This window comes from Salmo salar, chromosome ssa16 (assembly GCF_905237065.1).
Source record: "Salmo salar chromosome ssa16, Ssal_v3.1, whole genome shotgun sequence".
NCBI lineage: Eukaryota > Metazoa > Chordata > Actinopteri > Salmoniformes > Salmonidae > Salmo > Salmo salar.
In genome coordinates, this window is record NC_059457.1 from 38,562,295 (window position 1) to 38,841,364 (window position 279,070).

The window sequence follows — 279,070 nt, forward strand, 5'->3', positions numbered from 1 at the left end:
CAAAACATTTCTCAATCAGATGGCCTGCCTTCAGATAGAGTATTTGTCACAGAAAATGTAATTCACTCCAGCATAATTTGCTACCACTTCTATGTATCTTCAAAAGGAATTAACGTTCAGTAGCAGCAGGGCCCCTTTCGAGAGATGAGCCCCCTACCATCCACAGAATCAAGGTAACCTGTGTGTGTCTTTCCAATTTCTCTGCAGGTGACGAGGGCGGCTGGTAGGACAGTGGTGTCCGGATGCCTGTCGTCTGGGCACGACCCCGAACCGGCGGCCCCATCCCGATGACGGCGGGCCTGGCCTGGTCCTAGCCCAGCGCCTGCTGCTCCGTGACACTTTAAATCTTCTTCTGAAACCCACCATGTAGATAAGAGCAGTCCTGGATAAGTGCGGGGAGGGCTGGCTTGCACTCCGAGCCACCCACCACCGGTCTGTTCCAAGTTTTTGTTTTTTACTTTCTGATCCTCCTTATTTGTTATTGAAAACCGCAGAGAACTAAATTTTTATTTACAGTTTTTGTGGGGAGCTCGAAAGAGCAAGGCTCATGTGCTGTAGGCCTTTACCTCACTTTGGGCTGTGCATGGAAGAGGCACAACCTGAAAGACAGGGAATGTATCTTGGATAGAGAATGGTAATGTTGTTGTAGTTTCAAAGCTCTGCTCTGTAACAAAGTACGAAAATGCTTGCACTTATTTTGGTTGATTTGATTGTGACTGCTTTGCCACCCATTAATGGTGATGAGTCTGAATGAGGGAAATGTACACAATGGTCTGAACCCTTCTATCACCACCATCATGTTTGCACTGTTCTACCTGGCTGAGGGAGGGATGGTGGAGACGTTCTCTAAACGTTCTCTAGTCCACTGGGCTTGTTAGGATCGCTGTGGGTTCCGGTAAATGAAGAGGGCCTGCTCAATTGTTTTCTGGATCACTGATCTGTTTTTTGACTGACCTATCTATGGCAGGTTCTTGTCTAATTTATTTTGGTTTCTACTGAGAACGGTTTTTATTTTATTAGCTGCACATTTTCAATAAGGAACTGTCACATGACAGTTGAGTACACAGCGGTGAATTAATGTGAAGCGGGCCAGTTCTTAAAGGTAACTACTACTTATGAGCTCTTTTCAACAAACCTACTTTTTATGAGGGTACAAATGGAGTGATTTCACAACTGTTCTCGTCATAGCATCAGATTGGTTTTGTATTTGATTTTTTTTTAAAGCATTCTGTATCTTCATGGTTGTATTTTTCCTAAATAAAAAACCTTTACAAATCTCTGGTGCTGGTTTTGATATAGGCTACATTACATATTCCATATTATTTTATAATTTGCATGCGTTTCAAAAAGAGGTGACTTGATAGATATACATTTATGAGATGATATTGAAAGGAGTATCTGGGTAGAAATGAAATGATATTGTCTAAGGTACACTCACACCTGCTAATGATATAAATATAAGTCATGCTGGCTATTGGAACAGCCCCACATGAGATCATTATTTCCTGGAAAGTCTGGTAATAAGTTGTGGATGAAACTACAGCTATAGGATTTATAGGCTGTCTATTCTGTGAAAAATACAATGCATGTCTAGACAGAAACTACCCTGAAACTAAGGAGTATCCCGTCTACCTGTGGTCCGATCAAACCAATTCCAGTATTCAACAGATCTAGAGGACTGGCATGCCAGGACTGATATAATGGCTCAATATGATGTAGGTTAGGTAGGGATGCTTTGCTATCATGCTGCAATAATCAGTGGAACTACATAAAAACGCCAATTCATTACAGCCGGAAGTGACTTTTCATAGCAGTTTAGGAGAGCATTTTCTCTAACCCTTTTCCTAACCTTAATCTATATATCCTAACCTTAACCTAATTATCCTAACCCGTTTTTAGAGAATCTCATATTTGACTTTTCTTCAGGCGTTTTCATCTCTTCTATTTGTCACAATATTAGAAATCTCAATAGTAGTCATCATGAGACATTCTTTCCTGTTGCCCTCAAAATACATTCCAGACTTTTAATGTATTTTACATGGACAGTATGTTATCCAGATGTGCACAAGGGGGCAGTCTTGTCTCAAAGATCTTTGGTATGTTCAATGTATTTTACTATACATTTTCAATTTACTGCTCAATGCAATGAACTGTTTACCAGAAATATGATTGTTGCTTTACTGGTGAAGGGACAACATGATAAAAGCACACCTTATCAGTTTGCTCAGATATTCACAAAATAAATGTGTCCAATAACATCACCCTACTCTACTGTTTAATCCCACAGTAAATAATTGAAGATTTAAAACTGCTACAGAACAGGACTTGAAAGCATTGTTTGACAGATGGAAATTCAGAGGTTTCAATTGTTACCGCATGTAGGGGCATAGATGGCTAATTTCCTGCAATTCTACAAGTTTTTCCATGATTTATGTCTCATATTTATGATTAATGTCTGAACAAACAAAGAGCTGCAGTTAATATCAGAATTGGTAGCAAGGTACAAGTTAGTCCTAAATATAAAAAAAACTAAAAGCATTGTATTTGGGACAAATCATTGAAAAATATTGTAATGAATAATGTGAAAATTGAGCAAGTTGAGGAGACTAATCTGCTTGGAGTAACCCTGGATTGTAAACTGTCATGGTCAAAAAAATTTAATACAGCATGTAGCTAAGATGGGGAGAAGTCTGTCCATAATAAAGCACTGCTCTACCTTCTTAACAACACTATTAACAAGGTAGGTCCTACAGGCCCTAGTTTTGTCGCACCTGGACTACTGTTCAGTCGTGTGGTCAGGTGCCACAAAGAGGGACTTAGGAAAATTGCAATTGGCTCAGAACAGGGCAGCACGGCTAGCCCTTGGATATACACAGAGAGCTAACATGAATGAATCATATGCATAACAATCTCTCATGGCTCAAAGTGGAGGAGAGATTGACTACATCACTACTTGTTTTTGTAAGAAGTGTTGACAAGCTGAATGCACAGAGCTGTCTGTTTAAAATACTAGCACACAGCTCAGACACACATGCATACCCCACAAGACATGCCACCTAAGGTCTCTTCACAGTCTCAAAGTACAGAACAGACTGTGGGAGGCGCACAGTACTACATCGAGCCATGACTACATGGAACTATATTCCACATCAGGTAAATGATGCAAGCAGTAGAATCAGATTTTTTTTTAAATATGAAAATACACCTTTTGGACCAGCAGGTACCGTGAAGAGACACACACAGGTACAGACACACATATGCACACAAACGCTAGCACATGCACTCTACACACATGTACATTGTAATATTGTTGTATGGTGGTATTATACATTTTATATTGTAGATATGTAGTGGTGTAATAATGTTATATGAAGTACTGTTTTATCTTTTGTTTTGTGTGATGTAAGTGCCTTAATGTGTTTGGACCCCAGGAAGAGTACCTGCTGCCTTGGCAACAGCTAATGGGGATCCTTAATAAATACAAAAACATGATATCTCTGTGAGAGTGACTAACAAATCAATGGGGGCCCCTGGAGGTCAGGGCCTCTGGGCACATGCCCTGCGTGCCCGGTTGGTAATTTGGTGATGATAAGGCCATCTACAAAGTTTAGATAGCTGGCTAGACTACCTTACCTAGCATTACAAATTGATTAGCTAGTATGGGTTAATTGAGTGACTGTCAGTGACTGACATAAAAAAAACTGCTGATGCACCACAAAATTTCAAAATGGCACCTTGTGTATTCTACTTCTCAAACTCTCACTGAAAAAAACAAACAACAACAAAACAACAAAAAGTATCCGTATAGGAAGAGGCGGCTCTGGGCAAAGACATTAACCAGCACTGGTAAATCAATCAGAAAGCATCATAAGCACATTAGGATTCGTCACAGTATCATAATCATGTTCTAGGCACCTGGTTGACCAAATTAACAAAATGTTTCTGGTCAGTGACATATCAATTCTTCATGGTGTCATTGATCCAGTCCAGGAAGTCAGGGATGCGCATGTAGATGTAGGTGTTGTTTCTAGTCTTGGTAGACACCACCCCATAGGCCACACCGTTACAGACTAATGGACCACCAGAGTCTCCCTAGAAGTAACACACATAGACCATAATACCGAACAAATGAAAAGGTTGCCTAGTGACTCAAAGTTAATTCTTCCGCTGCTCTACGTTCACTACATACTTCAGTCTGAGACTGCCATTGTTGAAGTTGTTTGTGGTAACCTCAAAATTAGGAATGTTGTACAAAACAAAGTCATCAGCGATAGTTTGCTTATTCCTGGTCCTGGGGATCCAAAGGGGTGAACATTTTTGTTTTTGCCTCAGCACTACACACCTGATTCAAATCATCAAAGATGATCAAAGATGATGATGAGTTGATCATTTGAGACAGCTGTGTAGTGCTAGGGCAAAAACAAAGATGTGCACCCATTTGCACACATTTGGTTCCCCAGGACCAGGATTAAGAAACACTGAATTTGAGTATCACAACCAATTCCGAATATTCAAAACACCTCTTTACCCACGTGTGTTTTAGCTCAACCCATCGTTTTCTAGGACCAATCAGAACGATTAGAATGTATTTGCGTTTTAGAAATCATCGGGGAGCTACTCATTGCGGAGTACCTCCCCGAGAACAAATTAACGTCTGTGTGCGTGGGGTAGTGTTTGGCCAAAGCAAGGAGTTTAGGAAGCCAGGCAAATGAAAAGGCACATTTCCCTTGGAATGATTCATGCCCTCAAACCAAAGGGAAATTATAATTTCCTTTCATTCCTCTCATGTTATTTCCCCTTTAACATTACATACTTTCAGACGCCACTTGCCTGAGCAGGTCCATTTAGTCCTGATGAGCAGACCTGATGGTTGTCAGAGCAAAGTTGATTCTCATCCAGTGTCACGTTGAGGTCCTGAAGCACAGGGGAGCCTTGCTTTACATTCCTGATAGTGTGTCCCCAGCCTGACACCAGACAGTCCTTGGGCACCTCCTCATCTTTTGTCAGCGGGAGGCCAATGGGTCTCACACGGTCGGTGAAAACTGCAATCTCCTCCAGCTTTCAGGCAGAGAGAGCAGGTTTGTTGAATGTTACAACTTACATCCTTGGTTCTATAGTCTATTCAGCAAGCCTGGTAGTTAATTTAATGGTGGTTAACTGTTTGTTACCAATCAATTTCATACTTTGACATTGTAGTGACAATGTGCATTCACAATTTCACCTGTGTAGGGAAAAATAAAAACAATATGCCTAGCTTTAGGTCCTAGCTTGGAGTTTTACCTTGAGTAGCATGATATCATTATTATATTCTTCATCATAATTTGGATGTGGAAATGCCTGTTTCACAAGCATTTCCTGACCTTGCTGCACATTGTGGACTCCCAGCTTGACCTTAATGGATCTGTAACATACACACAGACAGAGGCACAACGCAATGGAATATACTGTAGTCTTACACATATCTGCAACTGACCGTAGTGGACTAACATGGACACTGATTGAAAAGGTCATGTCAATCTACTGTATATTCTTGCTTCCCGCTTGGTTCAACATGTGCTCTGACATTTCCCTTACGGAAAAACCACATGAATTTCACGTGATCACATGTGAAGTGTTCCGAAAACACGTTTTCATGTGATCACGTGATCTTATGGGAAGTTAATGTGACAACATGTAAAGCAACATGTGATAACATGAAACTACACATGTGAAAACACGTGAGCATGTTGTCAAAGATTCCACCTGTACTGCTGCTCCTTCTGTGCACCAGTTCCGGAGGTCTACGTCACCGGCCTCTAGGCGTCACTGAACTGTTTCATTATGCACACCTGATTACAATTCCCCTGATTAGTAATTGTATATATGTGCCTCTGTTCACCATTGTTTTGTTGGTTATTGTTCCCATGTCTGTTGGTCTGGGAGTACCTGTGCGTTGTTATTTCGGCTTTCGTGCTGCGTGTATTGTGCATTAGTTATGCTCCAAAGGGGACGTTAGAAATACATTGTTAAAATGTGTAAATGCAACGTTAGGAAGAGCTATGTGAAGCATGGGGTAGGATAGCCCTAGGCTAAAAACAGTAAAGATAGTCAGGTGTGAAAAACCTAGAGACATTGAAATGGTACCCTATTAAAATGTTGTAGGTGAGATTGCAAGAAAAATCCAATTGAAAGAGTAGTTTGACCAGCATGCTTTCTAATTCTAGGCATAGAGCTATAAGGTAGTGAGTATCAAGGAGAAACAGTTAAAGCATTTAAAGGGCAGATAATGGAGGCCAATGGGCTCCACACATTTTCTATTGGTTTTCCTTCACTAGATAAGCAGACATTACTGACCTCCCATTGCAGTGGGCGGCAGTCATCACAAAGTCTTCTCTCACTAGAAAACCACAACAGCTTCCTGGCTTCAGGTTGTTGGTGACAGCTTTCTCCAGGAGAACCATGTAGGGTCTGCTGTGGGGCACAGCCTCCTTGCCCCCATAGATACGCCCTGCGTGCACTGTGACAACATCAACAATCAGTATCCACTCTCAACCTATAATATCTAAAACATCAAACGTTGTGGATTTTTCTTATTTGATGCCACCTTGCATAATACCTGATTGGATTAGCAGTAGTAGACTGCAAAAGTACAAGACCCTGAATCAATGTGAGCTCAAACTATTGGGACTGACAATTTTTTTGTTATTTTGGCTCTGGATTTGAAATGATACAATGACTATGAGGTTAAAGTGCAGACTGTCAGCTTTAATTTGAGGGTATTTCCATCTCCACTACTTTTCAAATGTTTGGGGTCACTTAGAAAGTCCTTGTTTTTGAAAGAAAAGCAAATTTTTTCGTTCATTAAAATAAAATAAAATTGATCAGAAATACAGTATAGACATTGTTAATGTTGTAAATGACTATTGTAGCTGGAAATGGCTGATTTTTAATGGAATATCTACATAGGCGTACAGATGGCCATTATCAGCTTCATTAAATAGTACCTGCAAAAAACACCAGTCTCCACCTCAACAGTGAAGAGGCGACTCCAGGATGCTGACCTTCTAGGCACAGTTCCTCTGTCCAGTGTCTGTTTTGTCCATCTTAATCTTTTCTGCTTATTGGCCAGTCTGAGATATGGCTTTTTCTTTGCAAGTCTGTCAGAAGGCCAGCATCCCGGAGTCGCCTCTTTGCTGTTCACGTTGAGACTGGTGTTTTGCGGGTAATATTTAATGAAGCTGCCAGTTGAGGACTTGTGAGGCGTCTGTTTCTCAAACTAGACACTCTAATGTACTTGTCCTCTTGCTCAGTTGTGCACTCTTTCTATTCTGGTTAGAGCCAGTTTGCACTGTTCTGTGAAGGGAGTAGTACACAGCGTTGTACCAGATCTTCACTTTCTTGGCAATTTCTCGCATGGAATAGCCTTCATTTCTCAGAACAAGAATAGACTGAGTTTCAGAAGAAAGTTCTTTGTTTCTGGCCATTTTGAGCCTGTAATCTCACCCACAAATGCTGATGCTCCAGATACTCAACTAGTCTAAAGAAGGACAGTTTTCAGCTGTGCTAACATATTTGCAAAAGGGTTTTCTAATGATCAATTAGCCTTTTAGAATTATAAACTTGGATTAGCTAACACAACATGCCATTGGAACACAGGAGTGACGGTTGCTGATAATGGGCCTCTGTACGCCTATGTAGATATTCCATAAAAAATCTGCCGTTTCCAGCTACAATAGTCATTTACAACATTAGCAATGTCTACACTGTTTCTGATCAATTTGATGTTGTTTTAATGGACACAAATTTGCTTTTCTTTCATTTGCAAGGACATTTAAGTGACCCCAAACTTTTGAACGGTAGTGTATATCAGGTGAACAGTTTAGAAATTGCAGCACTTAAGGGAGAAAAAGTATTGGGACAAATTTACTGTAACTTTACTACTTAAAGTATTTGGTCCCATGTGCATAGCACGCAAGTACTACATCAAGCTTGTGACTACACATTTGTTGGAAGCATTTGCTGTTTGTTTTGGTTGTTTCTGATTATTTTGTGCCCAATAGAAATGAATGGTAAATAATGTGTTGTGTCATTTTGGAGTCAATTTTATTGTAAATAAAAATAGAATATGTTTATGCCTCTGTCTCACTCGTCATTATTCACAATTCAGTCAGGATTATCCATAGTCACAGTAGCATCCACATTAATGTGAATGTTTTTAGAAACATTCTACACTTATTTACAATAAAAGTGACTCCAAAATGACACAATACATTATTTACCATTCATTTCTATTTGTTGTCTATGTAAACAGTGCTGTAAACGGTTCACCCGATATGGATGAAACTACCCTCAAATTAAAGCTGACAGTCTGCATTTCAACCTCCATAGTCATTGTATCATTTCAAATCAAAAGCGCTGGAGTAGAGCCACAACAACAAATGTCCCAATACTTTTGGAGCTCACTATACATGTGCAGTCTAGGTATTTTATTTTTTACCTTGTGTGTAGAAGAGGAGTATCAGGAGCAGGTTCAATGGAATGCCCATAGTGAATGGACTTCAGCTGAGCAATTGAAGCGATTGGAGACCTGTGAGAAATGTCATTCCCTGTCTCCTCTTACACTTCAGCTTTAAATAGGCCTTGAAGGAGACCAGGAACTAATCATCTATGCATATATTTTGAGTGATTGACACTGAGAGTGATGAATGACAGAGCTTAAACCCTTTGTGTGCATGTCATTTATTTGAGGTTGATATATTTGCATGTACTGTCTTCGAAGCACTACAAGCAAGACGCCAATAGTAGTAATGTTGAAACTATAGCTATGCTAGTTATGGACTGTAGGGGTCTTTCAGAGCATCATGGGACTGAAAGGAAAGAACATAAATGCCTTTGGGTGACATTGAACAAATATCCTGTGATTTATGTTTTGATAGCTTTATATGATGTGAAAGTCGCTTCTTGTGTGTGACCCAAGGCTGACTCGTAATTTAATCTACTGGTGCATAATTTAGCATAAATCAAGCCATATGGTGGCCTGTGATGCACATACTGTACATCTGTCAAAATGTACAATCTAATGCCTCTCATGTAAAAACAGCAGACAGCCTTGAAGATTCTCATTCCCTGTTCAAGGTCATGGCTCTTATAAATATTTTTTTCTGCCATCGGACCCCAGGTAACGTTATTTAAACTTAACCCCAGTCAAAAGAGTATCGAAATAGGAATTGTTTGGTTTTAGGGTTCATTGTAACCAGTGCTTTGTGATCCGATAGGTTTGTCTGGTATGGGGAAGGCATTAAAGTCCTTTGGGAAGAAAACTAAAGGATCAAGTGACTAGACTCTCTTATATTATATTAACCTGCACAGACGACAGTGAGCGTCATGGTCAGTCAATCTGCTTCAACCAAAAATGGAAATAAAATGATACCACTATTAGGCATTCATGTGAGGCATATCTCAAAAGCAGATAATGATGTATCTTGGAAGCTTGTGGGTTCTAAAAAGTTATTTTCGGTTTGGCAAAAGTAAAGGAGAAACTGACTTGAAGGGTATGGGTACCCTCTGTCGTAAAATACCATCGCTCAACATCTGTATTCTTTTTGAAAATCATCTTTGGAGGTTGATGTACTATTTATTCAAGTGGGTAATTTTGGATTGTAATTTTTTTATTTTTTTATTTTACCTTTATTTATACAGGTTTTTTCTCATTGAGATAACATCTCTTTTCCAACAGAGACCTGGTCCAATAGCAGCAGAGGGAACAAGGTTTCAGACAAAACAACTTACATACACTAACACAACATTAAACAAAACTATAAACACACATACAGTACAACAAAAACATTTTACATTTAAAACAAACGTCTTGACTAAAAACAGCTGGCCTAAAAACAATTACACTCTTCTATGATATATACATCGATCAAGTGTTTAAACTCCAACAAAACTAGATCATCACATTTTAAAATGTTCAGGAGAGAATTCCAGGACCTCGGAGCTGAGTGACTAAAACTATTTCTACCATGACCTGTTCTAATTTTTGGTACTGTTAGAAGCAAATCAGAATGGGACCGTAATTCATATTTATTTACTGACCTGATTAAAAAAGAACAGAGATAAAATGGCATTTTACCCAATATGGCCTTATAAATCAGTGTATACCAGTGTTTAAGCCTATGCAAGGTCAATGACGACCAGCCAACATCGCTGTAGAGATCACAATGATGTGTTAGACGTTTCTGATTTGTAATGAACCTGAGGGCTGCATGATACACTGAATCAAGTGTTCTCAGGGTAGTGGCTGAGGCCTGCATATATATACCATGCATTTTGTTTTACTAGAATTTAGAATCAGCTTTAAATCATACAGATTCTGTTGTATGATGTTAAATGCTCTTTGGGCATTTTCAAAAGCTAAAGATAAACTACTACCACTTGAATAAAGAACAGTATCATCTGCATAAAAATGAACATCCGCTGTTTCAATAAGATCCACAATGTTGTTGATATACAAAATGAACAACAGTGGGCCCAAAATAGAACCTTGCGGAACACCCGGACTGTCACACATGTATCAGAGCTATCTTACTCAAGGATTTAAGTCTAAATCACTTTAAGGAATTTCCATTTTAGATTTTTATTTATTTATTTACTTTTTACCCCTTTTTTCTCCACAAATTTGTGATATCCGATTGGTAGTTACAGTCTTGTCCCATCTCTGCAACTCCCGTATGGACTCGGGAGAGGCGAAGGTCGAGAGCTATGCGTCCTCCGAAACACGACCTGCCACTATTTTACACATTTTGCATTTCTCCCCTTTCTGCATAGTGCAATTTGTTTCTACTTACTTCAGTAGATTTCAGTTCAAAACATAATAATAGCAGGAGGCAGGTAGTCTAGTGGTTAGACCATTTGGCCAGTAACCGAAAGGTTGCTGGATTGAATCCCTGACTTGACAAGGTAAAAATCTGTCATTCTGCCCCTGAACAAGCAGTTAACCCACTGTTCCCCGGTAGGCTCTCATTGTAAATTATAATTTGTTCTTAACTGACTTGCCTAGTTAAATATATATAAAGCAATATATATATACAAAGCAATGAAACAGTTGGCTTCTCTTCTCCCTGTGACCTGTGTGAACATATCAACATCTATTTGTCGGCTGTCTCACACCCACACAAAGGGATGCCGCTTCCTGTTTACCATGCAAACCTAAACCAAAGGTCTGCTTTCTGATACTTTCTCACCAGATGACCCTCCTTTCTCCTTATGTGACCCTCCTGTCTACTTCTCTTGTCCTCATATCAGATGTCAACATCATGGGGTGAGTTAAACTGCTCAATATATGGGGTGTATAAAACCTACAAACCAGAAACAACCTATTTCCCTTGGCTAAAAAGGGGTACCGCTTTGTTTTTGGTAAGCGTATAAACTGACCGCGTAGCCCCAGGTATGTCTATTACATGCCTTCCAGAGTCTAGACTGAATAATACCTTTCATACCTGAACCACAAGCCTTTTATTCTAATTGATTGGAATAGTGTGCAACAGTGGGTTTTGTGAGAAGGAAAGCGAGTAAGAGAAGTGAATGGTCTCTGGGAGCTGTGTGATGGCGTAATGGGAATCGCAGGAGGCAGAGAGGAGCTGGACAGAGAGTCAGCCCAGCAGGAGAGGCCTTTATCGTCAGCTTGTCAGCTTTATTGGGACTGCGGGGATTGAGCGCCGCCCGGTTCAGCCATCAGCCATTGCGGTAGAAAGCAGGGGAAAGTAGTGATAGTCATAAAAAGTCCATCAATAATGGCTAAAATTACATGTTTATTAAGAAGAAAGGAAAATGACAACAATAAAAGGAGGACCTTGATCATTGTGTCGCACATCTCGGTGAATTCGAAATCACAAATGTGGTAGGCCGGGGGTTCATTCATTGTCTACTGTATAGTCGGTGGATGTGGCGTTATTTCTGTGGTATGATAATGTCATAAAGAAGTCTACACCCAGAAACATATGATTGGATCTGTGTTGATAGGATGGAGAGGAACTAAAGGCTAACTTCCTGAGTCCTTCATCAGCTCCTTTCTGATAGGTCTGTCCAGATAACTAGCTACAATGCCTCCAGCCTCTGTCTGACACCATGCAATGTTCATTATAGAAGTAATCCTCAAAACACTTGTCAAGCGTGCTCTCTGAAGCTGTTCATGTGACAGCTGTGTTGTCTATGGGATTCATGGTTGAGAAAGTAAAAATCAAGAGACTTACAATTAATATCTAAAGTCTAGATGCTGTTATTTAGACGAGGGGGGAGAAACATTGGTCAACAGTCTATAAGGCACATAAACTGGATTATAAACTTGGTGGTTCCAGCCCTGAATGCTGATTGGTTGACAGTCATTGTATATTTAAGCAATAAGGCACAATATATATGCACGACACAATGCGGACTGCCTGGATACAGCACTTAGCCGTGGTATATTGGCCATATACCACAAACCCCCGAGATGCCTTATTGCTATTATAAACTGGTTACCAACGTAATTAGAGCAGTAAAAATAAATGTTTTGTCATACCCGTGGTATATGGTTTGATATTTTATTTTTTATTTCACCTTTATTTAACCAGGTAGGCAAGTTGAGAACAAGTTCTCATTTACAATTGCGACCTGGCCAAGATAAAGCAAAGCAGTTCGACAACATACAAAAACACAGAGTTACACATGGAGTAAAACAACATACAATCAATGATACAGTAGACAAAAATAAGACAATATACAATGTGAGCAAATGATGTGAGATAAGGGAGGTAAAGGCAAAAAAGGCCATGGTGGCAAAGTAAATAAAGTATAGCAAGTAAAACACTGGAATGGTAGATTTATAATTTGAAGAAAGTTCAAAGTTAAAATATAAATAATATGGTGCAAAGGAGCAAAATAATAAATAAAATAAATAAATACAGTAGGGGAAGAGGTAGTAGTTTGGGCTAAATTATAGATGGGCTATGTACAGGTGCAGTGATCTGGGAGCTGCTCTGATAGCTGGTGCTTAAAGCTAGTGAGGGAGATAAGTGTTTCCAGTTTCAGAGATTTTTGTAGTTCGTTCCAGTCATTGGCAGCAGAGAACTGGAAGGAGAGACGACCAAAGGAGGAGTTGGCTTTAGGGGTGACCAGAAAGATATACCTGCTGGAGCGCGTGCTACAGGTGTGTGCTGCTATGGTGACCAGTGAGCGGAGATAAGGGGGGACTTTACCTAGCAGGGTCTTGTAGATGACCTGGAGCCAATGTGTTTGGTGACGATTATGAAGCGAAGGCCAGCCAACGAGAGCGTACAGGTCGCAGTGGTGGGTAGTATATGGGGCTTTGGTGACAAAACGGATGGCACTGTGATAGACTGCATCCAGCTTGTTGAGTAGGGTATTGGAGGCTATTTTGTAAATGACATCGCCGAAGTCGAGGATTGGTAGGATGGTCAGTTTTACGAGGGTATGTTTGGCAACATGAGTGAAGGATGCTTTGTTGCGAAATAGGAAGCCAATTCTAGATTTAACTTTGGATTGGAGATGATTGATGTGAGTCTGGAAGGAGAGTTTACAGTCTAACCAGACACCTAGGTATTTGTAGTTGTCCACAAATTCTAAGTCAGAACTGTCCAGAGAAGTGATGCTGGCCAGGCGGGCAGGTGCAGGCAGCGATCGGTTGAAGAGCATGCATTTAGTTTTACTTGTATTTAGGAGCAGTTGGAGACCACGGAAGGAGAGTTGTATGGCATTGAAGCTCGTCTGGAGGGTTGTTAACACAGTGTCCAAAGAAGGGCCAGAAGTATACAGAATGGTGTCGTCTGCGTAGAGGTGGATCAGAGATTCACCAACAGCAAGAGCGACATCATTGATGTATACAGAGAAAAGAGTTGGCCCAAGAATTGAACCCTGTGGTACCCCCATAGAGACTGCCAGAGGTCCGGACAGCAGGCCCTCCGATTTGACACACTGAACTCTATCAGAGAAGTAGTTGGTGAACCAGGCGACGCAATCGTTTGAGAAACCAAGGCTACTGAGTCTGCCGATGAGGATGTGGTGATTAACAGAGTGAAAAGCTTTGGCCAGGTCAATGAATATGGCAGCACAGTATTGTTTCTTATCGATGGCGGTTACGATGTCGTTTAGGACCTTGAGCGTGGCTGAGGTGCACCCATGACCAGCTCTGAAACCAGATTGCATAGTGGAGAGGGTGCGGTGGGATTCGAAATGGTCGGTAATCTGTTTGTTGACTTGGCTTTCGAAGACCTTAGAAAGGCAGGGTAGGATGGATATAGGTCTGTAGCAATTTGGGTCAAGAGTGTCACCTCCTTTGAAGAGGGGGATGACAGCAGCTGCTTTCCAATCTATGGGAATCTCAGACGACACGAAAGAGAGGTTGAACAGGCTAGTAATAGGGGTTGCAATAATTTCGGCAGATAATTTTAGAAAGAAAGGGTCCAGATTGTCAAGCCCAGCTGATTTGTAGGGGTCCAGATTTTGCAGCTCTTTCAGAACATCAGCTGAATGGATTTGGGAGAAGGAGAAATGGGGGAGGCTTGGGCGAGTAGCTGTGGGGGGTGCAGTGGTGTTGAATGCAGTAGGGGTAGTTAGGTGGAAAGCATGGCCAACCTTAGAAAAATGCTTATTGAAATTCTCAATTATAGTGGGCTTATCGGTGGTGACAGAGTTTCCTATCCTCAGTGCAGTGGGCAGCTGGGAGGAGGTGTTCTTATTCTCCATGGACTTTACAATGTCCCAGAACCTTTTGGAGTTTGAGTTGCAGGAAGCAAATTTCTGTTTGAAAAAGCTAGCCTTGGCATTTCTAACTGCCTGTGTGTATTGGTTTCTAACTTCCCTGAAAAGTTGCATATCGCGGGGGCAGTTCGATGCTAATGCAGAACGCCACAGGATATTTTTGTGTTGGTTAAGGGCAGTCAGGTCTGGGGAGAACCAAGGGCTGTATCTGTTCCTGGTTCTAAATTTCTTGAAAGGGGCATGCTTATTTAAGATGGTGAGGAAGGCATTTAAAAAAAATAACCAGGCATCCTCTACTGACGGGATGAGGTCAATATCCTTCCAGGATACCATGGCAAGGTCGATTAGAAAGGCTTGCTCGTTGAAATGTTTCAGGGAGCGTTTGACAGTGATGAGTGGAGGTCGTTTGACCGCTGACCCATTACGGGTGCAGGCAATGAGGCAGTGATCGCTGAGATCTTGGTTGAAAATAGCAGAGGTGTATTTAGAGGGCACGTTGGTTAGGATGATATCTATGAGGGTGCCAGTGTTTGCGGCTTTGGGGTTGTACCTGGTGGGTTCATTAATAATTTGTGTGAGATTGAGGGCATCAAGCTTGGATTGTAGGATGGTTGGGGTGTTAAGCATGTCCCAGTTTAGGTCACCTAGTAGCACGAGCTCTGAAGATAGATGGGGGGCAATCAGTTCACATATGATGTCCAGAGCACAGCTGGGGGCAGAGGGGGGTCTATAGCAGGCGGCAACAGTGAGAGACTTGTTTTTAGAGAGGTGGATTTTTAAAAGTAGAAGTTCAAATTGTTTGGGTACAGACCTGGATAGCAGGACAGAACTCTGCAGGCTATCTCTGCAGTAGATTGCAACACCGCCCCCTTTGGTCGTTCTATCTTGTCTGAAAACGTTGTAGTTAGGGATGAAGATTTCTGAGTTTTTGGTGGACTTCCTAAGCCAAGATTCAGACACAGCTAGGACATCCGGGTTGGCAGAGTGTGCTAAAGCAGTGAATAAAGCAAACTTAGGGAGGAGGCTTCTAATGTTATGCATGAAACCAAGGCTATTACGGTTACAGAAGTCATCAAAAGAGAGCACCCGGGGAGTAGGAGTGGAGCCAGGCACTGCAGGGCCTGGATTCAACACTACATCCCCAGAGGAGCAGAGAAGAATGAGTATGAGAGTACGACTAAAAGCTATAAGAATTGGTCGTCTGTGACGTCCAGAATAGAGAGAAAAAGGAGCATGTTTCTGGGGGCGATAAAATAGCTTCAAGGTATAATGTACAGACAAAGGTATGGTGGGATGTGAATACAGAGGAGGTAAACCTAGGCATTTAGTGATGATGAGAGAGATATTGTCTCTAGAAACATCATTGAAACCAGAAGATGTCATAGCATGTGTGGGTGGAGGAACTGAGAGGTTGGATAAGGTATAATGAGCAGGGCTAGAGGCTCTACAGTGAAATAAGCCAATAAACACTAACCAGTACAGCAATGGACAAGGCATATTGACATTAAGGAGAGGCATGCTTAGCCGAGTGATCAAAGGGTCCAGTGAGATTCAGACAGCTAGCCGGGCCATAGGTAGCAAGCTGGTGGAAGATGGAGGGAGCTCTGTTTTTAGCCACCTCGTGCGTTTCCGTCTGTGGATTAGTGGGGTTCCGTGTGGAAGGGGGGACCAGTCCAAGTTGGCAAAATAGTTTGTTATTGTGGGCCAAGAAAAGTGTCCGATAGACCTATTCAGATCGCAGTCGGTAAGACAGCTAACGATTAGCGGGCCGCAGATGGGCGATCAGGTTACGTCGCGACGGAGGGGCCAGTTGGATAACTCCCTCGGGCAGATAACGTCGGTGGTCCATTCGTGAAGGCCAGATGGGGCTCCGCATCGGCTGTAAAACAGGTCCGGATAGGTGATTGTAGCCCAGGAGACACTTCAGCTGGCTAGCTCAGGAATAGCCCAGGAGTGGCTGACAGAACTCTTCAGCTGGCTAGCTCCGGAATAATGTGTGTTAATTCCGGGACCGACGTTGCCAATAGTCACTCAGGTAGCAGCTAGTTAGCTGCAAGATCCAGGTGTAAATGTCCCGAGCATGCGGTAGAAATCCGGGGAAAGGAGAGAGAATAGGACCGGTATGCTCTGGTCTGAGTCGCGCTGTACAAAGACTGGCGATAGCTTTTCGCGCTAATGGATATCTGATGACCGCTAACCGTGGCTAGCTGAACTCCAACGTTAGCCAGTGAAAATGGCTAACCTCTGGCTAGTTTCTGTTGTGGATTTCAGATTTGAGGTAAATAATACTTTCTTGTTTAAAATTGGTGAGGCGGGTTGCAGGAGAGTGCTTTGAGGTTGAGTTTTTAGAAGAAAAAATGTAAAAAGATATGCGAAGAAAAAATATGTAAATATATATATACACGGGACAAGACAAGAGGAGGGTAAAGGACGTCTGAACTGCTACGCCATCTTGGAATTTCATGATGACGGATGTGAGTGCTACGGGGCGATAGTCATTTAGCTCAGGTACCTTAGCTTTCTTGGGAACAGGAACAATCTTGAAGCATGTGGGAACAGCAGACTGGGATAAGGATCGATTGAATATGTCCGTAAACACACCAGCCAGCTGGTCTGCGCATGCTCTGAGGATGCGGCTAGGGATGTCGTCTGGGCCTGCAGCCTTGCGAGGGTTAACGCGTTTAAATGTTTTACTCACATTGGCTGCAGTGAAGGAGAGCCCGCAGGTTTTGGTAGCGGGCCGTGTTGGCAGCACTGTATTGTCCTCAAAGCGAGCAAAGAAGTTGTTTAGTTTGTCTGGGAGCAAGACATCGTGGTCCGTGATGGGGCTGGTTTTCTTTTTGTAGTCCGTGATTGACTGTAGACCCTGCCACATACCTCTCGTGTCTGAGCCGTTGAATTGTGACTCTACAGTCGTGGCCAAAAGTTTTGAGAATGACACAAATATTAATTTTCACAAAGTCTGCTGCCTCAGTTTGTATGATGGCAATGTGCATATACTCCAGAATGTTATGAAGAGTGATCAGATGAATTGCAATTAATTGCAAAGTCCCTCTTTGCCATGCAAATGAACTGAATTCCAAAAAAAAAACATTTCCACTGCATTTCAGCCATGCCACAAAAGGACCAGCTGACATGATGTCAGTGATTCTATCGTTAACACAGGTGTGAGTGTTGACGAGGACAAGGCTGGAGATCACTCTGTCATGCTGATTTAGTTCGCATAACAGACTGGAAGCTTCCGTTGTGGAACGGGTAGGGGTTGTAACTTCCCTCTAGGCAGGTGCCTGGGAGCCTTGCACTGGGCGCACACAGAGCAGGAGGAAACATAAACCCTCACGTCCTTGGCCAAGGTGGACCACCAGTACTTCCCACTAAGGCAACGCACCGTCCGCCCGATGCCAGGGTGACCAGAGGAGGGTGACGTGTGGGCCCAATAGATCAAACTGTCGCGGACAGCAGATGGAACGTACAGGCGCCCAGCTGGACACTGGGGGGGAGTGGGCTCTGCACGTAACGCCTGCTCAATGTCCACGTCCAGCTCCCACACCACCGGTGCCACCAGGCAAGAGGCCGGAAGTATGGGAGTGTGATCCATGGACCGCTCCTCTGTGTCATACATCCGGGACAGTGCGTCTGCCTTAGTGTTCTGGGAACCTGGTCTGTAGGACAGAGTGAAAGCAAAACGGGTAAAGAACATGGCCCACCTTGCCTGGCGAGGGTTGAGTCTCCTCGCCGCCCGGATGTACTCCAGATTGCGGTGGTCAGTCCAGATGAGAAAAGGGTGTTTAGCCCCCTCAAGCCAATGTCTCCACGCCTTCAGATTCTTGACAACAGCCAACAGCTCCCGATCCCCCACATCATAGTTTCGCTCCGCTGGGCTGAGCCTCTTCGAAAAGAAAGCACAATGGTGGAGATTTGGTGGCGTGCCCGAGCGCTGAGAGAGCACGGCTCCTATTCCAGCCTCGGACGCGTCCACCTCCACTATGAACGCCAAAGAGGGATCCGGGATCAGCCGACCACTGCAGCCGCACCGGTCCCCCCTTCAGCAGTGAGGTAATGGGAGCCGCTACCTGACCAAAACCCCGGATAAACCTCCGGTAGTAGTTGGAAAATCCTAGAAACCGCTGCACTTCCTTTACCGTGTTGGGAGTCGGCCAATTACGCATGGCTGAAATGCGGTACCTCTCCATCTCCACCCCTGAAGTGGAAATGCGGTACCCTAGGAAGGAGACGGACCGTTGGAAGAACAGACATTTCTCAGCCTTGACGTACAGGTCATGCTCCAACAGTTGACCTGAGCACCAGGGACACATGCTCGGCGCATGTAGCAGAGTATATCAGAATGTCGTCGATATACACCACTATACCCTGCCCGTGCAGGTCCCGGAATATCTCATCAACAAAGGCCTGGAAGACTGATGGAGCATTCATCAACCCGTACGGCATGACGAGGTACTCATAGTGCACTGAGGTGGTACTAAATGCCGTCTCCACTCGTCTCCCTCCCGGATACGCACCAGGTTGTAAGCGCTCCTGAGGTCCAATCTTGTGAAGAGGCGCGCCCCGTGCATTGACTCGATCGCACTGGCGATGAGAGGCAGCGGGTAGCTGTACCCCACAGTGATCTGATTGATACCTCGATAGTCAATACACGGGCGCAGACCCCCATCCTTCTTCACAAAAAATAAACTCGAGGAGGCAGGTGAAGTGGAGGGCCAAATGTATCCCTGCACCAGGGATTCGGAGACATATGTTTCCATAGCCGCCGTCTCCTCCTGTGACAGAGGATACATGTGACTGCTGGGAAGTGCTGCATCTACCAGGAGATTTATCGCACAATCCCCCCGTCGATGGGGTGGTAATTTAGTCGCCCTCTTCTTACAGAAGCCGAGAGCCAAATCGGCATATTCTGAGGGGATGTGCACGGTGGAGACCTGGTCTGGACTTTCCACCGTAGTCGCACCGATGGAAACCCCTACACACCTCACCGAGCACTCTCGTGACCACCCCTTGAGAGCCCTCTGTTGCCACATAATAGTGGGGTCATGACAGGCCAACCAGGGTAGGCCCAGCACCACGGGAAACGCAGGAGAATCAATAAAGAAGAGACTGATTCTCTCCTTGTGACCCTCCTGCGTAACCATGTCTAGTGGAGCGGTGGCCTCCCTAATCAGCCCTGACTCTAATGGTTGACTATCTAGGGTGTGCACAGGGAAGGGCATATCCACAGGAACAAGGGGATCCCTAAACTATGGGCAAATGAACGGTCAATAAAATTCCCAGCTGCACCGGAATCTACGAGCGCCTTATGCTGGGAATGCGAGGAAAACTCAGGAAATGTAATAAACACGTACATGTGAGCAACAGGGGGCTCTGGGTGAGCCTGGTGCCGACTCACCTGGGGTGACACAATAGTGCCCTGCCTGCTGCCTCGACTCCCTGAGGAACCCCCCCCAGCACCGACCAGCAGTGTGCCCTCTGCGGCCACAGATGGTGCAGGGAATGACCCCTCCTCCAGTCGCCCTAAGCGCAGCACCTCCCAGCTCCATGGGCGTCGGATTGGAGCTGGGGGATGGAACTGATGGGCCCGGATCCGGACGTCCGCGGGTGGCCAGCAGGTTGTCCAGCCGGATGGACAGGTCCACCAGCTGGTCCATCGTGAGGGTGGTGTCTCAGCAGGCCAACTCCCGATGGACGTCCTCGCGCAGACTGCACCGGTAGTGATCAATCAGGGCCCTGTCGTTCCATCCCGCGCTGGCGGCCAGGGTCCAACGTGAAATCCTGCGCGCTCCTCGTCCCCTGCCTCAGGTGAAACAGACGTTCAGGCGGGTGGTCGAAAACTGCCGAAAGCGGCGGGTGAACTCTGCGTAATGATGGAGTGCTGCATCAGATGACCTGGCCTCCACAATCACCTGACCTCAACCCAATTGAGATGATTTGGGATGAGTTGGACCGCAGAGTTAAGGAAAAGCAGCCAACAAGTGCTCAGCATATGTGGGAACTCCTTCAAGACTGTTGGAAAAGCATTCCTCATGAAGCTGGTTGAGAGAATGCCAAGACTGTGCAAAGCTGTCATCAAGGCAAAGGGTGGCTACTTTGAAGAATCTGAAATATAAAATATATTTTGATTTAACACATTTTTGGTTACTACATGATTCCATATGTGTTATTTCATAGTTTTGATGTCTTCACTATTATTCCAGTAAAATAAAGAAAATCCCTTGAATGAGAAGGTGTGTCCAAACTTTTGACTGGTACTGTATATATTTTTTAAATGTTTTATTTAACCTTTATTTAACCAGGAAAGGCTCATTGAGATTTAAAATCTCCCTTTCAAGAGCGTCCTGGCCAAGTTAGGCAGCACCAAGTCATTACAAAAATTACAGACAAACAACATGAAAAACTACAAGTAATCTAGTAAAAACCGTAGAATTCACAAGAGTATAACAAAATCAAAACAGCAAATTAAAAACATTGACATGTCAGGGAATCAGTCTCAAGATCATTCATCAGTGATTTAAAAATACCAATCGGGACAAGTTCTTCTAGTTTAAAAGTATTTTGTAAGGCGTTCCAAGACGATGGTGCAGAGTACATAAAATCCCTTTTACCAAATTCAGTTCGGACATTTGGAACAGTTAGCAGGATAAAGTCCAGCGAACGAAGAGAGTACCCACCACATTTCTGAACAATAAAAATGCCCAAATAAAAAGGTAGTAAACCCAAAATGGCTTTGTAAATAAAAGTATACCAGTGACTGAGCCTACGAGTGACTAGAGAAGGCCAGCCAACCCTGGTATACAAAGTGCAGTGGTGCGTAAGGGTTTTGCAGTTTAAAATAAATCTCAAAGTGCCATGGTAAAGGGTGTCAATTGATCTCAAACACTGAGCGGAAGCATTCATATATAAAATATCCCCATAGTGTAGTAAAGGCATAAATGTAGCTGATACTAGCCTCCTTCTGGCTTCAAAAGAAAAACAGGCCTTATTCCTAAAATAAAATCCCAATTTCAGCTTCAATTTTTTTGTAAGTTGTTGAATATGCATTTTAAAAGAGAGGCCATCATCAATCAAAATTCCAATATATTTATATGAGGTTACAACCTCAATCTCCTTGCCCTGACAGGTAGTAATAGGTGAAAGGTTCACAGGTCTATTTCTTGCTTTAGAAAACACCATTAGTTTAGTTTTGTCAGTATTGAGAATAAGCTTCAATTGACACAAGGTATGTTGAACAGTATAAAAAGCAGTTTGCAAGTTCTGGAAAGTTTTTGTAAGAGACGAGGCACAACAGTAAATAACAGTATCATCAGCATAAAAATGAAGTTGTGCATTATATGCACCAAAACATATATGCACCAAAACATATTACAAATGGCATTTTAGTCTTACATTTGATAAGGAAAGACATAAACACGTAATATAATATTAATAAAACAATAGCTTTCATGAAAGAATAAGGTTAGTGGAATACATTGTCTCATTCAAACTTAAAAACAAAGTGCAAGTTACATCATGGTATCCTAACCATTACATTATACACAACATTCATCTCAGGGTTGTCATCAAATTTGAACTGGAATGACTAATATGGTACGAATAAGGAATATAATAACAATAATTGGCTTTTACAAATTCAACTTTTTAGGTTATTGTCCTGCTGAAAGGTGCATTTGTCTCTCAGTGTCTATTGGAAAGCAGACTGAACCAGGTTTTCTTCTAGGATCTTGCCTGTGCTTAGCTTTATTCTGTTTATTTTTATCCTAACAAACTCCCCAGTCTTTGCCGATGATAAGCATACCCATAACATGATGCAGCCACCATGCTTGAAATTATGAAGAGTGGTACTCAGTGATGTGTTAAATAAAAAATGTAAATAAATGTGGTAGATTTGCCCCAAACATAACGCTTTGTATTCAGGACATAAAATTCATTTCTTTGCTACATTTTTTGCAGTTTTACTTTAGTGCCTTATTGCAAACAGGATGCATGTTTTGGAGTATTTTTTTATTCTGTACAGGCGTCCTTCTTTTCACTCTGTCATTTAGGTTAGTATTGTGGAGTACCTACAATGTTGTTGAGCCATCCTCCATTAAACTCAAACTGTTTTAAAGTCACCATTGGCCTCATGGTGAAATCCCTGAGCGGTTTCTATCCTCTCCGGCAACTGAGTTAGGAAGGACGCCTGTATCTATGTAGTGACTGGATGTATTGATACACAATTCAAAGTGTAATTAATAACTTCTCCATGCTCACTGGGATAGTCAGTGTTTGCATTTTTTTTAAATCAACCAATAGGTGCCCTTCTTTTCAAGCCATTGGTAAACCTCCCTGGTCTTTGTGGTTGAATCTGTGTTTGAAATTCACTGCTCGACTGGGGACTGTACAGATAATTGTTTGTGTGGGGTACAGAGATAGTCATTCAAAGATCTTGCTAAACACTTATTGCACACACAGTCCATGTGACTTGTTAAGCACATTTTAACTCCTGAACGTATTTAGGCTTGCCATAACAAAGGGGTTAAAACTTATTGACTCAAGACATTTCAGCTTTTCATTTTTCATTCATTTGTAAAAATGTCTAACAACATAATTCCACTTTGACATTATGGGGTATTGTGTGTAGGCCAGTGACACAGAATCTCAATTTAATCAATTTGAAATTTAGGCTGTAACACAACAAAAGCTTATAGTGTCTTCCTCCTCACCAAGGTCTAACAGCTTACAGTCCACCACAGTGTCCTATAGAGAGAGAGAGAGTATTTAAAAAAGCACAGACCTAATTTATATATAGGTGTTTCCATTCCCTTTTAACGATCCTTTTTATGAGCTAGCTTGCTAGCTATGATAGTTGGATAGCTACAGCAAGCTAGTTAGTAAGCAAACCAGCTATCTATGCTTTCCCACCTTGCTACCTAGCTAGCTAGCATCTGACTGCAGGTAATGTTACCCAGAGTAGGCTAACGTTAGCTTACGTTAATGTTAGCTGCTGGAGAAAAAAAAAAAAATATATATATATGTATATATATATATATACAGTGGGGGAAAAAAGTATTTAGTCAGCCACCAATTGTGCAAGTTCTCCCACTTAAAAAGATGAGAGAGGCCTGTAATTTTCGTCATAGGTACACGTCAACTATGACAGACAAAATTAGAAAAAAAAATCCAGAAAATCACATTGTAGGATTTTTTATCAATTTATTTGCAAATTATGGTGGAAAATAAGTATTTGGTCACCTACAAACAAGCAAGATTTCTGGCTCTCACAGACCTGTAACTTCTTCTTTAAGAGGCTCCTCTGTCCTCCACTTGTTACCTGTATTAATGGCACCTGTTTGAACTTGTTATCAGTATAAAAGACACCTGTCCACAACCTCAAACAGTCACACTCCAAACTCCACTATGGCCAAGACCAAAGAGCTGTCAAAGGACACCAGAAACTAAATTGTAGACCTGCACCAGGCTGGGAAGACTGAATCTGCAATAGATAAGCAGCTTGGTTTGAAGAAATCAACTGTGGGAGCAATTATTAGGAAATGGAAGACATACAAGACCACTGATAATCTCCCTCGATCTGGGGCTCCACGCAAGATCTCACCCGTGGGGTCAAAATGATCACAAGAACGGTGAGCAAAAATCCCAGAACCACACGGGGGGACCTAGTGAATGACCTGCAGAGAGCTGGGACCAAAGTAACAAAGCCTACCATCAGTAACACACTATGCCACCAGGGACTCAAATCCTGCAGTGCCAGACGTGTCCCCCTGCTTAAGCCAGTACATGTCCAGGCCCGTCTGAAGTTTGCTAGAGAGCATTTGGATGATCCAGAAGAGGATTGGGAGAATGTCATATGGTCAGATGAAACCAAAATATAACTTTTTGGTAAAATCTCAACTCGTCGTGTTTGGAGGACAAAGAATGCTGAGTTGCATCCAAAGAACACCATACCTACTGTGAAGCATGGGGGTGGAAACATCATGCTTTGGGGCTGTTTTTCTGCAAAAGGACCAGGACGACTGATCCGTGTAAAGGAAAGAATGAATGGGGCCATGTATTGTGAGATTTTGAGTGAAAACCCCCTTCCATCAGCAAGGGCATTGAAGATGAAATGTGGCTGGGTTTTTCAGCATGACAATGATCCCAAACACACCGCCCGGGCAATGAAGCATTTCAAGGTCCTGGAGTGGCCTAGCCAGTCTCCAGATCTCAACCCCATAGAAAATCTTTGGAGGGAGTTGAAAGTCCGTGTTTCCCAGCGACAGCCCCAAAACATCACGGCTCTAGAGGAGATCTGCATGGAGGAATGGGCCAAAATACCAGCAATAGTGCGTGAAAACCTTGTGAAGACTTACAGAAAACGTTTGACCTGTGTCATTGCCAACAAAGGGTATATAACAAAGTATTGAGATAAACTTTTGTTATTGACCAAATACTTATTTTCCACCATAATTTGCAAATAAATTCATTAAAAATCCTACAATGTGATTTTCTGTTCTCATGTTTCCAATGAGTACAGCAAGCTAGCGGTCAGGCTGATCTTTGGCTAAATTTGGACCAAAATGGACGGACTAAACAGCCCAATTTGGGACTACTATTTTTGGGCAAAATAACAGCTACGACAGACAGACCTGATATCACGCATAATTAATATATTTTAAAAGTATGCAGTATGCAAGGTGTCTGTACTAGAATAAATGTTGCAAAAATGAATGCAGACATTAATAAATGCATTTCTATAGCTTCCAAAATATTTTTTACACTGGTGAGGGAGTGCCAAGATAGAGGCATGGTGGCTTCAACACAGAGCCGTTATTAGTCATCTAGTTGGTATCATTGGTATCAACTGATGCCAACTGATGCCCTACGGTCCAGTACAGTATATGAAGAAAATAAGATTTATGCAAAATTCTCTATCCTATTTGCACAGCTGGAGATGTACTGGGGCTTCTCAGGTAGCTCACACTTTCCTACAGCTACTGCAGGCAAGGGAAAAACCAGAGATGCACTTGCGATTTCAATAAATGAATTTCAAGTCACAGGTTTAAATGTTTGTTGAATTAAATGTAGCTTCTATAATATTAAATTATCTGTACATCAACATACCATCAATGGATTAAGGTGTCTTAAAAACCGATGGAAATGCTTATTTCCGTTGGTCTGAGTTTGAGTCTAAATTGTTATACCTAACCACAAGATCATGATTCATGTTATGTGGTCATAAGATTAACGTGTTCTCATGTGAACTATTGCCCTCAGGTGAAATAAGATTTTTTTGGTAGGCTGAGTGATTTTTGTTTTGTTGTGAGAACGTTTTCAGAGCGCCAAGTACTTATTTCCGTTATTGGGTAGTTAAGGAAAACAAAAACATCACATTTGCCAAAGGCATGTCGTGCTGTGTGTAGTCTGTAAAACTAAACAGGAGGATTTTCAATTATGATATAAGACATTGTTCACGAGAACATCAACTCAACACAGTCTCCCAGACATCTAGCTAGCTCATTGATGGACTCCCTGCACCCTGACAGACTTTTGATTTGGATCCTGGCATCTCATCTGATAGCCCTGCCTGCCATGGTATCCCAACTTTAGAGATGAAAACTCTTAACTGGATCCAAATCAGTTCTTTTCACCATATAATTCAAAACCATTGGCAGCAGAAGACTGAGAAATTGTGGCTTATTGAAGAGAGACTGATGGAAATTATTTGGGACCTCAGTCTATTTATTTTCCTCTATGGAGTGTTCTCTTCCCCGGTGAACGATGTACTTCTAAAGCTCTCCAGCACTACAACACTGTAATTCTTAGAACAATTGAGACTTAAGCAGTACATAATCGCAGCACACAATTGGCATGAACCCGGGAGGGAGTGGATCAGTAATCAGAGATACTTAATATGATGAGCCAATGTTGTTAGTAATGTGCTGGCTATAAATAGAAAACCTGCTTCAGGTGGTTCTCCTCTATCTCCATGCAGAGACACGGGCATGCGCTCTGACTGTGAAGCCATGATCGGTATGCTGTTTATTTCCATTGAATAAAATGCTTCATGAAGTCTAATTGGATAGCTCAATCTCTCTGTCATTCAATCTCTCTGAATCTCCATCGCTCTCTCTCTCTCTCTCTCTCTCTCTCTCTGGATTGAGCTCTCTTTTGGTTTTTGCTCCTACATGTCACATTTGTCCAGTATTATGTGAGTATGTTTTGTTATGGTGTTTGACTGTTTGTTGGCTGGTGGGAAAAGGGGGTACCAAGCAAATTTGCCCATGGGCATACATTACATGTAGGAATACTTTGTCTAAGAACACTAGTTAGAACTGGGTGGACCACCCGCGGTATTTTATTGGTTAGTTAGCTAGCTGTATTGAAGCAGGCTAGTCTAGCCTATGGGGTGTTTTTGGATATTTGTTTAATTCCTTGGGTCCAGCTCAGACCGACCCCCCCTTTACCGTGTGTTTGAAAATAAACCATGAGTGTTTGACGGTAGACTTAAGTTGTCTGTGGTTTTTGTTCTCACTGTTCCTTTTCACTGTTATAATTTGCATGAGTTATGTTACGGGTCTCGTTTCCATCCCCCTTAGACTGCAGGGCCAAAGGGATTCGTAACACTTGCCGTAGAGCAAACAGCGGCTAAACCACAATGAAACTCCATCAGTAACACCCCTTCAATTTCAACTGTCCATTCTGACTGCACTCATCATGACTGACTAGTCAAAATGACTGAACGGCCAGCATCACATACCAGTGGCAATCGGTGCCGTTTAAGATGAGGGAAGACGATCATTTTTTTAATGAGCATGGCCTTATTTCTATTACAGCATATTGAATAACTGTCATTCATATTCCATTTACCCAGTTCAATGTAACATCGATAGGTTTAGGCTACTACATGATACCTGAATTTTCCCTATACCCATCATGAGCTTACTACAACCTAGCCTATGAATGAATGTTTACATCGTAGGTGTAAGGGGTGCGTACTGGCGGCAGAGAAGTCAGGCACAGGAGAGCAAAAACGGTGTTTACCATGGAGCAGTTTAATAATAAAACCTACCGGAATCAGAACAAACAATCAATGGGTACAGTACCCGCCGCACACCAGAGGGTTAAATACACAACAATGTAATGAGGGAATTGAAACCAGGTGTGTGGGAAGACAAGACAAAACAAATGGAAAATGAAAAGTGGATCGATGATGGCTAGAAGGCCGGCGACGCCGACCGCCGAACGTCACCCGAACAAGGAGAGGAACCTCCTCCGGACCGTACTCCTCCCACTCCACGAGATATTGAAGGTCCCTCGCCCGACACCTCAAATCCAGTATGGAGCGAACGGAGTCTGCCGGGGCCCCCTCGATGTCCAGAGGGGGCGGAGGAACCTCCCGCACCTCAGACTCCTGGAGCAGACCAGCCACCACCGGTCTGAGGAGAGACACATGGAACGAGGGGTTAATACGGTAATCGTCGGGGAAGCTGTAACCTATAACAAACCTCGTTCACTCTCCTCAGGACTTTAAATGGCCCCACAAACCGCGGACCCAGCTTCCGGCAGGGCAGGCGGAGGGGCAGGTTTCGGGTCGAGAGCCAGACCCGGTCCCCCGGTGTGAACACCGGGGCCTCACTGCGGTGACAGTCTGCGCTCTTTTTCTGGCACAGCATGGCCTGCTGAAGGTGAACACGGCAGCTTCCCATGTCTCCTCCGCGCGCCTGAACCAGTCGTCCACCGCAGGAGCCTCGGTCTGACTCTGATGCCAAGGGGCTAGAACCGGATGGTACCCCAGTACGCACGGGAAGGGAGAGAGGTTAGTGGAGGAGTGGCGGAGCGAGTTCTGGGCCATCTCGGCCCAGGGCATGAACGCCGCCCACTCCCCCGGCCGGTCCTGGCAATAAGACCGCAGAAACCTGCCCATATCCTGGTTTACTCTCTCAACCTGCCCATTACTCTCGGGGTGAAACCCAGAGGTAAGGCTGATCGAGACCCCCAGACGTTCCATGAACGCCTTCTAGACTCTAGACATGAACTGGGGACCTCGATCAGACACTATATCCTCAGGCACACCGTAGTGCCGGAAGACGTGCGTAAACAAGGCCTCCGCAGTCTGTAGGGCCGTAGGGAGACCGGGCAGAGGGAGGAGATGGCAGGACTTAGAGAACCGATCCACAACGACCAGGATCGCGGTGGGGGGAGATTGGTAAGAAAATCCACCGACAGGTGTGACCAAGGCCATTGTGGAACGGGTAAGGGTGTAGCTTCCCTCTGGGCAGGTGCCTAGGAGCCTTACACTGGGCGCACACCGAGCAGGAGGAAACATAAACCCTCACGTCCTTAGCCAAGGTAGGCCAACAGTACCTCCCGCTCAAACAGCGCACTGTCCGACCGATCCCAGGATGACCAGAGGAGGGTGACGTGTGGGCCCAATAGATCAACCGGTCACGGACAGCAGACGGGACGTTCAGATGCCCAGCGGGACACTGGACGGGAGCGGGCTCTGCACGTAACGCCTGCTCAATGTCCGTGTCCAGCTCCCACACTACCGGTGCCACCAGGCAGGAGGCTGGGAGTATAGGGGTGGGATCCATGGGCCGCTCCTCTGTGTCATACAGTCGGGACAATGCGTCTGCCTTCACGTTCTGGGAGCCTGGTCTGTAGGAAAGGGTGAACACAAAACGGGTGAAAAACATGGCCCACCTTGCCTGGCGAGGGTTCAGCCTCCCCGCTGCCCGGATGTACTCCAGATTGCGGTGGTCAGTCCAGATGAGAAAAGGGTGTTTAGCCCCCTCAAGCCAATGTCTCCACACCTTCAGAGCCTTGACGACAGCCAACAGCTCCTGGTCCCCCACGTCATAGTTTTGCTCCGCCGGGCTGAGCTTCTTCGAGAAGAAGGCACAGGGGCGGAGCATCGGTGGCGTACCAGAGCGCTGAGAGAGCACGGCTCCTATCACAGCCTCGGACGCGTCCACCTCCACTATGAACGCCAAAGAGGGATCCGGATGGCCAGCATGGGAGTCGAGGTAAACAGAGCCCTCAGGTGACCAAAAGCCCTATCCGCCTCAGCCGACCACTGCAACCTCACCGGGCCCCCCTTCGGCAGTGAAGTAATGGGAGCCGCTACCTGACCAAACCCCGGATAAACCTCCGGTAGTAATTGGCTAACCCAAGAAACCACTGCACCTCCTTTACCGTAGTGGGAGTCGGCCAATTACGCACGGCTACAATGCGGTGTGACGACCCTCCCACTCTGTCTGCCGTGTTCTCTCTCTTTGCTCTTGTTTCCTTATTAGGATGCCGGTGGGCGGAGTTGGGAGGGTGGTCAGCTACATGGGAAACACCTGGGCCCGGGAGTGTCCCAGGATAAATAGAGCTCTGCCACATTCATTGGGGAGACTCTCTCCATGCAGACACCTTCATAGATTTTGTTGTGGTATTTTTGTGGCTTTTTGGTTGTTTGCTTTGACACCATTCAACACCCCGCATTATCACATTTATGCATGCAAAACACTCACTTACTACTGATTACTGATTACACACACCATTGTTAATTGCATTTAAGTTACCTTAGTTAATAAATGTATATTTTGTTATTCCTTGTCTCCACGTTGTCTCCCTTTTGTTACGAACGTTGAGCCGGTTCGTGACAGTGGTCACTCTCCATCTCCACCCCCGAGGTGGAAATGCGGTACCCTAGGAAGGAGACGGACTGCTGGAAGAACAGGCATTTCTCAGCCTTGACGTACAGGTCATGCTCCAACAATCGTCCAAGCACCTTGCGCACCAGGGACACATGCTCGGCGCGTGCAGCGGAGTATATCAGAATGTCATCAATATACACCACTACACCCTGCCCGTGCAGGTCCCTGAAAATGTTGTCTACAAAGGCTTGGAAGACTGATGGAGCATTCATCAACCCGTACGGCATGACGAGTTACTCATAATGCCTTGAGGTGGTACTGAATGCCGTCTTCCACTCGTCTCCCTCCCGGATACGCACCAGGTTGTAAGCGCTCCTGAGATCTAGTTTGGTGAAGAAGCGTGCCCCGTGCATTGACTCATTCGCTGTGGCGATGAGAGGTAGCGGGTAACTGTATCTCATCGTGATCTGATTTAGCCCTCGATAGTCAATACACAGGCGCAGACCTCCCTCCTTCTTTTTCACAAAAAAGAAACTTGAGGAGGCGGGTGAAGTGGAGGACCAAATGTACCCCTGACGCAGGGATTCGGAGACATGTTTCCATAGCTGCCGTCTCCGCTTGTGACAGAGGATACACGTGACTCCTGGGAAGTGCGGCGTCTACCAGGAGATTTATCGCACAATCCCCCTGTCGATGGGGTGGTAATTGAGTCGCCTTCTTCTTAGAGAAGGTGAGAGCCAAATCGACATTTTCAGGGGGAATGCGCACGGTGGAGACCTGGTCGGGACTTTCCACCGTAGTAGCACCAACGGAAACCCCTAAACTCCTCCCCGAGCACTCTCGCGACCACCCCGTGAGAGCCCTCCATTGCCAAGAAACAGTGGAGTCATGACAAGCTAACCAGGGTAGGCCCAGCACCATGGGAAATGCAGGAGAGTCAATGAGGAAGAGACTAATTCTCTCCTTGTGACCCCCCTGCGTCACCATACCCAGAGGAGCGGTGGCCTACCTAATCAACCCTGACCCTAATGGTCGACTATCTAAGGTATGAACGGGGAAGGGCACAGCCATGGGAACAATGGGGATCCCTAACCTATGGGCGAACGATCTATCTATAAAATTCCCAGCCGCACCCGAATTGACGATTGCCTTATGCTGGGAATGCGGGGAAAACTCAGAAAAAGTGACATACAAAAACATATGTGCAACAGAGGGCTCTGGGTGAGAATGGTGCTGGCTCACCTGGGGTGACGCCAGAGCGCCCTGCCTGCTGCCTCGATCCCCAGAGGAACCAACCCGGCACCGACCGGCAGTGTGACCTCTGCGGCCACAGATGGTGCACGAGCTGGAACCTCCTCCAGTCTCCCTGAGCACCGCCCCTCCCAGCTCCATGGTTATCGGAGACGGGGTGCGGGAGGATGGAACCGACAGACCCCGATCTGAACGTCCGTGGGTAGCCAGCAGGTTATCCAGCCGGATGGACAGGTCCACCAGCTGGTCGAATGTGAGGATGGTGTCTCTGCAGGCCAACTCCCAACGGCCGTCCTCGCGCAGACTGCAGCGATAATGGTTGATCAGGGCCCTGTCGTTCCATCCCGCGCTGCCAGTCAGGGTTCGAATCTCCAGGGCGAACTCCTGGGCGCTCCTCGTCCCCTGCCTCAGATGGAAGAGGCGTTCACTCGCAGCTCTACCCTCGGGCGGGTGGTCGAAGACTGCCCGGAAGCGGCGGATGAACTACTCAAACTGGTCCAACGCCGCATCTCCCTCTCTCCACACGGCGTTGGCCCACTCCAGGACTTTCCTGGTGAGGAACGACAGGCCGTGAGAGGGCGGACACCCTCACACGGCCCGAAGGAGCCGGGTGGATGGTTGCCAGGTATAAGTCTAGCTGCAACAGGAACCCCTGGCAGTTCGCAGCCGTCCCATCGCATTCCTGGGGAAGGGAGAGACGAATCCCACTGGGACCAGGAGAAGGAGGGGCGAGTAGTGGAGACCCCGGTTGTGCTGGTGAAGGCGCTGGTAGAACTCCCTGTCTCTCCCAGCGGTCCATTGTCTGGACAACGCGGTCCATGGCGGTGCCAAGATGGTGGAGCATTGCTGCGTGCTCCCGGACGCGCTCCTCCACCCCTATACCCGGGGTACTTGCTCCTGCTGACTCCATTTAGTTGGTCCGGAATTCTGTAAGGGGTGCGTACTGGCGGCAGAGAAGTCAGGCGCAGGAGAGCAAAAACTGTGTTTACCACGGAGCAGTTTAATAATAAAACCCACCGGAATCAGAACCAACAATCAATGGGTACAAAACCCGTCGCACACCAGATAAACGTGCACATGCACTTACAATAAACAATTCCGGACAAGGACATGGGGGGAACAGAGGGTTAAATACACAACATGTAATGAGGGAATTGAAACCAGGTGTGTGGGAAGACACGACAAAACAAATGGAAAATGAAAAGTGGATTGATGCTGGCTCGAAGGCCTGCAACGCCACCCGCCGAACGCCACCCAAACTTGGAGAGCAACTGACTTCGGCGGAAGTCATGACGGTAGGTCCACAGGTTGAGAAATTGTAGTAATCATAGTGACAGATATTGAAACATTCAATACCGCCTTGCACACTCTGGCCTGCATCTAGCTGATCTAGGGTGTAACCATTAGTCCAACAGTTGCTAACTAGAGTTTTTATTGGACAAATTCAGGTATGTCCATCCCCGTTTTGTTCCGTTTGCTTCTGTTTAAGAATTTTTTTTCAACCGAATCGGCGGATACATACAATTCAGCATGATCCCTTTGATCGTTGTATAATTTCTTCTCGCTCTCCTCTTCTCACCTTTTCCCTTCGCTTGTGGACTTCAGACACATTAGCTGTCTGTGACCAGTCGAAAAAACCTTTCCAAGCCAAACTTTAGTATTATAACCGCTAACCGCTACACACAGCCAACATCGTTGTCACCATATTATAATGTCACAGTCAACATTGCTACTAGAACTAACGCATTAGTAAACACACTACTATCATGCAGTCAGAGAGCAAGGAGTTTAGCAGTTACACCAGCGGGCCCTGGTGGCAATAAATTAATAAAACCAAAAGCTTACCTTGACTTGGAGGTTTGAATAGCCATAGTCAGCTAACTAACATAGCATCCCTCTCTGTGTTTGAGTAGGCTAAACTAGCTAGCTGCATTCACTCGCTAAGTAAGTGAACGTGAAAGAAATACGAAATATAGCTAGCACGCTCTCTCTCTCTCTCGCTTCTTCATCATTTTTGAATAAATTAATTTGTTAAACTGTTCAACTATTGTTTTTCTCTGAGTCAACTACTCACCATATTTTATGCAGTGAAGTGCTATCTAGCTGTAGCTTATGCTTTCAGTACGAGATTCATTCTCTGATTCTTTGATTATGTGGACAACATGTCACTTCATTCTGCAAAAGCTCTGATAGGTTGAAGGACGTCCTCCGGAAGATGCCATAATTACTGTGTAAGTCTATGGAAGGGGGTGAGTATCACAAGCCTCGAAGGTTTTGTATTGAGGTCAATGTACCCAGAGGAGGACGGAAACTAGCTGTCCTCCGGCTACAACATGTTGCTACCATCCAAAGTGCTGTTGAGGCTACTGTGACCATTGCAAAACAGTGTGTTTTATTAAATTCTTTGGTGACGTGAATTTAAACTCAGCAAAAAAAGCAACGTCCTCTCACTATCAACTGCATTTATTTTCAGCAAACTTAACATATGTAAGTATTTGTATGAATATAACAAGATTCAACAACTGAGACATAAACTGAACAAGTTCCACAGACATGTGACTAACAGAAATTGAATAATGTGTCTCTGAACAAAAGGGGGGGGGGAGGTCAAAATCAAAAGTAACAGTCACTATCTGGTGTGGCCACCAGCTGCATTAAGTACTGCAGTGCATCTCCTCCTCATGGACTGCACCAGATTTGCCAGTTCTTGCTGTGAACCACCAAGGCACCTGCAAGTTCCCGGACATTTCTGGGGGGAATGGCTCTAGCCCTCACCCTCCGATCCAACAGGTCCCAGACGTATTCAATGGGATTGAGATCCGGGGTCTTCGCTGGCCATGGCAGAACACTGACATTCCTGTCTTGCAGGAAATCACGCACAGAACGAGCAGTATGGCTGGTGGCATTGTCATGCTGGAGGGTCATGTCAGGATGAGCCTGCAGGAAGGGTACCACATGAGGGAGGAGGATGTCTTCCCTGTAACGCACATTGTTGAGATTGCCTGCAATAACAACAAGCTCAGGCCGATGATGCTGTGACACACCGCCTCAGACCATGACGGACCTTCCACCTCCAAATCGATCCCGCTCCAGAGTACATGCCTCGGTGTAACACTCATTCCTTCGACGATAAACGCGAATCCAACCATGTCCCCTGGTGAGACAAAACCGCGACTCATCAGAGAAGAGCACTTTTTGCCAGTCCAATCTGGTCCAGCGACAGTGGGTTTGTGCCCATAGATGACTTTGTTGCCGGTGATGTCTGGTGAGGACCTGCCTTACAACAGGCCTACAAGCCCTCAGTCCAGCCTCTATCAGCCTATTGCGTACAGTCTGAGCACTGATGGAGGGATTGTACGTTCCTGGTGTAACTCGGGTAGTTGTTGTTGCCATCCTGTACCTGTCCCGCAGGTGTGATGTTCGGATGTACCGATCCTGTGCAGGTGTTGTTACACGTGGTCTGCCACTGCGAGGATGATCAGCTGTCCATCCTGTCTCCCTGTAGCGCTGTCTTAGGCATCTCACAGTACGGACATTGCAATTTATTGCCCTGGCCACATCTGCAGTCCTCATGCCTCCTTGCAGCATGCCTAAGGCACGTTCACGCAGATGAGCACGGACCCTGGGCATTTTTCTTTTGGTGTTTTTCAAAGTCAGTAGAAAGGCCTCTTTAGTGTCCTAAGTTTTCATAACTGTGACCTTAATTGACTACTGTCCGTAAGCTGTTAGTGTCTTAGCGACCATTCCACAGGTGCATGTTCATTAATTGTTTATGGTTCATTGAACAAGCATGGGAAACAGTGTTTAAATCCTTTACAATGAAGATCTGTGAAGTTATTTGGATTTTTACGAATTATCTTTGAAAGACAGGGTCCTGAAAAAGGGACTTTTCTTTTTTTGCTGAGTTTATTTAGTATAGGTTTATCTAAAAAGGATAACTTTTTAAATGTTTCACTATTTACATTTTTCTAAAATTCACTGAAATGGATGGTCCTCGCCTTCCTCCCCCGAGGAGCCTCCACTGTCACATACCCTATATACCACATGTACCAGGGAACCCAAACAAAAGGGAAATTGTTCTTGAAGGATTATAGGAGTCAGACGAAGAATGATCCTTTGGCATTGAAAAAACCCAACCACAGCCTGAAGAATGTCCACAGTCTGTATCTGACAGACAGACATGACCCAGTCTGAAGCATCATGCCATGCTTAGAAGAGAAATAATAGAGGTTGTCTTGAGCCTGAAGAACATCAATTATGTCAGCCTGTGTGGATGTTTTGGTGTTCTGCTCGATTCATTGTGATCTGCAAAACATATGGTGTACATATTCCAAGGTATCAGATGTACATCAGAATAATAGGGGATTGGAACATTTCTGCCAATAAAGCTCCTCTAACTTTGACAGACCCATTAGGACTCAGTCAGTCACATCGTGCAGAGATCAGTGGCAGGTTGCCAAATTAAAAGTATCGTACACTGGAGATTGTATCTGTGGCTCCTTAGAAGAGAGAACATGAAAGAAACTTGCCACTGATTAAGCATAGTAAACAAGTCTAGTGCAATGTTTTCACCTCTTTCTAGATTAGATAGTGTTCTAGTAAACCTAAAGCGGTGAGGGCTGTAGCGTCAGACACAACCACGTAGATCCGATGAAGGCTCTTAGCTGCCAAATCTGTTTTTTGGTTTAACGCGATCGGATGAATCATGCAACTGCTTGATAATGGTTGTGTTGGAGGAGCTCAGGCCCCCTTTTCACTCCTCCACTCATTCTTCAGACAGAAATACATGCTTAGCCTGAAATAGAATCCTCTTTAAAGTCAGCTCTGTCTGAGGAACACAGAGCCCCAGGAAAACTACCATGAGAAAAAGACCAACAGTAGATACCTCTGTCTGTAGACGTATCCAGCGTTGCTGATCACAGACAAGTGCCCTGAAAGGCTAACCTGGCTGCCAAACAGTGTGGAAAAGAAATAAGTTTGTATAGGTTTTCACTGAAAGCCAATGAGGTTTGTAAGTGGGGACCTGAGACTCCAATATATTATTCATTTTGTAGGGGTTGTTTGTAATTAATGAGCACCGAAAGGCGATACCTATATTTAGACATTTCTCAGTTGAGACCGGGGGAATAATCGAACATCCAGATGTAGCTAGCTAGCCTAGTCCAGTTTTGGACAAATGTTGTATTGGGTCATAGGTTTTCACCATGGAACTTATTTAGTGGAGGATTCATTACTGTGGTTTGTGCGAATAGAAATGTAACTCTTGGTTATTCTTGCTGCTGGGCAGTCGAAATGAAGGAGCCATCATGGAGACAGGAGACCGACCGCTCCAATTCCCACTGCCACGTGGAGTGACAGACAACCAAGCAGCCTCTCCGTCTCTCACGCGGATGTGTTGCAGGCTTAACAGCCAGAACATGTTAGAATCTCTCTGCGGACATTTCTCTGAAAACCAAATTGGATTACATAGGAATGAATGCCACATTTTCCATCTGGGTTGTTTGGTTGCCACATCCTAGCGATATAGCCAATCAGAAATAGGCTAGTGGCCAATCCTGGATGGTCGTATAAAAATATTTTACTGCAAAAGTGGTTAAATTGATAGATATTGTAACACACCGCCTTAACTCAAAAAGTGCAGAATAATTCCTGGCTGGAGGAGGGGTGGTCCACCTAAGCTCATGTAACCCAAAATTGCAAGCTCTGATAATGCTAAAATGTGCGATACAAGTAGTCAGTTTTCCCTACATACACAAACAAACAACATTAGGATATCTTAATGCATCTTAGAAATATATATATATATATAACTGTAAACACAAAGATACAATTGTCAGAAATATCAACTATGAATATTTATGATGAACTACACTTTTTGGTTGCTGTTCAATAAACTTTCCAAGTCAAATTTGTTCTCATTCAGTGCTGTATGGTCCTGCCTGAATAAAAAAAATGCATAGTTTCACATGTTTTTTGATGTTGTGGCTTTTGTAATTGGCTCTAAGGCAAGTGGGCTCAGACACTAAAAACTGTTTTTCCAGTCATGGATTTCAGTCACATGTTTAGCCCCTACTCTTGCAATTACGTTAGGGGGCCCCTTAGATTTGACTCCAAATCCATTATGGATGCCACATTACCATTAAATTGTGGTTTAATCACCTGTATATGTACACGTTTGTGGGCCTTCACGTCATAGGAATTGCCCCCTTCCAGCCATGCGTTATTCTGCACTGTTTGAGTTAAGAGGGTGTGTCACAATATCTATCAATTTTTAACAACTTTGCAGTAAAATATTTTTACACAACCTTCCATTTCATATATGGGAGAGTTTTCTTATACCTCGGGTAGGTGTATCTCAACATTTCTGGGGTCTTGTCACTAGCCTAAAAGACCCCACTCTGTCTACATGGCCTTATTTGACAGGCAACATGTGTGGCGCCCCCTTGATCTATGTTGAGTGCTTACATTTTCATTTTCTACAGAGATATTGTTATTTGTCTGTAGGCACACTCCACACTCAAGGTTTCTTGACAAGATTGTGCAATATGGCTTTTTTCCACTTCAATATTTATCTTTAGTTTTGAAATTAAGTGGAGATATCACATCTGCATTTCAAATGTGTGAAAACTGCAGGCAATGAAATATAGATATTTTGACTGTGATTGGGTATCGAAAGGTTTCTCAATAGAGCCCTTGGGTTTAACTTACCGGCCGTCTGTACCTTGAATTGAGTGCTACTGCCCGAGGGAGGCTGTCTCCACACAGGCAGCACACAATGGTATTCTGGGTATTTGACTGAAAAGAGAGGCAGATATTTGGGAATAGAGCGGATAGACAGAGAATGGAAGAGGGAAGGAATGAGGGGGACAGTACAAAAAGTATCTTTTAGAAGGGTCTTGTTAGGAGGTGGAGGAGTTTGGGGGGTAGAAGCAGTAGAGTAGACAGTCTGTTGGTCATTATAGGGCTTTTGAGGATGGAGAAAATGGACTGCGGATTTCAGCTGAAGATTCCATGAGAACAGAGCTATGGGAGGAGGGCTACCAGACGGGCTAGGGGGAACACTGTGCGCCTCACCCCCTCTCCATGCCTAAACTCTCATCCCACATGTGGGCTCCACTATTTGATTAAGAATGTTAACCTTAATAATAACACTGTAATATGCACTATATTGCCTACTTTTTGTAGTACTAGTCAGTCTGGTCTCCTGAGTTTACAACTCATCATTCAAAATGTGTTTTCTAATAGTTATTGTACTCACTGAGCAATTCTCCTTGACTACTGTGGTTGTTTTTATCTTCCTCCCATGTTTTTGGAAGTGAATTGAATGATATAAACAGCTTCCCCATACTTTGCATAATGACCTCTATATTTCACTATCACACCTGATGTTAGTTGACCTGGCTCTGACTACAGCAAGGGTAGTTAACTCAGAGCCATTTGGAACAACCTGGACTCTGGGGTAGATGTAACATAGTACAATTAAATCCAGGATACTCCAACTATAATGATATGTTACGTTTCATATGGTATATTCATTTGTAGATGTCCATCATCCATTTTTTATGATATGTTACAAATTACAATTTGTGTGATATGTTACAAATTGCAATTCGTACAATGTGTTCCGAATTTGCTAAATGTAGCCTAGCAGTTGTGCCAAAGGTTGCTGGTTTGAATCCCCGAGCCGACATGGTGAAAAAAATCTGAGCAAGGCCTAACCTAACCATAACCTAACCATAATTGCTCCTGTAAGTTGCTGGACAAGTGTGTCTGCTAAATGACAAAAATAAATAAAGTAAAATGTAATGTTACAAACTGCAATTTGTTGTGGCTAATGTTAGCTAGGTAGCTAGGTGGCTAAGGCTACAGTTAGCTAGGGGTTAAGGTTAGGAGTTACGTTAAAGGGTTAATGTTAGGGGAAGGGTTAGCTAACATGTTCAGTAGTTGCAAAGTAGCTAAAAAGTAGTAAGTAGTTGAAAAGTTGTTAATTAGCAGCCCCCTATCTACATTGACGGGACAGTAGTGGAGAGGGTGGAGTTTTAAGTTCCTCGGCGTACACATCACGGACAAACTGAAATGGTCCACCCACACAGACAGTGTGGTGAAGAACGCGCAGCAGCGCCTCCTCAACCTCAGGAGGCTGAAGAAATTCGGCTTGTCACCATAAACACTTACAAACTTTTACAGATACACAATCGAGAGCATCCTGTCGGGCTGTATCACCGCCTGGTACGGCAACTGCTCCGCCCATAACCGGAAGGCTCTCCAGAGGGTAGTGAGGTCTGCACAATGCATCACCGGGTGCAAACTACCTGCCCTCCAGGACACCTACACCACCCGATGTCACAGGAAGGCCATAAAGATCATCAAGGACAGCAACCACCCGAGCCACTGCCTGTTCACCCCGCTAACATCCAGAAGACGAGGTCAGTACAGGTGCATCAAAGCTGGAACCGAGAGACTGAAAAACAACTTCTATCTCAAGGCCATCAGACTGTTAAACAGCCATCACTAACATTGAGTGGCTGCTGCCTACATACTGACTCAACTCAAGCCACTTTAATAACGGGAAAATTGATTAGGTTTACATTTCAGTCATTTAGCAGACGCTCTTATCCAGAGCGACTTACAGTAGTGAATGAATACATTTCATGCTTTGTTTTTTTTCTTCTTTTTTTTTTGTAATGGCCCCCCGTGGAGAATCAAACCCACAACCCTGGCATTGCAATCACCATGCTCTACCAACTGAGCCACAGGGAAGACTATGACGTATTGATGTAATCAATTTATCACTAGCCACTTTATATTATTTATATTAGATAATGTTTACATAACCTATATTATTCATCTCATATGTATATACTGTACGCTATTCGATCTACTGCATGTTGCCATCTTGATGTATTAGATGTATCACTAGCCACTTTAAACAATGCCACTTTATATAATGTTTTCATAACCTACATTACTCATCTCATATGTATATACTGTACTCGATGCCATCCTGATGTAATGTATCACTAGCCACCTTAAACAATGCCGCTTTATATGTTTTCAAACCCTACTTGACTCATCTCATATGTATATACTGTACTCCATACCATCTATTACATCTTGCCTACGCCGTTCGCCATCACTCATTTATATATTTGTATGTATATATTCGTATTCATTCCTTTACACTTGTGTGTACAAGGTAGTTGTTGTGGAATTGGTAGATTACTTGTTAGATATTACTGCATGGTCGGAACTAGAAGCACAAGCATTTCGCTACACTTGCATTAACACCTGCTAACCATGTGTATGTGACAAATACATTTGATTTGATTTGATTTGAAATGCTCAAGTTGTCCATGATGAGAGCCAGACAACCTTTGGGTTGCTAGACGTTTGCGTTATACACCCACCCACCCTCCCTACTTTTGTTTTTGCCTTAGCTCTTTCCTGCAGTCAATGACCAAAAGCACCCTCTTGGGTGGATTGTTATTCATATTTTTCAGAATTTCATAGTTAATAAAGACTACAAAAATCCAGTGTTTCCATGTTAAACGGTTTTGTTATATTTCAGTCTTCTGTGATGTATGTAAAGTGTAATATACTGGGATGCATTTACTATGGTACGTCTAAACCAGCCTGTTTGGGACCTCTTTCAAATAGAGGAGGAAGTGCTAAAAGCGGGTAAGATTTTAGTTTTACGTTGACAGTATTTATCCCTTTCTGCGAGATGGTTTATGTTTTGTTTCTCTTTTGGGCACCATGACAAATGGAGAGGCCAATGTGCTCTAGCACTCTTCCGGCTTAAATGAGGACACAGACTACTGTCTCAATCTCCGTTGTTACAGAGGCCCTCTAACGTGAGGAGAGGAGCGGTGGTCTAAGTTAAAATGGCGAATCCATCTGTGGGCGTGGCTTTGGCATTCTCAGCAGTTTTTTCTGGACCCGCAGCAAATCCTGGTGATCAGGGCCTGGTTATCTGTCTGGTCCAGAGTTCTCCTGCATGTTGTCTGTTTGTCCGCCCCCATCGTAGGGACATGCTGGTCGTCACGTAACTACCCTGGTCCTCCATTCAGCAGGAGAATGGAGTCTCATCCTTCACGCTGAGGACAGTCATTTCTTTGGACACCCTGTTATGAAAGCCATTTCTACTCAACTCAGCGCTCCAGCGGTTGATTTAAGGGTTTCAGTGAAAGGTGCATTGACTGGTTTGGGTTAGGGTTGCTCTGAGAGGCCCAAGAGGGGCAGAACAGGGCAAATGGCTATGAAAGACCAGACAGACAGTCTAATGATAGCAGTTGCTTTTTCTTGGGACTGGTGGATGTGTAAAGAAACAACTCTAAAGGTGTCAAGAGCTCTTTTCCTTCCAACATGCCCCTTTGTAGAAGCCATTTCCTCACATAAACTGCTACTCCATACAGGCTGAGTGTTACTGATAGTACGGTATGTCCTCGAAATTCACACCTACTTTGTAGCGAGGGTAGTATTTTGATGTGAGGAAATGGAACTGAGATCAGGTGCTGTTTGTGGAAGTGGAGGGATTGGGTAATGTTGTGGTGGCTAGCTTCTGGTGCAACTGTCTGTCACCGTGTATAAGTGCCCTCGGATTTAATTTCAATGGGATTCTTATTCATGACTTTGTTGCTTCCACTGAACCCCAAACCCATGACCAAAATAATAACTGTTCACATGGTGGGACAGTGGGGAATCCATTATGTTATATGAGAGAAATACAGCCTAAGGACTGTAAAAGTATTCATATAAGCCCAGGAAGAGAACACTGTGAGCTCTGGAGAGGAAATGTATAACTCTTGCCCGTTTTATTGGTGTTATTGTTTGGGAACAATACTCTGTTGTGCCTGAATGATTCATGCCTCTGACCGCTGGCATTTTGCAACAACACTAATATGATATTCCTATTGTGGACGGACAAGGAGTTTTTATGTAACAGGTCGCTGGTAATGTGGGAAACATTTGTGAAATAGCTGGAACTGGGGCTGAAGATTGGATTGGGTGGAAGGACAGAGGGAGAGAGGAAGGGGTGGACAAGAGAGAGAGAGAGAGGGCCGGTGGTGTAACTGCACGTACATTAGACCTGTATATGGAAAAGTGCTCTCTGATGGGAAAGCTGTCAGGAGTTGAGGAATGGGATCCGGTGAGAGTGTGCTTGGGACATGGCAGCAATGAAATGGAAGGCTTCCGCTCGGTAATGTCACACTGCTGATGCTGACAAAGACAGCTCCCAGACAGAATTATGGAATGGTTGTTGTGAGCAACGGTAAGGGCGGCTATGCAGACCAGGTAGGCCTGTGATATGTCTTCGGGATGAGAGCGTAGAAATAAACAGCTGTCTCTATGACAGTAATAAGAATGTCATGTTTAGTGAGAGGCTTGAGGGATGCACTGTAAGGGTCTTTGGGTGCCTTTCTGATCATTTCCTGTCTAGTGATCATCATCAGTAATAATCAAGCCCCTCAGCAGCCAGGTTACTTATTTTACATTTACGTCATTTAGCAGACACTCTTATCCAGAGCGACTTACAGTTGTGAATACATACATTTCATTTTCATTTGATGCATTTAAAAAAAAAAATGTGTACTGGCCTCCCGTGGGAATCTAACCCACAACCCTGGCGTTGCACACACCATGCTGGCGTTGCAAACATCATGCTCTACCAACTGAGCCACAGGGAAGGCGTATCAACTAATAGAAAAATAGCCCTCCTCTAAATACATACAACTGCTGTGCTACTGACTATAAAGATGCATTTCTAAGCTCCCCGCTGTCTTCTGAAGGCATGGCAGTGATGCAACCATGTTAGATTTATACTGGCTTCATCTGAAGGGGGATGGAAGAAGTTAATTTTGATATACTTGCTTTAGCTTTTATAGGGGAATTTTTGTCTAATGGCCATTTGTTCTTCAACAATTGTAACTGTTGGGTACGTAATACAAACGGATACAGTATATCTTTAAAACAATTACTATTAAAGTACTTACTTACTCACCAAGCCCAAATCAAAGCAACATTAAATCTCAAGACAAATATGGTTATCATTGGAGAGGATACAATAAAATAAATAGAAATATTGTCTTGTCCATTTGCAAAAGTGATTTCTGTCTTTGGCCTTTGTTCTCTTCCACCCTTCCAACAGAAAGGAGAATGAGAAGGAGAGCGAGAAAAAAAAAGAGGTCATCTCAATGTGCCAGAGCAGCTGCAACAATTATCTATGGTTTGACCTGAGCCATCAAAAACAGAAATAGATGAAAAACTGAGGAGAGTCATGAGAACTTCAGGACAGGGAGGTGTCCCTTTCTTCCCTGGGCCTGAAGACTGCAGTATGCTGGCAGGCCCAGGCCTCTCAGCGGAGCTAGCAGAGATGCATGACTATGAAGGCCTCTGGCTGGAAAGTCACTCAGCACTTCATCAACTGACTCCACAGAGACGGTCCAGCTCCGGCTCTCTCAGAAGACTGTCGGATCGAGGTAGAGATTCTCTGGGACAATGTGCAGACTTCTCAACCACCCTAGTCCTGTGAGCTAAACTATTTTCAACAGATGCTTTCACTCTGTAATGGAGGTTTTGAAGTGTCCATGCACCATGAGTACCTGTGGCTGGCTGTGTTGGCAAGGCTTAGGATAGTGTTAATAAATTATTTGTTGACGGTGACTGTTTCAAGAGGTAGAAATGTTGTCCTTTTAACGAGGTGAGGACATGTTTTCTGTGTGGTTCTGATGCACAGAAGCACCATTATCTTCCATATCCATAAGTCATCTGTATCTAACCAGGATGCTGCTGACTTGTCGTTTGACATACTGATGACCCTGTAGATCATAATCTAGACATGCTCAGAAACTTTATCTGAATTTCATAGGAAGAGAACAAAAATATTTTCAAATCAGCTTGACTTAGTTCCTTCTAAAGACCTTGGGTCAAAAGTACAGACAGACCTGGTCACAAGAACAACCCTTCTGAAAGAAACAGCATAAACCTATTTTTGCTATGAGGCCAGTCTTCGTTGGGTTTTTGCTATGAGGCCAGCCTTCGTTGTGTTTTTGCTATGAGGCCAGCCTTCGTTGTGTTTTCGCTATGAGACCAGCCTTCGTTGTGTTTTCGCTATGAGGCCAGCCTTCGTTGTGTTTTCGTTATGAGGCCAGCCTTCGTTGTGTTTTCGCTATGAGCCCAGCCTTCGTGGTGTTCTCGCTATGAGGCCAACCTTCGTTGTGTTTTCGCTATGAGGGTAGCCTTCGTTGTGTTTTCGCTATGAGGGCAGCCTTCGTTGTGTTTTCACTATGAGGCCAGCCTTCGTTGTGTTTTCACTATGAGGCCAGCCTTCGTTGGGTTTTCGCTATGAGGCCAGCCTTCGTTGTGTTTTCGCTATGAGGTCAACCTTCGTTGTGTTTTCGCTATGAGGCCAGCCTTCGTTGTGTTTTCACTATGAGGCCAGCCTTCGTTGTGTTTTCACTATGAGGCCAGCCTTCGTCGGGTTTTCGCTATGAGGCCAGCCTTCGTTGTGTTTTCGCTATGAGGTCAACCTTCGTTGTGTTTTCACTATAAGGCCAGGCTTCGTTGTGTTTTCGCTATGAGACCAGCCTTTGTTGTGTTTTCACTATGAGACCAGACTTCGTTGTGTTTTCGTTATGAGACCAGCCTTCGTTGTGTTTTCGCTATGAGACCAGACTTCGTTGTGTTTTCGTTATGAGACCAGCCTTCGTTGTGTTTTCACTATGAGGCCAGCCTTCGTTGTGTTTTCACTATGAGGCCAGCCTTTGTTGTGTTTTCGCTATGAGGCCAGCCTTCGTTGTGTTTTCGCTATGAGGTTTTGGACACACAATCTGGTCACCAACATATGCTGGTCACCCGCAAAGCCAGCATAAAGTCACATTATGCTGATTTGTAAAGTGATGTCTAATTCCTATTGGAATCCAGCCCAACTGGGGATATCAAAAAATGTGAACTTGTATTCACCCACAATCTGCATTCAGAATGACTGTTAGGGTTAGAAAGATGATTAAATGAGACTACCTAAACCATCTAAACTGGAACAACTATTTCAGTAACAGGTGAAGTAACTTCAACTAACTGATTTGATTACTTTAGAAAGATTTGTTTGTGTTGCATGAAAGGTGAAATACAAACAATTGTGTTCATTTCTAGTAACATTGTCTAGCCTACAGATACTATAAACAGGGTCACGATTGCTTTGCAGCATGTTCCGGATTTCTTTCAAACGTGAGACAGCATACAGAATAAACTAGATATCCTAAATAGTGTTGTGTTTGCATTGGCTCAAATAGTCTATACAGCACTAACTCAGCCAGCCAGGAGTGCCTGTAGGTGAGGATGGGGGAGAGTGACTGATAAATTGTTTCATCCAGGAGAGAGATTTCATCTGAGCATCAATTCAAATCATTAGTAAAATATAAACAATAAATTATTCAAAAAGATAAAAGCAATAAATTCAGCACAGGTTTACACAATATGTGCAGGGTAATGTCCATGAATGTGTGGTAGCGTCAGCCACCCCTAAGCCAGATAACATTATCATAACAACAACATGTTATGGGGCAGAGTGAAAAATGTGCAGTTTCCTGCAATTATACACATTTTGCCATGAGGCTGAGAACTTTGCAGTTTTAAAGCTAATTTCCTATAATAATAAAAAATGTTAATGCTTGTGATCAGGAAAACAAATAACATGTTTCCTGTAAAATAGGAGAAACGATGAGATGAGATATTGGTTTCAGGAAAAGATCTCTCAATAGACACATATTTGTTCCAAAGTGTCAAGGGTCAATTACCTGGTTCATTACATTTGCTTTGTAGAAAATGATACATTCTCAGTTGTCATCATCAAATGAAAAATATCTACATAAAAAAATAATTATACTTTCATATCCTATGTCTCTTTAACAATGAACTAGTATCTATAACGAAATAAATGCTTTTCACTTACAAATAGTGCAAAAGACATGCCATCTAGCATTTATAACTATATACATGTATAACCATAACCATGTATAACCAATTGTATGTATGTTTGTCCAACACATCTCAACAGATTACCCACTATAGTAGTGTAAACATAAATGTTACCCAATGCTACACAATCGACCACAATCACCCCCACTAGCCATACTACAGCTAACAGTAAAATACATGACCAGCTAAGCATAGACCTGGGTGAAGCTAGCCACAATAAGGATTAGCCTCAAGGGGAATTTGCGTTTTGCCTTCAAAATGAAAGTGCCCCATGGAAAGGGATTCAAATGGATACAAATATTGGAATCATGCCATATTTAGACTAAATAATACTAAACAAGGTCAGAATGTTATAATATATCAATTCAACAAAAGACAATAATTAGTTAATATGACACAAAAAAAACAGTTGGTGTCGCACTGTGGATGTATTAGATTTTAAAATTGCATTAAGGACATACTCAGAGGGGTTGGGTTAATGCGGAAGACACATTTCAGTTGAAGGCATTCCGTTGTACAACTGATTAGGTATCCCCCTTTCCCTTTTAATGCTTGTCTTGGGCAGGAGCTCACCGGAGCTGGATACCTGCACCTGAAACGTTCTACTGCTTGAGCTCCTGTTCCTCTTATAGAATATTAGCTCAAAAGTATTGTGGAGCTCCTGCACCTAAAGTTAAACAGTACCGGCACCCAAAATGAGTACCGCCACCTATTTTAGTCCAAGTCAAGCACTGGGAATATTTATTTGTACTGTATCACCTTTCCTATGTATCTTGGGTCAATGAAATTGGGTATCCACCTACTCTGTAACATTCACAGAATACAATTCTGAAGAGTTTGAAATGAGCCGGTGTGAAATGAGCCACATTAAGCTAACCAGTCAACCTACAATGTGCTGAACATTCATATTGCAATGTACAGGCTTACCTATGGATCTTGGCTCCATGAATTGGGCAATCAGCCTAATCAGTGACACCCACAGATTACAATTCTGAAGAGTGTACACAAATATTAGTCTTGTAGCTCATAAGGAAATTTTAGCTGTGTGAAATCCCCTCACTATTGTGCGTATTGACATTCATATTGCAATGTATAGCCTTCCCTATGGTTGGGACCATGAATATTAGCTGCAACGTTAATATTTGTGTAAATTCTTCAGAATTATAATCTGTGGACCCAATATCAACAGGTAAGGTTGTACATTGCAATATGAATGTTCTTTACATTGTAGGTTGACTGGTGAGCTTAATGTGGCTCATTTCACGCCGGTATCAAAGTTTTGCAATAGGTGCTACGATGCTAATATTTGATATTTCTGAAAACACTTCACAGTTGTGTTCTGTGGGTGTCACTGAGTGGGCTGATACCCCTTTTAGGGAAGGCTGTACATTGCAATATGATTGGGGGGGGGGTTGTGAGTTCAAATCCTAAGTGAGGTTGACTCCCAAGTAATGACTCTGCAAAGCCATGCCGATCATTATCCTATTTCCCAGAATGCTCTATTGCGAATTGAATTTTAGAATTGTTTCTTTCAATATCTGTGTTTTTGCATGTACATTGATTGACAAGTGGCGTACCACAGTTTTGCGGGGCCCCCACAAGGGGGTCTGAGCAAGGTATAGCTAATCTCATACTATTCAACACATTTTGACATGAGGCTGAGAGAAAATGTTGCTGTTTTAAAGAAAATGAGGCTGATCGAAAAGAGGATTTAAACATCACTTTACAAGCTAGCATAATGTGACTTTATGCTGGTTTTGCTTTAGCTTATGCTGGTCACAAGTGTCAAAAACACAGCAATGGCTGGTCACCAGCATAAACACAGCGAAGGCTGATCACCAGCAAAAAAACACAACAAAAGTTAGTATGCCAGCATAACTTGCTAGACCATGCTGGTCAGACCAGCTTGACCAGCTAGACCATGCTGGTCTGCCAGCATAACCAGCTAGCCACGCTGGTCAGACAAGTTTGACCAGAATCAGACCAGCACTGGCCAGCAAATGTATGCTGGTCTTTGCTGTTTTTTTTCAGCAGGGAAACCAAAAACAAAAAGTGAAAAATAGAAAAACTGGCATCAGAGATAAATATTGTTGCTTTGATTAATACTTGCACTCCCCTGTGCCCTTTCTGAGATTGCAGGCCACATGCTGCATTTCATTTTCTATTTCATTCTCTCTCTTTTTCATTATCTGGGCACTTTGGTCATAAGCAATGCTCACTTACCCAGATGGAGAGAGCCCCCCAATCATAAACCCCATTAGATGTCTACCACACACACTCTCATTCCCAGTCTGGAAATGTATGAATAGAGAAATAAGGCTGCTCCCACCAATGGTCTTTATGGGTGATACAGTATACTCTCCTGGACCTTGACGGAGCTCTGTTCTTCACCATGTTCCACCCTGATAGGTATGTGAGACTAGCTGATGCTGTAATGTAACTTAGCCTGAACGTATTGTTCTTGCTACTAGTCTAGAGGTACAGTATAATGGCACGCAGCTTTAAAATTAACTTGGGGGAAAACCTCATGTAAGCTTGCCTCCGCAAAATTGATGGAGCCTACATATGTATCCTGATACCCGAAGACAGACTTGTTTTGACGTGTGCCTCTGGCAGGAGAGAAATGGACCCGGTGGAGCCTGTCTGATTCAATTGAAGACTAAAGTAAACGTTGGGGGTTTTAATGCACTCCAATTGGAATTTAATGTAAACCACATCATTACATCTTAGTGTAATGCATTATTGCAACAGAGAGACAACCTGCTGTTCATTTGGGTTGACTGTGTGCTGGAGCCAGAGGTGGGAGCAGCCAGCCGGATGCAGACTGTACATGAGGTGTTTTTGGATCCGCCGGGCTGTGGAGGTCTGACACCAGTGGTGGACATACCATTAGGCAGAAGAGGCAATTGCCACAGGCCTTACATCATCAAGGGACCTCGTGAGCTGGGAATAATTTAAATATAATACTAGTAATGCTCCGCTCGAGGCCACCCCCCTGACAAACGACCAGCTGTCGTGGGCTGCTCAGATCATTACTCTCGTTCTGTCTTGCTTCAGCAGGTTGATTAGGCAGAAGCAAAATCTGCGGGAAGCTTCAAAGTTGCAAAGGAAATGGTGAGGGAGGGAGGGGGGTTTTCCTGGCCACTGTGCTCAGGTTAACGAGGCCACATTGTTGGCAAATGTTATTAATCCAGCCTAATAATAATTCATAATAGATCAATAATTTATTTCCTGTATTTCATAATTGCATCCCCCAAAAAACTGGTCACATTCAGGACATAACTTTGTAAGGACTGTGTTTGTGCAAAATGTTTCTTTGAAAAAACTGCGTGGCCAGCTGAAACGCTGACTGTTGCATCAATTGAAACTGGACATTCTAAATAAGCGTTCTAATCACAATGGATGCACGTGATGGAAAAAGTACCCAATTGTCACACTTGAGTAAATGTATAGATACCTTAATAGAAAGTTACTCAAGTAAAAGTGAAAGTCAACCAGTAAAATGCTACTTGAGTAAAAGTATAAAAGTATTTGGTTTTAAATATACAGTACCAGTCAAAAGTTTGGACACACCTACTCATTCAAGGGTTTTTCTTTATTTTGACAATTTTCTACAGTAAAATAGCTTAATACTTATTTAGTAAAACATAGAAGGTATGTAAAAGGTACCCTACCCCCACCCCTTTTTGTAGTAACCAAAAAGTGTTAAACAAATCAAAATATATTTTATATTTGAGATTCTTCAAAGTAGTCACCCTTTACCTTGATGACAGCTTTGCACACTTTTGGCATTCTCTCAACCAGCTTCATGAGGAATGCTTTTCCAACAGTATTGAAGGAGTTCCCACATATGCTGAGCACTTGTTGGCTGCTTTTCCTTCACTGCGGTCCAACTCATCCCAAATCATCTCAATTGGGTTGAGGTCGGGTGATTGTGGAGGCCAGGTCATCTGATGCAGCACTCCATCACTCTCCTTGGTCAAATAGCCCTTGCACAGCCTAGAGGTGTGTTGGGTCATTGCCCTGTTGAAAAACAAATGATAGTCCCACTAAGCGCAAACCAGATGGGATGGTGTATTGCTGCAGAATTCTGTGGTAGCCATGCTGGTTAAGTTTGCCTTGAGTTCTAAATAAATCAACAACTGTGTCACCAGCAAAGCACCCCCACACCATCACACCTCCTCCTCCATGCTTCACGGTGGGCAGCCCCACACAAAACACACCTCCAGGCTGTGAATAGGTGTGTCCAAACTTTTGACTGGTACTGTACTGTACGTAAGTATCAAAAGTAAATGTAATTACTAAAATATACTTAAGTATCAAAAGTGGAAGTAAAAGTATAAATAATTTAAAATTCCTTATATTAAGGAAAGCCGACGGCACCATTTTTTGTTTTTAAAATGTACGGATCCCCAGGGGCACACTCCAACACTCAGACATTATTTGCAAAAGATGCATTTGTGTTTAGTGAGTCCGCCAGACCATAGGCAGTAGGGATGACCAGGGATTTTCTCTTGATAAAAGTGTAAATTTAACCTGTTGGGGCTAGGGGGCAATATTTGCACGGCCGGATAAAAAACGTACCCGATTTAAACTGGTTACTACTCTTGCCCAGAAACGAGAATATACATATTATTAGTAGATTTGGATAGAAAACACTGTTTGAATGGTGTCTGTGAGTGTAACAGAACTCATATGGCAGGCCAAACCTGAGAAGATTCCATACAGGAAGTGCCCTGTCTGACAATTTGTTGTCCTTCTGTTGCATCTAATGTAAAAAGCTGTTTTTTGATATAAATATGAACTTGATTGAACAAAACATGCATGTATTGTATAACATAATGTCCTAGGAGTGTCATCTGATGAAGATCATCAAAGGTTAGTGCTGCATTTAGCTGTGGTTTTGGTTTTTGTGACATATATGCTTGCGTCCCACCTTGCCCAGGGAGGTTAACAATTTTCCTGTCCTGCTAAACATTCAAAATGTAACAAGTACTTTGGGTTGTCAGGGAAAATGTATGGAGTAAAAAGTACAATATTTTTTTGAGGAATGTAGTGAAGTAAAAGTTGTCAAAAATATAAATAGTAAAGTACAGATACAGAAAAAAACTACTTAAGTAGTACTTTAAAGTATTTTCACTTAAGTACTTTACATAACTGCCGGTTTGAGCGTACACTGTAGGGACCACTGTAGAATGATCACACTGGTTTGTTGGTATGTGCCAAAGGGTTCATTTTGCAAATCTGAAGAAAACGCTACCGAAGTTTTATCAACCCATCTCCTGCGCTACTCACTAATAGAGAAGCCTTGACCATTGCTACTCCCTCTTCCGGGACGGCTACAAGGCCCTCCCCCACCCTCTTTTATGCATGTCATATCACACCTCCATTCTACTCCTCCCCTCCTATAGGAAGAAACTTAAACAGGATGTACCAGTGGTAAGGACTGTTCAACGTTGGTCTGACCAAGATTGTTTGACCACAAGGACAGGGAAATGTTCCGGGTTGTCTCAGAGAATAGCATTGACAAATACAGTGACTGTGACTGAGTTCATCAGGAAGAGGATATTGTTCCCGCGGTGATGATTACAACTTATCCAAACCAAAAACCATGGATAGATGGCAGCATTCTCTCAAATTGAACCACTGCATTTAACCATGACAAGGTGACTGGAAACATGGACGAGTATAAACACTCCAGCTATGCTCTCCGTAAGGCAATCAAACAGGCAAAACGTCTGTACAGAGACAACGTGGAGTCGCAATTCAATGGCTGAGACACAAGACGTGTGTGGCAGTGACTCCAGACCATCATGGATTATAAAGGGAAAACCAGCCACGTTGCGGAAACCGATGCCTTGCTCCCGGAAAAGCTAAACACCTTCGCCCACTTCGACGAAAACACAGTGCCGCCGACGCATGAGGACTGTGAGTTCTCGCTCTCTGTGGCCAGTGTGAGTAAGACATTTAAACTTCTTAACCTTTGCAAGGCTGCAAGCCCAGACAGCATCTCAAGCCGCGTCCTCAGAATGTTGAGACAGACTACAGGGAGGAGGTGAGGACCCTGGCAGAGGTGTGCCAGGAAAATAACCTCTCCCTCAACGTCAACAAAAAGAAGGAGCTGATCAGGAGACAATAGAGAGAACACGCCCCCATCCACATCGACAGGGCCTCAGTGGAACGGTTTGTCGGCGTGCACTTCACTGACAACCTGAAATGGTCCATCCACATTTGGAAAGGGAAAGGGATGATTTCTGCTGTCAATAGGGTAGGGGTCTTTACCTTCCCCCTACTACTACTTTTATATATTTTCACCCTTATTGTCCAGCCCACTGTCAGGCTAAATAGATATTATCCTCTTATTAGAATTTTTTTTTTAAATGCATATGATCACAAACAAAAGTTCTAGGGTAGTGAATTGATTTTAACTTAAGCTGTAAGCTAGCAAGGAAAGTTAGTATCAGAAGGTGCAACAGCGCCTCTTCAAACTCAGGAGGCTGAAGAAATTTGACTTGGTCACAAACTTCTATAGCTGCAACATTGAGATCATCCTGTCAGTCTGTATCACTGCCTGGTACGGCAATTGCACCCTCCGTAACCACAGGGCTCTCTAGACGGTGGTTAGCCCAATCCATCACCGGGGGCACACTGCCTGCCCTCGAGGACATCTACAGCATCCGGTGTCACAGGAAGGCCTAGAAGATCATCAAGGACCTCAGCCACCCAAGCCATGGCCTATTCACCCCGCTACCCTCTAGAAGGCGGATACAGTACAGGTGCATCAAAGCTAGGACCGAGAGACTGAAAAACAGCTTCTATCTCCAGGCCATCAGACTCCAGGCAGTCTCCCTCGGTTCCGGACTAGACACTGTTGCCAGATACTCTGGACTGCACACTGGTGCCGGATACTCTGGACTGCACACTGGTGCCGGATACTCTGGACTGCACACTGTTGCCGGATACTCTGGACTGCACACTGTTGCCGGATACTCTGGACTGCACACTGTTGCAGGATACTCTGGAATGCACACTATTGCCGAACTCTCGAGGTTGGGCTGACGCACTGGAAGCCTGATGCGTGGTACTGGATGTGCCAGTCTGGGGACACGCACCTCAGGGCTAGTGCGGGGAGCGGGAACAGGCCGAGTCGGACTGGGTTGACGCACTAGAAGCCTGATGCGTGGTGCTGGTACTGGAGGTATCAGCCTGGGAACACACACCTCAGGGCTAGTGCGGGGAGCGGGAACAGGCCGAGTCGGACTGGGTTGACCTACTGGAAGCCTGATGCGTGGTGCTGGAGGTATCAGCCTGGGAACACGTACCTCAGGGCTAGTGCGGGGAGCGGGAACAGGCCGAGTCGGACTGGGTTGACACACTGGAAGCCTGATGCGTGGTGCTGGTACTGGAGGTATCAGCCTGGGAACACGCACCTCAGGGCTAGTGCGGGGAGCGGGAACAGGCCGAGTCAGACTGGGTTGACGCACTGGAAGCCTGATGCGTGGTGCTGGAGGTATCAGCCTGGGAACACGCACCTCAGGGCTAGTGCGGGGAGCGGGAACAGGACAAGTCGGACTGGGCTGACGCACTGGACCGTAGAGGCGTACTGGCGGTCTCGAGCGCAGAACTGGCATCGCTCTTACTGGCTGGATGCCCACTTCCCCCTGGCAAATGCGGGGCACTGGTATTGCGCGTACCGGCCTAAAAATACTTGGCCTCGCCACAGTACCCATTACCCCGAAGCACGGGACCTGTCGAGTCACTGGTTGCCCAGAAAAGGTACAGGGATTTGGCCTGGGGCTCCATCCTCGCCCAGCCAAACTACCCATGTGCCCCCCCAAACAAAATTATTGGGGCTGCCTCTCGGGCTTAAACGCCAGTCGTGTTCCCCTGTAGCGTTCCCTGTCATCGCTCCACTTCCTCCATAGACCTTCTCCGGCCATAATCTCCTCCCACGTCCACTTCTCACGATCGTCCATATCAAAGTCCATTTTCTCAGCGTTCCTCCTCTCCTTGGTCTTGTTGTGGTGGGAGATTCTGTAACGGTTGTCGTCGGGAATAGAGGACCAAAACGCAGCAGGAATGTGGATGCTCATCTTGTTATTTATTTTAAATAAAAAGAACACCAAAACAAAACGCACGAACAACAAAACAGTCTTGTTATGCTCACACAGGCAAAACAAGAAACAATCTCCCACAACACTACACCAAACAATTACCCATATATAGGACTCTCAATCAGAGGCAACGAGAAAGCACCTGCCTCCAATTGAGAGTCCAACCCCCCATTAACCTACACATAGAAATACCACAAACCAGAAAGAACATAGAAATACAAAACATAGAACATAAACCAAAACCCAGAAATAATAAATCTAACACCCTACTACATAAACCATCACCCCAAAACACATAAACAAAATACCCTCTGCCGCGTCCTGACCAAACTACAATAACAAATAACCCTTATACTGGTCAGGACGTGACATACATATTAAAACAAAGGGGCACTGCTGCGCTTGCTTGGATGCTTTCTCCGGTGAGAGAGAGTTTCAACTACTCTTCAGATGCTGGAATTATTTTGGATGAACGTGCAAAGGTAACCTACTTTTTTAAGTGATTTGTTTGACAATCAGATGAAAATATGATGACTGGTTCTATTCTTAGTACATAAAAAGGTAATACAATTTTTACAGTTAAATTATGTCTTTACTATAAAACCCCAATAAAGAAAATGCCTGGGTCCTCCAAATCACTATGTCCGCCCCTGTCTGACACTGAACAGGGTCATATTGTGGTATAGTCGGCAGTAGTGAGGAAGCATCCACTAGAGGGGAGGAGGAAGTGGGAGGGACAGGGTCCTCGGCACCTGGGACTGTCAGCTGACCCTGGGCGCAGGCAGCAGACTGGAACCGTCTTAACACCCCTCCACGGGCCACTTTGCATTCCACTGCTAACCATTTTATACAGGGCTTTGTGCAACGGCTACCTCACTGCCAAGTCTCTCCAACCGCTGCCTTCAAATTCACGGTTCTATTCTAACTCATTTTATGCACTTTCCAGACACTTTGCTCAATGAGGAGAAGTGACAGTGGGATTTCACAAGTTTCATGTTTTTGTGAGTTTGGAAAAAATACATGTTTGAGTCATGTCTGCCAAGTCTGACTGAGGGATGAGTAAGTTCACTACTACATTTCTATGCATTTTTTTTTATACACTTTTAACATGAAATTATTAGACAATGCCCTTGGGGAAACTTTTTCAGGGAAGAATTTTGTTTTGAAAAATGATAAATGTATTCAGTGGCCTTGTCCTAGTGTGAATTTACCTCATACAATGTAAAGCACTTTAAGCACCTGGAAAAGTGTCTAGACAGTATACTGTAAAACCAATCCATTATAATTATAAAATCATCAGTAACACAGGCACTATGCTTTTTCCTCAGAGAGATCCTATATTGCAAGCCAGAATGGCATTAACAGGCCAATGATCAATCAATCATTCTAAGAAATCATACAATGCATACTCCATCATCAATAATGGACCAACCTAACTCATATGCCACACCATGACAGCATCAACACAGACCAACCTGGCCACCTTGGGTCTCCCTCTGTGGTTTCACATGGTAAATACTCCCCTCCTCCTCCTTCTCCTCCTCCTCCTTCACTCCTCATTTCCCTCCCCTCTGTTTTTCTGGGCCCTGCAGACAGCCACTTGGAGAACAAGGCACATTGTGTCTGGATATGATCATGAGTGAAGAGACATAGAGACAGGAATACATTGGAGTCTGATCGCTCCTGCAGACCTGCAGCAGAGGAGAGAGGTGAGGACAGGGGTCAGACTCTGCTTTAGGAATGGCGCAATCTTTACACCCAGTACAATACCCTAGCTCTGTTCTGATCTGATCCCCCATGAGCTGGAGTTTTTCCTGGAAATAAGACCTGCCAGTGAAAAACACTTGGCCCTAGTCATAGCCTTACTCATAAGCAGAATAATCTGGAACGGAGATGGTATCTTCAATCTGATATATTTTTATTTTATTTATTTAACTAGGCAAGTCAGTTAAGAATAAATTCTAATTTACAAGGACAGCCAATCAACAGTAGGTTAACTGCATTGTTCAGGGGCAGAACAACAGATTTTTACCTTGTCAGCTCAGTGATTTCGATGTAGCAACCTTTCAGTTATTGGCCCAACACTCTAACCACTAGGCTACCTGCCCACCCCCAAAATGTTATTTGTTTTGCATTCAACTTGTCCTTTTTTACCCAGAACCTAATGTATGTGCCTACATGTCACTATGATTTGATCTAGACTGGAGCCACACTCCTACATCAGGTGAGGATTATTCCTCTACTCTCATTCTTTCACAATCTAAGCTGTTCGCAGGCGGGCAATGACAGCTGTGTAACATCACAATGACAGCTGTGTAACATCACAACATACATAGAAAGCCATGGTCAATAGAGAACATGTAGATTACAACAAAAAGTCAATGTGAGTTTGGAGAGAGGAGTGTTGACTGGCCAAGAGGTTAGATGGAGGAGATGGGAGTACAGGTATAGGATCTTAATTTGAGCCAGTTTACAACAGCAGGAAAATAATCCTGCAGCAACAGGAAATGTTAATTATTACATGGATTATAATTAATGGACATTTTTGTAGAGATAGATACATTTTTCATAAGGGAAAATCAAGTCGAAAAAAAACTACAATACGCTTTGCAGGAAAGTTATCCTGCAACAGGGTGATCAAATTAAAGTCCTATATCTGTATACATTCACTGTTGTATTTCAGCATCTTCAACACAGTGATTTGGCCTATGCGCTCACATAACTCTGTTACCCAATGTGTATGAGGAGCAAAGCCAAACAAAAGTTATTTATCATGCTCTCAAATCTTTCCTGTGTGTATTTCATTTCTGAATGCAGATGACTCCGCGATTGCCTTGTGAAGGAGTGTGTCCTTTTTATTATAGTTTTGGATATTGAATACAGAAGGTAGAGTATCAGGTTGACAGGGCTTGCTTTAATCTCATTTACAGTTCGACAAAAACCCGAAAAAACACAAGAGAGTAACCCTAATCAATGTGCTCTCTGAGGACACACTATTGTTTCCAGAGGAACTCGCTACAGGAGAGTTTACCGCAGGGTTTCGTTTCCTGTTAAATTCCCACTGCAGATGTAGGATCTTAATTTGAGCCAGTTTGCTACAGCAGGATAATAATCCTGCAACAATAGGAATTGTGAATTATTATGTGGATTATAATGAATGGACATTGTTTAGGGGTTGATACATTTTTTGTTAGGGCAAATCAAGTCTGAAATTACAAACATTAGAATACTTTTTCAAACTCAAATACACTACAAGTTGTCATTTTCTCAGCAATAAAATTCTCACCAATAAAAGAGTGATCAAATTAAGATCCTACATCTGTGTGTCAGGGTCGTGTCTGGCTGAACATACAAGCGATAAAGAAGGATGGATGCATACCTCCATAATGATCAGGCCAAAGGAAATTGCACATACCTTACCAAACAATCTTATTATTTGTACCACGAGTGACTTTGTCTCTAATTCATCTCACCTGTTGAAAACTGAAAAATAGCTGGATAATTGCAAGCGATGAGAATGAGGCATGCTATTTACTGTGAGCAGGTACTGTTATTAACCTTTAGCTGGTGCTTTCACATAATGAAAACCATATTAGCTGGAAACCTATCCCCCTCTCCAAGATTGGCCAATGTGTTAAGAGACTCTTGAGGGTGGTTGCTGGAATGAGGACAGTGTTTTGGGAACAAGAGGAGGCTAATGATGGATGAGTTGGGGCCTCGCTAGCTGGCAAATATCTTGTCTGAGAAGGGATTTCTCTGGGCCAAATTTAGCCCTTTGAAAACAAAGTTACACTGACCAGTGGTAGAAAAAGTTGTTTGCTTGTAGAAACCAAGTTAATTTATAGAGAATTTGGACCCCGGTGGCTGTTGATTCTGTAGCACATGGGGATGTGTAAAACTTACTCCTCAGCCTGAAGTGTCCCCACTTACACCAGAGAATAGCTATCTTTTCTGGTGGCGCCGACTGGTAAGCCGCATTAGGAGGGCAGTCATGTGTGCTAGCAAGGCAGAGGTCTCAAGTGCGCGCCAGGTATGGGCCGAATCAGGAGGAAGTGATACTCGCTAAGCAAGTAGAGTGATGTAATTTACACTTGCTTGCTGCTGCAGTATATTTACTTTTATTGTTGCCTTACGGAGTGCTGTTTCCATTTTCCAAAATGCATATTTCGTCTTTATTTATGAATAGAAAATGTGTAGCCTAAGTAGTTCTGACTCAACAGCAGTCTGGACCTTTACATTTTTCCACTTTTTAGGTTATGAGGACGGACATGTTGCCAAGACAGTGTTTTGGACCAAAGCCACCCGCCCACTTCACAAGAGTGTAGGCTATTGTGGGTGACTGGGAACCAGAGGAATGTATTTGAAGAATGCTCTATGACTGATGAATTCATAACCCCACCTCGTTACATAGAATGCTTAGTTAGAACCAATTAAAAAACTTTTGTGCAAAGTTGTGAAATTCCTGTCTACAGCCTAATAGTCAGGCCGTGTTGCATTAAAGTGAATATAGAGTGCCTTCAGAAAGTATTCACACCCCTTGACTTTTTCCACAATTTGTTGTGTTACAGCCTGAATTTAAAATTGATTAATTTGAGATTTTTTTGTCACTGGCTTACGCACAATACCCCATAATGTCAAAGGGGAGTTATGTTTTTAGACATGTTTACAAATAAATAATTAATTCAAAGCTGAAATGTCTTGAGTCAATAAGTATTCAACCCCTTTGTTGTGGCAAGCCTAAATAAATTCAGGAGTAAAAATGTACTTAACAAGTAACATAAGTTGCATGGAAATACTCTGTGTGCAACAATAGTGTTTAAAATGATTTACCCCACACATACAATTATCTGTAAGGTCCCTCAGTCGAGCATTGAAGTTTGAACACAGATTCAACCACAATGACCAGGGAAGTTTTCCAAAGTCTCGCAAAGAAGGGCACCTATTGGTAGATGGGTAAAAAAATTATCTGACATGGAATATCCCTTTGAGCATGGTGAAGTTATTAATTACACTTTGGATGGTGTATCAATGCACCCAGTCACTACAAAGATACAGTCGTCCTTCTTAAATCAGTTGCCGGAGAGGAAAGAAACCGCTCAGGGATTTCATCATAAGGCCAATGGTGACTTTAAAACAGTTACAGAGTTTAATGTCTGTGATAGGAGAAAACTGAGGATGGATCAACAACATTGTAGTTACTACACAATACTAACCTGAATGACAGAGTGAAAAGAAGGAAGTCTGTACAGAATAAAAATATTCCAAAACATGCAATAAGGCACTAAAGTAAAACTGCAAAAAATGTCGCAATGAAATTAACTTTATGTCCTGAATACAAAGTGTTATGTTTGGGGAAAATCCAACACAACACATCCCTGAGTACCACTCTTCATATTTTCAAGCATGGTGGCTGCATCATGTTATGGGTATGCTTGTCATCGAAAAGGACTAGGGAGTTTTTTAGAACCCTAGAGGACATTATTTTAAATAATAATGTGCAAATATTTACAATCCAGGTGTGCAAAGCTCTTAAAGATTTACACAGAAAGACTCACAACTGTAATTGCTGCCAAATGTGATTCTAACATGTATTGACTCAGGGGTGTGAATATTTATGTTAATGAGATATTTCTGTATTTCATATTCAATTAAATAATTAATAAAAACATGTTTTCTCTTTGTCATTATTGTCACGTTCGTCGTATGGAGTAGACCAAAACGCAGCGGAAATGTGTATGCTTCTTCTTATTTATTAAAGAAACGAAACAAAACACTTGAACAAAACAACAACGAAAAACAGTCCCGTAAGGACAAATGACTATACGGAGAAACAACTACCCACAAATCCCATAGAAAAACACCCCTATTAAATAGGACCTTCAATTACAGGCAACGAAGAACAGCTGCCTCCAATTGAAGGTCAACCCAATAAACTAAGCATAGAAATAGAATAACTAGACACACACATAGAAATAGACTACCATAGAACATTGCCCAACAAACCCCGAAACACACTAAACAAACACCCCTGCCACGCCCTGACCCAACTACAATAACAAACAACCCCTTTTACTGGTCAGGACGTGACAATTATGGTGTATTGTGTGTAGATGGATGAGAACAAAAATCTATTTAATTTGTTTTGAATTCAGGCTGTAACGCAACAAAATGTTCTATAAATCAAGTGGTATGGGTACTTTCTAAAGACACTGTAAATCGAACAACACATGCACTAACACAAGTAAACCAAATTTGACCGTTGCATCTTCCTAATCAGTCTCTAAGACAATTATTTTGTCTCCAAAATAGATATTCATTATCAACCTAATCCTTGATTATGAGGTTTTTATTTGTTTATGAGTATTATGAGTTACTGTGAGTGTATTCTGACACCATTTCCTTTCATAGTAAATCGTCTTAAGAAGGAGAAAAGTGGATATTTCCTTTCCTTCCATGGATTGAGGCAACATCCAGTGCCGACATAAAGTTTCTCCGGCCATCTCATAGATTTGCTAACACCAGCCTGCTGTGTAGTCACGTAGGTCGTGCGTCGGCAGGCTGGTGGGCAAATAAAAAACCCTACTGTGTAATGCTCTTCCGTACTTTTATTTGTACTCCATAAATCGGACCAACACCTTTTAGCATCTTCAAACTCCTGAAGTGGGAAAATGACTATCATTGTGGGCACCAGGCAGCGGTACAGTTTATTACAGCACAGAATGCCCTGGGATATGGTGACTGCTTTATTCATATTTTTCATTACCCAGCATATAGAATTACTGCTAAAAGCATGTGCTTTCACTGAGGTCCAGTGAGATCAAATATCATGACAGTGATAGCATTCACTCTTTCTGATCGCAGCATGTATCCCTATGTGGCTATACAGCAGGCCTATCTGTAGAAGTAGCTAAGAGATCAGAACAAGGAGCCTCTGTTTTGGGTTGTGCTATTAGACGTCACTTATCTACTGCCAGCATTAGGGCTATTACCATAATAGAGATGGAAACAGAGTTTATAGAAGCTGAAGAAACACAGATCATGAGAAGTAGCATATGTACATTTTGGAAAACACACAAAATAATTGTTATTTGCATAAGAAAATGTTAAAATGTCTCTCGGTACCATAAGGTTTTGGATCTTTCGATTTTTTGATTGTGACTGACTTTCTCCATACTTGACACTTCATATGAACTGTCATCCGGAGTAGACCTGCTTACGATATAATATAAAATATAACAACTTTGGCCTTTATGAAGTGACATCTCCCAAACGTTTCAATAACATCATAATCATATCTCCATTCAGTCCATAAAGCTACACCAAAGTTAAGCATCCAGCAGGCTCTTTTTTTAATAGCATATTTCAATAACATGGATTATATCTTATATTGGGCCATGCAGGAAATGATACATTACCTAATGACATCATAGTCATAGTCTAGTAATAACTAAGTAATTCATCATGAAGGGTAGAAACAAAGTAGCTGCAATTAAACATTTTCTGTTTAATAAATGTTAACAGTCCACAGCATGGAAAAGTCAACCTGAGGATGTCCCCTTGCCAAATACCTGACAGAGGCAGTCTGGCTTCTATCAAATTATGGAAAGACTGAAATCCAAAGAGAATAATGATTACTAGAATTGATAATTGAGAAAATTGTTTTGAACTATTTCCTCACTATATACATGTGCAAATGTACTTCCAATGCGGTGTCACTACCCCTGAAAGCTAATCCTGCAGCTGTTTTGTATTCAGCGCCCAGATATATTGGTGAATGTGAACTACACTGAACAAAAATATAAATGCAACATGTAAAGTGTTGGTCCCCTGTTTCATGAGCTGAAATAAAAGATCACAGAAGTTTTCCATATGCATAGAAAGCTTATTTCTCAAAAATGTTATGCAAAAATGAGTTTACATCCCTGTTAGTGAGCGTTTCTCCTTTGCCAAGATAATCCATCCACCTGACAGATGTGGGTTATCAAGAAGGTGATTAAACAGCATGATCATTACACAGGTGCACCTTGTGTTGGGGACAATAGGAGGCCACTCTAAAATGTGCAGTTTTGTCACACAACAAAATGCCACAGATGTCTCAAGTTTTGAGGGAGTGTGCAATTGGCATGCTGACTGCAGGAATGTCTGCCAGAGCTGTTGTCAGAGAATATTATGTTACTTTCTCTACCATAAACCGCTTCTACTGTAGTTCTAGAGAATTTAGCAGTACGTCCAACCGGCATCTCAACCGCAGACAACCTGCATGGCCTCGTGTGGGTGAGAGGTTTGCTGATGTCACCATTGTGAGCCCCATGGTGGCGGTGGGGTTATGGTATGGGCAGGCATAAGCTACGGACAATGAACACAATTGCGTTTTATCAATGGCAATTTGAATGCACGGAGATACCATGACAAGATCCTGAGGCTCATTGTCATGCCATTCATCCACTGCCATCCCCTCATGTTTCAGCATGATAATGCATGGCCCCATGTTGTAAGGATCTCTACACAATTCCTGGAAGCTGAAATTGTCCCAGTTCTTCCATTGTCTACATACTCTCCAGACATGTCACCCATTGAGCATGTTTGAGATGCTCTGGATCAACGTGTACGACAGCGCGTTCCAGTTCCCGCCACTATCCAGCAACTTCGCACAGCCATTGAAGAGGAGTGGGACAACATTCCACAGGCCATAATCAACAGCCTGATCAACACTGCATGAGGCAAATGGTGGTCAAACCAGATACTGACCGGTTTTCTGATCCACTCCCTTCCCTTGTTTTTTAAGGTGTTGTATCTGTGACCAATATGTAGACCAGCCAATAAACCAACCTACACGTCCTCCACACAAACCCTGAATGCTATGCAGTAAACTCAAAATTAAACAAACTTCACTGCAGTTGCAGTGCACCCCTCTCTAAGCCTTGGCCAAGATTTGCAGCCTAAGGGCTTAGCCTATTATATGGCATGTGATGCCTGACAACAATGGTATTTCTTCCCTACATCACCCTTCTTCCTTGAAATCTAGTTGCTCTGACTGGACAGGAGAAAGCAGTGACAAAGAGCCTTTCATGGTCACCTATCCTGGTCAATGATTAATTCAGAAAGAGAGGGAAGGAAGGATCTGCATGTTCCAAGAGGGTGCATGACCTTATACACGTCACTTTTCCCATCAACTTCCCTTCATGTCAATGGATTACTGGAAATATAAGCAATTTGTTTCTCTTTATAATTCCATTCATGAGCAAAAACAAGGATTGAGTTGCCTGCAAATTATTTTGTTAACATCTCACACAAATAGTCCCATGGGGTAATGATCTTATGTCCAAGGTTGACATAGCTGTCAGATGAGGTGTTTGGGGTTTACGTGGAAGTGGTGGTCTGACTGCTTGTCTGTTGCCTTTTGAAACGCCAGTAGCTCCGTGTTGGTATGTCCTTGTGTTGACTTTCTCAACATTTTGAAATGTGTATTCTTAATCAGTGAAGTGTGTGCAAAAACTAAATAGGCAGAGGCTACACTAGCAACTGTGACAGCAGTATTGAGTAGTGATGTGGAAAACAATTGATACCATTACAAACTGGGATATTATTTTTGATGATATATCATATCGCTAGTTTGTTGTATCTGCACCCAAACTCCAGTATTTTTCCTTCATAACTTGTTCTCCTTCTTTTTAAATAGGGAGCCAACATGTTTTCAGGTCTTTTATTTCCATGGCTCTCCCTTGTCCCTCTGCAGCAGACATATGGTGAGCAATATGTTTGGAACATCAAACCGCAATACATGTACAATTGTGAGAATCGCAATACATAACATATCAGGACCTAGGTATGGTGATAATATCATATTGTGAGGTCCATAGCAATTCCCATCCCTAGTATTGAGTGTTCTGACACGTTCTGCCCAGAGTGAGCTCTCTGCTCATGGCAAAGCTAAGAGTCAAGTTGTTGTGTTTATTTTCTATTTTTCCAGCTGTCACGTATCCTTTGTTTTGAGTTTTTGTCTGTTTTAGCAACAAGTGTATGAAGTTAAACTGGAGGATGGCAGCGTGTATGTGAAGCGTGCAAGCCCTCTCTCATCACAACTATTCCAATCTGGCCAGAAGAGCTTAACTGCTGCCTAAAACTTGTAGGGATATGCAAATTGAACCGCCTGTAGCAATCCTGGATATTTTAAAGATTTATTCTACAAACTCAAGCCATCTGAGGCATTCCTAGCCTTATCTATGATCATCACAGACCTTTTTCCACTGGCAATGTTATACTCAGGATCATTATCAAGAGGATCGTCTGAAGGGAAGGGATATGACATCATCTTTTTGAATGGGACTTTTTTTTCAGAGACGCTGGGATGGTAGCCATCCACTGACAGTGAAATAGAGAAGAGGTTGAAGGTCCCCTGCTGATCTTTATAATCGATCAGACATTAGCCACTGTTCAACGTAAGTACTTTTTCATTCTCCCCTCTATGGAATCTATATACAGTATATATTGTATTTTCTAATTATATTTCCAATATTTAAATCTTACTGGCATTAAGGACTGCTGGAAAAATTGAACATTTAAGTAGAAAAGTGTCAGCAGATCTTCACACCTTTAAAATGCATTACTGTAAGGTGGAAGAGTATTACCGTAATTTTCGGACTATTAAGCGCACCTGAACCCACTGAATTACAAAAAATATATATATTTTTAACATAAATAAGCCGCACATGTCTATAAGCCGCAGGTGCCTACCGGTACATTGAAACAAATTAACTTTACACAGGCTCTAACGAAACACAGCTTGTAACAAAAATAAATAGGCTTTAACGAAACACGGCTTGTAACAAAAATAAATAGGCTTTAACGAAACACGGCTTGTAACAAAAAATAAAAAAATAGCAGTAAGCTTTAGTTGTCTTTTTGCACTGAGTCAATTCCTCACGCTGCTGTTTCCAATGTCTTATCATCGACTCATTAAGACCAAGCTCCCGTGCAGCAGCTCTATTTCCTTTTCAACTTGAAAGCTGCATCATATGCATTTCTCCATGTCTTTGCCATGATGAGGGTGACAAAATGACTACCGTAATCAGAATGATGGGAAGTTTGAGAGCGCTCGATTTAATCTAAACAGTAAACAAAAAAGTTGTTTGACCTTAACCCGTTCGGCAATTTCATTGGTCTAATGAAAGCTTCATGCCGCCAAAAAACTGAGCACGTCACAGAATGTTTTTTTGGAAAAAAAAGATTGAAAGCGGGAAAAATCCATATATTAGCCGCGTCATTGTTTAAGCCGCGAGGTTCAAAGCCTGGGAAAAAAGTTGCGGCTTATAGTCCGGAATTTACGGTATATTGAAACTGATGTGAGGTAACAGGTCCAAAGCAGAGTCCCACAAAAATGTCCTGATATATACCCTAACCTCTTCCTAACTCCTTTCCTCCAAGCAAGTGTCACCGTAGACAGAGCATTTCATTATTGTACCTCAACCATTTAACTGCGGCCGTGTCCATCACTTACACTTCATCAATGCATTTTGTTCACGTCAGGCTAACTTTTCCCTCAAAGAAAAGATAACTGGAGCTATTCATAGCTATTTTAAAGTTAAAGCTACATTAAAAAGCCATTAGTTTGGCTGAGTTGAGGTCTTAAATGAAATTATCCCTGCAGTAGCACAGAGGGAACAGAAACACAAGCCCAGCTATATGACCCGACTTCAACTGGTGTCTGCCATTTTTAGTACCTACCTGAGATCCAAAAGAACCCACATGAAGGGTAATACGTATTTATTAAAGCCTTGTCAGCATTTCCCCTTTGACCGATGCACAGACAGGTTCTTGCCTTACTGATGTAATGGCAAAGGAAAGACTGGTAACTGGTGTCAGCGACTCAGGACCTGAAATGGGCTATTCAGTCAAGAGAAATGTGTTACTGTAGCTACTACTTTTTTTGCATCCTCTTCTACAACATGTTCTTCTTCTACACTGGCAACAACATTTACTACATCATCTTATAAGGGCACAAGGTGAGACCTAAATGCAGACACAGGAGGCAGATGGTTGAGCTCCGATATTTATTACACCAAAAGGGGTAGGCAAAAGGCAGGTCGGGGACAGGCGAGAGTCCATAAACCAGGTCCGATTCCAAACAGAACAAGGGGATAGGCAGGCTCAAGGTCAGAACAGGCAGGGTGGTCAGGCAGGCGGATTCGGCATCAGGACAAGCAAGGGTCAAAACCAGGAGGGCTAGGAAAAAAACAGAGACTGGGAAAAATCGGCGCTAGGAGAAACGCTGGTTGATTTGGCAAAACAAGACAAACTGGCACAGAGAGACAGGAAAAACAGGGATAAATACACTGGGGACTAATGGGGAAAACAGGAGACACCTGGAGGTGGGTGGAGACCATCACCAAGACAGGTGAACCAGATCAGGGCGTGACACTTCTTCTACAACAACATTCACAACATCTTCTTCTTCTACACTGGCAACAACATTCATTACATCTTCTTCTACAACATTCAATACATCTTCTTCTTCTTCTACACTGGCAGCAACATTCACTACATCTTCTATCCAATACATGTTCTCACTCTGACATTAAAGAGTTTTCCAAAATAGTGTCAGTGAAAGTGTGGCTTGCCATTCTAGTTTTCCCTCCTCACAGCCTCCTTGTGGGACTTTATTATGATAATATTTCCATTGGCATTGAGTGCTGTGAGGACAGGACCTATGCCTTGTGTTTAATGATTAATCACCTGAGGGGTAATATTCACTGACAATTGAGATACAACCATTGTGTGTTTGGTAGAACAATCACTTTTCACTGGGTCCGGAGTATGTGGTCCAAGAGTAGTATTCACAATTTGTGGATCCAGATGTTTCCGAGTAATCTGTTGTTTATTTTATTGGATTACATTCACAGGTTGTCCTTAGCCATTAGGGGACCCATTGTTGATGTCAGAACTTTGCAATGTAGGCTATTAACTAACGTTTGTCTCTCATATGCAAAGCTCTATTTTTGTCATTTGGTGTTTTTTGTAACTGTAGATGCCGGACACCAAGCTACTTCTGTGGTTTCTCGTACCATTTGATATTCATTGTTATGACTGTTGTGTTTTGTGTCGTTGATGTTATGAATTATGCAAACCCAGTTATCCCTCAATCTTGTGTTTTTTTTTTTCAATATCATTATCATTCTCACGATACCTCATGTCAATGGAATATTCCCTTTTGCCAATTACGTTTTTTGAAAGTCACATTTGCATATTTCTGAACTATTCCAGAACTATCATTGAATACACACATATGACATGTATCAAATCAGGACATAATAGAACCGGAACATTTTACAGCAAAGGTTTATTTACAATTCCTTATACATTTAGTAAATTCCATAATACACAATTTACACATGAAAAAGAAAATCAAATGGGCAACGCCATGCAGTACATGTCACGTAATGATTAAACAGAGAATTCTCAGAAATGGATTTATATCATGCGTTTATGGGGGCCCAAGACATCTTCCAGAGCACAGTGGCAACCATACAAGTCTCTCTTTATAGGTCAGACAATATCCTCTCGCTTTGCCAGAGGATATTCCTGAATAAGTTACAGTCTCCCTGAGAGCAGCCAGACTGTACAGGAGAGGACAGATGCATGCACTCATCATGCTGGTGGCACAGGCACACTCAGAAATCAACCTGAAGCCAAGGCAGGGCTGTATAGTGTCAGTCAGTCTACAAGCCCTAGTACCTCAACATTCTACAGGACAAGTGGGAATACGAGACTGCTGAATTACCATGGAGAAGTAGCGAAAACGAAGTGATTTAAAAAAAAAATTGTCATCACTTATGTGAAATGTGAAGCATGAACCTGTTTGGGAATTTTTAAAACCTGAAACTGTGTCTGGAATCGAGGGGATCATGTCATTTGACTATTTCTTCTGTATTAAAAGGCAATCTTTGCAATCTGTTTTCTGTTTGACGTTTTTCTTCCACAAAATCAACATGTTTCTACATTTGAATAGGAAACTCTCTTCCATTACTCTCTCCTCTTAAAGCTAATGAATCAGGAAACTGGAAACTGATCAGAGACTGTTCAGATAGTCCTTACTATTTTTCTCACACAATGTGTTGTGTAACATTGGCAATTAGACTTACTGTCTCTCAACCTCCCTCAAAGCCTCTTCATGAAACATCTACCAGTCAACTTATCAGTGCACGTTTACTTTAAACAGCCTACTTCCATAAGTGACGACTTCAGCTTCAGATAAGTGATGGACAGCGAGGCCAAAGACCACTTTTCCCCCCTTTTTCTCTACAACAGCTCTCTCTAATTATTCAAATCCATCACAAGATAATCTCACCCTTCTCCCACAAGTGACTCCAGAAGTGACTCCTCTTTGGTGTTGCAAGTCCTCCAGTTGTCGAACAGTTGTTGCCTTGCCCCCTCTCTCTCGCCTCACACCCTACTGTGGTTAATGAGAGTTATCTTCTCCACACGTGGACCCAATTACCATCATCTTACTCATAGCCTGGATGCAACAATCTGCTCCAAATAGGCTGATTGGTTTATTTTAATGAACTGCTGGACTGTCCATTCTAAGAGGGTTTAACATGCCCATGATGGTAGAGGTCATTGATAATGACTAGAGGGCCGTAAACGATCATTTCCACGTGTCGCTTTCCAGAGGCACTGTACAATATACTTGTTTCATCTATCTGATCTCGAGTATCTATTTTATAAGATGTTTTTTGGGCTGTTGCTAGCTTCAGGTTGAGTGCAAAATCTAAACTCCTTTTTTGTACAATAAACTGTACAATAAACTGCAATGGTTTCAATTTACCCTGAGGTTTTGCTGACTGACATTTAAGAAAACACCTCGAAAATTGAGCCAATTTAAAGGTATGGTCGTTTAAATGTTGAACGTACTCGACCACAGACCTCTCTTGTGCCTAAATTATATCCACATGCTGTCTGGAAATCAACTTGTTTGGTTGTTTGTGACAGTCTCGGTTAAACTCTTCAAAGTGCCCCCAAGAGTATATGTAATCTATTTCCTAATTAACAGCTGGACTGATAACTACGAGCCAGCCATGTTTGCTTCCTCCGTGTTCTACAGGCACTCATTTGGGTTTGGATTAGTTCAGCTCAAGGAGCTCTCCAGCAGTCTGAAGGGACCCACAGCCACCCACTACATAGATAAATAAGTTTGGACCTACTATCAATGGGGAACTTTCCTCCAATTACTAAATCCAATTAAATGGGCCTCTTTGAATGTCTTCCCACTTGCCAAGCTAATGCCCAAGCACTGGAGAACCTCTAAAACTCATACTCAGTGAGGGGTAGAAAGATGGCATGCTCATAATTGGCTCTTCTGAAGGACTGTTTAAATAAAACTTAATTCGCCCAGAGCCTATTTTCCCATTGGGAAACAAATTTGTGGAATTGGTCCTGTAATAATCAGAGGTCTGTCTGCAAGTTAACTATATTAATAAGTTGTTGTTTAGTAGCTATGGGGAAATAGTACCGTTGAGATAAATGTGTCCCTCTGGAAAGGGACTGTGTACTCTAAACTGAAAATATGATTGTACACTTCTTGCTAAAAGTTAATGCGTCATGCAGCAAGATATGAAAACATTATAATTGGGAGCAGATTGCAGAAATATCAGAAATATATGTGGCACTGACAGTGTAAAATTATTAACTAACATTTAAATGATTGTTATACACTGTAATTCAAAAAGCAAATGAATCCTGTACAAGCTCCCTTACAAATACACTCGGTATACCACAGCCAAACTTACTGAAGGATTTACCCTATTTACCAGCAGTACCTGGTGTATCATTGGCTTGTCACGTGATGATTTGCAAGGGCTCTCAGGTCAAAATAGAACATAGCTATTGCACTTGATGAGACAAAGACAGACACTCCCACAATTAACAACAATACAGTCAATTTTGTCTTGGAACTAGCCTAGTTAATTATCTGCAATGTAAAAATAGGGTTTCTTCTCTGATGTTGATTTGTTTTAGTTTTTTACATTCCTGACAGTAACGTTGGGGGGATGTTGAAGAACAGACAGAGAGGTGTGTTGGATGAGTACTTGGGGACTTTGTGGGAACTGAGGACTGAAGGGAATTGTGTCATCCCTCACAATCCCCTCTCTCTCCCAGGTCCCCTACCGCAGGCTCTGTTTAGTCAACTGCTGAGATGCGTTTTGATAAGGGATGCTTGTGTTGGCTGGGGCCCGGTGCATGTCGTATCCAGGTTAGAGAAAAGGTCTGGATCTCAGTTGGCAATGTGACATGCTTATTTGGAGAGAAAAACGCTAGAAACAAGAGCACTAAGAAGCATCCACTGTTCCACAAACTCGATAACTCCTTGCACCCCATTGCATCTTCTTAAATAATGCCTCTTTTTGTCAGAGAAGACTTCCCGGTTTCTAGAAAAGGGGCCCACTGTCTGTTACAAACAAACTAGATCAATAGGACCTCATGTTCCTTTGATCTTGAGGGACTCATGAGTGCAATGGAAAGCGTTGATCGATTATGAAGTGTTTAGCATTTTGACTGGCGTTTACAGTTGCAGTTGGTTATAACTCAAGCGATCAGAGATATCAGAAAAGACGGTTGGTTAACGATGGTTAATGTGGAACGCGATAAATCCAAATATTTCTCGGAAATTGGTTTCCTTCTTAAAATCCTATTAATGCCAATTAAATAAATATCCTTTGCTTTACTGGACTGATGAAAGCTAAAGAAATGTATTTCTTCTCAAGGAATACAATTAATACTGATATGTATTGCCAAACCCTTCCAGTAAGTTTCAGAGAGAAAAAAGACTTAATTTCTCTCTCCTGTGTGGTTTTGCTGGAGTGGTTACTGTTTCAATAGATTACCGTACTGTGTTCAGAGAAAGTTCACATCCAACATCACCACCTGACACAACTTGACATTTCCTTCTTTTGTTTGTGAGAGTACGTCATCTTCATTTCTAACCCAAAGACCTAGGAATAAATTAAAGTTATTAGGATTCAAGTACAGAAAGTGGAAAACTTAACGCACACTAAAAATACTACTTTTGTTTACATTCTGTGCACAACGAAAACTTGTAACTCACTTAACGGCAGATCTACTGCCGGTCCTGTGTCCGCATCATAGATCTCCTCCTGCTAGAGGAGCTGGATCTGCGGCTCGTGGATTCAGAGGGGTAGGTCACTACCCGGGAGGACCTTCCTCGGACCTGCAACCCCTGCGCCTCTCTCATGTCCCGTGCCATTTGAGACAGGGTCTGCCTGGGGTTCGTCTGGAGGCGTTGGAAGAGACTCTCCCTGGTTAAAGTCCTTTCTGGGCAGCTGAAGGTCAGAGCAACCCCAGTGTCTGACTTCATCTCTCTGGAGAAGCCGTCAGAGGTACCGTCAAAACAGCGTCCAATGGCGATCTCTTTTGCCACCCTTGGGTTCTGGTCCGTGACCGTGTAGATGCCATAGTTGTGCCCCAAGGGGTCGACGGGGGCCAGCATGTTGAAGGCATGGGACTCGTTGTTCGGTGAGGTAGGGGGGTGCTTGGTCAGGTACTCCTTTAAGAGGCTGTTGATGCCCACTCTCCGACAGTTGCCCTGTGGGAGGACTGATATGAAGGACCTATCGACTGCGGCTTGGTCGAAGAGCATACCACTGCACTTGAACTCGAGGCAAGCTGCTGAGATGTTGGCCACGTGCATGTCGCGGGTACTGCGGATGTCTCTGATGCCGTACAGCTGGCCTGCAGTCTCAGGGTGGGTGCCTCCATGGTTCTGTGACCTTATCATAACCTCCCTTTGCCCCTGGATCTTGACCTTGATGAAGCAAGCCCTGAACTCTTGAGGGTTGGGCCACCAAGAGAGGTAGTCACCTGTCCACGATGTTAAGTCGTTCTCTTGAAAGGGAACAACGTTATATTCGTATTTGTCCTTTTCCACTCTGAAGAATCGGAAATGGTTGGCATTGACTTCAGCATTTTCACAGGATATTAAACTCTGATAGGGGTATATTGGACCGTTGGTCTCTTCCAAATTATTGGGGTTGGGTTTTGCCAAGTTGATTCTGAAGGCTGTTTTCTTAAGAGCTGGATCATTGTGGTCTGAACGCTGGTAGTCTATCTTGTCTAAATATGGCTGAGACACTCCAATGATGTTTGGGTTCATCTTGGGGGTTGAGGGAGCTGCTTCCAGTTCTTCACCACCCATAATGCCTGTGACGTAAGCTGTGTAAGCATCAGGCACCTGAGCATCACAGAAGGCTGGCAGGCAGGCTCCATTGTGTCCAGTTATCACACTGTCAAAGCGACCCCATGCTCTGGGGTTAGAGGAAAAGCCAGGCTTGGGCTCCAGGTTTATCAGGCTGATGACCACACCTTCCAACTGCTCAGTGGCCAGGAATTTGTCAGTCATGTACGCCCTCACTTTGACGTAGCAGCGGCGGTTCTCAGGCACATCCAGGTTGAAAAGTCGACGCTCCCTTATTTCCATATTACCTATGAGGAAAGTGCGCTCCTCTCGCTTGTGCCGTCCATTACCACCAGATGTGGTCTGAGTGTAGTGAAAGTCACTCTCCTCCTCCCAGACACCTGTGTCTGGGTTGAGGGACCACAGTTTCATTTTGGGAATGTGCTCTTGCATTTTGACATGCTGTGTGTCTAGGAGTACTTGGACCGCTCCAGCCCCTAGGACTTCCTGGTTCGTCTCATCTCTGAAGTCAACGGAAAACATCCCATATGTCCTCAGTGGAAGCATGTCACCCTCATCGTCCACAAAGTTGAGATCACCAGGCGCTGCAGCAGCTGTGGTGATGTTCCTGGGGTCAATGAAGGTGACACTGGCTTTCACCGTACCTTCGTACACCTCCCCATTGTTTTTGTGGAAAGAATTTGGAGGTATGACAATCTGTCCAATGGGGTCCTCTCCTTTGATTTCTCCTAAGTTAATGGTATTTGTCTCTCCAGCATTGATATCAATGGGTTCCTGCTTTCTCATCACCTTCACGTCATGGTAAACAGAGCCCCCTCTCTTGTCAAAGATAAACACCTTAGGAGTGTCAATGAATTTTTCTGTGGGATCCACAAAGTTGACCACTAGCCTCTCTGTGTCTGGGGTTATATTGAGCGTGAAACCTCCTTTGTACCCTGTGGTGCCCACTCTCTCCTTGCCAATGTACATGTGCCCGAAACGCAGTGGTTCATCGTTGTCAACTGTGACCACCCTGCCACGCACAAGCACCTTGGGCACCACACACTTCAGGCAGCCACACTCAGTCACAGCTTTGATGGGTAGGCTGTAGCTCCCACAGTCGATCACCCGGCTCTCCATCTTCTGGACCCCGCAGCAGTAGCCACCTCCATCCCTGCAGCGCAGGTCAAAGTCCAGGGAGCCTACACACTTGTTGTGGGGGCAGCGGCCAGCGTTGTAGAGCTTAGAGTCAGTCCCAGGCTGAACACAGTCCATGGGCAGCCTAATGAGGTGGTTCTTAGGTGTGGGGTTGCATTCCGGCATGCCTTTAGCTGTGGAATACACAGTGCATAGAGTTAGCAATGAGATTACACTCATGTTTTATGGATGTAATGCATATAATGCACACACAGTGGTAAGAAAAAGTATGTGAACCCTTTAGAATTACCTGGATTTCTGCATAAATTGATCATCATATTTGATCTGATCTTCATCTAAGTCACAACAATAGACAAACATAGTGTGCTTAAACTAATAACACACAAATTATTGTATTTTTCTTGTCTATATTGAATACATCATTTAAACATTCACAGTGTAGGTTGGGAAAAGTATGTGAATTCCTAGGCTAATGAATTCTCCAAAAGCGAATTGGAGTCAGCTAACCTGGAGTCTAATCAATGAGACGAGATTGGAGATGTTGGTTAGAGCTGCCTTGCCCCATAAAAAAACACTCACAAAATTCGAGTTTGCTATTCACAAGAAGCATTGCCTGATGTGAACCATGCTGCAAACAAAAGAGATCGCAAAAGACCTAAGATAAAAAAATGTTGACTTGCATAAAGCTGGAAAGGGTTACAAAAGTATCTCCAAAAGCCTTGATGTTCATCAGTCCACGGTAAGACAAATTGTCTATAAATGGAGAAAGTTCAGCTCTGTTGCTACTCTCCCTAAGAGTGGCCGTCCTGCAAAGATGACTGCAAGAGCAAAGCGCAGAATGCTCAATGAGGTTAAGAAGAATCCTAGAGTGTCAGCTAAAGACTTACAGAAACCTCTGGAACATGCTAACATCTCTGTTGACGAGTCTACGATACCACGGAAGAAGGCACTGCTGTCCAAAAAAAACATTGCTGCACGTCTGAAGTTTGCAAAAGTGCACCTGGATGTTCCCCAGCGCTACTGGCAAAATATTCTGTGGACAGATGAAACTACAGTTGAGTTGTTTGGAAGGAACACACAACACCATGTGTGGAGGAAAAAAGGCACAGCACACGAACATCAAACCTCATCCCAACTGTAAAGTAAGGTGGAAGGAGCATCATGTTTGGGGCTGCTTTGCTGCCTCAGGGCCTGGACAGCTTGCTATCATCGACGTAAAAATGAATTTCCAAGTTCATCAAGACATTTTGCAGGAGAATGTTAGGCTATCTATCCGCCAATTGAAGCTCAACAGAAGTTGCGTGATGCAACAGGACAATGACCCAAAACACAGAAGTAAATCAACAACAGAATGGCTTCAAGAGAAGAAAATACACCTTCTGGAGTGGCCCAGTCAGTGTCTTTACCTCAGCCCGATTGAGATGTTGTGGCATGACCTCAAGAGAGCAGTTCACACCAGACATCCCAAGAATATTGCTTAACTGAAACAGTTTTGTAAAGAGGAATTGGTCCAAAATTCCTCCTGACCGTTGTGCAGGTCTGATCCGCAACTACAGAAAACGTTTGGTTGAGGTTATTGCTGCCAAAGGAGGGTCAACCTGTTATTAAATCCAAGGGTTCAAATACTTTTTCCACCCTGCACTGTGAGTGTTTACACGGTGTGTTCAATAAAGACATGAAAACGTATAATTGTTTGTGTGTTATTAGTTTAAGCAGACTGTGTTTGTCTATTGTTGTGACCTAGATGAAGATCAGATCAAATTGTATGAGCAATTTATACAGAAATCCAGGTATTTCCAAAGGGTTCACATACTTTTTCTTGCCACTGTATACACTGAGTATACCAAACATTAGGAACACCTTCCTAATATTGACTTGCCCCCCGCCCACCCACCCACCCACCCACCCACCACCACCTCCGCCCCTTTGCCCTCAGAACAACCTCAATTTATCAGGACATGGATTCTACAAGGTGTCGAAAGCGTTCCACAGGGATGCTGGCCCATGTTGAATCCAATGCTTCCCACAGTTCTGTCAAGATGGCTGGATGTCCTTTGTGTGGTGGACCATTCTTGATACACACGGGAAACTATTTTTGACACAAACCCGGTGCGCCTGGCATCTACTAACATTCCCCGTTCAAAAGCGCTTACATTTTTTCTCTTGCCCATTCACCCTCTGAATGGCACACATACACAATCCATGTCTCAATTCTCTCAAGGCTTAGAAATCCTTATTTAACCGGTCTCCTCCCTTTCATCTACACTGATTGGAGTGGATGTAACAAGTGACATCAATAAGGGATCATAGCTTTCACCTGGATTTACCTGGTCAGTCTATGTCATGGAAAGAGCAGGTGTTCTTCATGTTTTGTATACTCATTCTAATGAAAAATTACAGATTTGAATGGCGCACTCTGTCACACTTCCTATTAACCAACTAAATGTATGTTTAATTACCTAGAATTTCATTACTAGCATTAGTTTCAATGTGTGTAATTAGCGGGACATGCTAGCGGGACACCTAGCCTGATTTATACAGTTGAAGTCAGAAGTTTACATACACTTAGGTTGGAGTCATTAAAAGTCATTTTTCAACCACTCCACACATTTCTTGTTAACAAACTACAGTTTTGGCAAGTCGGTTAGGCCATCTACTTTGTGCATGACACAAGTAATTTATCCAACAATTGTTTACAGACAGATTATTTCACTTATAATTCACTGTATCACAATTCCAGTGGGTCAGAAGTGTACATACACTAAGTTGACTGTGCCTTTAAACAGCTTGGAAAATTCCATAAAATTATGTCAAGGCTTTAGATGCTTCTGATAGGCTAATTGACATCATTTGAGTCAATTGGAGGAGTACCTGTGGATTTATTGTAAGGCCTACCTTCAAACTCAGTGCCTCTTTGCTTGACATCATGGAAAAATCTAAAGAAATCAGCCAAGACCTCAGAAAATAAATTGTAGACCTCCACAAGTCTGGTTCATCCTTGGGAGCAATTTCCAAATGCCTGAGGGTACAACGTTCATCTGTACAAACAATAGTACACAAGTATAAACACCATGGGACCACGCAGCCATCATACCACTCAGGAAGGAGACGCGTTCTGTCTCCTAGAGATGAACGTACTTTGGTGCGAAAAGTGCAAATCAATCTCAGAACAACAGGAAAGGATCTTGTGAAGATGCTGGAGGAAACAGGTACAAAAGTATGTATATCCACAGTAAAACAAGTCCTGTATCGACATAACCTGAAAGGCCGCTCTGAAAGGAAGAAGACACTACTCCAAAACCGCCATTAAAAAGCCAGACTACGGTTTGCAACTGCACATTGGGACAAAGATCGTACTTTTTGGAGAAATGTCCTCTGGTCTGATGAAACAAAAATAGAACTGTTTGGCCATAATGACCATCGTAATGTTTGGAGGAAAAAGGGGGAGGCTTGCAAGCCGAAGAACACCATCCCAACCGTGAAGCATGGGGGTGGCATCATCATGTTGTGGGGGTGCTTTGCTGCAGGAGGGACTGGTGCACTTCACAAAATAGATTGTGTAATGAGGTAGGAAAATTATGTGGATATATTGAAGCAACATCTCAAGACATCAGTCAGGAAGTTAAAGCTTGATTGCAAATGGGCCTTCCAAATGGACAATGACCTCAAGCATACTTCCAAAGTTGTGGCAAAATGGCTTAAGGACAACAAAGTCAAGGTATTGGAGTGGCCATCACAAAGCCCTGACCTCAATCCTATAGCAAATGTGTGGGCAGAAGTTAAAAAGCGAGCAAGGAGGCCTACAAGACTGACTCAGTTACACCAGCTCTGTCAGGAGGAATGGGCCAAAATTCACCCAACTTATTGTGGGAAGCTTGTGGAAGGCTACCCAAAACGTTTGACCCAGGTTCAACAATTTAAAGGCAATGCTACCAAATACTAATTGAGTGTATGTAAACTTCTGACCCACTGTGAATGTGATGAAAGAATTTAAAGCTGAAATAAATCATTCTCCCCACTATTATTCTGACATGTCACATTCTTAAAATAAAGTGGTGATCCTAACTGACCAAAGACAGGGAATTTTTACTAGGATTAAATGTCAGGAATTGTGAAACTGAGTTTAAATGTATTTGGCTAAGGTGTATGTAAACTTCCGACTTCAACTGACTTCAACCCAATGTGTCATTTCCTGGCCGCTCTGCATTCTTTCAAAAACGAATTAAATAACTGAAAGAAACAAAACAAAACGGTAGTCCTGTCTTTAAATATGGATGGAATGTTTTATTAACTAACTGGAGTGTAGCCTAATGTTCCGTAGTGATGGGAACCACAATGGGCTGGTAGCGTAAAGCAGGTAAATCATTCTTCATTCAGAGCCTTGGTGTTCCAGGTGTTGTTGTTATATTCACAGGGGCAAATCTCTCAGGCTGCAGTGACTTAGAGCCAGAACATATCCTCCTGTAGAAGCCCGTGGCTGAATGCTTTAGCACACTCCCCCGCAGCCCCTTTTTGTCAATCTATATCGTGGCTAACAAGCAACTGGGGAATACACACAATGTGTATCTACCCCGCACGGATGCGGAAACACATACTTGTTTGACTAACAGGATTTATTGACAATCTTGGATTTCACTTCAATAAGGGGAGCTCTGGAGAAGTGGGATTTTGGTTTTTACTGTCTATTATAAATAATGTAAATAATCTCTGTTTAGAAAAGGCTGCTTAATACCAATGTAAACATAATAAAACCTTACTTCTCCAGGTACTGCCAGATTCTGGAGGCCTTGATATTTTATGATCTTATTTTTCTTGGGTGTATTTTTTCGATGTTACAGATACAGTAGATTTTCTGCAGGGTTTTTTCCTCACTCTCATTCAGTTTGCTGGAGTGTCTTTCCATAGTATCCATTCCTACAGGTACAGTACAGGATTTGATGGATAGGGTCTATATGTACCGATAACGCTGAGGAATGCCTGTGAGGACTTGATGCTTCCTGTTTGGCTGCTGGCTTTACAGTAGTAATGTCCTGTCTGCTCAGGCTTCAGGTCTCTCAGCACCAGATCCTCTTCATATTTGAACACGTTCCGGTCCAATAGGGTCCTATTGTGATACCTGGAGAGAAGAACATACCATTAAAAATCTATACTGAAAATGTAATGTTTGTAAGTTGTTTAATATAATGTGTTATCTAGTCATGCTTCCCAAAAACCTTTGTAAGATTTTTTTCTGGCAAATGAACAAAGGAATGCATGATCATACCAGTAGTATTTGTCTGGCATGGGCGCCCCTGCTGCCTTGCAGCATAACATCACACGGTGTCCCTCAAAGCGCACTTTGTCCTCTGGGTGCTTTACAATGTATGGCTTCTCTGCAAAGCAGTAGGAAACAAATCCTTAAAAACCTGGCTCTGGGACTGTTGTGAATGGTACCACAAACGCATCCTGATCAAAATAAAACGTAATCAGGCCTACAGTTTAAACTCTTCTTGGTCTCCATACTTATGAAAAATGATTGGTGTGGGATTATGGTGAAATACTGCCCCTGTGACTGCATTTATTTTTATTTAGTTTCCAAGTATATGTGCATGTAAAGGACTCAACTACTTCAGACTTTCCTCCAGTGGTCCATATTGTAGTTTTAAATGTCCTTACCCTAGTCTGGCTACAGTAGATGGATGGTTATAATGACAGACTGACTGGCTCAAAGCAGTACTAAGTACATAGAGAACATGCTTCATCATTGGGCTATTTGTTGACATTACTAACTTAGTATAACTCACCTGCGTACTTTAGGACTGCCTGTACCCAGGATGACCCGCTGCTGTTGCTGGAGGTGGATGCAGTGGCCGGGGCAAACTTCTCCTTCCTGATGTAGAGCTGGCTGGGGGAGCTGGAGCAGACCCCTGGGAGCCTGAAGAGGCCTTTGGCGTCAGTGCGGGTACGGATGATCTTGGGTCGGCTGGCCAGCGCTATCCTGGCCCCCATCACGGGAACACCGGTCATACTGAGTACCTCTCCTTGGAGCATGTGGCCCACACACACACAGCGGCTACAGTCCTCACTGGGACGGCCATAGGGACACTCACGCTTGCATTTGGCTGCAGATACACACACACATACACAATAACACCCACACACAATACATTCAGCATACTTTTACACATGATTAGAATGATTATTCAGATTTTACAGCCATATTGTGTATGTTTCTTTAGCTTTACGACTTACGTGAGCATGGATTTTTCCCACATTTCTGGATTTCAGCTGCTTGTCCAACACACTGCACTGTTATAGAGGTTCTCACACAGGTCCTCCTTCTGATCCTGCGACCCTTGCCGCAGGTCACTGAGCATGCTCCCCACGTACCCCACTGAGTCCACTTGGCTAGTCAAACAACAGAGACATGGGGCATAAACATGAATGATCCATATAATGTAACTGTAGCTTCAAGGAAAGGTGAAAGGAAAGATGCATTGTAAAAAATATTATCACAGGACTTTTGCCAGGCTACTGGTCACCTGATGAAAGTGTGCCGTAACAGAATTGTTACATTGTTACATCAGGTAGTTTCCTCCTCTTTCTGGGAGATAGCAGAAACAGTGCTGCCACTGATGACCATTAGAGAGGGAAGGGCACAGTGACAGCCTCCTCCTGATCAAAGCCCCTGGAGCTTTATGAACATCGAAGGTGTGTTGACGATGGTGACAGATAATTGTTAGAAGCCCATGTTAGGGAGAAGTTAGCAAAACTGTGGCATGTGGAGAAGATGGTTTTATATACATTCTTAGAAAAAAGGTGCTATCTAGAACCTAATAGGGTTATTCAGCTGTCCCCATATGAGAACCCTTTGAATAACTATTTTTGGTTCCAGGTAGAATCCTTTTGGTTCCATGTAGAACCCTTTCCACAGAGGGTTCTACATTGAACCCACAAGGGTTCTACTTGGAACCAAAAATGGTTCTCCTATGGGGACAGCTGAACCCGTTTTTTCTAAGAGTGGTTCAGCATTGGCTCTACTGTGGCCGTAGTCACTGTATTTATTAACAGCCGCATACTGCAGCTCCATCTCAGATCTGTTGTGATTATCTTCATGTCAATAATGACCCCGATCAGCTGATCAGTCTCTTGCGAACGAATTACGTAAAATGATAATTATTAGGATTGGCTTCATGTTAAATATTGGCATGATATGTACACTGTAGGTCTATGTGTAGGTTGTGTTGTGAGGATACCTTCACATGGCAGGGTGGCACACTCCCTTCTCTCTGTCTGGGGCCCCTGGCATGGCGGAACCAGTAGCAAGGGCATGGGCTGGATGCTCATACACTTCCTTTGACGGACCTGAATGCCCACGTCATTACAGGCTGTAGCAGAGCAGGGGCCCCAGGCGGACCAGTCCGTCCAGTAGGCCTGAACTGGACACACAAGACAAGACATTGTGACAAGGGTGAGTATGGAATCCACATAGAAATAGAATTGGTAGAATGGTCAGAGACCTAAAATTCCAGTCCTGGACTGAGAATTACGGATGTAGGATCTTAATTTGATCACTTTTTTGGAAATGCAAACTTCTAGTGTACTCGAGGTTTAAAAAGGCTTCTAAAGTTTGTAATTTCCACTTTAAAATGTCACTTGATTTGATTTGCCCTAACAAAAAATGTCCATTAATTATAATCCACATCATAATTCACCTTTCTTGTTGCTTCAGGATTATTTTCTAGCTGTAGCAAACTGTCTCAAATTAAGATATGGCATCTTTATGTAAGTAACGTAGCCTGTAGTTTGAAAAAATAAGTCCAGGACTTTCACAGTAGAAAAAAGACAAACAGATCATTAGTGGGGGGATGTGGACAGCCTCGGAAAAGAAATCCCAAAAGAAAGAAATGATCTCACTTACATTTACATTTAAGTCATTTAGCAGACGCTCTTATAAAGTTAGCAAAAATAGATAAGATCTTGCTACCATGGAAAGGAAAATACCTGTCTATTTGTGGAAAAATCACCCTGATTAACTCTTTAGTCATATCACAGTTTAACTATTTGCTTATGGTTTTGCCTACACCTAGTGACCAGCTTCTTAAATTATATGAACAAAAAATATTCCATTTTATTTGGAATGGCAAGCCAGACAAAATGAAATGGGCGAATATGAATTTGGAGGGCAGAAATTATTAAATATTAAAGCATTAGACCTCTCACTAAAGGCATCAGTCATACAAAAGTTATACTTAAATCCAAACTGGTTCTCTAGTAAATTGGTAGGAATGTCTGACCCCATGTTCAAGAATGGCCTTTTTCCCTTTATTCAGATTACAAATGCTCACTTTCGGTTGTTTGAAAAGGAAATAATCTCCAAAATATCGTTATTTTTTTTAAAAGCCTTAGAAGGTTGGTTGCAATTTCAGAATAATCCACCTGAAAAGACAGAACAAATAATACAACAAATATTGTGGTTAAACTCAAATATACTAATTGATTAAAAAAAATGTATTTTTCAATGAAATGTTTAAAAAAGGTATACTTTTAGTGAATGATGTCATAAATAGGACTGGTGGAGTTATGTCACACATGCAGCTAACACAGACATGGAAATGTCTGCTCTACCCAAAATTACAACCAACTAATTGCAGCATTACCACAAAAATGGAAGAGGCAAGCAGAAGGGGAAAAAAGTAAGGAACTTGTCTGTCGGCCCTGTATTAAAGAACATAAATGGTTAAAGAAAAGTGTAATAAATAATAACATAAAAATGTCATTCAAGGACGAAAAATTGACAGCTGTGCCACATAAATTGCAAAATAGTTGGGAAGAGATTTTCGATGTACCCATTCCATGGCACATGGTTTATGAATTAACACGCAAAGCAATGTCGGATTCAAAACTTCAAATTTTTCAATTTAAATTACTGTACAAAATTCTTGCAACCAATATAATGTTATATATATGGGGATACAATCTTCCCAGCTCTGCAGATTTTGCTGTGAGGAGGCAGAGTCATTAGATCATTTATTTTGGTACTGTCCATATGTAGCTCGTTTTTGGTCACAGGTCCAGGAATGGCTGAAGAATTGCAACATTTTCCTAGAACTGACGCTGCAGATAGCAATACTGGGTGATTTGAAAAGCCATGGTCAATCAAACAATAATATAATTATTATTTTAGCAAAAAAATGTATCTTTAATTTTCTATCTGTAGAAGCTATGAGAATAGAAAGGTTCAGTACTTTTGTGAAACATCACAGCACAGTTGGAAAAGATATGGCAAATAGAAATCCAAAATGGATGGTGTTAAGAGATAGATGGGAGGGGTTGAATGGAGCTGAAGGGTGGGACTAATAAGATAACCAATGTAAAACATACGGGGTCTGTAAAATGTATATAGGTTCAGAAATTCTGTGAAATAGCACAGTTACAAATAGAAATCAAACTGGATGGACATCAGAAATAGAGAAAGGACATAAAAACAAAGAAAATATAACTATTGTAAAATAGATTGTGTCTGTAAAATGTGTATAATATGTATAAACTGAAGGTAGAAACCTAAGTGTTATTGTTTATTAGTTTACTCCAATTGGGGGAAGGTTGGTAGGGTTTGCGGGGAATAATAAAGGTATAATCTAAAAAAAAGTATGTACGTACAGTTGAAGTCGTAAGTTTACATACACCTTAGCCAAATACATTTAAACTCAGTTTTTCACAATTCCTGTCATTTAATCCTAGTACAAATTCCCTGTCTTAGGTCAGTTAGGATCAGCACTTTATTTTAAGAATGTGAAATGTCAGAATAAAAGTAGAGAGAATTATTTAGTTCAGCTTTTTTTTCTTTCATCACATTCCCAGTGGGTCAGAAGTTTACATACACTCAATTAGTATTTGGTAGCATTGCCTTTAAATTGTTGAACCTGGGTCAAACGTTTCGGGTAACCTTCCATAAGCTTCCCACAATAAGTTGGGTGAACTTTGGCCCATTCCTCCTGACAGAGCTGGTGTAACTGAGTCAGTTTGTAGGCCTCCTTGCTCGCACACGCTTTTTCAGTTCTGCCCACAAATGTTCTATTGGATTGAGGTCAGCGCTTTGTGATGGCCACTCCAATACCTTGACTTTGTTGTCCTTAAGCCATTTTGCTACAACTTTGGAAGTATGCTTGGGGTCATTACCCATTTGGAAGAGCCATTTGCGACCAAGCTTTAACTTCCTGACTGATGTCTTGAGATGTTGCTTCAATATATCCACATAATTTCCCTCCTCATGATGCCATCTATTTTGTGAAGTGCACCAGGCCCTCCTGCAGCAAAGCATCCCCACAACATTATGCTACCACCCCCGTGCTTCACTGTTGGGATGGTGTTCTTCGGCTTGCAAGCCTCCCCCTTTTTCCTCCAAACATTACGATGGTCATTATGGCCAAACAGTTCTATTTTTGTTTCATCAGACCAGAGGACATTTCTCCAAAAAGTCCATGTGCAGTTACAAACCGTAGTCTGGCTTTTTTATGGTGGTTTTGGAGCAGTGGCTTCTTCTTTGCTGAGCGGCCTTTCAGGTTATGTCGATATAGGACTCGTTTTACTGTGGATATAGATACTTTTGCACCTGTTTCCTCCAGCATCTTCACAAGGTCCTTTGCTGTTGTTCTTGGATTGATTTCCACTTTTCGCACCAAAGTACGTTCATCTCTATGAGACAGAACGCTTTCTTTTGATTTTCCCGTGATGTCAAGCAAAGAGGCACTGAGTTTGAAGGTAGGCTTTGAAATACATCCACAGGTACACCTCCAATTAACTCAAATGATGTCAATTAGCCTATAAGAAGCTTCTAAAGCCTTGACATAATTTTCAGGAATTTTCCAAGCTGTTTAAAGGCACAGTCAACTTAGTGTATGTAAACTTCTGACCCACTGGAATTGTGATACAGTGAATTTTAAGTGAAATAATCTGTCTCTAAACAATTGTTGGATAAATTACTTGTGTCATGCACAAAGTAGATGTCAAAATCGACTTGCCAAAACTATAGTTTGTTAACAAGAAATTTGTGGAGTGGTTGAAAAACGGGTTTTAATGACTCCAACCTAAGTGTATGTAAACTTCCGACTTCAACTGTATATATGTATGAATGTTTATTTATGCATATGTATGGGTATGTACGTGTATGTGTATGGATATATATATATATATATTTACCCCAAAAATATATTGGGGATTGGAAATGATGCAGACAATTACATTAATGGAATCAACAATCTTTCCGCAATATTAAGCTGATTCACCCCTAAAAAAAAGGGGGGGGAAAAGGAGAAAAAAAAGAAATAAACATATCTTTAGTGGCCAAAGCAGAGCAGCAGATGCATGGCTTAAGTGGCTTTACCTCCACTGAGGTTCTGTTTCGACTCAGTATACAGCACAGTAACTAGGGGTGACATGGATAGTTGGCTAATCCCCTCACAAAATTCCATTATCCCCTAAGCACAGTATGGGTTCAGAATCCTGAACACAAAGCTATTGTAGCATATCTACTTTATAACCCATGTGAATGGGGCATGGTGCATGGTGGTCTGTGGGTACCTGGTGGGCACTGGAAGCGGACGTAGTAGTTGGAGCAGATGCGTCCGTAGGGCTGCTCCTTGTTGATGCACCAGAAGCCCTTCTCCAGGCTGGAGTGGGTCACCTCCCCGGTCTCTGCTGCTGCCACCCAGTCCGTGGTGCGGGCCTCCATGGCCACCGGCCGGACACACACCCTCTCCCTGTAGTAGAACTGGATGGCCTCTAACCGCTCGTAGTCTCCATTCCCCCCTGGATGGTCGATGTTGAACCAGGACGTCCATTCAGTCACACCTGCCGTACATGCAGATTGGGAGAAGGGAGACATGGACAAGGAGATACGGATCACAACTGTGGGATAAGGTTGCACAGTTTGTTTTTATTTACTCCTTTTTCTCCCCACTTTCATGGTATACAATTGGTAGTTACAGTCTTGTCTCATCGCTGCAACGCCCGTACAGACTCGGGAGAGGCGAAGGTCGAGAGCCGTGCGTCCTCTGAAACACAACCCAACCAAGCCGCACTGCTTCTTGACACAATGCCCACTTAACCCAGAAGCCAGCCGCACCACTGTGTCGGAGGAAACACTGTACACCTGGCGACTGTGTAAAGCATGCACTGCGCCCGGACCGCCACAGGATTCATTAGTGCGAGAAGGGACAAGGACATCCCTGCCGGCCAAACCCTCCCCTAACCCAGACGACGCTGGGCCAATTGTGCGCCACCCCATGGGTCTTCCAGTCGCGGCTGGCTGCGACAGAGCCTGGACTCGAACCCAGAATCTCTAGTTGCACAGCTAGCACTGCATCGCAGTGCCTTAGACCACTGCACCACTCACAAGGCCGAAGGTTGCACAGTTTAAGAGAATAGTCTGCTACTGTCATTGTCTGCTGAGTAGAGACGCCCAGGGGAGCCTGCGTTGACCAAACTCTTTCCAAGCCAACTCAGAAGGCAGATGAGGAGGGAAAGAGTCATGTCATCTAGCTTTTGTCTGCCACATGTTCAACTCTGAGGATTTCCAAAGATGTGAAGAAACAGCCTCGCTGCATTGCATTAGCAACATACCATGGATCTCTGAATAATAGATTTCATCATTGGAACGAGCTCCTTGGGAGGCATCGAGAGAGAAGTGAAGTGATCTATTGGTGGACGTTGTCAGGATGTGTGCTCACCGTGCTGTGTGCTATCGTCAGTAGACATTCTCAACAGACATAGTGACCCCTCTCTCTAGTCTCTCTGTTCATTTAAAAGCCAGTGGTTTTCAACCCTGTGGTGACATTAGGTATTTAGTTTTAATTTCCTGTATCTGGATAATGTGTGTGTTGGCTTACATATTCATTTGGACTGGATTTAATGAATAGTTGCTTAAATTAAACTACACTCATGTGAATATAAAGTAGACTCCATGCTATTGTTTGCTCTGATATGATCCTGGCAGGTTAACACCGTTGTATCATTCCACCAGACTGCTCATTCAAAGGAGCGAGACTGAATGTAAGCATAATGGAATGTGAGTGCTGAGTGGGAACTGAGCATTGATTACACATTAGAAACAGGGTATAGTTGATGAATTGTAGAAGGGGGGTGGGGCTCATAGTCTCAACATTGGCCTTGGACTGGAAATGGACTTGACCCCTAAATTTGATAGGTTGTATGTATAAATGTTACTAGTATGTAATAAAACTTTAAAAATCGGTTTTCTGCACTTGCCATGGGTGTGTAAAGCCTGGGAGCTTCAGTACATCAAAGGAAGAAAACCCCTCTGTCTGAGGCAGAAGACACATTGTTGAGTGAGTGTTCCCTCCTCAGGTTGTATAGGTCAACCAGGTGGTATTAGGAGTGAGCTCACTCACCTGTGGTCTGCTGTGGCTCAGTCAGCATGTTGTAGGCCAGCTTCCTGCTCCTGTCTGTCTGACTCCACTTCCTGAGCAGAGAGCTGTTCCTGAAGGGCCCTGGATGGGGAGAACCACACCATGAATACAACCTAACACCATGACCAGCAGGGCCCAACCTTACCTGCACCGCTGCACCACTACCACACTACCACACTGTAACACTGTAACAGTGACCTCAGGAGCTCTGCTCAATGGATCCACCAACTTTTACAACGGGGAGAACCAGATTTATGGAAGCCGGATTTCAAGTCTACGGACCTACTTGTTTGAGGAGTTGGTCCTCGGCATGTTCTCATCAATTTGTCTGAGTGTCTGTGAATGTGAGAGGAATGTCTACGTCTCACTCTGCGGGCTGTGGTTGAAGGCCAGGGAGAAGTCTTGGGTTGGGACACCCGATCTTGGTGCACTGACGCTGGGGTGTCTGTGTTTCCAGATCCCCCGGCTTTGTCTGGGTGCCACCAGAATACAAAGACAAGCATGGTTCTCTTTTACCGCCCCCGCGAGCTAGCTAGGTGCCAGCAATCAGTCTGGAAGAGCTCCATCCAGATGTGTGTGAGAACACCTGATATCACACACACGCAGTCACACACTAGTCAGAAGACTACACCACAGTCCAAGCACGTTCAGTTTTTTCACAACGAAACACTGTCCAGTCTCATTAAGGACCTGGGGCCATATGGAAAATCTCTCTCTCTCGCTCTCTCGCTCTCTCTAATCAGAAGCCAATGAATGAGCTGGAGCCTCTATAAAGGAAGATGGACTGGAGGGAGAAAGAGCGGGAGAGTGATGGAGAGAGGGAAAGTGGGAAGGACAAGCAGAGATGATTCCTCATGGTTTCTCAATGAGCCACGTACCAGAGGTTACATTCCTCCACTCTCTGAGGGAAACCTTGTCTATGTCTAGTGGCGGGATAGTGTGTCTGAAACTGTGTGTGTCTTCGAGCTAGTTTTCTGGCTGCCCTCTTTGAAACAAGTCCTGTCTGTTGGGTCCCTCCACAGCCCAAACGTCCCCCTTAAATGAACACGTCTCCATCAATAAAGCCAGGATGCTGAGACCCATTGAGACACACACAGCTGAGAGGAATCAGCTCACGTAAGCCATCCGTTAGAAGTGACTTGTCCAGCGTATGCTGCCAATATGCCTTACTTTTCCCTCTTTTCCACCTCATCCCCGTCTCAGATACGGTTTGGCCTTGATCCATCAGTCCTTCTGTCATCTCTACATCTGCCTTCTCTTCCCTTCTCTGACTTTCCTCTGTATCTTCACCTGATCTTGTCATTATGCTGCAATGGCCCATGCAGCAATGCAGCCAGTTGTCCCCTTTGATATTACACACACTTACATTCATGATTCACATATGCGTCAGCGTCAGGCATCAAAGGGCTGACAGCGGAGACGTGTGTCCTTTCCTTCAGTTCCCAACCGCCTGCCTGAAGCCATCGTGGCCTGAGAAAGCCATTCCCACCACGGACTGTCTCACGGCCTGCCTGACTGACTGTCTGTCTGTGAGAGTGCTTACCACTTTACGAGGTCCACCGCTGAGTTTATGGACACAGTCACAAAGACCCAAAGCAGAGGCAAGCTTCAGTCCCTCTGCTATTTATTGCTGACTGTGGGTCTTTTTTTGTTACGCCAACACGATTCTCTTCCAATTTTATGGCTTTGGAGCATTTTTTCCTAGTATGGTCTTCAACCTAGTGAATGGCTTCTCTTACAAGTAGTATTCCGTAAGTTCCAGGTCAGTCTTTGCAGTCTGCTTAAACCAGACTGACCGCTGTCCTCAGCTTTGTAGGCCTACATACTGCAGCTGTGTGTTTAACAGTAAAGCAAGGGGCTATCTTTCAATGCAAGGTGGGCTTTTCATATCTGGCTTGATACTGTAGATCATAGACAGGGGTTTTAATATTTGATTGACATGATGGAATGACTGGCTAAATAGAAACAAATGTCTCTCCGCACAACCTCTGCACTGCTGGTGTGCCTATGCAGCAGACTAGCTCAGTTTCTCTCTCTTCAGTTTTCCTAGTCTTTACTAGATTAACTGAGGGGAGGAAAACAATTTCAACGTCAATGAAGGGATGCATGTCGGGCTTAGACACACTTCCAAGTGACGTTGTCATATTAACAATCTACTGGACAGAGAACGGCACTATTACCAGCCTTGGATACTCCAACAGGGGCACATTGCCTACACTTATCACTTCAAGATGTTTGATATTGAAGCCTAAACCATTAAAAGATTACAAGAGTAATTTTATGAGGTGCATAATGGCATTATAGCTTTTTATGTCAGAATCCATATTTAATCAAATATAAACACGTCAGCCTTGCAACTTCAGCTATGGCAGTTGTCTAAGTGCACTGGCCTGAGTGGCCTAGGCTCCAGTAGTTGACTTTGACTATTTAACGTTCCTTTGAGTGGCTTGTTAACACTTTATATGTGAATTTAAAAAGCCAGTGATTTTATATGTGCTGTTTCATGCTAATGGTACGTCAGTGGCGTTACCTCATCCAAAACATGTTGAAACACACTGTTATGTTAGAAGAAACACACTTAAACTTAACCGGATTTCCTTCTTTGTTTGAGGTCCTTACTCCTGTTTAACCTTCCCTAATAGAGGCCTCTCTCCTACCTCGCCACCACCCTCGTAAAACTCCAACCCAGTAACAAGATACTGAAAGAGGTCAAAGTATAGTCCCATGTAATGGAACCAATACATTAGCAATGGTTCCAAGTATGTTTCTGTGCCTATTAGCAGACCCTCTTTCTCCCCCTTAATATAGACACACAGGCTAGCTTCTCTTAATATTGACCCACAGGCTAGCTTCTCTTAATATTGACACACAGGCTAGCTTCTCTCAAAATAGACACACAGGCTAGCTTCTCTCAAAATAGACACACAGGTTAGCTTCTCTTAATATAGACACACAGGTTAGCTTCTCTCAATATAGACACACAGGCTAGCTTCTCTCAAAATAGACACACAGGCTAGCTTCTCTTAATATAGACACACAGGCTAGCTTCACTTAATATAGACACACAGGCTAGCTTCTCTCAATATAGACATACAGGCTAGCTTCTCTTAATATAGACACACAGGCTAGCTTCTCTCAATATAGACACACAGGCTAGCTTCTCTTAATATAGACACACAGGCTAGCTTCTCTCAATATAGACATACAGGCTAGCTTCTCGTAATAAAGCTGAATACCATGCAATGTTATATTAGTGATGGAGGCGAACTCTCAACTGGGTGTTAGAATTTCTACGTCAGATCCAGTATTGTCTCAAGCTCCCCTCTGCCTGCTTCTGCCCTTGCACTGCTTTGGCCATTCTGGTGCCAATGCCTGGTGTGGCTGGCATTGTTGTGTCTACTGGACTCTGGTACTTATTCTGGGGATCTTGCCACTATAAAGTGGTGCTGGGCTTTAGTTACAGGGTACACAAGGACAAAAACATCTATTAATACTGCAGGCCCTTCTAAATGCCATTCTCCTCTCCTGTTGCCTTCTCAGCCGGGTGTTTTCCGAGACAGAGCTGCATGCACACTCGGCAGCTGCCAGATGCTAATAAATAGTTGAAGAAAATGAAAAAATAAGTTTTGAAGTTACCCAGAGAAAGGACTTCAGTAGTCAGATTAGACAGATTGCCAACCCAAATCTGTCTGGGCAGAGACACAGGCCTTTCAGCAGGTCTGGAGATTGTTTAAAATATTCCAGAGCCTTACAAGAAGAAAATGTAAAAACACTTTTCTGTGTTATGTAACAGCTTGGATGGAGTGGGGGCTCGCGGGGCTGAGCACTGGGCTGAATGTTGAGCGTCTCTCCACACAGTGTTGATGCAATTTTGCCATGCCACAGCCCCACACTTAATTGTAATAACAGGTGTGTGCAGTGAAGTGCTAGAGCACTGGAAACATCCGTCACCTGGCCTTATTAAGATTTAGGCAATAAGGAGATATTTGTTCAAAATCAGAAGCATTTTATTTAGACAAGGGTTTGTGTCAAACCAATGGACATTAAATGATTGCCCAGAAAGTGTGCGTGTGTGTACGTATGCATGTGAGTTTTTATGCCATGGCCTTGCAGACATGTGGAAGTTGTTTTGTTTAGTTGGCCTATTATCTGGCTGAGGTGTGCTGTGGTAGAAGAATCAGATGGTCTCTCTCTGCTCCCTCCCTCCCTCCCTCCCTCCATCAATCTTGGCTTCAGGGCTGGTTGGGGAGCCACTGACTAATTCCTGGTCAAAGGCATATGTGCCTCATTATACAGTTTTGCCCCTGACATGAACTAATGATGCAAATCCACCACAAGATTTGGGGGGGATTTTAAAAAAGAACACAGAGGCTTTGTGTTCTTCATGTGATTTTTTTCTACCGCACTGCATTTCCTCATTCAGGCTCTAAAAAAAAACAATTGGCCTCAATGGTATTTCCCCATTAAATCCACTGCAAGTGCTCACCTGGGTTTCTGCAATGGGTATACACGAGCTCTAGAAACAACTGCTTCTTGAGCATTAGCCTAGTCCTATGCCTCAAAGTAATGTTTGTGCACTTTCATCCTCAAACACAGGCATCGCATCTTCAAAAGGTAGCGAGCCAGAGAGAAACCGGAGTCATATCATTTGGGCCTTGATGTGGTGATTGCTGGGAATACAAGGGACTTTGATCCCTTTCTTCTCCCTCCCATTCTCATTTAAGTCAATGGGCTACACATCCTGGTGTGGTGATTGTGGTTTAGCTGGACCACTGCTCTCCAGTCAGTCTGTGGCCAGCATCTGGAGAATTAGCTAGTCCCTCTGAATGAAGCAGATTAGCACAGGGACAACATTGACTTTGGAGCTCTGAGACTGCTTCTTCATGGTCCCAGTTGGCCCACCTCCACCTCTATCCCGAGACTGGTATGGGTATGGGAGATTACAGTTCATTACGGGCAGCCTGTGTGGCATCTGGCTCTTTAAAACACTCCACTAAGACCTGGGACTTAGTTTTGCTTGACTGATAGTCACAGTGTTCCATTTCGGTATAGTCCATTTCGGTATAGCATCCAGGAGCAGAAGCTGTCTCTTCAAATAGGGAAAACACATCATAAATCTCTGAACACTGAGAGGGATGGAGATAATGATGGAGGGAAAGTGATAGAGAAGGAGCAGGAAGGGAAATGAAAAGTAAAAGGAAAGAGTGAGACAGGGAGAGGGAGAGGGGAAACCAGAGAGAGTCATTTCACCTGTCAGTTAGGTGAGAAAGTGGGATAGAGGATTTGTGTTTACTTGTTTTATTGGTGAGTGCTGACTTGGTGAGTGCTCCAGCCGGCGGGTAATGTATCGAGGTGAGATGGGGACAAATACTACCCTTGTCTGCCACAATGTGTTGGCGAGTGATTACATCACTATCCATTCTATCAAACACCTAGTCAGTGTGATCATTTTCCCGAACAGGCAAAACTATCCAGTACTTGCACTGAATTCTTAAAGAATCCCAAGGCTATCCATCCATTATAACACACTTGCTGTATAACAACTAGTCTACTGCCACTTTCACACACCGCTCAAATTGAGGGGCCCGGATCCCTACAAAGACATTATATAATCACCCCCAGAGAAACATGTGTTACCCCTAACATCCATCTGCTTCTCATTAACATGACAGCATGTTAGTAAAATGAGAGTGCTGATGACTTGACACCACATGATTAACACTTCCAGTGGTGGGATATCCCTGCAGAGACAGACAGCCCCCCTGTGGTGCTACAGTATGATCTCACCATTCACAACTAAAGAACCACTACTGGTCCAACACTGACATCCACTGGGATAGGCTACTTTCTCACCTTGCAAAGTTTAGGTTCAGGAAGACAGAGATGTGTGCAAGTATTTCTAATGATTGATTTGATTGGTTTATTTTTATTTGAGTGCCATACACCGTTTGGTGCCAAGACACTAATTGTTAAAGTACATGTGCACAAAACTCAAAACAAAATGAAATGTAACAAATTCAAATTCAAAAATAGTCATCGTAACTAATAAAAACATCTGAAAGTGTTCAAATGGAAGGGCTAGATCTGTAGGTATTGTCCTTATATACAGAGTTATATTTACATTAGGAACACCTTCCTGATTTTGTGTTTCACCCCCTTTTTCCCTCATAACATCCTCAATTCATCAGGGCATAGATTCTACAAGGTGTCAAAAGTGTTCAACAGGGATGCTGGCCCATGTTGACTCCAATGCTTCCCGCAGTTGTGTCAAGTTGGCTGGATGTCCTTTGGGTGGTGGACCATTCTTGATACACACGGGGAACTGTTGAGCGTGAAAAACCCAGCAGCGTTGCAGTTCTTGACACACTCAAACTGGTGCACCTGGCACCTGCTACCATTCCCTGTTCAAAGGCACTTAAATCTTTTGTCTTGCCCATTCACCCTCTGAATTGCACACATACACAATCCAGGTCTCAATTGTCTCAAGGCTCAATATCCTTCTTTAACCTGTCTCCAGCCCTTCATCTACACTGATTGAAGTGGATTTAACAGGTGACATCAATAAGGGATTATAGCTTTCACCTAAATTCCCTTGGTCAGTCTATGTCATGGAAAGAGCAGGTGTTCTTAATGTTTTGTACACTCAGTGTTTATGCGCCACTCTCTATAAGCATTTTAATTGGGTGCCAGTCAGACCTTTGGTGCGGGTTAAGCTTAAAGCAGCAGCACGTAAAGATGTAAGTATATTTCTTTTTTAATTAGCCACAGGAGGGAAGTTAATTTGCATATCTACTGGCTGATAATTGAGGCTGTGTGAGTTCAGTTTGTGCCCTCGTGTCCTCCTTATTTCTCTCTCAGTCGGGTGACTGCAGGCAAAGGGGGAATGGTGGCGTGGGCCAGCCTTAATCCATTTAGTGCCTTCACTCCAAACACTGCAAACACACACACAATCTCACAGAGAGAGAGTGCTACACTGACCTTCAATGTGTTATATGTATTGTAAATCCTCTGAATGGCACAAATACACAATCCATTTCTCAGTTGTCTCAAGGCTTAAAAATCCATCTTTAACCTGTCTCCTCCCCTTCATCTACACTGATTGAAGTGGATTTAACAAGTGACATCAATAAGGGATTATAGCATTCATCAGGACTCACCTGGTCAGTCTGTCATGGAAAGAGCATGTTTTGTCCACTCAATGTATACTTTTATACCATAAGAATGAGCTTCTAAAGACAAGCAGTGGATCATTGACAGCATGTGTCAGAATGATGAAGCGGTTCAGGCTTCAGGGTTGAATTGGCTATTATGAAGTTCTCATTGGAGTAATGACATTGCTTACCACAGCTACAGTTAAATGGCATGCAAGACAACGGCAATGATACAAAACACAGTGGCAGTGTTACGAAGAACCTATTCTAAAATATCCTGGAAAATGAGTTCTGCTGATGAGTATACAAACAATTTCAATGACTTTTTGTGAGATATGTAAAAAGGCCGAGTGATATAATTATTTGCACATCAATAATGAATCTGAACTAACATCACATTTTGAGGAGGACTTTAACTTGACATACCTTGAGCCGCTGCCACTGCCACCAGGAAAGACAGGAGTAGTGACACTTTTGTAACGTCCCACATGGTGTCCCACAATCACAAACTTGGATGCTTTCCTTCTCTCTCTCTGCGTGTATTATATTATCAAGTCAAGAGGGAAAACCTGCTCCGGTCCCTAAACCCAGCCATATGAGGATTGTAAATTAGATGGGGAACAGGAGTCTTAAAAGAAGGGACACCCAGAGTGCAGTCTAATCCAGCCCCCCTCTGCTCACCATTGGCCAGTGCTCTCTCACATCTGTGTCTTCCATAACACTCCCCAAAAAATGCAGGCGAGAGCGGGACGGAATATTACCTCAAATAAAAGGGTGTTTTTTTACTTTCCACAGAGTAAGATTTCATCGGTTCTGTCTGGATTGTAATACGTTTTTGGGCTGTTACTGAAGGTTGTATCCACCAAAGTACACAGAATGCATCACACAAAGATATTATGATTATGTTTGTATCCAGAACTCATAAAATTTGACAGCTTTTCTACAGTATGCTCAACCTCAGTGTAGTGTATTTGATGAAACAAGCCTGTCAATTGCCTGTATGTCATACAATTCATCAAAGGAACTACACTGAACAAAAATATAAACACAACATGCAACAATTTAAAAGATATTACTGAGTTACAGTTCATATAAGGAAATCAATGAATTTAAATAAATTCCTTAGGCCCTAATCTATGGATTTCACATCACTGGGAATACAGATATGCATCTATTGGTCACAGACACCTTTAAAAAAAAGTAGGGGCATGGATCAGAAAACCAGTCACTGTCTGGTGTGAACACCATTTTCCTCATGCAGCGTGACACATCTCCTTCGCATAGATTTGATCAGGCTGTTGATTGTGGACTGTGGAATGTTGTCCCACTCCTATTCAATGGCTGTGCGAAGTTGCTGAATATTGGCGGGAACTGGAACACGCTGTCGTACACGTCGATCCAGAGCATCCCAAACATGCCCAATTGGTGACATGTCTGGGAGTATGCAGGCCATGGATGAACTGGGACATTTTCAGCTTCCAGGAAATATTTACAGATCCTTGGGGGGTCATGCATTATCCTGCTGAAACATGAGGGGATGGCGGTGGATGAATGGCACGACAAGAAGATGATCAAGGACAACAACCACCCGAGCCACTGCCTGTTCACCCCGTTACCATCCAGAAGGCGAGGTCAGTACAGTTGCATCAAAGCTGGGACTGAGAGACTGAAAAATAGCTTCTATCTCAAGGCCATCAGACTGTTAAAACCTCTACAGGGTTGGTGGGTGCCCCTCGGGATGGTTGAGCTAACGTAGGCTAATGAGATTAATAAACCAATTAGGCACATTTGGGCAGTCTTGATAGAAAACAGAAATGCAATGGTTCATTGGATCAGTCTAAAACGTTGCACATACACTGCTGCCATCTAATGACCAAAATCTAAATTGCACCTGGGCTGGAACAATACATTGTGGCCTTTCTCTTGCATTTCAAAGATGGTACAAAAAAAGGCATGGTTTTGTAACCACATCTAATGTGTTATATTCTCCTACATTAATTTCACATGTCCACTAACTTCAAAGTGTTTCCTATCAAATGGTATCAAGAATATGCATATCCTTACTTCAGGTCCTGAGCTACAGACAGTTAGATTTGGGTAAGTCATTTTAGGCGAAAATGGAAAAAAAGGGTCCAATCCTTAATAAACAGCCATCACTAACACAAAAAGGCTGCTAGTCACTTTAATAATGCTTACATACTCATCTCATATGTATATATTGCATTTTATACCATCTATTGCATCTTGCCTATGCCGCTCTGTCATCCATATATTTATATGTACATATTCTATATTTACATTTAGATTTGTGTGTTAGGTAGTTGTTGTGAAATTGTTGGATTACTTGTTAGATATTACTGCACTGTCAGAACTAGAAGCACAAGCATTTCACTACACTCGCATTAACATCTGCTAACCGTGTGTATGTGACCAATAAAATTTGATTTGATTTGACAGTGGGTCTCAGGATCTCATCACAGTATCTCTGTGGATTCAGATTGCCATCGATAAAATGCGATTGTGTTCGTTGTCCGTAGCTTATGCCTGCCCATACCATAACCCCACCGTCACCATGGGGCACTCTGTTCACAACGTTGAAATCAGAAAACCGCTATCTGCCCAGTAGAGTTGAAACCAGGATTCATTCTCCAGAGTGCCAGTGGCCATTGAAGGTGGGCATTTGTCCACGGATGTTGGTTACGACACAAAACTGTAGTTAGGTCAAGACCCTGGTGAGAACGACAAGCACACAGATGAGCTTCTTCGGTTGTGCAAACCAACAGTTTCATCAGCTGTCCGGGTGGCTGGTCTCATGATCCCGCTGGTGAAGAAGCCGGTTGTGGAGGTCCTGGGCTGGTGTTGTTACACGTGGTCTGTGGTTGTGAAGCAGGTTGGAAGTCCTGCCAAATTCTCAAAAACAATGTTGGAGGCAGCTTATGGAAGATAAATGAACATTCAAGTCGCTGGCAATTCTCTGGTAACATGCTGGCAGCATACTCCCTCAAAAGAGTGACCTTTTATTGTCCCTAGCACAAGGTTCACCTGTGTAATGAGCATGCTGGTAAATCAGCTTCTTGATATGCCACACCTGTCAGGTCGATGGATTATCTTGGCAAAGGAGAAATTCTCAAGTTGTGCACAAAATTTGAGATAGAAAAGCTTTTTGTGCGTATGGAAAATTTCTGGGATCTATGATTTCAGCTTGTGAAACATGGGACCAACTCTTAACATATTGCGTTTATATTTTTGTTCAGTATAAAAAGGTTTGTTCTCCCCCTGTCGGAGTCCATGACTATTGCTACATTCACGTGCTATCTGAGTTATCAGAAATTCCTAGTTCCAACTGAGAAGTTTCAATTACATGTGGGAAACTCAGAAAATTCTGTTGCCGAGTTGCAACGTTTCACCACTGACCTTTAACCTTTTCAAGTACAACCTTATCAATATGGAGAATGTAGCTAGTTTTACCATATTGTCCATGCTAGCTAAGTTTATTATTATTAATTATTATCAACGTTAGATAGCTTATCAAGCTAGCTAAAATCTTATTGGTTGAAGAATTGTTTTTACTTCAAAAGCACTTGAACACAATCATGTCAGACTTATGACTTCCCGCTTCCCAGTTTCCCACTTCTGATGAGCATGTGAAGCCAGCATGGTGCTTTCAAGACAACTTGGAACTTTGAAAATCTGAAATTTCCGACTTTGAAAGAAAGATGAGCTCTGAGGTTACCACTTGGAAAGTATCAGAATCAACCAATAGGAAGCGCTACGCAAAAAACGTACTCACATTTTAACTCGGAGGTTCTGAGTTTCTGAGTTGTCTTGAACGTGGCACTAGAGTAGAGCTTCACATCGTTTGTGTACTCACAGACAGCATGACAATGCCAGATGGTCAACTTCTGGTTAGATTTTGTAACTTTAACAACTGCTGATTGCACGATGCTTCTCTGCCAAAGAAGGAAGTGGCATCATATGGCATACCATTCAACAAACACTCACTTCAAAACACACAGAGCCATGCTTGTGAGATAGAATGCACTGACTAGTTGCAAATACATCATCAGCAATTGTAATGATGTTTAGGAGTTATTCCGTAAAATTCCCTCAGGCAGGTGGGATAATTCCATGCAGATCTGTGAAAAAAATATGCACTAGTCTGCCCTCTTACTTAGATGTTCTACCCTTATTTATAAATCACTGAAATCCAGAACAGCCTACCAATCAACTGTAATAGAACATGTCTCTTCCAGAGGAGGCTGGTGGGATGAGCTATAGAAGGATCGGCTCATTGTAATGGCTGGAATGGAAAAAATGGAACGGTATAGAACACCTCAAACATACGAATGAAAACCTATAGCTTCTCCCACAGGCCTCCTCAATATGATATTAGTATCGGTTATTATCTGTTAATTCTCTTCCACCCTCTAAAGACTTTGAACTTTGAAGACTTTGAATACCATTCATTAAAACATTAGAACAATACATTCTCACTTAAATATATGAAAAAGAGCCTCAGAAAATGCAGAGGAACAGAATGAAAAATATGAGCAGTAAATGTTCAGATGTATTCCAAAAGCCTCAATTCAACATCTATTCCACGTTGGCCATTGAAATTACATGGAAACAACATTGATTCAACCAGTGTGTGCCCTGTGGGTGGGCTCTTTGCGCTTAACAGGTTTAACACCGTTGTATGTTATGGGATTAACCTTTCGACACTATGACTTCCTGCGCACAGTGCTAGCACTTAGAGGACAGTGCAGGGTTTGGTATAAATACACTATGACTTCCTGCGCACAGTGCTAACACTTAGAGGACAGTGCAGGGTTTGGTATAAATACACTGTGACTTCCTGCGCACAGTGCTAACACTTAGAGGACAGTGCAGGGTTTGGTATAAATACACTGTGACTTCCTGCGCATAGTGCTAACACTTAGAGGACAGTGCAGGGTTTGGTATAAATACACTGTGACTTCCTGTGCACAGTGCTAACACTTAGAGGACAGTGCAGGGTTTGGTATAAATACACTATGACTTCCTACGCACAGTGCTAGCACTTAGAGGACAGTGCAGGGTTTGGTATAAATACACTATGACTTCCTGCGCACAGTGCTAACACTTAGAGGACAGTGCAGGGTTTGGTATAAATACACTGTGACTTCCTGCGCACAGTGCTAACACTTAGAGGACAGTGCAGGGTTTGGTATAAATACACTGTGACTTCCTGCGCACAGTGCTAACACTTAGAGGACAGTGCAGGGTTTGGTATAAATACACTATGACTTCCTGCGCACAGTGCTAGCACCTAGAGGACAGTGCAGGGTTTGGTATAAATACACTATGACTTCCTGCGCACAGTGCTAACACTTAGAGGACAGTGCAGGGTTTGGTATAAATACACTATGACTTCCTGCGCACAGTGCTAGCACTTAGAGGACAGTGTAGGGTTTGGTATAAATACACTATGACTTCCTGCGCACAGTGCTAACACTTAGAGGACAGTGCAGGGTTTGGTATAAATACACTATGACTTCCTGCGCACAGTGCTAGCACTTAGAGGACAGTGCAGGGTTTGGTATAAATACACTGTGACTTCCTGCGCACAGTGCTAACACTTAGAGGACAGTGCAGGGTTTGGTATAAATACACTGTGACTTCCTGCGCACAGTACTAACACTTAGAGGACAGTGCAGGGTTTGGTATAAATACACTGTGACTTCCTGCGCACAGTGCTAACACTTAGAGGACAGTGCAGGGTTTGGTATAAATACACTATGACTTCCTGCGCACAGTGCTAACACTTAGAGGACAGTGCAGGGTTTGGTATAAATACACTATGACTTCCTGCGCACAGTGCTAGCACTTAGAGGACAGTGCAGGGTTTGGTATAAATACACTACGACTTCCTGCGCAGAGTACTAACACTTAGAGGACAGTGCAGGCTTTGGTATAAATACACTATGACTTCCTGCGCAGAGTACTAACACTTAGAGGACAGTGCAGGCTTTGGTATAAATACACTAACTAGTACATAAATCGTCCTGTACCCTACTCACATCCATTCACAGGCCTATTATAAACATGTTAAGAGTCAGGTCAAAATGATGAGAGACATTCGTCATCAACTAACTACCCAGCTTGCACTACACTTGTTTGCCACATTGCTTCTACACTGAGTGAACAAAACATTACGAACACCTGCTCTTTCCATGACATAGACTGACCAAGTGAATCCAGGTGAAAGCTATGATCCCTTATTTATGTCACTTGTTAAATCCACTTCAATCAGTGTAGATGAAGGGGAGGAGACCGGTTAAAGAAGGATTTTTAAGCCTTGAGACAATTGAAACATGGATTGTGTATATGTCCCATTCAGAGGGTGAATGGGCAAGACAAAAGATTTAAGTGCCTTTGAACGAGGTATGTTAGTAGATGCCAGGCGCACCGGTTTGAGTGTGTCAAGAACTGCAACGCTGATGGATTTTTCATGGTCCACCACCCAAAGGACATCTTGCCAATTTGACACAACTGTGGGAAGCATTGGAGTCAAAATAGGCCAGCATCCCTGTGAAACACTTTCGAGGGGGGGGGAACTCAATATTAGGAAGGTGTTTTGTACAATCAGCGTATATTTTAATTCACTTGTAATCAATAAACCAGAGACAGTATGTTTTACTGTAGCATCCCAAATATGAAAACATTTCCTCTCAAATGCAGAATTGATGTGAACTAAGCACACTGAAGACACAAGTTCTGATTCCACTCCATCGACTCTGGATTTAGAGAGAATTATTGAGGAAATCATTCAGCATGTAATATCATCCGTCTGATCTCCTGCCTGATCTCTTTAAACAATGTCTGAGGCTTGGCATGGATTTGCATAGATTTCTGTGTGATCTCTGATGTTACGAAGCATAATGGCAGTTTTATCCACCAACACAGTTTAAATTCTACAAAGTTGTTACTCCTGTGGAAGATTTACTGTCATGATTACCTTTAATCTTGTCAGCTTTCATATGTCTTACTTTCTTACATCGAATCACATCGGAATCAAAACAATTGTTAAATGAGATCTTTTATTGGTCAAAGAGTTAACTCTGCAACTGCAAATCAACGAACAGGTGTTACTTGGACGAAGGAAATGCAGCAGTGTAGACTGAATTATTAAAAAACAAAATGCAGCGGCTAGAAAGTAGTTTGACCCAAAATCCAAGCATTCTTCAATGAGAAAAACAGAACTCAAAACATAATAATACATAAAAAATAGCAGTTAACTCGAAGGTACAAAACACCTCTTCCGCACAACATTCATCATTTTTTGCTGAAGGAGAAAGATCATCTCAGAACTTTGCAAAGAAGCAATCACAAAAATGAGAATGACGCAACTCACTTGGTAACTCGCATGAAAACTCACATGGAAACTCCTCAAACCATTTCCAAAACAGACATACAACTCAGACCTCCCACAGATTCTAAATACCATTTTTCTATTGTATTTGAGCAAACAGAGTGAATTCTTGGTAAGGCTAAACCTGCTCTAGTCTACACCCATTGGAGAGATAGCACATGAACGATAAAGCACAGTAACAATCTATAAAATACAAAACGTGAATATATTATCCATATTTATCCAAAATGAGGACTGGTGAGGGTGTACAGAAGATTTTACAATTCTATAACACAGTCTATGCCTGGATATTCTGGCAGGTTCAGATCGTATTTCTTCTGGATGTCATAAGGCAGGAAGCGTCCCGCCAAGTAGTGCTTCCCCGTGAAACTGGTGGCACATCTCTTTGGTGCCATAAGCGAGATCAGGACGTCTGGGTTGATCCCATCTGAGGTCACCTGGTCAACATCCCAACCTTTAATAAACAGGGAAATGATGATCACCATTTGAATTCCATCTCTATTGATGGGACAACTAACCTTCTGACATCTACTAGCTATGTCACGTGACATAACATCATGGAGAGCGTGAGTATCTCACTTGATCTTCTCCTTTCAACTTTAATCGGCATTTCATATCTTACAGATGAGACACCTGCCAGGTAGCAGCATTCCAGAACAAGTTAAATTCGGACAGGGTGTGATATAATGGCCAAATATTTGTACTACCCTTAGCTATATGCTTTACTATCTCAGTACATCCAGGTTGGCCTCTACAGCTCGGTAGTGTTAAGGATGACTTGAGGTTGATCTGACAAAGGCTATCGCAGCTGCAAATGTGGCCGGTGAATTGTGGAGCACACAGGAGACTGCTGAGGGGAGAATGGCTCATAAAAATGTCTGGAATGGAGTAAATGGAATGGTATCAAACACATGGAAACCATGTGTTTGATGAGTTCGATAGCATTCCATTGACTCTGTTTCAGACATTACTATGAGCCCGTCCTCCCCAATCAAGGTGCCACCAACATCCTGTGTTGGAGCATGTACAGGCTTTTATTTTGTATGGCTTACTTGTGTTTAGCTCAGAGCTAAAATCCTGTTTTGGGCAAATTTCTGTACATTTGTGCAACACTGGTACATGTTGAATGTGCAGCATAGCTTTCAGCCTTACCTGAGGGTATGTCCACACTTACGATGGGGATCTTGACCTGCTTTAGAGTGACTAGGATGCCAGCGTAGGGCTCCTTCACATCTGTGTGGTCAGTCTCTGGCCCCAGGATGGCATCAATCACCATGTTATAGGCATCGTTGATCAACTGCACCTGAACACACAACCATAACTCAAACTCTGATCAACTGCACCTGAACACACAACCATAACACAACCACAACTCAAACTCTGATCAACTGCACCTGAACACACAACCATAACACAACCACAACTCAAACTCTGATCAACTGCACCTGAACACACAACCATAACTCAAACTCTGATATCAACTGCACCTGAACACACAACCATAACACAACCACAACTCAAACTCTGATCAACTGCACCTGAACACACAACCATAACTCAAACTCTGATATCAACTGCACCTGAACACACAACCATAACACAACCACAACTCAAACACTGGTCAGCATCTAGACAAAGCTTTACATTGTTCTCACAGCTCCAGCAAGGTGCACTTTCATAAGTCAGTTACGCTAGCAGATGTCAAGTTTAATTGAAGGATTAATTTGTGTCTATGAAATATATGACACAAATTGATACTTAAACTTGACATCTAACATTTAATGTTTTATAATCCTTTTTTATGTTGCTCACCTCTGTTGGGAGATAGGAGAGGAATGGGATGTCCATCTTTTCACACTGAACTGTGAAATCCTGTTGAATGGTGTGAGGGGTGCGTTTGGGATAGTAGATGGTTGGCTCATACTCCTGTGAGAGAGAGAGAGAAAATACTACTACCGGTCAAAAGTTTGGACACACCTACTCATTCAAGGGTTTTTCTTTATTTTTGCTATTTTCTACATTGTAGAATCATAGTGAAGACTATGAAATGCATTCCTAAAACTATGAAATAACACATATGGAATCATGTAGTAACCAAAAAAGTTTTAAACAAATCAAAACATATTTTATATTTGAGATTCTTCAAATAGCCACCCTTTGCCTTGATGACAGCTTTGCACACTCTTGGCATTCTCTCAACCAGCTTCACCTGGAATGCTTTTCAAACAGTCTTGAAGGAGTTCCCACATATGCTGAGCACTTGTTGGCTGCTTTTCCTTCACTCTGCGGTCCGACTCATCCCAAACCATCTCAATTTGGTTGAGGTCGGGGGATTGTGGAGGCCAGATCAGCTGATGAAGCACTTCATCACTCTCCTTCTTGGTAAAATATCCCTTACACAGCCTGGAGGTGTGTTGGGTCATTGTCCTGTTGAAAAACAAATGATAGTCCCACTAAACCCAAACCAGGGATGGCGTATCGTTGCAGAATGCTGTAGTAGCCATGCTGGTTAAGTGTGCACAAATACACATGCGGAGATCATCCGTTCCCCCACACCGCGTCTCACAAAGACATGACGGTTGGAAGCAAAAATCTCCAATTTGGACTCCAGGCCAAAGGACAAATTTCCACCAGTCTAATGTCCATTGCTTATGTTTCTTGGCCCAAACAAGTCTTTTCTTCTTATTGGTGTCCTTTAGTAGTGGTTTCTTTGCAGTAATTCGACCTCGAAGGCCTGATTCACACAGTCTCCTCTGAACAGTTGATGTTGAGATGTGTCTGTTACTTGAACTCTGTGAAGCATTTATTTGGGCTACAATTTCTGAAACTGGTAACTCTAATGAACTTATCCTCTGCAGCAGAGGTAACTCTGGGTCTTCCATTCCTGTGGCGGTCCTCATGAGAGCCAGTTTCATCATAGCGCTTGATGGTTTTTGTGACTGCACTTGGAGAAACTTTCAAAGGTCTTGAAATTGTCCAGATTGACTGACCTTCATGTCTTAACATAATAATGGACTGTTGTTTCTCTTTCCTTATTTTAAATCAAATCAAATTTTATTCGTCACATGCGCCGAATACAACAGGTGTAGTAGACCTTACAGTGAAATGCTTACTTACGGGCCCTTAACCAACAATGCAGTTTAAAAAAATAAAATAAGAATAAGAAATAAAAATAACAAGTGATTAAAGAGCAGCAGTAAAATAACATTAGCAAGACTATATACAGGTACAGAGTCAATGTGCGAGGCACCGGTTAGTTGAGGTAATATGTACATGTAGGTAGAGTTATTAAAGTGACTATGCATAGAAGCTGTTTAGAAGCCTCTATTCTTGCCATAATATGGACTTGGTCTTTTACCAAATAGGGCTATCTTCTGTATACCCCCCCTAACTTGTCACAACACAACTGATTGGCTCAAACTCATTAAGAAGGAAAGAAATTCCACAAATTAACTTTTAACAAGGCACACCTGTTAATTTAAATGCATTCCTGGTGACTACCTCATGAAGCTCGTTGAGAGAATACCAAGAGTGTGCAAAGATGTCATCAAGGGAAAGAGTGGCTGCTTTGAAGAATCTATATATTTTGATTTGTTTGATACTTTTTTGGTTACTACATGATTCCATGTGTTATTTCATAGTTTTCATGTATTCACGATTATTCTACAATGTAGAAAATCGTAACAATAAAGAAAAACCCTTGAATGAGTAGGTGTTCTAAAACTTTTGACTGGTAGTGTATATGACAATGAAATACACTGTAACCATATAAATCAATACAGGCCCTCTAAGATGACAAGGTGACAATTTAAGAGAGAACATACTTTGCTGTCTGTGTAGATCAGAACTGGACAGACAGCTAGAGACTGACAGGGCTGCCCTCTGATTAGCACAGCGCTATAGGCCTACTGGCCTTCTGTACTCTGGGATGACTAAATTACACCTCCATGATTAATGATTGATGATTAGGGAGAGTGGAAATCCAGACACCTGTGGCTTGTGATGTTAAACGATGGCCAGCCGTGATCCCCACCACTAATGGGCCTTAATCACAGTGATAAGTACCTCATACAAGTACCTTATACAAGTACTTGGGAGTATGGCTAGACGGTTCACTTTCCTTCTCTCAGCAAATATCAAAGCTGCAGGCAAAGGTTAAATCTAGACTTGGTTTCCTCTATCGTAATCGCTCCTCTTTCACCCCAGCTGCTAAACTAACCCTGATTCAGATGACCATCCTTCCCATGCTAGATTACGGAGACGTAATTTATAGATTGGCAGGTAAGGGTGCTCTCGAGCGGCTAGATGCTCTTTACCATTCTGTCATCAGATTTGCCACCAACGCTCCTTATAGCACACATCACTGCACTCTATACTCCTCTGTAAACTGGTCATCTCTGTTATCCCATCACAAGACCCACTGGTTGATGCTTATTTATAAAACCCTCTTAGGCCCATTCCTCCTGATAGAGCTGGTGTAACTGGGTCAGGTTTGTAGATCTCCTTGCTCGCACACACTTTCAGTTCTGCCCACATTTTCTATAGAATTGAGGTCAGGGCTTTTTGATGGCCACTCCAATACCTTAACTTTGTTGTCCTTAAGCCATTTTGCCACATCTTTGGAAGTATGCTTGGGGTCATTGTCCATTTGGAAGACCCATTTGCGACCATATATCCACATAATTTTCCTTCCTCATGAGGCCATCTATTTTGTGAAGTGCACCAGTCCCTCCTGCAGCAAAGCACCCCCAAGGCTGAACCAGACTTGTGGAGGTCTACAATTTTTCTTCTGAGGTCTTGGCTGAATTCTTTTGATTTTCCCATGATGTCAAGCAAAGAGGCACTGAGTTTGAAGGCTGGCCTTGAAATACATCCACAGGTACGCCTCCAATTGACTCAAATTATGTCAATTAGCCTATCAGAAGCTTCTAAAGCCATGACATAATTTTCTGGAATTTTCCAAGCTGTTTAAAGGCACAGTCAACTTAGTGTATGTAAACTTCTGACCCACTGGAATTGTGATACAGTGAATTATAAGTGAAATAATCTGTAAATAATTGTTGGAAAAATTACTTGTGTCATGCACAAAGTAGATGTCCTAACCGACTTGCAAAAGCTACAGTTTGTTAACAAGTAATTTTTGGAGTGGCTGAAAAACAAGTTAATGACTCCAACCTAAGTGTATGCAAACTTTGGACTTCAACAGTATCTTTTTAAATGGTGTATGTGAAAGGGCTTCAGTGTGCTGCTGGTCATGTAAACCAGGCAGTGAGAGGTTCAGGTCCCTCCATCTCTGACTAACTGGCCCTGGTCAGTCAGAGGGAGAAGTGGTCTGTTAAGCCCAGACGTCAGTTTACATGCTCCAACTCGCTCCTGGGAGACATTAAACCAATCAGGCTTCAACCACAGGGGCCAAAGAACATGCAACTGACGTCATCTTTCATAACTGCCGCTAAAGAACTCAGAGAGAGACGACCCTCTAGGGTGGCTGCGACCCCTCAGTGACCCCTTGGTGCCCTGACCTAGAAGAGGTAACAACGTCAACAAGAGACAGACATACCTTGGGGACGGAGGCACCATCAGGACGCTCTCTAGCATCAACAAGCGTCAACTAAGAGGTATGTCAACAGGTTATAGACAGGTCACACGCCTTTTCCTGTTGCTGTTAAGCCTTCCCACCGTTGAACTTCCTCTCCCTGAAGGATGAGCATTCTGAGTAGGCCTTGAAGGAGCGTCTTTCCTGTGGTCACAGTCCGTTGAGATTCACAGTGGTTTGTTTAAACCGTGACACAAAAGCAACATTCAAAGGACATTATGAAATCTGAGACTCATCAGTCGTGATGAACACCTTGACTCTTTCAGACGTCGAGGCCAAGGTGTTTATGTTCAAAAGAAACACGAAAGAACCGCATTATGTTCCCGAAAGAACTGTAGAGCATCATGTGCATCCTCCCTTGCCTGAACAACAGGCTGGACTAATGGTCACAGACATAATCATCCTCAGACAGAATCTGACAAAGATGAGCTTTGACTTGGGGACTGTTTGTCTTTTCCATATGCAATATTTTGGCTCATCATTTATTTAGCTGTGGAAAGCACCACGGATACATGCCAAACATACTGAGACACATGCTAGCTCGGTGAACACTGATGGCTAGCCCAGGACCGCATTTTAGGCAATGCCACTCAGACTGCGCTTCCTAAAATGTATATATTTCTGAATTCCATTCTTTTACATTTGTGTGTATTGTTGTGAATTGTTAGATACTACCGCACTGTTGAAGCTAGGAACACAAGCATTTCGCTTACACCCACAATAATATCTTCTAAATATGTGTATGTGACCAATACCATTTGATTTGTTTATTTGGATCAAAGTTATGTGGAAGTGCTTTATTAATTATTGGAATCCTGGTGTAAAATATATCTGTGTTGACCCCAGGCCCAGTCACTGCCCTGAGAGCTTCACAGACAGTCATCTTACAACTTTAACAGCTGCTGTCAACATGGTTTTAACCTGTTGGGGATAGGGGGCAGTATTGACACGGCTGGATAAAAAACCTACCCGATTTTAATCTGGTTACTACTCCTGCCCAGTAACTAGAATATGCATATAATTATTGGCTTTGGATAGAAAACACCCTAAAGTTTCTAAAACTGTTTGAATGGTGTCTGTGAGTATAACAGAACTCCTATGGCAGGCCAAAACCTGAAAAGATTTCAAGCAGGAAGTGGCCTGTCTGAGAAGTAGTGTTTCATCTTGGCTCTTTTTATTGAAGACTCAGGATTTGTGCAATAACGTGACACTTCCTACGTCTTCCATAGGGTCTCAGAGCCCGGGAAAACGTTGAACGATATCGAGGCAGGCTCTGGCTGAAACACTTTATCGCTTTTGCCAAGTGGCCACTCAGAGTACTATGGGCTTAGGCGCGTGCCCGCTTCGACCGAATGCTTTGTTTTCCTTTGTCTGTTTATCTAAACGCAGATTCCCGGTCGGAATATTATTGCTTTTTTATGAGAAAAATGGCATAAAAATTGATTTTAAACAGCGGTTGACATGCTTCGAAGTATGGTAATGGAATATTTAGAATTCTTTTGTCACGAATTGCGCCATGCTCGTCACCCTTATTTACCCTTTAGGATAGTGTCTAGAACGCACGAACAAAACGCCGCTGTTTGGATATAACGATGGATTATTTTGGACCAAACCAACATTTGTTATTGAATTAGAAGTCCTGGGAGTGCATTCTGACGAAGACAACAAAGGTAAGAACATTTTTCTTATAGTAAATCTGACTTTGATGAGTGCTAAACCTGCTGGGTGTCTAAATAGCTAGCCCTGTGATGCCGGGCTATCTACTGAGAATATTGCAAAATGTGCTTTCACCGAAAAGCTATTTTAAAATCGGACATATCGAGTGCATAGAGGAGTTCTGTATCTATAATTCTTAAAATAATTGTTATGCTTTTTGTGAACGTTAGTAAATTCACCGGCAGTGTTCGGTGGGAATGCTAGTCACATGCTAGTCACATGCTAATGTAAAAAGCTGTTTTTTGATATAAATATGAACTTGATAGAACAAAACATGCATGTATTGTATAACATAATGTCCTAGGGTTGTCATCTGATGAAGATCATCAAAGGTTAGTGCTACATTTAGCTGTGGTTTGGGTTTATGTGACATTATATGATAGCTTGAATAATGGGTGTCTGATTATATTTGGCTCGGTACTCTGCTGACATAATCTAATGTTTTGCTTTCGTTGTAAAGCCTTTTTGAAATCGGACAGTGTGGTTAGATTAACGAGAGTCTTATCTTTAAAATGGTGTAAAATAGTCATCTTTTTGAAAAATTGAAGTAATAGCATATCTAAGGATTTGAATAACGCGCCACAGGATTCAACTGGCTGTTGAGTAGGTGGGACGCATCCCACCTAGCCCATAGAGGTTAATTGGAGATATTGATGCTCCATAAATTTGCCATCTCAGACACATGGTGAAGTTATATAGATACATTCCGTTCTAAGGCAGGAAAACAATAACGCATTTATGGTTTCGACGACATAGAATAAAGAAAGTAGACTTGCCGCACTATATCATAACGTGTAAATCCTTATTCAAATTATGTTTTTAGTTCATGTACTGTTATCGTCTGTAATATTGCAATAAATGTCTTCACACTACAGAACAGCATATCCACAGTCATGCAAACTAAAGTCATGACATCACCAACATTATATCATGGTATGCTACTACTGCCAACTGTAACCAGACAGTATTTTAATGAGGGTAACAATGAAGTGATGTCATCGACATTTTCAATCCCATAATGGATCAATTAATCATTAAGGTCTACTTATAGGAGTTGTAATGAAAATCTCCTAAACCCTTTTACTTTATACTGCAATAAACTCACTGAACCATTTCATTCATTACTAACTATAGTCTGATATTGTCCACATGGCCGTGTGTGTGAGATGGCTGGTGGGTGCATGGCCGGTGCAGTCTTCTGTGGTATACTTACAAATATGCGCAGGTGGCGGGCACACACCAGGCCGATGGAGCCGTTCTGGTCAGGACCACAGACTACCAACACTGTTGGCTGCTTCTTACCCAGGGAGGTCAGAGGAAAGGCCTGGAGGGAGAGAGAGAGTGAGACAAAGACATCACCAGTTAGCCTAGCAGACTCATTGTCCAGGGTACAGGTCATCCAACCCGTGAGGCTGACCCTCCATCACTGTCAAACTCTCTCCTTCGCGTGCCAGGGACGCAATGCCATGGCCAGGGGAAGTGGCACCCAGGTCTGTTTTTAAAGACAGAAAGCCGCAAACTCATTAAACCCAGACAGGAGTGGAAAAAATACCAGAGCCGGACACACTACTTTCCATCAGGCCTGAGCCATGAGTTTTCCCATCGGGCCACTGGCATCTCCCCTCTTTGTTTTACAGGGGCACAGCACATACCCCAGTAAATCCCCTCACACGTCCTTAAGAGAAGCAGCAAAGGTATCCGCCACTATATCCTGCTGGAGTTGGCATGTTAACTTAAGTGGTCCAATCTTCCTCCTCACACCTAAATAGGATCAGTAGGGGAGTGAAACATGTAGTGTTGCTAGCTACATCACAGCTAAGGGTGTCTTACCTTACTTTCCAACAGCTTTACCACACCAAATATGTAGCCTAACCCTAGGTATTTCATATACCGGACCAATTTCAATATGGCCGCTAAAACCGGGACTCTAAATGGAGTGGTACATTACAGTGCAACAAATGGAGCTGTACTCTAATTGCAGTATCTGATTAATACAGACATGAAAGCATTAATTACAGTAATGATGCCGGGAGAAGAGAGACAGCAGCCATTATCTGTAACATAAATGTTCTGTCTAGAAGTAGATACACTCTAAATGAGATGAAAGAAGGATGTTAATGGCGGCATCGAGTCCGTGAGGTGGAAGTATAATTAATGACGGCAGCAGAAGCTACCTTCCGAGCGTAGTGAGATAGGTAAGAACATTTTGCCTAAGTGGCTGAAACAGATGAAACGACTTCCCGGTGTCATTAAGGGTGTAGTAGTGTGTCTCCTGCTGTGCAACAGGGTTTTCATGTGTGTCTCTCGCTGCGCTGATGTGATGACACCCTCTCTGACTTGCTCCCCTGTGGCAAATGCTAACGCTAATTAGCACAGTAGCCCAGTAAGGACCAGCCATCTTTGATAGGAGTGACATTCAAAATCCACATACTGTGAATGCAGTGGAAAACCTGAGTGCCTTTTACAGCAGCATCCTAACTGTATCATCTAATATTTTCTATCTTATCTCACCTTGCTTTAGGATTGGGCCATTAGCGCTAACAAAATGATTAAAGACTAAAGAGAAGGTCATTTCAGTGGATATCTAAAATTCACATCCAGTGGAACAAGCTGGTTGTGCCAGGCTCTGCAGTCCTATCTTCGTACATTTGTGGGCACGCACACACACACACACACACACACACACACACACACACACACACACACACACACACACACACACACACACACACACACACACGAGCAATGGCTATATTGACTCTAAGGTCCCAGAGGCTAAGCCTACTTTTGTTATTTTTTTGTACACTTATTTTACCAGATAAGTCGAGTGAGAACATATTCTCATTAACAGTAACGACCCTGGGAATAGTTGTTTTTAATTAGTTAGCTGGCCGCTAGACCTACCATCTAAACTCGTAGTCAGCATGTTCGAATTACCGACCGGGGTGGGGCCCATTGATCATCCGTTATCATATTAAAAACTGCAAACATTTGCCTCCACCCTATGGCAAAATGTGCATAATTTCAGGAAATTAGCTGTAAAACTGCAAAAAAATAAACCTCTGCCCATGGCAAAATGAGTAGAATTGCATGAAATTAGTTATTATATTTGTGGACCCCATCAAAGTTGCCCATCCCTGCACTATAGGGCCTCTGCTCTCATCCATCTGACACACACACCACACACCACACACACTTGTCCAACCACACACACACCACACATACATGGACCCACACCCACGTGTCACACCACACATACAGCCACAAATACAAAAACCCCAAAATACCATGATATTTTGTATTTTCACAATATCATTTCATTATTTTAAATATTCATAAATTATTGTAATAAAATAAAAAAAGACATCTAAATACTGTTCATATTACAGAGCAGGTGGTAAAGCTTCATATGACACATTTTGCTTTGTAGCATCTACAGATGAAACATTATGGTGCCTGGGTAAGGACAAAATGGCACAAATATTCCAACTTCAATGATGCCTTAAGATACAAATGTCAAATATGTATCAACAATCTTTCCTCCAAAGGACCCTTTTATGGATTACATTTTGTGGAAATCGAAAATATCATGGTCTTTTTTGTTCTAGTTTTGTAAGGAATCACCCAAACATAAACATACAGCCACACACTCCTGATGAAAGCTGAGCGGGATAATCAATGTGTTTTTCAATGGACACGTTGACATATTCAACACATCCTGAGTAGACAGAACAGGGACATAGGGACAGCAGACTCCAGCGTTTACTGCTCCGTGGAACCGGAACATTCTTTGTATCCCCAGGTGCTGAAAGGCTTTTGCCTGCTATCCCTACCCCTAGACTGAACGCAGGCGCTGCACTCACGCCAGATCACAGAGGAACACCGCTGAGATGGACCCTTGATGGGCCCATGTGGTTGATGCCAGGGGGGTTGAGGTCTTTGGACATATATGGGGTGGATTACCCTGTGAGGAGTTCATGTTATCTGGCAAACGCAACCAATGTAGTGAAATCACAAAGCCTTACTACTGCACTTTGATGTCATGCGTGTGGGTGCAGTAGCCCCATGCCGAGCCACGCGCTGTTTGTCTAGCTCCGGTATGTGTGCTGCGGCTGCGTCTGCTCTAGCCATGGACCATTTATCTTTTGGTGATAATGATGGTAGGTGGATGTGGTTGAGGTAATCAGACGCTCTGAGGGGAGCTCTCACTCTTTCTTGGTCTCTCTCTCTTTTTCTCTGATAGGAAAGTGTCTTATGTCTGAAAGCTCAAGGAACATTAATCACACCACACCGGGTTCCTGTGGAGGATACGACTGCAGGGTTAAACCAACCGACTGCAGGGTTAAACCAACCGACTGCAGGGTTAAACCAACCGACTGCAGGGTTAAACCAACCGACTGCAGGGTTAAACCAACCGACTGCAGGGTTAAACCAACCGACCGTCTGATCAAAGTGTTCCTGACACAAAGTGTGTTCCTGACAGCTCCGTATACTGCTGCTGACCACAGGCAGTCTGACTGGGAGAACTAACTTATAGAACGCTCACCACACATTACACAATGAGACAAAAACACACACACACACACACACACACACACACTACATACACAGGTAGGGGTCTGATGTAAGGGGCATATGGACTTGGCAGACTGGCTCCCAGCAGAGGAGCAGATCAGTCTCTCATCAGGCCCAGTAGTGAACAGAGGAACAGAGGCTCTGATGTCCAGGGTTTATGGATCAGAGACACAGTACTGATGAGAGGGACAGTTCTCCCACAACTGTAAGTAAACTTTTTTTTCCAAAAACACAGAACAGAGCAGAACTATGTGTTCTCTAAATCTCTATTCACAGTTCATATGTCGCGAGCTCTTAAAGTTGCATGGTTATGAAATACTATTAGGTGGAACAGCATCAGAGACTGGGAATTGGAGAGAAGGAAGCAAGGAAGGAAGGGAGGGAGGGAGGGAGGGAGGGAGGGAGGGAGGAAGGAAGGAAGGCACGGAGCCTGGTTTCTTCATAGGGAGTTTTTCCTAGCCACCGTGCCTCTACATCTGCATTGCTTGCTGTTTGGGGTTTTAGGCTGGGTTTCTGTATATGCACATTGTGACATCTACTGATGTAAAAAGGGATTTATAAATACATTTGATAGATAGATTAATGAGTAGCCTGAAAAAGGTGGTTCTTGTAGAGAGGAAGGAAAGAGGAGTGGGGGGTAAGGGTGGTACTTAAAGTACCTTGGTGATGGCGATGGCACAGGCATGCCCCCAGATCTCTATCAGCTGCTGCTGGCCAAACTTGTAGTCCCTCAGCAGCTCTGTCTCAATGGCTGCTGTCTCCACTTTACTGTAGGGAAACACAACACAGAGCAATAGCATTAGCATTATCAATCAGATTCAATCAATCGCAATTCAATTATATACTGTGTACGGTAGCACTGTTTATGCATCTCTCAGCAAACTAGACCTAAACCTCAAAAACATATGTTGCCGTGTTGCGTGTTAGATGAAATGCTTGGTTGGGGATTGTCTGATGCCTGAGGTATTTCCTTTGAGTGTAATGACACTACCAAGTTGAAGTTAATGAAGTAGGTATTTATATGGCTCTGAAACAGGTATACAGGTAAGGCTGACAGTTGAAACAGGCTCAGGCCTGAAGTGATGTCATAATTCTGCCATGTGGGCTCATTTAACCAGAGAGAGCTGCTGTGGAAACACAAAGTACACTATTCCATATTACACTAGAGACACCTGGTGGAGAGATAGAGTACTACATCAATACTTTCTCTGAATACAATGGAGAATATTATAATCAAAGCATATAGTATGATAACATACACTGAGTATACCAAACATTAGAAACACTTTCCTAATAATGAGTTGCACCCCCCCTCAATTTGTCAGGGCATGGACTCCACAAGTTGTCGAAAGATTTCCACAGGGATGCTGGCCCATGTTGACTCCAATGCTTCCCACAGTTGTGTCAAGTTGGCTGGATGTCCTTTGGGTGGTGGACCATTATTGATACATACAAGAAACATGAAATTGAAAAAACCCAGCAGCGTTGCAGTTCTTGACACAAACCGGTGCACCTGGCACCTGCTACCATACCCCGTTCATAGACACAAATCTTTTGTCTTGCCTATTCACCCTCTGAATGGCACATACACACAATCCATGTCTCAAGACTTAAAAAATATTATTTAACCTGTCTCCTCCCCTTCATCTACACTGATTGAAGTGGATGTATGTCTGTCATGGTGTATATCATGGAAAGACCAGGTGTTCTTAATGTTTTGTATATTTATGTTGCAGTAGTTTATGTGTCGGGGGGCTAGGGTCAGTCTGTTTATCTGGAGTATTTCTCCTGTCTTATCCAGTGTCCTGTGTGAATTTAAGTATGCTCTCTCTAATTCTTTCTCTCTCTCGGAGGACCTGAGCCCTAGGACCATGCCTCAGGACTACCTGGCATGATGACTTCTTGTTGTCCCCAGTCCACCTGGCCGTGCTGCTGCTCCAGTTTCAACTGTTCTGCCTGCGGCTATGGAACCCTGACCTGTTCACTGTGATTACTATTATTTGACCATGCTGGTCATTTATGAACATTTGAACATCTTGGCCATGTTCTGTTATAATCTCCACCCAGCACAGCCAGAAGAGGACTGGCCACCCCTCATAGCCTGGTTCCTCTCTAGGTTTCTTCCTAGGTTTTGGCCTTTCTAGGGAGTTTTTCCTAGCCACTGTGCTTCTACATCTGCATTGCTAGCTGTTTGGGGTTTTAGGCTGGGTTTCTGTACAGCACTTTGATATATCAGCTGATGTAAGGGCGGCTATAAAAATACATTTGATTTGATGCACACAGTTGTAGAATTTTGCATTTTTCAAACACCTGAAACTGTATTTTCCTGCAATCTAGAGCCATAATCATTATGCTTAATTTAATGTAAAAAAATATGTATATTTTTCTACATACAGTATCTAAGCATACGTCTTGAGCTGTCCTCCTGGCTGGTGGTTCTTTTTTAAAAGAAACTAAATATTCTTCTCTGCATCTCTGCTAAAGTCTTGGTAATTGATTGAAAGGAATGTCTTATTTAGTACATTGCTTGTTTTTTTAAAGTCTACCAACATTGCCAGCAGGCATGCCAGCTAAGATAGACAAGCTAGCTACTCTAACATGATTGATAGCCTGAAATGGCTTCTTGTTATCAGGACATGAGATTGGGAACCTATCTGGCCTAGCTAAAGCCAACTTCATAAAATTGGTTAGTGGTTAGTAGAATTATAGATAAAAAAACACAGCATTATTATTATTTAAATGTAAAAAAACAACAAAAAGAAACTGGACAAATCTGAGGGGGCACATGCCCCTGTGCCCCCTACGGGCATGACGCCTCTGGACTTAATCATCCTCCACTTGTGACTACAGAGGAAAACGGAGCATACAGCGACACTAAAAGGGCCACTGACATCTAAAGCATGTAACAACTTCAGAAAGCTCAACAAGGACTAAGAAGGTTGTCCCTGATGTAAAACCCAATTCAGATATCTTATGATGAAACTCTAACCATATTTCGAGTTCTTATGCAGATGAAACTCACATGTTGAAAGCATTTAAAAACAGTACAACTTAATGCCCTGGCATCACAGGCAACAACCCCACATTCACATCTCGCTTAAACCAATAAACATAATCTTGATTTCACTGTGACTAGTTGAATGCTAAAGGTTGCCCCAGCATTGGGCAAGTGTTCTCTTCTCTTTTGGCTCTAGGATCACTGTGTTAAAACCTACCGCATCCAACGGGGCTTTTGGCATTTAGCTCAGCCAACGGAGCATCACACCTGTCACCCAGGGCTAGCCTGGGGCAGACTTCCTGGCTCGCTGTGACATGATGGTCTTTACAAAGATCACATTAGTTCATTAGGTTGGATGGCTGCTCTCATAATTGGACGATAGTACTTTTACAGTAAGCAATGTAGCCTACAATTCATCCTTGGTCACGCCTGTAGGCCTACATAAAATGTAAAGCTAACCCTGTCACCTTGGCTAGATGTTGCCCGTAAGCACAGATTTAGGATCAGCTAACCCTCCACAACCCTAACCTTAACCAGTACGGTGGGGGGAACATAAAACTGACCTTGGAACTGTGTCTGTCTGGAAAGCATCATCCTACTCCACTGTCTTCTAGACCAGGCCAAATGGCACCCATGTGGAGCCTGCTGGGTCCACATAATTCAATATAACTTATATCTCTATGGCTGGGTCAATAATGAGACAGAAATCCTTGTTCATGTTCCTCCCAAGTCTCCAGCGAACAGATAACACACAGTACCGTAGTCCTTCACTCAAGCACATAAAAGCCCTCGAGGGAAAGGGAGAGATGGATCCAACTTAGGTGCACCAGGGGGGACCATATGTCAGTGAAGGTGCTCTGAAGAGCAGAGGAGGGGAGGGGGTGTTGCACATACGCTTGAGTGGCTGGAGCAGCAGAGACAGTAACAGGCTGGAGAGACCCAGTGTTGCACCCCTTCCTCCCCTGGAGTCTCCATTAATCTCCATGTGTGTGGAGGCCACGGCATCCCTATGGTGTGCCATTGCTCCTCACCACTCAGGCTGTGGCCCAGGGTGCTCAGCTGTGATCACATGCCTGTTAATGAGCCTGTTGACCTCCACAGCCTAGTTGTCCCTGAAGGGTAGCAGACACACACACACAGAGGGGGATACATACACACGCAAGTGAGCACTGCACATACCTTTTCAAACACACATTTACTCGCATGAGCAGATGGCTGCTCGCAAAACACCTCTCCACCACGTCACACCAAAACATACAGTAGGGCCTACACAAAAAACATTCATGACTAAGGCTGTGCCGGCCACATGACTCAACATCACAACACTTTCCAATGACTAATGAGCTCATGTTTATGGGAGAGAGTAAACAGAGCTGTCTGACAAAACTAATGAAAAACACAGTGCCTGCAGTAACGCTGTACTAACGCTGTACTAACAGTACACTCTCAGGAGACTGATTAGGTCTGGGATGATGAAGTGATTCATTTAAATTGCAGCCTGTTAATTGCATGGAGTGTCAATCCATCTTAGTTTACGGTAACCCCCTCTCTCCAGGATCTGTTCATTAAGACAAAGTCACAGTGAAATGTGTGCAGGAGCAGAAAGCTTACTTGTTTAATAACAAAATAACTGAGTATTAAGGCTGTTCCTCTCCTCCTCTCCCATGCCCTCCCCTCCCTATTCTGTTCTGATCTGACCAACCATAACACCAAAGAGCCACATCACATGAGGTAAAAGAGAAACAAGTTAAAATGGAAGAGTGTGTAACCCCCTCTGTTTTCTCCATTTTGTTTCTCCCTCACACACTTTCTCTGTTCTGTCTCACTCGCTCTTCTGCTATGAAGTCCCAGCCAGTCTCCCTGATGCAGAATAACAAGAGAGCAGAAAGACCCAGATAGGGAGAGAAATAGATTCATATAGATATATACAGTACCCGTCAAAAGTTGACACACCTACTCATTCAAGGGTTTCTTTATTGTTACTATTTTCTACATTGTAGAATAATAGCAAAGACATCGAAACTATGAAACACATATGGAATCATGTCAACCAAAGTAGTGTTAAACAAATCAAAATATATTTGAGATTTTTCAAAGTAGCCAACCTTTGCCTTGATGACAGCTTTGCACACTCTTGGCATTCTCTCAACCAGCTTCATGAGGTAGTCAACTTGAATGCATTTGAATTTACAGGTGTCTTGTTAAAAGTTAATTTGTGGAATTTCTTTCCTCAATGCGTTTGAGCCAATCAGTTGTGTTGTGACAAGGTAGTGGTGGTATACAGAAGATAGCCCTATTTGGTAAAATACCAAGTCCATATTATGGCAAGAACACCTCAAATAAGCAAAGAGAAATGACAGTCCACCATTACTTTAAGACAGCATGTCAGCCCTAAAGGACTCAGACCATTAGAAACAAGATTCTCTGGTCTGATGAAATGAAGATTGAACCCTTTGGCCTGAATGCCATGTATCACATCTGTTGGAAATGTGGCACCATCCCTGCGGTGAAGCATGGTGGTGGCACCATCCCTATGGGATGTTTTTCAGCGGCAGGGACTGGGAGACTAGTCAGGATCGAGGCAAAGATGAACGGAGCAAAGTACAGAGAGATCCTTGATGAAAACTTGCTACAGAGCACTCAGGACGTCTGACTGGGGCGAGGGTTCCCCTTCCAACAGGACAACGACCCTAAGCACACAGCCAAGACAACACAGGTGCGGCTTTGGGACTGTTACGCACACCTCTAGGACGAGGGAATGCAACACCCTGCTACAACTCAACTCTCCGTGGTGTGAAAGAGGTATGGGACTGTAGGTGCGAGTAAGGATGACAAAAGGCAGAATTACCATTTACAAGGAATTTATTCTGTTACACTGTAATTTGGGGGAAAAGGGGGTGGATGGAACCAAAGCAAAGAAAGTAAATATCAAAGCCCCCTCTCCTACCTTACCTGCCTACCCACTACTTACCTATCTAGCACCACCTGGTGCACTAACCAAAATACAGGGGATGGTCCGACCAGGTCTTACCTAGTGTGCATAGACAGTGAATACTACGGGTTATGTATGCCCGCGGGCCTCTTGCCTAAGCACTCCCTAGGTGCCTTCCCCTTCCCCCCTGGGAGCCAATGAAACAATAATACAAACTATTTCACCAAAAAAAACTGAGAAACACAGGATATCAAATAAGCTCTGTGACTGAGCAACAAACTAACACAAACTAACACAGAACATACCAAGGCTGCTCCCAGCAACAACTAACATAGTACATACCAAAACCGCCTGTCTCACTCTCAGCAACAACCAACATATGATATAACCATCAGCCTTCTCTCTCTCAGCAATCATCTAACACAGTACATACCAAAACTGTTAGCAACAACCAACATGATATAACACTCAGCCATCAGCCTCCTCGCTCAGCAATCATCTCTCTTCTGAGCAATAGAACACTGGCTTATATTGCTTCAGAAGGCGTCTGTAATTGAAGACAGCTGCGTCCTGACGAGGGGGCGGGGTCAGCTCTCCAATCATCAATGGGGGCCGACCAATCAGCTTCTTGGGGAGAATTTCAGGAAGCCATTTCCTGAAACACACACTCACAAATACACAAACTACAACACAGAAACTGGGGAACGTAACAGGGACAAGTCTCTGAATGTCCTTGTGTGGCCCAGCCAGAGCCCGGACTTGAATCCGATCAAACATCTCTGAAGAGACCTGAAAATAGCTGTGCAGCGACGCTCCCAATCCAACCTGAAAGAGCTTGAGAGGATCTGCAGAGAAGAATGAGAGAAACTCCCCAAATACAGGTGTGCCAAGCTTGTAGCATCTGTGAGAGAAAAACTACAAGATCATGTATAATACTGTTTATGCATCGAATTGCTTTGATGAGTACTCTCTCATCTGTGTCTATGGGACTGAGTTGGGCCTCTGGAGCTTGAGCTGCCAATTGACAATGACTTGGTGATAAAAACCTACAGCCGGCATTCCATAGACAAGATGTGGTGTGTGTGACCCGAGATAGAGATAGCCTGGAAAAGTTAGAAGAATCCCTCATTGTCTCATCTTCATCCTGGCATCTGGGAAACTAAGCCAGGTTGGGGGTTAAACAACATCCTGTGCAGGAGATGAACCCAAGGTGGCTTATGACGCCCCCCGATCAGCATTTTTAGGTTGCATATATAAGATGTTTTTTTGTTCATTATCAGTTAAGCTCTCTGCAACACACTCAAGAGGGTGGGGTCGACAGTTTCAGTATTGCAATAATTAATCGATATTGAATAAAGATGATTGTTTGAAAAAATGACAAAAGTCTCTCACTTGATTAGAATATTCCACAACACGTCATACCCAAGAAGACTCCAGGCTGTTATCGCTGCTGAAGGTGCTTCAACAAAGTGCTGAGTAAAGGGTCAGTATACTTATGTAAATGTGATATTTCAGTTTTTTATTTTTAATAAACCTGTTTTTGCTTTGTCATTATGGGGTATTGCGTATAGATTGATGATGAAAAATAAATAATTTAATCGATTTTACAATAAGGCTGTAATGTAACAACATTGTGAAAAAGTCAAGGGGTCTGAATACTTTCCAAATGCACTGTATGTATACTGCATATATACAGTGGATATAAAAAGTCTACACACCCCTGTTAAAATGCCAGGTTTTTGTGATGTAAAAGAATGAGACAAAGATAAATCATGTCAGAACTTTTTCTACTGTTAATGTGACCTATAATGTGAACAATTCAATTGAAAAACAAACTGAAAATTTCGAGGGGGAAAAATGAAAAATAAAAACCTTACAATAACCTGGTTGCATAAGTGTGCACACCCTCTTATAACTGGGGATGTGGCTGTGTTCAGAATGAACCAATCACATTCAAACTCATGTTAAATAGAAGTCATTACACACCTGCCATCATTTAAAGTGACTCTGATTAATCACAAATAAAGTTCAGCTGTTCTAGTAGGATTTTCCTGACATTTTCTTAGTTGCATCTCAGAGCAAAAGCCATGGTCCGCAGAGAGCTTCCAAAGCATCAGAGGGATCTCATTGTTGAAAGATACGAGTCAGGAGAAAGGTACAAAAGAATTTCCAAAGCATTACATATACCATGGAACACAGTGAAGACAGTCATCACCAAGTGGAGAAAATATGGCACCACAGAGACATTACCAAGAACTGGACGTCCCTCCAAAATGTATGAAAAGACGAGAAGAAAACTGGTCAGGGAGGCTTCCAAGAGGCCTACAGCAACATTAAAGGAACTGCAGGAATTTCTGGCAAGTACTGGCTGTGTGCTACATGTGACAACAATCTCCCGTATTCTTCATATGAATGGGCTATGGGGTAGGGTGGCAAGATGGAAGCCTTTTCTTACAATGAAAAACATCCAAGCCCGGCTGAAGTTTGCAAAAACAAACATCAAGTCCCCCAAAAGCACGTGGGAAAATGTGTTATGGTCTGATGAAACCAAGGTTGAACTTTTTGGCCATAATTCCAAAAGATATGTTTGGCGCAAAAACAACACTGCACATCACCCAAAGAACACCATACCCACAGTGAAGCATGGTGGTGGCAGCGTCATGCTTTGGGGCTGTTTTTCTTCAGCTGGAACCGGGGCCTTAGTCAGGGTGGAGGGAATTATGAACAGTTTCAAATACCAGGCAATTTTGGCACAAAACCTTCAGGCGTCCGTTAGAAAGCTGAAGATGAAGTTCACCTTTCAGCACGACAACGACCCAAAGCACACATCCAAATCCACGAAAGCATGGCTTCACCAGAAGAAGATTAACGTTTTGGAATGGCCCAGCCAGAGCCCAGACCTGAATCCAATTGAAACTCTCTGGGGTGATCTGAAGAGGGCTGTGCACAGGAGATGTCCTCACAATCTAACAGATTTGGAGCGCTTTTGCAAAGAAGAGTGGGCAAATATTGCCACATCAAGATGTGCCATCCTAAAGACTGAGTGCTGTAATAAAATCAAAAGGTGCTTCAACAAAGTATTCGTTTAAGGGTGTGCACACTTATGCAACCAGGTTATTGTGAGTTTTTTTAATTTTATTTTTCCCCCTCAAAGATTTGTTTGTTTTTCAATTGAATTGTTCACGTTATAGGTCACATTAAAGGTGGAAAAAGTTCTGACATGATTTATCTTTGTCTCATTATTTTACATCACAAAAACCTGGCATTTTAACAGGGGTGTGTAGACTTTTTAAATCCACTGTATTTATGAGAGAGAGAGAGGAGCATGAGGGAGATGACTCATTGACACCAGCTCATTCCTGTCTCCTGTGTTATACTTCTAACACGGAGATTGTGGAGCCACTGAATACATTCAGCAAAGGCCTGAGAAACTTAACCAAGTTAATGCATCTCATTATGAAAGTAAAGAGGGAGAAATCTTCCCCTTTATTTACATTAGCATTAAGATAATCACATTTAATGTCATTGTGAGCTTAAGTGGTGCTAGAGCAAAAATGGTTTGGTCATAAGTTTGGCCAGGGAAATAGAATATTTGAATTAAGCAGCACATAGAGACTTTGAGGAAAAGAGCTGTGGAGATGTTTCCCTGCTGAGCACTCAAGAAATTCCTGGCTTACAAATCATTACTAATGCATGCTTCAGCCGCTTCCTGCTGCAACTACTATCACCTGATGTTTGACTGTTTATCCCGCTGTGTGCACAGGTACGTGTGTGTATCTGTGCACAGGTCGGTGTGTTTTCACACGTGCGTGTGTGCCTGTGTGCGTGTGTGCACAGGTGCGTATGTGTGTGGGCACCAAGACGAAAGGTAACCTAAGGACACACAAAAAACACAAAGTACCGAAGTACATTCTCCTCATCACTCAAGACAAGTGTAGTTACAGGAAGCCTCCCATCTGAGGGGACAGGAAGAGAGAGGAAAAAGAGGCCAGGCTTGGCTAACAATAGCAGAGAGCAGAGCAGAGAGAGAGAGAACAGAGATTAGTAAAATCATCCATCACTGTCTCAGTCGGGCCTCAGCCTGAGGGAAACATCGTGATTTAGTGGTGCGAGGACTAAAAGCAAGGAAAAATAGAGAGAGAGAAAGAGAGTGATAGAGTAAGTGTGTGTGTGTGTGTGTGTGTGTGTGTGTGTGTGAGCATGTACCTGCGTGTGCGTGTTTATGCATGTGTTTGTGTGTATCTAATGGGCCAAAGGAGATGAGATCAGCGGCGCATTTGGCTGTTGGCCATCAGCAAAGCTGGAGAAGGTGCAGGAACAGCCGTGGGGACTCGTGGCTCAACCTCAACCACAGCCACAGCCTCACCCACAGCCTCACCCATAGCCTCACCCACACCCTCAGCTGGCACAGAGAAGACTGGGCTTACCTTGCCTCAGCCTGGTCACATTATGGTCAGATCCTGCCTGTGTTATACCTTCAATCTCCTGTTGATTCTAATGTTAGAATCAGTGCACTGGGATATCATAGTGGTGAAACTATAGTCACAGTGCCACTCACAAAGGTCAGTCATAATTCAATTCATTTCAGGGCTATAATGAATGATGGGGGTGGATGGATGTATTGTATGGACATTTATGGACAATGTATGTATGGTATGGGCAATGTATGTATGGTATGGACAATGTATTTATGGTATGGACAATGTATATATGGTATGGACAATGTATTTATGGTGTGTGTGTGTTGGAATGTCAGTGTGAGTGTGTAGGTAGAGTCCAGTGTGTGGTGCATAGAGTTAGTGCAAGAAAAGGGTCAATGAAGGTAGTCCGGGTAGCCATTTGATTAGCTATTTAGCAGTTTTGTTTTGAAGTCTTATGGCCTGGGGGTATGAGCTGTTCATAGTCTTGTTGGTTCCAGACTTGGTGCACTGGCACTGCTTTACATGCGGTAGCAGAGAGAACAGTCTATGGCTTGGCTGGCTTTAGTCTTTATAGAGGTCCAGGATGGCAGGGAGTAATCATTTTAGCGGGTGCTGCTAGCGCTGACTTCTGGCTACCATTACAAAATCCTATTTGGATCAGCAGTAAGACCATTCGTCAGCCACTGGGCACTGGGAATCAAAAGATACATTAAAGACCAAGTTCTGTCACATCCCATTGGGTTTCAGTGACCTTAAAACATGCTGCAGATACCAGTGAAAGGATCACTAACTCAAATTAGAATGCTATTGGCCTGAATACAGCCCAGACTGATGGCCATTCTCCACTTCTACCCGATTGCCCAATCTGAAATATAACAACAATGCATCAACTGTCCTGTTTTCATGAAAATACATTCTGGGTCTGGTTACGTGCCTGTGTGAGTTTCTCACTTTCTGTCCCTCTCGCTGCCAATTCTCTCTTTCTTTCTCTGCTGTGGCTGACTCACTTATTTCATTCTTTCTTATCTCCCCCCTCAGCCCTGCAGATACCCCTCCCTAATGAAGTCACATCTCCCCTACCATCTCACCTGCCCTTCCCATCCTACCCCAGCCACCCATCCCGGCCCCCCCTCCCCACCCCCCTTGGAGGATAAAGGAGCAAGGATGCTTGATAAGGATCTGGCAGATGCTACGGTTATCGATCCTGCATCCCATCCTGCTGAGCTACCATTTCGCCCACCTGCTTCCAGAGATTCCTGCTCCTTCATCCTTTACCCTGTTTCCTGATAGTCCAGCTTAGGGGGTCTGAACTAATGAAACAGAGATAATGAAACAGGATTTTACTGAGCTGACCAACACCCTAAAAGGCTCTGAAAAGCATCCAATTATCTCTGGTCCTGTGAAGTCGCTGGATCGTGGCTGTGAAAGGTTCAGCAGGCTCTTAGCACATCATATCTGGTTTAAAGACTACTGCCACTCTGTTGGCATAACTTTTGACAACTGACACCTTTTGGAAACAACAAATGCTCTACAGAGATGATTGACTCCTCCCAAACCTTCTAGGAGCCTGGACCCTCTATTCATATTTCAAGGCTGCATTAAGATATTGACTCAGAGACAGACAAAGCCCCGTTCAAGTAATACATCCCATCCTCTCAAAGAGTTATCGTCGTACTGTTGTCTATACTAACAGGGTGTTGTCAGTTGTAATCGTGTACCCATTCATTTGAACTCCACTCTTAGATCTGCTATTGTTAGATCAAAAGAGGAGCCCAATGTGGTCTACTCACCCAGTGCTTATAGTTCAAATGGGAATTCCATAAACTTGAATACCCCATCGCAGTTAACTAAACTCAGCAAAAAAGAAACGTCCTCTCACTGTCAACTGCGTTTATTTTCAGCAAACTTAACATGTGTAAATATTTGTATGAACATAACAAGAATCAACAACTGAGATAAACTGAACAAGTTCCACAGACATGTGACTAACAGAAATTGAATAATGTGTCCCTGAACAAAGGGGGGGTCAAAATCAAAAGTAACAGCCAGTATCTGGTGTGGCCACCAGCTGCATTAAGTACTGCAGTGCATCTCCTCCTCATGGACTGCACCAGATTTGCCAGTTCTTGCTGTGAGATGTTACCCCACTCTTCCACCAAGGCACCTGCAAGTTCCCAGACATTTCTGGGGGGAATGGCCCTAGCCCTCACCCTCCGATCCAACAGGTCCCAGACGTGTTCAATGGGATTGAGATCCGGGCACTTCGCTGGCCACGGCAGAACACTGATGTTCCTGTCTTGCAGGAAATCACGCACAGAACAAGCAGTATGGCTGGTGGCATTGTCATGCTGGAGGGTCATGTCAGGATGAGCTTGCAGGAAGGGTACCACATGAGGGAGTAGGATGTCTTCCCGTAACGCACAGCGTTGAGATTGCCTGCAATGACAACAAGCTCAGTCCGATGATGCTGTGACACACCGCCCCAGACCATGACGGACCCTCCACCTCCAAATCGATCCCACTCCAGAGTACAGGCCTCGGTGTAACGCTCATACTGCAACTCGTCAGTGAAGAGCACTTTTTGCCAGTCCTGTCTGGTCCAGCGACAGTGGGTTTGTGCCCATAGGCGATGTTGTTGCCGGTGATGTCTGGTGAGGACCTGCTTTACAATAGGCCTACAAGCCCTCAGTCCAGCCTCTCTCAGCCTATTGTGGACAGTCTGAGCACTGATGGTGGGATTGTGCATTCCTGGTGTAACTCGGGTAGTTGTTGTTGCCATCCTGTACCTGTTCCGCAGGTGTGATGTTCGGATGTACCGATCCTGTGCAGGTGTTGTTACACGTGGTCTGCAACTGCGAGGATGATCAGCTGTCCGTCCTGTCTCCTTGTAGCGCTGTCTTAGGCATCTCACAGTACAGATATTGCAATTTATTGCCCTGGTCACATCTGCAGTCCTCATGCCTCCTTGCAGCATGCCTAAGGCATGTTCACGCAGATGAGCGGGGAACCTGGGCATCTTTCTTTTGTGTTTTTCAGAGTCAGTAGAAAGGCATCTTTAGTGTCCTACGTTTTCAAGACTGTGACCTTAATTGCCTACTGTCTGTAAGCTGTTAGTGTCTTAACGACTGTTCCACAGGTGCATGTTCATTAATTGTTTATGGTTCATTGAACAAGCATGGAAAACAGTGTTTAAACCATTTACAATGAAGATCTGTGAAGTTATTTGGATTTTTACGAAATATCTTTGAAAGACATGGTCCTGAAAAAGGGACGTTTCTTTTTTGCTGAGTTTAGTTTGTTGTCTTATTTTACTAAATCAGAGGTTTTTATGCTGGGTGACTTAAATTATGATTGGGAAATGCAGTTTTTGTATTTTATTTGAATGTGTTTATGTAGATGCTGAACAAAAATATAAAACGCAACATGAAACAATTCCAAAGATTCTACTGATTTAAAGTTCATATAAGGAAATCAGTCAATTGAAATAAATTAATTAGGCCCTAATCTATGAATTTCACATCACTGGGAATATAGATATGCATCTGTAAAAAAAAAAGTAGGGGCGTGGATCAAAAACCCAGTTAGTATCTGGTGGGACCGCTATTTGCCTCATGCACTGCTACATCTCCTTCGCATAGAGTTGATCAGGTTGTTGATTGTGGAATGTTGTCCCACTCCTCTTCAATGGCTGTGCGAAGTTGCTGGATATTGGCAGAAACTGGAACATGTTGTCGTACATGTCGATCCAGAGCTTCCCAAACATACTCAATGGATGACATTGTTTTTACATTTTAGTCATTTAGCAGACACTCTTATCCAGAGCGACTTACAGTAGTGAATTTTCATTTTCATACATTTTTTTTCTTTTTTCGAACTGGTCCCCCGTGGGAATCGAACCCACAACCCTGGCATTGGAAACACCATGCTCTACCAACTGAGCCACACGGGACATGTCTGGTGAGTATGCAGGCCATGGAAGAACTAGGACATTTTCAGCTTTGTTTCAGAATATTTAATTGTCTGGCAACAGCTCTGGTGGACATTCCTGCAGTCAACATTCCAATTGCATGCCCCTCAGAACTTGAGACATCTGAGACATTGTGTTGTGTGACAAAAATGCATATTTTAGATTGTCCTTTTATTGTCCCCAGCAGAACATGCACCTGTATAATGATCATGCTGTTTAATCAGCTTCTTGATATGCCACACCTGTCAGGTGGATGGATTATCTTGGCAAAGGAGAAATGCTCACTAACAGGGATGTAAACTAATTTGTGCACATCATTTGAGAGAAATACATTTTTTGTGTGTATGGAACATTTCTGGAATCTTTTATTTCAGCTCATGAAACATGGGACCAACACTTTACATGTTGCGTTTATATTTTGTTCAGTGTAGTTACACTGTAGTCAACTTTCCATCTATTGAGCTGTGCTTTTAGACCGCAACTTCATAAACCCCCGTCATATCACCTCTTTTCTCTCACTGCTCAGGTTGGACAACATAGTGTTTTGACCCTGGAGGTTGCTTCTCCGCAGTAAACAACAAGCAGTTCACTGTTGCTCTCTCCAGTTGTGGGATGGGCAGGCAGCACTAGCTGATTGTCCAGTGAATACCATCTTTTCACTTGACCTCTCTGACATCTCCCCGGTGGCGTCCTACCATCTCAGCTCCTGTCTTACGCCTCTGACCAGTGTTCTCATACACATAGAGACACACAGAGACACCAAGGACGAGATGTTCTCACCTACCTGCCCTATGAAATACATCAGAGTCAGGGCATCAGTTAAGCCTACGGAGCTACAGTAACAGTGGACCCTCCATTTTGTACTTGATTCTTCTCTAGAGACTTAGAAAACAGCAGTATAAGGTTAGCAGTGCACTGACAGACCTAAAGGTGGTGGGTAACCTAGAGGGAGGATATTTGTCAAGCAAAACCATGGCAATAAGAGTGAAGCGGATGTTGCTAGATTAGGTAAGACTGGCTTCTCTACATTGACAAACAAAACCATTAGTAAACTAGGCGTGTGTTGTTCTGAGTCTGTAAGCCTGAGGGCTTGGTTTGTTGTGATGCCATAAGACATAGAGCGATCTCTTTTTCCATCCCTCTCCCTCTCTCCCTAGCTCTCTCTCTCCCTAGCTCTCTCTTTCTCCCTCTCTCCCTTTATCCTTATCACTGCATTTTTTCTCCCTTTCTCCATTTATCACGCTCTCTCTTTTTCTCAATTTCTCTCCTCTCTCTCCAGTTAACCATGTCACTTGTTAGTCTGTAATTATCTGTTGTAACTAAGTCCTGATGTTTCTACCTTTGACCTTTTTAACTGCCACTATCAAATGTCTGCCAGTGTTGAATGTTATGGTTCAAGTTTTACACCAAACTGGGGCAAGGACACACTGATAATGTATCTGTGACTCTGTGTGATTCTGTAGCTGCTGATGTTGTGACTTCCTCCAAACATTTTAGGCTGGTGTTTACAGAACATTTGGTGCTGTGTGATTAATAGAATGCCCGTTGGACATTTTCTCTGTTGTAACTTGTAATTAAAGCAAAATTATTTTCATTGATGTTATCAACAACTCCTCTCCTTTTTGTTTACCTGAAAATGACTGTTACAAATGGATATGAGGATGGAATACTCAAGGTTTCAGCCTTGTTTCAGGTTTGTTTACTTGGTATTAAAACAAACCACTGGAATTCAGTGAATGAGCCCACTGGGCACATATTGCAGTTCAACGTCTAGTTTTGATTTACGTTTGGTTGAGTTGTCACCTACATTAATTTAGCATGAAATCAACAACAAAAAAATCACCAAGTCATTTAGGTTAAAAGTTGGGTAAAAAAAACACAACATTCCCTTACGTTGGTGACTTTTTGAAAAATCCATTTATTTTCCCACATTGAGTCAACGTCATCACATAGATTTTGGAGGTCGAAATGACGTGGAAACAATGTTGATTCAACCTGTTTTTGCCCAGTGGGAGCCTTGTTGTACTGTCAATAGATGATCTTGATTTTGTTGTAGTCAACTACTTGGTTAAAAGGTGATACTGGTATCAGACAGCACTGGCCTTTCCGCAGCGCAGTTAGTAGGTACGGGGTCAACAGAGTGGAAAAACGTGTTCCTCGAGTGCAAGACAAGTCTGCTGTGTGTCTAGTTTGTACATTGGAGGAGCAAAACTACATCTTGCAAACTCGAGTGGCATCTGCCTCTGCGGTGATGGCCTTGTGAAAAAGTAACCAATCGGTTTTACTGACCACACAATTGTGAGAGCTCTCCGGGACCAGGGATTAGCAACCCCTGGTCTCCTTTCGATCCTGCTATAGCAAAATATAGTGTTAGTGTGTGTTTTGTGTGTTGCAGGGTGAAATAAACTTGTTCAGATTGATTTTGAACAAGTCAGGAATAACCTCTGGTGGGTAGAGCCTGTGTTGTGTGTTCGTTGGTTCATGTTGTCCCCATTTGTGCCCTGTGTCACATTTGGTTAGTCTGTAAATATGGTTCTATATTGGTGAATTGTCTCTCACTCTCCCCTATTAAATGGATATTTTGGCATGGTAGAACAAAGTTAAAATAAGAAAGATAAGGCTAAGAACAGTGGTGTAAAGTACTTAAGTAAAAATATTTAAAGTACTACTTAAGTAGTGTTTTTGGGTATGTGTACTTTACCGTACTATGTATATTTTTGACTACTTTTACTTTTACTTCACTACATTTCTAAAGAAAATGACTTACTTTTACTCCATACATTTTCCCTGACACCCAAAAGTACTCGTTACAATTTCAATGCTTAGCAAGACAGAACATCCCTGGTTTTTGGCCTTTCTAGGGAGTTTTTCCTAGGGAGTTTTTCCTAGCCACCGTGCTTCTTTCACATGCATTGTTTGCTGTTTGGGGTTTTAGGCTGGGTTTCTGTACAGCACTTTGAGATATCAGCTGATGTACGAAGGGCTATATAAATACATTTGATTTGATTTGATTCCTACTGCCTCTGATCTGGCAGACTCACTAAACACATATTCTTTGTCTAAGTGTTGGAGTGTGTCCCTGGCTCTGTAAATAAATAAATAAACAAACAAGAAAATAGTGCCGTCTGCTTTGCTTAATATAAGGAATTTTTAATTATTCACACTTTTACTTTTGATACTTAAGTATATTTTAGCAACTACATTTACATTTGATACTTAAGTATTTTTAAAACCAAATACTTTTAGACTTTTACTCAAGTAATATTTTACTGAGTGACTTTCATTTTTTCATTTTCTATTCAGGTATCTTTACTTTTACTCAAGTATGACAATTCAGTACTTTTTCCACCACTGGGTATGAATGCAGCCGTGTGAATGATGGGAAGATTCTCTGACATATTGCAACACTCTTGTTTGTTTTAACGTGTAGCTTGAGTTGTCTGACAAATTGTATGACTATGATCAGACCATTCTTAAGTGATTGCTTGCTTTAGGCTAGCGGGCAGAGGCGGTTGTGGTTGTGAAAGCGTGCTCTGGTTCTCAAAAGCTGTAAGGAGTAGTTCAAATGATGTGAACATTGGTATATGGCTGATCTACTTGATCATTTGGGTCCATTACACACACTACCGTTCAAAAGTTTGTGGTCACTTAGAAATGTCATTGTTTTTTAATGAAAAGCAAAACATTTTGTCCATTAAAATAACATAAAATTGATCAGAAATACAGTGTAGACATTGTTGATGTTGTAAATGACTATTGTAGCTGGAAACGGCTGATTTTTGAATGAAATATCTACATAGGCGTACATAGGCCCATTATCAGCAACCATCACTCCTGTGTTTCAATGGCATGTTGTGTTAGCTAATCCAAGTTTATAATTTTAAAAGGCTAACTGATCATTAGAAAACCCTTTTGAAATTATGTTACCACAGCTGAAAACTGTTGTTCTGATTAAAGAAGCAATAAAACTGGCCTTCTTTAGACTAGTTGAGTATCTGGAGCATCAGCATTTGTGGGTTTGATTACAGGCTCAAAATGGCCAGAAACAAATAACTTTCTTCTGAGACTCGTCAGTCTATTCTTGTTCTGAGAAATGAAGGCTATTCCATGCGTGAAATTGCCAAGAAAGTGAAAATCTCGTACAACGCTGTGTACTACTCCCTTCACAGAACAGCGCAAACTGGCTCTAACCAGAATAGAAAAAGGAGTGGAAGGCCCCGGTGCACAACTGAGCAAGAGGGCAAGTACATTAGAGTGTCTAGTTTGAGAAAGACGCCTCACAAGTCCTCAACTGGCAGCTTCATGAAATAGTACCTGCAAAACACCAGTCTCAACGTCAACAGTGAAGAGGCGACTCCGAGATGCTGGCCTGTGTGTGTGTGTGTGTGTGTGTGCTTTTCTTTCAAAAACAAGGACATTTCTAAGTGACCCCAAACTTTTTAACGGTAGTGTATATAAAATATATAATTAAATAAAGACTGGAGATTGACAATAATCAAATGTTTTATAACCACATACACCAGATAGGTGCAGTGAAATGTGTTATTTTACAGGATCAGTACAGCACACTTGGAGCAAATTGCTTTAGGGTACATCGACAGATTTTATAGAGTAAAACTAGAGCAAGACTAAAATACATAAACTGTTTCAAGTTTTATTAGTCGTATGTACAGGAAACAGATGGTATACAATGTCCAACAAAATGCTTACTTGCAGGTTCCTTCTCCACAATGCAACAATAAGAAATAATAAAATATAAGAATCCGAACATTAAGCAAATGGCTCAGTAGAATAGAATAAATATAGCATAAATATAACACAGGAATGCTCAATTTATAGTCCAATATTTACACATGTAACAGGGAAGGAGGGATTGGGGGACAAATGTTTAAATTGTGCAGCAATAGCAATAGTACTGTTAATGGTACAGCAGTTGTGATGTGTGTGTAACTATATTTTTGGTGACCAGAAGTCCGCACAAGAATAGTTAACAAAAACATTTGACCAACTGGGGACATTTTGTTGGTCCCGACAAGGTCAAATGCTATTTCTAGGTGGTTTAGGGTTAAGGTTAGAATTCGTGTTAAGGTTAGGAGCTAGGGTTAGTTTTAGGGTTGGGGTTAGGAGCTAGGTTTAGGTTTAGGGTTAGAGTTAAGGTTAAGGTTAGGTTTTCGGGTTAAGGTTAGGGCTAGGGTTAGTTATGGTAAGGCTACAGGTTAGGGTTAGGGAAAATAGGATTTTGAATGGGACTGAATTGTGTGTCCCCATAAGGTTAGTTGTAAAATACTGTGTGTGTGTGTGTGTGTGTGTGTGTGTGTGTGTGTGTGTGTGTGTGTGTGTGTGTGTGTGTGTGTGTGTGTGTGTGTGAGAGACAGAGAGAGTGTGTGACAGTGCATGTGTGTTAAGGTGCGGAGAGTCAATGCAGGTGGTCAGTCCGTCTGATGGCTTGTAGATAGAAACTGTCTCTGAGCCTGTGGGTATCAGACGGTAAGGGAGTGTACAGCTTGTGGCTGGGGTGTGTGGGGTCCTTGATGATGCTGCGGGCCTTCCTCTGTCACCATTTCAAGTAGATGTCCTTAAATCGGTGGGAACACGGCCTCAGTGATGTACTGGACTGTCTTCAGCACCTGCTAAAAGACCTTGAGGTCGTGGACGGCGCAATTCCCGTACCAGGCCATGATGCAACTGGTCAGGACGTTCTCGATGGTGCAGCGGTAGTATTTGGAGAGGACCTTATATGCCTTCTGATAAGGAGAAAGTAAAAGGGAGTTGTGGCATCCCTGTGAATAAAAGTTGTTTGTTATATTATTATTAAAACCTTTTTGTTGGGAGCCACACTTGGGCTCCCAAGGAGCCACACACTTGAGAGCCACACACTTGTTGAGAGCCACACTGTTTATTAAAAAACAAATCACTTATTAAGAATCTTTGACTATCAGATACCGTTTTGGAAATAAACGTTGGGAGTTTAGTTAGTAATTACTAACCTCAGAACCTTTGGCCGGAGTGTTGACGGTATGGTTCATAATACACACATACAGTTGAAGTCGAAAGTTTACATTCACTTAGGTTGGAGTCATTAAAACTCATCTTTCAACCACTCCACAAATTTCTTGTTAACCTCTTACATCTAGACATTCCGCTAGCAGAACACCTGCTCCAATATCCAATGATAGGCGTGGTGCGAAATACAAACTCCTCGAAAATCCGAAAACTTCCATTTTTCAAACATATGACTATTTTACACCATTTTAAAGACAAGACTCTCCTTTATCTAACCACACTGTCCGATTTCAAAAAGGCTTTACAGCGAAAGCAAAACATTAGATTATGTCAGCAGAGTACCCAGCCAGAAATAATCAGACACCCACTTTTCAAGCTAGCATATAATGTCACAAAAAACAAAACCACAACTAAATGCAGCACTAACCTTTGATGATCTTCATCAGATGACACTCCTAGGACATTATGTTATACAATACATGCATGTTTTGTTCAATCAAGTTCATATTTATATCAAAAACCAGCTTTTTACATTAGCATGTGACGTTCAGAACTAGCATTCCCACCGAACACTTCCGGTGAATTTACTAAATTACTCACGATAAACGTTCACAAAAAAACAACAATTATTTTAAGAATTATAGATACAGAACTCATTTATGCAATCGCGGTGTCTGATTTTAAAATAGCTTTTCGGTGAAAGCACATTTTGCAATATTCTGAGTAGATAGCCCGGCCATCATGGCTAGCTATTTTGACACCCACCAAGTTTGGTACTCACCAAACTCAGATTTACTATAAGAAAAATTGGATTACCTTTGCTGTTCTTCGTCAGAATGCACTCCCAGGACTTCTACTTCAATAACAAATGTTGGTTTGGTTCCAAATAATCCAGTTATATCCAAATAGCGGCGTTTTGTTGTGAGTTCAAGACACTATCCGAAGGGTAAAAAAGGGTGACGCGCCCGGCGCGTTTCGTGACCAAAAATTTCAAAATATTCCATTACCGTACTTCGAAGCATGTCAAACGCTGTTTAAAATCAATTTTTATGCGATTTTTCTCGTAAAAAAGCGATAATATTCCGACCGGGAAACCCTGTTTTCGTTCAAAGACTGAAAATAAAAACATGGAGTCATCTCGTGCACGCGCGAGCCAGTCTCATTGTTCTCAGATCGACCAATTACCAATTACGCTACTGTTTTTCAGCCATGGCCTGCAAAGTCATCATTCAACGTTCTGGCGCCTTCTGAGAGCCTATGGGAGCGTTAGAAAATGTCACGTTACAGCAGAGATCCCCTGTTTTGGATAGAGATGATCAAGAAGGCCAAGAAATAGTCAGAGAGGGCGCTTCCTATTTGGAATCTTCTCAGGTTTTGGCCTGCCAAATGAGTTCTGTTATACTCACAGACACCATTCAAACAGTTTTAGAAACTTTGGAGTGTTTTCTATCCAAAGCTAATAATTATATGCATATTCTAGTTTCTGGGCAGGAGTAATAATCAGATTAAATCGGGTACGTTTTTTATCCGGCCGTGAAATACTGCCCCCTATCCATTACAAGTTAACAAACTATAGTTTTGGCAAGTCAGTTAGGACATCTACTTTGTGCATGACACAAGTAAGTTTTCCAACAATTGTTTACAGACAGAATATTTCACTTATAATTCGGTAAGTGTATCACAATTCCATTGGGTCAGAAGTTTACATACACTAAGTTGACTGTGCCTTTAAACAGCTTGGAAAATTCCAGAAAATATGTCATGACTAGAAGCTTCTGATAGGCTAATTGACATCATTTGCATCAATTGGAGGTGTACCTGTGGATGTATTTCAAGGCCTACCTTCAAACTCAGTGCCTCTGCTTGACCTCATGGGAAAATCAAAAGAAACCAGTCAAGACCTCAGAAAATAAATTGTAGACCTCCACAAGTCTGGTTCATCTTTGGGAGCAATTTCCAAACGCCTGAAGGTACCACGTTCATCTGTACAAACAATAGTACGCAAGTATAAACACCATGGGACCACGCAGCCGTCATACCGCTTAGGAAGGAGACGCGTTCTGTCTCATAGAGATGAACGTACTTTGGTGCGAAAAGTGCAAATCAATCCCAGAACAACAGCAAAAGACCCTGTGAAGATGCTGGAGGAAACAGGTACAAAAGTATCAATATCCACAGTAAAATTAGTCCTATATCGACATAACCTGAAAGGCCGCTCAGCAAGGAAGAAGCCACTGCTCCAAAACCACCATAACAAAAGCCAGACTACGGTTTTCAACTGCACATGGTGACAAAGATCGTACTTTTTGGAGTAATGTCCTATGGTCTGATGAAACAAAAATAGAACTGTTTGGCCATAATGACCATTGTTATGTTTGGAGGAAAAAGGGGAGGCTTGCAAGCCGAAGAACACCATCCCAACAGTGAAGCACGGGGGTGGCAGCATCATGTTGTGTGGGTGATTTGTTGCAGGAGGGACTGGTGCACTTCACAAAATAGATGGCATCATGAGGAAAACTATGTGGATATATTGAAGCAACATCTCAAGACATCAGTCAGGAAGTTAAAGCTTGGTCGCAAATGGCTCTTCCAAGTGGACAATGACCCCAAGCATACTTCCAAAGTTGTGGCAAAATGGCTTAAGGACAACAAAGTCAAGGTATTGGAGTGGCCATCAGAAAGCCCTGACCTCAATCCTATAGAAAATGTGTGAGCAGAACTGAAAAAGCGTCTGCAAGCAAGGAGGCCTACAAACCTGACTCAGTTACACCTGCTCTGTCAGGAGGAATGGGCCAAAATTCACCCAATTAATTGTGGGAAGCTTGTGGAAGGCTACCCGAAACGTTTCACCCAAGTTAAATAATTTCAAGGCAATGCTGCCAAATACTAATTTAGTGTATGTAAACTTCTGACCCACTGGGAATGTGATGAAAGAGATAAAAGCTGCAATAAATCATTCTCTCTACTATTATTCTGACATTTCACATTCTTAAAATATAGTAGTGATCCTAACTGACCTAAGACAGGGAATTTATACCAGGATTAAATGTCAGGAATTGTGAAAAACTGAGTTTAAATGTATTTGGCTAAGGTGTATGTAAACTTCCGACTTCAACTGTATATACTTAAATAGATTATAATGGTAAATAACTTACACAAGGAAACAGTTCACTAATGTTTTGGAAGTACAAATGGGGTAATTACCAAAGAAAATTACTTTTTTCAGAGTATACTTTTGTGAAATGTTGGAATACCGCTGTTAGAAGGTAAACAATTCTGGAGCCAAGCCAAGGCTTGTCAAGTCATTTAAATACATAGAGCTTTCGACTATGACTGTGTGGTACAAATCGATGATTTTAATGATGTATTCCTTAGTACATTATTACATCAATGATGTCGCTCTTGCTGCTGGTGATTCTCTGATCCACCTCTACGCAGACGACACCATTCTGTATACTTCTGGCCCTTCTTTGGACACTGTGTTAACTAACCTCCAGACGAGCTTCAATGCTATACAACTCTCCTTCCGTGGCCTCCAACTGCTCTTAAATGCAAGTAAAACTAAATGCATGCTCTTCAACTGATCGCTGCCCGCACCTGCCCGCCCGTCAACATCACTACTCTGGACGGTTCTGACTTAGAATATGTGCACAACTACAAATACCTAGGTGTCTGGTTAGACTGTAAACTCTCCTTCCAGACTCACATTAAGCATCTCCAATCCAAAATGAAATCTAGAATCGGCCTCCTATTTTGCAACAAAGCATCCTTCACTCATGCTGCCAAAACATACCTTCGTAAAACTGACCATCCAACCGATCCTCGACGATGTAATTTACAAAATAGCCTCCAACAGTCTACGCAACAAATTGGATGCAGTCTATCACAGTGCCATCCGTTTTGTCACCAAAGCCCCATATACTACCCACCACTGCGACCTGTATGCTCTCGTAGGCTGGCCCTCGCTTCATACTCGTCGCCAAGCCCAATGGCTCCAGGTCATCTACAAGTCTTTGCTAGGTAAATCCCCGCCTTATCTCAGCTCACTGGTCACCATAGCAGCACCCACCTGTAGCCCGCGCTCCAGCAGGTTTATCTCACTGGTCACCCCCAACACCAATTCCTCCTTTGGCCGCCTTTCCTTCCAGTTCTCTGCTGCCAATGACTGGAACGAACTGCAAAAAATCACTGAAGCTGGAGACACATATCTCCCTCACTAGCTTTAAGCACCAGAAGTCAGAGCAGCTTACAGATCACTGCACCTGTACATAGCACATCTGTAAACAGCCCATCCAACTACCTCATCCCCATACTGCATTTATTTACCTTGCACCCCAGTATCTCTACTTGCACATTCATCTTCTGCACATCTACCATTCCAGTGTTTTATTGCTATATTGTAATTACTTCGCCACCATGGCCTATTTATTGCCTTACCTCCCTTTCTTACCTCATTTGCACACACTGTATACATACACTGCTCAAAAAAATTAAGGGAACACTAAAATAACACATCCTAGATCTGAATGAATGAACTAATCTTATTAAATACTTTTTTCTTTACATAGTTGAATGTGCTGACAAAATCACACAAAAATAATCAATGGAAATCCAATTTATCAACCCATGGAGGTCTGGATTTGGAGTCACACTCAAAATTAAAGTGGAAAACCACACTACAGGCTGATCCAACTTTGATGTAGTGTCCTTAAAACAAGTCAAAATGAGGCTCAGTAGTGTGTGTGGCCTCCACGTGCCTGTATGACCTCCCTACAATGCCTGGGCATGCTCCTGATGAGGTGGTGGATGGTCTCCTGAGGGATCTCCTCCCAGACCTGGACTAAAGCATCCGCCAACTCCTGGACAGTCTGTGGTGCAACGTGGCGTTGGTGGATGGAGCGAGACATGATGTCCCAGATGTGCTCAATTGGATTCAGGTCTGGGGAATGGGCGGGCCAGTCCATAGCATCAATGCCTTCCTCTTGCAGCAACTGCTGACACACTCCAGCCACATGAGGTCTAGCATTGTCTTGCATTAGGAGGAACCCAGGGCCAACCACACCAGCATATGGTCTCACAAGGTGTCTGAGGATCTCATCTCGGTACCTAATGGCAGTCAGGCTACCTCTGGCGAGCTAATGGAGGGCTGTGCGGCCCCCCAAAGAAATGCCACCCCACACCATGACTGACCCACTGCCAAACCGGTCATGCTGGAGGATGTTGCAGGCAGCAGAACGTTCTCCACGGCGTCTCCAGACTCTGTCACATGTGCTCAGTGTGAACCTGCTTTCATCTGTGAAGAGCACAGGGCGCCAGTGGCGAATTTGCCAATCTTGGTGTTCTCTGGCAAATGCCAAACGTCCTGCACGGTGTTGGGCTGTAAGCACAACCCCCACCTGTGGACGTCGGGCCCTCATACCACCCTCATGGAGTCTGTTTCTGACCTTTTGCGCAGACATGCACATTTGTGGCCTGCTGGAGGTCATTTTGCAGGGCTCTGGCAGTGCTCCTCCTGCTCCTCCTTGCACAAAGGCGGAGGTAGCGGTCCTGCTGCTGGGTTGTTGCCCTCCTACGGCCTCCTCCACGTCTCCTGATGTACTGGCCTGTCTCCTGGTAGCGCCTCCATGCTCTGGACACTACGCTGACAGACACAGCAAACCTTCTTGCCACAGCTCGCATTGATGTGCCATCCTGGATGAGCTGCACTACCTGAGCCACTTGTGTGGGTTGTAGACTCCGTCTCATGCTACCACTAGAGTGAAAGCACCGCCAGCATTCAAAAGTGACCAAAACATCAGCCAGGAAGCATAGGAACTGAGAAGTGGTCTGTGGTCACCACCTGCAGAACCACTGCTTTATTGGGGGTGTCTTGCTAATTGCCTATAATTTCCACCTGTTGTCTATTCCATTTGCACAACAGCATGTGACATTTATTGTCAATCAGTGTTGCTTCCTAAGTGGACAGTTTGATTTCACAGAAGTGTGATTGACTTGGAGTTACATTGTGTTGTTTAAGTGTTCTCTTTATTTTTTGAGCAGTGTACATACTTTTTTTTCCTACTGTATTATTGACTGTATGTTTGTTTATTCCATGTGTAACTCTGTGTTGTTGTATGTGTCGAACTGCTTTGCTTTATCTTGGCCAGGTCGCAGTTGTAAATGAGAACTTGTTCTCAACTAGCCTACCTGGTTAAATAAAGGTGAAATAAAAATAAAAATAGTAATTTGAAACTAATGTTAAAAAAATATACAGTCACACAAGGAGTGTGAAAGTTGACTGCATTTGCATTTTTGTTAAAAGGTATTTGCAAACACAAAATGTGTTTCTTGGCATACCAGTTAGTTGTCTATGAAATAGATAAGGTATCAATAATCTACAGCATTTATACAGCCTTTATAATTTTAAGGTCTCAATACTTACTCATTTGGAAGTAAGTATTTACAAGTAAACACAATTCCTTATATCCAATGGTTGACAGATTTTTTCTACAAGCTCTCACAGTCTCATGTCAGAATAAGACGTTCATCTATGTTTCTCAAACGTCAAATTTCGAAGTTGTTCCAGATGTCAAATTTCAAAGTGTTTATGGTTAAGTTAAGGCATTAACTCTGAATTTAAGGTTAGGGTTAAGTGGCTTGACGACTCATTGCGAGCTCACAGAACAGGGTTCCGGGCCGAGCGGAAAGGGAGGAAAACTAGACTCCCTGCGGACCTGGCATCTTTTCACTCCCTCCTCTCCACATTTTCTTCCTCTGTTTCTGCTGCTAAAGCCACTTTCTACCACTCTAAATTCCAAGCATCTGCCTCTAACCCTAGGAAGCTCTTTGCCACCTTCTCCTCCCTCCTGAATCCTCCTCCCCCTCCCCCCCTCTTCCCTCTCTGCGGATGACTTTGTCAACCATTTTGAAAAGAAGGTTGACGACATCCGATCCTCGTTTGTTAAAACCTGTTTAGGATAGGGGGCAGTATTTTCACGGCCGGATAAATAAACGTACCCGATTTAATCTGGTTATTACTCCTGCCCAGAAACTAGAATATGCATATAATTGTTTGATTTGGATAGAAAACACCCTAAAGTTTCTAAAACTGTTTGAATGGTGTATGCGAGTATAACAGAACTCATATGGCAGGCCAAAACCTGAGAAGATTCCATACAGGAAGTGCCCTCTCTGACCATTTCTTGGCCTTCTATAGCCTCTTTATCGAAAACAGAGGATCTCTGCTGTAACATGACATTTTCTAAGGCTCCCATAGGCTCTCAGAAGGCGCCAGAACGGGGAATGATGACTCTGCAGTCCCTGGGCGAAAAACAGTAGGGCTTTTGGAAAGTGGTCGTTCTGAGAACAATGACACGGGTGCGCGTGTGCATGTGAAGACTCCATTTTCTATTTTCAGTGTTTGAACGAAAACAAGGTCTCCCGGTCGGGAATATTATCGCAATTTTACGAGAAAAATAGCATAAAAAATGATTTTAAACAGCGTTTGACATGCTTCGAAGTACGGTAATGGAATATTTTGACATTTTTTGTCACGATACGCGCCGGCGCGTCACCCTTCGGATAGTGTCTTGAATGCAAGAACAAAACTGAGCTATTTGGATATAACTATGGATTATTTGGAACCAAAACAACATTGGGTGTTGAAGTAGAAGTCCTGGGAGTGCATTCTGACGAAGAACAGCAAAGGTAATCCAATTTTTCTTATAGTAAATCTGAGTTTGGTGTGTGCCAAACTTGGTGGGTGTCAAAATAGCTAGCCATGATGGCCGGGCTATCTACTCAGAATATTGCAAAATGTGCTTTCACCGAAAAGATATTTTAAAATCGGACACCGCGATTGCATAAAGGAGTTCTGTATCTATAATTCTTTAAATAATTATGTTTTTTGTGAACGTTTATCGTGAGTAATTTCGTAAATTCACCGGAAGTTTTCGGTGGTTATGCTAGTTCTGAAAGTCACATGCTAATGTAAAAAGCTGTTTTTTGATATAAATATGAACTTGATTGAACAAAACATGCATGTATTGTATAACATAATATCCTAGGAGTGTCATCTGATGAAGATCATCAAAGGTTAGTGCTGCATTTAGCTGTGGTTTTGGTTTTTGTGACATTATATGCTAGCTTGAAAAATGGGTGTGTGATTATTTCTGGCTGGGTACTCTCCTGACATAATCTAATGTTTTGCTTTCATTGTAAAGCTTTTTTTTTGAGGAGTTTGTAATTCGCGCCACGCTCTATCATTGGATATTGACGAGGCGTTCCGCTAGCGGCACATCTAGATGTAAGAGGTTAAGTCAAACGACACCGCTGGTCCTGCTCACATTGCCCTACCCTATGCTTTGACCTCTTTCTCCCCTCTCTCTCCAGATGAAATCTTGCGACTTGTGACGGCCGGCCGCCCAACAACCTGTCCGCTTGACCTTATCTCCTCCTCTCTTCTCCAGACCATTTCCGGAAACCTTCTCCCTTACCTCACCTCGCTCATCAACTCATCCTTGACCGCTGGCTACGTCCCTTCCGTCTTCAAGAGAGCGAGAGTTGCACCCCTTCTCAAAAACCTATACTCGATCGCTCCGATGTCAACAACTACAGACCAGTATCCCTTCTTTCTTTTCTCTCCAAAACGCTTGAGCGTGCCGTCCTTGGCCAGCTCTCTTGCCATCTTTCTCAGAATGACCTTCTTGATCCAAATCAGTCAGGTTTCAAGACTGGTCATTCAACTGAGACTGCTCTTCTGTGTGTCACGGAGGCTCTCCGCACTGCTAAAGCTAACTCTCTCTCCTCTCCTCTCATCCTTCTAGACCTATCTGCTGCCTTTGATACTGTGAACCATCAGATCCTCCTCTCCACCCTCTCCGAGTTGGGCATCGCCGGCGCGGCTCACTCTTGGATTGTGTCCTACCTGACAGGTCGCTCCTACCAGGTGGCGTGGTGAGAATCCGTCTCCGCACCACGTGCTCTCACCACTGGTGTCCCCCAGGGCTCAGTTCTAGGCCCTCTCCTATTCTCGCTATACACCAAGTCACTTGGCTCTGTCATATCTTCACATGGTCTCTCCTATCATTGCTACGCAGACGACACACAATTAATCTTCTCCTTTCCCCCTTCTGATAACCAGGTGGCGAATCGCATCTCAGCATATCTGGCAGACATATCAGTGTGGATGACGGATCACCACCTCAAGCTGAACCTCGGCAAGACGGAGCTGCTCTTCCTCCCGGGGAAGGACTGCCCGTTCCATGATCTCACCATCACGGTTGACAACTCCATTGTGTCCTCCTCCCAGAGTGCTAAGAGCCTTGGCGTGACCCTGGACAACACCGTCGTTCTCCGCTAACATCAAGGCGGTGACCCGATCCTGTAGGTTCATGCTCTACAACCTTCGCAGAGTACGACCCTGCCTCACACAGGAAGCGGCGCAGGTCCTAATCCAGGCACTTGTTATCTCCCGTCTGGATTACTGCAACTCGCTGTTGGCGGGGCTCCCTGCCTGTGCCATTAAACCCCTACAACTCATCCAGAACGCCGCAGCCCGTCTGGTGTTCAACCTTCCCAAGTTCTCTCACGTCACCCCGCTCCTCCGCACACTCCACTGGCTTCCAGTTGAAGCTCGCATCTGCTACAAGACCATGGTGCTTGCCTACGGAGCTGTGAGGGGAACAGCACCTCCGTACCTTCAGGCTCTGATCAGTCCCTACACCCAAAGAAGGGCACTGCGTTCATCCACCTCTGGCCTGCTCGCCTCCCTACCTCTACGGAAGCACAGTTCCCGCTCAGCCCAGTCAAAACTGTTCACTGCTCTGGCACCCCAATGGTGGAACAAGCTCCCTCACGACGCCAGGACAGCGGAGTCAATCACCACCTTCCGGAGACACCTGAAACCCCACCTCTTTAAGGAATACCTGGGATAGAATTAAGTAATCCTTCTAACCCTCCCCCCCTACCCTCCCCCCCAAAAATATATAGATGTACTATTGTAAAGTGGTTGTTCCACTGGATATCATAAGGTGAATGCACCAATTTGTAAGTCGCTCTGGATAAGAGCATCTGCTAAATGACATAAATGTAAATGTAATGTTTAGTCATAAACTCAGAATTCTTAAGGTTAGGCATTAACTCAATGTTTAAGGTCAGGGTTAAGGTTTGTGATTGACTTAAAACAAAAATATGAAAAACAACTTATCACTGGATTTTAACATGCAACCTTTGGAATCACAGGCAGATGTTTACACCCATCCACCATCCTGTCCACACTGCTCAGCAAAATCGAAACCTACTTGAAGCTAACAGCGCTCACTGTTGCCCCTAGTGGCCGGTTCCACGACATCTCCCGACATCCTCAGACATGGATGGACGTCAGACACAGACTTGTATCACAGGTGACCTGCCTGGATTTATTATACCTCCTGGTTGGTTTGTTTAGAAATAAATTGTGTATTTTTTGTTTTGTTTTAAGGTGGTTCTTGAACACTAAGATTACTAGAAGTGAAGTGATGTGGAATGAATAATGTTGAATACTCCCTTTGGTAGATGGTTATTCGTTCAATCATATTTATCAGTGGGTTTGTTGAATAGGGTAATAGAGACTGCCATTGTGCTAGGGACATACAGTACCTGAATTGTTTTGGTCTACTTGGGTTTATTTATTTTATATCATGGAGGTGCGTAATTTTTTTATATCTCTCTCCCTCCCTCTCTCACTCTACTGTGACATTGTCATGTTCCCTGCCAGTTCGTTCTAGAGAAGCAGGTTAATGTGCTCATTGGGAGTGCTACAGTGTCTCTCTCCAGTAGGTCCGTGTGTGACGACATATTGACCCATTTTTCTCAAACCAAAACTGTCTGTCAATGTTGGCTCATGCTTGCCCATGTGTTCCATTCAAACAAATCTTTTGGGTTAGTTATGTTTATTTTAAACATCATGTGACTGGTTTTGTGTGAATGTGTGAATCAAAACACTTTTTCAATCACGAAGTTTAAGTTCCAGTGCAGTCAAAAATGTGATTTTCTTTTGTTTTATATACATTTCCACACGACGAGGTCAGAATAATACTGTGTATTGTGAAAATTATGATAATGTCCTTTTAGTGCAAGAGCTGTTCGAAAATACCTCCTGAAATTTCAGTCTGTTTTGGTGGGATGGAGTTTTGGCCTGCCTGGTAAATGATATAGTTAAGTTAATAGACCAATAAGAAAGACAGTTCCAAGCCTCTCAGGTAGGTTTCAGTTTCCCCTCCTGTAACGGCTGTCGTCGTAAGAAAACCAAGATGCAGCGGAGGATGTGTATTCATTTTAAAGATTTAATCAAATGAACCACTATAAACAAAATACTCGACAGAAACGACAGCAAACAGTCCTGTCTGGTCCTACATGAACAAAACAGAAAACAATCACCCACAAACCCCAAAGGAAAAAACAGGCTACTTATGTGTGACTCCCAATCAGCAACAACGAACTACACCTGTGCCTGATTGGGAGTCACACATAAGTAGCCTGTTTTTTCCTTTGGGGTTTGTGGGTGATTGTTTTCTGTTTTGTTCATGTAGGACCAGACAGGACTGTTTGCTGTTGTTTCTGTCGAGTATTTTGTTTATAGTGGTTCATTTGATTAAATCTTAAAAATGAATACACATCCTCCGCTGCATCTTGGGAGCCACACACGGCCAAACAAAAGAAACCAGCCAACATAGAAAAATGAACATAGAATGCCCACCCAATGTAACACCCTGGCCTAACCAAAATAACAAACAAAAAAAACCTTTCTATGGCCAGGGCGTTACACCTCCCCACTCAGACTACCCCCAGACAGTCCTAGCAAAATTCTTGCTTAAGAAATTGCTCTTTGCTAAGATTTTTTTTTTTTTACCATTTTAATTTAAAGCCATCACAGTAAGGTACTTGATTGTTACCCAGAAATGATTTGATATCGATAAAAAAACGCTTGCATCGGACCGCTAAAAGTGTTGTCATTCTCAGAGAAAGCACGGTCACATAATCCCATGCCCATTTCAAATGCAATCATAACATGAAAGGCAATTTCAATGTAACAAAGCCAATAGTATCATAGACTTTATGACAACGTCATTCACACAGAACATTCCTTTCATAGAGACACTTCAAAAGGCACCAGCAGAAAGACAACAAAGAGAAAGGTGTTGAAAGAGGTGAGATGTATACTTGGTCCAAATTGCTTATTCTTCATCAAGAAACTCTCAGATTCAAAAGAAGGTTCAGAAACTCGGAGGGTAAATGTCTGCATTTTGATTATTTCAGCAACTTCGAATCACCTCTCTGCAGAACAATATCTATGGGCCTGTGGGAGAAGAGAGAGGCTAATTGAGAGCTACTTCCTCTGTATGAAATGCATTTCTCTCATCACTGGCCTTCTTTATGGCTCTGTTCTGTTCTGCAGTCCAATCGCCCATAAAGGGAAACACGAGAAATTCCTGGGTTTGGTCCAGGAGAGTAGATGGGACACAGTGCTGCTGAAGAATGTCTTGGGCAGTGGACTGAAAACCCATAAACAAACAAACACTGTTTTTCTCACTTTGACATCATCTAATTTACCTCATCTTTCATGAGGTTCACTTTGCCTTGATTGGGGCATCCTGGAGGTATGCTCCACCAAAGGAGATGGTTCGGACTATGCTGGCACAGATACATACACAAACATCCACAATCCCGACACATACACCTGCCACACTCTTCCTAACACACACACACACACACACACACACACACCAGGTGCGGGGGGGGGCCCAAGTGTCTACCCTGGCAAGACGCTGCAACCTTTGACAGCTGCATTGTAAGCCCTAAGGCATTTTTACCTCAAATACTTCTAGTAAGTTGAACTCAAAGTCAACGAAAAGTCTTTATTGCTTAAAATGTTTATGTGCTACAGACTCAAAACTAAATGAGCAGTCAAATCAACTATTAAGTTATGATAACAAATTATACATTTTTAAGTAAGCACAACTTTATCACAGCAAGTTTAAACAACTTGATTATAAACTGTTGATATAACTAAAACATGTATTGTTTATTCAGCATTAACTTTATAAGTAGTTCTAACTAAAAAGCAGTCAGGACAATTAGATACTAATATTTTTAAGTTTTCACAACATTTGATTGGTTTTGAGTTCAAGAAACACATTTTTTAGGTAATATAACATAACTAACCTCTGCTAAAGAAAATAATAATTTAAGTAATTGTTGACATTAAATAATAAGTACAACAACAATTTTTTGAAATGATTAAACATGTATGATGTTTTTTACGTAAGTAATGTAAACAAGACATTTTTAAGTTCCATTTATATGAAATTGACTACTTTATTTTGTTTGGTTAAAGAGTTTGTCGTGTTTGGGAGCTCATTATAATACCCAGCATGCTTTATTTTTGTTAATTTTTACATTTACATTTTGGTCATTTAGGGGACGCTTTTATCCAGAGCAACTTCAGTCAGTGCATTCAACTAAGGTAGATAAACAATCACGTGTAAAAGGTAAAATGTTTCTGTAACCGTTACTGAGATTGCCGTTGTAGGTAAAGTGGTCTGTTGATTGGGCAACATTATAAATGAGTGCTGCAAGTTATGAAGCTACTAAACAGGCTTACAGAAGTACAAGAGGCAGATGGGAGCAATAATGGTCTCTACTGAATTCCTGTAATGACATTTTAATTGGAACTGAAGTTGTACTTTCTTTGTAGTTGGGATAAAAACATTGTTTTAAGTAGCAACAGCTTGAAAATATTATGATATGTTTATGTAACAAAAAAATATTGAGTTACAAAATGTAAGTAGTCCAATCAACCTAATATTAACAGTTTCTTAATACATCTGTTAGAGTTTAAGCCACTAATAGGTTTAGCATTTAACAATGATCTTAAAGTTCAATGTACTTAAAACCTTTGACTTACTCGGGGTGTACAATCACTTCAACTAACTGTACTCCGATACGGTTGCGCAACGGATTTCCACAAAAGTTTTGAGTAATGACACAACATTGGGATTTACAGTGTGCTAGCATGTGGCATGTGGATGTAGGTGGTGGGAAGCCAGTCAAGCCACAGAGAGAACAAGGCTTGTGGGGGGGAAAACTACAGTATACTGCCCCAAAGATGCCTTGTATCTGAGCTGTCTCCAATGAGCAATGGGAAGAGGACCATAGATCTTCACTGCACCAAGAGGGGATGTGTAACGTTACATTGATAATAGGGAGAGAGGTGGTATGACAGCAGGGCAAGCAACCTGCCAGCCCACTGCCCACACAACAGCCAATGAAGTCGATACTTGGCAACAACGAGCTAATTACAATTAACTTCCAGGCAGATAACCTTGAAATAATCGAATTATGCTTCAAAAACAGCCCAGTTAAAAGGCCTGTTAAAGATCAATTACGGACCTTGTTAAAGCCTCCTCTGTTCCCTTCAATGTTTATAAGATGGCGGGCAAGAGAGAATGCTGAGAGCTTGTTTGTACGGCTAACCTTAACCTCAGGGAACCGCTGATCTTTACAAAGTGTGAGTCTCCTAACATACTAAAGCTTCTATTTAACCTGTGGTCCTCGCTTATAATGTATGCACACTTGCCATTTGGATACATTATACACAGAATGTCACCAGCAGGGGTACTTGGGGAGACTGAAGGAGTGGTAGAGGGGGAGTGGGGGGGGTGGGGTCTACCACTGTTGGCACACCTCTGATGATTAAGACAGGGAGAAGCAGGGAAGGACAGGCGGTACAAGAATGTGTACATCAGTTTCCGTAGGAGGGGGGGGCAGGGGAGATGAGTGGCGTCATAATGAGCCTGGGGGCTGGAACCATTTCCTTACATGGCCTGATCTATCATCAGAGTCCCAGAGAGGGACATCTGCTCCCATCCAACACAATCACCATCATTTCACCACAATGCCACCATCACATCCACTCTGGCCCAGCTCCACTGGCCCTGACTAAGGCCAGGAGGACTGTGTGGAGACAGAGGCTCTATGGATCAGTGAAGTGGAGGATACATAGAGTAGGCCCAGGCCCAAGGCCCTAAGATCTGATATGGCTGTAGCCTGCTGTATTATTAGGCATGGACCCTAAGACCCTCACAAACTTCTACAGATGCACCATCGAGAGAATTGTCAGGCTGCATCCCTGCCTGGTATGGCAACTGCACCGCCCGCAATCGCATGGCTCTCCAGAGCGTGGTTGCGGTCAGCACAATGCATCACCTGGGGCACACCGCCTGGACATCTACAGTACAGCACCCGGTGGCATAGGAAGGCCAAGAAAATCATTAAGGACTTCAGCCACCCGAGCCACGGCCTGTTCACCCTGTTACCATGTACCAGACGGAGACAGTACAGGTGTATCAAAGCCGGGACCGAGAGACTGAAAAACAGCTTCTATCTCCAGGCCATCAGACTATTGAACAGCCTGATGGCCTCTGCCGACACCCTAGACACTGTCACTAGCCGGCTACCGCCCAGTACTCTGCCCTGCACCTTAGAGACCGCTGCCCCATGTATATAGAGACATTGAACACTGGTCACTTTAATCATGTTTACATACTGTTTTACTCACTTTATATGTATATACTGTATTCTAGTCATGGCTCATCCTATATAAATACTGCTGTACACACCTTTTCTATTCATATACTGTCCATATACACCATTTATATGTACAGTTGAAGTCGGAAGTTTACATACACTTAGGTTGGAGTCATTAAAACTCGTTTTTCAACCACTCCACAAATTTCTTGTTAACAAACTATAGTTTTGGCAAGTCGGTTAGGACATCTACTTTGTGCATGACACAAGTCATTTTTCCAACAATTGTTTACAGACAGATTATTTCACTTATAATTCACTGTATCACAATTCCAGTGTGTCAGAAGTTTACATACACTAAGTTGGCTGTGCCTTTAAACAGCTTGGAAAATTCCAGAAATTATGTCATGGCTTTAGAAGCTTCTGATAGGCTAAATGACATCATTTGAGTCAATTGGAGGTGTACCTGTGGATGTATTTCAAGGCCTACCTTCAAACTCCATGCCTTTTTGCTTGACATCATGGGAAAATCAGCCAAGACCTCAGAAATAAATGTGTAGACCTCCACAAGTCTGGTTCATCCTTGGGAGCAATTTCCAAACGCCTGAATGTACCACCTTCATCTGTACAAACAATAGTACGCAAGTATAAACACCATGTGACCATGCAGCCGTCATACCGCTCAGGAAGGAGATGTGTTCTGTCTCATAGAAATGAACGTACTTTGGTGCGAAAAGTGCAAATCAATCCCAGAACAACAGCAAAAGACCTTGTGAAGATGCTGGAGGAAACAGGTACAAAAGTATCTATATCCACAGTAAAATGAGTCCTATATCGACATAACCTGAAAGGCTGCTCAGCAAGGAAGAAGCCACTGCTCCAAAACTGCCAGAAAAAAGCCAGACTACGGTTTGCAACTGCACATAGGGACAATGATCGTACTTTTTGGAGTAATGTCCTATGGTCTGATAGAACTGTTTGGCCATAATGACCATCGTTATGTTTGGAGGAAAAAGGGGGATGCTTGCAAGCCGAAGAACACCATCCCAACCGTGAAGCATGGGGTGGCAGCATCATGTTGTGGGGGTGATTTGCTGCAGGAGGGACTGGTGCCCTTCACAAAATAGATGGCATCATGAGGCAGAAAAATTATGTGAATATATTGAAGCAACATCTCAAGACATCAGTCAGGAAGTTAAAGCTTGGTCGCAAATGGGGTCTTCCAAATGGACAATGAACCCAAGCATTTATTTTTTATTTCACCTTTATTTAACCAGGTAGGCTAGTTGAGAACAAGTTCTCATTTACAACTGCGACCTGGCCAAGATAAAGCAAAGCAGTGTGACAGACAACAACACAGAGTTACACATGGAATAAACAATAAACAAGCCAATAACACAATAAACAAGTCAATGACACAGTAGAAAAAAGAAAGTTTATATACAGTGTGTGCAAACGGCATGAGGAGGTAGGCAATAAATGGGCCATTGTAGCAAAGAATTACAATTTAGCAGATTAACACTGGAGTGATAAATGAGCAGATGATGATGTGCAAGTAGAGATACTAGTGTGCAAAAGAGCAGAAAAGTAAATAAAAACAGTATGGGATGAGGTAGGTAGATTGCGTGGGCTATTTACAGAGCATACTTCCAAAGTTGTGGCAAAATGGCTTAAGGACAACAAAGTCAAGGTATTGGAGTAGCCATCACAAAGCCCTGACCTCAATCCTATAGAAAATGTGTGGGCAGAACTGAAAAAGTGTGTGCGAGCAAGGAGGCCTACAAACCTGACTCAATTACACCTGCTCTGTCAGGAGGAATGGGCCAAAATTCACCCAACTTATTGTGGGAAGCTTGTGGAAGGCTACCCAAAACGTTTGACCCAAGTTCAACAATTTAAAGGCAAATCTACCAAATACTAATTGAGTGTATGTAAACTTCTGACCCACTGGGTGTCACGACTTCTGCCGAAGTCGATGCCCCTCCTTGTTCGAGTGGTGCTCGGCGATCGACGTCACCGGTCTTCTAGCGATCACTGATCCATTTTTCATTATCCATTGGTTTTGTCTTGTTTTCACACACACCTGGTTCCAATCCCATTCATTACCTGTTGTGTATTTAACCCTCTGTTTCCCCTCATGTCTTTGTCTGATATTGTTTGTATGTTATTTGGGGTCGTATATTTTGTAGTAGTGAGCGGGTATTGTTGCCCATGTTATTTTATGTACATTTTGGTTTTGGAGTTAGTTGTTTGTTTATTATTTTATTAAAACATTCAAAAGGCACTCGCACATCTGAGCAATCTTGTTGCAGGTGCATGGCAACAGTTGAAACAGGATGAAGGAAAAAAGGAAACCGCACACTGCTCTTGATAGTATCACTGATATTTAATAAGCTTACGTATCGGCCTAACGGCCTTCGTCAGAGCTTTTTTTTATTATTTTATTAAAACAACTCCAGCAATACCAAGTTGGTTTCTCCTGCGCCTGACTTCCCTGCCACCTAAACACACGACGATGACACTGGGAATGTGGAATGTAATGAAATAAATAAAAGCTGCAATAAATCATTCTCTGAATAAACTACGTTTGAGCCTATTCCTGGAAACATTGAACCACTGTAGTTTACATCAATTATAATTTCTAAAGTGGAAGTTGGAAAAGTTACATTTGAGTGTTTCAGTGAATGGTTAGTAAGGGAGGCCCTGCTCTCTCGCTTCCCCAGTTGTTTAGTTAATTTTCATTCCAATCTCCTTTGCATTAGCGTAGCCTCTCCTGTAGCCTGTCAACTATGTGTCTGTTCATCCCTGTTCTCTCCTCTCTGCACAGGCCACACAAACGCTTCACACCGCATGGCCGCTGCCACTAACCTGGTGGTCCCAGCACGCACGACCCACGTGGAGTTCCAGGTCTCCGGCAGCCTCTGGAACTACCGGTCTGCGGCCAACAAGGCAGAGTTAATCTCAGCCTATGCTACCCTCCAGTCCCTCGACTTCTTGGCGCTGACGGAAACATGGATTACCACAGAAAACACTGCCACCACCCCGAGAGCATCTGGTCAGCGGGGTGGTGGCACTGGAATCCTCATTTCTCCCAAGTGGACATTCTCTCTTTCTCCCCTCACCCATCTGTCTATCTCCTCCTTTGAATTCCATGCTGTCACAGTCACTAGCCCATTCAAGCTTAACATCCTTATCATTTATCGCCCTCCAGGTTCCCTTGGAGAGTTCATCAATGAGCTTGACGCCTTGATAAGTTCCTTTCCTGAGGATGGCTCACCCCTCACAATTCTGGGTGACTTTAACCTCCCTACGTCTACCTTTGACTCATTTCTCTCTGCCTCATTCTTTCCACTCCTCTCCTCTTTTGACCTCACCCTCTCCCCCCCTACTCACAAGGCAGGCAATACGCTTGACCTCGTCTTTACTAGATGCTGTTCTTCTACTAATCTCACTGCAACTCCCCTCCAAGTCTCCGACCACTACCTTGTATCCTTTTCCCTCTCGCTCTCCTCCAACACTACTCACTCTACCCCTACTCAGATGGTATTGCGCCGTCGCAACCTTCGCTCTCTCTCCTGCTACTCTCTCCTCTTCCATCGTATCATCTCTTCCCTCTGCTCAATCCTTCTCCAACCAATCTCCTGATTCTGCCTCCTCAACCCTCCTCTCCTCCCTTTCTGCATCCTTTGACTCTCTATGTCCCCTATCCTCCCGGCTGGCTCGGTCCTCCCCTCCTGCTCCGTGGCTTGACGACTCATTGCGAGCTCACAGAACAGGGCTCCGGGCAGCCGAGCGGAAATGGAGGAAAACTAGCCTCCCTGCGGACCTGGCATCTTTTCACTCCCTCCTCTCCACATTTTCTTCCTCTGTTTCTGCTGCTAAAGCCACTTTCTACCAGTCTAAATTCCAAGCATCTGCCTCTAACCCTTGGAAGCTCTTTGCCACCATCTCCTCCCTCCTGAATCCTCCTCCCCCATCTCTGCGGATGACTTTGTCAACCATTTTGAAAAGAAGGTTGACGACATCCGATCCTCGTTTGTTAAGTCAAACGACACCGCTGGTCCTGCTCACATTGCCCTACCCAATGCTTTGACCTCTTTCTCCCCTCTCTCTCCAGATGAAATCTTGCAACTTGTGATGGCCGGCCGCCCAACAACCTGCCCGCTTGACCCTATCCACTCCTCTCTTCTCCAGACCATTTCCGGAGACCTTCTCCCTTACCTCACCTCGCTCATCAACTCATCCTTGACCACTGGCTACGTCCCTTCCGTCTTCAAGAGAGCGAGAGTTGCACCCCTTCTCAAAAAACCTACACTCGATCCCTCCGATGTCAACAACTACAGACCAGTATCCCTTCTTTCTTTTCTCTCCAAAACACTTGAGCGTGCCGTCCTTGGCCAGCTCTCTTGCTATCTCTCTCAGAATGACCTTCTTGATCCAAATCAGTCAGGTTTCAAGACTGGTCATTCAACTGAGACTGCTCTTCTCTGTGTCACGGAGGCTCTCCGCACTGCTAAAGCTAACTCTCTCTCCTCTGCTCTCATCCTTCTAGACCTATATGCTGCCTTTGATACTGTGAATCATCAGATCCTCCTCTCCACCCTCTCCGAGTTGGGCATCTCCGGCGCGGCTCACTCTTGGATTGCGTCCTACCTGACAGGTCGCTCCTACCAGGTGGCGTGGCGAGAATCCGTCTCCGAACCACATGCTCTCACCACTGGTGTCCCCCAGGGCTCAGACCTAGGCCCTCTCCTATTCTCGCTATACACCAAGTCACTTGGCTCTGTCATATCCTCACATGGTCTCTCCTATCACTGCTACGCAGACGACACACAATTAATCTTCTCCTTTCCCCCTTCTGATAACCAGGTGGCGAATCGCATCTCTGCATGTCTGGCAGACATATCAGTGTGGATGACGGATCACCACCTCAAGCTGAACCTCGGCAAGACGGAGCTGCTCTTCCTCCCGGGGAAGGACTGCCCGTTCCATGATCTCGCCATCACGGTTGACAACTCCATTGTGTCCTCCTCCCAGAGTGCTAACAGCCTTGGTGTGACCCTGGACAACACCCTGTCGTTCTCCGCTAACATCAAGGCGGTGACCCGATCCTGTAGGTTCATGCTCTACAACCTTCGCAGAGTACGACCCTGCCTCACACAGGAAGCGGCGCAGGTCCTAATCCAGGCACTTGTCATCTCCCGTCTGGATTACTGCAACTCGCTGTTGGCGGGGCTCCCTGCCTGTGCCATTAAACCCCTACAACTCATCCAGAACGCCGCAGCCCGTCTGGTGTTCAACCTTCCCAAGTTCTCTCACGTCACCCCGCTCCTCCCCACACTCCACTGGCTTCCAGTTGAAGCTCGCATCTGCTACAAGACTATGGTGCTTGCCTACGGAGCTGTGAGGGGAACGGCACCTCCGTACCTTCAGGCTCTGATCAGTCCCTACACTCAAAGAAGGGCACTGCGTTCATCCACCTCTGGCCTGCTCGCCTCCCTACCTCTGCGGAAGCACAGTTCCCGCTCAGCCCAGTCAAAACTGTTCGCTGCTCTGGCACCCCAATGGTGGAACAAGCTCCCTCACGACGCCAGGACAGAGGAGTCAATCACCACCTTCCGGAGACACCTGAAACCCCACCTCTTTAAGGAATACCTGGGATAAGATTAAGTAATCCTTCTAACCCTCCCCCCCACCCTCCCCCCCAAAAAAATATAGATGTACTATTGTAAAGTGGTTGTTCCACTGGATATCATAAGGTGAATGCACCAATTTGTAAGTCGCTTTGGATAAGAGCGTCTGCTAAATGACGTAAATGTAAATGTCTCTCTACTATTATTCTGACATTTCACATTCTTAAAATAAAGTGCAGATCCTAACTGACCTACTAGGATTAAATGTCAGGAATTGTGAAAAATGGAGTTTAAATGTATTTGGCTAAGGTGTATGTAAACTTCCTACTTCAACTGTATTTATATACACACACACATTTATATTCTGACATTGCTCATTCTGATATTTTTTTATCATTTGGATTATGTGTGTATTGTTATTGTATTACTAGATATTACTGCACTGTTGGAGCTAGAAACATAAGCATTTTGCTGCACCTGCGATAACATCTGAAAATCGGTGTACGCGACCAATAAACTTTGGTTTGATATAGAGTCATAGAGGGGCTAAGGCAGCCCCAAGCCAAGAGTACAGGACATTCAATACAGTACACTATCATTCTGACTGAGGACATTAATGGAGGAATTCCAACTCACATTACCTCCAATCACCAACAGGCCAAGAGAACATGAGCTAACGCCAGTACTTCTCATCTCTCAACCCTACAAGGGTAGGGTTGAGAGATGTCAAAACACTGGTTTAGTCATTCAGTACATTCTGGGAGTGTAATGGAGTGCTAGAATGTATTTCGTTTCTGAAGCACTTCACCTCGCCAGCCTCATTAACCCACCGCTCCATTCATCAAACCAACCTCAGTGTAATATCCACTGACACCTGACATTGAGAGCACAATACAATATTAATTCATGTTCATCACAAGTGGGATGTTATTACACAAATAGGGCCAATAGCATCAGTCAGACTGTAATAAAATAGCGATATGATATCACAAAAAATGTCACCAATTACGGGAGACTAAACGTCAGAAAATTGCTAAGCAGAGCTACTGTCAACAGCCTTACTGATAGTGTGTCGCAAACATGGGGGAAACAACCCTCTGTGTGTTTATATTGACCAGGAGGCCAGGGTCTCCACTAGATATCATAGCCACAAAGTCAAAATTGGCTGAAAACAAAAATGTCCTTTTTGGTCTTAATTTAAGGTTAGTCATAAGGTTTTTGTATTTGTACTTGTCTTGTTAGCAGTGTGGTACAGGTTAACATCAGGGTCAGGTTTAAAATTGAAATAGGCAAGGTTTATGACTTTGTGGCTGTGTTAACTAGTGAAGCAAGAGAGAGGGGGAGAGAGATGCAGAGAGTTATCTGTAACTGAAGGTTGTGTCTGTGGGCTGTTGTAAGTCTTTGGTGGTTCCACTGTGGTCCCACTGGGAGCAGAGAGATGAGCAGGGACATGGTTAATCAATAAGGGCCACAGTATAGCCATAAGTCTATAGTTAGCTTTCCACCTATAGTCCAGTCTATATATTAATCCAGACCATGCTAGAAGAGCTGTGGAGTCTGTTGGGCATGCAATATATTTGAATAATTAGGCAGTAGGCAGATGCTTTTAACCAGAGAGATTGCATACATAAATACAGGGACATCAAATGTTGTGCTTAAGTATTTAAAAGCAAGTGTTGACAGCAGTCTTCTGACTAGAATGAAAAAGTTACTCATACCAATGGAATGATATCTCTGTCAACCCTCTCTGGTCCCTCTTTGGATTCAGTGTTATCATCTGGCTAATGACAGAGAAACTATAGGATGGTTTATTATGGTTTCTCAACTCAAACTGAGATGATGATTCTTTCAGATGAATGACTGGACTAATAAAATGATATGTGAGAACCAACCAACAGTGAATGAAAAGTGTCATTCCCTTCAAATAAAATTCGGAATTGGCTCTAACTGGCATTGATGTTCTATCATGCACATGCCTGCTCAGTGCTGTCAGCACAAGAAAGATGAGGATCATTATTAAATACAACTCATGAATACAATTAATAAAAGTGTGACTTGGCTAGTGGCTACACTACAAACTGTCATGTTGATATTCATACCAGCCATTTACTGCAGTCTCTTGGCACTAGGGATGTGCACGGTGATTTCAATATCCAAACGGATGTTAGTACTCGAGTACTTGGTTGAGTATTCATTTTTTATAGGCCTATTTTAACACTGAAAAGGGTTTTTATTTTTAAAATATTTTTTCACCTCAATTTCATGATATCCAATTGATAGTTACAGTCTTGTCCCATCACTGCAACTCCCGTATGGACTCGGGAGAGGTGAAGGTCAAGAGTCTGCTCGCTCCCATCTCACAAAACACGACCCTGCCAAGCCGCACTGCTTCTTGACACACTGCTCACTTAACCCGGAAGCCAGCCGCACCAATGTGTCGGAGGAAACACCGTACAACTAGTGACCTAAGTCAGCAAGCATGCGTCCGGCCCACCACAAGGAGTCGCTAGAGCGCGATGGGACAATGACATCCTGGCCGGCCAAACCCTCCCTAACCCGGACGATGCTGGGCCAATTGTGCGCCGCCTCATGGGTCTCCCGGTCGTGGCCAGCTGCGACAGAGCCTGGGATCGAACCCGGGTCTGTAGTGACGACTCAAACATTGCAATGCACTGCCTTAGACCACTGCGCCACTCGGGAGGCGAAAAGTCTTATTCTAAATTAAATTAAAATAGCAACATGACATTGTTACATACAAAGATATACCATGATATTTCAAATTATTAATTTAATAAAACAACAAACTTCTCAATAGCTGACCGGTAGCCTTCGTGTGTAGCTTGCTTTTTATGTTGGCCAATCAAAGCGGCAAAGAGGCTCAAAGTGTAGGAAGTGGAGTGAGAGTTCAGAGCAGCATGTGGCCTCAATAAACCTAGCTAACTATAGGTTAGCTAGGTTAGCTACCTTCTCTAGGCTACTCCAGTCAAGACAGGCACTGTTATATGGGATGATAAAAACATTGTGGCTGCTACAAGTTAGCTAGTCTTGGCTGTAGCCGAGTTGCCTTGGCGTCTGTCTCTCTCTCCCTCCGTCTGCTCGCTCCCATCTCACACATCCCGCCCCCTTCGCAGCTGCAGCAATACAGCGCCAGCCTCTCTCCCTTGCCGCAGCAGTGCTCAGGTTAAAAACGTACATTTAAAAAAAAAAAATCCAGATATCCAACAAAAATTCATGATACTAATCAAATACTGAAATTATTTCACACCCCCCATCCCTACATAGCATCCCAGCTCTGGTCTCTTCTGAAAATTCTAGGCCGGAGCACCATTAAACTGGATGACAACAGACTGATGTTAGACAGGAGACATCTCTCTCTCCCCTGCCCTCCAAAAGGTGTGACTATGGCTGGCCAGTGCTGACAGTCCTGTTGATAGGCTGTCGGCCCTGTCCAGCCATTGGCAGTCTCTCCACATCACAATCAGGATGACTGGTCACAAGTAGCCAGTGGGGGAACTGGCCTTAGCAACTGTCACTCACAAGATCGAATCACAGGACCTGATAATGGAATTGTCCTACCTACTGTCACTGAGCATTCCACGAAAGGTGTCAGAGACATTTGCATTGTCTTGGTTTGTTATAGCACCACTATTATTATTGTTTATGGATAGGCAACAAAGTTGTGATACATAAAAGACTAAACTTATGCAACAAGACATGGGCCTAATAGAAAAGCTTCAAATGCATCTATGTACTGGCAGAAACCAGGAGAGGAATGTGGAGCTAATGCAAATGACAGTGGCACTTTCCATTCTGTGCGTTAGTCCAACAAATGACATAATCTAAATCCTGAGCCGGTACTCCTTGAGCGGGAACAAAACAGTGCAACAATCAAAGCTCAGCAGAGTGAGACAGTGAACCTTATTACGGAGGAAAGCCTTCCTCTCCGTCTCCTGTGACACACACACAGGCACGCGCACACACACAAATGACACACACGCACACACACTCACGCGCACAGAGGCGGAGAAAATATACAGCGATGAAGTGAAAGGAGGAAACATAGTCATAATGCCGTACATGCACCTACTACAGCCCAACACCCACACTGATATCCTCCTACAGTCACTTCTCTTCTCGGACATTGTAGTTGAATATTACACAATACCCCAATGCGCTTACATAACATACTCGCTTTTTTCTGAAACAAACTGAATACTGGTAACTGTGTTTCTGACTAAAAATAATAAAAAGCCCTCCAGATTTAGCACAAATCACACTTACAACCTACTTTTCCATTTCCCATCCAACTGGTTGCACACCCACGGTTTCCATGGTGACTCAGTCATATTCAACATATGTGAGTGGCAAGTGTTAATAACTGATAATAAAGCAGCATCTGCTCACAAATCATCTGACTTATCTTATTAACTGATGCCTGCTTCTCTCAGCTCCTGAATGTGTCCTATTTCTCTGGGAAGAGATTCATTATGCATTGTTTAAATTCCACCCAACAACACATAACAATGCGACCCCTAACCGGAGTGTGTGTGTGTGTGTGTGTGTGTGTTAGCAGCTAGGGTTAGCAGCTAGGGTTAAGTTTTTGAGTTTAAGGTTAGTGTTAAGGTTAGGGTACGGGTTAGGGTTTAAGGAAAATATGATTTTGAATGGGACTGAATTGTATGTCCCCACAAGGTTAGCTGCACAAGACTGTGTGTGTGTGTGTGTGTGTGTGTGTGTGTTAGTCATCAGCTACACAGTAGCAGAGGTCAATGACCTGCTCTAGACAGCATCCTCTGACATTATAACATAAGACAACTGGTGGACAATGCTCTCATTCTGTCAGTATGAGAACATCTTGTTGCAGCTGTATATGTTGACCCATATATATGTAGATACTGTGTTTTGACCCATATACATGTAGATACTATGTTTTGACCCATATACATTTAGATACTGTGTTTTTACCCATATACATGTAAATACTATGTTTTGACCCATATATATGTAGATACTGTGTTTTGACCCATATACATGCAGATACTGTGTTTTGACCCATATACATGCAGATACTGTGTTTTGACCCATATACATGCAGATACTGTGTTTTGACCCATATACATGTAGATACTGTGTTTTGACCCATATACATGTAGATACTATGTTTTGACCCATATACATTTAGATACTGTGTTTTTACCCATATACATGTAAATACTGTGTTTTTACCCATATACATGCAAATACTGTGTTTTGACCCATATACATGCAGATACTGTGTTTTGACCCATATACATGTAGATACTGTGTTTTGACCCATATACATGTAGATACTGTGTTTTGACTCATATACATACTATGTTTTGACCCATATACATGTAGATACTGTGACTAATGTAGTGCATGATGTAGCCTTGAGGACATAGATACACAGTCTGTCAAAGTCAATGGGTGCCAGTACAAATTAGTTAGTCATGGGTAGGTTGGTGTCAACAAAGCAGATAATGTGAGGTTATATATATACTATGTTTCTGATGTTGCCTTGTACAATAAGGGCTTCAGGAGCTGCAAAGGCAGTCATGTATTCCTCCATCAATACACACACAGGGCTCTTGTAGAAAAGCATGCTATATATCTTCCCTTTGATTGACTCATGTAGAAAACCACCAAACTATATACAGTATTATCCTCAGGTTGGCTCTTGTAGAAAACCAACAGACCATACATCTTCCTGATTGGCTCCTGAAAGAACCACCATGCTATATATCATCCTGTGACTGGCTAGCTCAAGCTGGTCTCCCAGTGGAAAGGTGCAGTATAGAAAGCAATAGTAATGGTGTCTTTTTGTAGGCACTAACTCCGCCATGGCTCGTTGGTCGAAGCCTATGGGAAAATTAATGGGGTTTTTGTACAGTTTTTGGATAACCACCAAAAATAATGTCTGTTGTAAACACAGGCTTAGGATATCTTATACACTTTGTTCTATGAGATAATCTTCATCAGCTAACGTCACTTTTTGTGAAATTTGAAGCATTTATGTAAAAAAAAGCACATAAAGGCTTCCGAATTCATAAAGGTCATGTTACCTGACTGATATTATCTCATAGAACAAAACAAATAAGATCTCCTAAGCCTGTGTTAAGCTCAGACCTTAATTTCGGCATTTATGCCAAAACCCTATTAGGGATGACTGAACGAACCAGAGGTAACTAATTTCCTGTTTTTGGGACTAAAAGCTGGTGAGCTCTATGGATCTGATTGATTGGTGCTGTTCTAGGCGTGCCATTTCCACAAATAGATAACACGCTCAATAACCCTACTGACTTCGCTGTGTACACAGTTCAACTGGAGATTTACAGACCAGGGAAGAAGCAATTTAGAGCAATCAGTTAGTGATTTTCTCCCACCACTTCAAATCCATATTTGCAGAGCATAGACACAAATCAGTTGCTGTGACCACTGTTGTGCTTACATAATTGTCAAGGGGATTTTTTTCTCTCTAGATTATTAAGAAATATATGGAGCAAACTCAGCCGAGTTTAGGTTTACTGCATAAGGTATGATCACTGGTCGTTGGAAATTAATATTGATATCTTGACACTAACCGTGTTTTAATTAAAAGTGAACAAACAGACATTTCCCCCCCCCTCAGGCACAGGTTTAAACTCAGATCTTCTATGGAGTAAAATAGGTCTCTGAAAATAATCCTCTCTTATAGAGACCTTCCTAAAATAACCCTGGGCCAGCAAGAATGTTCCTGCACTTGCCGTGCTGGAATTTGGCCTCCTGTTGCCATGGAGATATAAAAGTGAAGGGGGTCGCTCCCAATCTGTATCCAACTGTTCACCTACTGCTTCTTCAAACCTCTCTATGCCATCCACACAGAAAAACAGAGTGAGAGACACACACACTCATATACACACATACAGAAAGAGAAACACAAACACACAGGAACACATACACAGAAACACACACACACTTCAGTCCTGCCCACTATCGCTCATAGCCCCTAATATACCATACATTCCCCTCTCAGGTACAGTGGCTTGCGAAAGTATTCACCCACTTTGGCATTTTTCCAATTTTGTTGCTTACAACCTGGAATTAAAATGGATTTTGGGGGGTTTGTATCATTTGATTTACACAACATGCCTAACCCTTTGAAGATGCAAAATATTTTTTATTGTGAAACAAACAAGAAATAAGACAAAAAAACAGAAAACTTGAGAGTGCATAACTATTCACCCCCCCAAAGTCAATACTTTGTAGAGCCACCTTTTGCAGCAATTACAGCTGCAAGTCTCTTGGGGTATGTCTCTATAAGTTTGGCACATCTAGCCACTTGGATTATTGCCCATTCTTCAAGGCAAAACTGCTGCAGCTCCTTCAAGTTGGATGGGTTCCGCTGGTGTACAGCAATCTTTAAGTCATACCACGGATTCTCAATTGGATTGATGTCTGGGCTTTGGCTAGGCCATTCCAAGACATTTAAATGTTTCCCTTAAACCACTTGAGTGTTGCTTTAGCAGTATGCTTAGTGTCATTGTCCTGCTGGAAGGTGAACCTCCGTCCCAGTCTCAAATCTCTGGAAGACAGGTTTCCCTCAAGAATTTCCCTGTATTTAGCGTCATCCATCATTCCTTCAATTCTGACCAGTTTCCCAGTCCCTGTCGATGAAAAACATCCCCACAGCATGATGCTACCACCACCACGCTTCACTGTGGGGATGTTGTTCTCGGGGTGATGAGAGGTGTTGGGTTTGCGCCAGACATAGCGTCTAGTCTCATCTGACCAGAGTACCTTCTTCCATATGTTTGGGGAGTCTCCCACATGCCTTTTGGCAAACACAAAACATGTTTGCTTATTTTTTTTTTAAGAAATTGATTTTTTTTCTGCCCACTATTCTGTAAAGCCCAGCTTTGTGGAGTGTGTGGCTTAAAGTGGTCCTATGGACAGATACTCCAATCTCCGCTGTGGAACTTTGCAGCTCCTTCAGGGTTATCTTTGGTCTCTTTGTTCCCTCTCTGATTAATGCCCTCCTTGCCTGGTCCATGAGTTTTGGTAGGTGGTCCTCTCTTTGCAGGTTTGTTGTGGTGCCATATTCTTTCCATTTTTTAATAATGGATTTAATGGTGCTTCGTGGGATGTTCAAAGTTTCTGATATTTTTTTATAACCCAACCCTGATCTGTACTTCTCCACAACTTTGTCCCTGACCTGTTTGGAGAGCTCCTTGGTTTTCATAGTGCCGCTTGCTTGGTGGTGCCCCTTGCTTAGTGGTGTTGCAGACTCTGGGGCCTTTCAGAACAGGTGTATATATACTGAGATCATGTGACAGATCATGTGACACTTAAATAAAGTCCATCTGTGTGCAATCTAACTAATTATGTCACTTCTGAAGGTAATTGGTTGCACCAGATCTTATTTAGGGGCTTCATAGCAAAGGGGGTGAATACATATGTACCCACCACTTTTCAGTCTTACATTTTTTTGAATTAAGTAATTTTTTTCATTTCACTTCACCAATTTGGACTATTTTGTGTATGTCCGTTACATGAAATCCAAATAAAAATCTATTTAAATTACAGGTTGTAATGCAACAAAATAGGAAAAACACCAAGGGGGTGTAGATACGGAGATAACATAAAGTACTAGACCTGAGAAAACAACTTTCACAGAGGGCGCTGCTCATACCCTCCATAAGGGTTGATACGCAGTCAGTAGCCTGAGTAAATATTAATAATCTATCATTCACCCATTCAGCTGTCCCTGAAACAGCTGTCCCTGAAACAGCTGTCCCTGAAACAGCTGACAGAGGTACAGGAGCTGCTGGTGTATTACTGTGCTCTGCCACTCCAGCCACCTCTTTGATAGAGATTTAGCTGGGAGTTGATGGGGACAGACACACATAAAACAGCAGTTTGAATAGATACTGGCATCAAAGGGACAGGATGCAAAGGGACAGGATGCTCTCATTGGTCCTGCCTGTCACATTAACCCCACTTATCATGGTGGATCATGTTAGTAGGGGTCCATGCACGTACGGCGTTACCAAAACATCTGCTAATACACTTCTACTCATACCATATTCATGCTAATGAAGAACTGATTCAGTAGCTACAGCGAAACATGATATCTGGTCTGCAAGTTTGGAACCTATATAGAATTCTATTTCAACTATCCCTTCTCATAGGCATACATGAGGTGAGGGCATAAGGGAATAAAGAATGGGTTATTTTAGGTTAGAAGGCATCTCAAAGCTCGCTAACGGAAAGTGCTTATTTCCAGTGTGTGTGAATGGGATTTCAAATTGTGATCAGTATAGCCCCTCTGTTCAGCTACTCTGCATCTCGAAAAGACACGGCTGTTGGAACCAAAAATCTCAAATTTGGACTCATCAGACCAAAGGACAGATTTCCACTGGTCTAATGTTCATTGCTCGTGTTTCTTGGCCCAAGCAAGACTCTTCTTATTATTGGTGTCCTTTAGTAGTGGTTTCTTTGCAGCAATTCAACCATGAAGGCCTGATTCACGCAGTCTCCTCTGAACAGTTGATGTTGAGATGTGTCTGTTACTTGAACTCTGTGAAGCATTTATTTGGGCTGCAATCTGAGGTGCAGTTAACTCTAATGAACTTATCCTCTGCAGCAGAGGTAACTCAGGGTCTTCCTTTCCTGTGGCGGACCTCATGAGAGCCAGTTTCATCATAGCGCTTGAAGGTTTTTGTGAATGCACTTGAAAAAAAAAATTCTGATTGACTGACCTTCATGTCTTACCTTGTTATGGATAGGGGGCAGTATTTTCACGGCCGGATAAAAAAAGTACCCGATTTAATCTGATTATTACTCCTGCCCAGAAACTAGAATATGCATACAATTATTAGCTTTGGATAGAAAACACTCCAAAGTTTCTAAAACTGTTTGAATGGTGTCTGTGAGTATAACAGAACTCATTTGAGAAGATTCCTTACAGGAAGTGCCCTCTCTGACCATTTCTTGGCCTTCTACACTCTCTTTATTGAAAACTGAGGATCTCTGCTGTAACGTGACACTTCCTACGGCTCCCATAGGCTCTCAGAAGGCGGCAGAATGGTGAATGATGACTTTGCAGGCCATGGCTGAAAAACAGTAGCGCATTTGGATAGTGGTCGATCTGAGAACAATGAGACTGGGGGCGCGTGCACGAGCCGACACCATGTTTTTATTTTCAGTCTTTGAACGAAAACAACGACTCCCGGTCGGAATATTATCGCTTTTTTACGAGAAAAATGGCATAAAAATTGATTTTAAACAGCGTTTGACATGCTTCGAAGTACGGTAATGGAATATTTAGAATTTTTTGTCACGAAACGCGCCGGGCGCGTCACCCTTCGGATAGTGTCTTGAACGCACAACAAAATGCCGCTATTTGGATATAACTATGGATTATTTGGAACTAAACCAACATTTGTTATTGAAGTAGAAGTCCTGGGAGTGCATTCTGACGAAGAACAGCAAAGGTAATCCAATTTTTCTTATAGTAAATCTGAGTTTGGTGAGGGCCAAACTTGGTGGGTGTCAAAATAGCTAGCCCGTGATGGCGAGCAATCTACTCAGAATATTGCAAAATGTGCTTTCACCGAAAAGCTATTTTAAAATCGGACATAGCGATTGCATAAAAGAGTTCTGTATCTATAATTCTTAAAATAATTGCTATGTTTTTTGTGAACGTTTATCGTGAGTAATTTAGTAAATTCACCGGAAGTTTTCGGTGGGTATGCTAGTTCTGAACGTCACATGCTAATGTAAAAAGCAGTTTTTTGATATAAATATGAACTTGATTGAACAAAACATGCATGTATTGTATAACATAATGTCCTAGGAGTGTCATCTGATGAAGATCATCAAAGGTTAGTGCTGCATTTAGCTGTGGTTTTGTTTTTTGTGACATTATATGCTAGCTTGAAAAATGGGTGTCTGATTATTTCTGGCTGGGTACTCTGCTGACATAATCTAATGTTTTGCTTTCGCTGTAAAGCCTTTTTGAAATCGGACAGTGTGGTTAGATAAAGGAGAGTCTTGTCTTTAAAATGGTGTAAAATAGTCATATGTTTGAAAGATTGAAGTTTTCGGATTTTCAAGGACTTTGTATTTCGCGCCACGCCTATCATTGGATATTGGAGCAGGTGTTCCGCTAGTGGAACGTCTAGATGTAAGAGGCTAAAGTAATGGACTGTCGTTTCTCTTTGCTTATTTGAGCTGTTCTTGCCATAATATGGACTTGGTCTTTTACCAAATAGGGCTATCTTCTGTATACACCCTACCTTGTCACAACACAACTGATTGGCTCAAACGCATTAAGAAGATAATAAATTCCACAAATTAACTTCTAACAAGGCACACCTGTTAATTTAAATGCATTCCTGGTGACTACCTGATGAAGCTCGTGGAGAGAATACCAAGAGTGTGCAAAGATGTCATCAAGGCAAAGGGTGGATACTTTGAAGAATCTAAAATATATTTTGACTTGTTTAACACTTTTTTTTGGTTACTACATGATTCCATATGTGTTATTTCATAGTTTTGATGTCTTCACTATTATTCTACAATGTGGAAAATAGTTCAAATAAAGAAAAAACAATGAATGAGCAGGTGTGTCCAAACTTTTGACTGATGCTGTACATGGAAACATTAAGCAATCTGGGAATAAAGAAATAAAGGGCAGGAAGCTATGAGTTTCAGGTGGTTTTCTTAAAAATGGCATTGTTGGTTAAGGGCTTGTAAGTAAGCATTTCACGGTAAGGTCTACACCTGTTGTATTCGGCACATGTGACAAATACAATTTGATTTCTAAAGGGGGGGAAGATTCTATGGAAAGGGCTTTTATAATACAGGGTAAAAAAAAATAAAGACAACACAATACTACAGATGCAATATTAAATGGGGCTAAGAAAAGGGGTGGTATAAGGTAGATAGGCGAAATGGTGACAGCCTTAACAATGGACAATGGCGTGTAAAAGGTCAACCTTTATTAACAGAGTACAACATAACAATTAAACTGGCATGACACTTTCGCATGTGGTTTACCCAAAGAGAGCTGATACAAGGCCTCCAACAAGCCACGCCTCCAGATCCTCTAATAGGCTGACACAGCTACAACATATTTTGTCAACATTTATTTTTATTGTACTTGACACATACCAAAAGCACTACAATGCATTCAAATGGATTTAAATGACTACAAAAATTACTCCAAACATGATACATTATTAGTCATGTAGTGGCTCCATGTCTTTCACATCTTGGGCACTAGATTTTTTCATAGTTTAATTAAACTGAAGACAGGCATTTCCTAAAGTCCTTTTTTATGTAACCTCTTGAGATGGCAACTGTTTTATGAAGTTTAACAAAACGTAGTTTTTTTTACTCACCATAACAATTTAAATAATCTCCACTAACCATGTTTCCATCCACAGTTTTCATGAGAGTAAAATCATACCATTATATATTTTTTAATGTCACGATAGCTGCGATGGAAACGGGAAGTTTTGGTACAATTTTATAAATGACGACATAATTTGTTCGTTCGACATGGTGGGATCTTTTTTGTCTGTAAAATGTATTATGCGAGAAACGTCTTTATGCGCAAATATTGATATAACAACCATCATATCGAAATAAACTCACGCGATGATATGTTGTGTGGTCCTCCCACTATAATTTGAGAAACCATGCCGTTTATTACGCTACAGACGACATAAATTATGATCAACTTCACAGGGCGGTGAAAGTGCACGATGATCTTGATGCTTGATTCCAATAAATATCGATGGTCTTATTCTTGTGACATGATGATCGATGTTTGACAAATGAATTTATTCTCGTTTTTATCCATAATAATCTCATCATATAGACTAGCATACCCGCACTGTATCTGGAAACTGTTGGCTAGAGCACACGTTCCAAGACCAGAGTAGGCACATTTGCCATTTAATACAAACGTTTTTGTGACACAACTATCGGTAGAGCTGAAAATGAGATGGAAAATTTTAGATTTTTATTTTGTACATGAAAGCGTAAGTGAAAAACTACATTTTGTGTGCACTACGTCATCACGCACTGCTTTTTGTCTGCAACAGGTCAGTTTGGTGGAAACACCACTGGTGGGAAAATACGCCTATTTTGTTTATGCAGATTTTGGACTATTCGCATCAAAATTTGCCGCCAATTGGATGGAAACCTAGCTAATGGTCAATACGTAAAGACTCATTAAGAATCCTCTGAAGGGGCAAACTATGTCATATGCTGAATTAGGAAACACCTTGGACACCCTGTAGACCAGATGTCATAGCCATGCATTTCTGGAATTGTCATGCATCACATGCATTTGAGCAAAGATGCAAATGTGTGTACATGCATCTCTGGAATACATGTAATATCTCTGGAATACATTTAATGCATGTTAAGTGAAATATATTGACATGTATTTATTTTTTCTATTGGACTATGTGGACATGTGGATGAGTGTAACCTGCTCTGAGGTGCCCACCTCCAGGTACCACTGTCATGCTGTTATTTTTATTTTATTTAACCAGGCAAGTCAGTTAAGAACAAATTCTTATTTACAATGACGGCCTACTCCGGCCAAACCCCGACGACGCTGGGCCAATTGTGCGCCGTCCTATGGGACTCCCAATCACGGCCGGATGTGATACAGTCTGAATTCGAACCAGGTACTATAGTGACGCCTCTTCCACTGAGATGCAGTGCCTTAGACCGCTACACCACTCGAGAGCCATGTAATGGACTGATTAGCTAACATGCATCTCTGATTTACAAGTGATGAAATTACACTTTAAGACAGCAGCAGGGACATGGTTAGCATACCAACACTAAATTAAACATGACTAGCTGCTTCAATCACAGGAACAGTAATTATAATTCATTCAGGCATCTTGATCCCACTAAGGAAGACAAGTGGAGAGAGGTTGGAACTGCCTACAATACACGCAGGCAGGAACAGTTAGATTTTCTAGGGCAGATGTATGTTTTGTCCATAGTCTCTGCCAATATCTGATCCAAGTACTAAAAACAATACTCTTAGATCAATGTATGCAAATTGTATTCAGAGTTATGGTTTGATATTATATATATATATATATATGTATGGAGTTTTTAAATATATATATATATATATATTTAAAAACTTCATACATTTATAAATAATGTACATTATAGAGTTCATCATCATCTTTCGTATCAACACAGTGTATTACAATCAGCCTAGAACTTAGTCTTCTGTCTTAGACAGACAGGGGATCTCCGGCAAGTGATTCACATCCTGCTCCAAATCAGTACCTGACAGGCAGGCAGCAGAATCAAGCCCTAGCAGGTATCACCTTAGCCCTTGATTATGACAGTTCCATTACATTACACATACGAGTCATTGGACGAAGGTGTCTTCTGTGCTTGGTCTGAACATTAACACGCATCACTTGCGGAACAGTTTTGGAAGCATAAGGACCTTATCTTTCACATCAGAGAGAAATCATTTTCAAATTGTCTAACGACACAAATATATTGTCACTGAAAAATACTCTCGGCTGCAACTGTGTTCAAACCGCCTTGATATGAGTCCCCCTTTGTTCTTTTTCAAACAATCTCTCTTTCTGTCCTCTCTCTCTCAGGGCTGCGAGAGAAACATGAGTTGGTGCGACAGGTTTTGTTATGTTGCATAAAAGTACAGTAATGAATGCAGTCGGCAGCCACAGGGGGACTGCTCTGGACACGTGTCTCTACACAGAACCACCTCTCTGGATGAAAACCTACATCACACACCCAACTTTATGTCTACAATATAAAAACATAAAAACATGCATAAAAGCTCATACGCCATCAGCTATCAAAAGGTCAGTTCACATTTACAAGCAGGATGTGTAAAACAGAGTTCACAATCCATAATAAAATATGTAGGCTACTGCCAGCCAGCATTGGATCATTTTTGTCAATTGAGAGCAGGAATAGCTGTGTTGCCCTAATTCTGCTAAGTGCCTACCTGAGATACCGCATTAGCTCGATGGTCTCCGCCGGTTCAGTCGAGCTGTGGTTCATCTTTTGGCAGCCTGGGAGGATTCAGTACAGACGCAGAAGACGGGTAGAATGAGCTACACTGCTTTACAAAATACACTCTTGTTCTCTCTCTCTGTCTGCTATTTCCCACTCAGAACGCTCTCTCTCATGTTTGTATCAGCAGCCCTTCTCTGAGTGAGACAGCCAATTAAGACGCAGGGAGATATGGACGTAGCCAGCTGATTGGCCCAGCCGTCGGTGAGTCGTAGAAGCTCAGACAGAAAGTACTGCCCCCCTCAGTGGCAAAACCAACAAACCCTCTGTGGAGAAACTGGAGTAGAGTGGGGAATGCCTCAAAGCTCTGCAGATTACAGTCACACAGACACAATAACAATGCCTGTCATCTTATAGAGGGGGAGGCTGGAAATGCATACAAATGTATATAGACACATTTGAATTTCACATCTTTGGTGGCATTGAGCATAATACAACATTCACAAAATCCCATAAATACCAGATTAATGTATTGCATTGAATATATTGATGGTTTAATCTGTGCCTGAAACTTGAAGTAGATGGGATCATGGTTATATGTGTTTGAAGCATGAAAGAGAATAAAACATGTTTACGGTAAATCCCCAACTGCACACACACACAAATTATGCATGCAAATCCATGACGCAAACACACACACACACACACACACACACACACACACACACACACACACACACACACACACAACCTCCATAAGCAGAAGTGTATACAGTGCAGTAAAAACAACCATTGCCAATAGCTACCAAGCCAAGGGCTGTGGCTTCTAACTTGGTCGAGATATCAAACAATAGCTCACATTGTTCAGGAAAGGTCAGTGCTGCTCACAACATTCTAGCCTGTTCTACATTCCAGCAGGCCTGCTCTATGAAGTTCTATCTAACAGTCAGCCAACAGCCTGCTCATTTTATGAACAATTGAAAGTCCAGTTGTTTTTGGTCAGTTTGTATAGTGTGGTGAGTGACAGGACAATGGGAAGACACTCATCTGGACACCAATTTTGGGGAAAATGTAGATTAGACTCCTTCCTTTTTGTTCCTTCTATTGAGTAAGTCCTTGTAGAAAAGGGACCCCCAAACAGCTGTACCTGTGTATTTATAGAGACAGACACATGCATGAGGCCAAGGAGATTCTTGGTGCGGTCTGCCACCCTGAGGTCATATTAAGACATTACAGCTAACAAAATCCAATTAGAGGGATTGTTGCATTTCATACAGCCAAGTAGACAAAATAAGATAAAAATGTATTCATTATTGATCATATTCAGTAATATGTGATTATTTAGGCTTGCCCAGCATGCCACTAACGATAAACCCTCATGTGCTGGCAGCTTTTGCTAGTTTTAATGTCTATGGTTGTCATAATGTCGTCATAATGCACGCGCAAACACTACCGTGACCTTATCAATATGTGTCTCCAATGTTTTTTTATCTCAACGTTGTCACCGCCACCTGAGACACCTAACTGTTCCTCAAATTGGTCGAAGATCGCGCGACCACCGGTGTTCATGACCCGATGGGGCAGCAGCCAGACAAATTTTGAAGAGCAGAAAGTCAAACATACCTTTTTGAACATGTGCACTGAAAAAGTTCTGCGCGGGATGGGCTACAAATTGGGGGTGACAATCGGCGAGGGAAGCTACTCCAAAGTCAAACTGGCAAGCTCCCAGAAACACAATTCTGAGGTCGCCATAAAAATTGTGGACCGCAAAAAGGCTCCTCACGACTTTGTCCACAAGTTTCTACCCAGGGAGCTGACACTTCTGAGGGAAGTGAGACATGACAATATTGTCCATGTGCATGAATTCATCGAGGTTTGCAACGGCCGACTATACATCGTGATGGAAGCGGCAACAACGGACCTTCTCCAAAAAATCCAAGAGGTAAATTCCATCCCCATTGTCCAAGCCAAGACCATGTTCTCCCAGATTGTCAGTGCTGTGAACTATCTCCATCAACACAACATCGTCCACCGAGACATGAAATGTGAGAATGTACTGCTGACTAGGGACAACCAAGTCAAGATCACGGACTTTGGTTTTGGGAGGTTTGCCATGGGCTATCCTGAGCTGAGCAGCACTTACTGTGGTTCCGCGGCCTACGCCGCACCCGAAGTACTGCTTGGAGTTCCATACGACCCCAAGAAATATGACGTGTGGAGCCTGGGTGTGATTCTGTATGTCATGGTCACTGGGTGCATGCCTTACGACGATTCCAATGTCCGCAAACTCCCTCGCGCTCAGCGCATGGCCTTGGTCTACCTGGATGACATCACCGTGGAAGAGCCATGCCAGCTGTTCATTGCCTATCTGTTGCAGTTCAGCCCTTCTTCCCGCCCGACAATCCAACAGGTGGCAGAGCAGTCTTGGTTGCAATAGGCAAGGATGTGCATGATTAAATCATGTGTACCCTAATTGGAAATCCGACCACTTTCATTTGTTAATTTAGGTTAATGATAGCTATTAGCTGCTGGACATATTGTAGGTCTATTAATGTGCTAATTTATTCAGATGTATTCATGAAGTTATTTTGTCTTTTGTACAATATAAAGCTATAAGTAGACTGTTGGGAGACAAAAAAAAGCTACAACCAAAAAGTAAAACATTCAATAATTTGTTGGACTGTAGGCCTGGCTACCTTGCATAGTCTACTTTTCTCTTCCGTTCGTAATGAAACACATGGAGCGAACATTTTTCACTGAACCTACCAACTGACCTGTTGAAACAGATGAGTCGTATACCATTGTAACAATATCTGAAGCTTCGTTTACACCTGTAAATCAGAAGGATTTGACAGTTGAATATGCAACCACGCACAAATCTACACAGGCACAGCACCTCCTCACTTTTGAAACGCTCAGCTTCAAAATGTCAAGCAGGAAGACACAGGTATCTTCTCTTGAACCGAAGAGAGCGCGCGGCCTGTGACCTGAACGTCAACGCAATCAAGGGGGAAAGACACACTGCTTTGGAGAGGCATGACCAGACAACCGACGCAACCGCTCTAAACTGGCGCAGTACAATGCTGTGCTCGCCAAACCACTGGAGTTAAGAGAGGCCAGAGGGAGAATCATCTCTAGTCAAAGAGAAGCGTGGAAAAAATTAAGACGCACTTCCCTCTGACCAAACTCCATCTCAGCTGTACTTATGCCGAAGGTGGTCGACAGAATTGAGCGCAAAGGGCATCCAGAGGATTTTACGCACACATTTAACCTATTTTACGCACGCCTATGCAGTCTTCCTTTTGATGGGAAATTGACATTCTGCTGAATTGTAATTCATGCCGCGCTGCTGCACCTACGTCGATTGCCAAAATAGAAGCGTTGAGAGAACACAACTGTCATTTTCATGTTACGGCTTTTTCCCATATAGGCCCATCGTTTGAATTTAAGACTTAAACATCTGATCAATCTTCGGCAACTTCAATTGATGATGCATTTGAGTGCAATAAATACTTAATCCCTTGTGACATATGGATTTGAAAGGTCAGGCCAATAAATTGATCATGTTATAATAAACTACAAGGTGCAATCCAATACAAAAAAAGTGAACATTTCAAAAGTCAGCAAGTCATTCAAGTTAATATTACACACTTTATAACAATACACAAACCCCAGAATAAAAATGGGGTGAAAATTAGTTTTATTATTATTACTTGACAGAGCAGAGAAAAAAATCAAAAACAAATAAGAGCATTTCTTGTAAAAAAAAAAAAGTTCAGGGTTAGGTGCTATGCTCTAGTGTAAACAGTACTAGCACCCCTGTAAAACGGAATGGTGTTGGTTGTCAAACTGCAGCAGGCAGTATTCAGGACAGTAATGGCTGCTGCACCAGCAGCCTGGAACAGGTCATTGCTAGATGGATACAGCTTACGTGAAATTGACATCAAAAGTTGATTTGTATTTTTTGTATTTTCGCTAATCCTTTTCCTAACCTTAACCTAATTCTCCTAACCTGCTACGAAGTCATTTTTGGCCAATTCGCCAAATAAGCTGTAGCCGTTCTAGCCATAACCCCTGGAATACTGGCCAGGACAATCACCATCAGCCATCATGTTTCTGAGAGCAGGGCTCCAAGAGATTGACAAACAGGCAAATCTCAAATGACACCCTATATAGTTGAACACTTTTACCCACAGCTCTTTATTAAGTAGTTCACTATATGGAGAATGTGGTGTTATTAGAGATGCAAGCAAATGAATCCATCTGAAATCTGATCTAGGGGCAGCTATGAAAAAACAAGGTACCAAAATTATGATAATAGGTGATCAGACAGATAGCTTAAGGTTACAGAAAACAACATGGTTCATATGAAAATGTATTAATTAAGACTGTACTGTCTAAGGACACACACACTGCTATCAAAACATATCAGGAGAAAGCATGGACATTTGTAGGAAGAAAAATTTTAAAAATGAATGTGGCTGCACAAGACATTTGAGATACAACCTAAAATGTAGCATTGTTGTTTGATCATTTCCTTTCAGATTCATTTCTACTAGGCCACTGAACTGTTGTGTAGTTCTGAACCATGTTGTTTTGATACAGAAGCGCAACCTCATAAGCCCTCATATACTGACACGGCCCTGTCTTATTCCTCCTGAGAGGGAGATTTGTCAGCGTGGTGCATTTTTCAACAGCTTCTCACCCTGTACTGCACCACCTATAAAAGTAAAATACCGCTGGCTTCTCCACCAGATGGGCTAACTAGCTAATTAAGGGACGTGACAACTCACACACTCACCTTTGTAAAAGAAAAGACTAAAAGTTTAATGTTGCTAGGGCTTCACATAACTACATTCTGAAAGCTGTCCAGCCATTTAGATCAGTGAGTGATCAGTGAGTGGGCGTGTAGGAACCGCTGGACACATGTAATCTAGAGTAGAGATCCATTGGAACTGAGGGCGTAAACAATATCTTAACTAACGACCCTACAGATACACCCAGAGACTGTATCTGCCTAGAAGAAAAGTAATGCACCACAACCGATGACTAAAAGCTAAATTATGTCAGAAGATCACGTCCCAGCCCCTCTCTTGCATTTCAGGAAAAAAAGCACATCCTGTCTTTATTTTAACGCCAAGGGTTAAAACAGAAGAAAGAAGGGATCCATTTGGGTGCAACAATTTCTTTGGAAGGTAACATTTTTTCAAAAACAGTCCTCCCACAATGTGTTCTGTGTTTGTACATACAGTATTAAGTCAGTTACTTCATGTTTTTTTCAGCTTAGAAAACAAGTCTAAAAAAATGTTTACACTAAACTATCAGATGTAAAACCACCTCAACAGTAATGTTACCTTTCAAACACAGACCTCCACGAGTCCAGTTCCAAAATAGTACAATCTCTCGACACAGGATATGATTTCAACATTCAACCATACAAAATAACCAGACACACTGTAGGCTTCTCAGTTCTGCACCACTGTCGGCTCAAAGAGGAGAGGCAGTCTGAATGTATAGATGTTTAGATTTATTTTCCAAGTCTTTTTATTATTTTGTTTTTGCAAAGCTGAAGCCATTTTCATATTCCGTGGTCGGTCGGTCGGTCGGTCGGTCAGTCAGTCAGTCAGTCAGGCCAGAGAGAGACCCGGTCCTGGCTCTTCTAGGTAGAAGGGGAAGGTGTGTTAACCGACCTGTCACCTGCAGAGCCAAAGATACTGCCTGGGACATCCATCCCTCTCAGTGCAAATGTGTGAAGATCAGGACTGACCACGGAGGACAGGGCAGAGGGGCACCAAAACTGTTTGAGAGAGATGAAATCCATGCAACCCCTTTGACCCATGGGATGTAGCATATCTCAGAGCCCTGTACTGTCCCAGTACTCCACAATGGAACTGAAGACTCCGGACATCAGAGGAAGATGGTGGGTATTGTTTTTATTTCATAGATCCAGAGTAGATCATCTGGTGTTGTTTTCCCAAGAGGATTCCATTGTTAAGGTTAATCATGAGAATGACTTATTCAGATTGATAATAAGTGGTGGTGTTATTTCCATGTGTTGGCTGTCTGGGAGATGGAGCGGGAGGGAATCATGTCCAGGAGGTACTCTCTCTGGCGCTCCAGGTTGGCTGAGGTGGTGGTCTTGTGGACAGACAGGCTGGGGTTCACATAGGCCATGGTCACACCTGAAGGGAGACAACAACCACAGCAGTAAGTATACAGGACAGGAACATGTTCATTAGGCCCAAACAGCAGACATCTCAAACACCCTGTACCATCAGTTAGCCTGTTATACAGCCAGACCCTGTACCATCAGTTAGCCTGTTATACAGCCATACCCTGTACCATCAGTTAGCCTGTTATACAGCCAGACCCTGTACCATCAGTTAGCCTGTCTGCAGGCTATACAGCCAGACCCTGTACCATCAGTTAGCCTGTCTGCAGGCTATACAGCCAGACCCTGTACCATCAGTTAGCCTGTTATACAGCCAGACCCTGTACCATCAGTTAGCCTGTTATACAGCCAGACCCTGTACCATCAGTTAGCCTGTTATACAGCCAGACCCTGTACCATCAGTTAGCCTGTTATACAGCCAGACCCTGTACCATCAGTTAGCCTGTTATACAGCCAAACCCTGTACCATCAGTTAGCCTGCTACACAGCCAGACCCTGTACCATCAGTTAGCCTGTCTGCAGGCTACACAGCCAGACCCTGTACCATCAGTTAGCCTGTTATACAGCCAGACCCTGTACCATCAGTTAGCCTGTTATACAGCCAGACCCTGTACCATCAGTTAGCCTGTTATACAGCCAGACCCTGTACCATCAGTTAGCCTGTTATACAGCCAGACCCTGTACCATCAGTTAGCCTGTTATACAGCCAGACCCTGTACCATCAGTTAGCCTGTTATACAGCCAGACCCTGTACCATCAGTTAGCCTGTTATACAGCCAGACCCTGTACCATCAGTTAGCCTGTTATACAGCCAGACCCTGTACCATCAGTTAGCCTGTTATACAGCCAGACCCTGTACCATCAGTTAGCCTGTTATACAGCCAGACCCTGTACCATCAGTTAGCCTGTTATACAGCCAAACCCTGTACCATCAGTTAGCCTGCTACACAGCCAGACCCTGTACCATCAGTTAGCCTGTCTGCAGGCTACACAGCCAGACCCTGTACCATCAGTTAGCCTGTTATACAGCCAGACCCTGTACCATCAGTTAGCCTGTTATACAGCCAGACCCTGTACCATCAGTTAGCCTGTTATACAGCCAGACCCTGTACCATCAGTTAGCCTGTTATACAGCCAGACCCTGTACCATCAGTTAGCCTGTTATACAGCCAGACCCTGTACCATCAGTTAGCCTGTTATACAGCCAGACCCTGTACCATCAGTTAGCCTGTTATACAGCCAGACCCTGTACCATCAGTTAGCCTGTTATACAGCCAGACCCTGTACCATCAGTTAGCCTGTTATACAGCCAGACCCTGTACCATCAGTTAGCCTGTCTGCAGGCTACACAGCCAGACCCTGTACCATCAGTTAGCCTGTCTGCAGGCTACACAGCCAGACCCTGTACCATCAGTTAGCCTGTCTGCAGGCTACACAGCCAGACCCTGTACCATCAGTTAGCCTGTCTGCAGGCTATACAGCCAGACCCTGTACCATCAGTTAGCCTGTCTGCAGGCTACACAGCCAGACCCTGTACCATCAGTTAGCCTGTCTGCAGGCTACACAGCCAGACCCTGTACCATCAGTTAGCTTGTCTGCAGGCTACACAGCCAGACCCTGTACCATCAGTTAGCTTGTCTGCAGGCTACACAGCCAGACCCTGTACCATCAGTTAGCTTGTCTGCAGGCTACACAGCCAGACCCTGTACCATCAGTTAGCTTGTCTGCGGGCTACACAGCCAGACCCTGTACCATCAGTTAGCTTGTCTGCGGGCTATACAGCCATAGCAGAATAAAAGGACAATTACATTTTAGTCACTTAGCCAGCGCAACTCAAAAAAGCAATTAGGGTTAAGTGCCTTGCTCAAGGGCACAGGTTTCTCACCTAATCAGCTCTGGGATTAGAACTAGCGATCTTTCAGTTTCTGGCCTAAGGCTTTTAACTGCTAGGCTGACTACCACCCAGCCTGTAGAAGACCCCGATGAATGAAACAATTCTACATTCTAACAATGAGTCTAACCCACCACCTGGTAATAACACAGGAAAGGAGAGCGAGAGAAGGGGACAGCTAGCTAATCTACATCTCAGACTGACTGTCACCACATTGAAGTAAAAACAAACCTTCCACAACCTGTAGTGACACACCAGGATGCATTTCAGGTCACTCGGTAGGGAGAGAATGGAGAGAGAGAAGAGAACAGATGCAGAGAGAAAGGAGATGAGGACAGGCTTGTCTCTGTCCTGTAGAGGATCATCTACCTGAGTTCCCGGTGGTCTGCTTCCTCCAGGCGTTGGGGTTGGCCAAGGGGTTACTGCTGCCGCTGCTGCCCTTTGTCCCCTGCGCCGGGCGCATGGCATGCTTACCTGGCCTGCTGACCAGCGAGGCTGCGGTCACAGCGTTCTGCAGCTGCTGAGAGGACGTGGAGAACGAGTGAGCGACACTGCGAGACCCCACCACCTGCTGCACACTACGGGACATCTGACCAGAGCTCTGTGAGAAGGGAGAAAACAGGAACGTTAGTAATTAACCAATGTGTTCATAGCTCAAAAAGTATGCCAGTTTTTTTCTTCTTCCAGGAATCAAAAAATGTACACCAAACAAGCTTCCCCTTCCGGAAGAGTTAGTAGTGAGAGTAAAATAATTTGCTTTTATATATACTTAATTATCAAAAGTATAATAATTTCAATTTTTTTTTACATTAAGCAAACCAGATGGTGCCATTTTCTTGTTTTTTATTTACGGATAACCAGGGGTAGAGTTCAACACTCAAACATTACAAATTAAGCATGTGTGTTTAGTGATCAGAGGCAGTAGGGATGACCACTGATGTTCTCTTGATATTAGGATATATTGATATATTGTGAATTAGGACATTTTACTTTCCTGCTAAGCATTTAAAATGTAACGAGTACTTTTTGGTTGAAGGGAAAATGTAAGGAGTAAAAAGTACATACTTTTTTTTAGGAATGTAGTGAAGTAAAAGTTGTTATAAATAGTAAAGTACAGATACCCAAAAAAACTACTTAAGTAGTACTTGAAAGTATTTTTACACCACTAGTGTGTAGCAGTTGTGTTGTGTCCCACTGCTGACCTGCTTGATGGAGGAGTGGTGGCGGGCCATAGGCGTGCCTCTATGTTGCTGGAGCTGGGCTCTCGCCTGCTTGTACTGTTGAGACACCAGCACATGCTGCTGCTCACTCTTCATCCTTGAGGAAGAAGAGGGCATTTTGGAGACGGGAGAGGCGGCCTGCTGGAGGATCCGCTGCTCTATCTCCTGCTCCTGCTGCAGGGCCTTGACGAAGGCCGCCTTAAGACGGTTGGTGTGCTGCGCCTTCAGGGCCTTCTTCAGGTTGGACGACATGCACTGGTCGCACAGGACGGGGCCGCTCTTCTCCGAGCGCCAGCGCGACGTGAAATCCGTCTTGCACTGGGCGCAGGTGTGCGGCTCCATGGGGATGGGGGTCACCGGGGCCACTGACTGACCCTGTTTCTTGCCTGAGAGTGAAATACCGAAAAATGACATGTCAGTATTATGTACCTTAGGCCAGTACTTTTCAAATAGAGAAAGGTGCTAGAATGAGAAGAACCCATGGCAGCCAACAAACAACTCACTGTAAGAGATTAGCTAAGACTACTACTACCACCATAAAGACCTTATGCTGACGCAAGGATTGAATATTTTTGAATAAAAGAATAAACCCACCCCGTCCCAGTGTGTCCAGCAGGTTCTGCACCACCTCCTCCAGGCCCATCAGGTAGATGAACTCGTTGTTGGCTGCTGACGGCAGGAAGTTGCGCTCGGGGCGGGAGGTTTGGGAGGAGGGATCTCCAGCAGTGTCTTCTCCAGCTGCTTACGCAACGCCAGCTTGGCGGCCGCCTGGCGAGCGGCCGGGGACTCGTTGGCCTGGACCGTGGACATGCCACTGCCCATCCTGGCCTGAGACGTCACAGATGAGCCCTTCTGAGAACCCTGGGAAACAGAGACACACTCACTAGTCAGGATGAAATTAGATGAAGAAGTAGTGCTGTTGGGAGTCCAACACTGTGGGGATGCATTTCTGAAATGTGCTCTTTGGAAGAGGTCTTAATGTAAGATGCTGGCCAGTACGTTGGTGACCTGGCAGTAATGTAGTAATGTTTCTGACTGACCTGGGTGATAGAGTGTGTTCTGACCTGTGGTATGTTGACCAGTACGTTGGTGACCTGGCAGTAATGTAGTAATGTTTCTGACTGACCTGGGTGATAGAGTGTGTTCTGACCTGTGGTATGTTGACCAGGACGTTGGTGTTGGGGACATTGGCCACCCTGATAAGGCCCTGCTGGATGACCCTCTGGCCCTGCACCTGGACGTTGGGGACCGAGGCCCTGGGGGCCAGCAGCAGGGGAGGGGGGCCCGACCCAGAGTGCTGCTGCTGCCGCAAGGATGCGATCTGCTGGGGAGACACCGCAATGGGCTGACAACGTTACACACACACACACACACACACACACACACACACAGGGCAGGACATAAGTGAGAGGGGAAGGGGGAAGTGGAGTCACACACAGGGAGAGGGACAGAGAGAGGAGAGGAGAGTGTAATGTTTACTGTTCATTTCTAGTTGATATTGTTTTGTCTTCTCACTTTTGTTAATTTCCCTTGCTTTGGCAATGTAAACACGTTTCCCATGCCCAAAGCCCATTGAGAGAAAATATGTCAATATCCATATCACTGTAAAATGAATTTACTGGAATAGACTGACAAGCGCACTGCGTGTAGAACCAACTAGTATTGTGCATTTAGTCTATTACTTAGAGAGTTCACTGCCAAGGAATAATGTGTTTTACAGCATGATAGTAGCAGAAAAACGTATTATGAAAAAATACACTGATCATACAGAGAATGTAGAATTCATATTAATAATTCACATTGCACAAGACAACAATAAAATAAGTTTAAACAATAAGCACCAGAGCATAAATTACCTGTGCCCCTCTGACGAGGGGTGGCATGACAGTCTGGGAGTTCTGTTTGGACGGGACGTGCTGCCCACCCCGGACTAATGGAGGAGGGATCACTATGCCTGAGCTACGGCCTGACGACACCTGGACACAAAACGACACCAGGGTTTAAACTTTACACAACCAAATCAAATTTTATTGATAGCATACACAAACATTTAGCAGATGTAATTGCGGGTGAAGCGATATGCTTGTGTTCCAACTGTGCAGAAATATCGAACAATACCCATTTACACAAGTAAAAGAATGGAATTAAGAAATATTAGGACGAGCAATATCGGAGTCCAAAGTGCGTGCGCGCGTGCGCGTGCGTGCGTGCGTGTGTGTATACATACAGTACCAGTCAAAGTTTGGACACCTACTCATTCAAGGGTTTTTCTTTATTTTTACATTGTAGAATAAGTGACATCAAAATGATGAAATAACACATGGAATCGTGTAGTAACAAAAACATGTTTTTCAAATCAAAATATGTTATAATTTACATTCTTCAAAGTAGCCACCCTTTGCCTTGATGACAGCGTTGCACACTCTTGGCATTCTCTCAACCAGCTTCACCTGGAATGCTTTTCCAACAGTCTTGAAGGTGTTCCCACATATGCTGAGCACTTGTGGGCTGCTTTTCCTTCACTCTGCAGTCCTACTCATCCCAATTGGGTTGAGGTCAGGTGATTGTGGAGGCCAGGTCATCTGATGCAGCACTCCATCACTCTACTTCTTGGTCAAATAGCCCTTACACAACCTGGAGGTGTGTTGGCTATTTGTCCTGTTGAAAAACAAATGATAGTCTCCCACTAAGTCCAAACCAGATGGGATGGCGTATCACTGCAGAATGCTGTTGTAGCCATGCTGGATAAATGTGCCTTAAAATTCTAAATAAAATCACAGACAGTGTCACCAGCAAAGTACCTCCACACCATCACATCTCCTTCATGCTTCACGGTGGGAACCACACATGGAGATCATCCGTTCACCTACTCTTCGTCTGACAAAGACACGGTGGTTGGAACCAAAAATCTCCAATTTGGACTCATCAGACCAAAGGACAGATTTCCACCGGTCTAATGTCCATTGCTCGTGTTTCTCGGCCCAAGCAAGTCTCTTCTTATTATTTGTGTCCTTTAGTAGTGGTTTCTTTGCAGCAATTCGACCATGAAGGCCTGATTCACGGAGTCTCCTCTGAACAGTTGATGTTGAGATGTGTCTGTTACTTGAACTCTGAAGAATTTATTTGAGCTGCAATTTCTGAGGCTGGTAACTAATAAACTCTGCAGCAGAGGTAACTCTGGGTCTTCCTTTCCTGTGGCGGTCCTCAAGAGAGGCAGTTTCATCATAGTGCTTGATGGTTTTTGCGACTGCACTTGAAGAAACTTTCAAAGTTCTTAATTTTCCGGATTGACTGGCCTTCATGTCTTAAAGTAATGATGGACTGTCGTTTCTCTTTGCTTATTTATCTATCTGGTATTTGACCAAATAGAGCTATCTTCCTTATACCACCCTACCTTTTCACAACACGACTGATCGGCTCAAACACATTGAGGAAAGAAATTCCACAAATTAACTTTTAACAAGACACATGTTAATTGAAATGCATTCCAGGTGACTACCTCATGAAGCCGGTTGAGAGAATGCCAAGTGTGCAAAGCTGTCATCAAGGCAAAGGGTGGCTACTTTGAAGACTCTCAAATATATTTTGATTTGTTTAACACTTTTTTCAGTTACTACATGATTCCATATGTGTTATTTCATAGTTTTGATGTCTTCACTTCACTACTACAATGTAGAAAATAGTAACAATAAAGAAAAACCCTGGAATGAGTAGGTGTGCCAAACTTTTGACTGGTACCGTATATATAGATATATGATCGGATGTATAAGCATTATGGACAGTATATTGATAGAAAATGCAGTATATCTGAAGAATATGTAGGATAGAATAGTATATATACAGAAATAGTTGAATGGTATAGGCCTTGACTAGAATAATGTATATACATAGATGAAATGGGTAAAACAGTATGTAAACATTATTAAAGTGACCACATGAACAACCCATACTATCAGGGTTGACTCCTAACGCAAGATCCACATGTAATTCAGACTTTTAGGTAAATCATGATTTAATGGAAATTAGATTTGACCATGAAAGTATCTTGTGATGATACCACATGATCACTGTTGACATTTGCTGGCAAGTGGCCAGTCCCTTTCACATCATAATCAATCATTCTGTCAAGAGATATCAGGTAGAGGCAAAACAGAGCCATGTCACATCAGCTGTAGTGTCCCAGCAAGATGCAAGTGATTACTTCTGACAGCACGGTTGAACAGACACACTGATAACAAGCTAGTACAGAGAGCTTGAATGTTCTTAGTGGTTGAATGGATACACTGATATACAATTAATGTGCTGTACATCCCTCCCTTTGCTTATTAAAGCAATAAGGCACGAGGGAGTGTGGTATATGGCCAATATGCCACGCCTAAGGGCTGTTCTTATGCACAACCCTTAGTCGTGGTATATTGGCCATATACCACAAGCTCCCGTGACGCCTTATTGCTATTATAAACTGGATACCAATGTAATTAGGGCAGTAAAAATACATGTTTTGTCATACCCGTGGTATACTGTCTGATATACCATGGCTTCCAGCCAATCAGCATTCAAGCTCGAACCACACAGTTTATAGATAGATATATCCCCTCTGTAAATTGTATATTCCGACTGTAATCAGCCTATACTCCAGAGTTATCCTCTATGGGCTAGGCGGGACGAATTCGTCCCACCTACGTAACAGCCACTTGAAGCCTGTGGCGTGATTTTCAAAACCTTAAAAATCCTATTACTTCAATTTCTCAAACATATGACTATTTTACAGCTATTTAAAGACAAGACTCTCGTTAATCTAACCACACTGTCCGATTTCAAAAAGGCTTTACAACGAAAGCAAAACATTAGATTATGTCAGCAGAGTACCAAGCCAGAAATAATCAGACACCCATTTTTCAAGCTAGCATATAATGTCACAAAAACCCAGAAGACAGCTAAATGCAGCACTCACCTTTGATGATCTTCATCAGATGACAACCCTAGGACATTATGTTATACAATACATGCATGTTTTGTTCAATCAAGTTCATATTTATATCAAAAAACAGCTTTTTACATTAGCATGTGACGTTCAGAACTAGCATACCCCCCGCAAACTTCCGGGGAATTCGCTAACATTTTACTAAATTACTCACGATAAACGTTCACAAAAAGCATAACAATTATTTTAAGAATTATAGATACAGAACTCCTCTATGCACTCGATATGTCCGATTTTAAAATAGCTTTTTGGTGAAAGCACATTTTGCAATATTCTAAGTACATAGCATCACGGGCTAGCTATTTAGACACCCGGCAAGTTTAACACTCACCAATATCAGCTTTACTATTATAAAAGTTTGATTACCTTTTGTTGTCTTCGTCAGAATGCACTCCCAGGACTGCTACTTCAATAACAAATGTTGGTTTGGTCCAAAATAATCCATCGTTATATCCGAATAGCGGCGTTTTGTTCGTGCGTCCCAGACACTATCTGAAATGGTAAATCAGGGTCGCGCGCATGGCGCAATTCGTGACAAAAAAAATCTAAATATTCCATTACCGTACTTCGAAGCATGTCAACCGCTGTTTAAAATCAATTTTTATGCCATTTTTCTCGTAGAAAAGCGATAATATTCCGACCGGGAATGTCCATTTAGCTAAACTGAGGAAAGTAAACAAAGCTTTCGGTCGACGCGGGCACGAGCCTGAGTCTCACAGTACTGTAACCAGCCACTACCCAAACGCCCTACTTTTTTTCAGCCAGAGCCTGCAAAGCCACGATTCAGCTTTTTGCCGCCTTCTGAGACCCTATGGCAGCCGTAGGAAGTGTCACGGGACAGCTAAGATCCTCACTCTTCAATAAACAGAGACAAGAAGAACGACACCTTGTCAGACAGGCCACTTCCTGCCTGAAACCTTGTCAGGTTTTTGCCTGCCAAATGAGTTCTGTTATACTCACAGACACCATTCAAACAGTTTTAGAAACTTTAGGGTGTTTTCTATCCATGTGTAATAAGTATATGCATATTCTAGTTACTGGGTAGGAGTGGTAACCAGATTAAATCGGGTACGTTTTTTATCCAGCCGTGTCAATACTGCCCCCTATCCTAAACAGGTTATGTTCAGAGAGAGAGTTTATTAGTCACATGCACAGGGTTGCAAATGTGAATGCAGGGTACAATGAAAATCTTTGCTTCAAGCTCCAACAGTGCAGGTCAAAGGGAAGTGAATGAAACAGTAAAATAAATAATAATAACATACATATTTACAACTAACATGATAAATTACCATTGGGGTGGGGGCAGTGAAAATGTCAGTTGAGGGGGGTGGGAATGTCTATAGGGGGGGATGGGTAGGAAGTCCAGGAGGGGGACAGGGGGAGCAGTGGTCTGACTAGTGGTGGCTATTCAGCATGATAAATGTCCATTGGGTGGGGGCAGGGTAAATGTCCATTGGGTGGGGGCAGGGTAAATGTCCATTGAGGTGGATATTGTATATATTCTGTATGATGTTCAAGTAGACTCGTGTCTCTATTCTGTTTGTATATTGTCTATTGCTGGCAGCACCACACTAAGGCAAATTCTGGGTATGTGTAAAAAAAAAAAAAAAAAGGTGATCCTGATAATAGCAGTAATGTAATGACTTGTATAGTATAGTGGCGGTGAGCAGTAGCTGTCTGTACCTGTAGTGGTCCTTTGCCTGATGCAATGCTGCCTCTGACCAGAGGTGGAGGAGTGGCCACAGAGCCAGAGGTTGGCTGGAGAACAGAGGGAGAGAGAGAGAGTGAGTGAAAGAGAGAAGGGAAAGAGTGAGTGAAACCAGACAATTGATGGCAAGCTTTGTGCGTGTGAGTGTGCGTGCTTGCATACGTGTGTGAGTATGTGTGCGCATGCATGCGTGTGTGTGCATACAGTGCATTTGGAAAGTATTCAGACCCCTTGACCTTTTCCACTTTTTGTTACGTTACAGCCTAATTCTAAAATTGATTAGATTGATGAGGGGGAAAAAACAATTTACACACAATACCGCATAATGACAAAGCAAAAACAGGTTTTTAGAAATGTTTGCACATTTATAAAATAAAACAAACCAAAATAACATTTACAGAAGTATCCAGACCCTTTACTCAGTACTTTGTTGAAACACCTTTGGCAGCAATTACAGCCTCGAGTCTTCTTGGGTATGACACATAAGCTTGGCACACCTGTATTTGGGGAGTTTCTCCCATTCTTCTCTGCAGATCCTCTCAAGCATTGTCAGGTTGGATGGGGAGCGTTGCTGCACAGCTATCTTCAGGTCTCTCCAGAGATGTTCGATCGGGTTCAAGTATGAGCTCTAGCTGGGCCACTCAAGGACATTCAGAGACTTGTCCCGAAGCCACTCCTGCATTGTCTTGGCTGTGTGCTTAGGGTCGTTGTCCTGTTGGAAGGTGAACCTTCACCCCGTCTGAGGTCCTGAGCAGGTTGTCATCAAGAATCTCTGTACTTTGCTCTGTTCATCTTTGTCTCGATCCTGACTCGTCTCCCAGCCCCTGCCACTGAAAAACATCCCCACAGCATAATGCTGCCACCACCATGCTTCACTGTAGGGATGGTGCCAGGTTTTCTCCATACGTGACGCTTAGCATTCAGGCCAAAGAGTTCAATCTTGGTTTCATCAGACCAGAGAATCTTGTTTCTCATGGTCTGAGTCTTTAGGTGCCTTTTGGTAAACTACAAGAGGGCTGTCATTTGCCTTTTACTCAGAAGTGGCTTCCGTCTGGTCACCATAAAGGCCTGATTGGTGGAGTGCTGCAGAAATGGTTGTCCTTCTGGAAGGTTCTCCCATCTCCACAAAGGAACTCTGGAGCTCTGTCAGAGTTCTTGGTCACCTCCCTGACCAAGGCCCTTCTCCCCCGATTGCTCAGTTTGGCCGGGCGGCCTGTTAGGAAGAGTATGGTGGTTCCAAACTTCTTCCATTTAAGAATGATGGAGGCCAATGTGTTCTTGGGGACCTTCAATGCTGTAGAACTTTTTTGGTACCCTTCCCCAGATCTGGGCCTAGACACAATCCTGTCTCGGAGCTCTACGGACAATTCCTTCAACCTCATGGCTTGGTTTTTGCTCTGACATGCACTGTCAACTGTGGGACCTTATATAGACAGGTGTGTGCCTTTCCAAATCATGTCCAATCAATTGAATTTACTACAGGTGGACTCCAATGAAGTTGTAAAAACCTCTCAAGGATGATCAATGGAAACAGGATGCACCTGAGCTCAATTACGAGTCTCATAGCAAAGGGTCTGAATACTTATGTAAATAAGGTATTTTTGTTTTTTAATACATTTGGAAAAATGTCTAAAAACCAATTCTGGCTTTGTCATTATGCGGTATTGTGTGTAGATTGATGAGGGGAAAAAATGAATGTAATTCATTTTAGAATAAGGCTATAACATAAGAACATTTTGAAAAAGTAAAGGGGTCTGAATACTTTCTGAATGCACTGTATGTGTGTGTACGTGTGTGTGTTTGTTTAGATACCTTCTGTACAGTGCTCTCCTTCTGGATCTGGCTGTGTCGTAGTTTCTTCAGCAGCACCAGCTTAGCCTCCTGTAGTCTCAGCTCCTCCTTCAACTGTTTGATGATGCGCTCCCTCTCATCTGGGCTGCTCTTCTACACAAGGGAAGACAGCAGGGGATCATACACACAATTACATTAGAATTGATTTGCATCCATGATGGATGAAGACACAAAGAGAAGAGTCGTTCTCTGTGTGCGTGTGTGTGTGTGTGTGTGTGTGTTCGTACCCTGAGCAGGTCAGTGTCTGTCTTTCTGTAGTAGTTCAGGCCGTTCATGACGGGGATGGACAGCTCGTTGTCTGACAGCACTATGACATCATTGTTTGGTGACAGGGGCTGCCTCTCTTTCTTTACGTCACTGAGAGAAGAGAGAAAAACAAAAACGAAATAACTAAAGTCGACTTTACTAGTAGGAAAAAATAAGACCTGGAAAGCAAAGATGATATGGAAAGCCAAACCCCCTCTCCTCACACAAATTAATTTTTGCGTGATCATACAACACTCATGAATCATATTTCAAATGATGGCCACAATGGCCAGTATGCAAACAGACAGAATCAGCATTCGTCCAGTAGAGGGCGGTAAATGATAACTTTTCAGTGATCTACGAGTGAGTGGATAGTGTTGGGACACCCAAGTCGATCTGAGATTCATAGACCCATCATAGTGGAGTGGGAGCTCTGTTCACAGCCCGGTCTGAATAAGAGCCTTCCTCTTCATATCTTTTCACTGGTATGGTAGTGTCAGAAACTTGGGCCAAAAGTAGTGAGTTTATGACCAAGTTGTAGGCCCAGCCTGGGAGATTACATCTGGCCTCATTGCTTCCTCCGTGGCTGTAGCTAGCTGTTGTTTCCTCCAGCCTGAGGAGGACAAAGGGGAGCAGCGGTATGTAGTGTGGAGCCTGTGACAGAGAGGCCGACGGAGATGGAATGCTCGCTCCCCACCCCCCCCCCAGCGACACAGCAGGCGTCCCGCTCGTACCCTGTGGGTGGGGGGGTTGGTGAATGTGTGGGGGGCATGTTGACTCTTGGTAGGGACAGTAGCTGTGCCTGAGGCCCGGTACGTCAGGGCCCCACCCCTCCCAGCTGCTGACACCAGAGTCGCAGAGCAGAGGCCTACAGGACACATTGGAGGGGAAAGCGAGAGGGGTGGGGGAGGGGAGAGGGGAACGTGGCTAGGACCCAGCCTATTGTATACACTCTCACTCACTCATTTACTGACCGTGTGTCTTGGGCTACGGTGCAGAGGGTAGGGCACAGTCTCCCTGGCTGCTGCAAAACATCCCAGATCCCTACTGTGGTAACAGGGCTGAGGCCTGGTTCAGTTTAGAGGGGAGGCAGGGGAAATACAGTAGCTATGATTCACAGTCACACCATGCACAGCTGGTTATACAGGGGCCATGTAAAGCAATGGACCACGTTGGGCAAAGAGTAAACTGATGGATAGGGAGGCCCCCCAGACACACACACAGTGACCTAACCAGGAGAAACTCTTAGCAATGGGCAAAGTGAGGGTTATTATCTGTGGTGACAAGGCGATCTCCTCCACCCTGAAAGCTGATTAGACAAGTATAAACAAAAGCCACGTACCTGGTTACATAAGATCCAGAGCCCCACTGCTTCTGTTTCTACTAGCTACTGCTTCTCTGAAATACTCCACAGTATTGACTTCCACTGAATTAGTAAACTCGTGGGAGCAAAGTATCAGGTAGAACAAGTGCATTCCTTCAAACCACTACTCGTGAAACTGGACAAAAACGTCATCAACAGTTCTCTCTTGCTAGTCTATTAAGGTCTATCTGGCCAAAAGTGTTTTTTTAATATATTTATAATTCAATGACAGTGGAATGCAATGCTTATTCTAGCCTTCGCACCCTGTTAATGAAAACAGTTGGATCAAAATGCTACATCTCCTCTACAGCGCAAACACTACAAGTTCAATAAAAATAAAAACCGTTGAAACTTGAGCGGTACAGGCTTAGGGTGATGCAAAGGAGACATGGGCAAACTTCTGCAGTACATAAAAGGTCCTTCCTTGGAAGCTAGCTTCCTTTCTCACTACTGCCCTCACTCACCTCTAGTGTATATTAATCACTCTACCGAGTGAAGATAACACGTGACATCAGGCATTTCCCTGCCCTGGTCATGTGACACACCCACCCAACAACAGCCCCTCCTTCCCCCAACTGCTCCCTCCAATCTCCAATGTGGAAACCATGGCAACGGCCAGCTGGAACCAGTTTGTGACAGTTTGTGACCTTCATTTTGTGTGAAGTGAGGCAGAGTTCAGGTGCTGGAGAAAATGGAGGCAGTCAGCCGGAGCCTCAAACTTTTCAAAATGGGGGCAGGCCACCCAGAACCGAGGGAGTACAGACATGTACTTCCTGTGTGAGAAGACCACTCGCTAGCTAGTGCAGACAGTAGTTCAAACACACACACAGTAGTTGTCAAGCAAATGTCCCTTCCCAGACAAAACAAAGCAGTAGAATAATCTAATCACCTAAATAGACCCTGTACAGACTCAGAGACAATCCATCATATTGTAAACATGCACCACAGGCCAGATGGGAAAAATAACATTTTAGAGCAACATTCGAAAATGAAATCTAAATCCAGAGTGTGACGGTAATACTATTAACAAAAAGAGACAGTGTCTGAGGGTACCACAGTTCAGTTAGGACTGGTTCAAATTTACAGCCAGACAGAGTGTAGGCTACCACAGTGTGTGTGTGTGTGTGTGTGTGTGTGTGTGTGTGTGTGTGTGTGTGTGTGTGTGTGTGTGTGTGTGTAATCAGTTTGTTTCACCTCTTGGATGTGCTCATATCTACAGGCCTGTCCCCGGTCTGCACCTCCACTTTGATGGTAGCCTTAACCTCACCGGTCTTCAGGATGCTCATGCTGGCCACCTTGGCTGTCTGCTCAGTCTTCACCACATCTCCTCCTCCACCCACAGCCACTAGAGCTATAGGTCCATCTGCTGCAGGTAGCAGGTCACAGTTCTCCAGCTTTACCTTCTTACTGTCCAGCTCCCCTCCAGGGCTGCCAGGGGCCACCACGTCCCTCTCCAGGGCCCGCTTCCGGCTGCGCGTCTGACGCACCGCCTCCTCCGACATCACTGCCTGGGACAGAGAGACGGGGGTTAGAGATATAAACACATAGGTCAGTGTCTGGACAGCATAGTTTTAGTGATGACGCACTGCCTCAAAATGAGTTGGAAGTTTAACACGCTGATAATGAGGAGTGTGGTCATACAATACAAACAATGAAAACAGCACAAATCAAACCTAAATGCCCACCAGGGCACCATATCAGTGGAGTGTGGACTGTAGTAGCAGGCCGGGTATTAATTCCTCCAGCTGTACTGGGGAGGGGGGCTCTCTGTCTGACTGCAACCTGTCTCTGAGTGCCTGTTCCCCAGATGCTGACCCAATTCCTCCCTCATTACCATAATAGAGGATGGAGAAGGGAGACCCACTCAGCTCAAACACCAGCTTCACCCACAACTATTACACCGCACAACACCATGGATAAAGTTATCACTCAAACAGACATGCAAATATCTCACAGACACACAAACGCAGGTTATGAATTGAAACAAGAATCAGAGTTCAGTGTGACCTCGAAAGTGTGTGCGTTCTGGACTAGAGTTGAGGTACACTCAGGGAGACCTACTCTTATCTCCTTTCAAACATTCTGACTTTTAAATATAATTGCCTCATCTCTCCCCTTATAGAGGTTCTAAACAATCATTGGGGCAGCCACTGTATACCTGTGTACACACTTCTCCCATCAGAACAAGAAAGCTGCTGACTCAAGGTCTTTTTCATCCACTGTGACATCAGAGCAGAGCTCCACATGACCCTTCCCAAGATTCCATAGGAGACATAAAGCACTTCCCTGAGAACCAGTTTAAACCGGTCTGTGGTTTTAATCCCTGGAGAGACCAACTGGCAGCGGGAGAGGCCACAGCCGCCTGCAACTGTGGGAGGGAGACAGCGTCGCCTGGATTCCAAAACACAAATGCCTGCCAGAGAAAAGGCCACTGAAACTTTTACACAGACATCTGAAGAACACAAAAAAATCTACATCACTGAATCGATCACCATCAATAGGAATCCATGTAGCCTATATAAAGTCGAATGGAAAATGTGAGATTGTAACTTTATTTTGGTGATCCAACCATTTAAAACACTGATTGCCAATGATCATCGCACCGAAGCAATACGGACTCATTCAGAAAAACAGAATAGTACCCACTCAGTTGGGGTCTTAATGTTGGGAGTTAGAATAGTAGAATAGACAAGGTGCAATTTCGAAATGTTATTGTGCATCAGCAGTTTCTCTTTTTATGTCAGTCATTGACAGTCACTCATTTAGCCCATGTCAGCTAAACATGTTTAATCTAAACTTGTAATCATGGTCGAATTACCAACCGGGGGGGGGGGGGGGTTCCCCATTGATTTTATTAATCACACTCACTCAGATATCATTAAAACCATAATTTCTCTCCACCCTATTCCAAAATGGCTCGAATTGCAGGAAATTAGTTATACAATTCATTTTTTTAATTATATCCGCCCCATGGCAAAATGTGTAGAATTGTAGCCAACTTGCTTTAAAAATGCAAAATGTTCTCTACGGCCCATGGCAAAATGAGTAGAATTGCAGGAAATTAACTTTAAAACTAAAGAAATGTCACTCTGCTGTCAAGAGGGGGGCCGCTAAAATGTTTTGCACAGAAGTTAACAAACTTGAATAATGTGACATAGCATGTACAAATGTTGAAACTGTTCGCAAAACAATGTCGATACAGGCTAGAACACTTTACAATGCAAGAAGATACCGGTAACTTCCAGCTTTGTAGCTCAACTTTCCTTGCTATGCTAGCTGACAGTGAAAGCTAACATCAATTGACTACCCTAGTACTTTGTTTAGGATAATATGCAAACCATAACACAAAATATGCTGATTTTAAAGATGATTGCCACCAAAAACTCTCTCCCAAAGAGTATCTATTGCCTCAGCGAATTGACTATGCTCTGTTAATGATGTCATTACTGGTTAAAGAGACAGCAAACATTTTTATAAAAAGCAGCTACTTCTATCAAATTGATTGTATAATTGATTCATTCATGCAAACATGGCAGTCTCTGAAAAATGTTACCATAACAAAATTAGAATGTAATGATATTGAACTCAAAAAGATGCCCAACGGTTGAACAGAGCAGTGGCTGAGTTTCTCTGTCTGGGTCAAGTGCCATTCTGTGACTTTAGCTAATAGGCCTTTTTTTGCAGTGATATTGTTTCGGTATCGTTTTTGTATCAAGTATCGTGATGGTATCGATTATTGTGATAGTAAACCTGGTATCGAAGTCAAAATTCTGGTATCGTGACAACACTACTTAGGGCCCCCAAAAGGCTTCGGCTGGCTCTGACTGCATGTGTAGCAGGGTTTCTATTAGCCGGTAATAGCCGGCTTTTGGCAACAACAAAACATTTAAAATTAAAGCTGATAAATAAAATTGGCACCGGCCAATTGTCAGGGAGAAAAAAATATCCCATTGCAAAATGCTGCTTTTTTTGTTGTTGCCTATTCATTGATGAAAATAGTCAATGTAAATACATATGACCGGTCATGCTTATCGGTGTATGGGATCATTTGCATAATTTTGTGGAATTAAATTGGTGCGTGTGTATTTTCGTTAGTCGTTATTATTCTTATTTATCACCCGTGCACAGCATACAGATACAGACCCTAGCTTAAGCTAAAAATATGTCAGACAACGTGAAAGCTGCTGCTACAGCGTCTGTTGCTGCTGGAGTGAAACGTGCTTTTAAATCAAATCGTACTTGTCACATTCAGCGAAAACAACAGGTGAAATGCTTACTTACGAACCCTTTCCCAACAACAGAGTTAAAAAACAGGAAAAAATACATCTCAAATTTGCACACAAAAAAATCAATAGTAACACAAAATATTTAGGCTATTTACAAGGACTACCGGTACATTTACATATTACTCATTTAGCAGATGCTCTTATCCAGAGCGACTTACAGTAGTGAATGCATACATTTCATACATGCATTTTTTTTTGTACTGGCCCCCCGTGGGAATCGAACCCACAATCCTGGCGTTGCACACACCATGCTCTACCAACTGAGCCACAGGGTACTGAACCACCGGTACTGAGTCAATGTGCAAGGGTACGAGGTAGTTGAGGTAATATGTTTTATAAGCCCAATCATTGCCTAATATCAAAAACAGTTTTCATAGCCATCATTAAAAAAGAGCTACCATCTTTATTTCTCAACAGACAACTGAAGTGCACTTCCCATTCCAGTGCATATAACGGTAGGCAGGCTTCAGCGCGTCACACACCACTTTGCAATGAGCTGGAGGCAGTATGCATTTTGAAAACATATTTAATTGTTTGAAACCTGAACGTTTTACTACATATCTTGAGGTATCTTTACATCACTTCAAAGTAGCCTAGCCAAAATACGCCCAAACGTGAAATCAATTTTATAAAGACTACCATATGCCATTGAAACCAGTAGCCCATTTCCCTCAATTTCTATAATTGTCCAGTAGCCAAAAGGCACAATCCTAATCATATTAGCAACCCATGCTAGTTGTTGAATCTTTAGATGTTCCCGGATATTTTCATCTCTGTGTCAAAAAACCTCTCCCATGTGCGGTGCGCTTCTGACAAGTGTTTTTCCACTAACAGCATTATGGAACGAACATTCAAACACATTGCCTACTGCCTTGTGCGAATTGCTGCGCTTATAATGTGGAGAAATAATAGTTAATCAACATTAAGCTAAAACGTTCTGATCTGCTGCATCAGCCTCGTTTCAAAAAATATATTTAAAAAAATGGATGTAGCGTAGGCCTACCGGTTGTATGAATTTGGGATCTACCATTCCACAACTGTCCCAGAGTCTGTTTGGAATAGGCCGTTTCTTTCTCACAGAACGACAAGCTGACCAATAGAATTGGTACACTTTTCTTCTATGGGGATAGTAGATTGACAGAGTAGTGATTTTGCTGTTCATTACTTGTCTTGTTGGCTGAGGAAAAGTAAAATGTGGACATTTATTCCAATATCTTCAAACGCAAAGCGGAATTCCGTAAGGATGCACCTCGTTGCATGTTGCAAATGTGAGTTCTGTCATTCTGAGCACCGTGGATGGACGCCCTACACAAACCCAATGCATATGGGTCCGGTAAATTTCTCAAATGTCCAGTAAATTAAAATGCTGCCGGTCAAATGTCCCGTGCCACATTCTTCTAACGGAAAATCTGATGTGTAGGTTTGGATGTGGGTACGCAGACCTGTGAGCCACTGCGGCCCCATGTTGCCCATCCCTGCTTTAGAATAAAACATCCACCAGTGCTCTGAACCTGGTTTACTCTTTCACATCTGGAGACCAGAATGTTGACCATGTTCAATTAGTGTCAGAAACTGTGCCCTATGAATGTGCTGGCACATTAGAATCAGGGCTTTACATGCTTGAACACATCACTGCTATGGCTCACATCAAAACAGATCACACTCTGGTGTACCTTGAAGAGTGTACAAGGCCGGCCTAAACACTCAGCCACTCAGGCTACTTTCTGCAACAGTGCTATTGTCATGTCATCTTGACACTAGCACAAAAAACACATTCACCAGTCTAGTGCTCCATGTCAAGGTTAAGGATAGACATGTCTCCAGTCATTTGCTTTGATGACTGTTAGCTAAATCTATGAATACTTTATTCAGAAGGTCCACACATTCAGCTAGGGCTTGTCAAGTGTGTGCAGTTCACTTTGTCACCAGTGAGTTTGTTGTCAAAAACCACTTGATTGCCAGTTCATTGGAACCGTAAATGAGTTGAGTGGATCAGTCTGAAATCCTCAAATGCTGGTTGGGATGGGGTTCAATTCCCACGACTTGTTTGAGGCACACATGAGAACAAAAGAAGATCCATATATTTTAGAGGTCAGACAGGTGCTTGGACTTTTGAGTAATTGATAGCCGCACATACATGCAGGCCAGGATACCAATCCCAGCCACTCCTAGCACTGATGCTTAGGCTAAAGTAAACAGCCTCCAATGGTCCTCTGACAGAGGACCATTGACGATGAGGCAGCCTATAGGGATGTCAGGAAGTGAAGAGTCTTGGTGGTTCCAAACTTCTTCCATTTAAGAATGATGGAGGCCACTGTGTTCTTGGGGACCTTCAATGCTGATCTGTGCCTTCACACAATCCTATCTCGGAGCTCTATGGACAATTCCTTTGACCTCATGGCTTGGTTTTTGCTCTGACATGCACTTTCAACTGTGGGACCTTATATAGACAGGGGTGTGCCTTTCCAAATTATGTCCAATCAATTGAATTTACCACAGGTGGACTCCAAATCAAGTTGTAGAAACATCAAGAATGATCAATGGAAACAGCTAAATTTCAAGTCTCACAGCAAAGGGTCTGAATACTTATGTAAATGGGATTTAATTTAATTTATGTTTTTATAAATTTGCAAACATTTATACAAATCTGATTTACTTTGTCAATATGGGGTAGTGTGTGTGGATTAGAGGGGGAAAAAACTATTTAGTCAATTTTAGAATACGGCTGTAACGTAACAAAATGTGGAAAAAGTCAAGTGTTCTGAATACTTTACGAATGTACTGTATAACCTTGTAACCCTGCACAACAACTCAGTACTGGTACTCCCTGTATATAGCCATGCTATTTTTACTCGTTATTGTTATTCACTGTGTTTATTCCTCATGTCACTATTTCTATTTTATCTTCAACTCTGCATTGTTGGAAAAGGACCCTTAAGTAAGCATTTCACTGTGTTAGTCTACACCGGTTGTTTACGAAGTATGTGACAAATAAAATTTGAGCCCACACATTAACACACAGTGACCCTGGAAGGGACTGGTGGTCCCTGAATGCGCTCCCTGAATGCAACCAGGGACATCAGGGCCTAAAATGTCCGCAGGACCTGAGGGGCACGATACAGTGTAGTATGTAGCAAGGTAAGACTTGCCTCATTATTTGATGTGAAGTAAAACGTTCAAGTTTCAAACAATTATACTGCCTCAAGCTCACATTGCAAGCACGTATGAACTGCTCTTGGTGTCGGTCTACATGAGATTCATAGGAGCCAGAATGGCCGCCTCAATGCCCTCCCTGCTGATGACATCCACTGGAGTCATCTCTAAGGGAGCTATTCTTGTTTGTAACTCAGGCGTGCATCACGCAGTGTGTCGGGGTCTGTCTCCATGGCGCGTGGCTAGAGACGTCTCGTAGGAAATGGATGGCATCATGAAGATGCAACATCCACTGTGCTGTAGGCCCTGCTTCTAAGCAACAAAGGGAGGAGACCACATAGAACATCAGCGTGTGTGGAGATGCACAATATGTGTCCGTCCTCAACTGTTACATCACACTCAGCCTACCTACCACCCCATTGAAGCTCATTTGCTTTTCACCAAGCAATGTCTATCTATGTGAGAAAATCAGGAGATTTCGCATTAGACAACCCCTGGGATGACAGGAAAATAAATCAGATAGCAGAAAAAAGCAGTAGAGTACAGCTAAAACACATGTACTAAAAGGAACATAAAAGAGTCTATACATTCACTGTCTTTCAAAGCGACACGAGTGACTCGGAAATAACATTGCATCAGTCTTTCAGCCTGTCATCTGCACTGATACGGGGCTGAGAGAGCGTTTTGGAAGCAGGTGATTACAGGAAGGAACCAGGAAGGAGTGGAATGATGAAAGAGAGCTTAGAGCCCATACAAGGACAGATTGATAATTACATTCATTTGTGCTTTTCACTATAGCACTCGGGTGTCAATCAACAGAGTGTTACTGTGTAGGCACTGCTTTCAGTCAGTGACCTCTATTCAAGAACATTAAAAACATTTCATCATGAAAATATGAGTTCAGGATTTCTTTCACTACTTGGCCAGGACAACAGACTAAAAAACATGTTTACTTTGAAATGAAGGGGAGATCATTATCTTGCTGTAGGCAGAGGACCAACTATGGATCTATACAGAACAAAAATATAAATGCAACATGTAAAGTGTTGGTCCCATGTTTCATGAGCTGAAATAAAACAGAAATTTCATATACACAAAAAGCATATTTCTCTCATTTTGTGCACACATTTATTTACATCCCCGTTAGTGAGCATTTCTCCTTTGCCAAGATAATCCATCCACCTGACAGGTGTGGCATATCAAGAAGCTGATTAAACAGCATGATGATTACACAGATGCACCTTGTGCTGGGGGACAATGAAAGGCCACTAAAATGTGCAGTTTTGTCACACAAAAGGTAGTGTGCAATTGGCATGTTAACTTCAGGAATGTCCACCAGAGCTATTGCCAGATAATTGAATGTTCATTTCTCTACCATAAGGCACCTCCAATGTGATAGAGAATTTGGCAGTACGTTCATCCGGCCTCACAACCGCAGACCATGTGTAACCACGCCAGCCCAGGACCTCCACATCCGGCTTCTTCACCTGTGGGATCGTCTGAGACCAGCCACCCAGACAGCTGGGGAGTATTTCTGTCTGTAATAAAGCCCTTTTGTGGGGAGAACTCATTCTGATTGGCTGGGCCTGGCTCCCAAGTGGCTGCGCACCTGCCTAGTCATGTGAAATCCATAGATTAGGGCCAAATTAATTTATTTCAATTGACTGATTTCCTTATATGAACTGTAACTCAGTAAAATCGTTGAAATTGTTGCATGTTGCGTTTATATTTTTGTTCAGTACAGAATCAATGAGTGGCATTAGGCAATATCTGGCAACTCCAGTGTCAGTCAGTAAAATACAGAGGAATTTGGGAGACTGACAATTTAATCAACACCTGTAAGGGTAATGTTAAATAAAGGAAGTGACAGATCTGACAAAATTATGAATTTAAAGGAAGGAAAACACCGTCACATCTCAATCAAAACAAAAATCTCTGAAACTGGAAACACTTATCTCCCTCACTAGCTTTAAGCACCAGCTGTCAGAGCAGCTCACAGATCACTGCACCTGTACATAACCCATCTATAATTTTGCATAAACAACTACCGCTTCCCCTACTGTATTTATTTATTTTGCTCCTTTGCACCCCATTATTTCTATTTCTACTTTGCACTTTCTTCCACTACAAATCTACCATTCCAGTGTTTTACTTGCTATATTGTATTTACTTTGCCACCATGGCCTTTTTTGCCTTTACCTCCCTTATCTCACCTCATCTGCTCACATTGTATATAGACTTATTTTTCTACTGTATGTTTGTTTTATTCCATGTGTAACTCTGTGTTGTTGTTTGTGTCGAACTGCTTTGCTTTATCTTGGCCAGGTCGCAATTGTAAATGAGAACTTGTTCTCAACTTGCCTACCTGGTTAAATAAAGGTGAAATAAAATAAAATGTAAATAAAAAAAATCCTCCATTCAAGTTTGTACACCACATTTGGGAGAGGGGTGAGAACCAATGTCACTGTGTTGATACTCTCAGCACATAACACGTTATAAAGTGCTACCTGTTTGCGAAGGTGATGGTAACTTAAGAGACAGAAAATGAATGCTTTAATTAGTCTTGATAAAAACAGTCAGTGTTAATCTACACATTCTAAATGCAAACCATCATCTCAGGTCTCATAATGACAATGGTTAAGGGCACTAATTTATTGCACTATTGCATGCATTTGCATAGTGATACCAGCAAGCGTACATAACGTTAGAGCTCTCAGCATCAAATTAACTGCACTATCAGTACAGTGCCCATCCCTACAAGATTCATTACATTGATAATGGAGTTGCATGCAAAATTTCCAAAGAGATAGAGTGGAGAGAGATTACTGGTTTGTGTTCCCTAGAGATTATGGCGAGGACTCTAAGGTCTCCAGTAGAAAACAAGGCCTGGGACAGATCTAGCCAGCAAGAGAGAGAGAGACAGCCAGAGGAGCAACAGGCCATCCAGCAGTCTGATCACGTGTGCATTCAGATTAATATTAAAACACACCAACATTGGTGTTGCTTTTTATTGCATCGTCCAATTTCCACCCAGATCGCAAGCAAAATGAAGCTGCACACACACAGTCATTTTTCGCTTTCATGCTTTGATTGCAGACCTGTACTGTTGACGACTTCTTACCAATGTGCAATTTACCATTAGAATTGAAGTTAATTATTCCATGTCCAGCGATTCCTGCTAGAAACAATGGCTATAATACACTAGGCAAGATGGAGATCATAGAGAACATACGACCTGGTTTGACTCTCCAATGAGCTCATTCTAATTTCATGGGCAGTCCTTTAGGGAGACGGAGTATTACAATTGATCCATTTCCTCAGGTAGCTAGCATCTACTTTCTGATATTTTGGATGTATTGATCTTCCCTAGGGACTGGACATGGCAATTAAAGCACATGGATGCTTTTGAATACAGTCTCTATTGGATCCAGTGAGAAGGGAACAACAGTATAATATTGCCCAATAAAATGGGCTGCAAACAAAGCCATGAATCTCCTTCCCATGCAATTAGTTTCTCTTCCCTGTGATACGTTGACTCAAAATATGTATCGTTCTAGATTTGATTAACGCACAATTAATTTCTGTTTGATTATTCATTTGAGGTCACTACAGATCACATTAAGGTTGAGAAGGACATGTCCAAATTACTGAATCAATTTTGAAAGAAACTGGAAAGTAAACCCACTGAACCCAGTGCCGTCTTTGGAATATCTGATTAAGCAATGTTTTTTTGTTGTTGCACAATCTGGCTTCACCAAACTGAGTACATGGGTACTAAACAGAGAGACAGAGTGTGTGAGAGAGGGAGCAAGCTGACTGGGTGGTGGGGGAGGGGTGACTGGCCTGGCCATAGATCTACTGTACACTGACAAAAACTCTTGCTCTTCTGCGTCCTCACTCTCCCTCGTTCTCTCTCCTATTGGTTGTGGCAGCCTAGAGGCAGAGAAGGTGCCCCTACTGGTTCGGTACTGAACGCCAAGGGTTAAGTACTGCCATTTTAACACCACTGACAGATCAGGCCATTAGGGTGTTACCTAACAAAATGGAAGCCTTTAACCCTGCATCTGCCAGTTAGGCTCCACCTGGATTCCACTTAGCAACATGACGACAAACGGCATGGGCAAAGCCAAGGAAGTGCAGCCAGACCCCTACACGTGACCACAAAGGAATGCGCACATGCACACACTGACACACACACGGAACAGACTATCACTCACAAACACCAAGAACACTGCTGCCCCCCCCCCCATACATGCATACACACACACTCCCAGTCTCGGAGAAGGACAGGACTAGTTGACAGTGTTTACAATCACGATTCAGGCCGATCAAGGCGCGGCATGCACTACATTATGAGCAGATGAACTCATATCATAAATAGAATGAAAAACCAGCAGCTGTACCTCCGATTCCATTAACCATCTGATCTTCATGATGAACCAGCCAGTGGATAAACTGACCAGCTAGACTAGACTTGTTTTGCCTTGAAGTCATGAATTTTAATGGCAGCAGCTCCATTGAAGTTTGGCTTACCCTGCTTATGGTCAACTACAGGACCCTGATTCTCCATAACTTCAAGTGGAGGGTTACAGAAGGTTATAGGTCAGTGCTGACTCCGAGCAAACAATGACTATGCCTAGCTTAACTCAGAAGAACTTGACTTTTTGGGACCACATCAACAGTGGACGAATGAACATACTAACATATCCCTTTAAATCTATTCTGTTACAGGTGTTTGTGAATCTTGATGCAAATTCCCTAAACCTGTTAGGGCTAGGGGGCAGTATTGACACGGCCGGATAAAAAAAACGTACCCGATTTAATCTGGTTACTACTCCTGCCCAGTAACTAGAATATGCATATAATTATTGGCGTTGGATAGAAAACACCCTAAAGTTTCTAAAACTGTTTGAATGGTGTCTGAGTATAACAGCACTCATATGGCAGGCAAAAACCTGAGAAGATTCCAAACAGGAAGCGCCCTCTCTGACAAGTTGTTGTTCATCTTGGCTCTTTTTATTGAAGACTGAGGATCTTTGCCGTAACGTGACACTTCCTACGGCTCTCATAGGCTCTCAGAACCCGGGAAAAAGCTGAATGATATCGAGGCAGCCTCTGGCTGAAACACATTATCGCCTTTGGATAGTGGCTGGTCAGAGTACTCTGAGACTCACGCTCGTGCACGAGGTGTATTTATTTTCTCTCTCTTTGTACGTATACAGGCTTTCCCGGTCGGAATATTATCACTTTTTTACGAGAAAAATGGCATAAAAATGTATTTTAAACAGCGGTTGACATGCTTCGAAGTACGGTAATGGAATATTTAGAAATTTGTCACGAAATGCGCCATGCTCGTCACCCTTATTTACCCTTTCGGATAGTGTCTTGAACGCACGAACAAAATGCCGCTATTTGGATATAACAATGGATTATTTGGTACCAAACCAACATTTGTTATTGAAGTAGAAGTCCTGGGAGTGCATTCTGACGAAGAACAGCAAAGGTAATAACATTTTTCTTATAGTAAATCTGACTTTGGTGAGTGCTAAACTTGCTGGGTGTCTAAATAGCTAGCCCTGTGATGCCGGGCTATCTACTGAGAATATTGCAAAATGTGCTTTCACCGAAAAGCTATCTTAAAATCGGACATATCGAGTGCATAGAGGAGTTCTGTATCTATAATTCTTAAAATAATTGTTATGCTTTTTGTGAACGTTTATCGTGAGTAATTTAGTAAATTCACCGGCAGTGTTCGGTGGGAATGCTAGTCACATGCTAGTCACATGCTAATGTAAAAAGCTGTTTTTTGATATAAATATGAACTTGATTGAACAAAACATGCATGTATTGTGTAACATAATGTCCTAGGGTTGTCATCTGATGAAGATCATCAAAGGTTAGTGCTGCATTTAGCTGTGGTTTGGGTTTATGTGACATTATATGCTAGCTTGAAAAATGGGTGTCTGATTATTTCTGGCTGGGTACTCTGCTGACATAATCTAATGTTTTGCTTTTGTTGTAAAGCCTTTTTGAAATCGGACAGTGTGGTTAGATTAACGAGAGTCTGGTCTTTAAAATGGTGTAAAATAGTCATATGTTTGAAAAATTGAAGTTTTTGCATTTTTGAGGTATTTGAATATCGCGCCACGGGATTACACTGGCTGTTGAGTAGGTGGGACGCAAGCGTCCCACCTAGCCCATAGAAGTTAAATCATCATACAGTATCTATTAGAGGTCGACCGATTATGATTTTTGTTTTTTTCAACACCGATACCGATTATTGGCAGGCCAGAATAAAGCCGATACCGATTAAAATCGGCCGATTTAAAAAAATACAAATAATTTGTGATAATGACAATTACAACAATACTGAATGAACACTTATTTTAACTTAATATAATACATCAATAAAATCAATTTAGCCTCAAATAAATAATGAAACATGTTCAATTTCGTTTAAATAATGCAAAAACAAAGTGTTGGAGAAGAAAGTAAAAGTGCAATATGTGCCATGTAAGAAAGCTAAGGTTTAAGTTCCTTGCTCAGAACATGAGAACATATGAAAGCTGGTGGTTCCTTTTAACATGAGTCTTCAATATTCCCAGGTAAGAAGTTTTAGGTTGTAGTTATTATAGGAATTATAGGACTATTTCTCTCTATACGATTTGTATTTCATATACCTTTGATTATTGGATGTTCTTATAGGCACTTTAGTATTGCCAGTGTAACAGTATAGCTTCCGTCCCTCTCCTCGCTCCTACCTGGACTCGAACCAGGAACACATCGACAACAGCCACCCTCGAAGCAGCGTTACCCATGCAGAGCAAGGGGAACAACTACTCCAAGTCTCAGAGCGAGTGACGTTTGAAACGCTATTAGCACGCACCCCGCTAACCATTTCACATCGGTTATACCAGCCTAATCTCGGGAGTTGATAGGCTTGAAGTCATAAACAGCGCAATGCTTGAAGCATTGCGAAGAGCTGCTGGCAAAATGCACGAAATAGCTGTTTGAATGAATGCTTACGAGCCTGCTGGTGCCTACCACCACTCAGTCAGACTGCTCTATCAAATATCAAATCATAGACTTAATTATAATATAATAAAACACACAGAAATACGAGCCTTTAGGTCATTAATATTGTCGAATCCGGAAACTATCATCTCGAAAACAAAACGTTTATTCTTTCAGTGAAATTCGGAACCGTTCTGTATTTTATCTAACGGGTGGCATCCATAAGTCTAAATATTCCTGTTACATTGCACAACCTTCAATGTTATGTCATAATTACGTAAAATTCTGTCAAATTAGTTCGCAACGAGCCAGGCGGCCCAAACTGTTGCATATATCCTGACTCTGCGTGCAATGAACTCAAGAAGTGACACAATTTCACCTAGTTAATATTGCCTGTTAACCTGGATTTCTTTTAGCTAAATATGCAGGTTTAAAAATATATACTTCTGTGTATTGAGTTTAAGAAAGGCATTGATGTTTATGGTTAGGTACAACGATTGTGCTTTTTTCGCAAATGCGCTTTTGTTAAATCATCCCCCGTTTGGCGAAGTTGGCTGTCTTTGTTAGGAAGAAATAGTCTTCACACAGTTCGCAACGAGCCAGGCGGCCCAAACTGCTGCATATACCCTGACTCTGTTGCAAGAGGTGACACATTTTCCCTAGTTAAAAGAAATTCATGTTAGCAGGCAATATTAACTAAATATGCAGGTTTAAAAATATATACTTGTGTATTGATTTTAAGAAAGACATTGATGTTTATGGTTAGGTACACATTGGAGCAACGACAGTCCTTTTTCGCAAATGCGCACCGCATCGATTATATGCAACGCAGGACAGCCTAGAAAAACTAGTAATATCATCAACCATGTGTAGTTAACTAGTGATTATGATTGATTGATTGTTTTTTATAAGATAAGTTTAATGCTAGCTAGCAACTTACCTTGGCTTCTTACTGCATTCACGTAACAGGCAGGCTCCTCGTGGAGTGCAATATAAAGCAGGTGGTTAGAGCATTGGACTAGTTAACCGTAAGGTTGCAAGATTGAATCCCCGAGCTGACAAGGTAAAAATCTGTCGTTCTGCCCCTGAACAAGGCAGTTAACCCACCGTTCCTAGGCCGTCATTGAAAATAAGAATGTGTTCTTAACTGACTTTCCTAGTTAAATAAAGGTGTAAAAAAAATAAGAAATGAATATATATATATAAAAAAAATAATAATAATAAAAAAATTCGGCCAAATCGGTGTCCAAAAATACCAATTTCCGATTGAAAACTTGAAATCGACCCTAATTAAATCGGCCATTCCGATTAACCGGTCAACCTCTAGTATCTATCAACATCAGGAATTACTTATCCCTACATCAAATACAGAACTCTAAGCCCTGAGACATCCAGCCATTCACTCCGCAACCACGAGTTGCCCTCCTGGAACTCTACAAAAAGTTCCAAGTATTTGCTAACATTGATCTCGAACCAAGCCTTGAAGCAATCCACAACAAGGCAAATGTATAGCCACAACCGATTGCAATTGTACCAAACAAGGTGGCTTGGGATAAGTTTCCTATTGAATTTAACCTTGATAAGTTTCCTATTGAATTTAACCTTCAAACCACACGTTCCTGGTGACAAGGGATATGTGATCTGCACAGACTATCCTATGAGTGATAATCTCGCATTTCAGCTAAATTACTTCAAAACGCACATCACAAATCCCCCAAATCTAGACAGCCATACCCAAAGACTCTCCACACTCAATCATATCAGATTACATTTCTTGGAAATGGCCTTCGGGAGGAAGTGGGCATGAAAAAAAAATAGTTCTCTCCCACAGCACTGAACAGACAGCACTTCCCAACCGAGCAGACTACTTCGGAGTTCTCTCCCACAGCACTGAACAGACAGAGGGTATTCCAATGAACAAAAGACTACACACTCCTATTGTGTCGCATCCACAGCAACCAAAAAAAACAGTAACCGACCTACAGCGCTACTGCCTACCTGGAAGCCTGCTCCTAAGCATTTACGCAGGCAGCTATTGAAGCTGTGACAGTGACATTCTATAGGTGGGCTAGATGAAGCTCAGTCAGCACCTACACTAGTGTGACATCAGCTCAGTACACAGCTAGCTGGCCTGGTTGCGACACAGGCAGGCAGCAGGACACCCGGATGCTTAGTCCCCCTCTTGGATGAGTGCCTTGATGCTGTATTAGTGTGGCTGCCGCACTGAGTGTTCCAGAGTTGCCATGTCAGCACTGGCCAGTTAAAACAGACAGTGGGAGCTATTGTTAGGAGAAGAACTGGAAAAATGTAGCAATGCCATAGCCCTTGCTTCTTCATCCACGACTCTTGCTAAACCTGGAGTAATTGAGAATGTTCTGAGGCATTCCAGAGAAGGAGTGTAATCACATTTTGTAACAGTTTCCATGAGTTTATTTTTATGATGTCGCAAGCATTTGTCCGCTAGTCAACTCAATGCATTAATCATGTGAAAATAGAGGACACAATGATAACGGTTGATGCAGTCATGTGGTTCTCATAAAAAGTCACAACTCAATAAATATATAGGACACCAGTGGACACAAGCACATCATCATTCTTGAATAGCCCATATGGTCTACCTACCTGGTTAACAGGTGGTGATTTCTCTATGGAATACCAGAGCCAACCCCAAATGTCTGATGAGCTTCACAGCTTCATGTTGAAAGAGTGGAGCCTCTCATTTGTGAATCTACACAATGAGGAACCATGCTTGAATTGAGCTGCCTGGTGACCCCCTGGGCAATGAGTTGCCATGTTGAAGATGACGGCCTGCACGAAGTACACGACTCAGTCATCAAGGGATCAAGGGCGCATTTAAAAATAAAACAATCTTCCTCTGCCATCCATGATCTGAATTAAATAGGTCAAGTGAAAGCAATTTCTTGGTAGAATGCTGTCCTGTTGACTTCACCTGTCAAACCAGTGCAGAGGAGTCAATGAGAGAAAGATGCTATTGTGACAGACCCGAAGTGGAGTGCTCTCTTCTTCCTAAAACTAAGGCTCATTGGTCAGTGTTCACATCTATATTGACCATCCACGCACCTGATCCCCAAAGTTCTATTCTGTTCTGGATTACCAGGTTTAGGCTGGATCCAGCACAAACACAGTGTTCCTCAAGTGGTAGAGCTGTTCTGTTTCTGACAGGAGCAAACTGGAGACTTGGTACACACAGTTGAGTCAATATGAAGTCCAACAGGGTAAACATGAAGAGTACAGACATGAGATTCCTCCCCCACCTCTCAGAATAGTTTAGGGCCTGAGGGTTGGTAAGATCTGGTGACCAACACAGCGAATGTCCTATAGTAGGCCTATTCTCAGTACAAAGAAAACAAACTTATGGATAGACAAGGCATAGCCTAGAAATGTGCACAATACCGCCACAGGACAGATCCCAATAGAGACAGCCTGACGTGTTGCCCTCTGAAAAATGTTTAGGAATCATTAAACAGGGCCACATTTTGGCATTTGCTCCCTCCCTGGAACTCTAGTGGTAACATGTGCATCAAATTTGCTAATGAAGTCTCTTCTGAAGAAACCCATCCTCCATGACTACCTCCCTACAGTGTCAGGAAGCTGGTCTCAGGGAAACCAAAGCTTATGACTGGTTGACTCAGACCATGTGCGGCTGGCCCTCCTGCATTTCCTGTTAATCACTCGATGACACTGTACACTTCCCTGGCCAGTGATCACAGCAGAGAGAGGACACCAGCCCTCCATCTCCCATCTCTTTATCTGACCGGCGGCCAATCCATAGTCGTATCCCATTTCCTTATAACCTCTTCGCTCAAGATGACCATGCTACGGCCTGTTCAACAATCAATCGGTTCCATTTCCCACTGCTGTCCTTGAAGCTGCCCTGCTGCTTTGCTATTATAATAATATGTCAGCCAGACATATGGATGGATGGAAACAATATTCACCCCTCCATATAGTGCAGTAGGCTTCTAAATTAGCCCTAAATTGAGGAGCATTACAAGCGACCGACGCAGAGCTGAAAATTGTATTATCACAGAGGCGCCCCTCTATCAGTGAATCTCCAGTCATTAATCAGCTGAGGAGGGTCTGACATCTCTCTGGGAAATCAGGAGGTCCAGCTTGCTCTCTGCGGGGCTGAAATGGATGCTAGATAAGCACCAAACAAATAAAACATTTCTATCCCATGCATTCTGTAAGCTTTCTCAACAATGGATGAACATACTACGCCTATAGTAATAACCACTACATACTAACCTCTCAGACGGAGGTAAAATGACCTAACGAGGTCGAGTGTCCATAGCGCATCAATCTTATGAGAAAAGGTAAGCCCATCTGGTGACAATGTGCAATGAGATAAAGTCCCTTTTTAATGTCACCACAAAACAATTTACAGTCACACTGCAACAGGAACTGTTACTTTGTGGTCACTTGAATTACGACAGACACACTGGCTTCTAATGAAAGTCATCACCCATATGAGGCATCGGTAGCTGCCTGCAGTGCAATTCAGTCCTCTAATCAAGTTCAATGTGGATTTACTTCTCCAGTTATGACTCTTCTAAAATAATAGGCTACGGATCCACACAATGCTGGAATAATAGCTCAATGGGAATTTGGGTACACCCTCAGGTCTTTGAAAAGCTTTGCTTAAATCCAGAAGAGAGTAAAGGCTGAGGACTGTGGGGATGGAAGGGTAGAAAAGAACCCACTAAAATGAGAAGCAAAACATAATTTCACTCACTTCAACTTTTCTTTATCAATGTGGTCCAGTCTAGTATTAGTTTGCTCTAATGTTCTACCCTGATGCAGCACCTATGGATTACAAGTCAGCCGAGTCATGCTTGTCTGATTGCCTCATTCTTTAAAGAGTTTTTCAACAAGAAGGGGCACCGCTACTCAGTCAGCTCTATGGCCCGTCACGAGATACAATTGTTTAGGTTGTTAGACACCGATAACATTAACATTCCTGCAACATTATTTTGTTGAAAGATAAATTGATCTATGAGAAATTAAGCAAATTTATTGCACCCAAATTGTCCATTTTAATTTCAAATAATATTCTATAACTATAGTACATCAACATCCGATTTGGACCAAACTTTTTCCAACAATGAATTAGATATTAAGAATTCAAAGAAATGGTCAAAAGCTACCCACGGATCCACCCCCAACAACAAGTATTCACTGAGTATACCAAACATGAAGTACACCTAATATTGAGTTGCACCCCCACCAACCCCAACAACAAGTATTCACTGAGTATACCAAACATGAAGTACACCTAATATTGAGTTGCACCCCCACCAACCCCAACAACAAGTATTCACTGAGTATACCAAACATGAAGTACACCTAATATTGAGTTGCACCCCCACCAACCCCAACAACAAGTATTCACTGAGTATACCAAACATGAAGTACACCTAATATTGAGTTGCGCACCCCACCCCCCTTTTGCCATCAGAAAAGCATCAATTCGATGGGGAATGGACTCTACAAGGTGATGCTGGCCCATGTTGACTCCAATGCTTCCCACAGTTGTGTCAAGTTGGCTGGATGTCCTTTGGGTGGTGGACCATTCTTGATACACACAGGAAACTGTTGAGCATGAAAAACCCAGCAGCCTTGCAGTTTTTGGGGTAAACTGGTGCGCCTGGACCTTACTACCATACCCCGTTCAAAGGCACTAAAATATTTTGTCTTCCCCATTCACCCTCTGAATGGCACACATACACAATCCATGTCTCAGCTGCCTCAAAGCTTCAAATTCTATAACCTGTCCTCCTCCCCTTCATCTACACTGATTGAAGTGGATTTAACAAGTGACATCAATAAGGGATCTTTGCTTTCATCTGGATTCAGCTGGTCAGTCTATATCATGGAAAGAGCAGGTGTTCTTAATGTTTTGTATACTCAGTGTATAGTATCAGTTCTGTAAGTCTGAAAAGTAGACTCAGAAAAAAAAGAAACAATATTTTTCAGGACCCTGTCGTTCAAAGATAATTCGTAAAAATCCAAACAACTTCACAGATCTTCATTGTAAAGGGTTTAACCTGTTATGGCTAGGGGGCAGTATTTTCACGGCCGGATAAAAAACGTACCCGATTTAATCTGATTATTACTCCTGCCCAGAAACTAGAATATGCATATAATTATTAGCTTTGGATAGAAAACACTCCAAAGTTTCTAAAACTGTTTGAAAGGTGTCCGTGAGTATAACAGAACTCATTTGGCAGGCCAAAACCTGAGAAGATTCCATGCAGGAAGTGCCCTGTCTAACAATTTCTTGGCCTTCTTGATTATCTCTATGCATTACAGGGGATCTCTGCTGTTACGTGACACTTCCTACGGCTCCCATGGGCTCTCAGAAGGCGGCAAAAAGCTGAATCGTGGCTTTGCAGGCCCTGGTTGAAAAAAAGTTGCGCGTTTGGATAGTGGCTGCTCACAGTACTGTGAGACTCAGGCGCGTGCACGAGGGGACTCCATGTTTTATCTTTGAACGAAAACCACCGCTCCCGGTCGGAATATTATCGTTTTTTTACGAGAAAAATGGCATAAAAATTGATTTTAAACAGCGGTTGACATGCTTCGAAGTACGGTAATGGAATATTTACAATTTTTTTGTCACGAAATGCGTCATGCGCGTGACCCTCATTTACACTTCGGATAGTGTCTTGAACGCACGAACAAAACGCCGCTATTTGGATATAACAATGGATTATTTTGAACCAAACCAACATTTGTTATTGAAGTAGCAGTCCTGGGAGTACATTCTGACGAAGAACACCAAAGGTAATCAAACTTTTCTAATAGTAAATCTGACTTTGGTGAAGGCTAAACTTGCTGGGTGTCTAAATAGCTAGCCTGTGATGCCGGGCTACGTACTGAGAATATTGCAAAATGTGCTTTCACCAAAAAGCTATTTTAAAATCGGACACCTCGATTGCACAAAGGAGTTCTGTATCTATAATTCTTAAAATAATTGTTATGTTTTTTTGTGAACGTTTATCGTGAGTAATTTAGTAAATTCACCGGCAGTGTTCGGTGGGAATGCTAGTCACATGTTAGTCACATGCTAATGTAAAAAGCTGGTTTTTGATATAAATATGAACTTGATTGAACAAAACATGCATGTATTGTATAACATAATGTCCTAGGGTTGTCATCTGATGAAGATCATCAAAGGTTAGTGCTGCATTTAGCTGTGGTTTTGTTTTTTGTGACATTATATACTAGCTTGAAAAATGGGTGTCTGATTATTTCTGGCTGGGTACTCTGCTGACATAATCTAATGTTTTGCTTTCGCTGTAAAGCCTTTTTGAAATCGGACAGTGTGGTTAGATAAAGGAGAGTCTTGTCTTTAAAATGGTGTAAAATAGTCATATGTTTGAAAAATTGAAGTTTTTGTATTTTTGAGGAATTTGTAATTCGCGCCACGCCTATCATTGGATATTGGAGCAGGTGTTCCGCTAGCGGAACGTCTAGATGTAAGAGGTTAAACACTGTTTCCCATGCTTGTTCAATGAACCATAAACAATTAATGTGCATGCACCTGTGGAAAGGTCGCTAAGACACTAACAATTTCCAGACGGTAGGCAATTAAGGTCACAGTTATGAAAACTTAGTACCCTATAAAGAGGCCTTTCTACTGACTCTGAAAAACACCAAAAGATGTGGTACCCTTCCTGCAGGCTCATCATGACAGGACCCTCTAGCATGACAATGCCACCCGCCATACTGCTTGTTCTGTGTGTGATTTCCTGCAAGACAGGAACGTCAGTGTCTGCCATGGCCAGCGAAGAGCCCGGATCTCAATCCCATTGAATACGTCTGGGACCTGTTGGATCGGAGGGTGAGGGCTAGGGCCATTCCCCCCAGAAATGTCCGGGAACTTGCAGGTGCCTTGGTGGAAGAGTGGGGTAACATCTCACAGCAAGAACTGGCAAATCTGGTGCAGTCCATGAGGAGATGCACTGCAGTACTTAATGCAGCTGGTGGCCACACCAGATACTGACTGTTACTTTTGATTTTGACCCCCCCTTTGTTCAGGGACACATTATTCAATTTCTGTTAGTCACATGTCTGTGGAGCATGTTCAGTTTATGTCTCAGTTGTTGAATCTTGTTATGTTCATACAAATATTTACACATGTTAAGTTTGCTGACAAACGCAGTTGACAGTGAGAGGACGTTTCTTTTTTTGCTGAGTTTAGTATGGAGCTGTGGCTCTGAGTATTGTTTCGTCATCCTTTGTAATGTATTCCCACTCAATTTGTTCCCCCCCCCCCCCCCCCTGTTCAGAGAAATTACTCGTTAGCTTGCCATGAATATGGATTTGTTAGGTTTATGTTAGTTTTATGTCCCGTCCTACATCCTGATATTACCAGGTTATGAGCACTAGATGATGCTGTTCCGGCTATCAGGTGATTCTTTTTTCTCTTTCTCAAAAGTGCACTGCAAATGCGAGCAGTTTCATATGACAAATGAAAATATCCTTCAGAAATGTAATAAAGGGAAAATCTAAAGATGCAACAACAAGCATGGGTTGGAAATATGACTAGGTTGTGTCTTTGGCTGCTGGACAATGAAAGACAGTTGAGAACATGAGAGAAATACTGGTTTCAATGGCATATGAAGAAGTGTTTCTAAAATAATCTCCTTAACATTCCTATGGTTGGAACATGGCAAGACCTTCCACATCCAGATTTTAAACAATTACATTTATGGTTCAATAGTTTCAAAATGTTGACTGCCTCTGCTCAGATTGCAAGGTGGGTGACGTTGCAGCGCGCAAAAGGCACTGGCCTTAGTCTCCTATCGGAATGAACATGCCTCAAATATGTGGACAGAACCAAGCCTTTATATATTAATAATGATCCTACATTACAATTGTCAAGATCCCAGACATTTTCCATATGCACAAAAATCTTATTTTGCTCAAATTGTAAACAAATTTGTTTACATTCCTGTTAGTGAGCATTTCTCCTTTTCCAAGATAATCCATCCCCCTGACAGGTGTGGCATATCAAGAAGATGATTAAACAGCATGATCATTACACAGGTTCACCTTGTGCTGGGGACAACAAAAGGCAACTAAAATGTGCAGTTTTGTCACACAACACAATGCCACAGATGTCTCAAGTTTTGAGGTAGCATGCAATCGGCATGTTGACTGCAGGAATGTCCACCAGAGCTATTGCCAGAGAATTGAATGTTAATTTCTCTACCATAAGCCACCTCCAATGTCATTTTAGATCATTTGGCAATACATCCATCCGGTCTCACAACCGCAGACCACGTGTGACCACGCCAGCCCAGGAACTTCACATCCGGCTTCTTCACCTGCGGGATCGTCTGAAACCAGCCACCAAGACATCTGATGAAACTGGGGGGGTATTTCTGTCTGTAATAAAGCCATTTTGTGGGGAGAAACTCATTCTGATAGGGCCTATGCCCTCCCAGGCCCACCCATGGCTGCGCACCTGCCCAGTCATGTGAAATGCATAGATTAGGGCCTAATTTATTTATTTCAATTGACTGATTTCCTTATATGAACTGTAACTCAGTAAAATCATTGAAATTATTGCATGTTGAGTTTATATTTTTGTTCAGATTATGTAATAAAACGTCTCATTAAAGTTTGGTTACATTTTCAGGTGCCTCCCTTATGTCAGCATCGGTTTGGACATGATGGGCTGTAGCCAATATGCATAGGCTATCACCTACACTTCTACATGTAGGCTAATTATTTATATACATCCACTTATGTCTTAACAGAATAGCTACTGTTTTTCGATTTTCAAACCAATTTAATTGGATATTTTGGTTAATGGCCTTGGTGCCCTAGCAGATGTTGGTGCTGTGGCAGATGGGCACCTCTTGAAGACGAAATGACCTTGCCCCTAAAAATCACGAAATTCCAGGCCTGCTATATACACTCGTTGTTGAGGTGGGGGGTATGTGTGTGGCTTTTGACCATTTCTTTGGATTCATCATGTTTTACTCATTGTTAGAAAACAGTTTGATTCAAATTGGATATTTACGACTATAATATTATTTATATGAATCCAATAAATTAAACTACCCAATTTGGCTCCAATCAATTTCTCAGAACTCAAATTATATTTCAACAAAATAATGTTGCAGGTATGCTAATCGTATCTGTTTACTACAGAAACGATGTCAGAACATTCTGAGATGGTGGATGTCATGGAACTACCCAAATGGGTACTTTAATCATGACACAGAACCATGATAACTACTTGCTTGCCATACTGAATGGGGCGCGCACATCGTCCACCATAAAACACTTTTTTAAAATATATATATATATACATACATACAACACACACACACACACACTGCTCAAAAAAATAAAGGGAACACTTAAACAACACAATGTAACTCCAAGTCAATCACACTTCTGTGAAATCCAACTGTCCACTTAGGAAGCAACACTGATTGACAATAAATTTCACATGCTGTTGTGCAAATGGAATAGACAACAGGTGGAAATTATAGGCAATTAGCAAGACACCCCCAATAAAGCAGTGGTTCTGCAGGTGGTGACCACAGACCACTTCTCAGTTCTTATGCTTCCTGGCTGATGTTTTGGTCACTTTTGAATGCTGGCGGTGCTTTCACTCTAGTGTTAGCATGAGACGGAGTCTACAACCCACACAAGTGGCTCAGGTAGTGCAGCTCATCCAGGATGGCACATCAATGCGAGCTGTGGCAAGAAGGTTTGCTGTGTCTGTCAGCGTAGTGTCCAGAGCATGGAGGCGCTACCAGGAGACAGGCCAGTACATCAGGAGACGTGGAGGGGGCCGTAGGAGGGCAACAACCCAGCAGCAGGACCGCTACCTCCGCCTTTGTGCAAGGAGGAGCAGGAGGAGCACTGCCAGGGCCCTGCAAAATGACCTCCAGCAGGCCACAAATGTGCATGTGTCTGCTCAAACGGTCAGAAACAGACTCCATAAGGGTGGTATGAGGGCCCGACATCCACAGGTGTGTGTTGTGCTTACATCCCAACACCGTGCAGGACGTTTGGCATTTGCCAGAGAACACCAAGATTGGCAAATTCGCCACTGGCGCCCTGTGCTCTTCACAGATGAAAGCAGGTTCACACTGAGCACATGTGACAGACGTGACAGAGTCTGGAGACGCCGTGGAGAATGTTCTGCTGCCTGCAACATCCTCCAGCATGACCGGTTTGGCGGTGGGTCAGTCATGGTGTGGGGTGGCATTTCTTTGGGGGGCCGCACAGCCCTCCATGTGCTCGCCAGAGGTAGCCTGACTGCCATTAGGTACCGATATGAGATCCTCAGACCCCTTGTGAGACCATATGCTGGTGCGGTTGGCCCTGGGTTCCTCCTAATGCAAGACAATGCTAGACCTCATGTGGCTGGAGTGTGTCAGCAGTTCCTGCAAGAGGAAGGCATTGATGCTATGGACTGGCCCGCCCGTTCCCCAGACCTGAATCCAATTGAGCACATCTGGGACATCATGTCTCGCTCCATCCACCAACGCCACGTTGCACCACAGACTGTCCAGGAGTTGGCGGATGCTTTAGTCCAGGTCTGGGAGGAGATCCCTTAGGAGACCATCCGCCACCTCATCAGGAGCATGCCCAGGCGTTGTAGGGAGGTCATACAGGCACGTGGAGGCCACACACACTACTGAGCCTCATTTTGACTTGTTTTAAGGACATTACATCAAAGTTGGATCAGCCTGTAGTGTGGTTTTACACTTTAATTTTGAGTGTGACTCCAAATCCAGACCTCCATGGGTTGATAAATTGGATTTCCATTGATTATTTTTGTGTGATTTTGTTGTCAGCACATTCAACTATGTAAAGAAAAGTATTTAATAAGATTATTCCATTCATTCAGATCTTGGATGTGTTATTCTAGTGTTCCCTTTATTTTTTTGAGCAATATATATATATATGCACACTTTTAATGAATGAGAACGTTCAACTTCGTCAAAATAAAAACGTGTTCAAGCTATTCTGCGAGAATGCCGGTTTCTGATAACAAATATACAATTATTGCATATCCTTTGTTGTACTGTGATACAGTTTCAAAAAAAATTGTCGCTTACAACAACAACCTGTCTCCCACCAAAGTCCAACCGGCTAACAACATAGCTAACTAAAGCCAGGTCGTGAGCTAGCGTCGCAAGTTAGCATTACTGACACTTGATTCCTATTATGGGGAACAGAATTAAACACGTCCTGAGAGCGTTTGGGTTACATTTATTCTTAAAATGTATAATATTTCGTGTATATAAACCAGTAAGTGGTGGGATTCACCAAATTCCCACTCATGACAAGCTAACGTAAGCAGGCTGGCTAGCTAACGAACTCGCTCGGACACTCGCATGTAACGTTACAGACAGACAGCCACTCCGGGATTCAGTCACAAAAATAATAATAAAGGAATCCCTTTTTTGAGAGTCGAAACCAATTTGTTGTTTTTGGACTACTTTAATGCATGTTGTAAAGAAAATACTTGTATCCGTCTTTTGGAATATTAACCTGTACAAGTTTACATGCATTCTTTGACTTTTGAGACAATTTGTTCTGACTTTGCAGTCGCTAGCTGGTAACGTTAGTAGGTGTGTGTGGCTAACTAATTACAGCTAGCGAGAGACACACAAACCATTACCTAGGCTAGCACTCACAGCAGTTAGCCAGCTAGGTAAGGATATATAATTACATTAACAAGTGGAAATAAGTTTAACTTCGTCTGCTTGATTAAAATCAATATTACTTTAACCCATCAATTGAAATGATATCTTAACTTACGGAGAAGAGGTGTCGCTGTAACGCTTTTCACTTGTTTTGACAGACTATTTACTCCTGTAATTCGATGAAGAAAGAAAAAAAAAAAAAAAAACGATCCCGGGGATCCCCTCTTCAGCCTTGCCCGCTGCCACTCCGGTTGCCAAATAATGAGCTTCTCTCTCACACATGGAACACAGCGTCACATCACTAAGCATGCGCATGTGGTCACACAAGGAGTACATTAGGGCCACTGAGTATATCATGTGTGTAAAAACACATTTAAAAAGTCCAGTTTTCAGTAGCCTGTCTCATCATTGCAATGCTTTGCCCCACAACCACCACAGGAATACTTGCCATCATTCTACCTACCTCACACCAGTGCTGTAATCAGTCAATTCACCAATTATCAATGTCTAACATGAATTAATGTCTCTCCATGAAACTAAGAGCATTTATTTATTTTTTACCAAAAAATGTAAAAATCTAGACCTATAGCTAGTCAATGGAAACGGTTGGAAACGGTGTAAATGTTTCTCATATTGTCATCATGGCACTTGACAATTCAGTGCTTTGATTCCTCCCTAAAACAACCATGGGCAGCTCTCTCATTCACAGTCCATACAACAGCAAACAACAAACAAACAAACACAATATTGGTGCATACCAACGTGTAACATACCAGAAGTATGAATGTACTATGTGATGTCTCCACTGTCTTTCAATGAGTCCGGACCAATCTCAATAATTCTCCTGATCATGTCTTTGGGGGCATGAGGATCTTTGAACAGTATCTCAGTGCAGACATATCAGATATTGAGAGCGAGTGAGGGAGAGAGAGGGAAAGAGAGAGAACGAGAGAGAGAGAGAGAGAGAGAGAGAGACTAAGGAATCAGAGACAAGTAACATAAGTGGGAACTGGGGGCTGAATAAAAGCATCCAATTTTGGGGTAAATTCCACCAATTCAAACCCTGAATATCACCATTATTGACCCTTATCAATATCACAATCCCACTGCAGTGATATCAATATTATCCCCCTGACTAAGTAATGCTGTGAACCTAATTCCAATCTGAAGTGAACCAAACCTAATACTGATCACCTGGGCCGATAGAAGTGTCTTCGAACTAACTAACCTTGGTGCCCTCATTAATTTAAATGGTTATGAATTCAAACATGCTACCGCATACATTGGCCAAAAGTGTATCTTATGCCTGAACTCTCAGGTTTGACCCAAAAAAGCTAAGACACCGGAATTCTTTTGAACTACTTTTGAGATCACACTACAAATTAAGTCTCGAGAATGCAGTGGCCAGACACGGGCATTGATTTTGTGTGCACATAAGGTTGGCATCCTCTTCTAAAGGAGTTGATGACATTCCCTTCTCTGGATGGAGCAGTGTGGGAAAACACCCTCAAGAAACAGGAGCAATTAAACAGTACCTATGCACTCTGCACAATCCATTTTAATTGGGGCCAAATGTCAAGCGATGTGTGAAGTGTCAGAAACCTGTTCTTTAGAGAAAATTGAGAAATAGTGCTTTATTGCTTCAAACCAGTACAAAAAAAAGATGAGTCATATCAATGTCGGCACAATGTGTGACACTGGCTTAAAGCAACAAGGCACTATCAACTTAATCCCCACTGAAGTACAGGAGCAAAACAAGGAAGTACCCCTCCCTGTCACGATCAACAGGACTCACTATTTGGCAGGAAGCGTCTCCTTTCAGAACTGTTTATGCTGACACTTATCACCTAACAAGCATCACTGCCCAACAGCACTTATGAACATACCTAAAATCCAACAACATATTACTTTCTAAAATGACGTACAAATCGAGAGGCTGATTCGTATAAATTGATTGCATTTTTTTGGGTGAACAGCAATTGTTGTAAACTTGTTGAGTGTGCAAGTCATATCAAAGGAAAGGCAGCCATGACATCTGCATGGCTGACTGGTAACAAAGACAGTCATGTGACCATTACTGGCTGACCATTAGGTCGGTATTTATCCCTGCAGTAATTCACCATCAGGAGGGATTCAACATTCCCCTGAATAAGGAACATTAAAAGAGATCTACAAATCAGACGCATCAGTCAAAGGGAAAGGCTAGTTTTACAAGGTATCCTCCTCTGTCCTGTGCCTGAATGATACTCTCCCCAAATGAACTCAACTCTGAATCTCATGTTGGACCCAGAAGATACATGATGTCTTGTCTTGTCTTTATGGGCTCATGTATTGTACTGTGTAGTTAGTTGGGGACAATTTATTTTATGAAAGTGATAAAATGATAACTATTAAGGAAATTATTCCTAAGTAACTGCACAGTACAATATGAATATAGATGACTACAGTGTGAATAAGGAGTTAAGTCAATGTATCTATATAATATAAATGTATGTAGGCTATATAAAAGTACTGCATATTTATCACAACCCACTGGGCACCGACGTCAATTCAACGTCTATTCCACGTTGGTTCAACGTAATTTCATTGAAATGGCGAGGAAACAATGTTGATTCAACCAGTGTGTGCCCAATGGGAACATGGTAGTGGGAAAAGTCATGATGAACTCAATATAGTTCTCAATATAGAACTCAGTTCTAATAAACACTAAGTACACTTACTGACAAACATTCCATAACACTTTGGTTGCAAATACCATGTTTATTCAGACTGCTATCCAAAAATAATTGAAAAACTGTGTAATCATTTAAAAACACATGCATTGAATAGAATACGGCAAGTACTCCAACTTTGTGTCCATATATTTGTTATTTCCAACTGTGGTAATTAAAAAATAGTTTGAGATGTATATTCAAAAAGGCAGATGGGTTTTTATGACAGGGCCAAATGTTACTGAAATTCACTGTCTCAAATCAGGTTTATCAAAACACAGCTGAAATGGGGCCCCTGCTGGTCCATGAAATAACTGCACTTGCTGGACAAGAAATTCAAATCTTATATTACTATTGAATTCCAAAGTTGTGCGACAAAATGATGACTAGTTGTGAAAATCCTCAGGAATTGGCTAGCAGCAGCAATTGTATTATTCATAGTGGATTCATATCAGTAAACTCAATGCATAAGGAAAATAACATCCATACAAAGTAAACCACGCTGTTAACCACAACTTACAACAACAACAATCCTTAAATTAAAATAAATTATTGCGGGTGGTCATATCTGTTTGGATGCTTCTCTCTTTGTTCTTATATTTGTGTTCCAGCAGCCACCGAGTAGACTTCAGCAAGGACAACTTGGCCTTCCTCCTGGCATTTTTTTCCTCCTGTTCCTCAGTGGGGCCAAACAGTTTGGGTTCCTTTGGCCCAGTGTCTTTGATACAAGTAGTGTGAGTGGTCATATCTCTTTGGCTGCCTCTTTCTTTGTTATTCTCTCTGTGGTCCAGCAGCTGCAGAGTACCCTGGAGCAAAGATGCCTCTGCCCTGGTCCCGGCCTGCCTTTCCTCCTCTTCCTTAGTGGGGCAATAATACTTTTTAGCACAGTCTCCCAGCATCCTCCTATAGTATCCTTGTAAACCAATGTCACTGTTATTTATTTGGCTCAGCACTCTGTCAGCTGTCTGTAGCACTTTCTCCAGGTTCTGGTAGTCCTCTGAGAGGGCTGCAGCCACCCTGCAGTGCTCCTGCTGCTGCCAATGCAGCTTATGGTGCTGCTCCTGAAGCTCTGATCGGAGGGGCTGCTACTGTGAGAGGACAGAATTGTGTTCGAAGACCCGAAATTGGTGGTCAGAGTAAAGGCTCTTGCACATGGACATCAAGGCCTTGTTCTTTGTCTGCATGGCCCTGTACTAACTGGTCAGAGTCTGGAGTTTGGTCTGGAGGCCCTGGTAGTCTGCCTCAACGTCCTGGAACTTAGATTTGAGGCTGTGATGCTGAACTAGGAGGGTTTGATGTTTAGAGACCATTGTTTTCTGCTCGGAGATCAGCTCCTAGTATTCAGGAGGCTGTGATGATCCCAGAGGAGTTCCTGATGCTCACCCACCCTCCAACACTTGGTGCTGCCACATCAGGGCTTGGTGCTGCCACATAAGTGCTTGATGCTGTGACTTCAGAGCCTCATATGCTGAGCTCTCTGTCTGGAGCCTCTCACTCAGCTGGATACTGTAGACTTTTGCTGTGCCCAAAGCTGACTTCAGGTCTTGGACCATGGCCTCAACTTCCACAACCAGGCAGTGGCAGCGACTGCGCTCGGTCTGCAGGCTGGAAGTTAGGTCACTCTGTTCTTGCTTGCTCTTTTCCAGGGCTAGACTCTTCTCATGGAATTTCTCAGCCTTGACAATCTCAGAGGCCACAGCCTCCTCCAGGTCACTGCAGACTGCTCTGGTCTCATAAAGCTCCTCCAACACACTCTAATGCTTGGTCGCCTCGAGGTCAGCCTGGAGCTTCTGTCTTCTGATCTTTTCCTTTGACAGTTCAGAGGTCATTTTGATGGTGCTTAGACTAATATCTGCATTTACCTGAAGGAAGGCCTTTACTTGAGCCCTCAGGTCCTGCCCTTGGGAGCTCAGATCTTGCTTTTCAGAGATCCCTCTCTCTTTCAGCTGGTCACTTTGAGCTTTATCTGCAGATGTAGCAGACTTCAACTCTTATAGGTCTTTCACCATAGCTGTTGGCTCCTGCCCTGTTCCTCTGCCAGCTCAGAGGCCAGTTGGTCAGAGATTACCCTTGGTTTTGCTCTGTTCCTGATTGGCCGTTCAGCTCCAGCTCCTCAGCCTCAAGCTTCTTGATCTTGCGCTGCTCCGTTTTAAAGTCTGAAGCAATTTTGTTGTCTCTCAGCCGGAGCTGTGTGTTTGTGCAATGCTCCTCATCCAGTGAAGCCTGTAGAACAGCTTTAGCTGCCCTCTCCTTCTTCAGAGCCTCCCTCTGTGCAGCCAACTCTGAATCGTTCCCATAGGATGGATGTGCTGCAAGGGACAAAGATGACTTGTTCCCTTCCTCAGCAGAATTTTTCTTGCTGGTAAAGGCAGATAATGTGGAAGAGGCAGCCTGTTCCTGGACCTCCTGAACAATAGATGAGGCAGACTTCTCCTGCCTCTCCTCAACAATAGTGGTAGACTCCTTTTTCTGCCTCTCATTCTGGGGTAGCAGCATCACACAGATGTATGTAATTTTAGTATGTGACCACTCTTAGAGCATATTTTACTCACATTAAGAATAACGGTATAATGATTCTTACCAGTGTCCTCAGGATGGAAGGGACTAGGGGCCTTGACTTCCTCAATGGAACTGTTCTCCACACCGTGGCTGGTTGAACCAAAGATGGCAGAGCATTTGTAGGATGTACATTTCTCCTGGACTTCCTCAACAATAGAGATAGACTTATATTGCACTACCTCAAGGATAGAGGCAGACTTCTGCACATCATCAACAACAGAGACAGAATTCTCCTGCACATCCTCAAAGATAGAGATAGACCTCCAGCACATCCTTAACAACAGAGACAGACTTCTCCTGCATATCCTCAACACAGGAAGTTGGTGGCACCTTAATTGGGGAGAAAAGGTTCATGGTAATGACTGGAGCGAATCAGTGGAATGGTATCAAATATATCAAACACATGGTTTCCAGGTGTTTGATGCTATTCCATTTGCTCTGTTCCGTTCTCCCCTCAGCAGCCTCCACTGATCCTCAATGATAGAGAAAGACTTCTCTGTCTGCTTCTCATCAGATTCCTAATGCAGCAACATCACATGAAACAGAGGCATCTAGTATTAATATGGGGCCTATGTTGTAGCATCTTTACTCACACTGAGAATGATTCTTACCAGCAAGTTCTTAACATATCATTCGTATTGAAAGTTCATAACATATTATACAAATGGATGATGGACATACACAAATTAAAAAATACCATTCCAAACATAACATATTATACTAATTTGAGTGTCCCGGATTTTCGTTTACACAGGCAGCCCAATTCTGATCTTTTTCTCACTAATAGTTTTTTGACCAATCAGATCAGCTCTGAAAAAGTGTCGATGTGAAAAGCTCTGATGCGATTGGTCAAACAACCAATTAGTGGAAAAAAAATATCAGAATTGGGCTGCCTGTGTAAACGCAGCCTTTGTTGAAGTTGTTGCAAAAATGTTTGTTCTATGTATGATTACAAAATTTATTTGAGAATACATGGAATGGTGCAAAGTGAAAACTTATTATTGAATGAAGCATCTGCCAGGCACATGCCCTTTTCTGATTATTCTTTTCATTGCTCCCGTTTGCCCAGTTTCACTTTAGTCTTGATACACACACAGCACAGCACTATGCAGGGAGTTGGGGGTCAATCATTTAGAATTAACTCAGTGAATTGCATTCTCATCTATGGATCATGTGGACATAAATATCTTTCATAAATAGTTATCATGGTATGAAATCATTATATGCTACTTGTATGCATGTTGAATTTTCAGTACGTTTGTCAGAAAAGTCATGATGAATCAAAGAAAGCTAAGATCACTCACTGACAATCATTCTCAAACAATGCAAAATTATGGTTGCAAATACCATGTTTATTCGGACTTTTGTCTGAAAAATTATTAAAACAAGCAATAAAAGTATAGGCATTGTACTCAAGCTTCTGATGTGTCTGCTCATTAAGATTGACTTAAATACCAAGCATTGAGTTGGAGTACTACATCTGAGAGTTTAAAATTCATTACACACGACTACATTTATGTTATAAAATGTCACTGTACAATAAAGGTTTCGTATGTGCCATATCGATATAATGTATTGTCAAGAAAACCCTTAACTAGAACTATAAAGACAAATTCTAATATTACAAAAAGTACTATAGATTTTTTTTATCTGAGGTTCCTTGTATGTTCATAAAATGTCCAACTTCATGATCTATGGAACTTAAATTAACTATAGTTCATATGTACAGAAAACAGATGAGTTTGTGATGCATCTTGCTAATCTATGACAGGCCAAATGTTAACAAAAATCTCTCAAAGCAGGTTTTTCAAAGCAAAGCTCAACAGGGACACCTGCTGTTCCATTAAGTAACTGCACTTGTACATTCAATTATTTCGCTATTCTCGCTTGCAGTCTTTCAGCAAGAAATTCAAACCCTTGAGCTCAACAACACTACCCATTTAACATTCAGATCCAAGTCCAAACTTAGCATGAAACAAAACATGTTACTGGTTCAATACATGAGAAGTGATGCCAATTGTACCTACACTAATTCATGAGGATGGGGTGGTACAAAACAATGAAGCTGTGAAAATCTTCAGCAGATGGTTAGCAACACGTGTAGAGTAAATCAATATCAGGAACTTCCATGCATGAGGAGAAATTGCATTCATACAATGAAAAGCTGGAGAGAAAAAAACATGAATACCTTATTGATATAACTGCTACAATGTTTTCACAACCCCCCCTCAAATTTTCCCAAGACAGAAAGAAACTATGGTTCAATTCTAGACATCTTTGAGGCCAGAAGACAGCCAGCCCTTGTGTTACGAGCCTGGTGCTCATAGCAGGCTGGCCAGGCTGGACGTTGGGCCGTTCTGGGCTTGAAACTGCCCAGGTGGTGGGCCGTCCGTCCACTGTCACAGAGAAGAGAGAGACAGATTAGAGTTGTTACCCATCTGAACCAGACATACAGTCATACAGACGGATAGAGAAGACAAAAGGACAGACAGAAAAACACAGCTAAACAAGCTATATCATCGATCTACAAACCACAACTTTGATGGCAGTAATAATGAAAGATAAAAAGTTAACATGGATAAGTTGATACGTACGCTGATGAGGTTGTGTTCGGGGAGGCTGCAGGCAGCGATGTGGTCTTGGAGAAGCTGCTGCGAGAAGTTCTGGTGCATCTGAGCTGCTTCATGGGCGTCTATGGTGTTTCCCAGGGCCTTATTCAGATCTACAGGGACAAGACAAAAACAATGTGGTCAAGGAAACCTACCTCAAATACTTTAAGCCTAGTAGGGAGCAATGAAGCTCAAACCAAAGAAAGAAAATGTGCAGGTGTGGGCGTACCTTTTAAAAGGGCCGAGGACCACAGCTGGACAGACATGTCAGGGATCTTGCTGGCCAGCTGCATCGCTGGAACCACCATGTTGTTGCTCTCCTGGAGAAAAACAACAACATATTGTTATGCAACCTACAGAAGAAAAATATTTTGCCGCAAACACGTTGAATAAAATGTATAAACAGTACGGGATGGACAAATTAAGGTGAAAAGTTTGCATATGGGACACAGGCACACATTTTTGTTGTTGTTGTATTGTTTGTACTATTATGTTTTTATTTTTAGTATATTGTTGTATTTTAAATTTGTGTGACCTTGTTTCCTTATCTATCAGTCTCTTGTTACTTGTGGACCCCGGGAAGAAAAGCTGCTGCTTCAGCAAAAGCTCATGGGGATCCGAATATACCAATAAATAAACCAACAGGGGCAGGGTAGACGTTTCTGGCAAAAGATCAATTTGTGACCATTGTGGAGTGATCTTACCCTGTGGTTTCCCAGTACATAGAATATATGGCCTAGCAGAACAAGTGAGCAAGCTGTCAGTCTATTCAGGTCCTCCGCGTTGGACATCTTCAGAGTTTCTCTAAGGAACCGTCTGCAATGACAATATCATCACGAAATTATTATTTCCCAATTCCCACTGAAAGTTTGACGAACTTATGGGACACTTCTCAGCAACTCAGTAAAAGAGGTGGGGGAGACTTACTTGGCCTCGTTGTAGCGTCCTTGAAAGAAGGACAAGAGTCCTCGGATGTAGAAGGCTGCAGCGCGGAGACAGTGAGAGCTGCAACACAAACACACGTCAGTCAACTCAAAGTCAATACACCTTCTCACCACCAGGCTGCACACGTAGCCTTAAAAAATAAGCTATTTGGCTCTGATGAGCCAGATTGAGTAACCATTAAAATCTCTGTTATGCAATACACACTTACACACCTCACAGGAAAGTTGTGATCAGGGTTTATCCTCTCAAGGAGACTGTAGAGCTTTAAAAGAAAGAACAAAGTTAATACAGTTGACAATACTGTCTTTTGAGTAAAAATGAATAGTGTGTGTGTGTGTGTCTACCAACCTCCTGGTGTCTGTTTCCTTCCCTGATGTAGACGCTGGCCAGGTTTGTTACAATGAACGCCCACAGCTCCTGGTGTGTGGTTAGCTGGAAAGAAAACACACAGATTTACTCACCATCACAAATGTGACAATGTTAAACACATGCAGACATAAACCCGTATAATAAGCTTAGCGTTACGACTTACGTCACTTACCCGCAAAGCGGCGGTGAACTGTGCCTCTGCATTGTCCATACAGTTGACAGATATGCAATACAGGCCCTGAGAAATGGAACAGCATATACACAAAGTTAAGTGTTTTAGAGATACAATAGTCCCAGTTCCAGAAGTGGGCTGGTAACTGTTATTCAAGGCAGTGAATTGAGGGTATGTCTTCTGGGTGGAGGTTTAAAATACTCACTAGTAGAGTGTGAAGCTGGGCAGCATGATTGGTGAATAACCTGGGGGACTGTTGGCACAGTTGGCAGACCTGGGAGATCTGGGATACGGGGAGAAAAAGTCATCATCCTCATAAATGACATGGTGCTCCTAATCTCTATCCTATCTCAACTGCCAATGGGCACGAAAATGCCTATCATATAGTTCTGTAGCTACTTTGATTCAACTTTTAACATTCCACTATAACTTCACACAGTGTTTCATTTCAGAGTGAATGAGTAAAGTTAAACAGAAATAAAAATGGGTCAACAGTTGGTTCTATACTACCTCTTGTAATGCGGTGGCCTTGTGACCAGTGACTAGCCGGCACATGATGATGTGCTCCAGAAGAATGACTTGGAAAGTGGAGAGGATGGGACTGCTGTCCAGCACTGAAATAGAGGGGAGTCAAGAAGATCTTTTAGACAACAGTGAGTGTTAAACAGAGGTGAAATAAGTGGGCTTCAAATCACATACTTTTAAGTTTCTCAAGCTGCATGAGTGCTTTGTCTGTGTATTTCTGTGCCTTCTCCAAATACCCTGCTTGCATGGAGTGCATGACAGTCACCTGGAACATATAGAGAACAAGGTTATTACCAGGGTTGGGGAATATCTGATTACATGTAATCAGCTATGTAATCAGATTTTTTTTTAAATAATAATTTGTAATCCATTACCAGCAAAAATATTGTAATCAGATTAGACACTTTTGAGAGAAAAAAAGATGATTACCTCTTGGATTACTTTCTGTTTTCTCAATGACAAATTCAGCATTGAAAAAAGGTTTGTTCCACCTGAGCGAGTCTGACCACTATGATGACACACCAAATGCATTTGATGGATCCTTTTTGTTATCTTCTAATGCCTCTTAAGGGGCAAGTAATCAGATTACATTAGAGTTTGGGTAATCCAAAAGTTACGTTACGGACTACAATTCTGCACAGGTAACGAGTAACTAACGGACTACATTTTGTAAGTAACCTACCCAACCCTGGTTATTACTAAGGCTGTGACGATACCAGTATTGCAATAGTTTATCCATGGCAAAAATTAAAACACAAAGCAGACCTTTAAGAACCTGCTGTATGTAGAATATTGTGGGCAATAGCTTGGAAAATAAATACATTTTACTCTGGATGAAAACATGATGTTTGTTTACAAGATTAGTAAAGACATCAAATCCACATTGTGTTTTGTTTACTATCGGGATACTGGGATCATTCCTGCCCTAGTTATTACCATGTAACATGTTGATATTACCACAATATAGCCATCCAATCCTTTCAGATCTGCATAAGTATCTAGGGCGGAATCAGTCCTCAGGCATCAGGTGAATGAGGAAGAGATTGGGCTCACCAGGTAGACGAGAACACACATGTGCTCTTTGGGCAGCCAGTGGAAGAGGTCAGCCGGGTTACTGGGCAGAATCTCATCGTCGTGGAGTGTAGAGATAGTCTGGATGCACTGCTGCAGCTGCTTCAGACAGGGCTTCACACTCTTCACCTGCAGCACACAAAGTAAGGAAGGGGTGGGTCACTATCAATGCAACTACTTAACAATTACGATACAAACTAGAGGGAAAGTATTTATTTTTGAACAGGGGTGCACCACTGTTGTCATAGGTGTCCTTAATTCCCTGTCCTTGACAAGCGTTGCGCACCCTGGTCTTGGCCAAGAGGAGTCCTTACCTGTCCAGCATCCAGGTAGTGTGTGACCTGCAGCACCAGAAAGAAGACCCTGAGAGACTCTTTCTGGATGGGGTTTCCCTGCCAGTTCTCCACAATGGTCCCACACAGAGTGAGCAGAGGGTGCACCTCCCCCAGCTTCCTCTCCATCAGTAGGAGCTGATACACAGAACAAAAATACACATTATGGTAAAGACTATCCAGTGCAAAATCATTTTTTATTTCCCTCCTTTAAAAGGGATACTTTGGGATTTTGGCAATGAGACCCTCCCCTAAGTCAGATTAACTCGTGGATACCATTGTTATGCTTCTGTGTGCAGTTTGAAGGAAATTGCCAACTAGTGCAAAGACTGGAAGGAAGTCTATGGTATATTGCGAAACTACCTCTAACTTCCTTCATTCTGGACGCAGAGGCATAAAAATTGTATCCACAAGTTCATCTGACTCTGGGGAAATAGATAATGGGTCTCATTGCCAAAATCCTGAAGTATCCCTTTAAGTGCATAACATACTCAAGATATCTGTTTACCCTTATTAAATGCAAAAGACAGCCATTAAAAATTAGGCAATTTCATAACAAAGAATTTGAGACTTACCATTCCTTTACTCAGGAGAAACAGCGCTCTGTGAAAGTATACATCACCTATTCAGTCTATCGTTATAGGAAAATGTAAATGAAGTCTATTGGAGGGCATGTTTAATAACATCGCTTTTGTTTCAATGATGAATCAATGTGGATATAAAAAGTAAATAGTTCATAGCATCAAGGTTACAGCACCTGGTATATTCCGAGCCCACCACTCTGGCGTACTCAGCACCGACACCCAGGAGGTCACATGCAGACACAAGGTCCTTCTCTAGAGTGTGCAGTTGCTGATAGGGGGAAAAAAAATAAGAGAAATTCAATGCATTGCAATGTACCAGTCTACAACCAAACATCCAACAGAAAGGTGCCGTCTTTCAGATGGTACGTTAAACGGGTGACCTAACTCTGTGGTCACTAAAGATCCCATGGCACTTACCGTAAGAGTAGGGGTGTTAACCCCAGTGCCCTGGCTAAATTCCCAATCTGGCCCATACATGGCCACCTAATCATCCCCAACTTCCAATTGGCTCATTCATCCCCCCTCCTTTCCCCTATAACTATTCCTCAGGTCATGGCTGTAAATGAGAATGTGCTCTCAGTCAATGTACCTGGTAAAATAAGGGTTAAAAAAAATACAACTATTCAGTTCAGTCAGTATTTACAATAAAGCACGACACAACGTACCGCCAGTTGAAACAGTAGGCGGCAGTGCCAATAGGGAGTCTGCTGTGAGATCTGGATTGCCTTTCGCAGCAAAGGCTTTGCAGAATCCACCAGATTCTGAAAACAGAAAATACAGAGTCATAACTACTCAACCTTACACTTGCATATAAACATGTTTTTCAAATGGATCTCCAGACAGCAAAATATTAAAAATGTATTTTAGCTTTATTTACCGGTACCTGCTGACAGTAGAGTTCTGATAAAAGACTCGCAGCCTCAAATTTAACATCTTCAAACTGTGGGATCTGGGATATTCCATGAAGGAAACCTCATCAAATCAAAGTGTATTGGTGGGTACACAGATTTGGAGATGTTATCACTGGTGCAGTGAAATGCTTGTGTTTCTAGCTCCAACATTGCTGTAATAATACCTAGCAATACGCACATTATCTTGACATGTAATTTGACTACTAAGATGTGCTTGGAGCAGCAAACACATATCTGAGAAATGTTCTGAAGAAATGCACATTGTAATGCTAGTTGGTAATATACTATATGCCATTAAGCAGATGCTTTTATCCAATGCGACCTACAGTCATGCATGCATACATTTTACGTACGCAAATCGAACCCACAACCCTGGCGGTGCAAGCGCCATACTCTACCAACTGAGTTTCCGAGGACTAAGCTCTGTGTTGGTCCCCAGCTAGTGTTGGGGTTAAAACCATATAATTGAAAAGGATACTTGTTGTGAAATGAACCACTAAAAAGAAAAGAGATGTTAGAGACAAAATACACATTATGGATGCATAACTTAGTCAAAGTAATCAACTGTTAGCAACTTGTAACACAGTGAAGCTAGCTAACGTTACAGTAGATGCAATATCATGCGAGCTAACAAACAAATACTATTCTGAATGCAATTACATATGAATGAAATTATAAAAGGGTCAGGATCTAAAGCTAGCAATACAACTTTTCCCATTTGACTATAGGAGACTCCGATGAGCGCATCTCTGACTCCATCGTCGAGCTTTCTCAAACTCTCCCTCCTCACCGCTTTCTCTAAGTGGCTCCGCGCGAGCTCGCTGTTCTTCGTATGATGATAGAGGACCGAGCCTAGTTGAAGATGAGTTCTTGCCTCAACCCTTTGCGGAGGTTTAAACTGGAAAACAGCTTGAAGACAATGTACACACAGACGTATTTTGGGTGGACTTGAGGTGCGGAAATGTTCTGCAAAGCCGAGAAGGGCGAGGTACCAAGATTCCGGGGCCTCTACGTTGGACGCCATTTTCCCAATAACAACAACCATTGAGCACCATGTCACTCTCGCGTGTTTTCGACTACAAGCGAGATCTTTGTTTTTGAACACATCTATGGTACTTGTAGTCCAAAACAAGTACGTGCCGTGATAATCTATATTTGTAGTCCAAAACAAGTACGTGCCGTACGTGCTATAATAATCTCGTGAGCGAGAAAAACTCCAATAATTTTTAGGCAGACAACACCTAGAATTAAACCACCGCCTGTCTCAGTTTGGGAGAATCGTCAACCTTGTCAAAACCTCGTCAACGGTGTGAAAGACTGACAAATAGACAGCGGTGTTGCAAAACCACAGAGATTGACCCAACAACAGCAAACAAACAAGGAAATGTGGACAGAAGACGACAGTAGAGTTAACCATTGAATGTGAAATAATTTGGAAGATTTGCCGGATCTTCATCAAACACACACACACAGTAAACCAGATTTAAGGTGAGGGAATTGGTATGCGCATTCATTTCAGCCTGGTGTGCAGCAATGTTTACATTTTCCTTGCATTGATTGATTATGATAATAATATTGAGTACTTATGTCACTCTGAATCCCTATATTACTTAATTGTAATACATCTCTTAAATAGGTAGCTCCAGTTTAGATCCCAGTAATATGGATATCTTCCATCCAGATGTATATATCGTAGAGTTGAATAAACTCAGCTATATAAAATGTACATATATTAAATGTGAAGCTATAAATTGATTATAATGGGTCATTTCGATTTACTGTTTTACAAGTAAAATGTATGATATTATGTATTTATATTTGGCCACATCTAATGCTTTGCAAGTATAGAAGTTGATACATTTCCAATAACTGTATTTAACAGCACATTTAATGATGGTCACACACAGCTCATCTATGAAGTGGGAGGGTTTGTTGTTTATCACTATTTGTATGTCTCCTGCAGTGGATTGTCTGGTGCTGGCTGACTGATTGTCATAGATAGGCCTACTGGTTGTTGTGGTCAAGGGCACACATGGCCCATACAGTGCAGGACCACCAGAGAGCACTGCCCCAGGCTGCAGTTCTGTCTCTCCCTCCCTCCAGCCATGCTAAAGTGAGTCCCCCTCAGCCCCCAGCCCCTACCTCTGGGGTTTCCCCTGAAGCAGAGTTGCATTTGACAGTTGTGGCTGCTTTGCGTGATGTATTGTTGTCTCTACCTTCTTGCCCTTTGTGCTGTTGTCTGTGCCCAATAATGTTTGTACCCTGTTTTGTGCATCTACCATGTTGTGCTGCTGCCATGTTGTGTTGCTACCATGTTGTTGTTATGTTGTGTTTCTACCATGCTGTGTTGTCATGTGTTGCTGCGCTGCTATGTTGTTGTCTTAGTTCTCTCTTTATGTAGTGTTGTGTTGTCTCTCGTCATGATGTGTGTTTTGTCCTATATTTTTATTTTATTTATATTTTTAATCCCAGCCCCCATCCCCACATGAGGCCTTTTGCCTTTTGGTAGGCCGTCATTGTAAATAAGAATTCGATCTTAACTGACTTGCCTAGTTGTTAAATAAACTAATTCCAGTCAGTCAGGCAGGCCTACATACCACATAACTGTTTATAGCAGGATCATGCAGGTCAGGACCATACAGCTGAAGGCTGCCAAACATGTTTACCACAACAGCCAGTAAGTAACCTTGGGGTAGCATGGGAGATCCTGGCACATGGGTAATGTGGCCAAAGTGGACTAGACTAGATCTTTATTTATTGCTAAGTAGTACATAATGGCACTGGCAACATTAGTCATCACCACTGTTTTGCAAATTCTTCAATTGCCCAAGAGAGCAACAAAGAGCAGTACAGAAGTTGGTCAAGTCAAAACTTGCCAGCCTATGCATTGCTGCTGGGCTCCTTGCAAATTCCCAGTGTGGCCTCAAAATGTGTGTCTCCCCCTGCATCCCAAACACACCGTATCAGGGAATTGATTGGTTCCAAGTAGCTTTTACAGCCTCCAAACACACCCTGACTCTTGACTGTCTCTAAGCAAAGGGGTCACCGTCAACGCTGATACAGACGACTGACACACACACACACATACATACATAAACACAACACATACTCAGATGTAGCTGCTTTTCTTGAAGCATCTAGGTCCAGCTAAGGGCTTATCTCCACCTTTAGTTAGAGGGAGGGAAAAGCTGTTTGCACGTGTATATTTGCCATTCTCTATCTGGGTTATAATGGGAGTGCTGTGCATGAAAGTAGCCTACAAGATACAACGACATCATGGTGCATTACTACTCTGTATTATGACTAAGAACATATTGTGGCGCAGCGGTCTAAGGGACTGCATCTCAATGCTAGAGTCGTCACTACAGACCCTGGTTTGATTCCAGGCTGTATCACAAACGGCCGTGATTGGGAGTCCCATAGGGTGGCGCACAATTGGCCCAGCGTCGTCTGGGTGTAACGGATTGGCAGTCGTGGTGAAGGAATGTGGCACAGGAAGCAGCGAGCACAGGGTAGTGGCGTATTTAATGTACACTCACTCAAACAAAATACTCCCAAACACAGGGGAGAAAATACACACGGCGTAAAATAGCACCGACACGAACATGAGCCGTCACAATAGAAATAATCCCGCACAACACGGAAGCGGACCAGCTAACATAAATAGCCCCGCTAATTAACCAAACTAAACACAGGTGCACAAAACCAAAAAGAAGGGAAAACCAAAAAGAGAATCAGTGGTAGCTAATAGGCCGGTGACGACGACCGCCGAGCGCCACCCGAGCAGGAGGGGGCGCCACCGTCGGTGGGAATCGTGAAAGTACCCCCCTCCTGACGCGCGGCTCCCGCAGCGCGCCGACACCGGCCTCGAGGACAACCCGGGGGGAGAGGCGCAGGGCGATCCGGACGGAGGCGATGGAAATCCTTCAACATGGATGGGTCCAAGACGTCCTCCGCCGGCACCCAGCACCTCTCCTCCGGGCCGTACCCCTCCCAGTCCACGAGGTACTGCAGGCCCCTCGCCCGGCGTCTCGAGTCCAGAATGGCCCGTATGCTGTACGCCGGGGACCCCCCGATGTCCGGAGGGGGTGGAGGGACCTCCGGCACCTCACCTTCCTGCAGGGGACCAGCTACCACCGGCCTGAGGAGAGACACATGAAATGAGGGGTTAATACGGTAATAGGAAGGGAGTTGTAACCGATAACACACCTCAGGACTTTAAAGGGCCCCACACACTGCGGCCCCAGCTTCCGGCAGGGCACGCGGAGGGGCAGGTTCCGGGTCGAGAGCCAGACCCTGTCTCCCGGTACGAACACGGGTGCTTCACTGCGGTGGCGGTCAGCACTCCTCTTCTGCCTTCCACTGGCCTCCTTCAGGGAGTCCTGGACGGCTCTCCAGGTCTCCTTGGAGTGCTGTACCCAGTCCTCCACCGCAGGAGCTTTGGTCTGGCTCCGGTGCCATGGTGCCAGGACCGGCTGGTAACCCAAAACACACTGAAAGGGTGACATGTTAGTAGAGGAGTGGCGAAGTGAGTTCTGGGCTAACTCAGCCCAGGGAATGTACCTCGCCCACTCCCCTGGCCGGTCCTGGCAATACGACCTCAGAAACCTGCCCACCTCCTGGTTCACCCTCTCCGCCTGCCCATTGCTCTCGGGGTGAAAACCGGAGGTCAAACTGACCGAGACCCCCAGCCGCTCCATAAACGCCCTCCAGACCCTGGATGTGAACTGGGAACCTCGATCAGAGACAATGTCCTCCGGCACCCCGTAGTGCCAGAAGACGTGGGTAAATAGGGCCTCCGCAGTCTGCAGGGCCGTAGGGAGACCGGGCAATGGGAGGAGACGGCAGGACTTAGAGAACCGATCCACAACCACCAGAATCGCAGTGTTCCCCTGAGAGGGGGGAAGATCTGTCAAGAAATCTATAGACAGGTGCGACCATGGCCGTTGTGGAACGGGGAGGGCCTGTAACTTCCCTCTCGGTAGATGCCTAGGAGCCTTACTCTGAGCGCACACCAAACAGGAAGAGACATAGGACCTCACGTCCTTAGCCAAGGTGGGCCACCAGTACTTCCCCCTGAGACTCCGCACTGTCCTCGCCACACCAGGATGACCCGCAGTAGGTAGCGTGTGCGCCCATCGAATCAAACGATCACGAACACCGAGCGGCACATACATGCGACCCACGGGAACCTGCGCAGGCGCAGGTTCCAACACTAATGCCCGCTCGATGTCCGCGTCCAACTCCCATACCACCGGTGCCACCAGCCTAGACGCTGGAATGATGGGAGTTGGATCGATGGGCCGGTCCTCCGTGTCATAGAGACGGGACAGCGCGTCGGCTCTAGTGTTAAGGGAACCCGGTCTATAGGAGATAGTGAACCTAAACCGGGCGAAGAACATGGCCCACCTTGCCTGACGCGGATTCAGTCTCCTCGCTGCCCGGATGTACTCCAGGTTTCGGTGGTCGGTCCAGATGAGAAAGGCGTGTTTAGCCCCCTCAAGCCAGTGCCGCCACACCCTCAAAGCATTTACCACCGCTAGCAACTCCCTGTCCCCCACATCATAGTTACGCTCCGCCGAACTGAGCTTCTTCGAAAAGAAAGCGCAGGGGCGGAGTTTCGATGGCGTACCCGAGCGCTGTGATAGCACGGCACCCACCCCAGCCTCGGATGCGTCCACCTCCACTATGAATGCTAGAGACGGGTCCGGGTGCGCCAACACGGGTGCGTCGGTGAACAGGGTCTTCAACTTCTTGAAGGCTCCGTCCGCCTCCGTCGACCATCGCAAACGCACCGGCCCCCCCTTCAGCAGTGAGGTAATGGGAGCCGCTACCTGGCCAAAACCCCGGATAAACCTCCGGTAGTAATTGGCAAAGCCTAAGAACCGCTGCACTTCCTTCACCGTGGTTGGAGTCGGCCAATTACGCACGGCCTTAACGCGGTCACACTCCATCACCACCCCCGTGGTGGAAATGCGATAACCGAGAAAGGAAACGGCTCGTTTGGAAAACACACATTTCTCAGCCTTAACGTATAGTTCATGCTCCAGCAGTCTACCAAGCACCTTGCGCACCAGGGACACATGCGCGGAGCGGGTGGCGGAATATATCAGAATGTCATCGATATAGACAAACACGCCCTGCCCGTGCAGGTCCCTGAGAATCTCGTCAACAAAGGATTGAAAGACGGCTGGAGCATTTTTCAACCCATACGGCATGACGAGGTACTCATAATGGCCCGAAAGCGGCGGGTGAACTCTGGATAATGGTCCCTCGCCGAGTCTGGGCCATTCCTGACCGCATTAGCCCACTCCAGAGCTCGGCCCGTCAGGCAGGAAACGAGGGCACTCACGCTCTCCTCTCCTGAGGGAGCAGGTCTGACGGTGGCCAGGTACAGCTCGAGCTGGAGCAGAAATCCCTGGCACCCAGCCGCCGCCCCATCATACTCCCTTGGGAGCGCCAAACGAAGCGCGCCTGAGCCAGACGTAGTGGGAGGAGGAGGTGGCTGCATCGGAGGAGCCGGAGGTGGAGAGAGGAGACCACTTCTCTCCCATCGGTCCATCCTCTCCATCATCTGGTCCATCGCGGATCCTATGCAGTGGAGGACCGTAGTGTGTTGGAGGACGCGTTCCTCCATCGAGGGGACAGGGGTGGCCGCTGCTCCTGCTGATTCCATGCCTTTTCGTGGTGCGGAATTCTGTAACGGATTGGCAGTCGTGGTGAAGGAATGAGGCACAGGAAGCAGCAAGCACAGGGTAGTGGCGTATTTAATGTACACTCACTCAAACAAAATACTCCCAAACACAGGGGAGAAAATACACACGGCGTAAAATAGCGCCGACACGAACATGAGCCGTCACAATAGAAATAATCCCGCACAACACGGAAGCGGACCAGCTAACATAAATAGCCCCGCTAATTAACCAAACTAAACACAGGTGCACAAAACCAAAAAGAAGGGAAAACCAAAAAGAGAATCAGTGGTAGCTAATAGGCCGGTGACGTCGAGCGCCACCTGAGCAGGAGGGGGCGCCACCGTCGGTGGGAATCGTGACACTGGGTTAGGGTTTGACTGGGGTAGGCCATCATTGTAAATACGAATTTGTTCTTAACTGACTTGCCTAGTTAAATAAAATAAATATATATTTTATTTTATTTATTAGTTATACAATTTTAAATATTGATTACTGCACTGTTGGGTAAAGGTCACAAATTAAGCATTTCACTGTACTTCTGCATGTGACAATAAAACTTGAACATGAAGAAATGTATAAATGGTGGAGAGGTTTACTATAGTCTACTGTAAAGTGGGTTAGGAATCTTCAGAAAGACAGTTCAGATTACACTCTGGCAGTCCAAGCACATGAGAAACCTTAACACCTCTTACATCTAGACGTTCCGCTAGCGGAACACCTGCTCCAATAGCCAATGATGGGCGTGGCGCGAATTACAAATTCCTCAAAAATACAAAAACGTCCATTTTTCAAACATATGACTATTTTACACCATTTTAAAGACAAGACTCTCCTTTATCTAACCACACTGTCCGATTTCAAAAAGGCATTACAACGAAAGCAAAACATTAGATTATGTCAGCAGAGTACCCAGCCAGAAATAATCAGACACCCATTTTTCAAGCTAGCATATAATGTCACATAAATCCAAACCACAGCTAAATGCAGCACTAACCTTTGATGATCTTCATCAGATGACACCCCTAGGACATTATGTTATACAATACATGCATGTTTTGTTCAATCAAGTTCATATTTATATCAAAAACCAGCTTTTTACATTAGCATGTGACGTTCAGAACTAGCATACCCCCCGCAAACTTCCGGTGAATTTACTAAATTACTCACGATAAACGTTCACAAAAAACATAACAATTATTTTAAGAATTATAGATACAGAACTCCTCTATGCACTCGCTATGTCCGATTTTAAAATAGCTTTTCGGTGAAAGCACATTTTGCAATATTCTAAGTAGATAGCCCGGCATCACAGGGCTAGCTATTTACACACCCACCAAGTTTAGCACTCACCAAAGTCAGATTTACTATAAGAAAAATGTTATTACCTTTGCTGTTCTTCGTCAGAATGGACTCCCAGGACTTCTACTTCAATATCAAATGTTGGTTTGGTCCCAAATAATCCATAGTTATATCCAAATAGTGGCGTTTGGTTTGTGCGTTCAAGACACTATCCGAAAGGGTAAATAAGGGTTACGCGTTTCGTGACAAAAAAATTCGAAATATTCCATTACCGTACTTCGAAGCATGTCAACCGCTGTTTAAAATCAATTTTTATGCCATTTTTTCTCGTAAAAAAGCGATAATATTCCGACCGGGAAAGCGTGTTTACGTTCAAAGAGAGAGAAAGTAAAAACATGGGATCCCCTCGTGCACGAGCCTCAGTCTGATGGCCCTCTGATCGACCACCATCCAAACGTGCTAAAGTTTTTCAGCCAGCGGCTGGAATTACATCATTCAGCTTTTTCCCGGGTTCTGAGAGCCTATGGGAGCCGTAGGAAGTGTCACGTTACAGCAAAGATCCTACATTTTCTTTAAACAGAGCCAAGAAGCCCAAGGAATGGTCAGAGAGGGTACTTCCTGTTTGGAATCTTCTCAGGTTTTTGCCTGCCATATGAGTTATGTTATACTCACAGACACCATTCAAACAGTTTTAGAAACTTTAGGGTGTTTTCTATCCAAAGCCAATAATTATATGCATATTCTAATTTCTGGGCAGGAGTAATAATCAGATTAAATCGGGTACGTTTTTTATCCGGCCGTGAAAATACTGCCCCCTAGCCATAACAGGTTAAGCCTACATGTGTTTCCATCTGATACCTTTAGCCTATATCTGCAGCCAGTGATAATGCCATGTTAGAGTCTCCATTACTGCAGGGGTGTGAGTTATGGAGTATGTTTTTGACTGATATCGTTTCAAAGTGTGTTTGTCTTTAGTGTCCTGTGTGAAGTTGAGTACTCAGTGTTTTTTTTCTGTGTGCAGAGATTGACAGTGTTGGACACCCTGCTATGTGGAGCGTTCGCAGGTGCTGTGGCCAAAACAGTCATAGCCCCCCTGGACAGAACCAAGATCATCTTCCAAGGTAAGTCCATTTCTCTGGAAGAACATGCATTAGGAATACAAAGTAGGGGTTCCCTTCGGAAATACTTATTTGATTGTTAGTATCTTTACCAGTTATTATGCCTTAATACATATTTCATGGTTAGTATCTTTACCAGTTATTATGCCTTAATACTTATTTCATGGTTAGTATCTTTACCAGTTATTATGCCTTAATACATATTTCATGGTTAGTATCTTTACCAGTTATTATGCCTTAATACATATTTCACGGTTAGTATCTTTACCAGTTATTATGCCTTAATACATATTTCATGGTTAGTATCTTTACCAGTTATTATGCCTTAATACTTATTTCATGGTTAGTATCTTTACCAGTTATTATGCCTTAATACATATTTCATGGTTAGTATCTTTACCAGTTATTATGCCTTAATACATATTTCATGGTTAGTATCTTTACCAGTTATTATGCCTTAATACATATTTCATGGTTAGTATCTTTACCAGTTATTATGCCTTAATACTTATTTCATGGTTAGTATCTTTACCAGTTATTATGCCTTAATACTTATTTAATGGTTAGTATCTTTACCAGTTATTATGCCTTAATACATATTTCATGGTTAGTATCTTTACCAGTTATTATGCCTTAATACTTATTTAATGGTTAGTATCTTTACCAGTTATTATGCCTTAATACTTATTTAATGGTTAGTATCTTTACCAGTTATTATGCCTTAATACTTATTTAATGGTTAGTATCTTTACCAGTTATTATGCCTTAATACTTATTTAATGGTTAGTATCTTTACCAGTTATTATGCCTTAATACATATTTCATGGTTAGTATCTTTACCAGTTATTATGCCTTAATACTTATTTCATTCTTAGCATCTTTACCAGTTATTATGCCTTAATACTTATTTTCCTCCTCCTACTTTAGTGTCCTCACAAAGATTCTCTGCTAAGGTGAGTCTATTACAAGTCTCCTATATAACTTGCATTACACTAAATAAAGATGTACTTGATGTTTAGTATGCATGCTGCCATAAGGGTGAATCCTAACTTCCACTTAAATAATAAATCCACCTAGTCTCCCATTGACTTCAATGCATGACTAAGTGAAAAAGTTAGGATTTGCCCCAAGGTGTATTGAGTTAGTGTTAAAGGGATACTACGCTTCAGCCCTTGTTCTACTTACCCAGGGTCAGATGAATTAGTGGATACCATTTTTATGTCTCTGTGTCCAGTATGAAGGAAGTTAGCGGTAGTTTCGTGGGCGAATGCTAACCAGCATTAGCGCAATGACTGGAAGTCTACAGGTACAGTAGCATTGTTGTGTTGCTGTGTGTGCCCCCAGGAAGCCTTCAGACTCATATATTGTACCTATATGAAAGATGGCTTCCTCAGCCTGTGGAGGGGCAACTCTGCCACCATGGTGCGGGTCATCCCCTACGCTGCCATCCAGTTCTGCTCCCATGACCAGTACAAGGGAATACTGGGGAGATACTACGGCTTCCAGGGAAAGTGAGTAGAGTGTAAAGTGTAAAGTGTAAAGAATCACAAATACACACACTGTTTAATGAAGCACCATTTGACCTCTGGTGGTCTCCATCAGTCTCCAAACTAACCCTTCAGTGATCGTTCTTGAACAGAACAAACCATTTTCTCTACTGTGACAATTCCTAATAATACAATGATACGCATTCATTGTAGAAAACATAGATGTTCTGTAACGTGATGGAATCCATCTTGTCTTTTTCAGAGCCTTGCCTCCTTTTCCACGTTTCCTGGCAGGATCATTGGCTGGCACCACGGCGGTCATGCTCACCTATCCCCTGGACATGGTGCGGGCCAGGATGGCGGTGACGCCCAGGCAAATGTAAGGCACTCCGATAACGCACGTCATTTTTTATCTTTGACTGTAAAAACATACCTGCATGTGGCTCCCCTTTGCACACTTGTTCAGTGTTCAACAGGCATGTGCTGTAAGTTAGTATAGGTCATATTACTATCCTAATCAATATCCTTATAGGTTAATATCCTTCTCTTATCGTTCTTGTTTCGGTTGCAGGTACAGCAACATCATGCACATTTTTGTGCGCATCACGCAGGAGGAGGGCATAAAGACCTTGTACAGAGGCTTCTGCCCGACCATCTTGGGAGTGATCCCGTACTCAGGAATCACTTTCTTCACATACGAGACCCTCAAGAAACTGCATGCAGGTACAGACTTTAAAAAAATTATAATTATCTTTATTGGATAATCAACTTTTTAGTGAAGGGCTGAGATTCACTTAAATTGATCCCTCTCTTTCTATCTCCTCCCATCCCTCTCCCCAGAGAGAACTAGGCGGTCCCAGCCGTACTCTTACGAGCGTTTGGCGTTCGGTGCGTGCGCCGGCCTGATCGGCCAGTCGGCCTCTTACCCGCTGGACATGGTTCGCCGACGCATGCAGACGGCCGGGGTGACGGGCCAACAGTACGGCAGTGTCCTGGGCACCATGAAGACGATCGTGGTGCAGGAAGGGGGGGTGCGTGGACTCTACAAGGGCCTCAGTATGAACTGGATCAAAGGGCCAATCGCTGTGGGTGTCAGCTTCACCACCTTTGACCTTATGCACAACCTCCTGCACAAGATGCACCAGCTGGGATACTTCACACACTGAGCCAGCAGGGGGAGCCAGAGGAGAAGCTCACTGTTGGGACTAGTCATTCGCTCACAGGGACTAGCAGGGGCGCAACTTTCACTGGGGACAGGGGGACATGTCCCCCCCATTCTGAAATTGCATGTTTGTCCCCCCGAGTTTTATCATTGGATTGTGATATAAAATGAGGCAACGGTGTGCTTTAGGACCATGTTGACGCCTCCGAGCAGTCGGGTAGGCTGTTTGGAGTGTTTATCTGACTGGATTTTTAAAAAAGTACAAAAAATATGTCCCCTGCACTTCTAAAACCAAATTTGCGCCCCTGGCGACTAGAATGGCAATAATATACCACATCTGTCTACTCACGATATGGATCCTCTCAGTAGGCCTATGCACTCTACATGTCAAATAGGAATTCTAAGGAGAGGGTGGTACTGGACAGACAGGACGCACATCTGTATTAAGCACGCACAGCCAGACCCCCACTCCTGATGTTGATGGATGGAGTGTCTGCGCTAGGACCAAAATAAGTGTCCTCAAACTGGGTAGATGTGTGCAGATGTTTGCAATATGAGAGGTATGACAATGTGAAAAAGAAAATGTTTCGAGGCCTGATCTTTGTTTGAGATTGGGGTATTATGTTGGCAAGGACACATTTTAAAGGCCCAACGCAGCTGTTTTTATATCAATATCAAATCATTTGGGTAACAATTGAGTACCTTAATGTAATATATTTCTATTATAATGGGCAAATATAGCTTTTTAGCAAAAAAATATTTCTCACGAAGAAGTTAGTTTGGACTGTCTGTTAGTGGTCTGAGTGGGGAGGGGAAAACTGAAAACTAACTGTTATTGGCAGAGAGGTTTGGAACTGTCTTTGTTATTATTGGTCTATTAACTAATTTACTGCATGTTAATTTGAGCATGGAAAGCCAAAACTCCGGCCCATGCAAACCTGCTGATTAGAAATTCCTGTGTAGATTATGGCTGGTTGGTAAACATTCAGAAAATAACACTGATCACATTTTCACACTTCTGTAGTGTTAGTTTCATCAGCTGTTGTACAATATGATATAAAACACAGGAAAAACAGAACTGTACTTGAATTAAAATTTATTTTTTCATAACAGTATCTCTATTTGTCCATAAGGTGGAGCCAAGTGATCAGCAAGCTGAAAGCTGGCCTATACTAGAGTGAAATATTCTAGTTAAGTATGCTGAAAAGTCAAGTCATAATTGCTTTGCCTAAAATAAAATGGGCAAAATTCTAGATCATTTATAGTGTTTGGTTTCAAAATCTGTAATTTTATTTGATTTATTTGATATATTTTGATATATATTTGAGTCTATCCTTACGGCTATACCTCAGACGGTGCAGCCACAGAGAGACAGTGGGTTGATGTAAATCAGCATCACTAGTTGTCAGAATCCGCTGGTGAACCTCAGGTTAGCCCCCGATGGGACATAGTTCAGCTTCTGATTACACCCTGCCTTACCTTGACCTTCACACTGGTCACTGTGGGGTTTGAGTAGGATCAGTACTGAAACGATACCTTTTTACACATTTATATACCCACTAATGTGCAGAACAAATCCTCTCACACAAACACTTTCTATTTTATTTCATACATTTTTTATTTTCAATATACTGGTTGGATTTCCTACATATTACTATGTCAATGTAGTTGAGTGCAAACCCACGCCACTCTTTCTAGTGCCACAGAATATCTGCAGTTTAGTCAAGTCATGCACCATTTTATAGAGTTTTCAACCTTGAGTTCTTTCTTTGATATAAATGTTTTTATTCCCCAAAGCTTTTTACCAAAGCTTAACAATTATGAGTCAACCTGTGAGGTGGCACAATGTCAGGTCTGAACTGAATTGGCACTTCACTTAAGGGCATACCCGCACAAGCACAGATAACCATTGAAGATATCTCAACTCATTTTAGGAGATTAAAAAAACACAATTTTAAAACAACAATGTTAGTAGTCCCTTAAATTACCAGGCAATTCCAGGTGCTCCTACCCAAATGTTACTATTACTTTCTGAACAGCTAAATAATACCTTCACAGTGTCATATCTTGCAATATTTTATTCGACAAATGCATTTGCTTCAGTGTGCTTTGGCCAGTCAGTACACTCTATGTATTGCTCATGCTCCTCAAAGTATTGTGTGGCGATATTGTGCCCAATGTGGAGTGATAGTGCCACCTAACCCCCCTTCTGTGGCCAGTTAATGATACACACCAGTGGGTGTGATCCTGGGTGTCTGCTGCCACCTGACAGACCAACTGACCGACCACTTGGCTGGAGAGAGGACCCTGTGTCTCTGCTTCTCAGCCTTTCTGCCTCAAACTCATCCTCCCTTTCTCTGACCTTGTCTCTCTGCCTCCCTGCCTTTCTCCCTTCCTCCCTCCCTGTCTCTCTTCCTCGTCCTGCCTGTCTCTCTGCCTCCCTGTCTCTCTGCCTCCCTGTCTTTCTGCCTCTCTGCCTTCCTTCCTCCATGTCTCTTTGTCTCTCTGTCTTTCTGCCTCCCTCTCTCTGTCTCTCTGCCTCTCAGCCTCCATGCCTTCCTCTCTGTCTCTCTCCCTCCCTATCACTCTCCATCCCTGTCTCTCTGCCTCCCTGTCTCTCTGCCTCCCTGTGTCTCTGCCTCCCTCCCTCCTTCTGCCCGTGACCTTGACTGTGAATTCTGGGATACCCTGCCACCCAACAGTGAGCAGCCAACCTGGTACCGCCATAATCTAAACAATAGAACTGTGCAATAAAATAGACAGAGGGGGCCTGGGATTGTGAGAGTGGGACGGAGACAGAGATTCATGTTGGAGGCGCGGTTGCCATAGGTACCTGGAACCGTGCCAGAGAGGAGAGCAATGCATTTGCATGTATTCAAATCTTGCATGAATAATTAACTATCCAGCCCTGGAACGCAGGCAGCAAACAATGGCAGTTTAAACATCTGCACCCTGGTCCTCTTTCCCCTTGTATCCCATGGCTGTGTGGGAGAGGTGAGGAGGTTATACTGGGAGGTATGCTGCTTGGAAATGCATTTGATTTGAATGTGTTAAGATGGAGGATACATGTCTGGTTAATATTGTTTCCCACATAATAATACAACTGCTGTGGGTGCCTTTCCAGGTGAAGGTGCATTGGGTGCACCGCGATCCCTCAAAAACAATCAGATTTTGACACATGCCACATTACCAGGTTTAGATGTTTAGGAATACAATGAAAAATGGAGCAATGTGAAACAGTTCACTTTGAGCTCCTACCCAGACAAGAGCGTACTGGCTCAGTAGAGGGGTAGAATATGGCTGCCCATCAGTGCAGTCAGACAACCCTGTGGCACTGCAAAGGCATTCTGGGTAAGATCCTGCTGCAGTCACTTTGATAGCCAGCCACTGTCAGGTTCACACGCGCCCGTTCCGACAGTAGCTTTCATAAATTCCACCGCATTAAAATGCCTAGAAAGACATTATGGGGACATAAATAGCCTTGTAAACGTATCCAGTTAAAACCCTCTAAAACAGCAAAAAGGACAGCGACAAAAAATATAAAATCATCATAACACACAAGACAATAAAGCCTCAGTCAGGAATGTACGATCAATCAATCCCTTCATTCACACAGGCAATATTCTCAAGTGTTATAGAATGTGCCTCCCCCACTGCCCCAGCCCACTCTCCCTACCTCAGTCTTGTTAATTTTATAAGATACAGCATATTGCCACTTATCATCTGGCAGTGTTGTAAAAGCACTGAGGTCACTGCATTACGGAGCTGCTGGGCTCAATACTTCCATTAGAGGGAGTGTTCAGGCTACGCTGGGCTCCATACCACTGCTCCAAGTGCATGGGAGGGGCCACACTCACAAATGGAAACTCCCTCACTAGTCTACCACTAAACCACACATACATCTAGTTATATACCCCCAATCACTCTTTCATTTTTTATTTCCCTCTCTCCCTCTCTCTGATGCATGCATGCATGAAAACACACACACACACACACACACACACACACACACACACACACACACACACACACACACACACACAAACAGGATTCAATAGGACTCCTATACACATTTCAACTTGAAGCCCTCAGAGGCAGCATATCTATTTGCATAGTTGTGTAACTCCTAAATAAAAGTTGAAAGAAAACTATTATTTTATCAAATCACAATCAAACAATGATTTAATAACATTCAGCTTATTTGCTGCAAAAGATGAGGGTAACTGTACGTCACTGCCTCTGCAAAAAGGAGGGAAAAAGAGTAACCAGTAAGAAAAGATATTGGGGTGCATCGCTAGGCCATGAAAAGTTGAACACATGCTTTGACTGGGTGGCGGTGGCGTAAAGGAAATGGAATAAGTTAGAGTGCATTCATTCCCAATCGTAAATGTGCTGTTGATGGAGTAGCTTTGCATCTGACCTCCCTTCCCTCCTCCCACTTCCCTCCCAGGCTCTCTGCTTCTCTCCTCCCAGTCTCTCTCCTCCCAGCCTCTCTCCTCCCAGCCTCTCTCCTCCCAGCCTCTCTCCCCTCCAGCTTCTCTCCTCCCAGCCTCTCTCCTCCCAGCCTCTCTCCCCTCCAGCCTCTCTCCTCCCAGCCTCTCCCCTCCAGCCTCTCTCCTCCCAGCCTCTCTCCTCCCAGCCTCTCTCCCCTCCAGCCTCTACTCTACTATAAAATGTTGCTGCACCATTGTTTCCCCATATGTCCTTGTGTCTCTGTTGACAGAGTATAGACAGAGGTTTACTCCTCGGCGATGAGTGGCAATCTGCCCTGCCTACTGTATTAAGATGGGGACCATTTTAAACAGCCATGTATTTTCAGAGGGGGATGGTCGGTGCATCAGGCAGACTTTGCATGAGAAAAGCCGGGGTCCTGTGAACCTTCTGCTCCCTGCGTCCACATTCAATAGCTCCACCATGGTTAGCATGACAAACTGCGCCTCCAAGTTCTCAGACTTTCTTGAACACACCCCTATCCCCCACTCCGCACTCCTCAACCCTCTTGTCCCTCCCCTGCACCCCACTTGCACCTCCTTGCACCCTCTGGGCTGAGCTTGTTCTTTTCATTAGTTGTCTGGGCCAACAAGTCCATAGGGTTAGGAAGGTGACCCCTACACACAGAGCAGACTCATATATAGATAGTACACTGATTTAAGTGCACGATAATAGAAATAACAACACAGGAAATTAAACATATCCAGTACAACTTTAAAATATCAGATAAAAAAAAAAAAACATAAAGTAAAGAAAAATGTACTGGCCTGGCCAAGATATAGACAGATATTCTTGCATATAACCACAAATTGATATCAGTGCAATTTACTCTGAAGCACTGTACAGTAACACTGTGATTATGAACATTACAGATCTTAATACAAATACATATAAACAAGGTTACTGTGTGAGGCAATTCATTTTGATCTATAATGAGTCCATTGTGTGTTGTTTTTTAATATAAATGGCAGTTTTGATAAAGACTAATACAAAGGTTGGTATGGATGGCAGTTTGTTATTGATGATGTCATAAACACTGGACATTTTCCCGGGAGGGATATTACTGTTCTGTAAGCACGTATTCACATGAGGAGCAATGCCTACCTTTTCCTAATGAAAAAAACTAAACTTGGAAATAAAAAGACCCTGGCTGGTCAGAATGGGATAATCTCCTTCTATCTTTCAGGCCAGGGCCCAGGGCCTCTCCCATATTCTGTTATTATAAATGTGGCTGTGTTTCATTTTATCTGCCAAACCCCAATAGACTGTAGATACTATGCCAACATCCCATGGGTTAAAATACAACAGTTGGACGGTTGTAAAAGGTGTCAATTCAACACATTTTTGCAGGGAAGGAGATTACAATTGTCACACCCTGATCTGTTTCACCTGTCTTTGTGCTTATCTTCACCCCCCCTCCAGGTGTCGCCCATCTTCCCCATTATCTCCAGTGTATTTATACCTGTGTTCTCTGTTTGTCTGTGCCAGTTTGTTTTGTTTCGTCAAGTCTACCAGCATTTTCCCCCGTGCTCCTGGCTTTCTCTAGTTCCTGTTTTCTAGTTTTCCCAGTTTTGACCATTCTGCCTGTCCTAAGCCTGCCTGCTGTTCTGTACCTTGTCACACCACACTGGATTACTGACCTCTGTCTGCCCTGAGCCTGCCTGCCGTTCTGTACCATTTGGACTCTGCTCTGGATTACTGACCTCTGCTTGCCCTTGACCTGTCGTTTGCCTGCCCCCCTGTTTTTGTACTAAACTGTCTGCATCTGGGTCTTCTCCTGAGCCTATTCTGTCAGCACGTATTCACATGAGGAGCAATGCCTACCTTTTCCTAATGAAGAAAACTAAACTTAGAAATAAAAAGACCCTGGCTGGTCAGAATGGGATAATCTCCTTCTATCTTTCAGGCCAGGGCCCAGGGCCTCTCCCATATTCTGTTATTATAAATGTGGCTGTGTTTCATTTTATCTGCCAAACCCCAATAGACAGTTGGATGGTTGTAAAAGGTGTCAATTCAACAAATTCCATTATTCCATTATTACACAGTAGGCTTACTTGAAAATTATACAACAAAACACACAAAAAAAACGCATTACATTTAAATAGATAAATTACATTTTGTTAGTAATGGATAACTGACATAATCGATTGTTACAGCAGTGCGATCCTCACAATGTTACTTTATTATTCTTTAATTCATCTGGCTTATTCATTATTGCATATTCATAATCATACAATTTTGAAGACTTCCTGCATGGAACATGCTGTATTTTTCATAGGTCAGTGGTGTGCTCATGTGAGCTAATTCAACCAATCAGAGGCAGGTGTACTAAGAAAATGGAGGATCAAAATTAGCATTTATATCCAAACTGAAATGGGAGAGGCAATAAGGACACTGCGCTGACCTGCAAAATGACTAACCAACATCTAAAACTGACCCTTACCTTAACCCTAACCTTAAACAAACCCTTAAATCTGACCTTAACCATAACCTAATTTTAACCAATTCTGAAATTAAATATTGGTTTGCAAGTCAGGAGTGTCCTTATAGAATTTTCCAACAGAAATACACAGGAAACAAGCCACGACTCACATCTGAGGCAATAACATGTGGCATTGGAAACTCTTTATACATACACATTTGTATCTGAGGAGTGTTATTTGTTTTGGTTAAATGACATACGTTTATATGTCATATTAGTAGAAACATTATAGATTTGATAAAGGACATTTTTAGAAACGTTTTAATATTGGTTTAACAATGTTATACCTTATAACATAATGCATTTACTACTGATACACTTCATGAATATACGTTTTACAAATATTTTATAGTATGTTTTTCAGACAGTCAAAATTAAATGGAATTTTCTGTACCCTAGAATAAAGCTTTTAACTGTTATAATAAGAAGCGTTTAGCCTCCTTTCCCCTCATTTCATTTTATGAATATAATATACACCTTTAATATTATGAATATAACATACACCTTTAATAGTCTGAATATAATATACACCTTTAATATTCTGAATATAACATACACCTTTAATATTCTGAATAAAATATACACCTTTAATATTCTGAATATTATATACACCTTTAATATTCTGAATATAATATACACCTTTAATATTCTGAATATAATATACACCATTAATAGTCTGAATATAACATACACCTTTAATATTCTGAATATAATATACACCTTTAATATTCTGAATATAATATACACCTTTAATATTATGAATATAACATGCACCTTTAATATTCTGAATATTATATACACCTTTAATATTCTGAATATTATATACACCTTTAATATTCTGAATATAATATACACCTTTAATATTCTGAATATAATATACAGCTTTAATAGTCTGAATATAACATACACCTTTAATATTCTGAATATAATATACAGCTTTAATATTCTGAATATAACATACACCTTTAATATTCTGATAATATAAAGCTTTAATATTCTGAATATAATATACACCTTTAATAGTCTGAATATAACATACACCTTTAATATTCTGAATATAATATCCACCTTTAATATTCTGAATATAATATACACCTTTAATATTCAGAATATAATATACAGCTTTAATATTCAGAATATAATATACAGCTTTAATATTCAGAATATAATATACACCTTTAATATTCTGAATATAATATCCACCTTTAATATTCTGAATATAATATACACCTTTAATATTCTGAATATAATATACAGCTTTAATAGTCTGAATATAATATACACCTTTAATATTCTAAATATAATATACACCTTTAATATTCTGAATATAATATACAGCTTTAATATTCTGAATATAATATACACCTTTAATAGTCTGAATATAAAATACACCTTTAATATTCTGAATATAATATACAGCTTTAATATTCTGAATATAATATACACCTTTAATAGTCTGAATATAAAATACACCTTTAATATTCTGAATATAATATACACCTTTAATAGTCTGAATATAATATACATCATTCCAATAAAAAAGAGAAATTGCCATGTTCATTAATACTTAATCTAATTACTGATAGGATTTTTTTTAATAGGAATTATGTTCTATTTCCTTTGTTTTTCTATTGACTCTTAATTGCTTTAATTGGTCATATGCATGACATAGGCCTGCTTTGTCTACTGCTCTGTCATTGTAAAGGTCATCGGTGTCAGTAATGTTTGGGGTTGTTAGGCACCTACAAACAAACTACCACTACTCACTGGGCAATAGTGCCTCAATTAAAGGACAATGGCCACCCCTAATTCCTTTGATTACAGTCCATAGGACTTTTACTGCCCTGCAGGGAGGAACTGTTTGTTGTCATAGGAAGTCATTGGACAGTGGATAAGAAGCTGGATGGCTAGGTTCGGAACATATGACATATCATAGTAAATGGTAAATAAATGTGAAAATTAATTCAAATAGCATACAACATTTGGTGAAGGTGATTTTGCTCAGAGGAGTTGTGTGTTCATTTTGCTGTCATCCAGTTGTTATTTGATAGCTGAAATTAAAAATATAAAAAATACAGAATGTTTTTCCACATTAGGAAGACAAATGTCAAAACATATTCAAACATACAGCAATTGTAAACCAAGAACAGACATCAACATTGGGTCTTATTTGTGGGATAAGTCATTTGTAGACTTTTTATGGCAAATAACTCTAGCAAGCGTTTAGTGTAACTGTGTGGCTGAAAATTAGTGGACATATTGTAGGTTTTATGCCCCATATAGTGATCAAGTCTGTGTCAGCAAACTTTAGGGGTAATCAGATGTTTTATTGAAGTAAATATAAGTTACATTGACTGGGTCTAGAAAAACTACAGGTATATTTATTCGTTTTTTTGAAATGTTTGCCAACAGACCTCAGAACTGGATAGTGGATAGTGTTGACCCGTTTAGTTTGAGTTTAATTTCTCTCACCTTGTTTCTTCACAATAGTCATCATAACTGAAGATATTGATACAGTAATTGCCAATATATTGTTGGTGTTATTTACTATAATTTAAGAATGTTTCCCACCAGGCCCCTGTAGGATGCTTGGCCTGTTCTGTTCTGATGACCCCTCTTCGCCTCACAGGACAGAAACAATGAGAAGCCTTGCCAAATACCTAATGGCAGCCTGGACAGTGAATAGGATGAGGTCTCTGCTGTGTGTGTGTGTGTGTGTGTGTGTGTGTGTGTGTGTGTGTGTGTGTGTGTGTGTGTGTGTGTGTGTGTGTGTGTGTGTGTGTGTGTGTGTGTGTTTCCTCCCAGAGAGGGGGGTCACGCCTGTAATCTCCAGAGCAGTGTTTAAGACAGTGCCTTGTAAGGTTGGGTTTATCCCTGGTGAGAGTGAGGGAATCTGTCCAGCTCAGTAAGCATGTATATCAGGCCATCTCACGGCTCACTGGACTCTCCCTGGGTGGGCCCGGGTCAATACCACCACTGCTGACTGGCCGGGCATAATGGGATAATCTCCCTCTTTCTTTCAGGCCAGGGCCTAGGGCCTCCTCTCCTGGTGACTGAGTCACAGCCTTCGGCCATGGCGGCTTGGCTCTAATTTCAGGTCATCCCCAGTCGGGGGGAGACAGGGGCCAGGCGGGCGGCCAGAAGCAGGGGACAGGGAGCCCATTTCAGCCAGAGCACTGGAGCGCACTGGGGGCATTGGGGCATTGCATGAACTGGCTGTTGGGAGAAAACAATAGGAGGTGTGATAACCAATAAACAAGGCCGGTGTGTGTGTGTGTGTGTGTGTGTGTGTGTGTGTGTGTGTGTGTGTGTGTGTGTGTGTGTGTGTGTGTGTGTGTGTGTGTGTGTGTGTGTGTGTGTGTGTGTGTGTTTGTGTAGCGCTTTCTTCAGCTCCAGCAGCTTGCTTCAACACCCCTTATGCTCACACACACACAGGGAACAAATTGACACCAACAATGTTGGCCACTTGGTTTAACTGTGTGCTCTCTAGTCCTTCAGGGTAACTCTGAGATGATCTGAATAACTACACTCTATCAAAACTACAAATGAGAACTTGTTCTCAACTTGCCTACCTGGTTAAATAAAGGTGAAATAAATAAATAAATAAAATAATGCCAAGAGTGTGCAAAGCTGTCATCAAGGCAAAGGGTGGCTACATCGAAGAATCTCAAATATAAAATATATTTTGATTTGTTGAACACTTTTTTGGTTACTACATGATTCCATATGTGTTATTTCATAGTTTGGGTGTCTTCACTATTTTTCGACAATGTAGAAAATAGTAAAAATAAAGAAAATCCCTTGAATGAGGAGGTGTTCTAAAACTTTTCACCGGTAGTGTGTGACGTTACCCATTTTCAAATTGTATACCTACAGTAAGCCATATACAGTGCCTTCAGAAAGTATTCAGTTCCCTTGACTTTTTCCACATTTTGTTACATTACAGCCTCATTCTAAAATGTATTAAATAAAACAAAGATATCATCAATCTACACACAATACCCCATAATGACAAAGCGAAAACAGATTTTTAGAACTTTTTGCAAATGTAAAAAATTAATTAAATAGAAATACCTAATTTACATATTTATTCCCACCCTTTGCTATGAGACTCAAAATTGAGCTCAGGTGCATCCTGTTTCCATTGATCATCCTTGTGATGTTTCTGCAACTTGATTGGAGTCCACCTGTGGTAAATTCAATTGATTGGACATGATTTGTAAAGGCACACACCTATCTATATCAGGTCCCTGTCACACCCTGATCTGTTTCACCTGTCTTTGTGCTTGTCTCCACCCCCTCCAGGTGTCGCCAATCTTTCTCATTATCCCCAGTGTATTTATACCTGTGTTCTCTGTTTGTCTGTTGCCAGTTCGTCTTGTCTTCTCAGGTCTTATCAACGTGTTTTCCTGTCTCCCTGCTTGCTCAAGTTCTGTTCCCTAGTTACCCTTGTTCTGACCGTTCTGTCTGCCCTGAACCCGAGCCTGCCTGCTGTTCTGTACCTGCCTGACTTTGACCCGTTTAAGAACCTCTGCCTGTCCTGACCCCGAGCCTCCCTGCTGTTCTGTACCTTATTGTCTCTGCCGTGGATTACAGACCTCTTTTGCCTGCTCCCTGTTTGAGTCAATAAACATCTGTGACTCTAGCTGTCTGCATCTGGGTCTTATCCTGAGTTCTGATAGTCCCACATTAGAAAGTGCATGTCAGGGCAAAGCCATGCGGATGAAGGAATTGTCTGTAGAGCACTGAGACAGGATTGTGTCGAGGCACAGATCTGGGGAAGAGTTCCAAAACATTTCTGCAGCATTGAAGGTCCCCAAGAACACAGTCCGCTTGGAGTTTGCCAAAAGGCAGCTAAAGACTCTCACACCATGAGAAACAAGATTCTCTGGTCTGATGAAACCAAGATTGAACTCTTTGGCCTGAATGCCAAGCGTCATGTCTGGAATAAACCTGGCACCATCCCTACGGTGAGCATGGTGGGGGCAGTGTGCGCATTGTGGGGGCAGCATCATGCTGTGGGGATGTTTTTCAGTGGCAGGGACTGGGAGACTAGTCAGGATCGAGGCAAAGATGAACGGAGCAAAGTACAGAGAGATCCTTGATGAAAACCTGCTCCAGAGCGCTCAGGACCTCCGACTGGGGCGAAGGTTCACCTTCCAACAGGACAACAACCCTAAGCACACAGCCAAGATGACGCAGGAGTGGCTTCAGGACAAGTCTCTGAATGTCCTTGAGTGGCCCAGCCAGAGCTCGTATTTGTACACGATCAAACATCTCTGGAGAAACCTGGAAATAGCTGTGTAGCAACGGTCCCCATTCAACCTGACAGAGCTTGAGATGATCTGCAGAGAGGAATGGGAGAAACTCCCAAAATACAGGTGTGCCACGCTTGTAGCATCATATCCAAGAAGACTCGAGGCTGTAATTGCTGCCAAAGGTGTTTCAACAAAGTACTGAGTAAAGGGTCTGAATTTCAGTCTTTTTTTTCCTTTTTTTGCAAAAAAATCTAAAAACCTGTTTTTGCGTTGTCATAATGGGGTAATATGTGCAGATTGATGAGGGGGGGAAACTATTTAATCAATTCTAGAATAAGGCTGTAATGTAACAAAATGTAGAAAAGTTGAGGGGTCTGAATACTTTCCGAATGCACTGTATGGTCATTGATCAACTTCAGTATTGTCCCTTGATACATTCAAATGTAAAGATAAAGTAAAATAGTTGAGGCAGCTTTTATTTTTGCAAATACGTTCATTTTATTTGTATTTTTTACCACAAGATAATGAAATATGCAGCATCCTTTAATTTTTACATTACAAATAGTTATTACAATCAATGATAAGAGCATTATATTGATACAAGTATGAAGCTGCAGTGCAAATGCTAACAAAATCTTGAGCAAATCAAATATATGACTTTTAAATGCTTTACCCTAAATTACAGAAGTGCAAATGATCGCTTAGGGCCTCAACAAATATCCACATAAAATTGGATAAAACATATTTCATTTAGAGCTAATAAAACTATTAAAAATAAAAATTCCACCTTGTACAAACTCACCTTTCCATGTTAAGACTCCTCCTTACCTGTCCACAAATAAACACTAGGTGATCAACAACAGATTGGACAACTAAATCCTCTGGACTTTGATAGTCTTTTTACTAGCCCTTATTCCAATCACAGAGGATAGGCTTTAGATATTTCTGTGTCTGGTCTGGTCAGGTCTGGTCAGGACATTATGCTGGTCAGGTCTGGCCAGGACATTATGCTGGTCTGGTCTGGTCAGGATATTATGCTGGTCTGGTCAGGTCAGGACATTATGCTGGTCTGGTCTGGTCAGGACATTATGCTGGTCTGGTCTGGTCAGGTCTGGTCAGGACATTATGCTGGTCTGGTCAGGTCAGGTCAGGACATTATGCTGGTCTGGTCTGGTCAGGTCAGGTCTGGTCTGGTCAGGTCTGGTCTGGTCAGGTCTGGTCAGGTCAGATCAGGTCTGGTCAGGACATTATGCTGGTCAGGTCTGGTCAGGACATTATGCTGGTCTGGTCAGGGCATTATGCTGGTCTGGTCAGGTCTGGTCAGGTCTGGTCTGGTCAGGTCTGGTCAGGACATTATGCTGGTCAGGACATTATGCTGGTCTGGTCAGGTCTGGTCAGGACATTATGCTGGTCAGGTCTGGTCAGAACATTATGCTGGTCAGGTCTGGTCAGGTCTGGTCAGGACATTATGCTGGTCAGGTCTGGTCAGGACATTATGCTGGTCTGGTCAGGTCTGGTCAGGACATTATGCTGGTCAGGTCAGGTCAGGACATTATGCTGGTCTGGTCAGGTCTGGTCAGGACATTATGCTGGTCTGGTCAGGTCTGGTCAGGACATTATGCTGGTCTGGTCAGGTCTGGTCAGGTCTGGTCAGGACATTATGCTGGTCTGGTCTGGTCAGGTCTGGTCAGGACATTATGCTGGTCTGGTCAGGTCTGGTCAGGTCTGGTCAGGTCTGGTCAGGACATTATGCTGGTCTGGTCTGGTCAGGACATTATGCTGGTCAGGTCTGGTCAGGTCTGGTCAGGTCATTATGCTGGTCTGGTCAGGTCTGGTCAGGACATTATGCTGGTCTGGTCAGGTCTGGTCAGGACATTATGCTGGTCAGGTCTGGTCAGGTCAGGTCTGGTCTGGTCAGGACATTATGCTGGTCAGGTCTGGTCAGGTCTGGTCAGGTCAGGTCAGGACATTATGCTGGTCAGGTCTGGTCAGGTCTGGTCAGGTCAGGTCAGGACATTATGCTGGTCAGGTCTGGTCAGGTCAGGTCTGGTCAGGTCTGGTCAGGTCTGGTCAGGACATTATGCTGGTCAGGTCTGGTCAGGTCTGGTCTGGTCAGGTCTGGTCAGGTCTGGTCAGGTCAGGTCAGGACATTATGCTGGTCAGGTCTGGTCAGGTCTGGTCAGGACATTATGCTGGTCAGGTCTGGTCAGGACATTATGCTGGTCAGGTCTGTTCAGGACATTATGCTGGTCTGGTCTGGTCTGGTCAGGTCTGGTCAGGTCTGGTCAGGACATTATGCTGGTCAGGTCTGGTCTGGTCTGGTCTGGTCAGGTCTGGTCAGGTCTGGTCAGGACATTATGCTGGTCAGGTCTGGTCTGGTCTGGTCGGGACATTATGCTGGTCAGGTCTGGTCAGGTCTGGTCTGGTCTGGTCAGGACATTATGCTGGTCAGGTCTGGTCAGGACATTATGCTGGTCTGGTCAGGTCTGGTCAGGTTTGGTCAGGACATTATGCTGGTCAGGTCTGGTAAGGACATTATGCTGGTCAGGTCTGGTCAGGACATTATGCTGGTCTGGTCTGGTCAGGACAGGTCTGGTCAGGTTTGGTCAGGACATTATGCTGGTCTGGTCAGGTCAGGTCAGGTCTGGTCAGGTTTGGTCAGGACATTATGCTGGTCAGGTCTGGTCAGGACATTATGCTGGTCTGGTCTGGTCTGGTCAGGTCTGGTCAGGTCAGGTCAGGTCAGGACATTATGCTGGTCTGGTCTGGTCAGGACATTATGCTGGTCTGGTCTGGTCTGGTCAGGACATTATGCTGGTCTGGTCTGGTCAGGACATTATGCTGGTCTGGTCTGGTCTGGTCAGGACATTATGCTGGTCAGGTCTGGTCAGGACATTATGCTGGTCAGGTCTGGTCAGGACATTATGCTGGTCAGGTCTGGTCAGGACATTATGCTGGTCAGGTCTGGTCAGGACATTATGCTGGTCTGGTCTGGTCAGGACATTATGCTGGTCTGGTCTGGTCAGGACATTATGCTGGTCTGGTCAGGTCTGGTCAGGACATTATGCTGGTCTGGTCTGGTCTGGTCAGGACATTATGCTGGTCAGGTCTGGTCTGGTCAGGACATTATGCTGGTCTGGTCTGGTCAGGACATTATGCTGGTCTGGTCAGGTCTGGTCAGGACATTATGCTGGTCTGGTCAGGTCTGGTCAGGACATTATGCTGGTCTGGTCAGGTCAGGTCTGGTCAGGACATTATGCTGGTCTGGTCTGGTCTGGTCAGGACATTATGCTGGTCTGGTCAGGTCTGGTCAGGACTTTATGCTGGTCTGGTCTGGTCAGGACATTATGCTGGTCTGGTCAGGTCTGGTCAGGTCTGGTCAGGACATTGATGCTTGATCCTTTCACTGCATCGCCATTGTAGCCTCAGCATCTGAAAAAACACAAGACAACACTGTAGCCTCAGCATCTGAAAAAACACAAGACAACATTGTAGCCTCAGCATCTGAAAAAACACAAGACAACACTGTAGCCTCAGCATCTGAAAAGACACAAGACAACACTGTAGCCTCAGCATCTGAAAAGACACAAGACAACACTGTAGCCTCAGCATCTGAAAAAACACAAGACAACACTGTAGCCTCAGCATCTGAAAAGACACAAGACAACACTGTAGCCTCAGCATCTGAAAAGACACAAGACAACACTGTAGCCTCAGCATCTGAAAAGACACAAGACAACACTGTAGCCTCAGCATCTGAAAAAACACAAGACAACACTGTAGCCTCAGCATCTGAAAAGACACAAGACAACACTGTAGCCTCAGCATCTGAAAAGACACAAGACAACAGAAGAATGTGATTAGGATAATGAACATTTCTCCATGGACAGTACACCAGTTCACATCCAAACATCTAAAACATCAGCATGTGTTGATTGACAGGTTAAAGGTGCCCTTAGATCATGTACACACGTGCAGTGTGACGTTGTGTGTGTGTGTGTGTCTTCTCCCCTCACCAGCAACGCTGTGCTGTTGTTGTTTACTGCCGTGTGTGTGTGGGTGTGGGTGTGTGTGTGTGTGTGTGTGTGTGTGTGTGTGTGTGTGTGTGTGTGTATCAGTCGTCTGTATCAGTGTTTAGGGTGACCTCTGAGCTTGCCGACAGTCAGGGGTCAAGGATCAGTGTAGGGACTGTCTGGGCACGCCGGCTGACCCCCAGCACCTGCAGCCTATAGGGGGAGGGGAACCCTCATCACCCGGACCAGGCTGATAACACCTCTGGGATTAGGATCCAGACACAAACACACACACACACGTCATAGATATGGGTCCCTGCTTGGTCATAAACTGATGTCACGATCGCTTACGCTGCATAACGCAGAGGAGATGGGAAGGGAGGGAGGATACTGAGTCTGGGACTGTCACCTAATTATCATTCTTCTCTGGGATGAGACTGCATGGGGGGATTCTGTAAGGGCTTTTAACCATTAGTAGACATGATCTGATGTAACACCATTGAAGAACTCTGACAGTTATGTGATTTCTTTGTGAAAATGTAGATAATATACATACGCCATATCTGGTTAGATCTCTAACAACAAGAAAGCCGAGGACCAAACGATACAGTACATCATTATTACACAGACTCACCAGACCCTGTGACCCTCTCATCATAACAACCGAGGAGAAAGAAACTCCTCATCAGGAGGAAAAGGTCAAGGCACTAACAGGGAACTGAGCTGACCACAACCCTAAATAGTCCTGTTGTGTTAATACCACACATCCTCCAGAACATCTGTGGGGGTCTGGAGAGGAGGTCCTACCAGACAGACATCAACAATAACCTGTCTGGCCTGGCCTGGCTGGTCTTGTCTGGCTTGGCCTGGTCTTGTCTGTATGGGGCAGGGGAGGGAGAGGGGAATGACAGGGGCAGGCGAGGGAGAGGGGAATGACAGGGGGCAGGGGAGGGAGAGGGGAATGACATGGAGCAGGGGAGGGAGAGGGGAATGACAGGGGGCAGGGGAGGGAGAGGGGAATGACATGGAGCAGGGGAGGGAGAGGGGAATGACAGGGGGCAGGGGAGGGAGAGGGGAATGACATGGGGCAGGGGAGGGAGAGGGGAATGACATGGAGCAGGGGAGGGAGAGGGGAATGACAGGGGGCAGGGGAGGGAGAGGGGAATGACATGGAGCAGGGGAGGGAGTGGGGAATGACAGGGGGCAGGGGAGGGAGAGGGGAATGACATGGGGCAGGGGAGGGAGAGGGGAATGACAGGGGCAGGGGAGGAAGAGGGGAATGACATGAGGCAGGGGAGGGAGAGAGGAATGACAGGGGGCAGGGGAGGGAGAGGGGAATGACAGGGGGCAGGGGAGGGAGTGGGGAATGACAGGGGGCAGGGGAGGGAGTGGGGAATGACAGGGGGCAGGGGAGGGAGTGGGGAATGACAGGGGGCAGGGGAGGGAGAGGGGAATGACAGGGGCAGGGGAGGGAGAGGGGAATGACAGGGGCAGGGGAGGGAGAGAGGAATGACAGGGGGCAGGGGAGGGAGTGGGAATGACAGGGGCAGGGGAGGGAGAGGGGAATGACAGGGGCAGGGGAGGGAGAGAGGAATGACAGGGGGCAGGGGAGGGAGTGGGAATGACAGGGGCAGGGGAGGGAGAGGGGAATGACAGGGGCAGGGGAGGGAGAGAGGAATGACAGGGGCAGGGGAGGGAGAGAGGAATGACAGGGAGCAGGGGAGGGAGTGGGAATGACAGGGGCAGGGGAGGGAGAGGGGAATGACAGGGAGCAGGGGAGGGAGTGGGGAATGACAGGGGGCAGGGGAGGGAGAGGGGAATGACAGGGGCAGGGGAGGGAGAGGGGAATGACAGGGGCAGGGGAGGGAGAGGGGAATGACATGGGGCAGGGGAGGGAGAGGGGAATGACAGGGGGCAGGGGAGGGAGAGGGGAATGACATGGGGCAGGGGAGGGAGAGGGGAATGACGGGCAGGGGAGGGAGAGGGGAATGACGGGCAGGGGAGGGAGAGGGGAATGACAGGGGACAGGGGAGGATGGGAAACAGCGTGGGGGTGCTGATAGGACTGCACAGAGGCACCAGCATCATTTATGCAGAGTTTGGCTGAGGGGTGGAGGGTGTCTAGGATCCCCTCAATAGCCCTGGAGGGTGGTGTGAAAGAGGGTGTATTTTTGGAGGGGAGGGGAGGAGGAGGAGGGGGGTGGGGTGGCTGGGCTCTGTGCTCAATGACGCCTGTCTGCCTGTCTCTCTGTCTGTCTGTCTCTCTGTCTGCCTGTCTCTCTGTCTGTCTGTCTGATGTCCCATTAAGGTTCGGGACAGGCCGGGGCTGAGAGGGGATGAGAGGAGGGAAGGTGCTGTTCAATCCCCCGGTAGACTGATGCTCCGTCTGCTATGCTTTGCTCTGTTCTATTCTACTCTGCTCTACTCCGCTCTACTCTGCTCTGCTCTGGACTCCCCATTAGAACAGAAGGCCTGTCTGCTCTGCTGCATACTAATTCTGCATCCCCACCACAGCCACCAATGTCAGCTAGTAGTGAGGCTCATGAGAAGCAGGGTGCATCGAGAGAAAGACAGGCAGCTCAGTGGGGAGGCTCTGCAGAGGGAGATTGGTATATGCTGGATGTTTGTGTGTGCTGCTGGGCTGTTGGCCCAGGACCTGTGGTATGAGCCTGGTGGTTGCAGTGTGTGGACGGCCAGATGATGGTTGAGTGTGGTGATGTGGTCAGACAGTTTAATGACAGTTCTTAGCCATAGACATATCACACAGACAACACTGACACACTGACAACACTGACAACACTGACAACACTGACAACACTGATATACTGACAACACTGACACACTGACAACACTGATATACTGACAACACTGACACACTGACAACACTGACACACTGACACACTGACAACACTGACAACACTGACAACACTGATATACTGACACACTGACAACACTGACACACTGACAACACTGACACACTGACAACACTGACACACTGACACACTGACAACACTGACACACTGACACACTGACACACTGACAACACTGACACACTGACACACTGACAACACTGACCCACTGACACACTGACACACTGACACACTGACAACACTGACACACTGACAACACTGACACACTGACACACTGACACACTGACAACACTGACACACTGACAACACTGACACACTGACACACTGACAACACTGACACACTGACAACACTGACACACTGACACACTGACAACACTGACAACACTGACACACTGACAACACTGACAACACTGACAACACTGACACACTGACAACACTGACACACTGACAACACTGACAACACTGACAACACTGACACACTGACAACACTGACACACTGACACACTGACACACTGACAACACTGACAACACTGACACACTGACAACACTGACACACTGACAACACTGACACACTGACACACTGACAACACTGACACACTGACAACACTGACACACTGACACACTGACCTACTGACAACACTGACACACTGACACACTGACAACACTGACACACTGACACACTGACAACACTGACACACTGACAACACTGACACACTGACACACTGACCTACTGACAACACTGACACACTGACACACTGACAACACTGACACACTGACACACTGACAACACTGACAACACTGACACACTGACACACTGACAACACTGACACACTGACACACTGACACACTGACACACTGACACACTGACAACACTGACAACACTGACACACTGACACACTGACACACTGACAACACTGACAACACTGACACACTGACACACTGACAACACTGACACACTGACACACTGACAACACTGACACACTGACACACACCATAGGACACATGAGTGTGATACATGATGTAATGTCTCAGAAAGAGATTGTTCTGTCATAATGAAAAATGAGACTGGCACATAATCACAGATACTATATAAGTTGTCTCCTTTGAAAATGTTGATCAGTAAATATATTGAATCCCACAAGTATCAAAATTCAGTTTAGATCAAACGTTACATCATTTTTTATGCATATAAAAATGTTCATTGTAAACACTCTCACAAAGAAAAAGTCTATTGTGGCAGCAGAAAGGGTGGTTCTCTGATGACATCGTCATGGTAACTACCAGCAGGAGCAACATAAAGACTGCAACTGGGCTGTGGGAGCTTTGTCTCTGGTCCTGGTGGGCCAAAAGGCCTGAGAGGAGGGGAGAGGGAGAGAGGAAAGAGAGGGGTAGAGGGATGGAGACAGAGAGAGAGAGATAGAGAGTGAAAGAGTTTGGTTTGACCTGACTGACAGAAACTTGGGGAAACCTGAAGTTGTGTCCATCCAGTCCGTCCAGTCTGGCCCAACCAAAAAGTAGGGGCTCATTAAAATGTCATTGGATCACGCCTCGCATGAATCGTGTGATTTTCCCTCCACCATAAGTGACCATGACTGAGTGGTGAATGGGGGACTGGGGAGAGCTGGGCCAATAGAGTGCCATGCTGAGTCCCCATGGGTACCAGCCCCTCACCGAGGGGGGCTCATTTAACCATTGTTCGTCTGTTAACACAGCTTTTTAAAACGCCTCTTTATGGACTCAGCAAAGCACACTTCATTCCATGTCTCCACAGCCACAAGGAGAAAAAAAGACTAAAAAGAAAAGAAAAAAGTGAAGTCGCAAGAAAAACAGCTTGAAAGCAAGAAAGATAGAAAGTATAAGAAGATGTATAACTGTGTTAAGATTATTCTCCTAACCACGATCCAAAAATAACTACTCTCAGTGGGCTACCTCATAGTTCAACTTAAAATGATTTACATTTCTCTCACAACTAGTATTATCTATTAAACATGTAATACATTCACTATTATGTCCAAAACATTCTAATCCCCCTGCAATATCTTATATTACAGTTTTTTAGATCACAATGATCCTATTTGATGACCACGGATAGATCCTACATTAGACTAACTAGATTATTAAAAGCAGGTCAATGACAAGCTCCATCCTCTCTGGTCCTCTGTGATACAGTCAGTACTGACTCATGTCCTCCCAGGACTGTGGAGTTCCTACAGCAGAAACAATAAGAACATCAGCATCAGCCTGCAGTATGTTCATCCTCCAATGGAAACAACAGGCCTGTCTCATGTACGGAGTCTTCCACAGTCTCACACAACAGCCAGGATGACAGTAAAATAAATAGCAATGAGGTAAAGTTCACAACAATAGAGATACTGGAAAGTGTGTGTGTGTGTGTGTGTGTGTGTGTGTGTGTGTGTGTGTGTGTGTGTGTGTGTGTGTGTGTGTGTGTGTGTGTGTGTGTGTGTGTGTGTGTGTGTGTGTGTGTGTGTGTGTGTGTGTGTGTGTGTGTGTGTGTGTGAGAGAGAGAGAGATTGTGTCGATGCACTCAGGAATATCTCAAAATGAACACCAAACTGCGTTGTAGAGAGGAGTCCCCACAAAGCTGGAAAAGCTCACACCTTCCTCCCTCCCTCCCCTTTCCCGTCACCCTACGCTTGCTGAGTGAGGACCCCCCCCACCCCCCATTCTATTCTTTAGCTGTCTGCTGCGTGCCTGATGGAAAAGCGGAGTGACACAGGGGTGCTACGCCAAAGGCAAAAGCCCATTTGTAAATCACAGCCCAACATAAACAGTGTTTAATGGGGGTTTTTGGATGTTTTTGGCAGGGGTACACCTCCTAGCTGCTAGCTTTAACAGCAATCTAACACAAGCCCAGACAGCTATAGCCCAGTGTGGAAACACCTTCCTCCCCACCACAGCCCTCTTCCTCCAGCCAGCCGAGCTGATGGTCTTTGGGCAACAAATGAATCAGAATACATTTACATAGAGATTGTGCTACGCTGGCAGAGGTTGGTCACCGCTGAGAATGTATACAAAAAATATGTGGTGAGGATGCAGGTTTTATGTTGTGGTGAGGAGGCAGTGGCAGAGGATTGTCAAATAAGCCAGGCTCCCAATGTGCCAATGTTCTCTTTTCACTAATGACATCAGTGGTAGATAGGGGTGATAGAGACACCACAGCACAGAGACACCACAGCACAGACACACCACAGCACAGAGACACCACAGCACAGAGATACCACAGCACAGCACAGAGACACCACAGCACAGCACAGAGACACCACAGCACAGAGACACCACAGCACAGAGACACCACAGTACAGCACAGAGACACCACAGCACGGAGACACCACAGCACAGCACAGAGAAACCACAGCACAGAGACACCACAGCACAGAGACACCACAGCACAGCACAGAGACACCACAGCACAGAGACACCACAGCACAGAGACATCACAGCGCAGAGACACCACAGCGCAGAGACACCACAGCACAGAGACACCACAGCACAGAGACAGCACAGAGACACCACAGCACAGACACACCACAGCACAGACACACCACAGCACGGAGACTGACTGAACAAAGACACTTTTACTGCCTACGAGGCTGACACCAGCTAGGCACTCTGCAGCTAGATATACTGGGGTACAACATATGACAAAGAACACACACCAACATGTACCCACTGACAAAATCAGACCTTCGTACACTTACAGCTTAAGCCCTGAAGTACTCACACACACTATCCCTCACACAAATATTATGTGCACACACACACATCTAAGGAGACACCACTAGCACCATGCTGCTGTATCTCTAGCATCATAGATAGGCAGCTATCTATCTATCTAATCCCAAAATGGCTGCTACCTCAGTGAATAATAAGAATAAGAATTAGAAGCAGCAGCAGCAACTTCATGTTAGCTGATATGATGGATGTCAATACAAGAGGGGCCTTTTGAAGTAAACGGAAGCATATTAACAATATACCATTACTTCAAACCAAAACGTATTGCTATGTAATAAATCATTATTGGCCATTATGGAAGTTAATGTCAAACATTTTCATGTTAAAATCTACTTCATTCCATGCACAATTTATACTAATGTATCTAGGCAATTAAAAGGTTAAGCATGTTTGTAGAATGGATAAAATACACTTGGAAAGGAAAATATTTCTGTTTATATTATAATGAAATATCAGCAAATTTGACACTATTTTACACAACTCATCTCAGAACATACATTTTAAGCAATATTATTATGCATCTACATTACGAGCAAAAACACAAACAACTAGACCGCATCTTCTGTTTTAGGATACATCACAACTAGCTATGCCAAAAAAAACAAAGGATGAGAGAGAGAGGAAAGAGAGAGAGTGAGAGAAAGAGGGGGGAGAGGGGGGAGAGAGAGGAGAGGGGGGAGAGGGGAGAGAGAGAGGAGAGGGGGGGAGAGGGGAGAGAGAGAGGAGAGGGGGGGACAGAGCGAGAGAAGAGAGGGGGAAAGAAAGACAGAAAGAGAGAGAGAGAAAGAGAGAGTGAGGGGACAGTGAGAGAGGGGGGGTGAGAGAGAGAGTGAGGGGACAGAGAGAGGGGGGGGAGAGAGAGTGTGGAGAGAAAGGGGTCAGCAAGGACAAAGCTAAATGTGTACCCGTGTGTGTGTCAACCCCAGCTGAGCAGACATTTTGTTGACATGCTGATAGGGATTTAAGCAGTGGGTGGGTGGCGGACCAAGGTGAGAGAATGACGGGAGAAGGAGAGCTTTGCGGTGGTGGGGTGACGAGAGAGAGGGGCTCACAAACATGCTGTTACTAAGCTTTATTTCAGCATGAGTTGAGACGATTAGGTTCGGGAGAGGAGGAGAGGATAGGGGAGGAGAGGAGGGGGTACGGTTCCTCCAGAGGAGAGGACAGGGGGATAGGTCTATTGAGGTAGTGATGGGGAGAAGGGCTCTCTGTCAGCCCGGCTAATGAAGCAGAAGCCATTGTGAATAATGGAATCTACCACCAAAGTCCCTCCTCTTAAAGGGATATCATTGTTTACACTGCTGAAGGGTAGTGATACTGTACTGTGTGTATGCATGGTTCAGCACACCAAATACCGTAACATGGCAATGATAAGGTATCTGAACATTTCTAATAAAGGTTATTTATTTAAACCATTTATCAGTGATATAGTGCTTTAAAAAATCTAATATGTCTCAAATTCCAAAGTGATATTCAATGCAGATTGTCTTACCAACATGGCATAATATATTATTATTTTATAATAATTATTATTTTATAATAATACATTATTATTTTATATTTTTAAGGAAATATAAAAAATAAATAGGTTCCCAAAATAATTTGTAAAAAATAGGTCCATACAACGGAATAAAAATTACTTTTACAATACCACCTACTTTAAAATCAAATTGTTTCTAAGTACATTTCATTAAAGCATACATCCATGTATATGTCTGCTTACTGTATGCAAAAGCATCTATGACAAAAAGTCTGAGCCACATCCTAATGTGCAGTCAGCATCATGACTAACCTCAGTAGGGACAAGCCACATAGACCGAGACGGCGAGCCCAAGGGAACATAGCCTGTCTCTGTCTCTACCAGACTGGGGGAGGTGGAGGTCTGGAGGAGGGGGTCTCTGGGAGGCAATAAGTAGCAGCTTATAAAATAAGCAAACACATTTGAGGCAGCACCCAGACAGGCCAGGCTGCACAGCAGACGACATCCCCCCTCTGACCTTGACCCTTAGGGTCCTTCTTCACCTGCTCCTGAATGGAAGTCAGTGCAGCTGGGCTGTCTAGCCATTTGCCTGACTGGATCCCCCCATAATTTTCCCCCCGTTCCCACGCTTGGTTACCATCCCCCTCTTTTGGGGTTGCTCTGAGACTGAATGGTCAAATATCATTTTTGTGTGGTGAATTGTGACTGGCTGCTTCTGATGTCTGATGATACAGCTCAATCATCAAACATGTGCTTTCTATTTGCCTTCTGTTTTAGCCTGTTTCTTCTTTCCTTTCTTTCACACTATTCTTCCCGTTGGTTGTAGATTTCCCCCTTTAATCACCCCACAATTATTACCCTTTCAGATGTAGCAGTTATTTCAGCTGTTGGTTGATTTTTCTCTCCATTTTTTGTAGAAAAAAGCATAGACAGGGGAGTTGGTGTATAGTGTGTGTTAAGTGAAGCTTTGTGCTGATGCTGGGGCTAATGTTACGAGTTAAGCAACATGCTGGGCTGTAAGGTGTGTGTTCGGTCCTGATCAGTGTTTGTATGTGAGTGTGTGTGTGAGTGTGTGTGTGTGTGTGTGAGTGTGTGTGTGTGTGTGTGTGTGTGTGTGTGTGTGTGTGTGTGTGTGTGTGTGTGTGTGTGTGTGTGTGTGTGTGTGTGTGTGTGTGTGTGTGTGTGTGTGTGTGTGTGTGTATGTTTTTGTTTGGTGCTGATCAGTGTGTGCTGTGTTGCAGGGTTCAGACCACCTCCTCAGCCCCTCACATTTTCATTATGGTCCAAATCTCAGGCCTGTACTTGAGCTTGGCCTCTGCCAGCCAAGCCGGAGGTTTAATCACACATTCAGCACTCCATTTTCATTTCCCTTTCATTTTCCAGCCATTCCACTCCCTACTCCCGCTTCATAATTCGGCCCTCAGAGCTGTCTGTGTAGCTGAGTGTTTGGGCCCTTTGAAATGACATAATCAGTGACTTGGATAAATGCCTGACTGTTTTCCCTCTGCTGTCTGTAATCAGCAGCCAACCAGCTCTCTGTATTGGAGCGTTACTAAAGAAACTCTTCTTAAGGAAGTTGTTCACTAGCTTCTCCGATGGCTGAGGAGTTATGTCTACATTGATCATTTGTAGGATTTGACATTTTAAAGCAGCAGTGCTGTTTAAGAGTCTGTTCTTACAGAGGCTGTCCGTCCGTCACTAATGGCTGAGGACTCCGCAATTACAAATGCAGGCCATTTTATTTTGAGTTAATAAATGTGCCATATCAATGATACAATAGCTCCGTCAAGTACATGATCACAAAAACACTACAAAATATCAGATCATTATCATGCTTAGAATAAACATTCAGATAACTACAACAGAAATTAAGAAACTCAGTATGTCTCAAAAGGAAGAAAATAACTAATAAATCACATGTAAACACTACCTTGCAAGAGCAGCTTCTTATTCACATAATAATAATAACATGAAACTAACCTAGTTAACTTACAAGTGACAACCTACTGAATGTATGCTTTTATTTCTGCTTTTATAAAATATACCATTACCTATCGCAATTCAGCACAGATGTGTCTTTCCAAATGTTTGGGATGAAAGCATGAAAAAACAACATATTTATCCCATTTCCACATTGATATTTTTAAAAACTTAACACGAATATGAATGATCTTTGATTATAATTAGAAAGTAGGGCAATGTAAAAGCATGCACCAGTTATTTGTTGGAACACAAAACCAAGGAAATGCTAAGCAGGTCCGGGAGGTTGGGGCACTGGCTGTAAATGCTTTCAGCAACTATTACTTCTGTGGGCGGACCACATTCAATCAATATCTAAGCAAATAAAAGCTGTGGGCACTCACAGTGAGGGAAGCTTCATGAGACGAGGCTGCAGTCACACACTAACGAACAACATGCCCCCTAACACCACCACCACTAACACCTCGAAGTGGTCCACAGGAAATACCCTACAGAAGCTAGTCATCTGTCAACACCATGAACACTAGAAATAGAAGGATTCTAGTTCTGTGGCAGAAGCGGTTTGTCCTATAGATATTGTATATATTTTGTTTTTGAGGTGACAGTATGCTTTGCCAACAAAATATCTTCATACTTCTTCTGCCGGATATGACGACGGAATTAATGAATCCAATCCAATTCCCATCTACTAAAAAAAGTATTTTTCTAAAATGTATGGGGAGACAATTTTGTATTTAATGTATACTTATTCTGGGGAATTAGCAACATCAAGATACAAAGCTAGCATTAAACCACCTCACTCAATCCATACCTTGATTAAATACAAAACATAACTAAAACTGGTGCTGCCAACCTCATTTTGGGTTCTGAATTGCCACCTCATTTTGGGTTCTGAATTGCCACATCTTGGCAGTAAGATGACAAAGCCAAATAAGAAGTGAATGGTAGTGTGTGAATGTGTAGTGTGTGTGTGTGTGTGTGTGTGTGTGTGTGTGTGTGTGTGTGTGTGTGTGTGTGTGTAACACTAGTTTTCGTCTATCTGTAAGGACAGTGAGTAGTGGAAGGTGGGGGGGCTATATGGCTGTATGTTTGCTGATAGAGGTGTGTGCTCCTTCAACTCTGGCACCTCACAGTCCACACACACATACACACACTGCATTCCTGTTCTGCCTGTCCCAGCTCCAGCTCTAGCAGGAAGTGCTGTGCCCAGCCTCCCTCCCACCTCTCTTTGTGTTGAATTATGCGTAATTGGAGTGGCGTACTTACACACATCTTAAAGAACAAAACCCCTTTCTGTTTTAGGGGCTAGAGGTAGAGGGTGCATAGCTAGGAGGTACGGGTGTTTTTGTGTTTTCAAGTAAAAGCGTGAATGTCCATATTCGAGCCCAAATGGCAGTTGATTTGGAGTGGTGTGTGTGTGTGTTGAGGGTGGGGGGGGTCCATAGGGGGGGGCTTGCGTGTATGTCTGTATGTCATTTTAGTCTGGCGCTGCTGAAAACATATAGGCTACCCAGCTGTTCTGAATATGCAAATGGCGCACCAGCACACACACCTACTGACCTAGACACACTATTCTCTCCCTCTTACTGTCCCTATCCCCCCACCCCCAACATGGTAACCCCCAAAACCTCCTTAGACCCACCCCCTCCCGTCAGACCCCATCCCCCATAGCCTGCCAACTCTCTGCTACACAGGACAACGCCATGGATCTGGCTGCCATTTTATCCACAAAGGAGACAGGATACAGTAGCCTAGCATTTTAGCGTGCTAACAGGGTAGCGTGGGCAAAGCTAACCGCTAAGCACTCTCCTCCATGACGTCCCCCTCCTCACAGAGTCTGCGCTGATTAGAAAGGCAGCTTGATTAAACTGACCTGATAGAGAGGGAGATAGGGGGACGAGACACCCTGCATTGAATAAGTAAACGCGCATGTAGCCTAGCGAGGCGAGGCTAGCTCAAGTCACTCTCCCTCGATGGGTACTATGTCGCTCACTAACTGTAATATGACAACCAGGCGACAAACCACCAAAACACCTCTGAGTAAACAACATAATACATTTTCAAGGTGCTACCACAATGACATGGCAATATTAATGAACATGAATTTACAGGGATTTCACTAAATGAATTGTATCCTCCATCTTGCTTGCCTTAGTTCTACAGTATAGTACTGTACAGTATCTAGTGTTATTCTATAGGATCAACAATGGATGCTCTCTGCTCTCACTCTGGATTGTCAAACATATTTCACACACACTGTCACACATACACACACACACAGACAGACAGACAGACAGACAGACAGACAGACAGACAGACAGACAGACAGACAGACAGACAGAAACACATCAAAGGGCTTCAGAGTGGATGATATCCTATTTCCGGGACACAGATAATTCAGAGGGCTCAGTGCAGTAATTACCATTGACAGGTGAAAATGTCTGTGAAAACGCTGAGATTGTAACAGTGTAACTGTCCAGTATAAACACCAGGGTGACAGTACATCCATCCCCACTAACACCACTTTAAGACCAGAAAGCACAAATATATTGCCTAATCCACGTTTAGCGCGCCGCCCGCTGTTTCCCTCCTGATACCCCTGATCCCCAGTGCTTTGACAAGGCGTAATAAAATGAGTTTGAAGCAGCCGCATTGTGTGGGGGAATTGAGCACTGTGTGAAGGATGTACACTGTTGGGTCCCACGACGCAGCAGCACACCAGGCCCTATAGCGGGGAGTGCTGTGCATGTTAATGATGTCATTATTTGGTGGTTGTCTGGAGTTTGACCGGTCAGGCAGGGGTGGGCCAGTGTGAGGATTTAACAGTGTGTTAGGAGGCTACCTAACAGATGTCACATATGGCCCAATGAGACAGGCAGACAGACAGAGCAGACAGACAGAGCAGCCGCCCCATATTTCACTCATATCAAAAGAGGCAACAGTAATGCTATCAACGCCTCACATAAAAACACGATGGGAGGAAATGAAAGAGAAAGAAAGAGAGGAGGCACAACAATGAGAAACATTAGTTCTGTAATTCTCCTGAGTGCTTTCATTCCCTCTGCAACATGCATAGTTTCTCCTAACACCCTTAGTGTTAGTTATTTAGGAGAACAAGTCAGGGGGGTTAAGAATCAAGCATATATGCAAATGCAATTAGGGGCTATTTGCATAACCCCTTTGTGATTAAGCAGATGGTGGCCGTTAAAAGTTGTCCGCAGTCGCCATCTTGGCAGAGCAAACAGCTGGCAGACGGGGAAGCCATTTTGTAGGCACGCGTCAAGGCACTGCCAGGCTGACACAGTGTGGCGCCTGTCTCTCTGTGCCAGCAGATTGGCGCGGGAATCTTAATAATACTCGACTGTGAGCAACGCAACTACTGCACCATTCAATGACATCATTCTGGGCATTATGTTTGATGAAGGCTTCCCTGTGGCTCAGTTGGTAGAGCATGGTGTTTGCAATGCCAGCATGGTGTTTACAACGCCAGGGTTGTGGGTTCGATTCCCACAGGGGGCCAGTACGAAAAAATAAATAATAATGTATGGAATGTATGCATTCACTACTGTAAGTCGCTCTGGATAAGAGCGTCTGCTAAAAAATGACAAAAAAAAAAAGGCAAGCAGCAAAAACATAGGAGAATAGTCTGTGTTGCGTTGCACTGTATACTGTATATTAGTCAGTAGGGACTGTCTGTCTTTGTCTAAGATGATGAATATTCCTTTCACATAGCATTTTAATGTATACCCAGCTATCGTCACATGACATGTCACATCTGTGTAAAAGGCTCCAACAATAGAACAGTATAGCTGGAGGCCTACTTACCAAGTGAAGTCTGCCCCATTGTGTTGTTTGTAGATTTCTCTCTGTGCAGCTGTTCCTGTTTCAGGCACAAACTAGCTCTGACCCTTTTGTCTTCTCCAGCCCAGCAGATATGGACAATCCTTTTCTTCCCCAATGAAAAAATACAATTCTGCATTTTGCATCTCAGGCTTTCCATTCAGCAATGATTGAGTTATTTTCATTCCATTGGATTTTTTGGTAGTTTTTTGAGTATCTAAAGATAGGGCTTCTTGTGTGGATTCTTCAACTATAAAAGGAAAAATAGAACTGGTGGAGAGGGCCACTGTTCAGGCACTATACAATATGTCCACAGTCTTTTTCATCTTTCACTCAATTAGGACTCCTTCACTCCTGAATATAGTTCAGTTGTATAGTGAAGTTATCAGTTACTACTACAGCATGTAACCACCACAGACAATGAAAGGTACCGTACTAAGACCAGCTCCATTTAGATCAATAACCTCTGCCATATCCTCTGATAGTAACCTGAGTCATGAGGAAGAAAATGGGAGGCAGAAAATACAACATTTAATCTGAATCTGTAGTTCAAATTGGCCTTTTATCCTGGTTCATCAGATGTGGAGAGCATGGTGGCTGTACACTACATGACTGGAGGGGGATTGACGAGAGACGCCTGTTCAATTCAATGGAAGAGGCCTTTTCACTGAACTCTCATTCAAACAGTCAGGTGAAACGAGTAATCAGAGGGAAAAATAGGAGAAAAAGACCTTTGACGTCCATTTTTTATTCTCTCTCTCCTTCGCTCTCTCGCTCACAGGCAAAGTTATATCAAGTGGTCTTGAGCCAGGAAAGCCCCTCCGGCGGAACCACACACACAGACGTGCTCAAACACACACACACACACACACACACACACACACACACACACACACACACACACACACACACACACACACACACACACACACACACACACACACACACACACACACACACACACACACACACACACACACACACACACACACACACACACACACTCAAATAGACACACACATACACCCACATATACACATACTCACTCAAATACACACACACACACAGTGCGGGTTGGCTGGGACTGGGAGAGGAAAGAGAGGGCTGGCAGCGCTGGGTCCCTGGGCTCTAGGGCCAGGGGCAGTGCTGGGCAACCCCTGCTAGCCTCTCTCCTCCATATTGATTTGCTACTCCGCACTGCCGAGGAGCAACTTGCCAGCGGGGATGAGAGCCTGCCTTGCCTCCCCTCGCCTCGACTCGCCTGCCCACTCCGCCGTTGCCTGGCTGGCCCCAGCCGGCTCCCTGAGACCCCTGCACGGAGCAGAGAAGAGCCAGAGAGCCTATGGCCATCCACTACTGGGTTCACCTGCTCCCTGGTTCACCACTCACTGCTCCATTCTTTCCTCTCCTTCCACCCACTCCCACTCTCCTTCTCTTCCGACTCTTCTTTCTCTCTGTTTCTCCTCCTCCTGCACACAAACAACAAGAGACAAGGAGAAAAACAACAAGTTGAGCTTAAGTTGCTCACTCCAGATGTCAATCCTGTGCTTTGATCAGGGAGATGTGGGGGGTGAATATTTTGGCATCATCTCAATTTGTGAGATGAACTTCAACCCCCCACCACCACCCCACCCCGCGTGAGGAAAAGCTGAAATGGGAGAATGTTGAGTTAAGTGTGTCGGCAGGAAGAAACTGGCAACTGTAATCTGAGCTATTAGTCTGATGCTTTCCCTCTAGCCAGTCACAGCATCTGGTCCTATTATAAAAATCAGCAAAGCGCTGGTGGAGTTCATAAACATAATCCTGTTTACCAATAACCTGCTATATCCCCAACCCCAAAGGTCCACCAAGTTTGGGATATTTTGCAATTACCAGTATATAGGTAAACCCCCCCTAAAATAACAAAAACTGTGCAATAGAGACAGTCAAACTCTTGCTTCACTGCCTTAGCTGTGCCGGCGCCGACAGAGATGGCCGCCTCGCTTCGCGTTCCTAGGAAACTATGCAGTATTTCGTTTTTTTATGTATTATTTATTACATTGTTACCCCAGGAAATCTTAAGTTTTATTCCATACAGTCGGGGGGAACTATTGGATATAAGAGCAACATCATCTCACCAACGTTACGACCAGGAATAAGACTTTCCCGAAGCGGATCCTCTGTTTGGCCCACCACCCAGGACAATGGATCGCATCCCAGCCGGCGACCCAAAACAACGGCGCCGCAGAAGGGGCAGACGGAGCGGTCTTCTGGTCAGGCTCCGTAGACGGGCACATCACGCACCGCTCCCGAGCATACTACTCGCCAATGTCCAGTCTCTTGACAACAAGGTAGACGAAATCCGAGCAAGGGTTGCCTTCCAGAGAGACATCAGAGATTGTAACGTTCTTTGTTTCACGGAAACATGGCTCACTTGGGATACGTTATCAGAGTTGGTACAGCCACCCGGTTTCTTCACGCATCGCGCCGACAGAAACAAACATCTCTCTGGTAAGAAGAAGGGCGGGGTGTATGCCTTATGATTAACGAGACGGGGTGTGATCATAACAACATACAGGAACTCAAGTCCTTTTGTTCACCTGACTTAGAATTCCTCACTATCAAATGCTGACCGCATTATCTACCAAGAGAATTCTCTTCAATTATAATCACAGTCGTGTATATCCCCCCCAAGCAGACACATCGATGGCCCTGAACAAACTTCATTGGACACTATGTAAACTGGAAACCACATATCCTGAGGCTCCAAACAGCAAGTAATGCTTCTACACCTGCATTACTTGCTGTTTGGGGTTTTAACCTGTTAGGGCTAGGGGGCAGCATTGACACGGCTGGATAAAAAACATACCCGATTTAATCTGGTTACCACTCCTACTCAGTAACTAGAATATGCATATACTTATTACATATGGATAGAAAACACCCTAAATTTTCTAAAACTGTTTGAATGGTGTCTGTGAGTATAACAGAACTCAAATGGCAGGTCAAAACCTGAGAGATTCCTTTACAGGAAGTGGCCTGTCTGACCATTTCTGGAACTTCTTTGCCATCTCTATCATTTACTAAGGATCTCTGCTCTAACGTGACACTTCCCACGTCTTCCATAGGCTCTCATAGCCCGGGAAAAAACAGAATGTCGTCATTCCAGCCCCAGGCTGAAACACATTATCGCCTTTCTCAAGTGGCCCATCAAGAGACACTAGCTTATGCGCGTGACCCCGACCGCCCCGCCTTTGGGATTTTTTCCTCTGTTTGCCGAAAAGGAGATTCCCTGTCGGAATATTATCGCTTTTCTACGAGAAAAATGACGTAAAAATTGATTTTAAACAGCGGTTGACATGCTTCGACGTACGGCAATGGAATACTTTGAATTTTATTGTCAGGAATTGCGCCAAGCGCGCGACACTTCTTTACTATTTCGGATAGTGTCTGGAACGCATACGAACAAAACGCCGCTATTCGGATATAACGATGGATTATTTTGGACCAAACCAACATTTGTTATTGAAGTAGCTGTCCTGGGTGTGCATTCTGACGAAGACAACAAAAGGTAATGACATTTTTATAATAGTAAATATGATTATGGTGAGTGCTAAACTTGCCGGGTGTCTAAATAGCGAGCCGTGATGCCTGGGCTATGTACTTAGAATATTGCAAAATGTGCTTTCACCAAAAAGCTATTTTAAAATCGGACATATCGAGTGCATAGAGGAGGTCTGTATCTATAATTCTTAAAATAATTGTTATGCTTTTTGTGAACGTTTATCGTGAGTAATTTAGTAAAATGTTAGCGAATTCCCCGGAAGTTTGCGGGGGGTATGCTAGTTCTGAACGTCACATGCTAATGTAAAAAGCTGGTTTTTGATATAAATATGAACTTGATTGAACAAAACATGCATGTATTGTATAACATAATGTCCTAGGGTTGTCATCTGATGAAGATCATCAAAGGTGAGTGCTGCATTTAGCTGTCTTCTGGGTTTTGGTGACATTATATGCTGGCTTGAAAAATGGGTGTCTGATTATTTCTGGCTTGGTACTCTGCTGACATAATCTAATGTTTTGCTTTCGTTGTAAAGCCTTTTTGAAATCGGACAGTGTGGTTAGATTAACGAGAGTCTTATCTTTAAATGGCTGTAAAATAGTCATATGTTTGAGAAATTGAAGTAATAGGATTTTTAAGATTTTGAAAATCGCGCCACAGGCTGCAAGTGGCTGTTACGTAGGTGGGACGAATTCGTCCCGCCGGTCCCATAGAGGTTAAGCTGGGTTTCTGTACAGCACTTTGAGATATCAGCTGATGTAAGAAGGGCTATATAAATACATTTGATTTGATTTGATTTATTGTAGCTGGGGATTTTAACAAGGCTAATCTGAAAACAAGGCTCCCTAAATTTTATCAGCATATCGAATGCGCGACCCGGGCTGGCAAAACCCTGGATCATTGTTATTCTAACTTCCGTGATGCATACAAAGCCCTCCCCCGCCCTCCTTTGGGAAAATCTGACCACGACTCCATTTTGTTGCTCCCAGCCTATAGGCAGAAACTAAAACAGGAAACGCCCGTGCTCAGGTCTATTCAACGCTGGTCCGACCAATTGGATTCCACGCTTCAAGATTGCTTCGATCACGTGGACTGGGATATGTTCCGCATAGCGTCGGACAACAACATTGATGAATACGCTGATTCGGTGAGCGAGTTTATTAGCAAGTGCATCGGTGTTGTTGTACCCACAGCAACTATTAAAACCTTCCCCAACCAGAAACCGTGGATTGATGGCAGCATTCGCGCAAAACTGAAAGCGCGAACCACTGCTTTTAATCAGGGCAAGGCGACCAGAAACATGACCGAATACAAACAGTGTAGCCATTCCCACCACAAAGCAATCAAACAAGCTAAGCGTCAGTATAGAGACAAAGTAGAGTCGCAATTCAACGGCTCAGACACGAGAGGTATGTGGCAGGGTCTACAGTCAATCACGGACTACAAAAAGAAAACCAGAACCGTCGCGGACCACGATGTCTTGCTCCCAGACAAACTAAACAACTTCTTTGCTCACTTTGAGGACAATACAGTGCCACCGACACGGCCAGCTACCAAAACCTGCGGTCTCTCCTTCACTGCAGCCAACATGAGTAAAACATTTAAAAGTGTTAACCCTCGCAAGGCTGCTGGCCCAGACGGCATCCCTAGCCGCTTCCTCAGAGCATGCGCAGACCAGCTGGCTGGTGTGTTTACGGACATATTCAATCAAACCTTATCCCAGTCTGCTGTTCCCACATGCTTCAAGAGGGCCACCATTGTTCCTGTTCCCAAGAAAGCTAAGGTAACTGAGCTAAATGACTACCGCCCCGTAGCACTCACTTCCATCATCATGGAGTGCTTTGAGAGACTAGTCAAGGACCATATCACCTCCACCCTACCTGACACCCTAGACCCAATCCATTTGCTTACCGCCCCAATAGGTCCACAGACGACGCAATCGCAATCACACTGCACACTGCCCTAACCCATCTGGACAAGAGGAATACCTATGTAAGAATGCCGTTCATTGACTAGAGCTCAGTATTTAACACCATAGTACCTTCCAAACTCATCATTAAGCTCGAGACCCTGGGTCTCGACCCCGCCCTGTGCAACTGGGTCCTGGACTTGCTGACGGGCCACCCCCAGGTGGTGAGGGTAGGAAACAACATCTCCACCCCGCTGATCCTCAACATTGGGGCCCCACAAGGGTGCGTTCTCAGCCCTCCCGTGTACTCCCTGTTCACCCATGACTGCGTGGCCATGCACGCCTCCAACTCAATCATCAAGTTAGCAGATGACACTACAGTGGTAGGCTTGATTACCAACAACGACGAGACGGCCTACAGGGAGGAGGTGAGGGCCCTCGGAGTGTGGTGTCAGGAAAATAACCTCACACTCAATGTCAACAAAACAAAGGAGATGATCGTGAACTTCAGGAAACAGCAGAGGGAGCAGCCCCCTATTTACATCGACGGGACAGCAGTGGAGAAGTTGGAAAGTTCCTCGGCGTACACATCACGGACAATCTGAAATGGTCCACCCACACAGACAGCGTGGTGAAGAAGGCGCAGCAGCGCCTCTTCAACCTCAGGAGGCTGAAGAAATTTGGCTTGTCACCAAAAACACTCACAAACATTTACAGATGCACAATCGGGTTGTATCACCGCCTGGTATGGCAACTGCTCCGCCCACAACCATAAGGCTCTCCAGAGGGTAGTGAGGTCTGCACAACGCATCACCGGGGGAAAACTACATGCCCTCCAGGACACCTACACCATCCGATGTCACAGGAAGGCCAAAAAGATCATCAAGGACAACAACCACCTGAGCCACTGCCTGTTCACCCCACTATCATCCAGAAGGTGAGGTCAGTACAGGTGCACCAAAGCTGGGACCGAGAGACTGAAAAACAGCTTCTATCACAAGGCCATCAGACTGTTAAACAGCCATCGCTAACATTGAGTGGCTGCTGCCAACATACTCATCTCTAGCCACTTTAATAATTAAAAATTGGATGTAATAAATGTATCACTAGCCACTTTAAAATGCCACTTTATATAATGTTTACATACCCTACATTACTCATCTCATATGAATATACTGTACTCTATACCATCTACTGCATCTTGCCGATGCCGTTCAGCCATCGCTCATCCATATATTTTGTACATATATGTACATATTCTTATTCATTCCTTTACACTTGTGTGTGTATAAGGTAGTTGTTGTGAAATTGTTAGATTACTTGTTAGATATTACTGCATGGTAGGATCTAGAAGCACAAGCATTTCCCTACACTCGCATTAACATCTGCCAACCATGTGTATGTGACCAATAAAATTTGATTTGATTTGATTTGTTTTGGATTTAGCTATTTGGCACATATTGAATGTGGTGGTATGTGGTGTGTTAGCCAGTGTCTTTAGAAACTTTGTTAAAAAACACTTTTGTATTGTCTAAAATTATTCAAATGGTTTCAGCACCCTCTTATTATGTAAATGGTGTGGGGGACATTTCTTCATGCTCTCAGGCTCCATTATGTTCTTCAACTGTGAAAAACCATGGCCAAACTCAACCCCCTCCATCCCCTTCCTTCATCACACCACTACCACCACACAACCTGGAGGCCCCCTCTCTCCTCCTCTCTCCTCCTCTCTGCTCCTCTCGCCCTCTCTCCTCCACTCCTCTCTCCTCCTCTCTTCTCCTCGTCTTTCCTCGTCTCTCCTCCTCTCGCCCCTCTCTCCTCCACTCCTCCTCTCTCCTCCTCTCTGCTCCTCTCGCCCT

The 279,070-nt window shown here is 43.3% G+C and overlaps 8 protein-coding genes and 2 long non-coding RNA genes across 18 annotated transcripts in view; 4 read left to right on the top strand and 6 right to left on the bottom strand.

Moving 5' to 3' along the window:
* LOC106573600 (cold-inducible RNA-binding protein B) overlaps positions 1-1,277 on the top strand; it is a 5,280-nt gene extending 4,003 nt beyond the window's left edge. For all 6 annotated transcript variants that reach the window (XR_001321379.2, XM_014148783.2, XM_014148782.2 and 3 more), the window contains one exon: positions 208-1,277. Coding sequence is in view for 5 of the 6 variants with exons in the window: in XM_014148783.2 (XP_014004258.1) it covers positions 208-227 (20 nt within the window). In the remaining variant the exon portion in view is untranslated. The remainder of the gene's footprint in view (positions 1-207) is intronic.
* Positions 1,278-2,937: 1,660 nt separating this feature from the next.
* LOC106573599 (duodenase-1) lies at positions 2,938-8,606 on the bottom strand. Its single transcript, XM_014148779.2, has 5 exons — positions 8,477-8,606; positions 6,334-6,496; positions 5,281-5,401; positions 4,831-5,058; positions 2,938-4,092 (listed from the first exon to the last, which is right to left on the bottom strand). Exons 1-5 carry the CDS (start codon positions 8,523-8,525, stop codon positions 3,958-3,960), a joined length of 696 nt encoding a protein of 231 aa, XP_014004254.1. The 5' UTR covers positions 8,526-8,606; the 3' UTR covers positions 2,938-3,957.
* Positions 8,607-68,026: 59,420 nt separating this feature from the next.
* On the bottom strand, positions 68,027-95,328 carry LOC106573596 (cartilage intermediate layer protein 1). Its single transcript, XM_014148773.2, has 10 exons — positions 95,041-95,328; positions 87,446-87,544; positions 85,617-85,886; positions 81,290-81,472; positions 80,286-80,441; positions 79,838-80,155; positions 79,318-79,426; positions 79,013-79,170; positions 71,811-74,227; positions 68,027-71,697 (listed from the first exon to the last, which is right to left on the bottom strand). Exons 1-9 carry the CDS (start codon positions 95,102-95,104, stop codon positions 71,823-71,825), a joined length of 3,762 nt encoding a protein of 1,253 aa, XP_014004248.2. The 5' UTR covers positions 95,105-95,328; the 3' UTR covers positions 68,027-71,697; positions 71,811-71,822.
* A 6,346-nt stretch (positions 95,329-101,674) lies between these two features.
* Positions 101,675-170,813, bottom strand: yjefn3 (YjeF N-terminal domain containing 3). Its single transcript, XM_014148772.2, has 6 exons — positions 170,441-170,813; positions 114,572-114,680; positions 110,551-110,661; positions 103,838-103,951; positions 103,178-103,328; positions 101,675-102,479 (listed from the first exon to the last, which is right to left on the bottom strand). The coding sequence occupies exons 1-6, from the start codon at positions 170,494-170,496 to the stop codon at positions 102,283-102,285; spliced, it is 738 nt and encodes a 245-aa protein (XP_014004247.1). The 5' UTR covers positions 170,497-170,813; the 3' UTR covers positions 101,675-102,282.
* A 1,199-nt stretch (positions 170,814-172,012) lies between these two features.
* On the top strand, positions 172,013-173,496 carry LOC106573796 (testis-specific serine/threonine-protein kinase 6-like). Its single transcript, XM_014149145.2, has one exon. The coding sequence runs from the start codon at positions 172,016-172,018 to the stop codon at positions 172,883-172,885; it is 870 nt and encodes a 289-aa protein (XP_014004620.1). The 5' UTR covers positions 172,013-172,015; the 3' UTR covers positions 172,886-173,496.
* Positions 173,497-174,131: 635 nt separating this feature from the next.
* On the bottom strand, positions 174,132-217,274 carry LOC106573594 (transcriptional repressor p66-alpha). Its single transcript, XM_014148764.2, is given in 13 exon segments — positions 174,132-176,630; positions 178,881-179,112; positions 179,714-180,117; positions 180,326-180,418; positions 180,421-180,592; positions 180,882-181,052; positions 181,588-181,707; positions 186,399-186,473; positions 188,236-188,367; positions 188,502-188,631; positions 191,078-191,391; positions 192,042-192,296; positions 217,159-217,274. Coding segments are annotated over 12 exon segments (2,004 nt in total). The 5' UTR covers positions 192,063-192,296; positions 217,159-217,274; the 3' UTR covers positions 174,132-176,490.
* A 6,370-nt stretch (positions 217,275-223,644) lies between these two features.
* LOC106573592 (MAU2 chromatid cohesion factor homolog) lies at positions 223,645-230,885 on the bottom strand. Of its 4 annotated transcripts, none has more exons than XM_014148760.2 (19): positions 230,622-230,885; positions 230,310-230,327; positions 229,804-229,869; positions 229,586-229,681; positions 229,094-229,188; positions 228,912-228,939; positions 228,319-228,474; positions 227,987-228,133; positions 227,108-227,198; positions 226,919-227,022; positions 226,614-226,691; positions 226,409-226,474; positions 226,216-226,299; positions 226,080-226,129; positions 225,850-225,927; positions 225,627-225,738; positions 225,152-225,242; positions 224,908-225,035; positions 223,645-224,709 (listed from the first exon to the last, which is right to left on the bottom strand). In XM_014148760.2, the coding sequence occupies exons 1-19, from the start codon at positions 230,874-230,876 to the stop codon at positions 224,635-224,637; spliced, it is 1,818 nt and encodes a 605-aa protein (XP_014004235.1). In that variant the 5' UTR covers positions 230,877-230,885; the 3' UTR covers positions 223,645-224,634. The 4 variants fall into 4 exon arrangements, with proteins under 4 accessions (XP_014004235.1, XP_014004232.1, XP_014004234.1 ...); XM_014148757.2 differs by having other exon boundaries at positions 226,400-226,474; XM_014148759.2 differs by having other exon boundaries at positions 229,798-229,869.
* A 154-nt stretch (positions 230,886-231,039) lies between these two features.
* On the top strand, positions 231,040-242,854 carry LOC106573593 (mitochondrial coenzyme A transporter SLC25A42). The gene is made up of 8 exons (XM_014148761.2): positions 231,040-231,319; positions 231,795-231,944; positions 238,847-238,946; positions 239,871-239,896; positions 240,288-240,454; positions 240,693-240,809; positions 241,002-241,153; positions 241,271-242,854. The coding sequence occupies exons 2-8, from the start codon at positions 231,864-231,866 to the stop codon at positions 241,594-241,596; spliced, it is 969 nt and encodes a 322-aa protein (XP_014004236.1). The 5' UTR covers positions 231,040-231,319; positions 231,795-231,863; the 3' UTR covers positions 241,597-242,854.
* Positions 242,855-254,997: 12,143 nt separating this feature from the next.
* On the top strand, positions 254,998-256,474 carry LOC123727823 (uncharacterized). The gene is made up of 3 exons (XR_006759752.1): positions 254,998-255,147; positions 255,987-256,077; positions 256,276-256,474. It is a non-coding gene; the product is annotated as an uncharacterized lncRNA (long non-coding RNA).
* Positions 256,475-272,757: 16,283 nt separating this feature from the next.
* LOC106573590 (uncharacterized) overlaps positions 272,758-279,070 on the bottom strand; it is a 41,588-nt gene continuing 35,275 nt past the window's right edge. The window contains exon 3 of the long non-coding RNA XR_001321373.2: positions 272,758-273,227. This is a non-coding gene — a long non-coding RNA (uncharacterized lncRNA). The remainder of the gene's footprint in view (positions 273,228-279,070) is intronic.

Excerpts from the sequence above, each read along its gene's own strand:
- LOC106573599 (XM_014148779.2), bottom strand. The coding sequence starts at position 8,525 with ATGGGCATTCCATTGAACCTGCTCCTGATACTCCTCTTCTACACACAA. Across the intron at positions 6,497-8,476 it reads ACTCCTCTTCTACACACAAG|TGCACGCAGGGCGTATCTAT; the intron begins GTAAAAAATAAA and ends ATGTTGTCACAG. Across the intron at positions 5,059-5,280 it reads ATGATATCATGCTACTCAAG|CTGGAGGAGATTGCAGTTTT; the intron begins GTAAAACTCCAA and ends TCTGCCTGAAAG.
- LOC106573596 (XM_014148773.2), bottom strand. The coding sequence starts at position 95,104 with ATGTGGGACGTTACAAAAGTGTCACTACTCCTGTCTTTCCTGGTGGCA. Across the intron at positions 80,442-81,289 it reads TGCCACCCTGCCATGTGAAG|CCAAGTGGACTCAGTGGGGT; the intron begins GTATCCTCACAA and ends TTGTTTGACTAG. Across the intron at positions 80,156-80,285 it reads TGGGAAAAATCCATGCTCAC|CCAAATGCAAGCGTGAGTGT; the intron begins GTAAGTCGTAAA and ends GTGTATCTGCAG.
- yjefn3 (XM_014148772.2), bottom strand. The coding sequence starts at position 170,496 with ATGAACCACAGCTCGACTGAACCGGCGGAGACCATCGAGCTAATGCGG. Across the intron at positions 110,662-114,571 it reads GTGCCATCGCCATCACCAAG|GCCTTTCCTCTGACCTCCCT; the intron begins GTACTTTAAGTA and ends CTCTCCCTCCAG. Across the intron at positions 103,952-110,550 it reads CCCGCCACCTGCGCATATTT|GAGTATGAGCCAACCATCTA; the intron begins GTAAGTATACCA and ends TCTCTCTCACAG.
- LOC106573796 (XM_014149145.2), top strand. The coding sequence starts at position 172,016 with ATGACCCGATGGGGCAGCAGCCAGACAAATTTTGAAGAGCAGAAAGTC.
- LOC106573592 (XM_014148756.2), bottom strand. The coding sequence starts at position 230,876 with ATGGTTGTTGTTATTGGGAAAATGGCGTCCAACGTAGAGGCCCCGGAA. Across the intron at positions 229,682-229,797 it reads TCTACTGTCAGCAGGTACCG|AATCTGGTGGATTCTGCAAA; the intron begins GTAAATAAAGCT and ends TTCTGTTTTCAG. Across the intron at positions 229,189-229,585 it reads GCCTACTGTTTCAACTGGCG|CAACTGCACACTCTAGAGAA; the intron begins GTACGTTGTGTC and ends TCCCCCTATCAG.
- LOC106573593 (XM_014148761.2), top strand. The coding sequence starts at position 231,864 with ATGGCCCATACAGTGCAGGACCACCAGAGAGCACTGCCCCAGGCTGCA. Across the intron at positions 238,947-239,870 it reads AACCAAGATCATCTTCCAAG|TGTCCTCACAAAGATTCTCT; the intron begins GTAAGTCCATTT and ends CTCCTACTTTAG. Across the intron at positions 240,455-240,692 it reads TACTACGGCTTCCAGGGAAA|AGCCTTGCCTCCTTTTCCAC; the intron begins GTGAGTAGAGTG and ends TGTCTTTTTCAG.